We start from the raw sequence: 288,358 nt of genomic DNA, 5'->3' as shown, positions 1-288,358 counted from the left end.
TGGAGAAAATCTGAATCCTTCAACCGTTTCTCCTTTTATACACAGAACTCATTTTGGAGGTTCCTGAGAACTATGAAGCTTGAATCCAAAAATTATTGCTTGAATGCAAGATAAAGAACACTGAGTAAGAAACTTTCAGTTTAGGAAGAAACGTTAGAGGCGGATGGTAATCAATGGTTGCAGAACAATGGTAAGTAGCCCTACATAACCATGAACTTTAAGATCGCTAAAATGATCAACTTTGGTAGTTGTACCTTACCAAAAAAACCTAAGCCTGCAGTGGAGGAATCACCAACTGCAGCTCCCGGAGGAGCTTTCCGATACCACACTTGACTGGAACCTTTAATACAAGGGCATTAGGAACACAAGGGAGAAGGGGAATGTAAAATTTGGAAAAACCTAAGTAGTTTAATATGCTGCAGCCCAGCCCAGATACTGAAAAGGCGGGACCGGGTAGAAAGACAAGCAGCATCAGTTCCACAGAGCACTTCCTATGACATATGAGTAAAAGCCAAACTGATGACTTTTTGAATATTTTGAAAAATTCCATCCAGGCAATAAATAGCTGGCCACGGCTGAACGCAGTTAGGTGAGGACCCGGAGTGCGGTAAGCTTAAGAGTCTCAGAGGAAAGTGAATTAGTAAAGCAGTTCGACAAGTAAAATCTATCAGGTGACATAGGGCACTGGACAATGTGAGATGGGGTTCAGAAAATGTTCTGGTGTTAAAATGTAAACAAACAAACAAAGAGTTGAATGCTAAGTGAAGAAAAATTACTTTTCTCCTTATGCTTAAAAACTGGCAATGTTTGGAAAATGTCAAAAAGCACCCTAAGAGGTGCTCGAAAGAGAGGAGCTAAAGATGGTCAGGAAGTACAAGAGAAGAATTCTGAGCAAGCAATAGACTTTTAGATACACATCTACCTACATACAAAAGAGAATACTAAATCACAGAATTGAGACAAAGTATAAAGGCTTTTTTGTTGCGACGCCCAGAAGTGGTTGACTATTTAGAACATGTGGTGGGATCTGAATGCTTCAGCAAGATTTACAAAAAGGAAGCATGAAGCTGGGCGCGGTGGCACAGGCCTTTAATCCCAGCATTTGGGAGGCAGAGGCAGAGGCAAGCGGATCTCTGTAAGTTCTCAGTAGGCCTGGTCTACCGACTTAGTTCCAGGACAGTCAAGACTGCGCTGAGAAACCCTGTCTCAAGCCCATCCCCCACCCAAGAGTAACCATGAGTTGCAAGTAGAGCACACGGAAAACCATGCAGAGTGGGAGGCACGCTAGAATTCATGGAATTGAAAATGGAGTCTGAATAGCAAAGATGATTTTAAGGATGAGAAGCACCAAGAAAAAAAGGTTATAGTTGTTGATTGGGAGAGAAACATAATTGCTCCAATTAGAATACCCCTGTCACTTCCTTAATTAAGGTTTTCTTAATGAGGCAGGACTATCTCTTCAGGGGACACACTGACAGAATGTAGAGGCTCCCTCCCCCAACACCCCCACCCCCATTACATCTGGGAATGGTTGAGGAAGGAGGTCCTACTGGTGTCTAGGGGAGAGAAATCAGGGTGGCTGTTAACATCCCATAAAACCTGAACACAGGAAACTGCTCATAACTATCAACTTCACATTGTTTACACTGACAGACTTGAGAAACCCTTTTTAAGACTATGATCGTGGAATTTTATTTGGATCGCCAGAGTGCTACAAGTCGCAATTCTTACCTAAACAGTGTGCACAGAAAGCTTTATTAATACATACTGTGCGTCTACCCTTCACCAATTTTTTGTATGAGCCTAATAAATTTAAGAATTACAAGATAGCTAACTTTTAAAATCACAGGTATAAATTTAGGCTAACCACTCAATTCTGACGAGGTAGAAAAAAACTAAACATTCAAAACATTAGTTTTAGTGTTTAAATTTCTCCAAAAACGGACAGTGGGACCATTTCGAGCTCCTTAATATTTCTTGCCAATATGGACAGGACTGGGCACAAAGCAAATGATAGTAACTGTTGTGGAAACTACGTAAGGATTCATCACACTTTTACCATTTTCTTCTAGAGATGACGCAAAATTATGTTTCAAAGTCACTGCCCAGTTTTGAGCCCAAGAGGCCCTTGTTCCCAGCAGCACAATTCCCTTTCTTCTTCTTTCCGAGGACAAAACAACGAAGAAAACTGTCCTTCACATAGATAATATTCCCCCGACCGATCAGTGGTCAACGAACTAGCCCTTTTCAAAAATGGAGGAAAACCCAGGGCCAGAACGTGTGCAACGAGTAGGCGGTCGTGGTACTCCCTTATAAATATATGCTCAAGGGCACGAAAGGAGCTGCCGTTCTGAAATATGCAGCCGGCGTTTCAAGCCTCTATGGTGGGTGGCCTGTGGCAAGGTTGTGTGGGACATCATGTCCCCCTGTGTCCCCAAGATTCCCAGGGCTCAGAACGTCGGGCTGTAAGGGTAAATCATCGGGAAATGTCTTTCCACCAAGCTGGGCGGCCGGGGCGAGCGTTTTCCTTTTTCCGTCCCAGCTCTGACAAGGGAAGGCATGAGAGAGAGAGAGAGAGAGACACGCAGCCCTGTCCCCCCCCCCCCCCGGCTCCCCTCCCCGTGGACGACGACACTCTTCCAGGTGTCCCCGGGGGCCCAGCTCTGCCTGGGAATCCAGGCCCCAGGTGCTCCCTTCTCCCTCCGGCCGGTCCCTACGCACGCAGCACTGGAAGAAGGGGGGCATCCCCACACCGAGGAGCTCCAAACGCCCGACGCCTCCGAGGGACCGACCCAGTGAGAACTTAAGACGCGAGGGGACGGACCCCTCAAAGCTTCCCCACCCCGGAGCAGCCCTCCCCTTCCCCTCCCCTCCCCCCCCTCCACTCCCTCCAGGCTTTCCGTCCTCTCAGCCCGCTCCGATCACCCACCCTCCTGGGCCGCCGCTTACCCAATACCAGCCTGGCTACATCCGAGGGTAGCAGCATGATCCGAGCTGCACAGGGAGCCGCCTGAAGGGACCGAGACTCGACTCAGAGCAGACGCCGCGGCAGCCCCGGCGCCGCCGCATCTCCCGGTTCCACTGGCCGTACTGAACCCGCGGCAATTTGGCCCGCCTCTTTCGTTCCACATCCACCAATCGCTTCCGCCGGAGACAGAAAGGCGCCGAAATGAAACCCGCCTCCGTTCCTCCCCCCCCCCTCCCTCGGAACGATCGTCATTTCCGTCCGGGAAGGGTTGAGGCCTGAGAGGACCCCCCGGGGTGGCTTGGTGGAGCAGCATCAACTCCCTGGGCGGAGTTGCCTGAGAGAGGTCGTTCGCCATTGGTTCGCAGCGCGCAGGCGCGTTTCCTCAGTACCCCGGGGAATGTTTTGAGTTGGAGGGGGAAAACGCGTGATGCCTAGGCGCAGGCGCAGACCGTCCAGCGACGCTGCCAGTCTTCTTCCTTTGGTGCAGCCTAGCGGTACCAGCTGGGCGCTTTTGAACCGGAAGAGGGACGGCGTGCGTGGAAAACCAGCTGCCACCCCGTGCACGCGGGAAAAGGCGAGGCGACCTGGGTTTGCATTGGCAGGCGGCGTGCAACGGTAGGAGCGCGGAGCGAATGCCTGGGCTTCTGTGAAGCAAAAATTCTCGTCAGACCCCATCTTTCCTCGGCTTTGGTATGGCCCTAGGCGCCTCTCACCCCATCTTTCCATCCTCTCCCTCTCGCTGCCGAAACCGGGGTGAAATGAGCCTGAAACTTCCCTTTTGCGCCTCTCTCTCTTTCCTGTCACCTTAGGGTTCTGATCTATCCTAGTAGAGTAATTTTTAAAAAAAATCTCGTACATTAGTCCCAGACCATTCGCTTATATTTAAGCTACAGGTTCGAAAGTAAATAAGTTCGTAAGAGCAAGGGCTCGGAAATCACAGCCTCAGAGTTCGAATTCTTAGCATTTGTATGACCTGTGCTGCTTTAAGAAGGTAAGTAGCGACCCCTAAGCGCTCTTTAGAGTGTTTTAACTGCTGTCTCCTCGCCACCACCTGGTACAGATAATTAGCTACGTTTCTTTCTTTTCTTTTCTTTTTTTAAAAAAAGATTTATTTATTATTATTTATAGAGTGTTCTGCCTGCCTGCCCACCTGCAGGCCAGAAGAGGGCGCCAGATCACATTGTAGATGGTTGTGAGCCACCATGTGGTTGCTGGGAATTGAGCTCAGGACCTTCTGGAAGAGCAAGTAGTGCTCTTAACCTCTGAGCCATCTCTCCAGCCCCTTAGCTACTTTTCAAAGCGATAGTATGATAGAAAAGTACTGTGTTAGCTGAGGAAATTAAGCCTGAAAGAATAAAATTTGCTGCTAGACCTTGGCCAGGTGTAAATTGTTCTGTGTTCTGCAAGACAGTAGCGGACCTTTCAGACAGAAGGAAACGCATGGAAAGGCACAAAATGTAGAAGGTTCCCGAAGCTCCAAAGCGAGCTTTGTTACTGAGTAATACAGATATTGGGAACTTGCAGTGTTTTGAAGCCATAGGAAGGAGTGAGAGCAGGAAAAAGTGGAAAAAGAACCATTAAAATAGATTTATAAAGCGAACGTGAGGAAAACAGTAATAGGATGACAGCTATACTGAACATTTCCTCAGAGAGAGAGAGAGAGAGAGAGAGAGAGAGAGAGAGAGAGAGAGAACGAACATCAACTAACTCCTTGAGGAAGTTTTAGCATCGAGATAACAGGTTTGAGGGATTGGCCAACATGCTCTAGGTTGGGTTAACTGTTAATTGGATGGACCTGAATTGGAAGAATACAACCTGACTATAGAGCCCACTGGTTTCCAACCCAGGCTTGCCATTAAAGAGAGATAGTTCTGCTGCCTGAGCCTCCCCCAGGCCTGGGATTGTAGCGCTGCCATACCTGGCTGAGCCCCATGCTCTTTACCGCTAGTCCAGAATGGCATGCCAGAAGGGGGTTATTTCTGGGAAGATGAGATATAATTATTGTCAATTTTGTAAACACATAAACTTGATTGAACTCTCAAAAGGAAGATTTGATCTATTCAGGGGCTTTTGTTTAGGGAGCTTTTTCAGCTAAATGCTGAGAGCCGAGTCTTATGTTATCTGCTTTAGTATCTACTCAGTGGTTTGTTTTTGGTAAAGGGTTTCTCTGTGTAGCCCTGGCTGTCCTGGAACTCACTCTGTAGACCAGGCTGACCTCCAGCTCAGAAATCCACCTGCCTCTGCCTCCTGAGTGCTGGGATTAAAGGCGTGGGCCACCATTTCACTGCCAGTTGTTTTTGTGTTTCTAACCTGGAACATTTCACAAATTTGTGCGTTGTCTCTGTACAGTTGCTCCAGTTTTAGTGTCTGTGCTGTGGAAGCGAGCACAAGTCTGGCTGCTTTCAGTTCCGTTTCGGGGCCTTTTGGCTCCTCCAGTCTCCTTTCCTAAAATGTTCATCCTTGAGTTCTTCCTGTAGTCGGTGCCAGCTCCTTCAGATCTTGAGTTCACTTAAATCCCCTTTGAAACGTGTTCATGCCAGTTTATCTAAAATGACAAACTTGTATTTTTTTTTTTTAAACATGAGCTTCTGTCAGTGTCAATTTGGCATTGATCTCACGGAGGGAGACCTTAAACTGTAGATGCTCCTTTCTTCACCCTCTCCCTGGTGGTGGGATTATACACAGAGTGCTTTCACACTCTCTTCTTTTCTCTCTCTCTCTCTCTCTCTCTCTCTCTTTTTCCTACTGTATTTTTATTTCCTTTGAGGCATATATTACAGTTTGGAACTGTGCATTAGTACTTTTCTCGCCATCAGTCTCCCCAGATGTCTCCCAAAAGGGTAGGCTTTGTATCAGTAGAGTCCACTTATTTTTCTAGCTGTCCCTAACATGCCTAACCCGAAACACTGTAGATGTGAAACTCATATTGTTGGTTGATATTGATGAATGCTTTATTTTTAATAGAGATAACGGCGAACTGTTTTCTTTTTTTCTTATTTTCCAAAGAATACTTCATCCTGCTATGCAGACCACACATTTGAGAATTAGAGCATGATTTTGATGTATGTTAGGAAAATGCTCTATAGAAATGTTAAGAGAAAGTGTGGTGTCTTTGATCCCGTGTGCCCTGGATGTGTTCAGTAGTTAGGGTTAAATGTATAGCTAATGTCTAAAATAGTTGCATAGAGATTTAAAGTGCAGCTTACTGTACTTGAAATGTTTAGTATGTTTAGATGCTTTATTATGTTTAAATGTTTAGTATGCTTAAGGTAGTAAGCCAGTCCTCAGCACCAAAAGATAAATGAAGGTAATTGTGTGTGTTTACTTCTTTTTACAGGTGGGGATGTAAGCTCCGAAATCTTAAACCATGAGTCTAGCACTTAACGATCTGCTCATTTGCTGCCGGCAGTTAGAACATGATAGAGCCACAGAACGAAGGGTAACACGTTATTTGAAGTTGTTTTTCTTGGAAAAAAAAATGTGGGAGGGGGCTGGAGAGATGGCTCAGCAGTTAAGAGCACTCACTGGCTGCTCTTCCAGAGGACGCCGGTTCAATTCCCAGCACCTACACGGCAGCTCACAACTGTCTGTAACTCCAGTTCCAGGGGATCTGACACCCCCTCATATATACATGCAAACAACAATGCCTATAAAATAAAAGAAAAAAAGGAAAAAAAGTGTGATAGGTAACGTAATATGTTATTATTATATTTGTTCTTCATTTTCAGAAAGAAGTGGAGAAATTTAAGCGCCTGATTCAGGATCCTGAAACAGTTCAAAATTTAGATAGGCATTCAGATTCCAAACAAGGAAAATATTTGAATTGGGATGCTGTTTTCAGGTATCCACCTTGAATGCTTTACTTTCTTTTTTCTGTTTTGTGATGCTATTATATTGTTTAATTTTGTTCATTGTCTATCGCTGTGTACTATATAGGAATTTGACAATTATCTACAAGATAGTTTTAAAGAGTTCATATAGAGCATTGAAAGTTTTACATCTTTTTTTTTTTTTTCAGCAAAATGCTTTTGCTTTAGACATATGTCAGCTAAGTTCAAGAAAGACGCTGGGATTCCTGTATTGCTTTCTCTAGGCTGAGGCAGGGGGGTTCATGAGTTCCAGGCCAGCCTAGCTTTCATAGTAAGTTCCAGTCTTACCTGGTCTATATAGTGAGACTGTCTCAAACAAAACAGAAAATTAATCATTCTGTTCATTTTGATTAGTTTGTAAGGATTTGTTTCAAGTTAGATTTATAAGTAAATTACAGTAGCTGGGCTATGGTGGCACATGTTTTTAATCCCAGTACTCTGAAGGCAGAGGCAGGCAGAGCTCTGAATTCTAGGTACACCTGGCCTACGAGTTTCCAGGGATACAGCCAGGGTTAACAGAGGGACCCTGTCTCAAAGAACAACAGCAATAACAAAAATTATAATATATGATTATCATTTTGATTGTAACTAGCATGTGTTAAATTATACTAAAACGAAGTAAGGTAAATATTGGCATGCTTTCAGATTAAAGCATTTTAAAAACTTTTTTTGTGGCAGAGTTGTTAATTTTTATACTGAAACTTCATTTTCAACCATAAGTTCATTTATTACTTGGAATAGATTTTTTTTTTTTTTTTAGTTTTTTGAGACAGGGTTTCTCTGTGTTATCCTTGGTTGTCCTGGATTCATTTTGTAGCTGGCTTTTGAACTCACAGTGATCCGTCTGCCTCTGCCTCCCGAGTGCTGGGATTAAAGGCGTGCGCCACTGTGCCCAGTCTTCTTGGAACAGATATTATAAGACTTTTGGGGGAAAATATAAAAGTGGTTTTTTTTGTGTGTGTGTATGTGTGCATGTGGGTGTGGATGTGTGGGGTGGGTGTCTTTGTCCTTGTCAAGTGTGTACAGGCAGGTTTCTGGGAGTCCAAAAGTAGGCATTGGATATCCTTAAGGTAGAGTCATAGGAGGGTGTAAGCTGCCTGGAATGGGAGCGGGCAGCTGAGCACTGGAGCTGCGGAGGCGCAGGGAGGAAGGACCCTTATCCAGGAGCCGTCTCTTCATCCCCCCAAACAGTTTTTAAGTTTGTATGGACTACTATAAGTATTAAATCTGAAGCTGGTATGGTGGTATTACACCTATAACCTTGGCTCTTGGGAAGTTGAAAGAGGAAGATAATGCCTTCGGTTCATTACAAATAAGCAAAACAGCCATGGTGGTGTAGGCATGTAATCCTAGCACTTGGGAGGCAGAGGCAGGAGGATCTCTGGAATTTGAGGTCAGTCTGGTCTATAAAGAGAGTCCAGGGCAGCCAGGGCTCTGTGTAACAGAAACACTGTCTTGAAAAACCAAAAAAATCCAAAAAACCAAATAAGAAAAATAAATAATTGCTGTATACATTATTGAGTTGTCTTAGCATACCTACAGATAAATTTTTGGGCCCGAGTGTGGGTTGGTTTTTGAAGACAGGGTTTCTCTGTGTAGGGATTGCTGTCCTGAACTCTGTAGACCAGGGTGACCTCTTGAGTGCTGGGATTAAATGTGTGCACCACCACTGCCCAGCTGATAAACTTACTTTTTATCTCGTTTGATAGTAAACTCTTTAACATTCTAAATGCATATGACATGGAAAAATGCATGCTTTTCACTTTGAGCATTCAGCTTATTTTCAGCATTATAGATACAGTGATTATCTCTTTTTATAAGCTGATTAGATAGGCAAGATTTGCATCCATCCTGGCCAGCCTTCAGTGTCTGCTGGACAGCCTTCATTTAAAGACTAGAAATGCAGCATGCTGCTCATAATGTAAGGAGCACTGATCATCCTCAGTAGCATTCTGGACCAGCAGCTAAGTTACAGAAAGCTACACAGATTACAGATTAAGAGCTTTGCAGGTAAGGCAACTTTGGAAAAGAGATTGTTTCATTTGGCAGGTACAACAGTGTGGTTTAAATGATGCTTTTGTGGAAGATATATAGGAGTTTTTGAAATGATAAAATTACAAGCACTAATGAGGATATGGCTTTTTCTTGAAGGTTTTTGCAGAAGTATATCCAAAAAGAAACAGAATGTCTGAGAACAGCAAAATCAAATGTGTCAGCCTCCACACAAACCTCCAGACAGAAGAAGATGCAAGAGATCAGCAGTCTGGTCAGATATTTCATCAAATGTGCAAATAAAAGTAAGTAAATTACGTACTACACGCAGCTGCTTCAGAAGTTATTATAGCACAGATTTTGATCTTGATGCCACTCCAAGGTTTCCTTGTTTTTAAGATCTGTGCATTTTCACTTTTTCATTTTCATTTTAAATAGGAGCACCCAGGCTAAAATGTCAAGACCTCTTGAATTATGTCATGGAGACAGTGAAAGATTCGTCTCATGGTATAACTTATGGAGCTGACTGTAGCAACATATTACTTAAAGACATTCTTTCCGTGAGAAAATACTGGTGTGAAATATCTCAGCAACAGTGGCTAGGTATGTTTTGAAGCCTGATTTTTTTTTTCCTTATCAAATGAGATTTCAACAGTAAAAGCAGTCTACATCCCAATGTGACTCACACTTTCAACATAATCAACTTACAGTTTCAGATCCTCAATTATCTTCCTTTTTAAGATAACATCTTGCTATGTATCCTGTTCTGGCTTGATCTTGCAATCCTCCTACCTTGCTTATGTCTTAATTTTCATTTATTAAGTAACATTATGATAGGCAGATTTGGGCCCAGGGTTCCCGCTCAAACTAAAACACCAGTCAAGGACAATACAGGCAGTAAACCTTAAACCCCTACCCAGATCTAGCCAATAGACAGAACACTCTCCACAGTAGAGTGGAGAGTGAGATATTACTTTCTCACATACTCTGGTGCCTCACCTTTGACCATGTCCCCTGGAGGGGGAGACCTGGTGGCACTCAGAGGAAGGACAGCAGGTTACCAAGAAGAGACTTGATACCCTATGAGTATATACAGGGGGAGGTAATCCCCCTCAGGAACAGTCATAGGGGAGGGGAATAAGGGGAAAATGGGAGGGAGGGAAGAATGGGAGGATAGAAGGGATGGGATAACCATTGAGATGTAACAAGAATAATTTAATAAAGGAGAAAAAAAATGCAAAAAAAAAAAAAGAAAGAAAGGAAAAGGAGCAACTACAAAAAATAAAATAAAATAAAATAAAAAGGTTATTTATTTTGTATATGATAGTGTGCCTGCATGTGTGCCAGCGAGCCAGAAGAGGGCACCAGATCTCATTATAAGATTATGAGCCACCATGTGGTTACCAGGAATTGAACTCAGGACCTCTGGAAGAGCAGATGGTACTCTTAACCGTTGAGCCATCTCTCCAGCTCCTTATTATGCACTTTAAAAATGATTAAGTCACGTTGTTTATAGTAGGCGTTTACCAGTAGAACTGGAATTACAGATTTCAAAGATTACTGCTCTGTTTTTACCTATTCAGCAGTCTGATAATTAAAAAAAAAATAGTCATTTAAAAATCACAATGCCATTTGTTATATTTATGCTTGTGTACAATGTGTGCACAGAACAGTGATACCTCAAATGAACCATAAATAAAGGAGAAAACCAATAGAGAAATGTCACAGAAGTTGAAAGCAAGAGTTCTTAGTTCAAAAGAATGTGGTAGATGCCTTTTTTTTAAATTATTTATTTTTATTTTATGTCCATTGGTACTTTGCTTGCATGTATGTCTATGTGAGTGTGTCAGATCTTGCAGTTCCAGACAGTTGTGAGCTGCCATGTGGTTGCTGGGAATTGAATCCGGGTCTCTGGAGCAGTCAGTGCTCTTAACTGTTTAACCATCTCTCCTGCCCCGTGATGGATACCTTAAATTCACAGAAATGAAGTGCAAAAGTATTCATTGCATTAGATAACTGAAAAGGTAATGAAAATCAAATACACTAGAATGTCTTTTACGATTGACTTACTAGACATGCAAAGTGCTGTTTTGTAAATTTTTATTTCCAGATTGTTACAGTGCTATGATACCAAATTGTTTTTTATTCCTGGTATCTTGTTTTAACATTTGAGAGAGCGCTGTAATTAAACCCAGACCCAAAGTCACTGATCATACAAGTACGTCAGCCATCACTGAGGCCTCACCAGAGTCATGCCTATTTCTACAGCATTTCAGCATTGTATTGCAGTCAGGACCATTAAACAAAACACATCCAGATCTGAGTGGCTTATACCATTCACTACCATTGGCAAGTAACAGGGCTGTTCATGTATAATGTCTCAAGAAATTTACATTTGGTGATATTTGAGTTTTTATTTTTCAACTCAGGAAACATTTTTCTCATGTAATTTTGGTATTCATGAAGAAAGTACACTCATCTGTATGCATATATTGCACCAATTTTTAAGAAGCAGGGTTCTGCTTTTCTGAGACTTCTTGAAGTGTCTTGTGCCATCTTTTATAACCTCTCTCTAGAGGAGTACGATGGATTCTGTGAAATTGTGGGTCCCTTCTCTCCAGTAACACGTGCCTTGAAGTCGGCCTTAGTGAGAAGCTGTTGCAGTGTTGGCCTTTCCTATTTCATCTTGCCTTATCTGTCAGTAAAAGAAAACTGTTAAAAGGGATTCCTCCTCTTCAGTATGTGTTCATGAACATCTTTTCCATTGTGTAGGTATTTCATGCACTGAAAACATGTTGACATAATTGGTATAATTTTATGAACTCTTATTACATAGTATGATTAAGAATTAATTTCTTAAAATGTTTGAGTATTGGCCTTAAATCTTGTTTGATACCCAATTTAGGCCATTTATCTATTTCTGCAGAATCATGACATAAGTGATTGAAAAGGAAGATACAAATACTTGATATCCACCACCCCCCTTTTTCTTTTACATTGATGTTTCTTTATCTACTAATGGGAATAAAGTCTTAAGCCACTAGTTTAATTCTCAATAGATTTTATTTTCTGCATGTGTCTGATATAGAGATACTGACTGCTGGTTTTAGTCTACATTCTTCAAGGATGTATCGTACGGTGAATGACTTGGGAGGTAGGATCATTGGCTTCCTTCACACAAACAATGCTTTTACTTTTAGCCTCCTTATTTATAAAAGGGCTGTTGTTTTTACTTGAGTCTACATCTCCGTGATGCTGTTGAGGTTGGGAACCTATTGCAAAGATGGAAGTAGTCTGCTGCTTGTAACTGCTGTGAGGAAGCAAGACTCTCAAGTCCTTGATTAAAATTCAGGAAACTGTCATGCCCTTTGTTATGCTACAAGCAGAGTGAACTATGATGCCATTTGTGAAGGGCAGTACTTTCTAGACCTATCTTAAAAAGCAGCATTGATAGGACCCAAGACTCAGTCATGACTTCGTTAGTGCTAGATAAAAGCCTAGGCACAGAGAAGTGAGGTAGCTTACCTAAGGTCTGGCTGTTCAAACAGACACCCTCACACTGCGCTACCCATGTTCCTAGTTCAAGGACGATATGTAAACATTGATGGACTCTGTTAAATTCAAGGTTATCTTTTAATACTTTTATCAATGGGGAATCATGTCATATTTAAATTGAATTGTGACGTTGAACATACTTGAATTTTCAAATACTTAGCTAATATTTTTTTTCCAATTTTTAGAATTGTTTTCTGTGTACTTCAGGCTGTATCTCAAGCCATCACAAGACATTAATAGAGTCTTAGTGGCTAGAATAATTCATGCTGTCACCAGAGGCTGTTGTTCACAGACGAATGGATTACCCTCAAGGTCTCTGGATTTTTTTTCCAAGGCTATTCAGTCTGCAAGGTAATCTAGTCACTTTGTTTCCTTTTGTACCAAACTACATTAGCTCTTCTTGCCATGAACGTGTTGTAGGTCTAAGTACTAAGTATGCTACCTTTCAACAGTGCTTTCTCCCTCAGATGCTCAAATTTGTGATGTGAAAGGTGATTATTCAGTATAGGTATACATATGTAACCATCAAATTGGGGTATTTTTATTTTCTTGAATATTAAGTTTTCATTAGTGTATAATACTATAGGTATTCCAATGTTTCACTGTGATACTTCATTTTTATATGCAACTTGATCCCTATTTCCCATCCTATATGAAAAACTAAAACCAAAACTAAAACAACAACAACAACAACAAAAAAAAACCCTTAAAACAGACCAAAGATTTGCAGCTTAGACACTTGAGGAAAGCAAACAGATGAAACAGTTTAAGACTTTGGTATAAGGAGCTGAGGAGATGACTTAGTGGGACAGGCAGTGCATGTGCCAGCAGGAGGACCTGAGTTTGGATCTTCAGCAGCCAGATCAAATAACGCAGTACAACTGGGCAAACTTTCTTTTTAAGCCCAAAAGGAAAACCCATAAGTAGTTTATTGTCTTCAAGGCACTACAGTGTAGGCTCCTCTTCCACAGAGCAGTCTGAAGGGAGGAGACCGTCATCCACATGCGTGCTGCTCACTTGTCGTTTGCCTGTGTGCCTGGATTCTTCCTCTCGGACTGCTCAAACCCTGGTTCCCCCAGATGTAGATCAGAGAAAACACCACAAATGGCATCACCATGCAGCACACTGGGTGCCTTTGCTGAAGTAGTTAGGGAAGGTGCACTGCTCACAGGGCGACAAGCTGTAGGATCACGTGCCGCATTTGCGTCAGGTTCCCAAACTTGCAGCCCACGGTGGCTGTGGCCAGCTTCCCTAGGCAAACTCTCAATACCAACGCTCTCAGTTGGTGTTGAAAACAGAGCTGAGAGTTATTGGGGTTTGCTTAGTATCAGGTTGAGTAAGAGACCCTGTTCCAAGGGAATAGTGTGGAGAGCAGTTGGGGGCCCCACATCCACCTTCAGGCCTCTTCATGCATGCATGAGTGTGCCTGCATGCACACACACACACACACACACACACACACACACACACACACACACACTAATATTTTAAAAGATAAAAGCAGTAGTCTTTTGGAGCAAGCCTCCAAAGCAAAAGAAGACAAGTGGGATTATATAAACTGCAGCTTCTTCACAGAAAAGAAGTGCTGCACAGCGTGAAGAGATAGCTTTGTAAATAAAGGGGAGAGGCTTTTGCACACTGTTGTTCTCACTAAAGACTTAGTATCCAGATTATAGAACAATTTTATGAAACTCAGTAACAAAAATCATGTTACTTGGGAGGATGGATGGAGGATGAATTTGATCAAGGTACATTGTATGAAATTCTCAAAGAATTGATAAAAACCAGTGTGTTAATTAAAAAGTTTTAAATACCCTATGGAAAAAAAAGAAAGGTGAAGGGCTGGCTGTAGTGGTGTGCTTTTCTAATTCCCGTACTCTGAAATAGGATGAATGTGGGTTTATGGCCATCTTGGTCTGCATCGTGAGACATAGATGGAAAAGTGAAATAATTTATGCAGTCAGTTAATTTGTGAAGGACGTGTTCACCTCGTTAGCTATCAGAGATATGCAAGCCCAACCACAGTGAGGTAAAGTGGAACTGTAGTTAAAAGAGCTTTGCTACTAAAAATAAGAAAATGGCAAATGTTGTCAGCAGTTTGGAGAAAAGCTAACTCACTGCATTGGGGGAGTGTAAAGTAAAAAGGAACCGTTGACTCATCATAGAACCAGCGGTTTCTCAAGGATCAGCCAGATCCAAATTTCCTTAATTTGTGAACACCAAATGACACTCAGTGTGAGCCCTGGGGTTTTTCTTATCTGATAACAAGGAAAGTTGGATATCATTTAAGTACTATAATTTCTTTCTCTCCATTATAGGTGAAGTATGTCAAGAATAAAATAGTAAAATATTTTGGAAGCATCAGTGCAAATTTGTATGGCATTATCCATTGTATGTTAAAGCTTTTATAACCTGTTGGTACACAAATAAAATGGTGTGTATTTTTAGACAGTGGTTTACTAGCAGAGAGATTTAACAGGACAGGTTTCTTCACCCTAAGTGAGAATCAAAGTTCTTGTTACTGGTTAATACTGTTGTGTTGAGTTTTCTTTGTTGTTGTTGTTGTTCATTTGTTTGCTTTTTTTTGTTTTTCTTTTCTGAGGAGATTTGAACCCAGGATATGATACTGTTTGAAAATTAGATTTTATTCTTTAGAATGTGTCTGTTACAGTGAGTTGGCTTTATCTTCTGTTACAGACAAGAGAAGAGCTCTCCCGGCTTAAGTCATATCTTAGCAGCCCTGATCACTTTCCTCAAGACTTTGGCTGTCAACTTCCGAAAACGGGTGTGTGAACTAGGAGATGACATTCTTCCTACCTTACTGTATATTTGGACTCAACATAGACTCAACGATTCTTTAAAAGAAGTAATTATTGAACTAATTCAGGTGCAAATCTATATCCATCATCCACATGGAGCCAAAGATCCTGAAAAAGGTATAAAGAGAATTTTTCCTGGCTTGAATTTGCTTCATTAAAATAATAAGAGGCCTAAATATGGCATCAGCGTTCTGTAGGTGAATGAAGTTTCTCTGGTTAATAGTGTAATTAGTCTGAGACTGTTTTTCATGCATTTTTAAAAACAATTTGAATCAGTGGCAGTAAGTTATATCTTGCCTTTCCATTCTTCAATAAAGTATGATGATGAAAAAAGTAAGAGGCATTTCCTCTAAAAGCCGTTTATCCATCACTACTTCAGTATTAAGAGGTGGCATAGGCTATAAAGCAAAGGAATTTAAGAGAAAGCGGGAACTTGTTTATATACATGGTGCTTCTTATTTCTAATAGAAGATAAAATAGCTAAACTAAAAGCAGCCAAGGCAATTATTGAGTTTCGAAGAGGGCTATGTACTTAAGCCTTTGCAAAGACACTTGAGGTAGAATGGGCAGGACATTGGCTGCACCTTGTGCCTCATTGTTACACCAGCCTCATTTTTGGGAGGAGCAAAAAAGAAGGAAAACACTGGTAATGAATCCCTTCTCCTCCATGGTTGTTTTGCATTCCTTTTTTTCCCCAGGAGTATTACTTTACCTTCTTTAAGTACTGGGTTGAATGACAGTTGACCTAAATGAACTCGCGTGGCTTGTCTCTGATTGCCTTTAGGCTCCTGCTAGCTTTTAGATTAGTTCATCTTGAGTAATAGTGATGATTTTGTTAAGATGGCCTGGTACATTAAATAACAACAGCTAGAATAGAGAATAACTATTGTAGCCATTTTTTATTTCAGTAGGGATATGTATGAGCTTTTTTAGTGTATATATTTAGATTTGTATAGCCCATAAAACTTGGTTTTTTTCACCTTTCATTCTGCTCTAAACAGGATAAAAATCAGGCTGGTTAAGAGCCAGGCGTGGTGGCGCACGCCTTTAATCCCAGCACTCGGGAGGCAGAGGCAGGCGGATCGCTGTGAGTTCGAGGCTAGCCTGGTCTACAAAGTGAGTCCAGGATGGCCAAGGCTACACAGAGAAACCCTGTCTCGAAAAACCAAAAAAAAAAAAAAAAAAAAAAAAAAAAAAAAAGAGGTGATATAATGTGTATTTATGGTGAATTGAAATTTTAACAGGATGATGAGGGTGCCAGAAAAATACACATAATAAATTTATTTATTTTTATGGTACCTTGATGGTGAGAATTAATAGATGTTATATTCCAGGAGGCTCAGAAAGTTGGAAGATTATGTTTACCAGATTCTGTAGACTCCAGTTCAATATTTATTTATTTTGGCTTTTTCGAGACAGGTTTTCTCTGGGTTGCTCTGGTTTTCCCGGAACTCTCTTTATAGACCAGGCTGGCCTCAAACTTACAGAGATCTGCATGCCTCTCCCTCCTGAGTGCTAAAATTAAAGCCCCTCCTTCCAGTGCAGTATTTTTAAGAGGGACTAAATTGACTGGAGTGTGACTTGAATGGTGAGAGAGCAGCTATAACTGGAGAGCATCGTATGAGGACTAGTGTACAGAAGCTGGTCCTCAAGTGGAACAAGAGTATATCATCGCACATTTGAGAAGGGAAGATTTTACATGAGAATGTGAGGACATTTAGTTACCTGATTATGAAGTAGAACCATTAGCAAATAGAGTTTTCAAGGATACTGCCCAAAGAGCCATTGGTAGGCCAGTGATAGACATTGAACTAGGCATCCAGTGTTGAAGTGCCTAAGAAGATGGGTCATTTTGAAATCTGGCAGTACAGATAGAATTTGCATATCACTGCGCTGTGTTTCTGGGTTACAGGTGCTTATGAATCAATGAAATGGAAAAGTATCTTGTACAACTTATATGACCTGCTGGTGAATGAGATAAGTCATATAGGAAGTAGAGGAAAATATTCTTCAGGATCTCGTAATATTGCAGCCAAGGAAAATTTGATTGACTTGATGGCAGATATCTGTCACCAGGTATAGTAGCTGTTGTCACATTTGGAATTTCCTGTTACTTTTCTTTCTGCTGGACGTTTATACCTTGGGTTATCACAAGAAGCCTATCAAATTACTCTATATGCCTAACTATTTTTTTCAAATTATGTGTATTTGAAATTAATCCTTTTAATTGAAAGATAATTTGGATGTGTGTCTAGAGCTAGTGATGACAGTCATCTACAGGGAAGGTAAATGTATCCTAATTTAAAAAATAAAATAAAATTAGCCAAGTAATGTTACATTAAAAATGTATCAGTTTGGCCTAAGTTTGCTAAATAAAGACACAGAGTCTACAGTGTACTTTTAGGCTGTCAGCTCTACGCTGGGCAGAAACCATACTAATACAAATCTATTCCTAAACTATGGTAAACAAACTACTCTAAACTGATATATAGTACATATACCCCAAGCATTTGCCACTAAGATGCTGTCAGCCATTCTCCCCTTCATCTTCCTCCCAGTCCACCATCTCTCCCTCAACTCCCAAACTTGCTGTTTGTCTCCCAGCAAGCCCCGCCTTCCACTTCTGTCCTTCTGCCCAGCTGATTGGCTAAACAGTGCTTTATTGACAGTTGATCCATCCACTCAGCATTCCTCCACAAAGTAATGGTTAGGCACTCCTTTAATCCCAGCACTCAGGAAGCAGAGACAGGCAGATCTGTGTGAGTTCGAGGCCATCTTGGTCTACAGATCTAGATTCAGGACATCCAAGGATACACAAAGAAACCTGTCTCAAAAACAAAAATTAGTATTCATGTAGCACAAAATTCATTGGTAATATTTACAATAATTACATTCATTGGTTTGTTTCTGAAACTATCATGAAAATCTATCCAAAGCCTTTTGCTTCCCCAAAAGAAACTTCAGAACTACTAACTTTCAGTTACATTTATTTGTTTCTTTTCACCACCAATCTACTTCTATTATCTGTGAATGATTTGTCTGTCTTGGACATTTCGTAGGAATAGAATTAAATGTATGTGGACGTTTGTGCCTGGCTTCTTTCACATAGTGTAATATTTCCATTGGGTACCATAAATCAGTATTTTATCCCTTCTTATAACTGAAAAATAATTATATGAATATAGCACATTTGCCTACCCATTCATCAGCATATGTACTACTTGTGTGTCATAAGTAAAACTCTTCTTCCCACGAATTTGGTTGACATCCTGGTAGCAATTTTGCTCTCTTAATTGTTAATGGCAAATTAAAATTTTTATGCTGTTGAAAATACACCACTTGCAGTTTTGGTAAATGTCCCCAGGAAATAAAGCTAGTATCCTACTTGCAAATATTTGCTAAGAATATCATTATTGCTATGCAAAATATTTACCTCTTAATATGTTTATATATTTTGATAATTTAATACATAATAATTATGATTCTTTGTATTTTCATTTGAGAAGAAATTGTATAAATGTATTTTTTATTTTTCAGCTTTTTAACGCAGATACCAGATCTGTGGAGATTTCTCAATCATATACCACACAAAGAGAATCCACTGATGACAGTGTACCTTGCAAAAAAAGAAAAATAGAAATAGGCTGGGAAGTGATAAAAGATTATCTTCAGAAGTCACAGAATGATTTTGATCTTGTGCCTTGGTAAAATGTTGTATTTTTCTCATTCAGTGTCATTTTATGTCATTTTTTTCGCCAGAAAGCTTCTCTTGACTAGAACTGTTATTTGTGTAGCAAAGTGGGGTGTGACTGCTATATCATGCTGAGATAGTCACTAAAGGCTCATCTGCTGTGCTAGACAAGGCAGCCGCTTTGGCATGTAGACACAGCAGAGAAGAGCCTGGCTGTGCTAGGCAATCAGACATTTCTGCCTTAGGGATTCACTGAGTTGTAAACCTCATCAAGAGGAGAATTTTTTCCAATGCAAATTACCTTCATGTAGTCTTGGATTAGCAGGGAATTAGAGAACATTCAGGAATCACAGAGTAATTTTGATCTTTGCCACGATAGTAGAGTTTTGTTTTGGTGGGATTTTCTTCTTCCTAACTCTTTTATTTTCATTCGTATTTAAATGTGCACAACTCTAAAATCACAGATTAGCTCTGATAAGGATCATTAAACTATATCTAGCAGGCCTGTTTGCTTTGTTGAAAGGGACCAAATGTTCTAGAAAGGCAGGCTGTGAGTTCAAGGCCAGCCTGGTCTACAAAGTGAGTCCAGGACAGCCAAAGCTACACAGAGAAACCCTGTATCAAAAAAAGGAAAAAAAGAAAAAAAAGAAAGAAAGAAAAAAAGGAAGAAATGTTAAGCAGCATGCCTGAAGCTACAGGTTTTTGTTTTTCAATTTTTTGTGTGTGTTTGTGTGTGTTTCATCACATTGCTGGAATATTTATATGTAACTGAGTTGTGAGGAAAAGCTATATAGAATTTGTTGCTGCTTAAGCTTAATTTATGTTATGTAGTTGACAGTTCTACTTTGAATTCTTTTGTTTTAATTTCTTCTTTTCTCATGTAGTACATCCCGACCGACTGCAATTTCCCCTTCCTCCACTCCTCCTAGTTCCTCCTCTTCCCACCTCCCTCTCCCCCAGATCCTCTCCTCCTCTGGTTCCCATCAGAAAAAGCAGGCCTCCCAGAGGGAACCAAACAGAGCGTAACAGGTTACAGCGTGACTGGCACACAGCCTCCTACCAAGGCTGAGTGAGACAACCCAGTAGGAGGAATGGGCCCCAAAAGCAGGCAAAACAAGTCAGAGGTCACTCCACTCCCCCTGTTAGGAGTCCCACAAGAACAGTAAATTACACAGCCATAACATGTGCATAGACCTTAGCTCAGACCCATAGAGGCGCATTGATGCCATCTCAGTCTCTCTGAGCCCCTTATGAGCATCCATGTGGCGTCCTTGACCCCTCTGGCTCCCACAACCCTCCCAGTCTTCCCAGGGATTTACCCCTCCTTCACCCAAGCTCCACCTGATGTCGGCTGTGGGTTCTTTGCATCTGCTCCTGTCAGTTGCTGGACGAAGCCTCTCTGATGATTAGGCTAGGCTCAGGTCTAGAGTGTAACAGAGTCTTTCCATTGACTTTTTTTCCTGGTTTCTCTTGAAATTGTATAAATCTTTCACCTTCTATTTTAGATTTTTTTTTTTTTCCTCTGAGACAGGGTTTCTCTGTGTAGCCTTGCCTGTCCTGGACTCACTTTGTAGACCAGGCTGGCCTCGCACTCACAGCGATCCACCTGCCTCTGCCTCCCAAGTGCTGGGATTAAAGGTGTGCGCCACCACCGCCCGGCTCTATTTTAGATCCCTAACATGTCTTAATGTGTTTAGTTAAGAATTACTAGCTGGGTGATGGTGGCATACACTTATATCCCTTAGGAGGCGTAGGCAGGTGAGTCTCAGAGTTCAAAGCCACCCATTACTACACAGAGAAACGCTGCCTCAGAGAACAGAAGAATTGCTGAGTGGCTCTTATGTGCTGCAGTGAATAACACAGGTTCCTGATTTTGAGTAGCGCTCCTTGAGCAGTGGTCCTCAACCTTCCTAATGCTGCAGCGCCTTAACCCAGTTCCTCGTGTTGTAGTGACCCCCAACCATACAATTATTTTTGTTGCTATTTCTTAGCTCTGGTTTTGTAGTTGTTATGAATCATAATGTAAATACCTGATGTGCAGGATATGTGACACACAGACCCTGTGAAAGGGTCATTTGACTCCCAAAGGCTGAGACCCACACGGTGAGAACTGCTGTCCTTGAGCAGCCATAGGACACGGTACTGAACAATAAATTGGTGTCAAAGAACAAGTGTTTAAGTTTAGTTTACTAATATAGAATTTTTTTGGTACCAAAAGATCAGACATAGTTGTTTTGAGATTTTATGTAAAGACGTAGCTAAGCAGAAGTTGTAATTCTTCCTTCTGTAATTGGTAGCAAGGCCTAGTAAATATCAACAGTTACTTTATTTTGAAAACACTATGGAGAAGAGTGAATATGGTGCTTTAGTTAGGGTGCTAAGGTATATTATTTGTGTATTTGTTTTCTTTTAGGTTGTTAATGGGATTGAAAGATTTAGGATTAATCCTTTTTTTTCTCTCTCTTTCAGGCTACAGATTACAACTCGATTAATATCAAAGTATCCTTCCAGTTTACCTAACTGTGAGCTCTCTCCACTAATACTGATACTGTGCCAGCTTTTACCTCAACAGCGGCGGGGAGAACGCACTCCATATGTGTTACGATGCCTTACGGAAGTTGCCTTATGTCAAGGAAAGAAATCAAACCTAGAAAGCTCTCAAAAGTCAGATTTATTAAAACTGTGGATTAAAATTTGGTCTATTGCTTTTCGTGGTATAAATTCTGAACAAACACAAACTGAAAACTTTGGTTTACTTGGGGCCATTATTCAAGGTAGTTTAGTTGAACTCGACAGAGAATTCTGGAAGTTATTCACTGGCTCAGCCTGTAAACCTTCAAGGTAAGTTGCATTATATTTTATTTTACATAAGCACACAAGTGCATGTTCCTCATCATTCTCATAGTTTGTTACTTCAGCAAAAGATATATTCTGTTTGGGGTGCTTTTGTTGTTTGGCTCACAGTACTTAATGATACAGAGTTTTGTTAAGGCTACTTTAATTTGGGGGGGGCGGATCATTTTGATTTTTTTGTGCTAGGGTCTTACTGTGTAGCCCTGTCTAGCCTGCACCTCTAGAATCAGCTGGCTTTGACTTTATAGAGATCTGTCTGCCTCTGCTTCCCAAGTGCTGGGATTAAAGATGTGAGTCCCCATGTTCTGGCTTTTATTTTATTTTTTGTATTTTTTTTTTAAGACTAGTTTGAAAAGAAAAGAAATATGAAAAGGGATAAAAAAGATTAGTTTTCTTTATAAGATCATAAAATTGAAATCTCTTTTACTTAAAATTTATAATTATTCAATGTTCATGACCATTTTTGTAGTTTTGTATATTTTTATTAGAAAAAAATTTTTAATCAAGAGTTTTCTCAAATGTAGTGTTCCTTTTATGACTTTATTAACAAAATGTTCCTTGTGTTGCCCTGAGTATGACAGGCTCAGAAGTAAGCAGCACAGGTAGGGGTTCTGCCCTTCACAGAGCTGCATCTCACTGTTGCCTTGTGTGTGTTTGTAGCCCTTCAGTGTGCTGTTTGACTTTGGCACTTAGCGTCTGTGCAGTTCCAGATGCAGCAACAATGGGAACAGAACAAAGTGTGTGTGAACTAAGTAGAAGTTTTTCTTTAAAGGAGTCAATAATGAGATGGCTCCTGTTCTGCCAGTTAGAGGATGACCTGGAAGCCAGCACAGAGCCGCCTCCAATCCTCCACAGGTAAGTGTACTTCATTCTCTGGGCATGCTTGCTTTCTTAATTTTGTAAGGCTCCTTCTACATATTTAATGTCAGATAGCTTTATTTTATAGTCATAATGAAGAATTTCCTGGAGTTACCTCTAAAATGTTAAAAATCACTGTATCTTCGTGCTGGATCATTTCTGAAATAAAAGGTTATCGCACTGTACGATATGGGAGATGTTCATGAAGGATAGATACATAATTCTTAAAAATTAACATTTATAAAAACTACTCATTTGTGGTATAGCGTGCAATATGTGGCACACACATACATTGTAAAATATTTAAGTCAGGGTTCACATACTACCTTCTCAAATAATTGTAATCTACTTATTGAAAACCATGACTTAAAAAAAATACACAGCAAATTATCATTAGCACTCATCCCATTGTAGGGCACCAGAGCTTCTCCTGTCAGAATTAACACTTGGCACGTGTTCTTTTCTTTTCTTTCTTTTCTTTTTCTTTCTTTCTTTCTTTTTTTTTTTTTTTTGAGACATAGTCTTGCCATGTAACTCCAGTCTGGCTTGGAACTCGCTGTATGGACCAAGCTGGCCTGTTACAGGGATTCCCCTGCCTCTGCCTCCTGAGTGCTAGGATTAAAGGTGTGTGCCACCACACCTGGTCTGTAGTATTTGTTTGCGACCTTCTATAAATGACCCCCTTATCTCATCCTAGTCCTTAATCATAATGAGTATCTTCTGTGTGAAATTTGTTACTGAATGATGAGAAAACAAAGTAGAACTTATGCCCTAGGATGGGCCCAGCTTACTGTTCCACTGTAGGATAGAACATAGTGCTTTTCCTTTACTTTATAATCTTCTATCCCAGAAATACTATTAGTGGAGAGGGTGATGGAAAAATGGAACAAACAATTAAAAGCACTTGGTTGCTCTTCTAGAAGACTAGGGTTTGCTTCTTGGCACCTACATGGAAACGTAATGGTCTATAACTCCAGTTTCATGGTGTCTGACACCCTATTCTGGCCTTTGTGGGCACTAGGCACACAAATGAAGCACAGACACTGATGCAGGCAAAACACCTAACTATACATACAATAACAAAATAATTAAATAAAACATTTGAAAAAAGAAATTCTGCTTTTAAAACCATATAAAACTTACTTTAATTGGCATTGGAAACTATAGTAGCATTGTCCCAACCTCCATAATAAATTCTGCTATCAAATACTAAGTGATTCAGGATAGATAAAAGCATTTTTTAGTTTGGTATCTGAGTTTTAATTATCATAATTTGTAGCTAGGTTAAAAGATTCTTTTTAAAGATTATTTTTTCTAATGGCATATGGTCATTTGAGTAAAGCTTTTTGTTTTTCTTTTTAGTAATTTTCCTCATCTTATACTGGAAAAAATTCTTGTAAGTCTCACTATGAAAAACTCTAAAGCTGCAATGAAGTGTTTTCAAAGTGTACCAGAATGGTATGTATTATAAGGAAATGTGTGATGCTTAAGATATAGTATTAATTAGAAAGATAACTTTAGCAGGGTGGGAGCTCATCTTGTTGGCCATTATGATATAAATTGGTCTGATCAAAGAAAAATATCACTACAGTTAAACAGGGAGAGAAATTTCTTATTAGTGATTATAATTTATGTTCCATAACTTTAGATGATGTTACAGTTTTATTGATGTATATTATAACATGTATAACAAGTGTCAGTAGAAAAAAACCCAACAGTTAAGTTGAGATTTAACATAAAATTTATGTGACTCGAGATTTTAGAAGGGACCAATTGTTTGGTACGTTGAGTAAAATTTATTAGATTTAAAAATAGTCCAGTGAGGTGTCTCAGCTGGTTAAAGGCATTTTCCAAACCTGATACTCTGAGTTCAATCCCTGGGCCTGACATGCTGGAAGGAAGAACTGATTCTGGCAAGTTTTCATTTAACTTCACAGGTATATCTGGTGTGCGTGCGTGCGTGCGCACACACACACACACACACACACACACACACACACACACACACACATAGACACCCACTCAATCCAGCCAGCTAAATGGATGGCGGAACAAAAGAAATACTAATGAGTGGTGGATATAGTGATGTCCTGTGGTTCGTACACCGGGAGGCTGGAGCAAGAGTGTCATAAGTCAGAAGGCTGAGGCCGTCCTGAGCAGTGTAACTGGAATCAATTCTTAAAGCCAAGTTATAGTTAAAGTAAGAATAGCTAAACTCCTTTTTAGTGGGTTGACTCAGATACTCAAGTTTGTTGTTGTGACTGAGAATAACTCACTGGTAGTCTCCATCCAGTGTCTGTCTCCAAGGCTTAAAGTGAAAGAAATATCACTCATTTTGGAAATTAGAGATGAAAAGAAGGCACTGTTTTGGTAATTACATTCACATGGTTACTCTTAGTCTCTAAATATTTTTCTGAATTTGCCTTTGAAATTGTAACATATATTTTTATGAGTAAAATTTGCTACCGAATAAAGAAATCTTCAATTCAGTTCTCTATAGAAGTCCAAAGAAGAAAACGTTTTGACAAAATAACTCACAAATTGTATCAGCAATCTTTGAATGGTGTAAATGCTCTCTTGATATTTTAAATTGCACTAGATTGCAAATAAGTTGAAACTCATTAGATCATGTTACTAATCAGAAATCTCACTCTTGAAGTGAACAGCACTGCCAAGTTAGTGAGGAGCCTCCATTTTCAGAAGTAGAAGAACTGTTTCTTCAGACAACTTTTGACAACATGGATTTTTTAACCACCATGAAAGAATGTGATGTAGAAAAATTTCAATCTAGTGTTGGCTTTTCTGTTCACCAAAATCTCAAAGAGTCATTGGATCATTATCTTCTGGGATTATCAGAACAACTTCTAAATAATTACTCATCTGAGGTGAGATTTCCTTAGAAAATAATTGAGGTCTATCTTGAGCCTTTGTAGACGCTTAGGAAGGAAACATGGAGCGTGAAAGCACGAAAGATGAGGAAAGCCTGGTTGTGAATAAAGTGGAGGCATACCCCAAAATAGGGAATGTTAGCATTGAGGAAGGAAAACAGTAACGCGGAGAAACTTTGTTCCAGGAATTGTGTAGACAAAGAATTCTTTGGGGAGGTTAGTGGGATGTAGTGCTGGTGTGAGTCTAAATTTCATGATGGAAGGAGCGTAGAGATACAAAGGGAAGGAAAGCATAGTCATAGGAAAGAAAAATCAGTAGATCTGCTGCAGTAGCATTTGAAGCAAGTGGAATGGTTTTAAAAGCTATAAAATGGACTAGTAATTACCCAAGTTTTAGAAGTCAAGCATGGTTTCTTTCTCTTTCTTTGTTTCTTTCTTTTTCAACTAAAACAGCTGACACTTTTATTTTCACATTTCACAATATAAGTGAAAACTGTACTTCTTTTTATACCACTTCTCCCCTCCAAAATTATTCTGTTATGAAGGGGGAAGCTTTCTTGTCATGCAGCTAGAAAACACTCAGGCTCAGCACCATGATCTCTTGGTGAAACAGTGAGAAATACAAAACTGATAAAGAGCCTTTCTGCTCTTACCTGTCTGGCTGAGTCATGCCAGGGCAAGTGAGTGCCATCATAGGGCGAGCAGGAGGTCTCATCATTGGAGGCCCAGGCATCATGGGCATGTGGCCTCCCATGGATGGTCTCATTGCAGGAGTAGGTCCCACAGGCCTCATCCCTGGAGGAGGAGGGCCCATCATTGGCATCACAGGAGGGCCTCCCAGGTGGGGTGTAGGCATCATGCCAGGACGAGGAGGGCCTGGGAGACTGGGGGGAGGTGGGATCATGGCCCCTGTAGGAGGGGGAGCAGAGAATGGAGCTGGAGGTATCTTGTTGAAATGCAGCAGGTGTTCAGTCAACCAGCCTCTGGGCCTGCTCATCCAGCCATTTCTGGTAGTAGGTTTTCACATTCTCTTTGTGTTTCCTACCACTGCAGCGTGTCTTCCTCACAGACGGAGAAGCATGGGTATGACACGTGTCACCGTCACAATAAAACTTAGGCGTGTTGCTCCGCAGGCCATTGGCTACCCAGTTCCCCAATGAGGATTTCTTTTATCTTTGTAACATCACAAATCCATGTATGTTAGTCTCTTGTAAAACACCATTTCTTTTTGTGTATGGTGTATTATCTGTTCTTCTCCATGTACGTAGATGGCCACATGTTACGTTTGTTGTGGAAGCCTTATATTCAGCCACACTAGTTTTCTCACCTTTTTTTTTCTTGAGACAGGTTTCTCTGTGTAGCCACGAACTCAATTTGTAGACCAGGTTGGCCTCCATGTCACAGAGATCCACCTGCCTCTGCCTCCCCAAGTACTAGGATTGCAGACATGCACCACTTGCCTGGCTTTAGTTTTTTCACCTATTAGTTTCATAGTTTTGGGGGTAGTAGCATATACCTTTAATCCCAGCATTTGGAAGGCAGAGGCAAGTGGATCTCTGAGTTCAAGGCCAGTCTGGTCTAAAAGCTAGTTCTAGGACAGCCAGGAATATAAACAGAGAAACCATGTCTTGAAAAAACAACGCCAGGCATGGTGACACACACCTTTAATCCCAGTACTTGGAAGGCAGAGGCAGACAGGATCTTCATGAGTACAAGGCCAGCCTGGTCTGCAAAGCGAGTCCAGGACAGCCAAGGCTACACAGAGAGACCCTGTCTCAAAAAACAAACAAGCCAAACAACAGCAAAAGTTCATACTGTTTGTTTTTTCAATTTTAAGGATACCTTATTAGTGTCTTATTTGTACCATGGATATTTATATGTTTATATATCTCAACCTTTACCATAATTTGGTTAAGGGGCATAATAGTTTATTAATCTTTAGATCTTCCACAAAGTCTTGTGTTATATAAATGGCATAATTTTAAAAGCTTATAAACTCCTGAAGGAGTGAAATAAGCAGCCTTGGAAAATGACCAAAAAGCCAAGTGGAAGCATTGTAGATGTTCCTTCTGTCATTGCCATTTCCTGATGGTCTCCCTTATCACAGCTGCAGCTGATCTTGTTCTGAAATAGTTTAGTTTTCTTCTTAGAATGTCATTTCTTATTGTAAGACCGGCACAAAACATGATCTTGTTTTTCAGTGTGATCTTTGAAGGTTCTTCTATAATCCTGTAAAGTTGTCTAACCAATGGCTACTAGCATAGCAAAAATGTTTTCTGTAATCTGGAGTCATAAAAAGCTTATTAATCAGTAAAGGCTCTTGTTCAGGAGTGTTTGTTTGTTTGTTTGTTTGTTTGTTTGTTTGAGACAGGGTCTCTCTATGTAGCCTTGGCTGTCCTGGACTCACTTTGTAGACCAGGCTGGCCTCAAACTCACAACGATCCGCCTGCCTCTGCCTCTCAAAAGCTGGAATTCAAGGCGTGTGCCACCACCGCCCTTCTTTTTTCTTTCTTTCTTTCTTTTTTTTTTTTTTTTTTTAATGAATCTAGTTTTCACTCAGGTTCTAAGTCTTTTGTTTTCCCTTCAGTAATAGGAGTAGGGCCTGTGCTTGTTAGCACTGAGCCACAATGCCAGCTTTCTACTCGTGTCCTGAGGCATTTATTTGCTTGCCAGGCTTTTGCTTTTCTTCTTCTTGTGTACTGTTCCCTTAGGAGGTGATAAGCTTGTCTGTCTTGCTGTTCTTGTTGTTGTGTTTTGCTTGTTTGGGACAGGTTTTCTCTCCATAACAGCCCTCGCTGTACTGGAATTCAGGCTCAGTGGACCAGGCTGGCCTTGAACTCACAGAGATCCACCTCTCCCTGCCTCTTACGTGCTAGAATTAAAGGCACGCAACCACCGCTGCCTGGCACTCTTAACCTGTCTTTAGGTGTAACTTAGGCCAATTTTTTTTTCTTTTGGAAATTGGTTATCATAACTCTACAGTGATCTTTGATCTGGTTTTAAAGGTTATGTAGAGTATTCCAGCTTTAATTCTGTTGAATTTTCATTTATATGTACAGGGACTTGCTTTTCTAGAGGTAATTCGAAAGTACACAGAATTATTTATATCTAATACTATATTTTTAAATTTGTGATTTATTTTAAGATTACAAGTTCAGAAACACTTGTCCGGTGTTCAGGTCTTTTGGTGGGCGTTCTTGGCTGCTATTGTTACGTGGGTATAATAACGGAAGATGAAGCATTTAAGTCAGAGTTATTCCAGAAGGCCAAGGTAGGAAAATTTATACTGATAACATTTTAGATGAATTTAAATGGATTGAATTCCTGGAACGTTATGTAAAATAAATTTGTATATAAGTTGAATGTCCCTAATCTGGACATCTGAAACAGTGTAGAACTGAAAAATCTTAGTTCCTGCACAACCACAAAGGTGAAAATTTCCACATCCGCCCTCGTATGACAGGTCATAGTCAAAATGTAGACACGGGTTACCATCAGACGTGTGTCAGATGCTGTGTTTAGCTTTCTGTTGCTGTGCTAAAGACCATGACCAGAAGCAACCTGGGGAGGAAGGCTTATTTGACTGACACATCAGGATCATGGTCCATCCTACAGGGCAGCTAGGGCAGGAACCTGGAGGTGGTAAGCAGAGGCCACAGGAGAGTGCTTATATTGCCTTGCTCCCCTTGCTTTGCTCCCCAAAGGCTTGCTCACTTTGGTTTCTTGCCCCAGGACCTGCCTAGAAATGGCACTGTCCACAATGGGCTGGGCCCTTCTACAATCAAGAAAATGCCCCTACATGCTTGCCTGTCGATCAGTTTCTCAATTAAGGTTCCCTCTTGTCATATGACTCTAGCTTGTGTCAAGTTGACAAAAAAAACTGACCAGCACAGAGTTGATGAGACAAATAGTTGTGTTTTTAGACTTATGATCTATCCCTCTATCCCATTGATACTTTGTTATGTATATGTAAATATTCCAAATTCTGAAACTTTTTTGTCCTGTGTATTTTAGATAAGAGATGCTCAGCATATACAGATGAACTTTTTTCTTTGACTTATACAGTCTAAAAGAAATACTGTTTCCTTCCTTAAAAATGTGAAATTACTATAAACCAGTAATAAATAAATATTGCACATGATCTCATATCACAATATAACCTCATTAGAATACTAATATTACTGTTACTACTAGTAGTAGTTCTACTACCATTTTGAGATAGGATTCTTGCCTGTCCTGGAACTCACAGAGATCTACCTGCCTCGACCTCCCAAGATTAAAAGTGTATACTACCATGCCTGGCTATACACATTGATTTTTATTCGTATTCTTAAATTTTTTTCCCCAAAATGATCTGTAATTAAGAATTCTTGAATGGGTATATTATTCGAGTAGTTTCTAAGCTTAAAACTTTCTTCATCTCTTTTTGTTTGGTTGGTTTCTTTAAAGACTAGGTGTGTCTTATAGTCCTGACTGTCCTAGAACACACTCTGTAGACCAGGCTGGCCTTGAACCCACAGAAATCCGCCTGCCTCTGCCTCCTGAATTCTGGGATTAAAGGCGTGTGCCACCACTGCCCAGGCTAAAACTTTTTTCATCTCTTAATACTAGTATATCTGTGGAGAGTTTTTGTTGTCATTTTGTTTATTGACACAAGGTCTCACTGTAGAGTCCACCCTGGCCTGGAATTCAAGGCCCTGTACCTTCTGAGCCCCTGCACACTGAGATTATAGGTATATTGCCGCACAAAGCTGGGATTTGTCGTTTTCTTTTGGAGTGTGCACTTGTTGGTGTCAGGGTCTCAGCTTTTAGCCCAGCCTGACCTCTTGATCCTTCTGCATCAGTCTTTCCCAAGTGCCCATGCCAGTCCCCACTACGAGTTTCATATTCAGTTTGTAAATATATTTAAACTTTGTTCTTAAATGGAATTTCAAAATAACAATACTAAGTTGTTATTTCAACTGGAATTTGTTTTTTTCTTCTATTCTAAATAGTCTCTAATGCAGTGTGCAGGAGAGAGCATCTCTCTGTTTAAAAATAAGACAAATGAAGAATCTAGAATTGGTTCACTGAGAAATGTGATACATCTGTGTACCAGTTGCTTGTGTAGAGATGCCAAGGTAAGAGTGTCGTCTTGGTAGTATACTGTATTCATGGGACATATTATTGAGTGGTGTTGAGCTTTTGGTCCATTTATAAGTTTATATGCTGATCTGAAATTAAATTGAAGAGAATATTGGTTTTTCATGAGACAGTTTCATAACATCATCTTATTATTTTTATACACACACACATATAAACACACAGTTGAGTCTTGTATTGGTAGCATACTTTCTTTTTTACACACACATCACGATGTTCTTCTTGTAGGTTTCTAGGACCCTCTGGGTCCTTCTATTTCCCCATCTCCTATATTTCTCTTACCTAGAGTCTCAGTAAGATGTCCTCACATCTATCCCAATCTCCTGGTAAGTGAAGACTTTCGTGGGACATGCCTTTTGGGCTAGTGCCCGATTGCTAGCACACTTTCATTAATTTCATTGTTAACAAGTATGTGATTTTTCATAACGACTCTGCCACAGTGATGAGTGCTACAATGATAAATAGCGCCATCCTGGGATGTTGCTCATTCTGTAGAGTACCAGCAAAGATACAGGACACTAGCACCCATATCATCTTAGGTAACATCTGATAGAAAAAGTCCTACTGTGTGTAATTGTTCTGCTTTTGCACAGGCTTGTTAGGGTAGCTAATTCATGCTAGAGTGTTGCCAATTATAGGAACAGCCTCTGAAAGCTAGTACACAGCAACTTAATCTTTATAATGTATGGTTTTGTTTTCTAATATCTTTCCTGTAATTTTATATGAGTGTCGAAGGCATGAAATCAAAGACTATACCTCATAGTTAATTGCTTTTTTGCTTAGAATCAATAGCTAATACTTTAATGATGCATAAACATAAAAGCATTTACTTTATTTCTATTTCCTTAAGAAAAGAGGCTAGCCTGTAGTTACTGTTCTGCTTACTTCTTAGTTTACCACCCTTTTGAAATGGACTTAGTCCTGTTCTTAACAAAGAAAGATGGTGGTGTATCCTGACTTATAACTTGGCCTCAGTTCTGAACTCTTCATCTACATTTCATTCAAGATAGAGAAAATAGCATCACAAAAATAGACATATTTGTTTTATTTTTTAATTGCTTGTAACTTTGTTTAAATTACAGCACAATCCAAACAAGATTGCATCTGGTTTTTTCCTACGATTATTAACATCAAAACTTATGAATGACATTGCAGATATTTGTAAAAGTTTAGTAAGTATGAGTCCTTTTCTTACTAATAAGCTTTATTGATTCTGAGGTGCTTGTTCGACATATGTGAACTTTAGTGAGCATGTTTGTTTGCTTGTTTTAGGATAAGATCTTTAGTTGTGTTGCCCAGAATGGCCTTGAACTCTAGGCCCAAATGGTTCATTTGTTTCATTATCCAAAGAGGTGGGATTACAGGCATGGCCTCTGTTCCCAGCTTTAAAGTTGCTTTTGATGGATATTGTTATTGTCCTACAGAGTAGTCTTAATAATTGATACTTTTTCTATGCTTTTATCAGTTTCTGCTGTTAACTTTTAAGAATTTTATTAAATGTTGCAAAGTATAGTTCTATATGTTTGTAGGGGTACAGAGTGGTATTTGAATGTTTAAATATAATACAGAATGACTGCGGGACCCCCCCCCCTCTGTGTATGTGTGTGTGTGTGTATGAAACAGTATGTGACACAGTGCACATGTAGAAGTCAGAACAATTTTTGGAGTTTTTTCCAGGTGCTTACCTCAGGTAATCAGCCCTGGCAGCAAGTGCTTTATCTCATGAACCACCTTGCTGGCTCATGATAATTTTTATTTTTAAAGGTTTGTTATTATCTAAACAGATTCCAGTTTATATATCCACTTCCGTATAAAGTGATAGATTAGGGTGCTTTTGAAAGAAGCTGATAGCAGCATCTTTGTTTTTCCTCTAAAGGCATCCTGTATGAAAAAGCCATTTAATTATGGAGAAGTGCATTCAGTGAAAGATGATGCTGATGAGAACCTAATGGAGGCCCAGGGTCCATCATCTGCAGGTCTATTCAGTGGTTGCCCGGCTAGTATTGTAAGTGACACAAGTGATCCCGGAGAGAACCAGAATACTGTCGGTAAGTGTTTACTGCTTGGAGTTTCTTTTACCATTTATATTAATTGGACCCCATAAGGGGCCTCATTGAAAGGAACTTTAATGATAAATTCACTTCCCCTAGGTTTAGTCTACTTGCATAGTTCTTTTCTATACATTTAAGACTCTTCCTCCTGCCCCCACCCCCGGAGACAGAGTTTAACTCTGAGTCCCTGTCCTGGAACTCACTCCATAGACCAGACTGACCTACAAACTTAAAAAGATCCGTCTGCCTCTGCCTCCCAAGTACTGAGATTAATAGTGTGTGCCATCATGCCCAGGCACATACTGTTTTCATTATTTCTTGTGTTCCTGTGCGTTAATGTGGGCACAGGTGGAGATTAGAGCACAGTGTTCCAGGGGTTGGTTCTCTTCTTCACCTAGGGCTCTTACTTGCTGAGCCAACTTCACTGTCCCTCCTTACTACACATTTTAAATTACTGTCATTTAAAAATCAAATTTATTAGTTTCTTATTTTATTCTCCATGGAAGAATTAAAAATAGTTGTTGTTTTTTTTTTTTTAACTAAATGATAGTTTATTTTGATTTTGGAAAGCTGGAAAGATGTTTGCAGTTATCTGTCTGCTGTGCCCCTTTCCTAGTGTTAATAAATGCCTTTTCTTTTTAGGTGCTATGAATCCTTTAGCTGCTGACTACTTGTCGAAGCAAGATCATCTTCTTTTAGACATGCTTAGGTTTTTATGTCTATGTGTAACTGCATCTCAGAACAATACTGTATCTTTTAGAGGAGCTGATATTAGAAGAAAATTGTTAATGCTGCTTGATTCTAGCACACTGGATCTTACTAAGTCTCTCCACCTGCATATGGTGAGTCAAGTGGATTGAAGAAGCATTTTGATTTTTGTCTGGTTTTGCCATTTAAATGTAATAGTTGGATATGTGAGAGTAGGACAGTAATTTTGAAGGATTAAAAATAACTTTTGAAAGATAAATATAAGACTAGTCATGATAGATAGATAGATAGATAGATAGATAGATAGATAGTGTGTGTGTGTGTGTGTGTGTGTGTGTGTGTGTGTGTGTGTGTGTTTCCAAGACCAGGTTGAACAGTTTCAGTGAATAAATGGGGTAAGAGATGCTTGCTGTTGTGCCTAGATTTCTCATTGTTTCTTTTAACATGCTGTGAAAAGAATCGAAGAGAATGCTGAAGCATTAATTTTGAGTATTACTTGGTATATAGTTCTTTTGAATTACTATTGACTGGACAAGAAACATCTTCTTTGAGACAAGCTTTCCTTCTGTAGCCTAGGCAGGCCTGTGCTAAACAATCGTTCTTCCTGGGGCCGAGAGATTATGAGTGTAAACAGCAGTCAACAAGACTGTAAAAATAACTTATAACATGGAATTTGAAGTCTAAATCTTGGCCTTTGAACTAATGCTATTAATCTATACCTTCAGTTCCAATTCATGACTTTATGCTTATTTTTTCCTCTGTGCAAACTTGTAACTCCCTTGTTTGTCTTTATAAGACAAAATGAGAGCCCTACCTTCCTACAAATAAATAATGGATTTCTTTACCCAGTAACCTTCTATGAAGCTAAGATATTACCATGTGGGTCATGTCCGTCCTTCATTCCCAGTAAGCAGTTGGAAATAACTCCTTGTCCATTGAATATCTTCTGGCTGTGTTCAAGGTTATCTCTTTGGTTCTAGTAAATTCGCAGACATAACCGGTCCATACAATTAAATCCCTTGTCATGGATGTCCTGAACATGCACAGGCATTCTCTATTAAAAATATGTCTCATTGTATCTTGTTGGACCATAAACATCGTTCTTCATGAATAATATAGTAGTCTTACCCCTGACCTACCCCTGTGGGAAGGGTTTGTGCTTTTCGTAGTGTAAAATCATTCTACATTCTCAGTAAATGACATATGACTCTCATGTTAGGCAGTGAAGAGGACTGCAACAGACTCTTTATTAGTATGTAAGAAACATCTAGGCTTTCTTGGTATAACTGGAGAATACGTAACACCTCTGAGGCATTGACTGCTCAGTCATAACTACCATTATAAATGCTCACTTACAGAACAGCTCTTTGTGTGTGTGGTAACACATAGTCACAAAGTTGTCGTGCTAAGTAGGTAGCTTAGGATATTTTACTTCTCAATTAATCTTTGCTTCCCAGAATCCAGTAGTTTTTCACCATTGAACTTACCATAGCAGACGTTATTGTGGGAGTGTAGAGACAGAGTATAGTCTCAGATTCTCTATCTTTTAGCTGTGGGGATGACAGTAATGATCTTTTATTGATTCCAGCAATAGAGGTTAGTGTTTAGCCCTTAGTTACCTGGCCAGATGGTTGACTTATCCCCCATGGGAGAGTATATGTTTTCCAGGGCATAGGGTCAGGAGTTTCTACCATTTAAGTTATGGTTGTTGGGCTGAGTTTTGAATCTAGTATTTGATTGTAAAGATATTTTTAATTATTTTTATTATATGCTGTGTTTATAAATTTACAGCTATGTGCATGTTTAATTGTGTTTATATATGCTTTTAAAAGTAAATGGTCTGTGGGTAAAGCTGGCTTTTTTCCCCCCACCATGTAGTACTTAGTGCTTTTGAAGGATCTTCCTGGAAAAGAGCATTCGTTGCCAGTGGAAGATGTTGTTGAACTTCTGAAACCATTATCGTAAGAAACGAAAGCCATATGTTATGCTCACTTTAAATTATGAACTAACTGCCGTGTTCTTGTAAGCTTATAACGTTAAACCTTTTCTACCACAGCCTTGTGTGTTCTCTGCATCGTCGTGACCAAGATGTTTGTAAAACAATTTTAAGCAATGTTCTTCATATAGTGACAAACCTAGGCCAGAGCATTGTGGACACTGAGAGCTCAAGAAATGCTCAAGGACAGTTCCTGACGGTGATTGGAGCATTTTGGTATGTTAAGTCTCCATCTTTAGTTGCTTTTCTACCTCTGGATGCAGATGTAAACTCTGTACATTAGTGATTTTCTTCCAGATTATCTTTTGTAGCATTTTGAATCTTTTAACAATAGCATACATAGTCTGTCTTCCTTTCCTTGGTGTGCATGTTTGTGTGAGTGTTCCCTTGTATGAGTGTGGTTACATGTGTGTCGCTGTACTCCCGTAACAATCAATGAAGAGCTTTGGGGGTCAGCCCTCACTTTGTGGCTATTTGCTGCTGCATATACCAGGCTGCCAGGTCCACACGTTCCTCCGTTTTCTGCTTCACATCTTGCTGTAGGTGTGCTGAGGTCACATGGTGCTGCTGCATCTTATGTTGCATGAGTTCTAGAGGTCCATTCTGTGGCTTTTCACACTTACATGGCAAGTACTTTTTCCGTTGAGCCGTTTCCCCAGCTCTGTCTTCCAGTCCATAATGGAAAAGCTACATGTTTTATATATATTATTTTTATTTTCTAAAGTGTTTTGCATATGGCCCTGTAAATTTTAAATCAGATAACAACTTGACATGGATGTTGCATAAAAAAGTACAACAATCCTAAACCAATTGAATTGTTGGTCATCCAACTGAACCAGCTGGCTTTGTCACTGTTTATATCACTCATAGTCTTACGTCAACATTTTAACATCTAACATTTTATTTATGTTATGGGGAAGTCCAGGAGCACATGCCATGGTGCACATGTGCAGGTCAGAGATCAACTAGTGAGAGTCAGCTTTTCTTCTGCCATGTGGGTCCCAGGGATTGAACTCAGGCCCAGCAGGTGCCTTTACTCACCGAGTCATCTCGCTGTCCCAACAACATCATATTTGATACGTATAGAAGATCACATACATGTACCTTACATACTTCATTCTGTTTGATTAATAAGGACTTCTCTAAGTAATTCTATGCTGTAATGACCAAAACTTAAAGGATATTTTGTTTATCTTTAGTTTGCTATAGCATGGGTACCCAAAGTGTGTCAGTTTCAAGACACAAAACAAATGAATTTTTTTTTAAGTTAGCTTGAATTTTAGGGAATATAAATATACTGGCATTTTCTATATAATGTGAATTCATTTAAAACAATTTTGGAAATAACCTGTGATAACATTAATAACCATTGATTTCTTTTTTTGTCTTTGCTTTGTTTGAATCATTATTACATTGAAAGTCTTATGTAATTTCAGGCATCTGACAAAGGAGAAGAAATGTGTATTCTCTGTAAGAATGGCATTAGTAAAGTGTCTTCAAGCTCTGCTTGAGGTGAGTCACTCCGTGTTACTAGAAAGTATTGGGATGAGTAAAGCTACCTTTATTTCTGCATTTTGTATTTAACCTTAATTGTTATTTTATTTTAGGCCGATCCATACTGCAAATGGGCGATTCTTAATGTAAAGGGACAAGACTTTCCTGTAAATGAAGTATTTCCACAGTTTCTGGCCGATGAGCACCATCAAGTTCGGATGTTGGCTGCAGGGTCAGTCAGCAGGTAATGCGCTGAGGTCTCAGGAAGCTCTTGGAGTGCTGGTGGCAGCACAGCGTCTCCACAGGCTGCGATGTTAACAGCAACTTACACTTAATCAGTACACACATGAGCCTAGGGTTTATGTTTATGTTTTCTCTTTAATCTTACAGTTCTGTCACTTAGATAACATTGTTTTCTGAAATTTACAAGTGAAAATGCTGGCATTGAGAGGTAATTTGCTTAGTGCTATGGAGGTAATAAGCCGTTGAATTGAATTAAGATGTGTCTGCTGCTACCTCAGGAGGTGTAGAATGTTTGGATGTTACCATGGCTTCATGTGAGTCAATAAGATAGTAATTTTCTCATTTCATAAGATGTTGTTTTTAGCCTAAAATAACATTTGGCTGTGGTGGGTGTTCATTGACAATTGGTGAAATAATTGAATGTGTTTAGGAAAGAAATCATGTCCTACTTTAAAACCGTCAAAGCTGGAAAATGCATGTTATTCAGACCTAAGTGACCAGTAAAAGAAGGCCACCATAATGAAATTGTCTTAGTAGTCACATGCTCTATGACAGTGATTCTCAACCTGTGGGTCACGACCCTGTGAGAGTTGCCTAAGACCACTGGAAAACATATTTACATTATTCAATTCATGATGTAGCAAAATTACAGTTATGAGGTAGTTGCAAAAATAATTTCATGATTGGGGTTCACCACAATGTGGGGAACTGTATTAAAGGAATAAGCAGCATCTGGAAGGTTGAAGACCACTGTTCTATGATTTTAGAACTAATATTTCCAAACATTGACTGTGTGACAGTGGTATTTCCATGAACCAGGCGTTGTCTCATTTTTCATTTGTTTTAGTAAGAAATTAGTTCATTGTCAAGATTGCTAATGGTTCTTTGTGGGAGTTCAAATCGCTACTCTGTAGTGGTATCATGGGGGAAAATCCTAAGTTTTGAGAAAAAAAAAATTAAGTAAGTAGGATTTGTTTGGTTTTTTTCGTGTCTGATTTGTTAAGACATTTAATGTTGGACTATTTGAAGAGAAGCTAGCAAAACAAAGGGATCAAAAATAACAAAATTTTTATTTTAAATATCAAGGACAAAATTTTTTACAGAGATGCCTTAAATATGGATATTATATCAGAGGCACTGATAACCTTTCTCCACATAAAATATAGTATAAACTGAACATTGAAGCATGAAGTTACTCACCTGTGGGGTGATTCACTGTTAGATTGACAGAGACGTTTGTGGACTCTTGTGATTAGTGTTTGGTAAGAGGACAGTGAATCTTTCTGACAGCGTGAGCTTAATGTTCCAATCTGACCAGTAGTTAAAAATCTTTGCAATCTTCTTTTCTTACAGGAGAAATAGTTTAAGGACCTTAACATTGAGCAGATGGTCTGAACTGCTAAAGTAGCCTTTCAAAGGAAGAACTGGTGTACTTACCTCATGGAGGGCTTTACTTTGTTCTCTTATATACTTTGATATGTAGGGTTGAAATAAATTGATTTTTTTTGTTTGTTTTTAAAGATTATTTCAGGATATGACTCAAGGAGATTCCTCCAGATGCTTGAAAGCACTTCCTTCGACGTTTCAGCAAGCAGCTTTTAAAAATGCATACACAACAGCAGAGGCAGGAATAAAAGAAGTGGTAATTCTGCTAACATGTACACGCTCGCACTCAGATCTGTGGTCTGTCTGTGTTACGTTTCCTTAGCTCACTTGAGATGGGAATTTGTACTTAGTAGTTTACACTATAAAACTGATCTAAGGCATCTGTATGGACTAAATAAAATTTTTCTGAATGAAAAATTATAGGTCAGAATGAGTCAGATAATAGCAATTACTTTTGCTCTAACTTACCTGGTGTTTTTGTGAGGATGGTCTTTAATGGGTATTTAATATACAGAAGTTAAAAGAGCTTGTGTTTAGTTAAAATAAAAATCCAAAACACCAAAAAGTGCTGTATATGGTGGTGTGTGCCTATGACCTTACTTTACTATTCAAGGACTGAATTAGATTTGGATTGTAGAGTGAGTTCAGCTAGGGGAGATTCAGACAGGGGCTCCAATGGGTGTTAGTTAAAGTGCTGGCTGCACCCCCAGAGGAGCAGAAGTTGATCCCCAGCACCCAGGTGGCAGCTCACAGCCCTTTGTAATTCCAGTCTCTGGGTATCTATCTCTGCAGGCACTGTACGTGGACATACGTGCAGGCAAAACACCACACACATAAGAATAAAACTTAAAAATGCAGATGGGTGCCGTTGGGGATCTTTAGAATGTGATTGATCATTAAACTGAAAGCATGTCATTCTACTTGCAAGACTTTCTTATTTCTTTTGATAATATATATGCAGTGTTTTTTTTAAAAGAAGGAAACACTAAAGATGTCTTAATAATAGAAGTCCTCTTAGGAATAACACCTTGTAGTGGAAAAACTATTAATACTTCTTGTTCTTCAAACCACTTACTGCCTTGCGAAAATCTTTTTCCTTTTGTGATTCTTCCCATTAAATCTTAGAAATAGCAGCTTTTCTTAACTATAGAAAAGCTCATTGCTCAAGTCTTTCCTCGTAGGTCATTACTGTAGGATTTAAGCACTGCAGGCTACTTAGAGGTTAGAGAATACTTGGATTTAAGCTTGCTTGCTTGCTTTACCATTTAAGATATTTATGCCGTTATTCTTACGATTTTTTTTTTTTTAAAGTTACATGATACTCAGAACCCTGATCTTCTGGATGAGATTTATAACAGAAAATCTGTCTTACTCATGATGATAGCTGTGGTCTTGCACTGTAGCCCTATCTGTGAAAAACAGGCTTTGTTTGCCTTATGCAAATCTGTGAAGGAAAATGGATTAGAACCTCACCTTGTGAAAAAGGTATGATGAATGCTTTCATGTTGTTTGTATGTGGCATTTGACATTAGAAACAGGTTTTTTTTAGATTTGGAATCTTAACAAGAAGCTGAATGGGGGTGTGTGGGGGTGTGCATGCTCGCATGCTCTTGTCCTTTACACTGCTGGGGCTTGGACTCAGCGCCTGCACTGAGTAAGTAAGCGCTGTACTACTGAGCTATACCCCCATCCGCAGCCAAACTAATACTTCTGTCAGTGATATCTGAATTTGTATCCAGTGTGTCTTAATACTCAGTCACTTTAAGAGCATTTGATAATGCACTCGCTGAAGCTAAGCAGAAGTGAGTGGTCTTTCTCTACACAGGCTATATTCTCTGGAACAGGGTTTATTGAGGGAAACACTTGGAGATGTTAGGATGGTTTTGCCTCAGGGATTGTGCAGCAGCACATTGGGATTTTACAAGCCCCGAAAACAAAGATGAGGGCAGTGTGGCTTTTAGGTTACATTTAGAGAAGAGGCCTGGGCTCAATCATTGCAACCGTGTCACCCCACTTTTATATAATGTGGCAGCCCTCCCTGTTCTTCCATTCTAAATTCATAACCTCTGCAAGTTCCTGTTGGAGGTTTTAATGTGAGTGTGGGCTGATAGCAACTAACTTTGTACCAGCATGGGGTCCATGGAGCTTTATTGTAGGCCAATCTGCAAGGAATGGTCTTAAATGAGTTAGCCTTTTACCGATTGGTATTAAAAGTATTTTATTATACTGCCTGATTATTCAAGTGATGTTGCAGGGTATTTGATCACACTGTGAACTCTGAGACTGTATACTAGAAAAACCTGTTTGTTGTGTTGTGGCTCAGCCCTAGCACACACCTTTAAACCCAAGAGTTTTCTGTTTATAATAAACAAGTAGTTGTGATATAGTTCAGCCCTAGCTCTTTAATCCAAGAGCTTTCTGTGAATAGGAGCTAAATAAAGCCAATCATCAGCAGAACAAGCAACCAATTGACAGGGAGTGAACATAAAAAAAAATAGGGAAGAGGGACGTTGGGTAGAAGGGAATGTAAGACAGTGTGGAGACTGAGAAAGCTGTTTCCTTCTGAGGTGTCTGGCAGAGTAGGAAGGTCAGCTGGGCTCCACCCCAGCATCTGGTTCCTGAGTCTTCAGTAGTAAAGTCAAATGATGGGAATTATGTGTTTTAAAAACAACAAAGTGGTGTGTTTTGAGATTCTTAAAAGTTTGGATGTCAGGCTAATAATAATTTTTCCTTTAACTTTCCTTTGAGATACCATCAGCTGTATAAATTTATGCTATTTATTTAATGTTTATTATTCATTTTGTATGTGTTGGATGCTTTGCCAGTTATATTGAATACATTTTCCATTTCTCATTTATTATCCTTGTGTCATGTATTGATGAAGAAATGAAGGTAGAAAATTATTGGGTAACTTATAAAGTTCTATTTTAAGTATTAACAAGGACCAGTATGATGATTGTTCTTATTTTCGTAAACGTTACGTTTTTCTTTTGTGCAGGTTTTAGAGAAAGTCTCTGAATCGTTTGGATGCCGATGTTTAGAAGACTTCATGGCTTCTCATCTGGATTACCTGGTTATGGAATGGCTGAACCTTCAAGATACTGAATACAACTTAGCTTCTTTTCCTTTTATTTTACTAAACTATACAAGTGTTGAGGATTTTTATAGGTAGGTTTATCTATGTGTGCAATAGTGTTTGAAAACCTCTCCTCCCACCTTTCGCATCCCTAATTTCATTTAGGAAGTAGCCTGGTAAAAAAAAAAAGACCAATTAAGAATGTATCAAAGGATGTACTTAAATTAGGATTGCTGGAAGCAATATTAGTAATCAATTGTGTATTTCTGAGTAAGTCATGCAGTACCTTATGCATCTTGGTTTACACATGAATATCTTCCTTTTGGAAAATTATCAAAGATTAATTACTAGTGGTAATTGTTTCCTGCTTGATTTTCTTTCCTATTGCTTGATAGGAGATTATTTAATCATTATTTCTATCAGATATCAAAGCTTATTGCAGTGATTTTGTGGGGATTGAGATGTAGCTCAGTTGGTACAGTGGATGTCATGTGTGTACTCAGTAGAGTGGAAGAGTGGATGCACTGGTATGGTGCATGCTGTGTGTACTCAGTTGATACAGTGCATGTCATGTGTGTAGCTCATGTGGTACAGTACACTGCTGTGTGTGTATACAGTTGGTACAGTGCATGCTGTGCATGTTCAGAGTTCTGGATTTAGCACTGACTATATACACCAGACACTGGGGCACACTTGTAACCCCAGCGCTCTGATGGTAGGTAGATGCAGGGAGTTCAGTAGTTCAAGGTCATTTTCATCTACTTAGGGAGTTCAGTACCAGCCTGTACTACAGAAGACCCTATATCCAGGTGGTTGAAGGGGCTTCAGAGGTGCCAGACATGCAAGGCAGTATATAGACATACATTCAGGCAAAACACCTATATTCATAAAAGTTTAAACAGATTTAAAAAAAATTAAAAGTGTAAAAAGTATGTAAAGACCTCAAGTGATATCTTAAACACCGTTAAAGCATTTTGTTAATTTTGATGTAAAATTTTACTTTGAAAATTTTTATAACCTAAATTTTAAATTTCTACCTTTTCAGATCTTGTTACAAGATTTTGATTCCACACTTGGTGATTAGAAGCCATTTTGATGAGGTGAAGTCCATGGCTAATCGGATTCAGAAGAGCTGGAGGAGTCTGCTGACAGACTGCTTTCCGAAGATTCTTGTGCACATCCTTCCTTACTTCGCCTACGAGGGCACAGGAGACAGCAGCATGGCACAGAAGAGAGAGACTGCCACCCAGGTCTATGACACACTCAAGAGAGAAGACTTACTAGGAAAACAGGTACAGCTTCAGTCTTTCTACCTTTATCTACTGATAAAAGACGTACACTTCAAAGGTTAGTGTTATTGGGCTTGGGGACATGACTTGGTAAAGTGCTGCTTAAGTAGGACAACGTGAGCTCATATCCCTGCGTTCACATAAAGTCTCCACTTGGCTGGCAGCTCGCACATACAAGCCCAGGAGCAGGGATCCTAGATGCTTGCTGAGAATTCTAGAGAACTTCTGCCCCTTGTCAGGTTACCTGGAGCAGGAGCAGATTGGTGAGAAATCTACCTCAGAGGACTCATTTTAGTGACTAGTGATGAAAGGTGGTGCTGTCTGCAGATTTGGGCATTATCACCCGCTATCAGGATATAAGGCACCTAGGGGAATTATTGCCAGTCACAAAGAATTTTTTTTTAACAGTTAAGATCTTTAAAGAGTTAGTGAATGGCTACGAGATAAAATGCAGGGCTGGAGAGATGGCTCAGCCGTTAAAGGTTAGGTTCACAACCAAAAATACAAAAGATAAAATGCAGGGCTGGAGAGATGGCTCAGCCGTTAAAGGCTAGGTTCACAACCAAAAATACAAAAGATAAAACGCAGGGCTGGAGAGATGGCTCAGCCGTTAAAGGCTAGGTTCACAACCAAAAATACAAAAGATAAAACGCAGGGCTGGAGAGATGGCTCAGCCGTTAAAGGCTAGGTTCACAACCAAAAATACAAAAGATAAAACGCAGGGCTGGAGAGATGGCTCAGCCGTTAAAGGCTAGGTTCACAACCAAAAATACAAAAGATAAAATGCAGGGCTGGAGAGATGGCTCAGCCATTAAAGGCTAGGTTCACAACCAAAAATACAAAAGATAAAATGCAGGGCTGGAGAGATGGCTCAGCCGTTAAAGGCTAGGTTCACAACCAAAAATACAAAAGATAAAATGCAGGGCTGGAGAGATGGCTCAGCCATTAAAGGCTAGGTTCACAACCAAAAATACAAAAGATAAAATGCAGGGCTGGAGAGATGGCTCAGCCGTTAAGGGCTAGGTTCACAACCAAAAATATAAAAAATGCAAATGAAGGAACAGTGCAGGTTATGGAAAATTGCTCCCTGGAGAACTTCCAGTTTAAGGAATTTAATGCTAAATGTAAAGTCAATTAAAATTCTATAAAATAAGCCAGGTGGGGTTGCACACACCTGTAATCTCAATATTCAAGGAGGCAGAGGCAGGCAGATCGCTGTGTGTTCCAGGCCAGCCTGGTCTACAAAACGAGTCCAGGACAGCCAAGGCTACACAGAGAAACCCTGACTTGAAAAACAACAACAAATCTGTAAAATAGAAAGGTAAGGAGGGTTGGTTGGTTATGATTTCGCTCTGCTCAGCTCAGTCTATTGATTGGCTGTGCAGAAGAAAGCATAGAGGGTTTCACTGCAGAACTTGGGCTCGATTATCTTTTATTTGTTTATTTATTTTTTTGCTTATGAAATAAGGAATTAATACATACCCTTTGTGCTGTTGTGAAAGTCACAGATAATAAAAGTGTTTAATATATTTTAATTTTGTGTTTTTACAGATTGATCAAATATTCATTAGTAATTTACCAGAGATTGTGGTGGAGTTGCTTATGACGTTGCATGAAACAGCTGATTCTGATGCCAGTCAAAGCACTGCGCTCTGTGATTTTTCAGGGTATGCCATCTCATACTTAGAGCGCTCGTGTCTCCTTAGTTACGTACCTCCTTCACTGCAGCCTTCCTACTAGAGTTGCTCTTTCTAGCTGACTGTTTTGGGGAAACTGCTTTTCACTCTTTCTATGATACTTAAGCATCGAGCTACCAAATGCCTTTTAACTTTTTCTTTGTGTTTTATTATTGGTTCTCTTCTTAGCCACGCCTTCTTTCTCTGTCTTCTTTTCTTTATGGTATTCCTAACTGTCCAGTTTAATTTAGATGTGGAGTCAGTTGGTTGTATATGAATATTAAAGTGATTTTTTAAAAAAGCTTGTTTGTAAGCTACTTGAAATTTCTTAGTTTTAAAAAGATTTAAAAAGATTTTGTAAGTGTGTCTGTGCATCATGTGCATGCAGTGGCTGTGGAGGCCACAAGGGGGCATTAGAGCTCTCCTCCAGTCACCAACACCCAGCCCTGAAACTGGAGTTACAGTTGTAGTTGTGAGCCACCATGTGTGTGCTAGGAGTTGAACCTGGGCCCTCTGCAAAAGCATCCTGTGCTCCTAACTGCTGAACTGTCTCTCCAGTCCCCAAAATATTTTGTTTGGATTTTGTTTTTGTAAAAAAGGGTTTTACTATGTAGCTCTGCTGACTTGGAACTCGCTTTGTAGACCAGGCTGGCCTCAAACTCGAGATCTGCCTGCTTCTGCCTCCTCAGTGCTGGGATTGAAGGCGTGCACCACTGTGTCCTGCTGAAAATACTTAACTTTTAAATATACTAACTATGTTAAGTATATAAATTAGTAGTTTTACTGGGGAAATGCTTAGACTTTATAATTGTATTTTTAATAACATTACTGCTACTCTAATGCATCATCTGGCTTAAGAGACTGTTGGTCTTGAAGTACACTGACTGGTATAGTCGTAAATCAGACCTGAAGGCAGGTTATCCAAGGCCCAGCTCTAGGCCTCCCTTGACTTAAACAAATCATGTGATGTTAAGTCCATGGGGACAATTCATGTGTGGAAACTGTTTTATTGCTAGTGATTTTTAAAACTAAATAGTTTATCGAAAACAGTTTTGTGACTTGAAAGTTATTTAAGGGGCTGGAGCGATGGCTCAGTGGTTAAGAGTGCTGACTGCTCTTCCAAAGGTCCTGAGTTCAATTCCCAGCAACCACATGGTGGCTCACAACCATCTACAATGTGATCTTATGCCCTCTTCTGGCCTGCAGTGTGCATGCAGGCAGAACACTGTATACATAATAACAAATAAATCTTTTAAAAAAAGTTATATAAATCTTCATTTTGAAAGTTCACTGATACAATTTTTTATTTTAAGTAACTCCTTTTTTTCCTTATATTTCCTCAGGGATTTGGATCCTGCTCCTAATCCACCATATTTTCCATCACATGTTATTAAGGCAACATTTGCCTACATCAGTAACTGTCATAAAACCAAGTTTAAAAGCATTTTAGAAATTCTTTCTAAAATCCCTGTAAGTATACATTGCATTACTAGTATAATTAGTAAGAAAAGTCCTTTTCAGTTAGAAAATCTGTGTCTTGGGGTCAGGGGAGAATATGAAATTTTACTTCACTAGTTTAGAAAGGAACATACTTGATTTACAAGTTGTATTTTAGTACAACTTTAGTAATCAATGTTAACTAAATGTAGTACATATTAGGCCAGGATTTTATGACACTGCCTTTATTAATTGGCTCAGGAACATGTTTATTGTTTGATCATAATTTATTGAGTTTCAGTTTACTTTCTGAAAACTAATGTGGCAACTTTTTAAAAAGTGAAATGAACTCTTAATAATTTCAATGTAATATTTTGCATTTGATATCAAGCTCATAACCAAATGATCATTTAGTAAGGTATAAATTGTTTTAGTTGTAGTCAAATATTTGATTTTAATTTTTTTCTAAATGTGTATCTATTTTGTAGGATTCCTATCAGAAAATTCTTCTGGCCATTTGTGAACAAGCAGCTGAGACAAATAATATCTATAAAAAGCACAGAATTCTTAAGATATATCACTTGTTTGTTAGTTTATTACTGGAAGATATAAAAAGTACCTTGGGAGGAGCTTGGGCCTTTGTTCTTCGAGATGTTATTTATAATTTGATTCACTATATCAACAAAAGGTAAATATATCGCACTGGTGTATTAGCAGTCTTTCATGTGTGCAGACATGTGTGTGTTGGACATGAGTGCATGTGGAGTCCTGAAGTTGACGACAGAGTCCCTGTCTCTCTCCCGTATCCTGGGAGTGCAGGGGAACACTGTGCGCTATTTATTTCATTGGTCTGTATGTAAATTTTCATGCTAATCTCATTCTATTTTAGCTACTATACCTATGTCATCAAAAGTGGTATTACACTCTTGTTCTTTTCACTCTAAATTGTTTTGGCTATTGAAATTGTGTGTGTGTGTATTCTAGCTGAATCTTAGAATTTTTATTTATTTATTTTTAGTTCTCTAAAGAGTCATTAGTATCTTTAGGAATCACATAGGTGCTTTGGGTAGAGTGAGCATTTTAATAATTATTCAGTGATTAAAGGATTTCCCTCTTGTTTCATTAATATTTTACTAGTTTCTTGTTTTTGTTTTGTAGAGATTGTTCCTGTTTAAAGTTAAATTTTTTGTAGCTAGTATAAATGAGGTCTTTTTTTCCTTTCATTTATTATCAGGATGAAGAGACCTGTGGGCACTGAGTTACAGTTGGGGAATGAGACATTTTAGTGTGCTATGAAGAGAGTAGCTGTGGATAACAATTGTGTAGATAAAATAGAATTTTCATTCTTTTAAGACACAAAAATGACAAACTTCTAGAGCTAACTAAAACAAAAAACCGAAACAAAACAGGCACAGCAAAATGGATTTATAAGAAACTATGCAGAGCAGTTTGTCATTTTTGTGTCTTAAAAGAATGAAAATTCTATTTCGTCTACACAATTGTTATCCACAGTTACTCCCTTCAGCTGTAACCTGGTGCCCACACGTCTCTTTCCCAGCCTTCCATAGCCCTTCTCTCTGGTCTTTGGTAACCTCTGTCCTAGTCTCAACTCCTTTTTGTTTGGTTCGTTGGTTGGGTTTTTTTGTTGTTCTTGTTTGTTTGCTTTTGTTTTGATTTTTGAGACAGGGTTTCTCTGTGTAGTCCTGGCTATCCTGTAACTCTCTTTGTAGACCAAGCTGGCCTGGAACTCACAGAGACAGATTTGGTGGCCTCTGCCTCCCAAGTGCTGGGATTTTAAAGGCATGCACCACTACACCCAGCTCCTATTCTTAAATTTTAAAAAATTGTTTTGATTCTTCTTTTAGTAACTCCAGTGCCTGAAGTTCTTCAGGAAATGTTTCTGTTTTCTTTTTTTTTAAGTCCTTTTTTTAAAAATTAATTTATTCATATTACATCTCAGTTGTTAGCCCATCCCTTGTATCCTCCCATTCCTCCCTCCCGCTTCCTGCCCTACTCCCCTCCCCTATGTCTGTGACTAAGAGGGACCTCCTCCCCGTGTATATGCTCATAGGGTATCGAGTCTCTTCTTGGTGACCTGTTATCCTTCCTCTAAATGCCACCAGGCCTCCCCATCTAAGGGACATGGCCAAATATGGGGCACCAGAGTTTGTGTGAAAGTCAGTCCCCACTGTCCGCTCAACTGTGGAGAATGTCCTGAATACGTCCTTTGAATAGTTTTGTGGTATAGACATGAACAGCCATGCCTGGGTCTCTATATAGGTGCTTAGGATTAGAATTTAGGTTGTTGTGCCTTCAGTTAAACACTCTTACCCACTGAGCCATCATCCAAACCTTGTTTGATCTTTTTTTTTTTCTTCTCTTTCTTCCTTCCTTTACTCCCTCCCTTCTTGTCTTATTTTTATTTTTATTACTGAGCACCAGCCACCATCAGGCAGCTGTTTTGTCAGTGATTTGTTTGTTTGTTTTATTTTTATTTTTTTGCAGTGTGTATTCAGTGAGACTTCATTTCCTTTGCTTTCTTTCTGATACTACCCTTTAGAGTTACTTTGAATATCAAGAGTACTGCGGATGGGCAGAGCGTGAGAATAATAAGACTTTTGTTTACAAAAAATGACTCCTAGGGCTGGCTTTCAGTGTTTGCTGGCTTTCAGTTCTTGGATCTCTCTCTCTCTCTCTCTCTCTCTGTCTCTCTCTCTCTGATTGTGACAGCTTTCTTGTTTTGCAGTAATTCTATCAGAAAACAGGTGCTTAGGATTGCCTATTCTGTATCTTTTTGGCATCCTTTTTCTTTTTTTTTGGATTGTAACCATTGAAGTATTAGATAGGCAAGTGACTTTTCGATCAAGTCATGTAAGAATTAGAGACATTGAGTAAAAATGACTTGAATATATTACTTCAAAGTAGTTTCTTCGACCTTGTTATTCATTCATTCATTCATTCATTCATTGTTTTTCCTGTCTAGACCTTCTCATTTCACAGATGTGTCATTGCGTAGCTTTTCCCTTTGCTGTGACCTGTTAAGTCGAGTTTGTCAGACAGCTGTAACTAACTGTAAGGATGCTCTAGAAAACCATCTTCATGTTATTGTTGGCACACTTATACCCCTTGTGGATTATCAGGAGGTTCAAGAACAGGTAATTTCCAAGTTCATCTGCACAGCGGTATTTGAGATAAAAGCTACTCTTAGGAATTAAATATTTTAAATTGATCTGGTATAACTATCAGGTTTAATGGAAATGCTTTTTGATAAGTGATGGGGAAGATTTCTTAGTGAATTAATCTTTGAAATCAGTTACCTAGCCCTTGGTAATTTTGATCTGATAAATTTGATAGTTTTCTCTATTACACTGAAATGCAGAAGTAGTGAAAAGTAGAGCTAGCAGTTCCCCCATAACGATATGTGAGCTCTCATATAAATATTTCACTAACACTGAATTTGTTATGCCCACCTTATATAGCACGACACATATTTTATAGAGGTTTTGAAGCCATAGACATTAATGGCTGGGTACCACACAGGCCATTTAGAGCATTTCTCCTGAACTAGGTTAGCAGAGGTTTGTTGATCAGTTATAATGGGGCTTGGCTCTCTGACTGCAATCAGAGCGTCTCTTCTCCTGTGGTAATTATGTAGGTGCTGGACCTGTTGAAGTACTTAGTGATTGACAACAAGGACAACAGGAACCTCTCTGTCACCATTAAGCTTTTGGATCCTTTCCCTGACCATGTTGTTTTTAAGGATTTGCGGCTTACTCAACAGAAAATCAAATATAGTGGAGGAACTTTTTCACTCTTACAGGTAATAAAAGTTTCATTTATAATTTTGTATTACAGAACATAGGCAGTAGTATTATTTTAAAACTTTAATGCTTTAATGGTAAGGACAGAATACATTCTGTATTAAAAGTAATTATGAGATTTACTTTCTTAAATAAAGTCCAACTATTTTTAAAATATACATAAATATTTTAAATTTATGTGTCTCTGTATATATGCGTTATACGTATATGTGCCCAAAGAAGCCAAAAGGTTTCGTGTTCTTCTGCAGCTGAGGTTGTGTATGGTCTGAGGCACCTGACATTAGTTGTGAAGGCTGAGTGCAGGTCCTGGGCGAGAGCGGCCGAGCGGCCGCTCTTTTAATCACTGGGCCGTCTTTTCAGCCTCTCAAAACACATTTTTGTGCATATTCGCATCAGTGCTTCCTGACAAAGATGAATTTGAAATTTTATATTAATTTTAACATACATATGGTTCATTAATATCTCAGTGCCATCTGTTTTCTTGAGTGTCAATAATGTTTAGAGATGCTATTTAGAATTTTAATCTTTATAAACCTTTAGTTATGTGCTAGAGGCCAGTTCCAGCGCACAGGGTAGACCAAGGCAGGTCACAGCGTAAGCAATATCCAGCTGGTGGCTGGTGCTTTTCCTTTGTACTTTAACTCTTAAACTTTCAACCTGGTAACCTTGCCATTTGAGGCCACAGCGAGCAACTTTAAAGGAAAGGAAAGGAGAGGTAGCAGGGCTTTAACCTCTGGATTTTGTTTATTTGTTTTTGTTTTTTACAAGACACAGTTTCTCTGTGTAGCTTGGCTGTCTTGGACTCATTCGTAGACCAGGCTAGCCTTTAATTCACAGTGATCCACCTGGCCCGGCTTCCTAAGTGCTGGGATTACTGGCATGTGCTCATGTAAGTCCCTTCCTGCCCGCCCCACCTCCCCCACACCACCAGTTGGGGTCTGGAGCCTTATCAATTGAACTATCCAGGCTTTTCTTCTGCTACCAAAACAGCTCACCAGCTAAAACCATTTATTGTTTAACAGCAGGAGGTCTGAATCAGCTAAGCCAGGTGGCTCTTTTAACTTAAAGGATAAGCTCCCTCAGCCATGGCAGTTGCCTGCTGTAAGCAACAAGGGGTTAACAGTGTCTTGCTGGAGGCTTGAGTCCTAATTTAAAAAGCAGAAAAAACACTCTGGACTGCTTATCATTTATTAAACTTACTAAACTTAGAAGCATGCAAAAATGTACGCACATTTGGTGGACAAAGCAAGCCGATTTTTGGGATTTAGGCTTTGCCTAAACCAGGGACACACCCATTCGTCAGCCGTACAGAAACGCCTGGGCTGCTTCCAGGAAGCTCACTGGTTTGCTTTTGCCAACTCAGCATGCAATTGCTCCCAGCAGTTATGTGTAAATTCTTCTAAACGTTATAATTTTAAAATCATTCTATGAAGACTGTCAATATGAAAACATTTACTACATTAGATTGTAATTCAAGTTATACTGTGAAGTAAATAAAAATTGAAACATTTCCTTCCAGTTCAGCTTGCTGTTGAAGTCTGTTATGTGAGATCTAATATACATAAGAGACTCTCTTAGAAATTAAACCCTGCAAACATTGTCATAATGAAAATGGAAGAATGAGCTTAGCTCCTCCATGTTTGCTTTATGTGTCAGCATCATAGACAGTATTCTTTTTCTTTTATTGTTTTATTCTTCACACTTAGCAAGTGCAACTCAGCTAACACTGTGTTAATTCTGTCCTTCAGGAGATTAACCATTTCCTCTCAGTAAGTGCTTACAACCCACTTCCACTCACCAGGCTTGAAGGACTGAAGGATCTTCGACGGCAGCTGGAACAGCATAAGGAGCAGATGCTAGATCTTATGAGAGAGTCGCAGGGTACTAGTTTTGTTTTTTGTTTTTTAATATTTATTTTTACGTATGTATGTGTTTTGCTTCCATGTATGATTTGTACACCGCATGCATGCAGTGCCTATGGAGGCCAGAGAAGAGGTCCTTGCGTTCTCCTGGAGCTTGAATTAACAGATGGTTGTGAGCTGCCATGTGGTGCTGGGAACTGAACCAGGATTCTCTGCAAGAACACCAATTGTTCTTAACAGATGAGCCATCTCTACAACCCCGTTAGAATATTAACCTTAACATTATGGATTTCATCTTCCTCTTTCTCATTTTGTAAATTCTTCTTGGTCAGCTTGACACCATCATCATTTGAAGCTTCATCATTGCAGAGAGGCCACTGGATGATGGTGTGGGTTTAAATTCTGAATACTGTGTGGTATTCTAAAGACCTTTCTAAAGCAAGGGCTCTTCCAGCTTTTGTGTTGAATGATTCTTACATGTTTCTAGTTATTTGTGACTTTGCTAAGGTATTAACTTTTCTGTTGTACTTGTTCGAGACATTTCTCTATCTGTTTGGGAGAACTTGCTAGTCATTTTCATGTGGCTGTGTTTGAGAAGGAAGTTCAAATTCCATCCCTAAGTATTTTAAAAATATATTTATAATTTAAAACCTCTAAAATGTCCTAGCTTGGGGAGTGGTGTAAAACCAATATGTGTTGTCCTTATGATAATTGAAGCACTTTTCTCAAAATTATTCCTAGATAACCCACAAGATGGCATTGTGGTGAGGCTGGTTGTCAGCTTGTTGCAGTTATCCAAGATGGCAGTGAACCAGACTGGCGAAAGAGAAGTTTTAGGTAAATGATGTAGGTGAATGGTCTTCTTTAGTCTAGTCAGAATAAATGTAACCTTCTTACTTCTAAAATATTTAATAAGTATGACTGATATTCAATAGCTATTTTGTCTATAGCAAACAATATTCTGAAGGTTGGTTAAACTCAGATTTTTTAAAAAAGATTTATTTATTTATGTTTATGTGCTCTATCTGCATGTATATCTACATGCCAGAAGAGGGCATCAGATCCCATTATAGATGGCTGTGAGCCACCATGCTGTTGTCAGGAATTAAACTCAGGACGTCTGGAAGAACAGACAGTGCTCTCAGCCACTGAGCCATCTCTCCAGCCCCTAAGCTCAGATTTGTAAAAATACCATTTAAGTCTTTTGTTGCTGCCATTTAGGCATAATATAATACAAGGTAAATTGGCAAAATCATGTTGAATATAAGCATTTAGCTTTGGTGGTATTAGACTAGAAATGTCACATGATTAAAGTTAGCTAGAAGCTGGCATGACAGCAGTCCCTGACTGAGAGTGAGGAGAGTAAGTGCTGCTGGTGCACTGCCCACGTCTGTCTCAGCTCTCGGTGGGAGCCTGCTATCTAGCATACTTAACTTGTAGGTTGGCTTTTATTTACATTTATATTATGTATAGACATGAATATAGATTATATGTACCTAGTTTTAAGTATTTGTATACAATCAAAGAATACCTTTGCATGCACCACTCAGATCTAGAAACTGAACCCTACCACAACCCTCAACTCTGTCCACCCCTGAATTACCATCTTTTTTCATTGTTCTGCTTCTGGCCGTAGCCCTGGTTTGCTCCAGGAATCCTAAGTAGCTTTCTTAGGTAACACAAAATGGTCCTGTTTTGTACATGTAATACATATCACACTTAGCACACACACGTCAGCACTGTATTGAACTTTTAGCTAGAGGTATCAAGCAAGGAAAAGAAATGAAAAGTGTGCAAGGTGGAAAGAAAATAAAGCTGCTTGTGTTTATAGATCACATGATGATATATGTTTAAATTTTTCACTGAATTGTATATTTAAAATTTATGAATGATAGATTATGACATGCTAATTTTTTAAAAGATTTTAAAGTTGATACTTTATACAATGCCAGACATGTTAATACTTTTGCTTTTAATATTCTGTTACATGTTAACTTATTTCCTGTCTTCTCTGGGGGAAAAATATATTACAACATTGATGTACTTTGTAGCTCTTTTTATACCCAATGTTAGAAAACACTGAAATCTTGAAGCATAACAAAGCAGTGCTAATACTTTTTGAATTGGAAATGCATGCTTTCCTGTTTATGCCTATACTAACATGAGGTTTGTCTATGTAGAGGCTGTTGGAAGGTGCTTGGGAGAGATAGGTCCTCTGGATTTCTCTACTATAGCTGTACAGCATCACAAAGATGCGTCGTATCCGGAAGCCCACGGGTTACCTGAAGATAAACAACTTCAGTGGACCTTGATAATGCTAACTGCCCTGAACAATGCTCTGGTAGAGGACAGGTGAGTCCTTGGGTGCCTATCATCCCATTAGAGAAACCAAGCTGGCTTTCAGGAAAATGATCGTCATACCCCACTTAACACGTTATCTTACAAATTCTTTCTTTCTATTCTTTTTTTTATGCTCTTTACATTTCTTTTATGTGTATTAATGTGATATATATATACATATATATATCACATTATAATATATATGTGTGTGTGTGTGTGTGTGTGTGTGTGTGTGCGCACCACATGCATGCCTGATTCCCAGGTAGCTCAGAGGAGAGTATTGGATACCCTGGAACTGGAGTTGGATGATTGTGAAACATCCTGTGAATGCTGGGTATCAAACCCCGATCCTCTGTAGAAACACGTGTTCTTAACCACCAGGCCATTCGCTCATATTTTAAGTTCTTACATTTAAAATATGAAACTCCTTTATTGATTTGTGTGCTCATACACCATATGTTCCTGACACCTGACAGTGATAAGGAGTAAGGTCTGTTTTAAATTCTAGTGAGACTAAGTTAGACAAAGGATAAGCAAGGGAAGTGCCCCACAGTTAAAATACAGGGAGGTAGGCTGGTGGATGGCTCAATAGGTAAAGGAAGCTGTCCTCAAGCTTGACCACCTGAGTCTGGTCCACAGAGCTCCGAGGGAGAAGCTGCTCCTGGGAGTTGTCTTCTGACCTCCACAAGCATGCTGTGTCGGGCACGTCCCCCTCACTTACAGAATCATAACGTACATAATGGAATGTAAAGAATTTAAGTGATTTTTAAAACCAGAGTGCTTTATTCCTTCAAGCTAATCTTTATTTTGTTTTTTCTGTAATCATCCATGAAGCAAAAGCTTTGTCAACTCAGAAGACTTAAACTAATAGAATTTTCTATTACTTATTTTTTGTTCAAAACAAAAATTTCAACTTATTGGTTGTGAAATTCGGTTCTTTCCATTATTTATTAATTTCTTATTTGTTACTCTCGTATTATTATTAATTGTTTGCAACACTGGGATTAAACCCAGTGTGGCCTGGGCCCCTCTACATCAATCACTAATCAAGGAAGTATCCCCTAGACTTTTCTACATGCAGTCTGATGAAGGCACCTTGTCAGATAACTCTAGCTTGTGGCAAGTTGACAAAAAAAGTTACCCGGTACAGTGACTAAGGGGCAAAAGTAGAAGCAGGAGTTGGTTATGCTAATTAGCGCCATAGTACAGAGGAAAAAAGATTGTGATATGAATTAGGAGACCGATAATGGACATGGATGGGACTAGGCTGTGTTTCTAACATACACAGTAGGATTTGCTAAGGTGTGGAATAATGAATCCAGGTTTAGAGATCATCTTTTCAGTAACTAGCCAAAACATACCTGACCAAAATTAAACCTATTCTTGATAACTTACTTCAGTTTCAGGCCCGGTAACTCTTTTTGTCAGTTGTCATATTTTCAGGGCTATTGTAGCCCTCCATTTCCTGTGGTGTTTTTGTTTTAATAAGAAAGAGTTTTACTTTTCATTTAGAGTTTTTAAATGCTAATGATTTTTAAATAACTGCTTTGTGAGGATAAGTATGTACCTTCAAAAATATTTTTGTAATAATTTAACATTTGAAGATATTATACCTCACCTCAAAAATAATTTATACCACTAGAGAAAATATTATCAGCATGTTTCCTCAGTTCAATTAGGATTTTGCCATTTTCACTAATCATATTTATCAGGCTATGTTATTTCCAAGTACTTCCTCTTAAGAATTCTTTAAACTAGCTGGCGTGGTGGCGCATACCTGTAATCCCAGCAGAGGTAGAGAGGCAGACAAATCTTTGTGATTCCGAGGCTAGCCTGGTTCACAAAGTGAGTCCAGGACAGCTAAGGCTACACAGAGAAACCTTGTGGGGGGGGGGGGGGTACGGCAAGGAAGGAAAGAAAGAAAGAAATCTTTAAATTTATGGTCAATGTGACATAGTCTCATTGTTGTATAGAATGAAGAGAATTGCTGTTGAATTGATTGCTTATTGAGGGAATCCTTTGACTTTTTCTTCAATGATACAAAATTTTGTAATAAGTTTCTAATATATTAAATTTTAGTTTTAAAAATTTCCCATCAAATTTGCATAGCATTCCAGATAAGTAAATTGATTAATACATGTTTTTCAGTGTAAAAATTCGATCAGCTGCTGCTACCTGTTTGAAAAACATTTTGGCTACAAAGACTGGACATAATTTCTGGGAGACTTACAAGACATCAGCAGATCCCATGCTGACCTATCTACAGCCTTTCAGAACATCAAGGAAAAAGGTCTTTTAAGTAATAAATGTTTATTGAACACTTATGTGATTAATGGTTACATTTGTTTTAGGCTATGGATATCAAATTGTTTAAAATTGTTATGTACTTACTAGAAAAACTCCAATTGTAAATACTGAATTCAAGGGATTTGTTAGTTTTCACTTGGCAGAACAGAGAAGAGAAAGTACATAACCTAACGAAGTGGTGGTCTGGGGCTGAGGGAGATTTCTTTTCCAGCATAGCAGACCCTTGGATACCATGCGTCATGGGTCCTGATGATTTTAGGTGTTGTGATCAGTCAACAAGCATGTCTTGCGCAGACAGCCTTGGTAAAATGTAAGAAGACATAGAGCCTCTTTCGTGTGTGTTGGTCAACATGACAATTCCGATGAAAGCAGTCTGTGGTATCGTTAATAGGTTTGCATCTCCTGCCTCTAAGCATTCCTCTTCTCAGAAAGCGACAGCGCTGTGCACTTGTTTTTACCTGTTTAAGTGTATCATAGCTTTGTTCTCAGTAAAATTAATAATAGAAACTGCTAATGAAGTTAGTAATATAGCTTAACGTAAAGTATTCGTGTTTTTTTGTTTGTTTTTTAGTTATGTTTGGTTAGTTTTGTTTTGTTTTGTTTGTTTGTTTGGTTGGTCGGTTGATTTGGTTTTGGTTTTTCTAGATGGGGTTTCTCGGTGTAGCCTTGACTATCCTGGAACTCAACTATGTAGACCAGACTTGCCTGCCCCTGCCTCCTGAATGCTGGGATTAATGACATGTGCCATCACTGCCTGACTATATAGTATCTTTTTAACATGTTAAAATTATATTTTATTTTGAAACCACTTTTTGTGGTAGGCTTGAACCAGTTATGCAAATGAGCCTGATGAGGCAGAGCTTGTGACCTGTTACTGTACAGCCAGCAAGTAACAGAGCTTGTGACCTGTTGTTATACAGCCAGCGAGTGACAGAGCTTGTGACCTGTTACTATACAGCCAGCGAGTGACAGAGCTTGTGACCTGTTACTTTACAGCCAGCGAGTGACAGAGCGGACAACAGAACTCCTCAGGCTCCTCACTTCCTACACCAGCAGCATTTTCACAGTTTTACTTGGCCAGTTTAAATTCCCTCATCTTCAATGTGCACTCTCCCCTTCCCCTCATTTCTTTTTGTGGCAGGGATTGACTCTTAGGGCCTTGTGCTTGACTGTTGACCTATACTCCTAGCTCTTTTTTACTTTTATTTTGAGACAGAATTTCACTAAGATACCAAGCAGGCTTTGAACTTAAATTCTTCTTGCCTCAACTCTTGAATAATTGGGCCTGAGCCACCGTTCCTAATCTAATCTGTTTAATTTTTAAGAGATAAATAATGGCCAGATGAGGTGCGTACACCTTTATTCCCAGGAGAAACAGGCTTATCTCTGAGTTTGAGGCCAGGCTGGTCTACAGAGTGAGTCCAGGACAGCCAGAGCTATTACACAGAGAAACGCTGGACGGAATAAATTAAAAAAAAAAAACCAACATTGTACTCAGATTGAATTTTTTATTAAATACTTGTGTATGTGTGCGTTTGTGTTCGCGTGTGTATACGCGCCATGGCACTCAGGTGCGGGTGAGAGAACACCATGCCAGGGGCAGTTCTCTCCTTACACTTGTAGTTCAGGGAATCACACTTGGGCCAGTGAGGGTGGATGGCAAGAACCTTTACTTCCTGACCTGCCTTGCATGCGCAGGCCTCGGGTGTAGTTTAAGTGTACTTTGTTTTATTGGAAACAGATTCGACTGTGCCTGGATATTTATTTGACATAGGAAATGACTTTCTGCTTCTAGTTTTTGGAAGTACCCCGATTTGCTAAAGAAGATGTTTTAGAAAGCCTGGACGATGTGAATCTGTGGGTTCCTCAAGGTGAAAGTCATGACATCTGGATAAAGACGCTGACGTGTGCCTTTTTGGACAGAGGATGCATACAGAGTGAAGTTCTTCAGTTACTAAAGCCAATGTGTGAAGTAAGAGGGTTAATCCGACTTAGAGCCTGGGTTTTTTGTTTTTGTTTGTTTGTTTTTTGCTTTTCCCATTAATTTAAACAGCTGTGTCTCTGATTGTGATTTGCATTGAAAATAATACTAAGTGATGAACGTATCATTGGCCTGCAGTATAGCCCACATCCAGCTGCTATAAATGCATTGAAGGGGGTGTCCTTAGTTAGCCAGGACTACATGGCAGGCTTTAGTTTTAAGAAAGCAGCATACTAGCTAAATACTGCAAATTGCTAGAATAAATAGTAATGAGACTTAAAGTAATTGTGACTATAAATTATTGAAATTCAGCTCTTATTTCTTCACTGTCAGCTGGCGTTCTTTGGCATGCATTCTGAGTGAAGAGAGGTAGGCAGCAATAATCAGTTTTACGTGGAAGGTCTGGTAGAGCCGATTTCAGCAGAGAGTAAGTGTGTGAGCCAGTTCACATAGCTAATAGTGTTTGGGGTCTAAGGTCTGGCTCACTGGGAGAGCATGTGCTTCTAACGCATCAGGCAGTGGGGTCAGTCCTAGTGTTGTTTGTTGTTGCTTTGCTTTGAGATAGAGTCTTGTGTATTCTAGACTCAACTGGAGATCAGTGTGTAACAAAGGATGACTTTGAACTCCTGTTCCTCCTGCTACCATCTCCCAAGTTTTGAACTATTTTGTTTAGTATTAGTTTTTGTTTTTTTTTTTTAATTCTTTATTTTATGAACACTAACTGATACACACCTTCGGTGGTGGTGCTGGTGGTGGTGGTGGTGGCCTAATACTATTTTTGAGTTCATAGGAGATCAGTGTAGTTTTAAACTTTTTCATAGAAATATTATAAACATTTTAAATGAATTGTGATATCTAATTCAAACAATTGAGTGGCTGTCTACTGTGTTCTAGGTGAAAACTGACTTTTGTCAGACTGTGCTGCCATACTTGATCCATGATGTTTTACTCCAAGACTCACACGAATCGTGGCGAACTCTGCTGTCTACGCATGTCCGAGGATTTTTCACTAGCTGTTTTAAACATTCCTCACAAGCAAGCAGATCAGCAACTCCTGCCAACTCGGACTCAGGTATCCTGTTTAATTGTTAGTGTTTGTACCTCTCAGCTCCAGAGTAAGATGGCTCAGTAAATGGCAGAGCAGCTTGCTGTGTGTTCTCTGCATCGGGCGTCATGCTTACGATGCAGATGTAACTGTCACAGCACTCCATTTTAGCAAAGGAAAAAAACATGTAAAGAAACTTGTCCTCGTGTTTGGTACCATGCTAGAGACATGGTGGAGTTTTCATATTTTTAGACCTCTGGCCAACTACTCTTTAAAACTTTTTATCACCAAGTCATGCATATTTTTATAGACAATAAAAGTTCTGTAATTTTTTAAAATTACCCATAATCATCATACTCATAACTCCAGATGTCTATGTTTAGATTCAGATGTATATAAACATAAATTTATTTTTTTACATCTGGAATATATCCTTCCAGTTTTAAAAATTGTTTTAAAGGAACATTTGAATTGTGTTTTACTGACTCTTCCAGTTTTACTTTTATGGTAAGAAGTGAGTATTTCTAGGGCTTCAAATACAAGGATCAGAGTTTGGATGCCCAGCACCCACGTAAAACATAGCTGAGCGTGATAGCCCGCCTCGCATCTCAGCCTATCAGAGATGGAGATGAGGGATCTCCAGAGCAAGCTCGCCAGCTAAGCTAGCCTGCACAGTGAGCTCTGGGTTGAGAGACTGTGCCTCAGGGTATAGAGAGAGCAAGTCAGGAAAGGCACTCAGTGTCAACCTCTGGCCTCCACATGTACACCTGCACACATTAGCAAACAAAGAGAAAGGGAGAGAAATTACATTAGAGTTTAAATATGCATAGTACATGTAACACATACAAACACAAGTGAGGATTCATTATAGAGCACTTCTTCAAACTGAAACTTTAAAAGGATAAAACAACAGTTCCATACTGTTAATTTATAGTGGTTAGTGTATATAAGCATAAAACAGGCATAAATTCACATGTTGCATTTCAAGAAATAACCATTTTAATAAAAGCCACACCTTAGTTTATAGTCATTTCAGCATAATTGTGATTATTAAGTTTTATCAGTTTTTCTATTTTTACTATGGCAGCCTTCATTTGACATGTCTGTGGTGTCCTTCAGAGTTGATATGTTGTTCCATTGTGGTTACTAAGGTATAGTAATGTAGGGATAAGAAGATCTGATGTTCCCTGCAGAGTGGGGTGACTGCTGATCATGGTATCTTATTGCATGTAAAAACAAGCAAACAACCTTTGAGCTATTGGAAAATACGTAACCTGAGTTAAATTCTCAACATCACAGCAGGTGGCTCACATTTAACTCCAGCTCCATGGGGACCTGACACCTCTTACCTGCATTCATGTGCACATACCTTACCCACACACATATTTTTAAAAATCTTTTCTAAAAACTCCTGAAGAAAAACCCACACAGAGTGAAAGGAACTACCCTGCACAAGCTGACCTCTGACCTCCACATAAGCTCTATGCAGTGAGTGCCCACACATGTAGTTATTGTAATTAAATTTATTTTAAAAAAATAAGTAACTGTATTTTTTTCCCCCTCTGAGTTCTGGGATTACAGGCTTACACCACTGTGCCTGGCTCTATAACTGTAATTTTTTTTTTTTAAATCCTAAAGTAAACATTATTACAGAGACTTTACAGACTATCTAAAATATCACTTATCTTTGATTTGGGAAATACAAATATGCGTGCTCCACACTTATAAGTAACCATTTAAAGTTTAAATATATTTTAAGTACTGTTTAAAACAATTGTTTATGCTCTGACCACTTAATAACAAAAGCATATAGTTTTTATCTCTGTTTAGAGTGCCAGTATTTCTATTGCCTTAAATTAAATTTTGAACTTCACATTTATAAAACTGTTATTGAAAATGACAATAAATGTAGATTCCTATAGATCTTAAATGCTGTATCTTTCTGGTGTCTGGAAGTCTCACACCTTAACTTGAATGTCAATATCTCACATGAATCTTAAAGTTAATTTTGTGAATAAAAATAAATGGTCCTTTGCTGCTCACACTAAAGACCTTTCTTACCCTTCTGAATACCAAATCCTGCCAGTTCTGGTACCTCTGTCACCATCATCCTTTCTGCCTTCAAGCTCTGGTTCAGCAGGCTGAGATTATCTCAGTATGTTCTGAGTTCTGCTTGCTACTAGCCACCTCAGATACATGGGTTTTTGTTTTGTTTTGTTTGAGAGAGCAACTCAAACTGTCCTCAAACTCATATAGCAGTGGAAGACCTTGAACTTCTAATTCTGCCTTTACCTCTCGAGTGCTGGCTGTAGAGGTATGTGCCATGACACCCAGATTATAGAGTGCTGGGGATTGAGCGCAGGGCTTCCTGCGGGCTGGCCAAGCACTCTTAGCAACTGAGCAGCATCCGCGGCCCCTCGGTCTCTGCTGACTTTTCCTGGTACCCTGCCCTTCTTCTGACTGATCAGTGTTTCGGCTTCAGATGTAACTTTCTCTCTCAAGCTTCTCTTAGTCCAGGTGAGGTTGCTCTCACACGTCTTCTTACCTCTTTTCTCACGGCACTTGTCAATCCGTGTTAAAAGCCTCCAGGTTAGTCAGTGGGCTTTGTGTGCAGAAACAGTCCTCATGTGTTTGTGGTTATACATGTTCTGAGCATCTAGCACAGGCAACATCCCCGATGTCTCAGAGCAGAAGGAATGCCTGCTTCAGAAACAAATTATAACTTGCAACATAACTTTTTCTTGGTATTACACATATTTGTTTCTTTTGAAACAAAAAGGATGCCACTAATGACGATTTCTGTTTGTTAAGCAGCACCTTTGTGTTGGGTACACCACCCATCAGAACCCCACAGGGTGGGAGGGGAAGGGCGCATGGACACGAAGGTACTGCTACAGCAGTGTGAGACTGAGAAAAGATATTTCTGTTTCTGCCAGAGTCCGAGCACTTTCCCCGATGCTGTTTGGATAGAAGATCACAAAGAACCATGCTTGCTGTTGTCGACTATTTGAGAAGGCAGAAGAGGTAATGTGGTCACGGTTGTTTCTTGGGTTTGAGAACTGAACAGTGTAACTTCCTTCTGGCTGCTTTTTAACCTGATTATTTTATGCGCAACTGCTTCAGACTGCTAAAATTACAGAAGCATCACACCAGTTAATTTTAGCAGGGCGGCACTTAGGTTAAGTGTGGGAAGCTGTCAGTTCTTGTCCCATCTGTCCCAGCAGGCACACCGCTGTGGCTACGTCATGCAGGCCTTAGTTCACCACATGGGTGAAAACAGGGGAAAAAGCCCACGGCTTTCCCAGGTTGCTCTCAGTACTGCAGCTGCTCGTTAACTGCTTCTTAGAGTAGCTAGAGGTGGATGCTTCCTTTATCATCTTTTGTTACAGAATAAAGCTTTTCTTGCTCTGTGCCATACTTATGAAAATTGGTAGTAATTTTGTGATATGACAATTGATTTAGGGAAGTTACCTTACAGTATATCTTTGTTGAGACCAGGCCATATGTAGCCTAAGGTGCCCTTAAATTCCCATGTAGCTCATGGCCTTGAATTCCTCATGTTCCTCCACTTGGAGTGCAGGGTTATAGGTGTGTACCATGGCCCAGGCTTTCAAGGGATTTTTAACAAAGTGCAGAAATAGCTCAAAATGGGTAGTGCAGCTGATGTGTGCTGCTGCAGAGTTATCAGAAATCTGGAGAAACAGAGCTGTAGGTCTTGACTCAGAGTGGTCTGGTCCACCTTAGGATTTTTTCAACAATGTTCAGAGGAAATTGGTCTCCAAATTTTGATCATGTTCCAGGCTGGTGATAATACAACACAATCTTTTTTCCCCTTGTTCTCACTTTGTAGCTCTGGCTGGCTTTACACTCACAGAGATCTACTTGCATCTGCCTTCAAGCCCTGGGATTAAAGGAGTGCACCACTAGGCTCAGCAGTTCTCTCTTGGGATGCTGGATTGTGGCTCCCTATCAGCCATGTGATAAAGAGGATTTTAAAAAGCTTTGTTGTTGGGCGGTGGTAGCGCACACCTTTAATCTCATGAGGCAGAGGCAGGTGGATCACTGTGAGTTTGAGGCCAACCTGGTCTACAAAAACAAAAACATAAACAAAGAAACAAAAAAGCATTGTTGCCCCACATAGTGTACTGTGTTGCTGTGATTTTCAGTAGGTTATGTATGGTAAATGCATTTTTTTTTAATTTAAAGTGTTCAACCAGGGATGGGTGTGTTGGCCATAACCCCACTCCGAGTGCAGTAGCATGTGTAATTTGGACACATGGTAATTAATGCCTCACAGGTATGTGTGGTGGTAATGGCAGTAGGGAGTAAAGCATGAGATGGTAAGATAGAAGATTAATAGATTATTTTGACCCTCAGTGCATTTCTACTGCAAACAGTGCATACCTTTCATAACATTCCATTTCACTAACAGATTGTGTGTGCGTGTGTGTGTGTGTCTTGTAGTATCTTTCTTTCTTTGTGATTAGCAAGTGTATGGTTTATCTTGTTTATAGTAGGTCCTCTTCTGGGAAAGCACTCAACTGTAGCCGTGAGTGCCCTTTCTGTCACTGGGAGGTGGTTTCGTCTTGGAGCCATTTATTTCAGACTTAATGAGGCAGAATGACGTTGATGTTGGCTTGGCAAGACACAGAGACGATAAAAATTATTTTTTTAGAGAACATTTTTTTAGGGCCAGGAAGATGGATATGTGGGTAAAGTGCTTGCTGGGTAAATCTGACGTGCTGTGCACACCTGATGGCCTGATTCTGCATACCCAGAACTCAGAAAAGCTGGGCTCGGCAGCACATGCCTCTAATCTGAGTGTCTGTAAAAGGACACTAGAGAGTCCTCAGAAGCTTGTGGGCCTGCAAACCTGGTATAATTCAGCAATGAATAACAAGAGACCCTGTCTTCCACAGAATGGAGGCATTGACTGACACCCAAGGTGGTTTTCTGACCTTCACATGTGCACCCTAACACATGACAAACATTGACACATTTAAAATGCACATTTTTGTTTTCAGTTGACACATAGTAATTGTACAAGATAAAAATTCCTGAGCTAGGCATAGTGGTGCACATCTGTAATTGTAATATTTAGAAGGCTGAGGGGAAAAAATTGTGAATTTGAGGACAGCCTTGGCTTATATAGTTTAAGAGCAGCCTAGAATTATAAAACAAAGATATTGTCTCTAGGTAGCAGGCAATTACCTTATTGTTATGCAACCTTGAAGGTCTGATGTAGTGGCACACACCATTAGTCCCAGTACTCAGGAGGCAGAGGCAGGCGGATCTCTGAATTCAGGGCCAGCCTGGGCTATAGAGCAAGTTCCAGGACAGCCATGGCTACACAGAAAGACCCTGTCCTAAAAAGAAAAACAAAACAAAAAAAAGATCTTTAAAAAAAATTAAGCAAGAAGACGAGACTAGGGCCAGACCAAGTTCAGGCTCAGGGCTTTGTTAAGAGCTGTGTGGTCTGGCCTGTTACCTGCTGTCTAGGAGCACCCATCTTCTCATTCACAGGGATCAGGACAAGGGCGCAGGCATGCTGGTGCATACTGTCAGCCCCAAGCAGAGGCAGAAGATCTCTGTGAATTCCAGGACAGCCAGGACTACATAGTCGGGAATAAATGTTGTATAAAGTCTACTTTAAGGATGGGGTGTATGGTAACCCCATGACAGTGTATCTAATATACCCGCCACCCAGTAAATGTGCAGTTCTTTACTGTGGAACGTTTTACTTCTCTGAACTTGAATGTCCTCAGAAATGTTATACTAAAGTGCTGACCAAGTAGAAAACGTGGTGCGTGCTGTTCTATTATTTACAGATAAGAACAGAACTGACTGAGTTGTTGCCACAGATGACACAGCTAGTAGTGGGTGGTACAGCTAACTGCTCTAGAGCCAGCACTGTTCACCACTGTGCTGTCTTATGTCTGTATCGTTACTTTTGGAAAGGGTAGTATCTACAGTTTGCAGTTCTGATCTTTATGGGTTTTTGAGACAGGGTTTCTCTTTGTAGCCTTAGCTGTCCTGGAAGCTAGGCTGTAGACCTGCTGGCCTCAAACTCAGAACTCAGAGGACCTCCTGCCTCTGCCTCCTGAGTGCTGGGATTACGGGCATGCACCACCAATGCCCAGTGACGGTACACATTTTTTATTTAAATAGTTTATTGTTGATAATAGGAGCAAAAATTGCAAGAAAAAAGATCCATGCATATTACTTTTTTCAGTGCTGTGACAAAACACTTGACAAAAACCACTTTAAGAAGGAAGGGCGTGCTCTGGCTTTTAGGTTGAGGTGCACATTTGATCGTGTTGGAGGAGGCATGGTGGCAACAGCAGGAGGCAGCTGGTGAGAGCCATCGGTGCGAGTGCTCAACTCACTTCACCTTTCTACTCAGCCCAGGATCCAAGCTCATGACATGATGCCACCTGCATTCAGCATGGAGCTTCTCACATCAGTTAACTTAGTCTAGAAATCTGTGACAGGACATGCCCAGAAGTTTGTATCTGTGGTCTTTCTAAGTTACATCAGGTTCACAATCAGAATACATCACATGATTTTGGGTGGTGGTTGTTATTGTTGTTGTTGTTTTTCCCCCTCTCTATCTAAAAAGAAACAATGATTTTATTCTAAAAGTGACTGTGAAGCTGTCCTTTGCAGCCAGTGATGTAAAGGGTGGTGCAGAGCCCAGATTCCTATGGAGTGATGATCCATAGCTTTTCTCAGATCCTCTGAGAGGTTGGTTTGCAACCATGTGCTTGAGAACTGTGGCTTGCACTTATATCCGGTACCACTGTGCTTCTTTCACTGTTCATGTTAGCAATGACATGACATCATGTTTAATCGCTTCAGGCCCTCTTCAGGGACAGCTTTTGATGATGCCTTCTGGCTGGACTTGAACTATCTTGAGGTGGCAAAGGTGGCTCAGTCTTGTGCTGCTCACTTCACAGCACTGCTCTATGCAGAGATCTACTCAGATAAGAAGAGCATGGACGAGCAAGAGAGAAGGTAAGTGGGTTTTGACATTTTGGTCCCCCCAACCCTCCTTGGTTTTTCAAGACAGGGTTTCTCTGTGTAGCCTTGGCTGTCCTGGACTCACTCTGTAGCCCAGGCTGGCCTCGAACTCACAGAGACCCGCATGCCTCTGCCCGCCAAGTGCTGGGATTAAAGATGTGCCACCAACAGCAGTATAGTAAAGATTTATTTTGCCCCATTTCTCCATTTAAAAGAGATTTTAAGCAGAAATCTTCTATCCAAAGCAAACTATTTTTAAAAAAGTAATTCTCTGAAAAAAATAGAAATTTTACTTATATACTATATTATAGTTTGTATTATTAGGACTCGGCAGATGGGAAGTTTCCAAGCAGACAGAGACAATACTTGTTCATGTATTCCCCGTAACTAAGCTAGCATTTGGAATGTAAGCCATCCACACATGCTCTCATGATTGAATGATTTCCTAATTTTGGTTACATTAGATTTATCTCTAATCCCTTCACCTTTCAGAATTCATCTTCCTCTTCGACTATAATGTGACTAATTTCTGTGTGTAACTAAATAAGCTTCATGCATGTATTACTTGCTTATATTTCTAACTACTTCAATTTGAATGTGATCATAGATTGTGATAAAAATAACCAGGAACATAGGGTATTTAATTGCATTACATGCTTTATGAACCTCCTTTCTAATCCTTGTCTGTCTGAAATAGCCTAGTGTCTGTGTTTCTATATAACCTCACTTTCTTACCACTAACTCAGCCTTACTAAGACATTGAAATCACAAATGTGAGTTATGCCAACGCATCCATTATTTTTGCTAATAATTTAGATATCATTAAGCTAGAAATGTAATGTATTTGTTTATGTTGGAAAAGCAGGACCCAAATTCCCATGTTCTGTGCCTAGTTAACATAGATTTAGACCAATTTCTTCACTCCTGGTTTGACACTTAAATCTCTGCTTTTCAGTGGAAAACAATTACAAATCTACATTATGAGGGCACTATAGAACATGTACCCAATGTGTTCATAATCTCTGTAAAACCATGAAGACACATGTATGGTAGTTTGAATGAGTTTTAGTATTATAGGTCCATAGAATCGTTTTTTTGTTTTGTTGTTGTTGTTGTTGTTGTTTTGTTTTTGTTGTTGTTGTTATTGTTTTTGGTTAACCAGGAGTAAGTGCTACGTCTTCTGTGAGTATACATAAAAGCATCTTAAACTTGAAAGTCAGCCATTATGTAAATGGAGCAAACTCATGCAGAATTGCTTGTGTCTACAAGCAGGTGTGTCTACATTTGTTTTAATGGTCTCTTTGGGGTTCTTTTTCCCTTGGAGATTTGATGAGAAAGGAAGGACAGACAGATGAGGTGTACAGAGACTGAGGAGTGCAGGAATTCACAGTTGCTCTGTTAGAGGAGCTGACCTGAAGATCTAAGGTAGTAAACACAGCTTGCTTGTAAATAGAATATAGGGAAGCCCTTTTACCTTTACTGTCAAGTAAACAAATCACTACTATTTTCTATTCAAATTGTTTAATAGAATTCTTTGTAGTTGGTATTTGAGGTGCATGTATTGTTTTATTAGCATGCTCTTGACACACTGAAATCTCAGTTTTAGTGTCTCTAATCTGTTTAAAACAAAGTCAGCTCACAGGCTCATTAACAAGACTTAGACAGCAGGTGTTGACAGCTTCAGTCTTAATGTTCCAGATTCTTAGGGTGATGCCTGACAGAAGTCAGGCAACTGTGCTACACATTTGTTGACTGAATGAATTAGAGCTTTATTTTATTTTATTTTTTATGGTGTGAAAACGTGTCTATTTAGAATTAGCCAGCCGGACTTAGTTGAGATGATCCCAGTCTTGTCGGCAACATCCAGAGCATCATAACCAGGAGGCAGCCGCATACACGCCTTCTCCTCTCTGTCAGGCCTGATCAGGGTGTTGACTTTGGCCTGTTTGACCTGGTACTTGTTAGCCTCGACACTAGTGTGTTGTTATCCTCTATCTTCTTCATGGCTGACTTGGTAGTCAGAAGAAATTTAATGATGGCCTAGTGGTCAAGCTTGTTTCTCCTGGGTGCACTTTTTCGAGGGTATTTGGGCTGCCTCACTGGTGGGTGACATGCGGATCTTCTTTTTGTGGCTGTGGATGCCCTTCAGCACTGCCTTCTTCACTTTGGCTTTGGGAGGGGCAGGGGCTTCCTTCTTAGCTTTCAACGCCATCTTGGCAAAAAGCTATTTTATTTTATTTATGTTTTTGAGACAGTGTCTCACGCTGTACTCCCAGCCACAGCGAAACTCGGTATGTTTACCAGGTTGGCTTCAAAAGCAAAGATCAAGTGCTGAGTTAAAGGCATGAGCCACCCTACCTGGTGAATTACAGCTCTATACTTGCAGTGTCATACAATTAATAGTGTCTTCATCTTTCTGAAATTTTCCTTTAACAATAAACATATTTGGAATAATTTGGAAATAAATATCATACTATATCTCACGGTTATAAAGCAAAGTAAAATATTGTCAGCAGCATTCTTTTACTGGGTGCTCTCCTCTGTACCAGCTTCCTGAGCTCTCTCCCAAGAGGTAAAGATGATTTTCAGTGTATATTTATCATTCTTCAAGTCTAGGTGATATTTTTGTCATATTAGTATGAATCTGAAAATACAGTTTAGTATTCTCTGTTTGTGAGTTTTGTAAGGCATTTTATGTGCCACTTTCCCACTCAGGTTTTTAATAAGACTCGTCTATGCTGCTTGTTGCTGTCATTCTTCAGCTGTGACTGCCCATGTACACTGAGAGACAATAGCACAGTTGGTTACCTATTCTGTCAGCAGCATGTACCTTCACTGGTAGAACTACTGGTGTGCACATTCTCAGCTTAGGAAGATAGTACTGAATTGTTTCTTAAAGTGATTGTATTAGTTTGTGTAGTTATCAAACTGTAGATGATACGAAAATCAGTTTGTATAGTTAGCAAAGTGTAGTGTTAAGATGGATCAGAGGAAGTGCTACATTAGAACAAGGGGGAAAAGAATGACCTTTTTCTATTTTGAGGGAAAATAGTATAGAAAACACAACATGTTTTAGGAAGATATTAGAAGGGGCTATCATTTATGGTAGTTTTTGATTTATATACTGGATATATAGGCACAGTAGCAGTCATGATACCAAAATTGAGTCTGTTATGGAACTATTACACCATAGTTTTTAATAAATGCTTAGGTTTAAAGATAAGGTCTCAGAGTGAATAAATCTGAGTTCTAGTCCCATTTTTTTTATTACTTTTATAATCTTAGGTTTCAGTGGATCCCACTTACTGACTTTATCAGTTTTGTTTTGTTTTTTCAATTTATTGGGGGTTAAATTGTATCTTATGGTTTTACTATGTATATCTGCAGTTATCAAGTTAAACCTTAGGTAAGACCACTGAAAGGATATTTAGGATCTGAACTGCAAAACTTACGTTCTATTTTTAAACAGGCCTGCCTCTATATAAATAAGCTTGCTGTGGCATATAACTTTGCTATTTATACAATATTGTTATTATACATAATTTTCACATGTAGGATTAATATTCTTAAAGGTCTTTTCCATGCCAGTTCTAAATTATTCTGTGTTAAAGTATAAATGGCTTACTGTTCTTTCTGCAATCATAATTAGTTTCTTTCTGTTAAAGTGTAGAATAAATATATTCATAACCTCTTAGATACTATATCCTCATTAAAAGAGATATTCTTATGATAACCAGAAGTCCAGCATTTGAAGAAGAAAGTCAAGGTACAACTATTTCGAGTTTGAGTGAAAAAAGTAAAGAAGAAACTGGAATAAGCTTACAGGTAAATATTAGTAACTCTGTAATGATTTTTATATGAAATGTTAGATTATTTTCTCATAATGATATAATTGATTTTAAAACTGAAGCTACTCACTAGACTGAGCATCATATATATAAATCCATGATGCCCTGGCGGAGCATGGTAGCACACACCTTTAATCTCAGCACTTAGGAGGCTGAGACAAGTGGATCTCTGTGAGTTTGAGGCCAGCCTGGTCTACAGTGTGAGTCCAGGACAGCCAAGGCTACACAGAGAAACCCTGTCTCAAAAAACAAAACAAAATCCATCCTCTGAGTAGAGAAGTGATTTCCCATCTAGACTCTGCTGCTTGTTAAATAGTGCTGCATAAATAACTGACTGACGTTTCTGACCTTGAATCCTCTTACATGAAACCACCTGCCTCACAGGGTAAACTGCCACACAGTTTTGTCATTGTGTCCTCTTCCATTGATTTATAGTACTTATGGTTACTAACTCTGTCTGTTTATAGATGTGTATATATACATACGTCATAGAGAAGGAACTTAACTTTATTTATAAGCTTCTATATTTAACTACTGCCTCACGTACTTCCAGCACGGTTTGCATTCTGGACTCTGTTTGGCCAGCTCATTCCTCTGCAGTGGCAGTTTGAACCTCTCTGCTTTGATTACAACTCTGAACTTGACTTTTTTTCTAGTTGTGTCCAGCTTGCCTCCTGCTTCTTGGAGAGAACAGTTGATATCTCAGTTATTTTTTTATTGCTGTGGTAAGACATCACGACCAAGGCAACTTAAAAGAGAAAGTGTTTAATTTGGTGCTTATGGTTTTAGTGGTTTAAAGTCCATGATGGCAGAGCAAAGGCATGGCAGCTGGGATGGCTGAGAGTTCGGGTGAGGGGCAGGGAGAGACAGACCCCAGTGGCACACTTCCTTCCTAAGACTGCACCTCCCAGCCCTTCTCAGACTTTCCCAGCAGGGGACCACATATTCAAACAGCCTCTGTGGGGCACTCTTACTCAGACCACCACATAGGAGGAATCCCACCACCTCCCACAAGCGACTTAAATCTCCCCATATGTGCTCTTGTCATAACCATCTCTCTTGTTAAAATAGAAAGACACTTTCCCTTTAGTTCAAGTTATTTACCTGTTCTTTCTCAGAAACTTGATTATGCTGTCCTCTTTCTGAACTATATCATAAACATTTCAGACATTTACCATTTAAAACATTTCTGGAGCTTCTGTGTTCTCTTTCCTTTCACACCCAGGCTTTCTGATGATGTATTTGCTCTCTCCTTTTCTTCCATTCCATTAAAATGACACTTGCCTAATGTTTTCCATGAACTATAAAATGTTAAGTCTGCTAGTAACTTTTCCTTTCTTTTTCCTTAACACTTACCCTCACATTTAGTCATGTCTTTCGTGTGTTACTAACCCTAGAGCTCACTGATTTTGTAGGCTGTAGGGATCCACCTGGCTGCCTCTGCAGAGCTAGGACCGTAGGCACCTGCAGCTGCCCCGAGCTTTCCTGCGTGTGCAGTGGATCTGAACTTAGGTCTTGATGATTTTGTGGCACGTATTTTAGTTACTGGGTGTCTCCTGCGCTCCTCAGCCCTGTCTTGTGTTTATCATGTGACCCATTATATGATGTTTCTCTTTTTCCCTCCGTACTATATAGTTTCCCTTTCCTGTACTGAATTTTTAAGTACTTTCTTACACCAAGCACTGTTAGGTCCCTAGTGTTTCAACTCTCAAGGTTTTATTATATGTCTATGAATAGAAATATTTGAATAAGAGTTATACCAATATCAATGGATTTGTTTTTAGGAAATATTTCCCACAGCAAAAATAACAAGGCAGTTAAGTTACTGGCTCAGTTTTCTATGAAATGTAGCTTCTGATTTTTCCTTTGTTTGCTTGCTTGCTTTTGTTTTATCTCATAGAAGTTAAACAGCACTAGTCTTTCCTATGTAAACTCCACAAAAAGTATTTTAAGTAATTAAATTGCTACTTTATACTCAGCATATTTTACAAACTATTAGACATTTTAAGGAAAATTTATGACCTTCATTTTTACCAGTTTTGGTAGTTAGGCTTTGGAGAATTTTATTTTTCCATTCACAGTTTCATTTGACAAGATTCTTTCATCTTCTGGTTATTGCTGATTGTGATTTAAAAAAAAAAAAACCTAATGTGTTGGTACACATGTTTTACCTAATTCATGAAACTGTGAGAATCACTTTTTTTAGATGTATTTGAATTATTTTATACATAAGAGTATTTTGTTTGCATGTATGTAAGTGCACTACATGCATGCCTGGTGCCTGCCAAGGTCAGAGCAGTACATTGGGTCCCATACTATTGGAGTTACAGGAGATTATACGCCACTGTGTGGTGCTGGGCATCAAACCCGGGTCCTCTGCAAAAGGAGGTCTGCCGACCTGTCTCTCCAGCCTGTGAATATTACTTCTAAAGCAGGCTAATCATGTTGTTGTATGTGCTACTGTGCTGTTAATAAGAATATTTTTTATTTTTAAATATCAATATATTTTACTTTTTAATAACACATTTATGAGTTCTGAGTTACGAGTTGATAATGATAAATTTTGAAGCTTATGAAATTCATGACCTGACTCTTTTTTTTCAACTCTCCCATCTTGGACTTGTCTTTCTCAGGATCTTCTCTTAGAGATCTACACAAGTATAGGAGAGCCCGACAGCCTGTATGGCTGTGGTGGAGGGAAAATGTCACAGCCCCTTACTAGGTAAATTTCACTTCTTAGGTAGTAATTCTACTTTCTAAAGACCTACATGCGTACGGAAACAAAGATGTTTTATCATCCTTTCTACAGAATACGGACCTATGAACATGAAGCCATGTGGGGGAAAGCCTTAGTAACATATGACCTGGAGACCACAATCTCCTCCTCAACCCGCCAGTCGGGAATAATTCAGGTACACTTCTCTCTGTCTGCTTCCATGAAGCCATCATCAGTGTAACTGTTGACACTATTTCAGTGTATGAGTAAAGTGTTTATGCAGACAGTTAAACTCGGTCTGGAGGTACCACTTTCAGACATTAGGCCAAAGCCTTCTCAGGTATACACAGGAAAGCTGGACAGGCCAGTGTAGCTTGCTGTTGATATTTTTATTAGCCAATAGCAGAGACATTTCTTGAGAGTGCCTCTCATGGCACCATAGTTTGCATTAGAGTTGGTCCCAGAAACTGTTATTTCTATTTCTGGTTAGTAGGCTTAGGTATTTTTCATCAAACATTAGCATTCTCTGAGGAAGTATATATGCTAAGCAATTTTTCACAATTTTAAGTGATACTAGTAAGTTATGTTTTTTTCCTCTCCCTAGTTCTGTGGTTCTCAACCTGTGGGTCGCTACCCCCTTGGGGGTTGAATGACCCTTTCAGAGATCACAGATCAGATACTGATATGATCACATATCAGTAACAAAATTACAGTTATGAAATAGCAAAGAAAATAATTTTATGGTTAGGGGTCACCGCAACATGAGGGACCTGTATTGAAGGGTTGCAGCGTCTTAACCTTCTTGAAGGTTGAGAACCACTGCTCTAGTTTGTGCTAAGATATTTGACTGTGTATTTATTTTGTAATTCTTTCCTCTTAGGCCTTGCAGAATTTGGGGCTCTCCCATATTCTTTCTATCTACTTAAAAGGATTAGATCAAGAAAATAGAGAGTGGGGTGCTGAGCTGCAGGAACTTCATTACCAAGCAGCGTGGAGGAGTATGCAGTGGGACCTCTGCAGTTCTGCCGAGTAAGAAGAAAACCGACTTCTCTTTCTTCTTTCCTTTCTCTCTTTTCTTTCTTTCCTTTTTTTTTTTTTTAACTTTTTGTTTGTTTGTTTTTTGAGACAGGGTTTCTCTGTATAGACTTAGCTAGCCTTGAACTCACAGAGATCCACCTGCCTTTGCCTCCTGACGCTGGGATTAAAGACTTGTGCCTGCCACCCCCACCCGGGTGAAAACTGACCTTTCAAAGGATTAACCTTTTCCTAGTTGTTTTGTTGGTTGGCTTTCGGTTTTTCCGGACAGGGTGTTTCTGTGTAGCACTGGCTGTCTTGTACTCATTTTGTAAACCAGGCTGGTCACTAACTCACAGAAATCCACCTGCCTCTGTGTCCAGTAGCATGCCTGGCCCCACAAGTTGGTTTTATCTGAATCTAAAACTTTAAAATTTTTAAAAGATTGTTTTTGTCTTATCTGTGAATATTAATGTGTTGGGTTTGTTCTTTTTTTTTTTAATATAGCTGCACAATATATTGCCTATTTAAGATAGCAATAGGCAGTTAACACAGCAAAGCTTGAATTTCATTCTCTTTTTCCACTAGAGAAATTCTGTTCCCTGCCTCAAGCATTTTTGAAGATAGAAATTTTTAAAAATATATCATTATGAGAATAATGTTTGTTTGAATGAGGAATCTAAAGTTTAGGCATTCTCCCTTCCACTTCTTGCTACATCGTTGTCACGAGCACTTTCATTGGCTGGATGATAAGATAAATTGCCTTTCTTTTGTTAAAAAGTAGTACGAGAGGGCTGGAGAGATGGCTCAGAGGTTAAGAGCACTGACTCCAGAGGTCCTGCAATTCCTGGCAACCACATGGTGGTTCACAACCTTCTATAATGAGATCTGGTGCCCTCTTCTGATAGGCAGGCACACATGCATGCAGATATTCTGTACATAATAAATAAATAAATCTTTAAAAAAAAAATAGTAGTATGAGACCAGGAGTAGTGTTGCACACCTGTAGGACAGCACTCAGGCAGAGGCCAGTGATCTCTAAGTTTGGTGCTGTCTTCATATGAATCCCAGGCCAGCCAGGGCCACACAGGAGGCAGTGCCTTAAAAACAAATAGATAACCAGACCAAAAAACAGTGCTAAACTAAGTGCCCAAGAAGATAAAAGTTGTAACCTGTATGTCAAGTCACTGTATTTTTTAAATGAAAACCAAAACATCTAGGAGACTGTATGATTTAATCGTTAATATGAAAATCTTTTAATGAATTTCAGCTATGGTGGTACATGCTTTTAATCCCAGCACTATGGAGGCAGAGGCAGATGAATCTCTGTGAGTTCCAGGACAGCCAGAACTACACAGAGAAACCTTGTCTCAAAATAAATAAACACAATATATATATATGAATAAATATTCATATTCATATATGTGAATAAATCTGCTTTTATATAACTCTTACACTATGAAATTTGAAAACCAGTCTAATTGACGAAAATATTTTCCATTAAGGTTATTAAATTACTAAAAAATAAATACATTAAAATTAATTAATTAATTAATAAAATAACAAAAATAACTTTTTTTTTTTCCGAGACAGAATTTCTCTGTGTAGCCTTGCCTATCCTGGAACTCACTCTGTAGACTAGGCTGGCCTCAAACTCAAAGATCCTACTTCTGCCTCTTGCTCAAATGCGTATAAGATTGAAGACCAAGCAGAATTTCTAAGAAGCTTTTTTTTTAAGAATTTAAGTGGCTTATAAAGTTCTTTGATTTTTACTACTTTGTTTTATTTTATTTCATTTCACTCATTTATTTATCTATTTGTTTGTTTTTATTTTGAGGCAGGATTTCACTGTATAACCCCAGATAGCCTTGAACTCACAGAGATCCACCTGCCCCTGCCTCCCAATTAAGGCATCAGCAGTACATCCAGCTATATACTTTTTTGGATTTCTGCAAATTTTTATAGGAAATCTTAATTTTAATTTCTAGTTTTGTCCTTTGAGTTAGTTATCTGTACATGCATATCTTAGGATTTTCTGTTTTTAAATTTGTTTGTTTGTTTTAATCCTGTCACAGCCAAGAACTAGAAGGAGCCAGTTACCACGAGTCATTGTATAATGCTCTGCAGTCTCTAAGAAACAGCGAATTCTGCACATTTTATGAAAGTCTCAGATATGCCAGGTATTATAAAAAGATGAGAATGTTTACATTGAATGCTGTGGCTGCTGTCCTCAGATGCGAGTGGTTTTAATGTACGTGCGTGTGTCGATGAGGGCATAAAGACCTCGGGGCTCTGGTCAGGCGTTGCTTTGTCATTCTTTGCTCTTCCTTAAGAAATGTTTCCTTGAGGGCCTCATGCGGGTTCTTTACTATGAGCCCTCAGGAAGCTCGTGGTAGTGCTTGCTCCTTGCACAAGAGTCCTAAGAGAGTTTCAACTTTTGGCACCTCTAGTTACACACCTTTCACTCTCCTACCATGGTTCTATGTTAAAAATGATCATCAGTAGTATTTATAATTTTTTTGAGCACAGGAAATCATACACAGTGTAGCAATTAGCCAAGAGCTAAACAAACATAAATTTTTTTAAAGATATATTTTTATGTGCATTGATGGTTTTGTCTGCGTGAAGGTGTCAGATCCCCTGGAACTGAACAGGCAGTTGTAAGCTGCCATGTGGTTGCTGGGAATTGAACCCTCAGGTCCTTTGGAAGAGCAGCCAGTGCGCTTAACCACTGAGCCATATCTCCAGGCCCCAAATACGAATTTTTAAAAAACACCATTGACATCATAAATGTTATGTACATAACAAATAATAACTGCTACCTTTAAAGTGACTGTATTCTAGACACTTTGTCAGGGTTTTCTATACATACTCTTTAAGTAACTCTAGAGTGAAAAACAATAGCTGGATTCAGTAGTGGATTCAAGGGTATGCAGATGTGGCAGTTTAAACTCAGAACCTAAGGCTAGTGTTGGTCACACTGCTGTTCCATCATCACGGTTGTCTGAGTGTAGTGGTCTTTTTAGGCCACCAACAAGCAATATGCTAAGTCCTGGTGATCCACAGAATTGAACTTCTATCTCCTTGAAAACATGTTAGTTTCAGACAGTTTTCTCTCTTATCCTAGAGTAAAAGAAGTTGAGGAGCTGTGTAAGGGCAGCCTTGAATCTGTGTATTCTCTATATCCCATACTCAGTAGACTGCAGGCACTTGGAGAACTGGAAAATATTGGAGAGCTCTTCTCAAGGTATGTGGTTCATGGGTTTTGATAATCCTGCTGTGCATTGTTTGTGTTACCAATAGTAACATGTGATGGGCATGATTTATTATTTGTTTTGTTAGATGAGGGCAGGTTTATTTTGGCTCATGGTTTTCAGAGCTTTCATCCTATGATTAACTGCTTCTATGTTGCCCTGAATGAGAAATTGCATTGATGGCACACAGCAGGAGGAAAGAGAGAAATTTATCATAAAATAAACTTCATAATTTTATTAAAGTATGTATAAGACACATTTAAAAATTTTTATCAATTGAGAAATGTAGTGTCATTCAATTCAGTAACCTGAAAATTTAAAGCTCTTTAGGACCTTCATTAATTTTAAGAGTGTATAGAGGTTCCTATGTGAGCAGTATTTTAGGTCTGTGCTGAGGTCATCTGTGAAGGCAGTAGAAGTTTGGTTTTTATGAACATGCATTATTGCTTCTTTCTCCATCAAGCAACTAAAATGAGTTCTCACCTTCACTGCATCATTTTCCTAGTCTCCCTGTATCTTACTTTTCTCTCAACACAAATTTTGAAAGATATAATAGTACAATTTAGTACTTTCTATTGACTTTTTAGGGACCTAATCACATGTTATTTTTCACTGTTCTAAATATTTAGGGCTATTTATAAGTTTATAAGAGTTCCTTGTATAATATTACAATGTCTTAAGTTTTGGGGCTTGAGAACGTATTTTTTATTTGCTTACCAAGGTTATGTGCCTTGACTTTCAGGTCAGTCACAGATAGAGAGCTCTCTAATGTTTACTTGAAGTGGCAGGAACACTCCCAGCTTTTGAAGGACAGCGACTTTAGTTTTCAGGAGCCTCTCATGGCTCTACGCACAGTCATTCTGGAGCTCCTGGTACAAAAGGAAATGGAGAACTTGCAAGGAGGATGCTTTAAGGACATTCTCACCAGACACCTTGTTGAATTCTCTGTTCTGGCCCGAACCTTCAAGAACACCCAGGTAAAACGCTTGTAAAATTATAGCATCTCACTTCTTGGCCTTTTTTTTCTTACTCAGATACCAGAAAGTATAATAGTGTGAAGAAAAAATGTTATTGAAAATTGGAAGTCACTACTGTGTTTGAGATTATTTAAGATTTTAGGTTGAGGTAGGCCTGTGCATAGACCTATAATCCTAGTTACTGGAGAGGTTGAGGCAAGAGGATCACACGTGCAGAGCCAGCCGGGCAAGAGAATGAGCTTCAGGTCAGCTGAACGCCTAGTGAGAGCCTGTCCTGTAGATGTGTGACACCATGCCTGTTTGCCAAGCTTGTAGAAGGCTCTGGGATCAAACTCCAGTATTGCGGGGGAAAGCAAAACAAAACTTGCATATTGGAATTAGACAAAAAACCTGAGTTTAAACCTTGGCAAGGCAATTATCTTTTCTCAGCCTCAATTTCTTGTTTATAAAATAAGATAGCCAACCTACTCTAACGTAACAACAATTCAGTGATTTCACACACTTACTTACACACACACACACACACACACACACACACACACACACACACACATACACACACACACACACACACACAAACATGAGCCGGGTGTCAGGAGGCTTGTGGTGTGCAGGTTGGTGAGTAAGCAGGGAACTAGTTAAGATAGTCCCTGACAGGTAGTGAAGTTTCAGTGAATGGTAGTTGCTGCTTTGTTCCTTCATCCTACTGGTAATAGTTTTTATTTCCATATACATTTTCATCATAGCTCCCTGAAAGAGCCATATTTAAAATTAAGCAATATAATTCAGCTATCTGTGGAGTCTCTGAGTGGCACTTGGAAGAAGCACAAGTGTTCTGGGCCAAAAAGGAGCACAGTCTTGCCCTGAATATTCTCAAGCAAATGATCAAGAAGTTGGACTCCAGCTTTAAGGAGGTGCGTGCTTTGTTTAGCTGGCTGGATTAGTGTTTTAATGGTATTAAAAAGCATTTTGTGCTTCAGAATATGTCTGTAATAATTACATTAAGTTTTGAAATTACTGATCCATGAACAAAATAATATGAAAAGAGATTTTGAGAATTAATGTCAGAAATAAGACTTGAAAACTTTTTCTTATTTAAAATAAATCTGACAATCTACCTTATAGTATAATTATCTTTCTGTTTTCTATAAAAGTCACAAATGATAGGTAGGAAATAAATAGAAATACATACTATAACTTTGAAGTAACGAGAGCAAAAATGGAATTAGAAGTGGCTGAGAGAAGAAAAGTAAAAAACAAGTTAGAAGTTGTCATTCTAAGTGCTCTAAAAATATACACTGGACTGTGCAATGTTGTATTTGCTTACTATATTATTACAAATTATTTATTAAAACAAACCATTGAGTGCCAATATAACTTGCATAATATTTCATAATAATATAGGCTCTAACATATGGGCTATTTTTTGTACCTCAGTTTTTGCAGTGACAAGTAGGTAATAATGATATGCCTAGTTCATAGGATTCTTGTAAAAATTATGAGTTAATATATATAAAGCTGTTGGAAGTTTCCTGGCATTCTAAAGTAATCAGTAAATGTGAGTTGTATCAACTAATAATAATAATAGATAGCTCAGGGTGGTTATTTCATGAGCTTGTGTACTTTGAGTTATATAGTAAAAACATGAAGAATAATGTTTTTAATTTCTTAAGGATTATATTTTAAGATTTCTGCTTTTTAATGCAGAATGGTGCCGATCTAAAAGTCATATATGCAGAGTGTCTGAGGGTTTGTGGCAACTGGCTGGCAGAAACTTGCTTAGAAAACCCTGCGGTCATCATGCATACCTACCTAGAAAAGGTAGGTTATTGGTGCAGTTCTGAATATTGTTGTTTAGCATAGATGGACTTGATCCTTTTGTGAAGATCACATATATCTGAAAACCTAATGAAAGAGTGGTTTCATTCCCTCAGCCCCTGCTGGGGCTCGATGTAACCCTTACAGCAGAAGGAAGTGGGGTGCTACAAAGGAAGGAGCCGCTCTGAAAAGGCTGGGATGGCTTTCATCTACTCTTTAGACCCACCCCTGTCTTCCAAGACGTTTCTGATTACTCTGTGTTTATTCTACAAAATATCCTATTATACATACAAGCCATCATTGTTATTTGTATGCAGTCCAATTACCCGTAGTAAGCATTAGGGCGTCACCTCTCTAGTCCTAATTGACCTTTTGTCCTTTCACGTCACTAATTTGGGAAAATAGATTTTTTTCGCTGAGTAAGCTTAATATGAAAAGAAAGGTGTGATTGTCTTCAATAATAAAAAGTTCTTCGTGTTTGCATAGTTCACTGCAGCTGTTCTCGAGTAAGAGTTCCGTACCATCAAAATTTGCGTTTGCATATATATGAGTGGATTACCTTGATCTGAGAGTCTTTAATTATATTTAGCGCTTATAAGTGTGAGCTAAATAGATTGTATGTTGTTGAAGGCAGTGAAGGTTGCTGGAAGTTACGATGCCACAAGCAGTGAGCTCAGAAATGGACAGATGAAGGCGTTTCTGTCATTAGCGCGGTTCTCTGATACTCAATACCAGAGAATTGAAAACTACATGAAGTCATCAGAATTTGAAAACAAGCAAATTCTCTTAAAAAGAGCCAAAGAAGAAGTGGGCCTTCTAAGGGAACATAAAATTCAGACTAACAGGTAACTTGATATCTATGACAATCTATAAGTGATTGTTCTATGTTCAGCTAAAGGGCTGTTTGCATGAAAAGCATGACTTAGACTTGTCATCTGAGTTAGTTTTTCTTTGTTTTGTTTGTATGTTGTTGTTGTTGTTGTTGTTGTTGTCATTGTTTTCTTTTGGTTTAGGAGACAGGGTTTCTTTGTGTAGCAGCCTTAGCTATCCTGAACTCACTTAGTAGACCAGGCTGGTCTGCGCGCTCACAGAGATCACAAGCCACTGCCTCGCTGAGTGTTGGGATTACAGGTCGCCCCCGCCGTGCCCAGCTCTGAATTACAGTTTTGAATGCTGAAGTTGGCTTTTTTGCACTTCCTGGGTCCTCCAGTGGGTAATCACAGCTGCAGTCAGTCTGGAGTACGCTGCCATGTTCTTTGAAGAACTGATCTCGTGGTTTAGCTCATGACAAAAACATGGATGTTAGTTTGGCTTTACTAGATACTGAAATTAAGTATGGAAGACTTGCCTGCATTGGTATAGTCAATTTACTTAGGTCTGCATTGGGGTTTTGTATGTTTGGAGAAAGCAGAGAATTAAATAATTTGAGTCTATTCTGTTTTTGGGTGTGTGGAAGACCTACCAATTGCAGTTGTGACAAGCCGCTTTAGAATTTTGTCTTTTTTTTTTTTTTTCTTCTTGGAATACACACCTTATTTTTCATTCATATGCCATGCATTATTTTATAGTTATGTAAAGTTTTGTGACTTTTATGTTTGAATTTTTCAAATGCAAGATACACGGTAAAGGTTCAGCGAGAACTGGAGCTGGATGAGTGCGCTCTCCGCGCTCTGAAGGAAGATCGCAAGCGCTTCCTGTGTAAAGCAGTGGAGAACTACATCAGCTGCTTACTCAGTGGGGAGGGGCACGACACGTGGGTGTTCCGGCTTTGCTCCCTCTGGCTTGAAAACTCCGCAGTTCCTGAAGTCAACGGCATGATGAAGGCAAGTCTCACCGGACCTAGCATTTGAGCATCTGCTTTAAAAACTGGGGCATGAGCCCCTCAGGGTCTGGTTTTATACATCCCTGTTTACCCCTCCCAATGGGTTTGTGGCTCCACAGATAAATACTTTATAAGCTCTAAATGCTGTGCGTCTGTGTGGAGGTGAGAGAGGAGTGCACGGACTGGGAATGCTAGACTGGAGAACAGGAAGAACAAAGCTAACGTGACCCTAAGCAAGCATTTCTCTTTGATTTGTTTAGGCTTTTGAGGGATTTTTTTTTCCAATAGAGTAGCAATTTAAAAAATTATAACATATGTAGGAGTGCTTGTAAGTTTTTATTGAGAAAAATCTTAAGATATGGTCATAAATATATATTGTTACTTATTTTAAGATAAAAATGTTTCTTAAATGAAAACAAAGGTAAGACTCAAAATCAACACAATGAATCTATTCTACTTTGTGTGTTAAACTTCATTATTTCTGGCATGTAGGGAAAAGAACTCGAGTTTTGGGAGTTGAGACCACAGTAGGACTCAGATCCACACTTGTCTTCCTTAGAGTCACTGGAATGTATGAGGTGGTTAGCATACCGGCTCTGGGTAGAATTTGATTTAGGGCTAAATATTTTAATTATTATTGCTGAATCAACTTAGACTTCCCATTAGGAAAACTTTCAGATAGGGCAAAAAACAAGGAAAATTGTGTAGGTAGTGAAGTTTTGACAGCCAGGGTATACTAGTAGAGGTACATTATTTTAGTATCATTATTTTGGTTTAGATGTGAGAATATATTATACATTTCTTAATTTTGTATTTTTTTTCATGGCAGAAAGATGGAATGAAGATTTCATCATATAAATTTTTGCCTCTTATGTATCAATTGGCTGCTAGAATGGGGACCAAAATGATGGGAGGCCTAGGGTTTCATGAAGTCCTCAATAATGTGAGTAGACCTGAAAGCACAACGTAGTAAGTTCCTTTCTATTACTGAAAATGGGAAATTGGAATATTAAATTTTCTTTATTTATCAGATAAATGTGTTTGTCTCTTCTGGTCTCCCCCCACCCTCTCTCTCACACACACACACACACACACACACACACACACACACACACACACACACACACAGAGCCATATCCATACACTACTTACTGTACAGTAATGGCATTTTGATGTGAAATAAAATGAAAAAAATGTATATTTAAGCTTTTTCTATTTGAATGGAACTAATAGTTACTAATTTTTTGGTAGCTGATCTCTAGGATTTCAATGGATCACCCCCATCATACTTTGTTCATCATATTGGCCTTAGCAAATGCAAACAAAGATGAATTTTTGAGCAAACCAGAGACAGCAAGAAGGAGTCGAATAACCAAAAATGCACCTAAAGAAAGCTCTCAGCTTGATGAGGTATTTGGATTAAATACAAGCACCCTTCTGTGTTGTGACAGTCTTTCTTTCCCGGGACATTCCTTTCTTAATCCCCAGAGACTTTAAGAATGTATATTGCTTTTTATAGTGTTTAGATTCTAAATCCTTTATTATGATGATACCACCCAAAATTCCTAAGCATTTCCCAGAGCATAAGGACCTGTGTGATTTTGTTTTCTTGTAGCAGTGGGCAAAGAAAAAGCAGATTGTGTTTTTAAAAGATTTATTTATTTTTAGTGTGCATGAGTGTTTGGCCTACACCATATATTTATCTGGTGCCGACAGAAGCCAGAAGAGGTTTTTTTGATTCCTTGGATGTGGAGTTGCTGTATAGGTTCAGGGAGCCGAGCTCGGGTCCTCAGAAAGAGCAGCAAGTGCTCTTAACCACTGAACCATCTCTCTGACCCCAGAAAAACAGACTGCTGAAAAAATGCCCAAGTCATTAGCCTTGGATTTCTTATGTGTGTATTCCACTCACTGGAGGGTGTTTGGTTTCTACCTGAGGAGTTACAGTCCTTCCGCTGTCTGGATCTGTGCATAACTTCTCTTTGTATAGCTCCAAGAAGTGGTTCAGTGATGGTCTTGTTCTGTCGTGTTCTTTGATGCTGATGATAGGATCGAACAGAGGCTGCAACCAAAATAATCCACATCATCAGAAGTAAGAGGAGTAAGATGGTGAAGGACATGGAGGTGCTCTGCGATGCCTACATTATCCTGGCCAACATGGATGCCTCTCAGTGGCGGGCTCAGAGAAGTATGTGTGAGAGCAGCAGTGCTGCTGTTCCAGCCTGACCTGCAGTGGTTGGCCTGTTTGTAGCTGTCGCTAACGTCTCTTTATTTTTAAGTGTAGAAGGCATCAGTATCCCAGCAAACCAGCCGATCACTAAGCTCAAGAACTTAGAAGATGTTGTTGTTCCCACGATGGAAATTAAGGTAACGTACCATTAACTCTTGATTTTTAATAAGACTAAAGTACACATTAGTAGATTAAATTTTTTATAGATCTTTTTATACTTTCCAAATGGCTAATTATTGTAGTTTTGTGTGTTTCCACCTAGAGGTGGTCTGTATTAGATATCCTTTGCCTAAACCCTAAGATAGTCACAAGCTTCTCCTGAGAATTCCCATTGTTTTATTTTATTGTCATTTTAGCACGAGGGACTGAACCTAGAATATGCTGGGCAAGCCTTTATATACTTTTAATTTTGAGGCAGGATCTCAACTGATTGACCTTGAACCTGCTCTGTAATTCAAACAAGACTGGAACTTGGCAATCCTCCTGTTTTAGTCTCCCGAGCACCTGAGACTATAGCCTATGGCCCATTCCATTTTGCTTTCACTTTATTTTATCATTCTTTTTCAGTGTGTACATGCACGCATTGGTGTGTGTATGTGGCCCATAGTAACGGAACAGTTTACCACTGAATGATACCTAATCTCTTAGGGTTTGCAGATATACAACACCACTCCCACATTTTTTGTTGTAGTTGTCATTTTATAATAATTCAGTATGCCGTGGAATGTATTGGTTATTACCTTATTCTATTATTTAGTAAAACAACAGGTGTTATAGTACTTTTTTAGTGCTGCATGTACATACTAAAGTTAGCTATCCACAGTGATCTTTTATTCCTAGAAGTACCACGTGGGCAGGCAGGGTGTATGTAAAATTAAAGGTTGCCATTTTAGAAACGGATGTGTTAAGTATGGTACAGCTCTCCTTCAGTTTGTACATTGCAATTAGTGGGTTTTGTTACTGAGTTTGACCTGTTGCTGCATCGTTCTGGTTCACAGATACAGACTGTTGTTTAATGGAATATTTCCTCTTCACTTTTCAAAATTTACCTGATGTTCTTGTGAACGTAATAATTTATTAGATTATTTAAAACATGTAAATGACAACTAAGTTCTAATTTCTCAGTAATTTTTCAGCAACACTGTCTAATTGACTTGAAATGCTGAAGCTTTATTAAAAGATGTTCAATAAAGTAAACTATGGTCTATGTCACTTTAAAAATCTGGGTCGGCAAGATGCTTACCACATAAAGACATTTGCTGGCAAGCCTGTGAACTGGAACTCAACCTTGGTACCAGCATGGTGATACACATATGTGTGCTCACCCAAATGTGCACTCACACACCAAATAAATAAGCCAATGTAATAAAAATCTACCAGTGTCACCTGTTCAAACTTTAATTAAACCAAGTAAATTATAAATCCAGTTGTTAATCAGCAGTGTGTTGTCATTGTTCTGTTTACTGTTTATAATTTGCTTTTCTTCCATGTTAACTGTTTATCTGACTTATAATAATTATTTGTCACAATTTATTAGGTTGATCCCACAGGAGAGTATGAAAATCTGGTGACTATAAAATCATTTAAAACAGAATTTCGCTTAGCAGGAGGTTTAAATTTACCAAAAATAATTGATTGTGTGGGTTCTGATGGCAAAGAAAGGAGACAGCTTGTCAAGGTGAGACTTCCTGTTCCTGATAGAGTCCTTGGGGGTTAATGACATCAAAGTCAGGAGAAGCTTTTTTATTGTGTCTTTCCCTGAAAGGCTATACTTTGTTTTCTTTTCTGCTGTTGTGGATTAGACCCAGGGCCTGGCTCGTGCTCTTCATTTCTCTGCTTCTGAGTTACATCCCAGCTCTCTTTTAGGTCTTATTTGAAATGAGGTCTTGCTAAGCTGCCTGGGCTGGGCTAGAACTTGGGGCCCTCTTGCCTCAGCCTCTGAAGAGCTGAGAGTGTAGGTCTGCACTGCTGGGCTTGGCAGGCTCTTGTGTAGTTGATTCAAGAGAAAGAATGCTACCAAGGTATACACACACCAGGAGCTTGCTTGTGAAGAAAGCTTTTGGTGGTGCTTAGAACAGATTCAAGGCCCTTGTTCAATGTACTGGGCCTGACACTGTGCCACCTGCTATAGTACTAGGAAGTAACAGCATTCCTTGCTTTGCATTGCTTGCTTAGGCGCTTTTGAGATCTGGATGAAAATAGAAGAGAGATGAAATATTACTTTTATTGGTTTGGTTTGGTTTTCTGAGACAGGGTTTCTCTGTGTTGCTTTGCCTGGCCTCAAATTCACAGAGATCCGCCTGCCTCTGCTCCTCCAAGTGCTAGGATTACAGGCGTGCACCACCATGCCCAGCTTTAATATTACTTTATTCAGGTATTTTGTATTGTGCCTTCAGATGAAGGAGTTCAGTTTTAGAGAAGCAGCTAAAAGAAACTTGGTCTTTTCTATCAGTCTGCTTCCCAGTTTCACAGTTTTTTCTAAATTAAAAATGACAGTAGGTATTAATTATTCAAGAGACTCTGAAGAGGAGCATAGAAACTCAGAATGTTTTGTACTGCCTGTTATTAGATGACTCTGTGTGCCTGTAATAAAGTAAGCGTGCCTGTTTATGTCTGGTTGTTCTGAAGGGCCGTGATGACCTGAGGCAGGATGCTGTCATGCAGCAGGTTTTCCAGATGTGCAATACACTGCTTCAGAGAAACACTGAGACTAGAAAGAGGAAACTGACTATCTGCACATACAAGGTAACGAATGTCCATTCAAAGTGGCTTGAATTCTGGTGCTTCCCCCAAGAAAAGAGTTCTGTGAAGGAACAGCTAGCAAATATTTCAGACTTTGAGAGCCACTTAGGTCTCCTGTATATTCTTTAGTTTTTACTTATGACTTTTTAAATCTGTAAAGCCATTCTTTGCTTACAGGCAATAGCCATTCTTTGCTCACAGGCAATACAAAAATAGACTGATGCTGGTTTTGCTTTAGAGGCCATAGATTGACACCGTCTGTTTGGACAGTATAATCGTATTACTTACAGTTAGTTGGCATTAGCTATTTTCTACAGTCTACAGAAATAGCCTCCCTTTGTTGTATTAAGTAATGTACCATAGGGCTTATGCTGTCATTTATAATATGTACATAGTTTATTTTATAGGTACTTTATGACCATTTAGGTTGTTTCTTGGTGTGTGCTACTACAAACAGTGATGCTCTGCACTGAACAAATAAAGTGAACATGCTTGTTTTATTCATGTTCATGTCAATCTATTGGAGAGATTTCCAAAAATTGGATTGATAAGTGAGAGGACGCATGCAACTAATTTAGTAGATTTCACTGGAGGGTTAGTCAATAGAGTTAGATCTATTTTCCTTTTCTCCACAGTTTACTTGACACAACTTTACATCATGTTACTCTATTATTTCTTCTATTCTTAAGTCAATTAATTAGCCTTTTTCCTGAGAGATAGAGATTCCATAGGTTTGTCCTTTCCTGGCTTTGTTCCCACACTTTATTTCCTCTCTCCATCCTCTGTCACTGCAATAACAGGACTTCCTGTTGCTGCATTTTCCGTTTACCAGGAAGATGTGAACCAACTAAAAAGCCGAGAACCAGTTATCTTCACAGAGTCTTAGTTGTTGTTTCTTTTACTTTCAGAAGGATCAATGCTGCAAGTATTTTCTCTAGAAATTTAAATATTTTACTAGGAGGTAACTAAACATTAATGCAATTGCCTTCACAACAGGTAGAAGATAGAACAGTGTGCTCATTTCATCAGTACACATGCTAAAAATGGAACAATACAGAGAAGATTAGCCTAGTCTCAGCAAGAAGGAAAAGTCTGTAACATGAATAAACTGCCCAGCAGTGGTGTTAACAGGGTAAATATAGGAGTGGATAAAAAATTAGGAAAAATAAAATGTAAAGGCAAGCTAAAACGTGTCTTAAATGGGATGGCATTGAAAAATATCAGCCTATTTAAAAATAATGTATAGATAGTAAAATTTCAACAAAATATTTTATAAGTGAGTATTGAGTGCTCGCCTAGCATGATGTATAAGGCCTGGAGTTCAGTATCTCACTCTGGAGTGGGGTGAGGATGGAAGTGGGGGAGATCAATAAAACTAAGTAAGTCTTAAAACATTTTCTGGTCTACATTTCTAAAAACCCAGTATGGTTGCTACCGACTGCATTACATCCCAGTCCAATAGATGTTTTTAAGACATTCTTAATTAATGCTAAAAACAAAAGTTAAGGGTCTGTGAAAGCTTTTTTTTATATATATATAAAAGATTTATTTTATGTGTATGAATGTTTTCCTTACATACATGCCTGTGCACCACATGTGTACCTGGTGCCCTCGGAGGTCGTCGTCCCTGAAACTGGAGTTACAAATGGTTGTGACCTGCCATATAGACACTGGGGACTGATCCATGTCCTCTGTAAGAGCAACAGGTGTTCTTAACTGCAGACTATCTCTCCAGCCCCCAAAGCTATATTTTTAATGTGGTTCAGATTATTAGTACTCCAGCTTTAGGACACATCACCACTTAAAAGATTTGTGTTCCCTGCTTCCTGTTTTCTCTCCCTGCTTCCCTTTCTTTCTCCACACCCACCCCATCTTTGTCTGTGTGTGTATTTCAGACCAGGTTTCCTTTAACTCAGACTTAATATATAGCTAAGGATGACCTTGAACTCCTGATCTTCCTGTCTCTAACTCCCCTAGTGCTAGGATCACAGATCCCACCACTGCACCTGGCTTTCAAGGGTTTGTTAAAACAGACTGCTGAGCTTGGGCTCAGGATTTCTGTCAGGCTTCTGGAGTGGAACCTGAGACTGCATTTTGCCTGGGTGCCAAGTGATGCTGATGCTGCCCTGGTCCAGGGACCACACTTTGAGACCCACCAGTCGTATTTATATGTTTAGTCTGACTTAGTTGCGGGTCAGGTTGAAAGGCATGTTAGTGGTTTCCTGTCTTAGCGAATAGATGCTCTGTCTTCTGAACACAAGGACGTTGTTATGTTCTAGATCCTAGGCTTTCAGATTGTGCAGGTGACAACTAAAGAATTAGCTTTGTACTGCGGGCTGATGTCCTTGATGTTACTGAGTGTCACAGCAGCATGGGCTTTCAGAAGCAATTCAAGTCACTGGAAAATTTGCCTGTGGATTGTGGCTCAGTAGCTCTGCTTCCATTTGCTCTTTGGAATCTAACCTACTTTTAATGACTCCCTGCTTGTTTTTCCTTCGGTCTCTAAAAATAGACCTGTCAGCTGACATGTAACCATTTAGGACTACTTCCTGTAAGGTTAGGTGCATAGAGGACTAAGGCATCTCAAACTCAAGAAATGTAAAGTAGAACTCTTGCTTAACCATCTCAACTTTCAAAATAATTCATTCTTCCTGCCTCAGCCTGCTGCTTTCAATCAGAATGAAACTTAGACACCTTACTTTTATTTTATGGAAACTTCATACATGGGGTTCAGGAGCTATCTCAGTGGGTAAAGTGTTTGCCTTGTACACATGGCAATCTGAATTTAAACCAAAGGCTTCCTTGGAACACAAAACATAAAGTAGTTCTACTATTTAAATAAAAAAAAAAGTTTAGAATTAAAGATACCATAAAAAACAAGGGATCCATAGAGAAAGTGAATTGTAATATTTTAATACAAGATTAATGTAGTACTAGCAACAAGAAATTCATGTGTAGAATATACCAGCAGTTCTTATGCAGAATTTAAAGATTGTCATTAGGAAAAAAAAAGGGAAGAACAGAATTTATAAGAAAAATTTACATGGACAGTAACCTATAGTGATATTGTTAGACATCTGAAAAATACAGACTAAAACCACAGGGTGCTGCAGGTAGCGTGAAGATGGCAAAAGGTAAAAGGCAGACAAACATGTTGGGGAACTCAGTAACAGCTTTCCTGGTAAAGCTATAAATTGCAGCCGTCACTTTGCATAGTCGGCTTAACTAAGCTAAAGATAGTACATTCCCTGTGACCCTGTTTTTAAATTCCTAGCTTATATATTTACCAGTAGACTGTCACTGCAGCAGTAAGTCAGGGAAATTGTGAGGATCCCTACAATGGCTGCTGCTAGCAGAGTGTCAGTCTACAAGAGGCAAGAAGGAGGTCTTGTTCAACACTACTGAGTAGCCAGTGTTGATCCAAACTTGAATCTAACACCGAGTAGTTTAATTTAGGCTCATCTAAGCACAGCACAATTGGGAAAATGTTTCCTGATGATAATTAAATCAATCGCATTTGCACAACAAAACTTAAGACATGACTACATCAAAACTCTTGTAAAGTTCAAGTGACATAAAAATAGGTTCTATGGGCTCGTGGTATGAATGTTTGTGGTAAGGGTCTGGGGGAGCTGGTGTGGCCTGGCCATACACAGCACAGAAGTCACCAGCTTTTAACCATCTCTGCTCCTAGTCTTCTGAGCAGAAAACAGGTTATAATCTCTCCTACAGGAAATAAGAAAACAATACCAACCAACAAAATGTTGAAGTGCAAGCTAGAAATTTGTGCAGTGTGTGTGTGTGTGTGTGTGTGTGTGTGTGTGTGTGTATAATATATATACACATATTACTTATTACAGTTATAGAACTAATGATAGTTAAGATATTATCAAAGCCAAACTTGAGAATGTTAAGTGAGAGAAAAGCAAATTGTAGAAGCTCACTTAACGTCTTTTATTTAAAGTTTGCAGTATCTTGTCCTCTAACCTTCTCTTGTATGGTTTGCACTTGTACCACCAATAATAACTAATTCATTTAAAAAATAAAATCTGCAGCTATTTTTTCATAGATAGCTTTGAAAATAAAACACCAAAGTTACCTGAACATGATAAGGCAGTACATGGTGGTGGAGGGAAGAGGTGTGAGCACAGCAAGAGGTGTGAGCACAGCAAGAGGCACAAAAGAAGCTTCTCCTCCCTTCCTGCAAAGTTGACAAAGTCTTAGATTTGGTAAAGTTGTTTAATATATAAAATAGTATTCATTTCTTATTATTTTTCCATTTACATATTTATAGTGTATCATGGTTTAAAAACAACTTAGTAAAACTTCTCATTTTCATTTACAAATATATTTTTCTGTTCTTGAAATTAAAAAAGACTATAAACAAAAATACATATAGTTGAAAAATGAAAGTATGTTAAAATTGAGACCACAGTCACAAGTAATTGTTTTTCTAGATGAAATTCCCAAGTTTTGTGATTAACAAATATGTAAGGAAAGTAGCAGAGATGGAGGAAGGAGCATCCCAAGTTCAAGCACCCCAGGCTACATAATGAGATCCTGTTTCAGAAAACAAAGTGTAATGAAAGCAGAGTTCATCCTCTACTAAATGAACAAATTAATTATGGATCAATCACAGATAATGATGAGTTTCATTAACAGGAATGGTCTCTCAGGGAATTGTGGGTACTGAAACAGGTGGCTTCTCTGCAGTTTCAGGAGAAGCTAGAATGTTCTTATTTTTGAGCCCAGGTTTATTTCGTGCTTCCCTCCAAGGAGCTCTTTCTCCTGTAGACAGAGATGCTAGCAAGTCTGGCTGGGGTGGGTGACTATCAATGGTTCCTTAATGCCTTTCTGTAACCAAAGATATTTGATTTGACCTCAGGTGGTTCCGCTCTCTCAGCGAAGCGGTGTTCTTGAGTGGTGCACAGGAACCGTCCCTATTGGTGAATATCTTGTTAACAACGAAGAAGGTGCTCACAAAAGATACAGGCCAAATGATTTCAGTGCATATCAGTGCCAAAAGAAAATGATGGTGAGTTGAAGGGTTATTTAGTAGTTTATAAAGCTACCAAATATTATAAAATACAAATATATATGAAATAATTGTTGAAGAGCCTGAGTAAAAACAAGATGTAAACTCATCAAGATGAACGTATGTGCGAGAACAATAGAAGGATCTTTAAACAATATGAAGTCCTTATCCTTTCATCTTAGAAATAGAAACATTGTCCAGTTTATGCTAGTTTGCTGCCAATGGGTGATAAGGTGATTCATAATAAGACAAACAAAATACCAATTAAAATAAACAAATTAAGCAATTTTACATGAAACAGAACTTTCTGAAATAATTTCTGTGCCGTTGGCTGTCCAGTTTAACATTTACTTGCTGTTTTAGCAGCATTTATTGAATGCCTCCTGTCAGCCGGGCACCATGCTATGACTTCACAGGTTTTAAGTGAGATGTCTTAACATGGTAGAGCAGAGCCTTGAGCCTTGTCCGTCTAAGGCAAACATCGTTTGTTTTCATTGTGATTTCTGTCACATGATTTTTGTTAGTCTACTTTAATCTCAATCTCTCTCTCTCTCCCTCTCCCTCTCTTTCTCTCTCTCTCTCTCCCATGTGTGTGTGTGGGGGGGGGGGGAGGCGGACATGCTTATGTCATGGCACAGATTTGAAGGTGACAGGGCAAATCTGTAGAGTCATTCTCCACGTACGTTGTGTATGTGGGAACCAGAGATTGAACTCGGGTTGCCAGGCTTACATGGCAAGCCCCATTACCTCCTGAGCCACCCCACTGGTTCCCAAAAGGTTTTTTAAAAAAATAAGTCTTCAGCATTTGATGAAAGATACACATGGTGTGATGGAAGACAGCATTTGTGCAAGACACACGTGGTAAAGAATAGGCTTACAGGAGGACGTGCTTGTGCCTGGTGGGGAGGAGTGCAGAGAATCGATTCTTGAAAGGCGTCATGAGTGAGAAGGCACTTGAACTTTGAACCCTGTGTGGTAAATGAGTAGGTGTTCCAGACAGAAGCATACAAGCAACAGAGAGGAGGCCTGCCTAGGTATAGACTGCGTGGGCCTAGGTTGTAGATAGGTGAGGCTGGAGTAGGAACTGATCCAAAAAGCGCAAGTTTGCTATAAGGAGTAAGGATATCAGATTTACTTTTGTGGGGGAGGAAGGCATTGAGGCAGAGGGTGTCTCTAGTCCTGGCTGTCCTGGAGACCAAGATGTAGACCAAGCTGGCTTTGAACTCACAGAGATCCACCTGCCTCTACCTCTTGAGTGCTGGGATTAAAAGATACATTAAGGAGGCAAGACTGATAGAATTTGGTTGATTAGAAGTGATATTACACTCTTAGAGAAAGACATGGGGAAAACACAAGGTCTTCCTGAATAGGACTTTAGTCTTCAACAGTGAAGTCAGCAGTTGGCAAACAGGTTCACATGAAATTAAGAAGCATCTTTACAGCAAAGGAATGAGTTAATTAAATGAAAAGGCAGCTTCCAGAGTGGGCGAAAGTGTTTGCCAACTATGTATCTGACAGGAGATTAATATCCAAAGTAAACACGGAATTTGAAAAAGAAATAAGACGACACATAGGCTAATGAAATGAACAGCTCACAAGATGAGATCTGAATCTGAATGAACATGAGAATAAGTGTTCTGCTCCACTAGACATTGAGATGCTCCCCACCTAAACCATCCTGGAGAGATGGCGGAGCGGGGAAAAGGGTTCCTGCTGCTAAGCCTGGCCACCGGAGTTCAGATCCCAGGACCCACGGGGCGGGGGAATATATTCAATACACAATGTATACCTTGATGAAATTTTATTACAAATTAAATAACAAAACAGTGTACAGAAAGGTGTGTTCTTCCCAGTTTTCTGGATAGTGAGGCTAGCTGCTGTGTTTGGATTTAGAAGGATTCAAGGAAAGATGTTGAGTGGGAAATAGACTGGTCTATCACGCGAGTTAATTAGAGGTGCCTGGGCCAGCTTAGGACGTCATTGTCAGATGGATGAACACTAAGCCGCAGAAGGAGAGAGAGACTCCACAGAGAAGTTTTAGAGGACAGAAGTCTGATCTGCTCATGCTGTGACACCACCTTAGATTACTGGAAGCCAACTCTCGCATCTCCTGTGTCATTCCATCTATATTATAAGACCCTTCAAATCAGAATTAAAAGCACTCTAAGAGACAGGATCCTAATGGGATTGCCACTTGAATTAAAGGTTTTCCTGACCAAATTACTAACATCTTGTAGGTAGAATGTCTTTTTTATCTTTTTATTAGCCCTGTATTCTATTAGCTGTTTCATCTAGAAGCATTATGGATATTAGTTGAATGACATGAGCATAATACTGAAGAAATGTTATAAATGTTCTCTCTAAAGGAAGTGCAAAAGAAATCTTTTGAAGAGAAATATGATACCTTCATGACCATTTGCCAGAACTTTGAACCAGTTTTCCGTTACTTCTGCGTGGAAAAATTCTTGGACCCAGCTGTTTGGTTTGAGAAACGATTGGCATATACGCGTAGTGTGGCCACGTCTTCTATTGGTAACCTTGAATATCCTACGTACTGTTCACATAGCCACATTCTGTCTTACAAGAGGATGGTAGTGGTAATAGAAGTTATTGCTCAAACTATCCTCACAGTGAGATCATAATGTTTGTTCATCCTGATTGTTAACTTGCAACCATCCTTATAGAGGAGAATTCTACTCTGAGGTAGAGAAATAATACCAGGTGTGTTTAGTTTTTAATATAGTGAATGTGGTTTATTTTCTTTCCCTTCAATATAGATTCTTTGAAATTTTCTTTGGAAAATAAATCCTTTGATATTGCCATTTGACTTTCTTACTATTCTTCTGTACAGAATCAATGATTCATTTTGCTTAATACAATCTCAGAACAGAAATTGTGATATGTGTTTAAATACTTGATATACAATATATGTTTTGACTTTTTAATTGTTTATGAGATTGGAGTAGCGTTAGATGAAGCAGTTAACAAAATCCTGGAGTATGAGAACTAATAGAAGTGAATGTCTTGTGTCTCAAATAGACTGTCTCATGTTAACTTGCAACTAAAAAGTTTCTTCTGCCGCTGTTGTACTGTACTTAGAGTGGCGGGGCATTCATGTTTAGGCAAGATCCTCAGTCCTTGTGGGAACCTCTTCTGCTTTGAAATGGTACTAGCTGAGATTATGGTTGAATGTGTATTAGAGATTTCACATGATTGATTTTTGTTTGGGTTTTTTGTTTTGTTTTGTTTTTTTCTTCCCTAGTTGGTTACATCCTTGGACTTGGTGATAGGCATGTACAGAATATCTTGATAAATGAGCAATCAGCAGAACTTGTACACATAGATTTGGGTGAGTAATAAAAATTATATATCTTTTATTAATATTTAGTGATCAAGGACTGTGCCTATCAGCACATTACAAATATGAGGAAGTCAGGCACATCAGCAGAAAAATATAACTTTGTTCTCTCTTAAGCATAAGTACCTGTGAGAGGAGTGGCTCTCTCCACCTATGATGATAAGTAAATCTCACTGAAGAGGTGGCCGTTGAATCAAGGCTTCAAGGAAAGAAGGAAGGGTGATTGAGGAGATGGTGTGCTAAAAACTGGGAGGGGTTAATTAATGAAGGAAGCTAAAGAAGTGGTGAGGTCCTAAATATTGCCAGAGAGAACTGTGCCTGTATTTAAGTAGCTTGAGGCAGAACATGCTAGTGGATTAGTAAAAAGATAAGTTGAAGAACTTGGAAATTTAATCTGTTAAATGGTGGGAAGTGAAAAATATTTATCCAGGAGACAATCCTGTTTGAATTTTGAGTAATTTTTTGAGCAATTTGGATCAGGAAGTTAAGAGAGAAAATGACAGTGTAGACACGAGGTGATGAAGAGTTGTAAAGACCAGAAGATTGGATTTGAAGATGTTTTTGTAGTACATTGTACCATTAAAGTTAGTTGTGCAGAGTGGGCGGGGGATTTCCAGACATCCAAAGCATCGAACAAAGGAATACAGCAGATTTCATAAAAAAATTTAAAAATGATGAGTTTTGTACATTCTTTCAAGAGATTAATGAGATTTCCAGATAGCAATGGCAGCTCAATATAAAAGAAAGAGTTTGACTGTGATGGCCTCATCAGCCTCATCAGCAATAGAGATGCTGAAGTCACTGGGCTGGAGGAGTGACCTCACACTGAAGACAGAAGCATGGGGGATGCTTCTATTGAGCAACTAAACCACAGTGAGGCTCGTAGCTCATGACTATAATCCCAGCACTTACAGGCTGAGGCAGGAGGATTGCTGTGAGTTCAAGCACAGCTTAGGCTAATAGGGAGTTTCAGACCAGTCTGGGCTATGAAATAAGACCACCATATAAAAACAAACACAAAGAAAAGTAAGGCTCACAAACAAAGAGCAGGGTCTTCTTAATCACTGACCCATCTCTTCAGCACATCAAAGGAAATGGTCCCAGAAAAGGCATCTTTGAGCCCTTAAAGAGGCATCTTTGGAGGAAAATATTCCATGAAAGCAATAATAAAATCCAGTATTGACTACAGCAGAAAGTTGGAGTGAATACAAGTGTGATTTCATTTACATAATTTATTTGATACGACAAAATTATAAAAATAAGCAAAGTAGCGATTGTTAGATGAATGGCAATACGGGTAGAGATTTGCAAGCCCTGTGGAAAAGTAGGTGTGGCTGCAAAAGGGCCATGTGAGGATCCCTCGGTGACGGAATGCTGTGTGTCTTGGCTGTTCCAGTGTCCGTATCCTGCCTGTGATAACTGTGCTGTGGTTTTCTACCATGGGAAAAACTGGTAGAAAGTATGTGCACTATTTCTTAGAATTGCATGTGAGGCCGTATCTTAAAACGTTTTTATTTAAAATGTTTTAAAACATTAATACTTAAGTCTTCTACATTTAAACATACCCGTTAACCAGTTTTAAAATCATCCTTTAGGGCTGGAGAGATGGCTCAAGTCGTTAAAGGCTAGGTTCACAACCAAAAATGTAAAATCATCCTTTAATGTGCATTCCTTTGTCAAGAAGCTGTTACTTGTGCATTTGGAGTGGTTCTCATAGATGGATCAAGCTGAGGTAGGCAGGAAATGCAAAAATAGAATAATACATATTTTATATATGTGAATTTTAGAGATAGATATATAGATATATATCATCCAGGACTAATAGAACTTGAGAGACAGATTATTTGCTGCCTTTCCAAAGCTAGCATGGTGAATCAGCCATCAGACTCGCTTGCCTCACGTCTCTCTTGTTTTAGGAGTGGCTTTTGAACAGGGGAAGATCCTGCCCACTCCAGAAACAGTTCCTTTCAGACTCAGCAGAGATATTGTGGATGGCATGGGCATTACTGGTGTAGAAGGTGTCTTCAGAAGGTAAGGGAGGAAAAGCAGACAATTTTTGTTATCAGAATTATTCAGCTAGTAAATTTAAGTAGACAATGCAAGGTGCTTTAGGGTACTAAGGAAAAGACCCTTGGTACAGGCACTCACAGTTCTGTCCAGCCTCCAGGGACTTAATTCAGCATGACGTGTTGTCATGCCTAGCCTCCTCTGGGAAAGGGCCATTTATGCTGTTAGTCAGTCTCAGCTGACTCACCCTGATTTTTGCTATTTTGTTGATGCTCATTGTTGGTGATATTAAGGAGATGATAGTTTTGTCTAAAACAACCATGTTCCAATATAACTCCCACCAAGAGATTTTGCTGTTCTTCATAGTTTTCCCAGCAAAGGTCCATAGTCTCAGCTTATCAAAGTAAATTAATACTCAACTCAGTAATCAAGACAAAGCATTTCACAGTAGTACTGTCTTCTTTTATAAGTGCTGAGCTTAGGAAATATAAACACACATATGTTTGCATTTGTATATATTTGTATTAATTTCCACAGTATCTCTTAAATGTTGCCTTAGTCAACTGTTCTGCTCTGAAATGCAATCTTGGGAATTGCTAGCAAGGTTCATCTAAGTATGTATTCGTAAGTGCATATAGACAAAGGTTGAAATATTGGTGTGCTGCAGAATGTGTTTGATATGTGTATCACCTTGCAGATGCTGTGAAAAAACAATGGAAGTTATGCGCAGTTCTCAGGAAACTCTGATAACCATTGTAGAGGTAAAGTATGCATCAGGAGGTCTGGCTCCCCTGACCAGTCAGCATGCCTTGTTAGAAGGTCACTCACTCCAAGAGCACTGCTGCATTTCATGCGGAGTGGTGCTGGGCAAACACAGAAAGGGGCACAGTGGACATGGTCAGATATCACAAAGGTGGGGGCTAGAAACGGTTCTGGTCCCTTCACATTCCCTGTAATACTACAGCATTGTTAGGTAATCTCCAGTCTTTTAATACATACATGGGCCTGAGAGGAGGACTCAGTTGCCAAGGTGCTTGTCCCACAAGCATGAGCACCCGCGTTTGGATCCCCAAAGCCCATGTGAAAACCTGGCTGGCATGGTGGTGTGTGCTTATGGTCCCAGCACTGTGGAGGCCGAGATGGGGCGATCCCTGGGGCTCACTGGCCAGCCAAATTGGTTAGTTTCCAGGTCAGGGGTAGACACTGCCTCAAAAAATAAGAAAAGAGACTGAAGAAAGCACCTGACATCACCCCTCTGGTCTCCAGTCACACCCACATATATGGTTGAGTGTGTGCACATAAGGTTATGTCTGTATGCATCCCATATGGGATTACTTTGAGATTGATTTCCCTACAAATTTCAGAGCTAATTTAGATGGAAATCAGAGTGTCGGCCGCACAACTGAAGAGAGAGGTTGGCTGCTAAGGCTCCTGCAGTGCCTGTCTGCTATTCAGCTTTGAGACAGCTCACCGGAGTAGAGCTGTGGCCTGCAGAACATACGTGTTTAAAGCAGGTTCATCATTTCACGTTCACCCAGGACAGAGAGGGAAGAAAGTCAGACTTCCCGTGCTTGCAACATTAATCCTACTCAGTGAGAGCTGGTTACCTCTGGCAGTCATGAGCAAACCTGGGAGGGATGTGTGCGGTGAGAGCTGAGCTGTTTACTGTGCAGGGAAACAGAGGAAGTAGATGCAGGCCTGGCTGCACACAAGTGTCGTCTGTATGCTTCTAAAGAGTAGGTGCTGTGAGTTCAAAACAGACATTTAAGGATGAAGTAGGAGCATGGGGGGGTTGTAAATTACTCCTCCTATGCAGACAGGGTTAAGAGTCATTCATTTTTCACTGGCACTAACTATTAATTAGGCCTGTGATAACAAGGTGGCGCTATGCCCTTTAAAAGATTAACAGGTTGCCACAGTGGTCTGAAATTATTTACATCTCCACTTAATACATCACTTTAGAAACTCCATCCCCCACCCCACCCCCGACACACAAAGTTCTGTGATGCTCCTGGTAAATCAGTCCAAATTTCAGAAAGTCAGTTGCTGTTTTTCCCAATATTGAAGATCAGTTCCCCATTCCCCGAGGCTTGTGACTCATGTTATTTTCTATGTGGTTGCTATTGTTTTTAACTACATAATCATAGTGCACATCATTTTTTTCTGTTTAGGTCCTTTTGTACGATCCACTCTTTGACTGGACTATGAATCCTTTAAAGGCTTTGTATTTACAGCAGAGACCGGAAGATGAGACTGAGCTCCACTCTACTCCCAATGCAGATGACCCAGAATGCAAACGAAGCCTAAGGTGGGAGATTTTAGGAAGGACCTGCTGTTAGTGACTTAGATTTTGTTATTCCCAGGCCCCAACTGTTGTACCTCATTGTAATCTTTGTGTTTCTTATCGTTAGTGATATTGACCAGAGTTTCAACAAAGTAGCTGAACGCGTCTTGATGAGACTGCACGAGAAGCTGAGAGGCGTGGAGGAAGGCACAGTGCTCAGTGTGGGTGGGCAAGTGAACTTGCTCATCCAGCAGGCCGTGGATCCCAAAAACCTCAGCCGACTTTTCCCAGGCTGGAAAGCTTGGGTGTGACCGTCAGCACAGGAATTACTCTTAAACTCAGACTTCAGAAATTACATCTCGCCCACCATATTTGGATAGGAATAACTGCTTTTGAACCAGTTTTCTACTTGATTCACCACCACCAAAATATTAGTAGTTCTGTTCTTGTGTGCTAGAAGTAATAGCTACTCAGGATCTACTCCTAGGGTACGTGGTACCTCTTAGGATCATGCTTTGTTACCGCAGTGGGAGCAGCAGTATACTCCGGAACTGCAGACAGTGGGAGCAGCAGAGTGAGCTTTGTTTGTGTGTGCACTAAGACAAGTTCATAACTTCTGCTCTGAACAATCTTTACTTAAAGCGTGTTTCCTAGAGTGTGTGTGTGTGTGTGTGTGTGTGTGTGTGTGTGTGTGTGTGTGTGTGTGTCACACAGGAATAGTGGAGTACTTCATAATACCATAAGAAAGGGCTTCTTTAAAATTACGATTGTCAGTATGTCATAGGAAACCCACATTAAAATGAATGTTGGGCTGGAGTATGGCTCAGTGTAGAATATGTACCTAACCTGTATGAGGCCCCGTGTTCAAGACCAGAATTGCAGATTAAAGAGGGGGCGGGAAAGCATGGTGAAAGCAAAGTAGTATAGGTTGAACATCCTTAATTGCAGAATCCAAAACATGAGATGTTTTGGTGTCTAAAACTTTGTGACATGGGGCACATTTCAGACTTTCAGGTTAGTCGTAGCTTGCAGTCTGCACAAATGCCCAACACCAGAAGCAGCTCTGGTCCTCAGTGCTTTTAGGAGGGGACACTGCCTAAGCCTGCACTTACAAATGTTCTGATTTCAAGCCTGGTGTGGTGGCACACACCTTTAATCCCTGTACTCCAGGGGATCTCTGAGTTCCAGGACAGTCAGGGCTACACGGAGAAACCCTGTTTCTAAAACAAAAGAAGGAAGAAATGTTCTGGTTTCAGTAGCAGGGCCACTCAGCATTCCTGAGTGGTGAGATCTAGTGAGAGAGTGTGTCTGTGCAGCTGGTGGTGTGTGAGTGAGGTCTGTGGTCTCTCTCGTTCCAGCCCCTCAGTATCTGCCATTGCTTTATGTTTCTCTTAGGTTTCTCCTAGTTCATAACTTATCCTGCTAACTACATCTCATCTTCTGTTATCCTGTTTGTTGGCTTCTTTCAAAAACTGTTTTTCATAGTTGACAAAATGGCTCAGTGGGTAAAGGCTCTTGCCATGCAAGTCTGATGTCCTGAGTTCCTTCCCCAAAGGCCATGTAAAAGGTGGGAGGGACGAACCAGCAAGGCCGTCCTCTGACCTCTGTGTGCACCGTGGCATGTGTTTGTTCATATACACACACTCACAACATAAAGTTTAACTTTTTTTTTAAACAAAGGAAAGTGGATTTCATGTCACGTCTTTCACACATTCAGCTGTGTGCCCTGGAACTAACAGATCCACCTATTAACACCTCCCAAGTATTGGGGTTAAAGGTGGGCCCCACCACATTCTGCTTAACTTTTCCTTTTCTCTGTCACTAACCATCTTAAACATCTCGTTTTGTGATTTCTCTGAAAGCTTTATTAAGTCATGAGCTGGTTAGTTGTATTGTTGATTCTTGAGCTTGGTGGGCTAATTGGTCATTTTGAAAGGTGTGCTAATTTTCAGCCCCCTTCATATACACACATGCTCGTGTACGTGTGTGTGTGTGTGTGTGTGTGTGTGTGTGTGTGTGTGTGTGTGTGTGTGAATTCTGAGTGGCTGAGATTAACAGTGTTTTCTCCAGATTAGGCTCAGTTCACTGACATTTTGTGGTTCCAGGACCTTAGACATCAGGGGTAGTGGAGAGTCCTGAGAACAGGAGAGTCTCCCAGGCCACAGTAGACCTGCGTTTTTATTTGTGTATTTGTACTATTGATGCATATATACACAAAGCCAAACTCTTAGTTTCTGTAAATTGTTATGAAAGTTACTCTGCATTTCCACTTTCCTTCTTTGTGTCTTTTGTCAGTATTGCTTAATTGAGTGTCTACTGACTGTAGTAAACCAAGAGAATATGATGGCTGGAGGGCGATGTTAGCTTTTGACGGCTAGCTGGACAAATTTGTAATTTGTTTTTGTAGTTAATCCACTGAAGAGGTTGGAATACTATATCAGATTTTTTCAGATAAATCTAGAAGCAGCTAATTGAAATGTGGAAAAGACTTTTAGAAAATATTTTGGCAGGCTTGAGTAACGTGGGCGGTTACCAGGAGCCAATGACAGGGAAAAGTCGGGCATTTCCTTCATGCAGATTGCCTGACGTGAGCGCCTCTGATTCTTACAACAAGCCCTGTGACACTCACTGTGGTGTCCCAGCTTATGTCCAGAAGAAGTGAAGGTGGGAGGAGGGCACTTGCTTAAGGCCAGAAGACCCTGCACGTAGTCCTCACAGGCCAGTGAGGAGCACATCAAGAAGCTGCTAGAAAAGGAAGTGAAGCTGCTGAGTGTCTAGAATAAGGAGGCAACAGCCCCTCTTCGAGCCCTGTGCCCGGTAACCCTGTGCCCCTGTGCCCTGTACCCCTTCAAAACGGTCCCCAGTCAGGTCCTAAAGCTAAGGTCGTCATAGTGTTCGCTTAAAATGGGGAAAAAATGCACCTAGAAATCCATCACAAATTTAGATAAAAGGAACAAAAGCAAAAAAAGGAAGAACTTTGAGCACCTTAAGGTTTATTAATAACCATCTTTTTTAGTAGAAGGCCAGTATAAAATAAAGAAATGTGCCATTTCAAATGTTTTGTTTGCACCTTAGTGAAGTTTTGTATTTTTTGTAGATTTGTTTAGTGCTATTAAATGTATTTCTCAGTCACACTGTTACCTGAATTGCCAAATGTTTTTTAATAAAGAACTATACAAGTATATGCTAACTATATAAGTGTATGTCCATTTAATGAAATACTTGAGTATTGTGTAGGCCATGCATGGGACTAGTTCCTAGGGAAACAACAGTGGGCTCAGACTCCAGGCAGGAGTGGCTGGGGCTGCTGTATGATCACCAGCCAGTCCAGAACATTCCATTCCAGTCTGTGTGTCATGATGAATAATGTTCTTTACTTTAACTTGTAAAATGATCTAGTTGACGTTTCTCAAATCTAAAAGACTAAGTTATTCGGGGATTTGACAAAGGTCCTAATATCTTAAATGTGGTGCCTCTGTTTAAACCCATTCCTCTGGGGTTTCATGTTCCTCTGTGCAGCCTCTGGCAAAAATGAGTTTTGTACACAGTGTAGTCAATGTGTCCAGAAAGATTGGGTTCAGAATTGACAAAGGTGTCATATAATGAAAATTGTTCCTTGGAGTAAAAACCTGTACTTTGCTCTAAAAGGACATGTGGGTTTTGTGTACAGTAGTAGTGAGTGCATTGTTCAAAAGCAGATGTTGTAAGCCAGGATGATCTTTGCCTTGTTCATATTTTCAAACTAAAAAATACTTTATTCTGTTTGGTACAACCTAATGTCTTCATGTATAACTAGGGACACAAAGCTTTTCATACTTTTTATCCTTTTTGTTGTGGTGGTGGTGGTTTCCTCTCTGCTGAGTAGTCACATGACTGCATATTTAACAGTATTTCTGCCCCTCTTTTTAGCTGCTTGCTCTCTTTGCTTGCCTTGTTCTCCCGTCTGTGGCTTACCACCCTCTGCCATCACTAGTTGCCATCATTGTTTTCGCTGCTGTTAAATCTCCTGTAAGGGCTTTCTTCCTTTCTAGCCCTTCCTAAATGCTACTCGGTCCCTATGGTTTTTATTGTGGAGATCTTGCATACGTTATTACATTTCTTCCAAGGCACCTTCATGGTTCTGATGATAGGCTGTCTTTTCAGTCTTTTATTATTTGAAATCTGTATCTTACTCGACACTGAATTTTCTTTTTTTTTTTTTCCACTGAAACTTTAATCCAGTAACCAAGATAAAGTCTTATTCTTTCTAGAACTGTTAGTGGTTCTCAACCTTCCTAGTGTTGCAGTTCCTTTAATACAGTTCCTTATGTTGTGGTGACCCCAGCCATAAATTTTTTTGTTGTTGCTACTTTGGAACTGTAATTTTGCTACTGTTATATGAGTTGTAATATACATATCTGTGTTTTCTGTCCATCTTAGGTGACCCCTGTGAAAGGGCCGTAACCCACTGGTTAAGAACCACTCACTGTTTTAGGCAATCATATAATAATATTTTTCATCCCAGATTTAATACTATTTTGTTGCTTTATCTTCCTTTACTCTTCTGGCTGCAGCCTCTGCTTGGTGCAGTGATTATGGAAGATAGAAGCAGTCATGTTTGAACAGTCCTGTGGCTGACGGCTGACATCACCTGCCGGTGTTTTCCCATTTCCTGCAGGGTTTTTCACGAGGCATCTAACGCCACTTTTCTTGTTAAAGAAATTCCTTTTCATCGCTGGCCGGCTGTGAAGGTTTGTGGTGAGTTAACCGTTACTGCACTGAAAATGGCCGTTTTTCTGAGCGTGTACCTATTGGCCTTGTGCTGTTAGGTTTTCTAAGATTAGGTCACCCATGGGCTTTCAACACTTGGGAGGTGATGGAGCCGCCTTTAGGAGGTGAGCCAGTGCAAGGAATTTAGAGGAGGGAGCAGGATATGCTCTGTGAACTCATAAAATGGAACCCTGGTGCCTCCTTGTGTCATCGCTCCCTGTCTTTGAAATGATCCGCTTTGCAGGACAACTTGCTCCCTGGGTTCTCACCACAGAACCCAGATAATGGAGTCTGAGAAGTTACTTACCTCAGGCGTTTGTCCCAACAATAGAATGCCCTCGTAATACATGTGCATAGACAGACATCTCTTCAGAACTCTGTAGTATTTTTAGATATAAAACCAGAAATGGAATGGCTGGTCCTTTTGTTTTATCTAAAAGCCTAAAAATGTACTCACATTTATGGGATCTATGGAATTGTGGATGCGGTATAATGTTCAAAATAGGCTATATCTCTTTAAGAGTTTTTGGTGATTTTTGTTTGTTTTATGTGTATGGGTGATTTTCTTGCATTTATGTCTGTGTGCCACTTGCATGCCAGAAGGTGGCAATAGATTTTCCTAGAACTGTAGTTAAATAGTAGTGAGTCACCAAGTCAGTCTTTTAACTACTAAGCTATTTCTCCAGCCCCAACTGTATAGTTTCTTTATGGTAAGTCTTCACAACCCTTGTTCTCAGGCTTTTGGAAATAGACAGAACATTGTTGTTTTCTATAACTATCCCACTGCAATAGCATTCCAGAACTTAATTTTCTTTTTATTCTGATTATTAAGGCATATTTGTGTGTGTGTGTGTGTGTGTGTGTGTGTGTGTGTGTGTGTGTGTGTAACTTACTGATCACATCTGCTCTTCACTCTCCTCGGGGATGCTTCCTCCCTACAACCCCCATGCTTCTTTTGCTCACACGATTGCTTTTCTGCTTCCAGGTCTTTTATTTCCATGTGGCAGAAAGCATGCAATATTCATTTTGCTGTGTCTAGCTTTTATTTTGCTTAACATGATGCCCTCCAGATCCATTTTCCCACAGATGATAGGTGACACAATTTTGTTTTGTTGGTGTTTCCAAGACAGGGTTTTTCTGTGTAGCCTTGGCTATGCTAGACTTGCTTTGTAGACCAGGCTGGCCTCGAACGCACAGAGATCTTCCTGCTTCTACCTTCCCAAGTGCTGGGATTATGGGAATGTGCCACCCTATTCTTTTTATGGATTAATAGTTCTCAGTTGTATATGTAAACCACATTTCTTTTTCCAGAAATGATTGATCTATTGATGAGGTATTTAAGTCAACTGCATTTGGACACGTCTGTCCCTTATGTCAGGTAATAGGCACTCTTTCTGAGGATAGGAGTGTCTTGCTCTGTGTTTAGGCTTACTATTTTTGAGGTTCACTATTTGTAGTGAGATCAAGAGTGTCATTTTCTTTCTTAGGTTCAGATCGGTCAAGCCAAAAATGGCTACATTTCAGACTGAGTTTCGTCCTGCTACTAACAAACCTTCTTTAAAGGAAACTAAAGGCAAATCCATTCACAGTAGTTATAAATAAAATACCTTGGAATAAATTCAGCTGAGGCTCTGAAAGATCTCTACGATGAAAATCATAAAACCAAGATGGAGCACTCCCTGTGTTTAAGGTTGGAAGAACTAATGTTGTTATGTGTCCATACAAGACAAGGGCATTTGTGGTCAGTCCAACCCTCTTGATAGTACCAGGAACATCTTTTAGAGAACTAGAAAATCACAAAATTCATAGTGAGCTGACCGAGAGCGAGCCCTGCCGATGGCTAACAACAAAAAATGTGGAAGAATTACAGGAAATGCTTGAGTTACAATATGAAAACTTTATGGCCCCAGAAATACCCCACCCATCTGATTCAACACAGATGTTCCAGAAGACATAATGTTGGCCCTGGAACAGTTTCCTTATTTCCATTGGTGCTGATAAGCTATATTTTTATGGAGAAGATTAAATTCTGATTCCATGTTTCATCCTATACCAAAATCAACTCAAACGTGTCAGGAGCTGAGGGTAAGATGCAGAACTATCACAGGGGAACCGGAAGCATCGATGGGACTGTGAGGAATGGTTTTCAACTAAAATTTTCATGTGGAGCAACAAAACCAAAATTATAAGAATGGAGAGACACCTTACAGATTTAGAATAAAAATATTTGCCAACTATTCATCCGAAAAGAGTTAATATCAAGAATACATTTTAAAACTTTCTTTAAAATGTTGTCATCAAAGCTGCCATTGTACTCTAAACTCAATGCACATTATCAAAAAATCAAACAAAATCTGTGTTAATATGGGAGAAAGGAACCCTTAACAAGCTTGATGGAGGGAAAGTAAGTTAGGATAGCCAAAGTGATGCTGCCATGTGATCCAGTGCTGTCATGTCTGGGTATGTGTCCAAAGGAATCCATGCACGCCCACATTCACTGCAGCACCTTGCCTCCAAAGAGACATCAGCTGCCCTGATTTGGCTAGTACACGTTGTATACATACAGTGAAGTAAACCATTTTCCATAAATGTGTAAACTGTTGCCTGTGCATAATTTAAAAATACTTCAGTGGACAGTTCAGGAAAACAAGTAAGTGAGGACCGTTTGGATATGGAGTGTTCAGTGTGAGTGAACTCTGCCCTGAGCAACTTTACTAAAAGCAAAATCATAGTCAAAGGTTTTTAATACCTAAATAAAGTGTCTTTATTTTAAGTATAATTTGTCAAACAACCACAGTTTATCAGGACAAGAACTATGCACTGCCCAGTGTAGTATTTCTTCAGTTCTTCTTAATTAGAAGTAAGTGACATATACACAAGCCATTGTATTCAGAATGAGTAGTCTCTTGGCTTTAACTGAAAAATGGGCTTGACGGGCCATTGCTCAGAAAAGGAAATCTTTTATGCTTACATCCTAATCGTGGAATCGGATTTTAGGCTAGTGAACTGTGGTCTTTTGTAGTAGACCTTTTCATTGTTAACATCTATTCCCGCCTCTGATCCATCTCCATGGGCGTGATAGAGGCTTTTCTGTATTCGCTCAAGCTTGGCATCTAAAGAGAAATGACAGCTGGTTAGAACAATGCCCTGCAGGGTACGGTGCTACACGCCTTCAGACCCAGCACTCAGAGGCAAAAGCAGGTGGATCTCTGAGTTCGGGGCCAGCCTGGTATAAAGCGAGTCCCAGGACAGCCGGGGCTACTTAGAGAAACCCTGTTCAAAAAACAAAAAGCAAGCCCCTCCCCGCCCCAAAGAAATCATTGCCTTACTCTATAGTCCTTTCTTCCACACTCTAAGCACACACCCTTATTGGTGTTTTAGCAGAAACTCTAAATCCTCCAATCTCTGTCTGTCCTACTTTAACTACTATCTGTCTCTGTGTAGGTCTCTGCAGGGCCTGAGTTCTAGGTATGACTTCACATAACAGTGTAGTTTGAGACAATCATCTATGTTCTGTAAGCCCAAGTCTTCATCTGTAAAGTTTAAGATCGTGGTGGAAGGCCAGAGGATGGTATAAGGTGACCTTCTCTATCAAACTGCCTTAATTTATTGCTTTAACTCAGAATCTCTCATTGATCATGGAATTTATCAATACTGCTAGAGGGGCTAGCCAGTGAACTCCTGGGATCCCCATGTGTCTAATGCTAAGATTATAAGCACCCACAGGTTGTGCCTGGCCTTTTTTACAAGAGTGCTAGGGTCTTAAAGTTTACACGGCAAGTGGCCATACCCACACTAAGCCCTCCCCAAGGCCCTTCGTGGTTTTGTGAGAATTAAATGTGATGGTGCATACTGTTTGGAAATAAGTGCTTTGTCATTAACTGTGGTCATTTCTTTATTCCCGAATTAACTACCTTTTCCCTCTGTGGATCTGTTCTGGATACCCCCACACCCTTGTAAATGCATGCCCTGTGTCTTGGTTTTGTGTTTTGAGACAGGATCTGTTATGTAACCCTGGCTGTCCTGGGAACTTACTATGTTGATCAGGCTGGCATTGATATTAAAGATCTGCCTGCCCCTGCCTCCCAAGTGCCTGGCTTTCTCTGACTCCTTAAAAGGGTATCATGTATTGTAATGCAACCATCTTTTTTCACTATTTAAAACAATTTTCACTTAGCCTTATGATAGCTGGAAAGAGCATATACCTTCTACTAGAAGACAGAACGTAGAATTTTGTCTTGTTCCCCTTTTTGTACCTGCCATTTATGTTCCTTTATCAGTGAACCACTTACATATGCACTCATTGGGATTTCTGTAGCAAAGCTTTAGCCTCCCTGCCCTTTAGGTTACCACGAATTGTTCTATAGAAGATCCCTGTAATGATTTTTCTTGGCTATCAGTTTGACTCAATCTGGAGTCAACTCAAAGGCAGGCAATCCTGTGGTGAATTTGCATGGTTAATTGAAGTGGAAAGGCCCACCCTCAATGTGGGTGGCGGCAGCCCAAACAAAAGAAGGTGGAAAAGGAAGGTTTGCTTTGCCCGCCTGCCTTCATTTTAACGGCAAGCTTATCTATTTTATTACTGCATTCTTTCAGAGCCACTTTCTTCAGGTTCCTAACATGTCCTGAACATTAGCTGCTCTCCAGGGACCCTCCAGGGTTTCAGTATTGATGTTGTACCCAGCGCCGCCCCCGCCACCCCAGGAATGTTCAACCTTCAGTTTAAACCCTAACACAGACTGACCTTGAGAAATCATAGCTTCTCCCTCAGAAAATGCAGGTGATGGCACCTGTTTCATATATTTGTTTGAAAAGTCAGATACCTTCTTCATTGTAATTGCTAAGAGTTCACATTATCTGTTGTATGTAGGATGGGCTTGGGGAATACCAGCAGGGAAGCCATTGCAGAAGTTATGAAAGGCAATCACGTGGTAGATTTGGGTGGTGGCAGTGAGCTGGGAGCAGGTGAACGAGCTCATGGAAATGATAGCTCGTATTGCTGGGGTAATGTGTGTTGAGCGGCATCCTGAGCTCTGCTAGATGTCAAGCGCCAGTCTGAGCTTTGTGTCTCATGAGCTGGGCATAGGCACTGTTGTTATTCCTGTTTTACAAATGAAGGAACTGAACTTCTTAGCTTGCCCAACACAGTCAGTAAGCAGCAGAACCAGAACTCAAATTCAGACTCTGCAGTCTAACTGCTCATCTTCCCATATAAGATAGCAAAGTCACACTGTGATCACAGGTAATCACAGGCTTTGGCTATCGTGCTGGTTGGTTTTTGTCAACTTGACACATACATAAGCATGGGAAGAGAGGCTCCTATTTGAGAAATGCCTCTGTGAGATTGACCTGCAGGCAGGTCTGAGCTATTTCATCAATGACTAATGATGGAGGACCAACCTCTTAGGGGCAGTGCCACCCCTGGGCCGGTGGTTCTGAATAGCATAAGAAAGCAGTTAAGCAAGCCAATAAGCAGCACTCCTCCCAGGCCTCTGCTTCAGTTCTTGCCCCGAGTTCTTGGATGATTGACAGTAATGTGGAAATTTAAGTGAATTAGCCTTTCCTTCCCAAGCTGTGTTTGGTCCTGGTGTTTTAGCACAGCACAGAAACACAGACAGCTATATTGGAGTCATTGGTATATCTGCGGCATTATGAGCCTTTAGTGTGCTGTTGCTGCAAGGACAATAGAGGCATGGAAATTAAAAAACATTTCCAGCATTTGGAGACATTCGTTTTGCAAAATCAAGTTTGCCCCCTGGAGGTCATTACGAAAACCGTAAACTATTAAACTTTTTAAAAAAAATGTTATCCAGCTGGGTAGTGGTGGCACATGTCTTTAATCCCAGCACTCGGAGGCAGAGGCAGGCGGGTCTCTCTTAGTTCCAGGCCAGCCTGGTCTCCACAGTGAGTTCCAAAACAGCCAGAGCTACACAAAGAAATTCTATCTCAGAAAAAAAGAAAAGAATACACACACACACACACACACACACACACACAAAATCTCGTACCTTTTAAGTTAGCTGAAGAGTTGCTTGTAGCAATTTCTTTCCAATGAGCAATATACCTGCAACATATTAAGTTGACTTACTACTAAATAGTGAGTTAACATAATCTTAGTGGTGACATCTTCACTAGTCTCAATGTCTGATTTTCATGACTTTTACCACCTCCTAGTAGGTCACATGCTTCTAAGGCAACCTTCAGGACAAGGACTTAGAAGAGTTTAAAATGGAACTCACTGGGCATAGTGGCTTACAACTTAAATTCCAGTACTGTTGGAGACAGGTGGATCTCTGAGTTCCAGACAGCCCGGGTGACATAGTAAGGCCTTGTCTCAAAAGAAAACAATGGGGCTTTGCAAAAACAAATGCATCTGTAAGTGTAATTATCTAGATTTTGAAGGGCTTTCTAATAAATTCCTGACTTACCCATTTTCCTGTAGGGAGAAATGCCATATTCAAGTTTTTCCCCACAATTATAAACAAAGATAACAGTAAGGGAGATGGGAAGCCATGAAAGCCAAGGAAAGCAGCTGCTTACTCCTGCTGTAGGACCAAGTTGCTGAATAGTTTGATCCTGCATCAGATAGTTTGTGTCTGTGCTCGGAAGCACTACTGGTGTCTTCTAGTATATTCCCGGCAGACACTCACCTCACCTCAAAGCTCTTGTTGGCAGGATTCCGTGAAAAAACACTTCGCATACATATATTTAATTGGACTGAAAGAAGTTAATTATTTGGGAACATTTAAGAAAAAAATGTGGCTCTTCAGTTACTCTCACCATTTCCCACTACACACAGCACCTAAGAGGGAAATGGGTGACAGCAGAGGCCTCTCCACAGCTGTGATGACCAGGGCATCTCTGACTAGTGGGGAGGTTCCTTTTTCCACTCCAAAGTAGGCATAAGGAAAAACGAAAATATATGTCCACTAAAGACTACGCTGAATGTTCACGGAAGCTTTTTTTTCCCCTTCGAGACAGGGTTTTTCCATGTAGCCTTGGCTGTCCTGGACTCACTTTGTAGACCAGGCTGGCCTCGAACTCACGGAGATCTGCCTGCCTCTTCCTCCCAAGTGCTGGGGTTATAGGTGTGTGTCACCACACCCAGCTAAACAGAAACATTTTATTATGAGAGGAATGTCCATCAGTTGATTTTTAGGCAAGCAAAACACAGGCTATCCACATAATGTATTTTTCAGCAGTCAAACAGCAAAGTACTGGTGCATACCATGATGTTAATGAAACTGTTAAAGGAAACCAGCTTAGTTAGAAATGATTTCCATATGGGACAAGTGCGGAATAAGTAAATTTAGAGACAACATATATTAGCAATGGTTACCCAAGGCTGGGGAATTAATGAGGGATGTCAAGTATCTCTTGGGTGTAATGATGCTTGAAAACGGATTGCGGTGGTGAGAGCACACCTCTTAACACACTAACCATCTCCAGAGCATACACTTCACATGAATGGATTGTAAAGCAAGGCTGTTAAAATGTTCGATATGTATGCAGGCAGGACAAGAAATGTGGATATTGCAATGGGCAAAGAGAAAAAGTATCAAGGTGGTAAAGAGATGGGAGATATTAGACACAGGGAGTTTGGAGCTGGGCCTGGTGGTGAAAGCACGGGTGTGAGAACAGGAGAGCAGGCCCCACCTCCTGCTGGTGGAAATTACTCTCCGCACTCTTGCCACACTTGTTACTAGCCATGCTGGTCATTTGTGGCCCCCACTGTGCTTTTGAGTGGCATTTACCTTACCTGATGGCTCTGTTGAACAGTTTAAATTTCCACTACATAAAATTCTAAAAATACTTTTCAATGGCTATTTATGTTACTGATACAGTTTTTTAATATCTAAAATGACTTGGCCATATAAATTGAAGCTATTCTTTATATAAGTAAGCTATTCTTTCCATAATTAATCTAAGGTCTTAGCCTTGTTTCTAAATCCCAAAGTAAACCAAAGTAGAGCTAGTTAGACATGGCTGTTGTAGCATATTCTTCTGCCTTACTATAATTATTTTCTCAAAATGAGATTTTACTTTTCTGTTTAGACAAATAATACTATTTTTAAAGGTTATGTTCATTACCCCAAGGCTCAATATAGAGACAGAATATTTTAGGATGGCTCTGTACTGACTCATCAAAGTTGAGTGTATTTGTCCACTTCAGCACTTCATCTACTTCCCATTCCATCACAGAATCTATCCCACCGTGTTCGATAGTCTTGATTAGTCCTTTCGTTGCTTTGTGAATTAGGCCCAGAGTCTCCTGATGTTCCGCCTTGGCCTCCAGGCTTCCCATGTAGTACCTAAGTAAAGGAAAAGAAGTGACACACACCTATTGCAGTAAGTGATTAGAAATAGGCACAATTGATAAGTGTTGTTGTTTATATTATACATTTATATTACATATTAAAATTATAAATTAAAATGTTGTTCTATATACTTTAAGACCCATGTGGTAGAATATTCCTGGGGTAGTTCAGTCACGAAGCAGGAAGGTGTCATTTAATCACCTGGCATAAGTTTCATGATACAAAGAAAAATCTGACTCAGATTATGAGTACAAGACTCTCAGAGACTTGGGTGACTTCTACAAGGTCATGAGGCAAATGACAGGTAAGAAGGGAAAGGAGTTGTTCATCTACATCTTGTCAGGTACATTGCATAATTTTCTTGTTTCTCTTTTAAAAGTCAGCCATCTGTGGCGGTTGTTTCTTTTTACATAAAGAATTGGGAGAAATTAAGGGATTTTTCAAGATCATGAAAATAATTAAACTGGGGGTAACCAGCATTCAGATGGACTCTGGGCATGCCCTCCTTCTAGCTGACACTGTGCTAAGTACTACTTTAAGGTCGGTGTCCCCACAAATAGGGCGACATTAGTAGCCGTTACTTGTCATTACTACTAGACCAGAGTGATGAGATGCCTAGCATGTGCAGTGAAAGGATATACATGATGCTTTGCCCCCGCAGTGCCTGAGGAAATAGCAATCCCACTGCACCCCTCATTCCTGATACCCACAGCAGTCAATGTGGTGGGGACCTAGGATGCAGACACACTCACTTGGGTGGCTCCATGCTGCCACCCGACGTGGCATTCAGAGGAAAGGGGGCTCCTTGAACCCACTGCTGCATGTAGGGTATCCAAAAGCCACTGACTGTAGTAGCAGGAGGAGTGTATTGCCATGGCCAACTAGAAACAAGGCAAGTGTCCTTTGCCAGGCCAACATGCAAGGAGACATGTTCAAGGATATGGCCTTTTACTCCGAAAGCTAGTTTATAAAGTTAGCCCAACTGATCCACCAGGTGTAGACACAGACAAATGGAGAAAAACTAACATGAAGCTTCCAAGGGAATGGAACTCCAGTCATTAGATGTTTTAACAAATCTGAGGAAACCCAGATATATAGGAGAATTACATACAGGAAATTCAACAAAATGGGGGGAAATTATGAATGAAACTTTTTTGTTTTGTTTTGTTTTTTGAGACAAAGTTTCTCTGTATAGCCTTGGCTATCCTGGACTTACTTTGTAGACGTAGGCTGGCTTGAACTCACAGAGATCCTCCTGCCTCTGCCTCCCTGAGTGCTGGAATTACAGCCATGCACCACCACACCCAGCCTATGAATGAAACTTTTTAGCAGATATAGATTGAAAAGGTAATCTTCCTGGCCTGGAGAGATGGCTCAGAGGTTAAGCGCACCTGCTGCTCCTCCAAAGGTCCTGAGTTCAATTCCCAGAAACCACATGGTGGCTCACAGCCATCTATAATGAGATCTGGTGCCCTCTTTTGGCCTGCATGGGTATATGCAGGCAGAACACGGTATATGTGATAAATAAATATATTTTTTTAAAAGATAATCTTCCAAGTGAGGAATTCACTGATTCAAATTAAATATGTAATTGATAGCTTCACCATCACATTAAACCAGGAAAAAATATGAACATAAAGATGGATCTTTTGTGATATCTTAAGTGGAAGAAAAGAGTGGAGAAAAACTGGTAGACATGGCACTGTTTTAAATTTTGAATTAATACAAGATGACACAGAACCTTGTCAGTGGAGTGTCTCTGACCTGAGGAAAGATGTGTCTATGCCTGTACGGAGGCCAAGGGCACTGATGGGATCTAATATACATAAAGCCCAGTGTGATAGCTCAGGCCTGAAATTCAAGCATTTGAGGATTGCCATGAGATGAAGGATGATTTGAACAAAGTTCAGTAAGACAAAGACTTTCCAAGACAAGCAAGAACTAAGGGAACTCACCACCTCATCACGAGCCCCGACCTACAAGGGATGCTCAGCAAAGACCTGCGTCTCATGTGAAAGGGCAGGACATGCCACTAAATCGGGTGGGGGCAGGGATTGGGCAGGAAACAGAACATCACTGGTCTTTAAAAGAAAAAGTGCGATTCTCCAATTAGTGCAAAGACACCCCCCCCCCACCGCCAAAGTAAACAAGGAAGAAACTATGGCTATATAACAATTGGAAAACAACAAAAGCCAGGAATAAGTCCTTACCTTTATTAACCTTGAATATAAGTAAACTAATTTCCCAATCAAAAATACAGAGTTAATCTTTTCTAAATGCAACCCCTTAGTCACTGTCCTAATCTGCAGCTGTGCAGAGCAGACTGGCCTATGGAGGTGTCTGCAGGGGGTTGTCTTGATTGCTAACTGATGTAGGAAGACCCAGCCTGCCCTGGCCGGCTCCATCCCCTGGGCAGGTGGTCCCAGGCTGTATAAGAAAGCTAGCTAAGGATGCACCAGCAATCAAGAGTTCTTCCAAGGTTTCTACTCCAAGTGATGCTTGACTTTCGACCATGACTTCCCTCAGTGATAGACTGTACCCAGCAAGCTGAAATAAACCCTTTCCCTCCCCCTAAGTTACTGTGGCCAGATCATCTTGTCACAGCAGCAGAGACTAAACTATACACTTTGCTTTAAAAAATAAAATAAAATAAAAATCAACTAACAGTGTATGTGTGGTTCTGTTTCTCAGCATTGTGGCCTGCCCCAGTCATTCCTGTGTGCCTTTATTCTAGTCACAGTGTCATGGTTACTGTTGCTTTGTAAGCCTTACTCCAGTTCTTTTCCTCAAAAAAACAAAAAAAACAAAAAAAACAAAACCATGTTACTTAGTGACACTAAATAATCTACTTACATTTGTCTCATCCATTCAACTTTTTTAATTTTTCTTTTCTTTTCCATGTCTTGCTTTCTCTTCAGTTTAGAGAAATGAAATTCACTTTCCTTTTTGCTTTCCAACACTTGATTTTCAATTGGTATCCAAAACTATGGCAAAGCAATAGAGAGAGAGTTAAAATACTGACTGTGGATTTAACTCTCTGTAGACGAGAACTTTGTGGTGTGCTCATAGGAGTGTGCAAGAGAGGAGTAGAAGAGAAGTGCGGCCTTTGCAAGGCAGCTCTAATTCAGTTATGGGCAGCACATGTCATAGCCACATTGACAAACTACTCAGTACCTGGTGAATGAACAAACAGTAAACCTATTGTAAGCCTGTCTGTCTCATCTCGCCTGAGCATACCTAGACCCTCCTAGTACTCCTAGCTTTTTATGACCTAATCCTCAAGGGGCATATCCACCCAGAAAAGGAGAGGTGCCTCTGTTATCTCCCAAACTGGATTCTTTGGATGACATGTCTTTCGAGCTGGTTGGATGTTTTCCCAGTTGCAATGTATGCCCTTTCTCCGTGATACAAGTACTAGGTAATGTTCGCTCTGTCTCCCAGCAGTTTGCCCTGCCTAGCCACTTCTCACACAGCACTAAACATCCTGCCTACTTGACTGTCTCGTGTCTTCCTACCACTGCGTTCTTAGCATCCGGAACTGACCTAACACATGACAGGCAAGCCATAAAGTACTGAGTGAGTGTATTCACACCTTAGTCATTTTAAACATCTGAAACATATAAACATTTGATGTAAAAGCATACCACATCCTTTAACCTGTGTTTTGAGTATATAGTTAGCAGAGAGCAAATAAACATGGCATAGTTTCCAAGCCTGATTAAAAGTAAATGTAAGAGATGCAGCAAGATGGTTCACTGTGTAAAAATACCACTGAAACCTGATGATGTGGATATGAGCTCAGGAACCCGCAGCGAAAGGAGAGAAATAACTCCTGTAAGCTGTCCTCTCATCTCTACACGAACACGGGAGCACATAATTGCCCATGCTTGCACACACCTCATTTATACACACACACACACACACACACACACACACACACAATAATAATTTAAATAAACAAGATGAATTGTTATGCTTACAATTAGCAACCCCAGAATTGCTAAGTTAAGCAAAATTTTCAATTAAATTACAATTATTATTTTTGAAATTCAGGATTTTCAAAAATGAATTTCTAAATATACGAAATTAATTAATTAATACTCTTCCCATTTTCTTACTCTGTGGGAAACAGGCCTCCAGCCATTGTTCTCTACACGACGATACCAGCCACTTCGGTCCTCAACCTGAGGTGGGTCATCTTTATTATGAGATGTGTATCTTGCCGGAAGATTTGTGTAATCTTTAGGGCTGTTAGCACACAGATCTTCAATAGGTCTGTGAGTGAAAATTTTATAGTATATCTCGGGTGGGAATTTGACCTGTAGATGGGAAAGTTCAAAGCATCGTTGTGATGTAATAACAAGTGGGTTACACTTTAAAAATCCATTTATATTTCATGTAACTGTGCTTTAAAATGACCAAGTAAGGACCGCAGCCAGGGAAGCAGGTAGGCCAACTGCAGATCTGCTCTTGTCTTTCTGCTCTTCCAAATCCCATCCCCTAGACTCATCCTAACTCTATAGCCAACCACCTGCTGAGGCCTCCCTTCCCCTCTCTCTCCCATCTCCACTGGACCACACATATCTTCCCTCTTAACTTCCTCCCACCCCCACCCCCACCCCCACACACACATTCATTGCTTTATCCCAGCCCCTAACTTCAGCAGGCACTCCCTGGGAACTCAGTCTACTCAGGCCAGCACATCTTTGCTTATCCATCTCTCCTCTGAATCCAATCCCCCGGTCATATCCCCAGCTCTGTAGCAAACCCTCTGCTGTGGCCTCTTCTTGCCCTCTGTCCCCATCCCTAAGGGACTAAGCAGAGCCTGGTGGAACACCCTGTTCCCTCGCTCCTGTGGACCCCCTTAACACCTCCTAGCTCGTCCTCATTCTTACATGTTCGCTCCCAAAACCTAGAAACACATTTTACTTGGAGCCCTCAGTGGCCACACCTATCAGGATCCCCCTCCCCCCAAAAAATGTTCTTCTCGGGCAAGACTCAACTACTCAATCTAAGAACCAGAGAGGGCACCCACCCAGCAAAGAGAGGACCTAGAATTCTAGGTATCAGCATCTAGAATTACAATCTTCCCAAACCCAGATGCTCAGACACTAGCATAAAAAACCACAATAACAAGGCTTGGAGAGATGGCTCAGAGGTTAAGAACACTGGCTGCTCTTCCAAAGGTTCTGAGTTCCATTCCCAGCAACTACGTGGTGGCTCACAGCCATCTATAATGAGATCTGGTGCCATCTTCTGGTGAGCAGGCAAACATGCAGGCAGAATGCTCTATACATAATAATAAATAAGCAAATCTTAAAAAAAAGAAAAAGCACACAATAACAACCAGAACAATGTCTCCACTAGAGCCCAGCAACCCTACCACTCAGGCTCTGAGAAATACAAAGCAGACGAAACACAAGGACCTTAAATGAGCCAGTATGAATGATAGAGGTTCTTGCTTTGTTTTGTTTTTCAAGACAGGGTTTATCCGTGTAGCCTTGGCTGTCCTGGAACTCAGAGAGATCCACCTGCTTCTGCCTCCCAAGTGCTGGGATTAAAAGCCACCACTGCCAGATGATAGATATTTTTAAATAGGAAAGGAATAAATCTATGAAAACACAAACAAACAATAGGGAATGAATAGAACAGCTCAAGACATGAAAGTGGAAATAAAGTCACTAAAGAAAACCAAAATTTAGGGAAATCTGGAAATAAAAAATTTACAAACTTAAACAGAAACTTCAGAAGTTAGTTTTACCAACAGAATACAAGAGATGGAAAAGAAAATCATAGGCATTGAAGACACAATAGAAGAAATAGATACCTTGGTCAAAGAAAATGTTGAATCTAAAAAAAAGAAAAAAGAAAAAAAAGAAATCCTGCCACAAAACATTCAGGAAATCTGGGACATTGTGAAAAGACCAAATCTAAGAATAATAGGAATAGAAGAAGGAAAAGAAACACAGGTTAAAGGCACAGAAAATATCTTCAACAAAATCATAGAAGAAAAATTTCCTAACTTAAAGAAGGAGATGCTTGTCAAGATATAAAAAGCATACATAGCCAGTTGGTGGTGGTGCACGCCTTTAATCCCAGCACTTGGGAGGCAGAGGTAGGCAGATCGCTGTAAATTTGAGACCAGCCTGGTCTACAAAGTTAGTCCAGGACAGCCAAGGTTACACAGAGAAACTCTGTCTCAAAAATTAAAAAAAGAAAGAAAGAAAGAAAGAAAGAAAACAGACTACCAAATAGGCTGGACCAAAAAAGAAATTCCCCTTAGCATATAATAATCAAAACACCAAGTGTACAGAAAAAAATGAAAGAATATTAAAAGGTGAAAGGGTAAAAAGACCAAGTAAACATGTAAAGGCAGACCTTTTAGAAACACCTGACTTTTCAGTGAAGAGTCTAGGAACCAGAATGGCCTGGAGAGGTGTTTGAAAGACTCAAAGAGACCACAGATGCCAGCCCAGACTACTACATCTAGCAATATTTTCCATCATAATAGATGGAGAAAAATAACATATTCTATGATAAAGCCAAATTAAGCAATATCAATCTACAAATCCAGCCCTAGAGAAGGTTCTGGAAAAAAAACTCCAATCTAAAAATGTTAACCACACCCAAGAAAACAAAGGGAATGATTCCAAACCAGCAAATCAAAAGAGGGAACGCATACCACCACCAACACAACAGGAATCGACAATTATAATATGTGACAAAACAGACTTCAAACTAAAACTACTTTACCTGTCAGAATGGCTAAGATTAACAAAACAAGTGACAGCTCATGCTGGTAAGGATGTAGAAGAAAGAGAACACTTATCCACTGCTGGTCCGACTGCAAACTTGTACAGCCACTATGAAAACCAGTATGGCAGTCCCTTGGGAATTGGTCCGCCTCAATATCCAGCTCTACCACTCCTGGGCATATACCCAAGGAATGTTTCAGCCTGCTTCTCTTGCTCAGCCATGTCCACTGATGCTCTATATTCAGAGTAGCCAGGAATTGGAAACAACCTAGATGTCCCTCAACAGAAAAATGGATAAAGAAACTGGGGTACATTCACCATGGATTATTACTTAGTCATTAAAAATAATAAAATTATGAAATTTACAGGTAAATGAATGGAACTAGAAAAAAAAATCCCAAGTTAGGTGTCACAGACCCCAAAATACAAATATGATACGTATTCACTTATATGTGGATATTAGCTATTAAGTCAGAAATAACCAAGCTACAATCTGCAGAACCACAGAGGTTAGGTAAGGGACAATGAGGCACAGATCTTGTTAAGAGGAGGAAATAGAATAGATGGAAGGGGGTTGGAACGGGAGAGGGAGAAAACTAAACAACAATGCAATGCCAACCCTTTGATCTACAATGCTGTCCTATCTGCAAGACATGCTAGGGCAATGGTAGCACAAAACTTTTGGGAGTAACCAACCAATATCTGAGTTGACTTAAGGCCCACTCCATGAGAGGGAACCCATAGCTGACCCTCCTTGGATCATCAAGAACCAAATACTCAGGGTGGAGAGATGGCTCAGAGGTTAAGAGCACTGACTGTACTTCCAGAGGTCCTGAGTTCAATTCCCAGCAACCACATGGTGGCTCACAACCATCTATAATGTGATCTGATGCCCTCTTCTGGCCTGCAGGTGTACATGCAGACGGAGCACTGTATACATAATAAATAAATCTTTAAAAAAAAAAAAAAAAGAAAAAAGAAAGGCCAGCCTGGTCTACAAAAGTGAGTCCAGGACAGTCAAGGCTGCACAGAGAAACCTTGTCTTGAAAAAAAAAAAAGAAACAAAAAACAAACAACAAAAAAAACCCAAACAACTACTACTGATTAAAAAAAGTAGCAATAAAATGGCTTCTAATGACATTCTGCTATACTCATAGATCAGTGCCCTGTTCTGCCGACATCAGAGAAGCTTCTTTCTACAGCACATGTGAACAAATACAGAGACCCACAGCCAGACAGGTATTGAGTGAGACACCTTGAAACACTCAGCCCTAAGTGGGATGTCTCCACCAAACCCCTCCCCTTATGCATCAGGGAGCCCTGTGGAAGAGGAGGTGGAAAGGATGTAGGAGCCAGAAGGATGGAGGACACCAAGAAAACAAGGCCCTTTAAATCAGCATAGCAAAGTGCATCTGAGCTCACAGAGACTGAGGCAGCATGCACAGAGAGCTGCACCAGGTCCTCTGTCCTTACACTACGGCTTCCAGTTGGTTGCTTTTATGGGATTCCTGAGTGTGATAACAAATGGGTCTCTGACTCTTGTGCCTTCTCTTGGGCTCTTTTTCTTCTGTTTGTTTTGTCCAATTCTGATGTGTTAGTTTTTATTACATAATATCATAATATATATATATATATATAATATCATTATCCCTTAGAAGTCTTGTTTGTTTTCTAATGAGAGACAGAAAGCTAGTGGATCTGGATGGCAGGGGAGGGGAGGGGAGAAGCTGGAAAGAGTAGAAGTAGAAACTATAATCAGGATATGTTATGTGAGAAAGAAAAATGCGTTTTCAAGGAAAGGGAAAAACAGGCCTACCAAATAAGGATTCGTGCATACTCACCCCACCCAGTCTGAACCGGACCTGAATGCCAGCAGCAGCATCTAGGAGTTCTGCCTGGAAGAAAACACACACACGTCCCCTTCAACCCACCACGAGCATCATTTGGCTAGCTCTCATTCTGGCAATTAAAGGTCATCACTGGCACTTGCTATTTATAAAACAGGTCGGGTGAATATGCTTTAAATAAATTTAAATCACAAATTTTTTTTTAACTTATGGGTACACATGTGTGCAGGTGCCCATGAAAACCACAGGCATTGGGTCCCACTGACACTGGACTTACAGGTGGTTGTGTGCCACCCAGTGTGGATGCTGGGAACTGAACTTGGGTCCTCTGGCAGAGGAGTATGAGCTCGTAACTGCTGAGCCATTTCCACAGCTCCAAAATCATAAAATGGTCTGAGAGCTAAGTTCTTATGCATGGCTCTTAGGATAACTGGAAAAATACTACCAAACTCTCCTTTCTGTTATATATATATATATATATATATACACACACACACACACACATCCTAAAATGAGTGTGGTGGTGCACACCTTTAATCCCAGCACTCAGGAGGTTGAATTCAAGGCCAGCCTGGTCTACACAGTGAGCTCCAGCACAGTCAGAATTCAAAATAATAAAAAAATAAAATAAAATAAATACAAATCCTAAGTGACTTGTTATTTGTAAAGAAGAAATAATAAGTCCTCAAATATATGACTTACATATAAAATATTACTTTGTAAATAAATTAAAAAATATATAACTGGTCTACTCAAGCTCAACACTAGATGGATCTTTTCTAACTGGCTTTTGCTAAGTGAAAAAAGATTCCAATTTGTGTGAGAATTATAAATAATAGATCTTGTAAATGTAGTACCCTACACCAAAACAAAAGTAGGGGGAAAAACTGGATCCCTTATCTGAAGACAGTTCACATCTATATCTTTTTCATTAGCTTTAATTAGAAAAGAGGTATTATGGTTTGAATAATCTATTAAATTTTCAGAATTATTTTTCTGTCTAAAATATATATAAATTAAATATGAAGTATAACATTGTGCTTAATTTTTTTATATTTGAATGGTGATGATATACATTCATATATTTTCCCTAAAATTTGGACTTTTTTTTTTTTGGTCTTGTTTTATTGAGACAGGGTTTCCCTGTGTAGCCCCAGATGTCCTCAAACCCAGGGATCCACCTGCCTCTGCCTCCGGAGGGCTGGAATTAAAGGTGTGCATCACCACCACCCAGCACGAACAAATTTTGTGTGTGAGTGGGGTGTGGGGGTGCACATCTTTAATCCCAGCCCTTGGGAGGCTGAGGCAGGCAGATTTCTGTGAGTTCAAGGCCAGCCTGGTCTACAGAGGGAGTGCAGGTCAGTCAAGGCTACACAGAGAAACCCTGCCTTGAAAAGCCAAATACAAAAATAGTAAGCGTATCGCTCCATGAAATATTGCACATTTGTATAATCTATGACTCCATAAGTCATACAAAAATCATAAACATTTTCAGTATTGTGGTCCTGTGACCTCCCCCAGTTGGATATACTTAAAACTCTCTGTCTTCACAGATTAATGTTGCCTGCTTTCAAACCTCACACAAAAGGAATCATACACTGTATACTATTTTGGTGCCTATCTTTTCATTCAGCTTCAGTCTTCGATGAAAGAATACGCTCCATCCATTGGGCGCACGGGTTGGTTTGCACTGCTACTAGTATGTCATCAACTCAACTCTTAACGGCTCCCCGTTTGCTCTGTCTCTGGCCTGGGCTACAAACAAAGCTGCTGTGACTATTACGGCACCTCATGTCTTCTGGTGGATTGCTGAACTTATATCTCTGGTTGTATACTTAGGAACAAAATAGAAGAGATTATGGTGTATGTTGCTTGGTTTTCTAACAAAATATTGATGACTGGGATTTTTTTTTCCTTGCAGTTCTGGAGGCTATTGTATCAGCATCGGCAGAGGGCCTTCCTTCTTGGATGACATCACGTGACAAGAGAGCAAGGATGCTTGGGCTTCTCCTCCTCTTCCGAGGGAGGAGCTGATGCAGAGGCCACGGAGGGTTGCTGCTTATGGGCTTGCTATGCATGGCTTGCTCAGCCTGCTTTCTTATACACTCGAGGACCACCTGCTCAGAAGTGGCACCACTCAAGGCCATCACATCAGTCATTAGCACATCAATCATTAGCAAGAAAATACCCTACAGATACGCCTCTTCCCAAATGGCCCGAGCTTATGCCAGGCTGACAAAAACAAAACAAATCCAAAACCTCAACTGGGACAGCACCTCAAGGCATGCTTCCAAAAGTCGGAACTAATGCAGGATGCCGAATTCAAAATGACCGTGCTTAGATCGTAAGGAAGGGGTCATAAGTGACTGGCAGGCACAGTGAGCTGGGGCGCGGTTGTGTTTGCTTTGTGGTAATTCTTTTAACTGTATTATATTTATGCTTTCTGAGCTTCCAACATGCATGTAACTGCTCAATAAAAAGTTTGTAAGGAGGCGAACATGATAACACTGAGCTGACAGGAAGGTGCTGTATCAGTAAGAACAGTCTTACCTCTTTAGGGTTAATGTACCTCACTATCTGACGTGGCTCCCCTTGACATCTTAAGTCAATCAGACTTTTAAAATGCTGGAACACGGCAACATTCTAAAGAGTAAAACCCAGATTTTTATGGTTAAGATGAGATTCATTGCTTTCCTGAGAGTATCATTTTGAAAAGTTTTTTTACATTTATTTATTTGGGGTGGGGGTGGGTGCCCCAGTACACATTCAGAGATCAGAGGACAACTTTTGGGTGTTGCTTCCTTCTTTTTACCATGTGGGGCCCAGGGATAGAACTCAGGTCATTAGCTTGCTGGCAATTGCCTTTACCCACGGAGCTATGTTATTGGCCTTAGATTTTCTTTTTCTTTTTTTTTTTTTTTAAGATTTATTTATTTATTATATATACAGTGCTCTGTTTGCATGTACACCTGCACACCAGATGAGGGCCTTAGATCAAATTATAGATGGTTGTGAACCACCATGTGGTTGCTGGGAATTGAACTCAGGACCTCTAGAAGAGCAGTCAGTGTTCTTAACCTCTGAGCCATTTCTCCAGCACCGAGATGTTCTATTTTTTATTAGCTGTTCATATAACTGCACAGAAATGCAGATCATCTGAATAGTCTAGCAGGACTAGAGAAATGGGGCTTCAAACTAAAACCCTTTGAGGGAAAGCAAACACTTCTCATCCATGTGGCTTGGCTGAGCAATCAATGCTTTTGAAGGTAAAAATCTCAGTCATACAATCTCTCCTCAGCTCCTTTTAGGAGGCTGGTGCTCTTATCTCCTGACATCAAAACTTCTCAAGGACACACACACACATATATATACATACATATACAGAATGTGTATATTATACATTATATATGCATATGTATGTGTATTATATATCATATATAATATAGACACACGTGTGTGTCTATACATATACTATATATGATATATTATATAGATATATTATATGTATATAAAGATAACATGCATATTATATGTGTATATTATATATGCATATATTACACATAATATATAATATATTATCCTTCATTAAAAGGATACTATAAAAGAGGGGACAGAGACTATAAGGAAGGAGGGGGTGCTAGATATACCCAGCACCCACTTTCTGAAAAGAGTCAAATTAACGGGCACAGCTGCATGACGTGAGTGACTTCAGGAGACTGAGGACTGAATGAGAGCAAAAAACGGGAGAGAAGGAAGAAGAGAGGGCGGGTAGGAGGGCGGGAGGGAGGGAGGGAGGGGAATTAAGATGTTTGGGATGACAGCACAGAAAGCACTTCTGCAACTTCCACCCCAGCACCACATCTACAGAAGGACGCTTCCCTTCCCCGCTGCAGGGGAGGGTGAGCAGGAAAAGTCCCTGGAGACCCTTGTGAGCTAGGATGCCAGCAGGCTTTGCTAGGAAAAAGCTTTACAGCTTGCCCACGCTGGCAGTCTAGTCAGATAAGCGACCATAACTCTGTATAGCGGCTGTATTTTGGGTAAGGACTTCAGTGTCTCCAGGTGAACAAACAGGCTGCTATAGTTAATGGCGTCTGAAGATAAGACGGTTGTGTAAAATTAGAGTGCACTAGCGGTCAGTGTCCCTGCACACCCCTCCCATCCAGGGCTCCATTAACCCCCACTACCGGCTTGTAGGGTGGCTGCACTGCCAACTCAGCCTGACCTTGCACAGTCTGTGTCCAATGCTAGGCATTGGAAAGGATGGACTTTTGACACGATCAGGAAGAGAGGGCACAGACCTTGGGAACCAGGAGGTCTCTGCACTTGCTTTCTGAGGCCCAGAGTGTGATAGCTGCTTGTGGACTTGCACTGGTATCCAAACTGAAGCAGAGACCTGCAACAGTTCACTAGAGCTGTAAGGAAATGCTGTGGTCCCTGCTGCTGGCCCATTCCCGCGTGCTTGTTAAAGGGGCTCCAGCCACCCCTCTGTCTCTGGGTCTGTATTACCACTGAAATGATGGAGAGAGGCCTGGGCTCAGCTACCCTAGGCCTGCACGCACTGACGCTGAGGTAGTGGAGAGCCTATCGTGGGTGCATAAGGCTTCTCAGCACAGCTGGAACTCCCACGGCAAGTAGGCAGTGCCAGGGGAAAAGCCATCGCCTGACAGAGGCTGCTATTCCCACTGTGGTGTAGCCACAGCCTGAGCATCCATTCCTACTGCTGCTCATGTCACAGCTAACTGAACCACTACCATCCCCACCCTTGTAGGCCCCAGAGACAGTGAGTCTTTCTAGCAGCATCTAGCAGGCTCTCCCTGGTGTGCCCGGCACCCAAAGTGCACCCTTACAGTTTAAGAAGCTACGAAGAGAGTGTTCTGGTGCTCAGTGTGAACAAAGCCAGTGGTGTGCACCAGACTGATGCTGCTAGATACATCTTCTAGAGCAGGCCGCGGGCTAAGAGGCTGCCCCATAAATGGATGGGAATACTAGGTGTGCAAATCTCAGTGGAGGAGCACAGGAGAAGTCTTGCAAAAAAGACACAGCAATAGACTGGCTCCAGAGACTTGCAGGATCAACATGGACAAAACATTTCACAAATGCTGAATAATGATCCTGAGAAAACAGACTGGTAGTCAAGTGAAAATCTATTTAAGAGAATCCTAAAACCAAAGGTGAACAAAAAAATAGCTAACATCATGAGAGCCCATGGAAGCATCAACCCAACTAGAGCCCATAAACAAAAGGAAGATGAAGAACTAGTCTTCATCAACAGTAAACCATCAATAATAAAATTACAAATAATATTCAAGACAATTACAAAGGGGGAAAAAAACACAAAGAAACCAGGAGTCTTTACTTATCATTAACAACCTTAGATACAAATGGACTAAATTCTCCAGTTAAAACATAGAGAGTTGAATGATACAGATTTAAAAAACAAGACCAAGCAATATTCTGCTTTTAACTTGTAAGAAACTCAAGCCACCAATGAAGACACAAAAGAATTGAGGTGGGGAGGGGAAAGTGGATGTGATGTCTAAAGTAAATGCAAAGCAGCTGTTTGGGCATTGGAAGTCAATAAAGTTACGCATGGGTTTTTATGGATTTTCTAGAGGCAATTGTAAGTTTGCAAGATTTGATCTGATGGTAGTCTTGTGGACTGGAAGCAACTGTATAACATGGCACAAAACCACTAGGAATATCAACCGAAGGGACCCACATACTGACTGCAGGGTGCTAACCTCTGGACCCCAGATTAGTCACAGACCACATCCAAACACCAGCTTCCAAGCACAAACACAAAGATCCTTTCTTCAGCAAGGCAGAGTCGACAAGGTGGCTGACTCTGAATCCTGCAGAAACAGCAGCCAATAGCTTCACACGTGTTAAATTTTAAGAAGGAAAAAGGGGGAGGTCCGTGTTAGAATGAACTGGGATGAGTTGCTAAGTTCTGATTGGGTATTTTAATTAGGATGGTCAAAATCGTGAAATCTGACTGCTGGACCCTGATGTTTTGATATCTGGGCCTTGGTGATCAGCCTCAAGAATAGTCAGGCATAACAATGTGGTCAAATAAGGGAGTAGACCATGGTGGGCAGATTTAGCAAGGGTGACAGAAGGAAGAGAGAAGGGAGAGGACAAAACCTATTGGTGCCATGTTTGCCATGACCGTCCCTGCTACAGCCCTTCAGTGACAGGATTGCTACTACTATTAAAAAAAAAAAAAGAGTGAAGTCATCTTACCTCTTGACTGTCACCCAACCTGGTAAGTAAACTTGGAAAATTACTTTTACATATGAGACCAATTCTATCCACATTAGGAGCACAATAAACAAGCAATACAATAGCCCTGATAAAGCATGACATTAAACCATTAGTACGTCAAGAGTACTCAATAAATATTGGATGAGTAAATATATATCTTTACTACTTTGTTGCAAACATGATGGCTGAGTCAAGAAACGAAGAGCATCATAGGCCAAAGTTAAGGGAGACTATTAGTGATGCATTTATGGGTATTGTCTACTATCAGGGTGTCTGACTCCATTCAGAAACTTATTAGGAACCAGAAGGATGGCTCAGTCAATGAAGTGCTTGCTGTGGAAACATTCGGGCTTGGTTTGCTCTCCAGCACCCATGTAAAAAAGCTGGATGTGGCCGGGTGGTGGCGGCACACATCTTTAATCCCATCATTTGGGAGGCAGAGGCAAGTGGATCTCTGAGTTCAAGGCCAGCATGGACTACAGAGTGAGTTCCTGGACAGAGAAACTTTGTCTCAAAAAAAAAAAAAGTGCAAAACAAAACAAAAAAGCTGAATGTGATGTGACACTCATAGTCCCGGCTCTGGGGGCCATTAAGGCTCGCTGTATAATCACTGTAGCCTACTTGGCAAGTTACAGGCTAGTGGGGGTTCCTGTCTCAAAAACCAGACGACATCCTGAGCAACAATGGGTTGATTTGTGGCCTCCACATGCATGCATGTACAAACATGCCCACACATACCTACCAAACACATATCCACATACATGCACATAAAACATTACTTTAACCAAAAAGAATGTAAACGCTTGTGAACTTCATGTAATAATTACAGCTTTTGAAACTGAACAGTGAATGCTGAGTTGAAAGGTGGTACAGACGTGTGTAAATACCCAAAAGAACTACTGAACCGCTCACACTTTTACACACATACATTTTGTGAACTATAAACTATCACTCAAGGGATCAGAAAAACAAACTCACAATGAAAGTTTTCCAGGCCCTCTGAATGATTCTTGCAGCTTTTTCCTGTTTGTAAGCATTTGGAGTCCGTTCCGGGGCATTTGGAAGTTCTAAGAGAAAAAGCAGCAAAATAGAAACCATGAAATAATTGTTTATGTTCCGCTATGGAGCTGTCTGTGCAACTCAATGGGAATTAAGTTGTCTACAGGAAACAATGAATGAGACTTGGTGTTTAAATGACATTCCTAATATATTACACTGTTCTCTAACAAGTACCTTGCATGGGAGATTTTTCAAGGGGACATCGTATCTCTTAGAAGTGGAGTCACATGCTTTGAGAGCCACCCGGTGTGTGTGCCGGGATCTGAACTCTGGTCCTCTGATACAGCAGTGACTCTCTTAAACCACGGAGTCACCTCTTCACTCCCCGAACAGAAGATTTTAATATGCTTGTCCTTGGGCCAGGCTAAAGCTTAAGATTTAAGGTCAAATAGTAAATGACTGGTCAGAGTTGAGGACATCTCTGTCTTTAAAGCCTGTGACCTTTGCCTACTTCGTTGTATGGCCTGAAACGTAACACGTGTAAAAGAACCAGCTGTAGCCATAAGGTTGCCCTGGGGGTTGACTGTAGGCTTTCTTAACTACATTGCCTACTTTATATATCATGTATTGGCTATTTAAAAAGAGGAGACTTGAACTATTAAGGAGTGAAACAAGAATCACTATTTGTACTTCCCAAGTTTTAGTTGAACTGCAAAGAGAAGCAGAGTTGTAAGAGAGGGACTGCAGCTCCCATCCTTTCCAAAGCTTCCAAAACCTGCATGAAGAGGTGGGTGGGGCTGGGCGTGGTGGTGGCCCACTCCTTTCATCCCAGCACTCAGGGAGGCAGAGGCAGGTGCATCAATGTGAGTTCAAGTCTAGCCTGGTCTACAAAGTGAGTCCAGGATAGCCAAGGCTACACAGAGAAACTCGTCTGGAAAAACAAAAAGCAAAGCAAACAAACAAAAACAAAACAACAACAAAAGAGATAGGTGGATGCCAAGTTGTGCTACTCTGAGGGTTTTCTGTGGATTCATGCTAGACTCCAGTCCTGCGTTAGCATATGAGATTAAAAGAAAAAAAAAAAAAGAGGGAATTGAGAGGCTGGGTAGAGGATTCAGAGGGCAAAGCAAACATGAATATCCACACGTGGGTGTCAGGCTTCCACAAAGCAAGCAGGAAGCTATGGCCATATGTAACCCCAGCCCTTAAGGGCACAGTGGGGGCAGAGACAGGAGGACCCCAAGGGGCTCACTAGTGAGCTAGTCTAGACAAAACGGTGAGCTCCAGGTTCACCAAGACTGTCTCAACAAATAAGTAAGTAGGGGCTGGAGCGATGGCTTGGTGGTCAAGAGCACGGCTGCTCTTATTTATACAGCGTTCTGCCCGCATGTGTGCCTGCAGGCCAGAAGAGGGTACCCGAGGTCATTACAGATGGTTGTGAGCCATCATGTGGTTGCTGGGAATTGAACTCAGGACCTTTGGAAGAGCAGGCAGTGCTCTTAGCCACTGAGTCATCTGTCCAGTCCCTGAGCATTGCTGCTCTTTGAGAGGACTGGGGTTCAGTTCTTTCCACCCACATCAGGTGGCTCACGACTGCTTGCAATTCCAAATCCAGGGAATCTGAGGACTCTGACCTATGTGGGCACCTGCACTTGTGTCCACATACCCACAGTCTCCTCCCTCTCTCCCTCTCCCTCTCTCTCTCTCTCTCTCTCTCTCTCTCTCTCACACACACACACACACACACACACACACACACACACACGTATAGTATACAAAAAATAATAAAATCTTTGAAATTAAGATGGTAAGCTACAGAGGAAGACACCCTGTGTCTACCTCTGTACACACACACACACACACACACACACACACACACACACACACACACACACACATTTAGTAGACTTGTATAGCCATTTTACATTGCTGTAGCATACAGCATATAACAATACATATCATCAGTGGATTTATCACTATATATATATTTTAGTTTTCCCCCTTTTTCTAACAATTTTAATGTCTGTTACACGATCTACTTTGTGTTTTTTTTTAAAGTAACTCCCTGAAAGGGAACAAGAGAAACATAAAAGGTTTCTAAGCTATCGTCGCCGCTTAGTTATGCATAAGGACAGTCATAGTAACAAACCAAACTCAGAGCACAACACTGAGTTATGCTATCACCGCTCCCCACTGTTCACATATTTTCGAGATGATTTGAGTCTCTCACAGCATTTCTTAACGCTGGCACTCCTGATATTTCAGGCTGCACTGTTTTCCTGTGAGAAGCGTAGGGAGTGCCCTGTGCCCTGCACAGTGCTTCATACAACCCCTTTCTCTGCCCACGGCACACAATAGCATACAGTGAAAGCCAATACTGTCTCCAAAGGGCAGGGGACATGGCTCTGCAGGTAAAGGCACTTGCCACCAACCTGATGACGAGAGAGTTTAATTCCCAGCATCTACATACGGGTGCCAGGACAACTGCCCTCTAACCACTGATGCCAAGGCACATACGTGCTACACACAGGTGCACAAATTAAGTTTAAAGTTTAAAAATATCTCCAGTGATTAACTGCTGCACTTGAGCTGTTAACTAAGCCTTCGTGGTGGGGAGAGGAAAGGTGGGGGCTGTAGCTCGGTGGCAGAGTGCTTCCTTGGCACCCACAGTTCAATCCCTAGCACTCCCAGAAGCATCCGGATAACAGCGGCCATAATGATAAAGGGGGAAACTATCGGCCAACACTGCCTGTGGGACTGCCCACAGGAGTGTCTGCATCAGGAAAGCTGTCAAACGGTTCAAATCACTATTTCTTGGTTTTATGGTTGACTTGAGATTTAAGGATAGTACGGTGACGTGTTAGTAATGCAGATTAAAGGTGCACTGCATACGTCACCATTCCATCACAAATAACGATCCCAAGGAACAGTGGCACTTAATAAAAAAGAAAAAACAAAACCAAACATCACCAGCATGCTCAACTGTAGTGAGTGTTGCAAATGTACTAAATGGTGGGTCTGGTCAATTAGCATGAGTCCAGTCAGTAGTGATCTCTCCTTCCCTCCCTCCCTCTTTCCCTCACCCTTTCTCTGAGAGAGAGACAGAATTTCACCACATAGCCCAAGGCGCTCCTAAAGCTGCAGCAGCTGGAGGGCTGAGGTAGGTCACAGGCAGTGGAGTAGCGGCTGCTGAGGAACCCGACAAGTGGGTGAAGGCTCTGGAGTGTTACGTGGGTGCAGGGGCGTGTGCCTGGGAGATGGGGCTGGACTCAAGAGGGCTTTTCTTTTTTAAATATGAGGCACCAAATATGTGGAAATGTTAAGTGAAGGATAAATTAAAGAGAGGGCAAAGGAAACGTAAAATTCTTTGAGTAGGGCAATGACGTCGTTTGCTCTGAGGCTTCAAACTAACCATGTGGAAATACTTATCAACCCTAAGACGCAAGGAGTACAGGTAAACCACTGCTCACGTCACCCGGGAGCGAACTGCCGATTAGGAAGAAGACTGAAAGCCAATCTCAAGTCAATAACTTTGACATGTGATTCAAAGGTAGGCCTGCAAGCCAAACCCAAGTCAATAGCCTTCAACTCAGAACCTGTATTCCCATCCTTTTTACTAAAATTTATTTTTTCAACAAATACATCTTCATGACTTTGCTTTTTCCCTTTACCTATATACCTTTATACTGAGGGTCAAGACAGAAACCGACAAGAAGCCCTACTCATGAACGCTCCCTCCATCTCTAAATATTTTAGGGAGAAAGCCTAAACACACGTGCTGCATTGAACAGGGTGGGGAGGAATCCGAGGCAAGAGGTAGGTTAGCAATATCCTCAAAGCTTCAGCCCCTGAATTAGGGAAAGGCCGGGGTAGGGATCAGTGAGGTAGAGGAAAGCTTTTCCCGTTTGGGGAACAGAGCGTCTCTCTATACCGGGATGGATGGGCGTGGGTGTTTAGGGTCCTGCAACGCAACAGGTCCAGCTCAGACCAGACGCCAGAGCAGAAAGGAGCTGGGGAGGGGACACATCCCTTGATTTGCCATTCTCCGCTGCAGCGCTCTCTGCCCTCCTCCGCTTGTTTCCTTGGTAACGACGCAGTGGGAAATGACTTAATAGCTCCTACCACCACAACCTTCTCCTTAGGACCCGCCCCAACCCCTGATCATTTTTCTCACATAGATGTTTAAGCCTTAGTCTGTGATGATGGTTTGTCCTGATCGGAACACAGCCCCCCCCCCCCTTCCATCCTCGGTGCCATAGAGGCAAAAGATTTGAGAACGGAGCTCTGAGGGATCGCCTATAATGCGACAGGCCTTGCTGAAGGCCTAAGAGTAAGTGACTGATGCCTCCCCTTCTAACGCTGTTTCTAAATTTAAGCTCCTTAGCGTGACACGGGTTTTAAGTAACGGTAGAGGACTTCCCAGAACCTGAAAGCGTGCGGCATAGTTAATGTATGTTTTACTTACGTGAATGCCGAGTATCCCACACGCAGGCAGAGCCTAACAACGCAAAATGAAGAGTATTCAGACCTGCCCACTTCCTCTGCTCCCTCAGTGCCCTCGCAGCGAACATAATTCCTGAAGAAGATAAACTTCTAGGGAAATATTTTCCTTATATACTAAACACATTTTTACGGGGGAAAAAAGATCCCTGTGGGGGAATTTGGTGGCAAAGTGAGCTCCAAGACCTTCAAAATCATTGTCCGAATCACCATGAACAGGGCCTTGGACTTTGATTCTCCTTCATGTAGCTGTGGTCATGTGTTAACACACAGACACGAGTAAATTTTAATACTTGTGCCTTTTAATCTACTACAAACTGGGTTCAATTTTTTAATATTAAATAAAATTAAGGGTTTTGTTTTTTCAAGACAGGGTTTCTTTCTTTTCTTTTTATGAAAAAATATTTATTTATTATTTATATTCTGCCTGCATGAATACGTGCACACCTGAAGAGGGCATCAGATCTCATTATAGATGTTTGTGAGCCACCATGTGGTTTCTGGGAATTGAACTCAGAACCCCTGGAAGAGAAGACAGTGCTCTTAACCACTGAGCCATCTCTCCAGCCCAAGACAGGGTTTCTTGGTGTAGCCCTGGTTGTCCTGTAACTTGCTCTGTAGACCAAGATAAGTTAAATTTTTAAAATTAAGATCAAATCCATGTCAGGCCTACCAAATTAGAATTTCTCTAACCCCCATCTTACTAGGCCAGTGACACCAGTTTCTGTCTTTTGTGGGACAATTTTCTTTTGTTAGCTGAAGAACTGTGGGATATCGGCAGACGCATCCTTGCAAACTGCTCTAAACGTCAAGGCCAAAGAAAACAATGCTTACTTTTTACAATTCCTGTTTGCTGAAAAAAGTCTCAGAGTAAGCAGTTTTAAAGAAGCAGTAACATATTCTCAGAGAATCCGCTGGAGAGCTGGATGCCTCTGCCTGCTCTTGGGGAGATGCTGCCCCAGCTTGCTGGTGTTCGCAGCTACTCTTGGTTTGCGTGATAAACATGGCTCCCGAAAGAATGGCGAGAAATTCTGGAAAGACCACTGCAGAATACATGGTTTCATACACTAAGCTAGAAGGTGCTGGAAAAACAACAGTGGGGCTTTCCAGTTGCCCCTGTTTACTTTGAGAGCTTCCAAGAAGCCTCAGCTGTTGTCAGTCCTCTCAAGATGAACTCACCCACTCAAGCTTTGTTCCAAACCATCTATTCTTTCCCAAAACCCATTCCGTCTTCCCACACAATCCTTCTACTCCGAGGTAGGCTCTTCTAAGAGCTCTGGTCTCTTTTCTCCTGAACCCAGTTCGGCTGTCTGACCATATTACAACTTAACCATTCCCCTACAGGATCCAGCATTGTTGTTTATTTATTTGTTTATTATTTATTTATTTAGGTTTTTCAAGACAGGGTTTCTCTGTGTAGCCTTGGCTGTCCTGGACTCACTTTGTAGACCAGGCTGGCCTCGAACTCACAGAGATCTACTTGCCTCTCTGCCTCCCGAATGCTGGGATTACAGGCGTGCTATACCACACCCAGCTTGTTTTGTTTGTTTGTTTGTTTGTTTTTTGTTTTTTTTACCCAGTGCTATTACACACACACACACACACACACACACACACACACACACCCTGCCCCGCCCCCATTTAAACACGTTTAAACCGGCGCTGATAGCAACAACGGAGAGGAGGGGGCGTAGCTACGGCTGGCCCTGTCTGCTGAAGTTCTAGTCTGGCAAGAGCTTTAGTTCTGTGGCGTGAGGGGCCGGGGCCCCAAGGCTGCTGTTGGCATACCTCTCCACTCGACAAACAGCATGCTGGCATCTACGAGACCAGCAGATCGCACTGTTCCTGTTCTTCCAGTCTCAGGCTCAGGACCAGGCTAAGGGCAGAGGTAGATGGGGGCGGGAGGGGGGGGCTGGCGGGAGGGGGGAGAGTGCATGTGAGAGTGGCAGTGGCCCGGGTGGCAATGGGGGTGCTTGGGACCCTGAGGACGGCATGTGGACTCATAAGAGAAAAGGCACCTCGCAGTAGGGAAGCTGGGTTTGTGGGCCCGCAGGGAACCACGGGGTGAGGCGAGATGGGCTAAAGGAAGAAGTCCGGTGAAAATTTCAATTCTGGTTCCTACCCCCCCCCCTCCTATGGGAAAAGTAAGGACTCCTGGAGTAGGGTCCTATGCCTGAGACCTGTCTGAGGGAGCCTCGTCCTTTCCTACCGTGCTCCCAGCACACGCAACAGACCCATCTTCCCTCCCCTGGCCAGCGCTAGAGGGAACCCAGGCTGTCTTGATTGATGCCTGAGCCCGTCTTCTTGAAGGCCCAGAGCTCCTGTGCTGTTCACAGCCAAACGCCCCATCGGTAGCTGACCTCGCGCCTACCCAGCTGCTCAAAGTGAAGAGTAAAATCCACCGGTGCGGTGCAGTGTAAGTGGCCCAGGCGGGGTTCGGCGTGGCGGTGTTTGCACCCAGAAGCAAGTGTTGTGGGGGAAAAGAGCTTGTCTGTCACCAGATGCTCGTTAGCTACACAGTCTTCCGGCTGGCTGACTGCACGGGTGGGTCTCCCTGACCCGGACCTAGAGCGCTGCACCGTGCTGCTGCCTCCCGCTTCATGAGAGAGGTGGCTGGGGGGCGTCGGCTTCCACAGCCTGGGAACACAGTTCTCCCGAGGCACTTGGTGGCCTGGTGGCCTAGGTGGGATGCAAAGGGCTAGGAGAGTTTTGCACGAGCCCTCCCCAACCTTGTCGGCTGGGCTTTTGTTTTTTAAGATTTATTTATTATGTATGCATGTGTGGCTTGCCAGCCAGCCAGAAGAGGGCACCGGATTCATAACAGATGGTTGTGAGCCACCATATGGTTGCTGGGAATTGAACTCAGGACCTGTGGAAGAGGAGCCAGGGCTCTGACCCTCTGAGCCATCTCTCCAGCCAGGCTGGGTTGTTTTTAGGCAGGGGACTGCGAGGTTGTGGCTGTACTTTCCTCAGGTCCCTCCCTCACAGTCCAGAATTTTAAAAGCATGTCTCAATAGCTCAGTTGTAGGACGTTTGCCTAGAAAGTATGAGCCCGCCTGCTCCCCCCCCCCGCCCCCCAAGCTCTCCCACTGCAAAAGCAAAAACAAACGCAGATACTCAAGCACAAATCTAAGAAACTTGAGAATTCAAGCTCCTCCTGTTCTCCCCACCCCGACCCCACCCCCGTGGAGGGAGAACTTACCTAATACCCCTAGGGCGCACTATACCGTCTCTTCTTCAGGCCCGGATAAGTCAGCCAAAATTGCTTTCATTTCCAAGACCAATAAGGTCAGTCGGGTTTACTAAAGCCAAGCAGAAAAACAAACCAACAAAAGCAATCAAGAGTCAGGAATCTACCAGGGCTGAAGGGTGTGTTGGGAACTTGAACCAGTGCTCTGCCCACCAGCATTTATAAGAGACAGAAATGGCGCCTCGAAGATAAATTACCTACAGCCTTGTTAGCCAGTCAGCTGTCACAGCCCATGTTGCTGGCTAATTGGCGGCAGGGACTTTTGCAACAAGCCCAAAGTCAGGTCAACTCCTGTTAATCTCTATGCTCACCTGGCCCGGGAACACCTGGCTCCCCGGGCCCAGTGCAGGTGTCCTTAGTAACAGAAATTCCACCGAGCCGGTAAAAGCAGGATATTTGTATTTACTCCTCTGTGAGGCTCCAAACTAGCTAAATAGTGGTCTGCTTGGTGAATTGCCCCCAAACGCTAAAGCCCTGGCGCAGAGGTCAAACAATTGTCTATGGAAGGTTTTTCAGCTCTCACCTCAGCGTCACCTGTCTGCAGGCAGTAATGCAAGCGCTTTAAGCAGGTGAGCTGAGGTTCTGTGGGGAAGCAGCGTCCATGTTTCTCTAGGGAGTTCATTTCCTCTGAAGCTAGTAGTTTGCAATAACGGTGAATCCTTGGAAACCATGTATGTCAGTTCTGTTGCTGTGGGGAAGAAAGTTTATTTTTGCTTACGGTTTCAGATGCCATTGTGGATGCTTTCCGGGATGGCGTGGCTGCAAGTTACCTGACTGCAGCGCACCAAGCAGGAAGTGCAGCGAGAGCAGGAAGCAGGGCGGGCTCTGAACCTTCAAAGCCCATCCCCCCTAGTGATGGTCTTCTGCTATCAAGGCCGCATCTCTGAAAGGTTCAATGACCTCCACAGACAGCGCCCCCTACCGGGGACCAAGTGTTCAAATATGTGAGCCTATGGGGGACTGTGCTGCTTAGTTTTTTGTTGTTGTTGTTGTTTGTTTGTTTGTTTTTTGTCAACTTGATACAAGCCAGGGACTTCTGGGAAAAGGAAACCTCAACTAGGGAACGTGCCTCCATCAGATTAACCTGTAGGCAAGTCTGTGGGGGCATTTCCTTGTTTTCTTGATTGGTGTTGGGGATGTGAGAGGTCAGGAAAGCGCAAGGGGAGGAAATGGGGCGGAAGGATTAGAACAAAGTATTGTTAAGTTCGGGGTAGATGCCGAGAAAACTCACTCCAGAGAAGCTTAAAAATGAAAGCTTTGTAACATACCTAGCTAGCAGAGGTTCGTGCTAACTTGTGTTTACTTCGCTTGGGCTGGTGACCAAGCTATATTTAACAATGCTGTAATTAACAGAGTCGGTCTTGTTATCCGCGTCTCACGGGGACACTCAGACATGGTTTGTACTGGCTGGGCGTGGACTTGTCGGCGGAAATGAGGCATATTAACTTTCCTAGATTTATGTTCTGTGTGTGACACTTGCACGGTCTGTGCTTGATGCCTCAGCGCTTCCGGTGTGGAAGCCTATGGTCTTTCCTATCTGATTTGAGACCGCTGAGCCCCACAGGACAGCAGCTGCCGCAGAGCGTGAGGTAGGACAGGCGCTCAGTAACGTGATACGAACAGACTGAGACTGAAACCAGGAAGACATTTGTTCTAATGGACAGTGTTCCCATCTAAGTACCAAAATGAGTGCCCACTCATTTTATGGCACACACATTTTATGTGTATATTCATTAACTTTACAAAAATAAAGATTCTTAATTTAAAAAGAATTTTTATTCATTCATTTTACATCTCGATAGTTATCCCATCCCTTGTATCCTCCCATTCCTCCCTCCCTCCCATTTTCCCCTTACTCCCCTCCCCTGCGACTGTGACTGAGGGGGACCTCCTCCCCTGTATATGCTCATAGGGTATCAAGTCTCTTCTGGGTAGCCTGCTGTCCTTCCTCTGAGTGCCACCAGGCCACCCCATCCAGGGGGACGTGGTCAAATATGGGGCACCAGAGTTTGTGAGAAAGTCAGTCCCCACTCTCCACTCAGCTGTGGAGAATGCCCTGTCCATTGGCTAGATCTGAGTAGGGGTTCGATATTTACTGCACATATATTCCTTAGCTGGTGTCATAGTTTGAGCAGGGTGTGTTACAAGGGACTTGGGGGGGTAAATGCTAGTTTTTTTGTTAAGGATTCATGAAAGGTAAAACTGCTGCACCAGAGATGCTGTCAAACCAGACTTTCAGACAAGAGTGACTGAAAGTGAAACTAGTTTGAGTGAACTCTGCCACTGCCTGAGGGGCTTGCCCCACCCTCCCTGTGCTCATTTCTGGCTCTGCAATCTGCAATCCCACTGAGCTAAAAGTCAGCTGGGCTCTATCCTCAAGGACAGACTGCACCTCTGGAAGAATACTGGACCAGAAGTTTCTAACAGGCAAGATGTGAAACAATTCCAAGGAAAATAAAGAACACAGGAAACCAAGCTCTCAGCCCCCTGTGCGCTGTCTTCCAGGCCCCGCTTTCCACTGTCTGGGCCAGGCTGGTACTGTTCCACACAAAAAAAGATCAATGAAGAATTTTTAAAAATGATACACTGTGATCATGCATGCTGACTATTCCTTCATGTATAGGTGTGAATTAAGTAACAGCTACATGAAATTACAGAAGTTACATTTATAACGCAAATGATTTATTTAGCAAAATTTAAAAGACCACATAAATTTTAAAAGAAAGCCCAGATAATTTTTCAAATGTTATTTATCAGTACATATAAATTTAATGTTATTTATAATAATAGGTGTCATTGTGGCCATTGTGGCATTTAAATATATGTATGTAATATATATATATATATATATATATATATATATATATATATATATATATATATATATATATATATAAGAAAGCTTTATTTTTCTGAGCATGCTGGGAGGCAGCCAGTTCAGGGTCTGAACAGCGTCTCCAAAGGGAGAGTGTACATTTTTTAAAGGCTAGGAACACAAAGCGAGGGGGAGCGGGTGGGCTTTTGCACTGAGCAATCTTATTTTGACACAAGGTATTGAGGCAGGAAGTAAACGGGGGTGACTGGGCCTAACCACGTCACCTGGTTTCAGGATCTTCAACTCAGTTTTTTGCAGTCAGATTCCCTCTTGGACTTTGGCCCTGAAGGTAGAGCCTCGTCCCTGTCAGTAAAATAGAGGTTGTTCCTGAGATGGCTCAACTCACGCAGCTGTCTCCTAAGAGTATAGTGACACATATATAGGGAAACACGATAATGAGACTCATTATTTTGTTAACTTTAAAAATTAGGGTTTTTTTTTTTTGTACTATAAAGCAATAGTAATTAAAACAGCATGGTACTGGCACAGCAACAGGCTGGTTGATCAGTGGAATCGAATCGAAGACCCAGATATGAATCCACACACATATGGTCACTTGATTTTCGACAAAGAAGCCAAATCCATTCAATGGAAAAAGGATAGCATCTTCAACAAATGGTGCTGGTCTAACTGGAGGTCTATGTGTAAAAAAATGCAGCTGGACCCATATTTGTCACCTTGCACAAAACTCAAATCCAAATGGATTAAAGACCTCAACATAAAACCAGAGACACTAAGTCACTTAGAAGAAAAAGTGGGGAAGAGCCTGGAACATATTGGCACAGGAGACAACTTCCTGAACAGAACACCAACAGCCCAGGCCTTAATGTTAACAATTAATAAATGGGACCTCGTGAGGCTGAGAAGCTTCTGTAAGGCAGGAGACACTGTCAAGAGAACAAAGCAACAGCTTACAGACTGGGAAAAGATCTTTACCAACCCTACATCTGACAAAGGTCTAATATCCAAAATATATAAAGAACTCAAGAAACTAAACACCACCGAACCAAATAACACAATTGAGAAATGGGGCTGGGAACTAAACAGAGAATTCTCAACAGAGGAATATCAAATGGCTGAGAAACACTTAAAGAAATGCTCAACCTCCTTAGTCATCAGGGAAATGCAAATCAAAACAACTCTGAAATTCCATCTTACACCCATCAGAATGGCTAAGATCAAAAATTCAAGCGACACCACATGCTGGCTAGGATGTGGGGAGAGAGGAACACTCCTTCATTGCTGGTGGGAATGCAAACTAGTACAGCCACTTTGGAAATCTACCTGGTGCTATCTCAGAAAACTGGGAATAAGGCTTCCTCAAGACCCAGCTATTCCACTCTTTGGAATATACCCAGAAGATGCTCCAGAACACAACAAGAAAATTTGCTCAACCATGTTCATAGCAGCCTTATTCATGTTCATAGCCAGATCATGGAAACAGTCTAAGTGTCCCTCAGTAGAAGAATGGGTAAAGAAACTGTGGTACATATACACTATGGAATACTACTCAGCTATTAAAAACAAGGAATTCCTGAAATTTGTGGATAAATGGATTGAGCTAGAAATGATCATAATGAGTGAGTTAACCCAGAAGCAGAAAGACTCAAATGGTATTTACTCACTTATATCTGCATACTAGCCCAAGGGGCATGTCCCACTAAAGCCTTCACTTACCAGGGAACTGGGACAGAGGGGAGGACATCCTATTGGGACTCTAGATGAGAGAAGCATGGGAGAATAGCAAAGTAGAAGGATCTAGAGGGTCCTAGAAACCTACAAGTAGAACATTATGATAGGCAGATTTGGGTCCAGGGGTCCCGCCCAAACTAAGGCACCATCCAAGGACAATACAGGCGGTAAACTTTAAATCCCTACCCAGATCTAGCCAATGTACAGGACATTCTCCACACTTGAGTGGAGAGTGGGATATGACTTTCTCATATACTCTGGTGCCTCACATTTGACCATGTCCCCTGGATGGGGAGGCCTGGTGGCACTCAAAGGAAGGACAGCAGGTTACCAAGAAGAGACTTAATACCCTATGAGCATATACAGGGGGAGGAGGTCCCCCTCAGTCACAGTCAATAGGGGAGGGGAGTAAGGGGAAAATGGGAGGGAGGAATGGGAGGATACAAGGAGTGGGATAACAATTGAGATGTAATATGAATAAATTAATACAATATATTAAAATTTTAAAAAATTAGTTTTTTTTTTTAAATAAAAAAAAGTGGTGTGAAACTTTAAAAAAAAATGTCTGCCCAATAGAGACAGAACGGTCATGACAGCAGTTTTATTTGAGTTATTCGTGAGGACATGATGGAGGTGAAGGTTAGAGCAGGCGCTTAGAGCGTTATGAGCACTGGTTGCTCTTGCAGAGGACCCAGGTTCAGTTCCCAGCACCCACACGGCAGCTCACAACTATTTGTAACTTCGGTTCTAGGAGGTTCCACCACTCTTTTCTGGTCTCTTGGGCACTAGGCATGCACGTGGGGTAGTAACATATATGAAGGCAAACTCATAGACATACCAAGGCGCAAGTAGATACAATCTTTCTTAAAACAAAGTACATGGCTTCCCATTTTTATTAAGAAAACTTGCTTTATTTTTTTTAAGTATATAATAAAACCACATGAGAAAATACTAGACACAGGTTTTTAATATGGCATTGTGAAAAACATAAATATCCATTTTTTTCCTTCTTATACCCCCTGAACATTTATGCTTTTACTATGTCGACATTTCTGTTTTACAACCTTGATTTATATCCATAGTTTAAAAACAATTTAGATATCATTAAAAGATATAAGGCAAAAAGCACAAATTCCCTTCTCTCTGGCCCCTTCTCCAACACTGGCAGTTTGTCCTTCAAACTCAACCACTTTATTTTTCTCTTTGGCAAAATGATTTCAGGTTATATGTCCCGTACCTTTGGTTCTTACTGAACACATCAGAGAAAGCTTTCATCATAACACAATTAAAACTGCTTTGTTCTTGTCAGTGGTGGCACTCAGTTCCTCAGCTTGTCAGGATCTCTTCAGGCAATGCACTCACTATTGATGGGTAATGGCCACTTAGTGTTTGAAGCCACAGACACTGCTGATGGTTTAGTCAAATGAACACAATTATATTTTTATAGTCTTACATCCCTCTCTTTTCAAAAGTCAGATTAAAACTTTTTCGTTGAAGTTAAAATATAATTATGTTGTCCCCTTTCCTCTCTCCTGTCCCTTCCAGGTACTTCCCTTCTCTCTCTCTCTCTCTCTCTCTCTCTCTCTCTCTCTCTCTCTCTCTCTCTCTCTCTCTTAATTCATGGCTTCTGAAGCCAGATATATTTTTATAAAACTTTCAGTATTCAAAGCAGCTAATGGACTATGTGGATAATAGGTGAGCAGGAAGGGGAGGAATTAGGGCTTAATACTTCAGTTGGTTTCACTAAGATTTGTTCAAGTTAATAAACCAAAAAGCCATGTAAAACTCATCTCAAAGGCTATGGCACGTTAGGGAGACATGGGGCCCTCTAGATTTCTTGATATACTTGTCGCAAGGCGGATGTGGAATGTCCCCTGCAGGTTCGTGTGTGAAAACTCTGCCTTCAGTGCAATGCTCCAAGGTGGGACTCTTTAAAATAAGAATCATGGGGATCTGACAAGACAAACTGCTCGATTTGTCTCCACTTGCTTTTAAATCCTAGAACTGTTCATCGCCAGAAGACATCAAATTAAAAGACTTAATCTGGCTCTAACAAATTACCATTTGCTTTCAGGACCTGGGGTTAAAGAGGTAGAAACGAGGGCAGTAGCCTTTCTCCCCATACCCATTTTCATAAACCCTACTCTCTGTGCACAGTAAGTCAGGCTCAGGTGCACCAGGGTGTGGTCTCAGGACATCGCGTCCTTTATTTCACACCACACTGATGGGCTTTAAATAGATGATGGGATATTTGGCATGATACTACATTACTACGATCTAGTTAAAAATAAAAATTCTTGTGTTCCTGTTGGTCTTCAGGAGAACGGATGTGACCAAATGAATCCTTCAGATCAGGGGGTGCTTCCACTCTGGAGGTGGGGGGTAGCTCTTGTTTTAGAGTGCATTTGGTCATGAACTGCATCTTGGGCTGGTGATGCTCTGAAGAATTAGAAATGAATTTGTGGTACGAGAGCTAGATCCTGACCCTGTTGTCCAAGGTAGAGGCAAGTTCCAACACCGTTATCTGAACGGCTTCAGTACTGTTTATCAACCCACTGAAACAGAGGAGGCTCCATGGAGCCAGGAGTGAGTACCTGCCTCTGCCATTGGCCTATCAGTGAATCTCAGGATATGGAGGCTTCCTGAAGCTGACGGTAGCAGATTTCAAGGACTCTTAGAAGGACAAAAACAATTAAAGATAACACTTTGTAAACTATTATTTTTTTTTTATATTCCTAGGATACACGTGCTCACAGGATGCATATGACCAACAGCTATCTGTCTTTAATAGGTGTACAGCCCAGACAGGTTGTGAGTTGCCAGTGTAAGATACAATCTCCCCTTAATTCTGTCTAAAATCCCAGCAAGAACTTAGCTGAAGGAATCCTAATGATACGGCATGTTCCTCCACAGTCTCTATGCTGCCTTAAACAGCCAGCAGCGTGGTCCTCAGTGAACCCCATCAGATCTTCCAAAAGGAGGCTGCCACCCGAAGCAAGAGGAGAAACTACACAGTGAGGAGAAAATAAAACCTTCCCCAGGCACTTTTCCCTTCATAATTGAATGTAAAAGCGAGCGAAACTTACTGTTTAAATCTTTGATATAGAAACAAACCAGTAAATGTGGCATTCACAGATTCCCAGTCGACTTACAAGCCTTTTTATCCAATATGGTGCTCACACAAGCAGTTTTCACTCTAAAGGTATTTGGTAATGCTAAAACTCACAATCTTCCTGGCTCAGCCTCCCAGGTGTAGATTTCATGCTTGGCTTTTCTCTACATTTCTTCTTTGTTCTGGCTTTTTTGATACAATACAACTGGGTGCTCTGGGCTGGCCTGGAAGTCACCATATACCCCAGGTGGGCTTTGTGTTAACGGAATCCTCTTGCACACGTCCAGAGTGCTGGGATTATAGGTGCGAACCTCATCCACCAGGCCTGGTTTCTTTGTTTATTCACAGCTTAGCATCTTTCACAAGTCTTAAAGATGCAGCCAGCATACAAAGGAGTGTGAAGCTGAGTCTCCTTAAAGCTCTTCCCTCTCAGGCCTCTTCCTGTGGCACTGGCAAATGGATCCTCCATCATCCGGCTGGGAAACAAGTTCCATTCCATCACGTATCATGGGCTTGCTGGCCTGGCGTTCAGCATATTTCTGAAGTATGTTTGCAAGGAACAGAAGGTTAGTTCACGCTTCAGTCTGGCCCCACCTCCCACCCACCTCCCACCCACCTCCACCTCCAACCGTGATGTTTCAGGCCCAAACCAAAGGTCTGGCCCACTCTAATCTCATAGTTACATTTTAACTATACTTACTATAAACGCTAGTGCAACATTTCATAGACTGGTGTAGAAGCCTAATCTACACATCTGTGTAAATGGGATGACTCTAGAAAAGACAGACACCAAGCCAAATGTCCCTCCTTGAAACAAACAGAGTCAATGCTTATCCTCCATTTCACTGAATAATTATGTTGTTGAATTTTCATATCAGCAGGCCAATATGATGTGCATCTCCAGATGGAGTGTGCAGATAGCCGTTTTGGTCCGTCCTGTAGGCCTGGAGTCATAACCATGGCAAGAGGCCCTGTGCAATGTTTTAACTCTGGCCAGAAATATCCCTATGGGGCCAAGTCTTTCACTTCATTTATTGTGTGTCCACTTGGTTTTATATATTCCTAATATTGAGCTAATGCCAACAAAATAATAATACAGCTACGTGGGCCTGCTCAACATGTTAGAGGTAGAAACTCCTACCATTAAAATTAAAGCTAGGGCTAGTAAGATGGCTTAGTGGGTAAAAGTGCCTGCTGCCCAGCCGTAAGAGCCTAGGTCAAGCTCTGGGACGTACATGGTAGAAGGAGAGAAACAACTCCCATAAACTGTCCTCTCATCTCCATCCCATAAACTGTCCTCTCATCTCCATCCCATAAACTGTCCTCTCATCTCCATCCCATAAACTGTCCGCTCATCTCCATCCCATAAACTGTCCTCTCATCATCATGGGCACCATGCTCCCACTTCTCCCACCAAGCTCAAAACAAAATAAAACTAATCAAAGCTAAAAAATAAAAATAAAAAAAATACTAAAACTATAGTAGTAGAGAGGATGGAACCCATTGAAGGATGGCAAGAAGGTGTGTGTGTGTGTGTGTGTGTGTATGTGTGTGTGTGTGTGTATGTGTGTATGTGTGTGTGTATGTGTGTGTGTATGTGTGTGTGTGTGTGTCTCTGTGTGTGTGTGTGTGTGTCTGTGTGTGTATTTACACAATTTGCCTCTATTCCACCCGCAGACAAGGAAAGAACTTCTCTAAATACCAACCTCATGGACTCCAAGCCCCCATTTTTTAATAATACAGAACGAAGATTAAAAGTGTGGGGGTGGCTGGGCTGTGGTGGCGCACGCCTGTAATCCCAGCACTCGGGAGGCAGAGGCAGGCGGCTCTCTGTGAGTTCAAGGCCAGCCTGCTCTACAGAGCTAGTTCTAACACAGCCAGGGCCACACCTCAGAAAAACAACACACACACACACACACAAAAACAAAACAAAACAAAACACCACAAAATCAAAACAAAGTGTGGGGACTCCAGAGGAAGTCTTCCCACAAATCTCAGCTGAATCCAAATTCTTTCCACAATCTGCCCCTGGTCCCCTCCCCCCAGGAAGCATGGTACAAAGTGTTCAATCCACACATGTGGTCTAAGGAGCCCTGACCCGTCAGGATGGCCACTCTGAGCTGACCTGTAGCACTCTGTAATAGTAGCAGTAAAGCCTGGACGGCTGGAGCAGGGCCCTAGCAGTTGACTGCCCTTCTTTCGCAATCTTCTTTGCTTCTTCATCATTTTCCTAAAAGGTAAAAAAATAAAAATAAAAATTACTGCTGCATCCCACAAAGAAAGCCAAGTGCAAGTGTGTGACGGGTGTGTGTGTGTGTGTGTGTGTGTGTGTGTGAACATAGGCAACATGGGAGACACTGACCACAATGGGCTATAACTTACAAAGGAGGCTGTGGTCAGTTAAAGAAAAAAGACACAGGTGCGTGGACCTGACTCCACAGCTCTCTTCAGTGAGTGCTTCCCTTGCTATCCACGGAGACAGCCTGGGGTCCCTCATCTGCCTCCCTGGCATTGCCCTCTCTGCCTAAGAACACAATGAATCAACTTCCGTGTGAAAACGGCTCTTAAAAGATGGAGCCAGGTGTGGTGGCGCACGCCTTTGATCCCAGCACTCGGGTTGCAGAGGCAGGCGGATCTCTGTGAGTTTGAGGCCAGCCTGGTCTACAAAGTGAGTCCAGGACAGCCAAGGCTACACAGAGAAATGCTGTCTTAACAAGCCAAGGAGAAAAATGTTTTGGGGCTGGGGAGAAGGCTCGGCAGTTAAGTGTGAGCACTGCCCTCGCAGAGGACCAGCATCCACCCTGGTGGTTCTCCATCTACCCTGGTGGTTCTCCACGTCAGCTCCAAAGGAGCGCTGGCCTTTAAGGGCATCTTTTCTCAAGTGCACAGACCTCTATACTGACAAATGTGTAAAATTAAAATAATAAAAATGTGTTTTTCATAAAGCTTCATAAATATGCAGTCAGTGACAAAAAAAATATTACAAAGTGGTACCCACAAGGGACTATAACGTTATAATACAAAGTTATTCACTTTTTAGTAATCACAGGCTGTAGAGCCAGGAACAGCTAATGCTCCTAATTATTGTCATGGAAAATGTTTATCCTGTGCATATACTGATAGGAAATTGTGGCAACTGTGGATCTTAGGAGAAGCTAGAACAATTATTCTGATCCATTATTTCCATAAACAAATATAACTTCTTAAAACTTAAAAAGTGGAAAAATATTATAATGGAGGGATAAAGTTTTATAGCTTCATAATAGACCCCAATAGTTTTTAATGTTATTCCTTAAAAAAATAAAGGACTCCCTGTTCTATGGGGAACGTGTTCTTGGGATGCCGTGTGGCCTATGTTGGGTAAGGACTTGTGGGGGGAGGGGTGGGGGAGGGGTGAAGGATACTGTCCTAGTTGCCTGAAATGTTCTTTTTACATACACAGCCTTTCAACTCTGGCCTTTTCCATCTGAAATTCGTATTTTGTGTGTTCTTGTCCTGCACATGTAAGTGTCAACAGGGTTCGTTAAGAAAAGCTACACTACATACAACGCTAGACTTCAAATCCAACCTTCAACAGTGTTGACAGAGGGAGTACAAAGTGACTCTGAGGTCCTTTCTTTCTCTCTCATATGTGTACATACGTGTATCTACACGTGGGTTTGTGCAGAGCGCCGCGACAGAAGCCAGAAAAGGCCATCCACAGTTACAGGTCACTGTGAGCTGTCTAGTGCTAGGAGCCAAACTGAAATCCTTCGCAAGAGCAGCAGGTACCTAACCACTGATCCATCTCTCCAAGCCCTGATGTCTGATCTTCGGCTATTTAAAGGGAAAACATTTTCCAGAAAATCACGCTTCCTTTGATTTGATTTCATTCTGATGCACCAGGTCCTGATGGAGCACGGAACATACCTTGGCCCATTTCACTTTCTCCAGTAAGTCACTGAGGTTTCTCTTAATGGGAATGTAGTGTTTCCAAGGCCTGAGCGCCACATAGAAATGCTCATAATACGGCGACTCCTGCTTCAGAACCAGGCTGTCCCCCAGCATGAGGTACGGATACCTGTACGCAGCCACAGTTCCGTCCACGTTCACCTGGTACTTGTACTAGAGAATTAGAAGGAAAAAAAATCTCATAAAGCCATTTGCTTTACTTCTGTTTCTCACCAGTATTTAAAATGAAATACAGAGATTATTTTCCAGAATCTGCGTTTGCATTTCATTTCTCTTTTATTTTCTCTTTGAATAAAAATGATAACCAGCCTTTAACAGCTCCCTTACAGGAAATTTTAGGATAGGAATGAGAGCCTGTTTCAATTTCATCTGAGAAGCAGAGAGTCTAGACTTCTGTAACCAAAGCAGGTATTAAAACTATTGTCAACGTTCTAAAATTTTATATTCTGAAGTGAGAGTAATTATCAATTTGCATATATAAACATGTATTTGTTCCTTCTATTAAACCCACAAAACAGAAAGGTACTGTCTCTATTCAGCAGTTTATAGGCTGATAAACTAGAGTTTACATCTCACCAGCCTGTAAACTGTAGGTATGATTGCTCAGATGGTAGAGAAGCTTGCCACCAAACCAGATGGCCCGAGCTCAAGCCCCAGGAGCCACATGATAAAGGGAAAGAACCAACTCTGGTAAATTGTCATCGGACTTACACACACACACACACACACACACACACACACACACACACACACACGAGAGAGAGAGAGAGAGAGAGAGAGAGAGAAAAGAAGAAGAAGAAGAAGAAGAAGAAGAAGAAGAAGAAGAAGAAGAGAAGGAGGAGGGAAGGGGAGCGGAGGGGTAACAAAAATAGTTGACAGAAACCTGGAGAAGTAGTCATTTTGTTGGCATATATTGGATTAGTGAGTTTTGATTTTCATTTCAAAAGCATTTTCAAAGGCTTGAAATCTAATTTAATTATAATATGAAGTTTTTAACAAGTGAGAAAATTGGTATCCAGAGAAATTTATAAATCTACATTCTGAATGCAAATTCACTTTTTTTAAATCATAAAATCCCTGAGATGAAGATGATCCATTTCAAGATAGGTGACTCCTTTCCGTCCCCCCACCTCCCTCCCTCTCTCTCTCTCTCTCTCTCTCTCTCTCTCTCTCTCTCTCTCGTTCAGTGCCGGAGATCAAATCTAAGCCTCACATAAGCAACAGAGGCCCTCTGCACTGGGCTACACCCTAACCTTCTAATAAGTCCTTAAATAATCAACACCATGGGTTTTCTAGGCAGTTTGATGTGGGTCTCATAAGGCTCTAAAGAAGTGAGGGGCACATACATGTGTGTGTGTGCATGCATGACACACACACACACACACACACACACACACACACACACACACAAGCGCCCGCACGCACATGCACACACATGTACACATGCACACCATATCACATATATACATGCATGCACAAACTCACACATACATACACAAATCAATACAAAAAGAAAGTAAAGGAACACGTCAGGGATCACAGGACCCCAGAGCCACGAAGAGAGGAGGGGCCCCAGGCAGTGGAGGAGGGGCCCCAGGCAGTGGAGGAGGGACCCCAGGCAGTGGAGGAGGGGCCACAGGCAGTGGAGGAGGGGCCACAGGCAGGACCCCAACTCCAGCTCCTACTTTGCATACATAAAAACGAACACGCTTTTCATTCTACCAGACACACCTGCGATCACGTCACGTGAAAGACACGTATCTTCCCGGCTTATTAAATCAAAGGGGAAAAGCCACAACAAATACATTCAGACTTCGTGTTAACTCTTATATTAAGCATTAAATATAGTTCTACGTTATTTGGCAAACAAAATGAGCAGAGACGGAACTGCCAGAGCTCTCTGGTTCCCTCGGTCGGACAGGAAAGGCTGAGAGGCAACCTGCTGAACCACCTGTTCCGGGGACTCTGGACACAGTTAATCACTTCATAGCCATAGGAAGACTCATACCTTAAAGAAATCAAAGAAACCCATCAACTTGGCTTTTCCAAGCTCTTTTTCTTTCTCTTGGAAAAAGAAATATCCTGTAATTCCTGCATCTAGCAGCTGTGGGTTCTCTTTGGACAGCTGTACCAACTGCAGTCTCTCCTCCCGGCTATCTCTACCTCGGAAGAAAGCTTTCTCTGTTTTATTGATCCAGGAAGGCCCTAGAAGTTTGAGGCCATAAAAAATTATGATTAAGAATCTGAAATCATAAGACAGTATAATGACCTTTATTCCACCATTGCCATTTAAAATGCTGATGCTTTTCCCGAGCTCACGTTTGTAACACAGACACTGTTTCCAAAATACCTGGGGCTAACTAAGTCCCCGTTTCCCAGAGACGCTTTCTGAGGCCGTTCTGTCTGCCCCACGCCCTCCCATTTACCTGCCAAGGACAGCTCACACCGCCTGTTCACTGTTGTAGCCACCACACTATCAGACTAAGCTCAAGGCAAACAGAGGTTCCTTGTTTGTCCCACTGCAAAGGCCATAGCTTCTTCCATCTTTCACGTTTCACAAATCGCACATGAGTTAGGCTCTTGTTCTTACACGGCGTCAGCAGAAAACTGCACAACCAAGTAACTCCAACAGATTTTTAGCCCGTATTTTCCCTTTATTTTAATTTTATGTGTACGTGTACTTCACGTATGCCTGTGTACTGTGTGCATGAAGTGCCCGCAGAGGCCACGTTAACTCCCTTGGACTGGAGTTAATAGACTGCCATGAGTCACCAAGTGGGGGTTGGGAATTGAACCTGAGTCCTCTGGAGAAGCAGTGAGTGCTCTTGCCCACTTGACCATCTCTCCAGCTCAGCTCCTCATAGTTTTGAATACAGGGAAGTCATTGGTCTTTGATGCTATTAAGTACAGTATACAGTTCACTACCCGCACATGTGAGACAGGATCTCGCAATATATCCCTGGCTGGTCTGCTACTTGCTATGCAGCCCAGATGGATCTCTAACTAATGACAATCCTCCTGCCTCGGGCTTTCAAGTGCCAGGATTACAGACATGAAACTATATCTTCTCTTTTGTAGAAGGGAAATGTCTTAGAGAAGTTAATTCCAATCTCTTACAAAACATCCGAAATTCACTGTTATTGAATTGGAAGTAGGCCAACTTTTATTTCATATTGTCTTCATCTTACTTTTATTATCTCTTCTCATCTTTAGGTATTTTCCACAAATCACTGATCTTGTCCCCCCAGTGACATGAAAGAGAAATAGAGGCTGAAAAGGACAAAGTTTTTTGCAGGCCAGCAAGTTTCCAAAAAAGGGGTACTGTATCAAAATGAAAGGAATCCTAAAAAGAGAGAGAAGAGACTCCAGTTTAAAAGTCTCAAGGAGTGCAGAAAAATGAAAGAATTCCTTACAAAGTGTCAGAGGATGAGGTCATGATGCCTCATGATCACAATCCTCTTGTGTTTTTCAGAACCTGCTCTCATTTCATGCAATAATAAAAAGAGCTGGAGTCAGAGCTCAGTGACAAGTCTACCAAATATACATATTATCTAAATATCTTTATTCTTTGCTGTAACTTTTCAGATAGTATGACCAAGTGGCGAATTGAAAAGATGTTTACAAATGATTAAACTCAGACTATAAGCTTCGGCGTTACTACCCCAAAATATGTGTTTTTAATTTTCAAATTATTCTCTTTCAGCCTTAGGGTGCTTTGCCCTGCTTTGTCATGCTGGGAATGGAGCCTGGGTCCTCGCACACACTGGGCAAGCAGTTTCCTTAGTTAGAAGTGAGGCTCACTAACCATGTGCATTTACTCTTCCTGATTAAACACTCCCTTCCCCCTTTTCACCCCTAAGGTCTCCCCTAGAGAATCTCCCTTAACTTACCTGTATTCCCCTGAACAGAGAGGAGGTCGTTTGTGACTCCCCTCATTGCCTCCAGTGTGGAGTGGGTGACATCATATGTTGGAAGGATAATGTCTCTTGAATCCAAGGAGCCACACCAGGAAATGATAGGGATAGGGCCAGGGGTGTCGTTGACCTTTCGATGCTCCAAGGGCCAATCTCCAAGGTTAATGTAGAATTCTAAATCTGGGAGGATGACCTACAAAAACAAAAGCACAAACATTAGCACTGGGAGGGAATCAAATGCCTCAGTCTCTTGGCTGTGCATGCATGTGTGTGTACACATGTGTGTGTGCGCACCTGTGGGTGGAGGACACGGGTCAGTCTTTGGTGGTTTTCCTCAAGAGTCATCTACCTTGGCTTGTTTTGTTGGTGGTGGTGGTGGTTGGTTTTTGTTTTTGTTTTTGTTTTTGAGACATGGTCTCTCACTGGCCGGAAAGAGTTCCTTACGTGGTCGATGGAGGTTTAGCAGTTAAGCTCTGAGCCTTAGGGACGCAGCTGTTTCTGCTTCCTCAGCAACAGGGATGAGGAGCACGTGCCATCACGACTGGCCTCTTTCACATGAGCCCTGAGGATTGGACTCAGGTCCTATCACTTTACCCACTGAGCCGTCTCCTTAACTGGGCATTCTGCAGCACTTGTGATCTAGGCGACCACTGAAAACACTGGGATAAGGGAGCAGAAAGCCTCCTGCTCGCTGTCTGTTAGAAGGCCCTCGGTGAGGGTACCATATGACAGACTCACTTAACTGGAAGTTGGCTACCTCTCTCTCTCCAGAGGTGACATTTAAAATGTAAGGTTACAGAAGTGGGCATATCTAGAGAAGTGTGGCTGTGTGGCTTTGGAAACCCTCACCAGCTGCCTCTACATTAGTCTGCAGTGAGACCTAAGCTCCCGCCCTCTGTCACCTCTAGACTCCTCGGCCCCGTTTCCATCCCCACGACTAGTGCTCAGCTGAGGCCCTTGCTATCTCTGACTTGGAATGCTGCACCAATGTCCTTACTAGGCACTCTGACTCTACCCTCCTCCAGCATGACCTGTTTCCTATACAGCTGCCCAAGTCTCTACACCCGACATTAAAGCCATGGCTAAGCTTGCCAGAACCTCTAGACCACAGAACCAGACTTATGCTCTGTCCTGGCATCCAGAGCCTGGCTCTCATGAACCTGAGTGCTGGGGCCACAGGCAAGAGCCACAGCCCAGCTTAATGTAAGTCTTCCAGCAAACAGCCATCTGCACAGGTAGGAGACTTTATGCACATTCTCCGACACATTTCTGAGCTACTCTCATCGGTCTGTATAGTTCTAAGTATGTAACTGTTGCAACAACAACAACAACGAAATTAAGTGATAGTACTTTCTGGAACCAGTTCGTTCATCTGCATACCTTTCTTGCCAGTGACAGCAAAATTTCATCCGAGAACATTTTGAAGTCTGTGTATTTCCCCAAAGACTTCCGGTAGACGTGGTTATTGAGAATTGTATAATGAACCACAGCACCCCGCTCGTCCCCAAATCTTTTGGGGACTTCCTTCAGCATCTGCTGGAGATTAATGCTGGGGAAGGAAGCAAAATCCTGCTCGATCTGTGGTTCCTTGGCTGGACAAGACAGAGTTTTCTGCCAGACTCGAGGATCCTCTTCTGGGCAGTCACAGTACTCGTGATACAAGGGTCCTGAGGAGGTGACACACACACAATGCGACCCCGAGTTAACAAACCCCATGATATAAGCAGGTGTGAGTGCTGGCTGGTAGTTGGCTGATCTGAAAACTACTGACAGGGGCAGATCTCTCTGAGGGCAGTTAGCGGTGGAGTCACTTCATCCCCGTTAGGGCACCTTGGATCCACTGCGCGGCACACGCTCCCTTCCAAACTAACATCCGGTCGGTCACTTGGGTGATGCTTTTGCTTCTAGTGAGGTATAAGTAACTAATATAAAATGACTTCACTTTAGCACGGAAAGGGAGCGCTTCTTGGCTTTCAGAGTTTCAAATGTAGAAATAGTTAAGTGTTTGAGAAAATGGAGGACCTTCCCCTCGAAGTCCCTGCAGCTCCCTTGGCTGGCACATCTCAGAGGGAAAGAGCACCCCAAAGAGGTCTGTCAGTGTAGCTCTGGGTGGGCAGAGGACTCTGCAGAGCTGGTTCTGAAGACACACTTAGAAAGCAACGAGTACAAATCTAACACGATTTCCAGACAGATCCATATTTATTTTAATATAAAGTTAAATCATCTTGAAGCTCTATGTATGACCTTTGGAAGCAGAGTCTCATTGTAGCCCAGGCTAGCCCTGACCCTCCTGTCTCTACCTGCTTAGAGCTGTGATGACATCATTAGGCCTTGTTCTCATGAAGATTTCTATTTCAGACCAAGACCAATAAGAGGCACCGGCTTATTCCTTCACTTAAGCTGGTGAACAGAACCTGATGTGACTTACGGACTCACAGTTTTCAGACCATGGGCATGAGCTAACAAAGTACAGCGAATCCTAGCGGTGGACACTGGCAAGGTAAGCCTCACAGGTCACACAACCTGCTGCTTAATGTAGCTCAGAAAGAGGGTGTGTGTAGAGGTAGGCAGCCTCTCTGAGTGGAGGAAGAGCTGAGGGTTCAGGGAGAGCAAAGCAATGGAGCTTGGGAACACAGAGTATGTGAAGGGTGAGAACTAACCATAGAAAAACCTAGAACCATGCAGCCCAGCCTATGATCAGGGTATCTGTGAGGGGAAACCACCCAGTGCAGGGGAGAAGGATTCAGAATGACACGGGAGGCCAGGGTACAGCACCCACATAGGGCAGGCCGGGGTACAGCGCCCCCATAGGGCAGGCCGGGGTACAGCGCCCCCATAGGGCAGGCCAGGGTACAGCGCCCCCGTATGGCTGAGGAAGGGGCCTGCGTCAGCCAGGCTGGAAAGCCTCTTCACTCTGGGACTTGGGGAGTGCACGTCTCAACAGTGGAGAATAACTAGCCCTCGATTAAATGTGGCTCAATTTCTTCTAACAAACTGTAAAAAAGATAACTAGAGAGGATTAAATTATATCCAATCAACTCTGCCACATCCCAGAGATAAAGCTTAGGGAAATTAAAAATGGCATCAAGAGATTAAAAAAAAAAAAAAAAAACTATAGGGGATCAATAGCAACTTGGCATTGCAGGAGAGAGGATGAACAGACTTAAAGATAAAGTGATGGGAATAACATAAAATGAAACAGAAAAGGATTTTTTTTTCAAATGTTTGTTTATTTTATGTGTGTGTTTTATCTGGTGTGTGTGTGCACTACATGCATGCCTGGTGCTCAGAGGTCAGAAGAGGGCACTGGGTCCCTGCAAGTGGAGTTATAGATGGTCGAGAGCTCCCTTGTGCATGATGCTGGGAGCCGGACCCGGGTCCTCTGCAAGAGCACCAAGTGCTCTGTAAACCCAGAAAATGATACTTTTTTTAAAGTGCCAAAAATGACATAAAACTTGAGCTTCAAGGAGTACATATACAATGCTTACTCTGTCCGATTTGACTGCAGGGTCATTACAACCTTCTAAAAAGCGTGGGTCCTACGTAGACGTAGGCCTAGGGTCAGGTGACTAACAACACGTACCTTTCAAAATATAGGGAGACTGAGCCACATGCTCGCCACCATAAAGGACGTCTATCTTGAGGCCTTCATGGACAGTCTCGTGCATCCTGTATCTCACCAGAAATGTTCCATCATTTCTGTCCAAAGGTTTAGGGACATAAATACGGACTGACTCCCTAGGTGACAGGGATTTTATCACTACTTTGAACTGTGTTTGGCCTGTAAGCAAAAGAAACACAAATAACGTTGCCATTCCCTGACTGTTAGGTCTCAGCGATTAGACAGGTATCTTAGGAGAGATATTCCTCGGCCCCGCAAGTCTTCATGGTAAAGAAGACTTCCTTTCAGCCTGGAAGATCTTTGCGCCCAGTCACTATGTCTGGCCCATCCTTAAGCCAAGGCTCTGACTTAACATGGGATTCACCGGCCACTCAATAACAAAGACGCGGGATGAAAACAATTAGTTCATTGACGAAAGCAACATTTCGCCTACTTGGTCTTTTCTCCTTTGAATAACATTCGAGCTCAGGCAGTTAGTAGAACACACTCTAAAGATAATGCCCCTGTGGTAATTCAGCTCTCTTCCTGCAAAATACACACACGCTATTTAACACCATTTAAGTATCTAGTAACCCTCATGTCTGAGGAAATGTTCCCCTTTTTATTGAACTTGTTCTGTATATAATACATATTGGCCACTCTCACCCTTCCCCGCTCCCCAATCTGCCTCCTGCCCTTGTCTACAGATCTCATTTTAGCATTCATGTGTGTTTCCTTTGCTTATGACCCCACTGGGTCTACCCAGGGCTGTTCGTGTGACCATCTCTTTGGGGCTATCCTCGGAGCCCACTAGGCTCAGTAGTGGCTTATACAGCAGTTGCTCAACAGAAGATGGCTCTTTCTCCCTCTCCGAGAAGCTAATAGTTTGGAACTGAGGGGCAGGGCCCCATACGGCCCTCCCCGTTCTGTGACTGACTGTTGACAGGGCCAGTCTCGTGTGGGTCTAGTGCAGTAACCACAGTTAGGAGCTCATGATGACAAAGGCCGAGTCTAGAGCAGCGGTTCTCAACCTGTGGGCAGTGACCACTTGCTGAGGGGAGGAAGGTAGAACAATCCTTTTACAGGGGCGCACATCAGATACCCTGCATTTCAGATTTGCGTTAGGATTCATAACAATAGCAAAATCACAGTTATAAAGTAGCAGTGAAAATAATTTTATGGTTGGCCAGCTCCAGCACAGCCAGCATGGCTCTGGCAAGCCTTGCTCTTCTCCCTCCATGGTCCCCTGCCTTGCTAAGAACCATTAGAGTGCATTCCTAAAGCTGGCACCAAGGGCTAGCTAGTCCCTTATTTGGCCATTTCTCTTCCCCTTAGTCTTTTGTCTTCTGTCTTTGTCTCTTATTCCCTGCCCTCTGTGCCTCTGGGACAACTAAATCTCTTTTGTGCTGAGAACTTGGTCCTGGGGTCCTGGGCGGATACTTTTTCCTCTCAGTGACCGTTCAGGAAGTGTATCAAAGTTCTCTGGAGTTACAGGGAAAGCACTGACCCCACATTACCAACTAGAGTGTCCCAGAAGGCCGAAGTGCTTTCTGCCCTAGGCCTACGTAACCCTCTAAACACGCCTGACTTCCTGCCATGGACACTCCAGAATCCATTCATGCACTGCAACAGTTTTTTTTTTTAAAGATCTTTTTTCTGATTACAGAAACACTGGGATATGTTGGGGCTGGAGAGATGGCTCAGTGGCTCAGGGTGCTTCCTACACCTCCAGAGGTCACATGCTCAGCTCCCAGCAACTGTATCAGGCAGCTCACAAGTGCCTAGAACTCCAGCTACGGCAGACACAGTGCCCCCTTCTGGTCTCTGTGGACACCTGCACACAAGTGGCATACACAAACACACACAAACACGTATCCGCAAAAGTATAAATAAAATAAAACAATCTTTGCAGAAAATTTTAGTTGGGGTTAAAAACTCCCTGCTCTCTTGCTGTGACCGCAGGAGTGCATGTCTGGGTCCGTCTATTTATTACGGAACTGGAGAGAACTAAGGTACAGTTTGCATCTGAACCGTGTCCCACAGGCTCCTGTTCTGAACACTTGGTCCTCATGCTCTCTGCTTTTCCACGTGCTTTTTTTTTTTCTGCAAGCCTGTCCAGAAAACCCTCTCAGCCTCTAAACGCCTACTCCAGAAAGCTTCCCAGACTTCCCCCGGGCTTGGCGGCAGTTTTTCAATGTTTACACCACACTGCACATAACCCATTATAAGCAACTGCGCTGTGACCGAATAGGTCGGCTGCTAATTACCTGTTTTCTCAGTAGAGTCTAAGTTTTCAGATAGGGAGACATTGCCATGTTCTTTTTACTCCAGGATTACCAAATACACAGTGACCTCCCAGTACATGAAATTCTCATTTGCACTGTGTTGGAGGTCCTGGCTTACTGCTGTCTCTTTTGCAGGCAAAACAGGACGCCAGTTGGGCGCAGCCTTAAATTTAGACACAAATGAGCAAATCCTGACTGGCAACAACTTGAAACCAGCTGGGCAAGTCTAGAGAAGCAGTCAGATGTGGGAGGAGGACCCTGTGGGGATTCAGGATGAGCCCCTCCCTAGACCGATTCTACTAACCGGCCTGAGTCCAGCGGCCTGCACGACAGCGGGCCTAGCAGCGCCAAGGCGATGAGTGGGTTGCTGAGTCAGGGAGGTAGACACTCCCTGCAGGCCAGGAAGGACCATCTGCATCACGTGATCGCACCACCGCGCTCCGTAGGGCACCACAGGTGCCAGTTACGCTACTTACCCTTTTACATAGGTCATCGCGCGCGCCGTGTGCCTAGTCTTTCGAGTTAGACAGTCAGTCACCCAACGGACCTAGGTGGCGTCTCCCGCCCTCGTGGGTGTCAGGGAGGAGGGCAGGGACGCCGATGGGAGGGGAGAGAGGGTGACACCCGCAATAGGGACATAGCCATGCGTGGGGACGGTCCCGGGCGCTGACCTGGCGGCGAGCTAGTGAGGTTCCGGCCGTCCGAGTCCACCGACTGCAGGAAGAAGTAGCGCACAGGCAGGACGGCGGCGGCCTGCAGCCCGGGGCCCCACGCCAGGCTCCGCGGTGCGCTCACTCGCGCCCCGGCCCCCGTGGCCACCAACAGGGCGAGCTGCAGGCGCAGCAGAAGGGCCCGCCGGATGCGGTGCATGGTCGCCGGCTCTCCGCTCTGCTGGCCAGGGAGGGGCCGGAGCGCCGGGCCCGGGGGATACCCGGGGGCGGGCCTCTGCCTAGAGCCAACCCCCTACATCCACAGGGTGTGCACTGAGCCCAGGCCTCAGGCCCGCCAAACCTCCACTAGTTGCTTGACTTTGACGGAAGTTTAGAGAAAGGCAGGGTTTGTTTTTAAGTCGATTATTATTGTTGTTGTTGTTTTCCTTTTGAGAAGGAAGTCTCCCTAGGTATCTCAGGCTAGATTTGAACTGATAGCCCCAGCCTCCTCCAGTACAGGGAAATTAAAGGTGTGCAAGCCAAGCCACCTTGGCCTGTAGAGAAACCTATTTTTAATTAATTAATTGATTGAGACGAGGCTCTCACTACGTAGCTCCTACTGCCCAGGCACTCTGTATAGACGGGCAGGCCTCTAACTCACTGTCCTCCTCCTGCACTGACTCCCAAGTGCTGGGATCAAAGGCGTGCACTACCACGGCAAGCCTGGGGGAAAAACAAACAAACAAACGGGTTTTAAATGTTACCGATTCCGGTTCGGGATGTGGCTTACAGTTAAGTGCCTACCTAGCTTGCGCAAGGCCCAGGGTTTGGTCCCTAGAGCCACAAGTGGAACAGGAGGAGTGGCTTCCCTGTGAGGAACTTCACTGGTCTCGGTTCACACAGGCTCGCCTGTTTCACTTATTTTGTGCTTGGCAGTCTCCCTCACTGGGGTGCCCGGAGCATGGTTCCCTTTCTGTGTCCTTTCTCTTTCAAGCCGTGTTTTCTGGGGCAGGGCATTTGGGCAGCCAAAGGCAGGGTCTGGGGCTTGCCTTGAGCTGTGTGGGCAAGCTTCTCCTCAGAATTGGGCACCTTTCCCTCCCTGTCCACTTTGGGAAGGTAGGACGGGCCAGAAGGAACAATCTCCCCTCCTGCCTCAGTTTGTTCAATTTTGCTAGTTAGTTTTTTCTTCTTTTTATCTGCATAGTGCTAAAATCTTAGGGACCAGTGACCATCCTGAGGCTGAGAAGTCTGGAAGAGCTCATCCTGCAGAAAGACAAAGGGCTTCTGGCCCCTCCTGGGAGATCTCAGCCCAGAGCATGTGGGAACCAGGTCCTGAACTGCCCTCTGCCTTTCCTGGGTTCAATGGGGCCCAGATCACCAACCCAGTTACCAGCCCTGGCTTAGGACAGAGTGACCAGTGGGAAGAAAGCACCAGGATGCCCATGTGTACTGCACAGCGCCCAGGACTCGGGTCAGCCTGCATTCTACCACTGGAGCTTATAGGCAGCACTCTTTACAGTATAGCGGCACCGTGAGGAACTGGTCCTAAGTCATGTGTAAGCTGCAGGGCAGCAGTGTCACATGGCTTAGTGAGACTGCCACGCATTGTTTTGTTTCCTGGAGTTGTTTGCATGCATACATGGGCTGCCTACTCTGCCCCAGTTAGCACTTACAAATAAATAGATCGCGCGTGCGCGCACGCGCGCGCGCGCACACACACACACACACGCATGCACGCGCGCGCACACATACACACACACACACACACACACACACACACACACACAAAACCTATGCAGAACACATTTTGTTCACACTGCCAAAATTGACCTTGAATTTTCTTTTCCCAGGTAAGTGAGCTGGGGGTTATCTGGTTCTGGGCAACAGTGAAATAAGGTCTAGGACATTATATAACACTTGAAGTGACACGTGTTTGGGGGAGGGGGGACCGTGAAGCAATTGATTCCTGTGGCCACTCTACCAATTAACATTAATGAAAAGTTTCACTAAGTAAATGTCTTAAACTACAAAGAAGAGTCTGAGGTGCTCCTAGATGGCTACTGGATGGCCCCCACCTCAAGCCGGCCGCCCCCTCCTTGCTATACATGAGAGCATCCAGGAAGTGATGTCAGGCCTTTCTCGTCCCTCTCCTGTCACTCAGCTAGGTACACTGATGTCTCAAAGCTGCTTGGCTACTTTAGGGATATATGAAAGAGAGAAGCAAACCACTCTCTGTTTTGATTTTTAAAATCATCCATTTGGCAAATCTTTCCCAATAGGTGCTAGAAAGATTGGGCACATTCCCCTCACCCCCACCCCCAGTATTTTAGTAATTTTTTAAAGAAAATTTCACACTTAGAAAGAAATAATCATCCTTTGAGGGACTGAAGAGATGGCTTAGCAGTTAAGAGCACTCGCTGCTCTTCCAGAGCACCCAGATTTGATTCCCCGCACTCACACGGCAACTCACAGCCATCTGTAACTCGAGTTCTGGGGGATCTGACACCTTCTGTGGACACCAGGCATGCACACAGTACACAAACAGGCAGGCAAAACACTCTTACACATAAAAAGACTAAAAAAAAAATGAGATTTATTCCCCCAAGAAAGTAAAACCAAGCCTAACTATTTGGGGGTTGAGGCTTAGTGGTGGGGCCACCTAGCATGTGGGTCCCAACCTCAGAAGCACAAATCCAAAAGACAACAAACAAGCACAGTGCATCTGCTTAAGTTCTTTATTTCAACAAAATCGTTATCTTAAAAATTCCACCTTCTATTTCATTTTCCTTATTTTGGCAACAGATCTGAGGAAAAAACATAAAAGGAGTATTTGACGGTTTTGACAAAAGTGCTTATTACAGCTTAATTGCTTTAGAAGAGAATTGTTGGCCACAAAGACAGTAAGTAGTAATACAAACTTGCAAAGTAAAATATTTACATATTTATACTGTACATCTAGACAGGATATTCTGCAGCTTGCTGTAGATAGACAATGAACTCTAAGCAGTAAGGCCTGTTTGAACAAACCAGCATTCAGTAGCATTTGTTTTTACGGCGGTATGAGTTTCTGTTTGGTTCTCATCTTTTCCGCAACCTATGTAGACTCCTGTTAACACCCTGGTGACTCATCTTTATTTCTTACACAAAATAGTTTTCTCTTGACGCTTATCCTTAACCAACCAAACTCATGTTCATAGCAACTGGAATTTTAATAAGATCGATGTATTTTTGATGGAAGAATAAACTATTCAGAAGGGAGCCTCTAAAAAGTAAAATAATCTTCTTGAAGCCCACTTTAAACAAATTTAACAACACAATGCTTATAGTTGTGTTAGCCTAGTATTTAAGCAAACTAATAATCTCCTAGGCACTTGTTAGCATTGATTGATTAGTTTTTTACTCCATTTACAAGAAAGTTTAATGATTATATATTTTAGGGAAAAAAAATCAATACAAAATGTCTATCATGAACATTACCATGGCTATGCCCAAGGCAAGCACTAAAAAGCAGCAGTTTACATAGTACAATACAAAGAAAGTATCTATACTTCTTGAACAAAGTGCTTCATAAAACTAAAACAATAAAGGTGCTGTTCTATTTGTGTGAAAGTGCTGTTTTCCTCATCCCTCAGCCTGATAGCAAGGTAGTCCTTACCCACAGTGCAGACCAGTGGTGGGTGCCAGGCGCCTCTCAATGTGGGTAGCATATTCCCATATTGGAGTCTGAGCCCCCAAACTTTTGTCCTTCCTAACGCTGACTTCCCTACCACAGAACCTCACCTTGTTGGAAAGCAAGCTGACTCCATGTCACCTCTTGAAGACTCATGCAGGTTCAGAATATTCATTGAAATAGTATCTCATGGTGGTGAGCATTTAAAACAACAACAACAACAACAACAAAGATCGTAACATTAAAAGATCTCTGAATATATTAAAATCACTCACCAAAAGTCATAACGTGTGAGAGGCTTCCTTTAAATAATCAGATAAATAGCAAAAGAGGAAAGGCTTATGCACAAGAATGCACCATTAAATAAGAAGTTGAATTTTACTCTTTACCATTCAAGTTTGAATCAGTTCAGGACAGCTGGCCTAGAGTTTGACTAGGCATCTTTCTGAGCGTCAACTTGCCTAGAGCTCAAAGTTTGAGCGGACAGGCAGGCAAAGCTTCCCCGAGAGTGACCTCAGCTTCTCTGCTTTTGAGTTCTAGGGGACCGATGTAAACCAGCCCGGGCAGTAGGGGTCCGGGTCAGACAATGCTGAGGGCAGTGATAACACGGATCTCTCTTATGTTTGTGTCAGTGCCAGATCTATACACATGTTGCCCACACCTGTCCTTAGCTTCAGTTTATCTGGACAAACAGTGGAAAATAAAAGGATGTCAAAAAACAGCTATAAAAGGAGTAAGACAAAAATCCACTCCTGTAGGGCTGGAGAGGTGGCTCAGAGGTTAAGAGCACTGGCTGCTCTTCCAAAGGTCCTGAGTTCAGTTCCCCACATGGTGGCTCACAACCATCTGTAATGAGATCTGATGCTCTTCTGACCTGCAGGTGAAACACTGTATATAGAATAGTAAATAAAATCCACTCCTGTATTGAGATTCAGGATCCCATGCTGCCTGCAGGTCTAAGTCACCGTTGCCTTTAATTAGAAGGCGAGAAACCTCCCAGTGTTCTCTGTTCTAGCAACTAAAGAGGTAGGAAGCCAAACTGGCAATGGGTATCACAAGTGATTTACAATAAATTAGGAGTTCTGAGTTAGTTGTTCCTGAGGGTTTGATAGATGGTTCAGCATAGAAGCCGAGTGGTTCCCAGACATCACATCAGACGTAGCGTGTTGAGGACTCTCCCAAGGCTCCAACTAAATGCCCCATCAAAAGTGTTCTAGTCCAAAGCTTCTCAGGCTGTGGGACCCTCACACTATATGGGCTTGTATAACTAAATGTGGGGTTGCAAAGAAAAGTGGCATCAGAAAAGTTTCTGAGGGTGCACTAAACAACAAACAATTCAAAATTAAACACATAATGAATCCTGCCAGTGCTTACCCCATGGCGTGGTGTGGCTTCACTGCAACCTGCTTCAAACACACAGCATATGCACACCTTGTACTGGGAGGAAGAGGAAGAGGAAGAGGAAGAGAAAGGAGTGCAGGGAGAAAGGTAGAAGGGGTGGGGGAGGTGGAGGGAGGAGATCTGGTATTATCCTGCACTGTTTTTACTACACATGCAAAGATTTCTGCTCAGATGGAAATGCAATTACAGACACAAAAACTTTTTAAATACTTTATTCCACAGCATGTAGGTAACATTATGTCCTTAGGCTGCATTGTGATAGACATACAAATATACCTATCTTATGAGTATATGCTTTGTTTCTAATCTCAAACAAATGGTAAATTGCATGTAAGCCAGAAACCCGATTTAAAATACATTTGAGTTATTAGTGAATGTTCGATTTGCATACCTATTTTATATATGTATATACCTGAAGTCATGTAAAAATTCTTCAAACTACAAAGAAATTAAGTGAGGAAAGTTTACGAAGCCCCAGCCTGGGTTATAAATAAGGAAATGAGACCTGGCCAGGTCTGGAGAGATAAGAAAGAGAGGCTGTGGAGAGAGCGGCACTGAAGCTGGTCCAGCAAAGAGCTGTTTGCTCCTCCGCATCCCTTAGATGTGTCCCTGCAGCCAAGTGCCTAGATCATTCCAGTTCCACCTTGATGAAAACTCAGCCCTCAAAAACTCAGCCAACCAGAGTTCATGTCAGAGGCAGCCCCACTGTCTGAGGCCCAGCGATGCTCAGGGGAAGGGGAAGCAGGCTATCTGGATGACACCTGATAGGCTGTGGTCATACAGTGGGGGAGGAGGTCCCTCCTTCTTTCAGAGGTCTAGGGGAGGGGAACAGGGCAGAAGAGGGAGGGAGGGGGGATGGGAAGACACCAGTGAGGGAATAACAATTGGGATGTAATCTGAATAAATTATAATTTTAAAAAAGATGAATAAAAAATAAAATAAAAATTCAGCCAACCAACATAAATGGTTGACCCCTTCAGTTATAGTCTTGCCATGTTCTCTAAACATGTGTGTCAAGGCTCCAATACAGAAGTACAAGGATGCCCTCATAACAGTCCTTTTGTCATGTGGCAGAGAGCTCAGTGGTCAAGCACACTTGCAGCTCTTGCAGAGGACCCCGGGTTGGTGTCCAGTGCCCATGTGACCCCTGAGAACCCTCTGTTACTCCCATTCCTGGGCCTCTGAACCCCTTTTCTAGCCTCTGTGGACACTGCATGAACATGTGCACACACGGTGACAGTATTTTATCTGAAGCTCGCTTTCCTTATGTTCTATTTAATATCTTGGATCAAGGCTGTGGATGGAGAGAGACAATTCAGTTTTGAAACTATGCCAGGTGTTTAGCAAATAACAAGGCTGAACAAGTCCCCAAACTATTAGGGGTAAGAGATGTTAAAAAACAACAAGCAAACAAGCAACCAAACCAAACAAAACAAAGAAAAAAACCGATGGAAATAGAGCTAACATTGGAAAGTGGCTTGGTTGGGGGAAGAGACAAGGAAGGCCAAGATCAAACAAGGAAAAACAAGCAAACAAAACCCCCTCAAAAACAGTGAGCATTGCTCTTAGAATTCAGAAGGAAAAAAAACAAAAACAAAAACCAAACAATGACAACAGCAACAATAACAACAAATGGAATAGAAAGAAATGGGTTGTTTTGGTATAGGCACTGCCCAAACCAGGTCTTTATAAGTTTAGACTCATTTCAATGGTTAAAAAGCAAAATGTGTAAGTATTACATTATGCAGTTTCTTGCAAAGGTCTCATAGTTCTGACTCTTTATCATTTTCATCCAGATAATATTCGTCATCTGTGGTTGTGTCTGTGTCCCAGTCTGAGTCCACTGGCTCCACTGGGTCTTCCTTATAGATATTAAGCGGTTCACTTGGAAACAAGCCATCTTCTGGTGCCTGGCCACCAGGAGAATCTAACAGCTCTGACTGGGACAGGTTGGAAGCATTAAGTACATCATCCTTGAGGAAGCCAGGGTTCTTGAGAAAACTTGGCTTCCATAATCTTCCGTGTGTGAGTGACCGTTTGACATTCTCCAAGAAAGCCAATTGCTGCTCTTTCCCAAAAATCCCATAGTCAATAGGCCTGGAAATGGATGAGGTGGACTTGGGGCCCCCTCGCGTCCTATTGTTATACAGAGCCCAACTTTCACTTTCATGAGAGGCGGGAAGCTCAGAAAAAGATTTGAATCTTCGACTGTAGCCACTGTTGTGGGAGGAGTCCTCTTCAAGGGACAGCTGGCTCAGAGCACTGTCAATGGAGGTATTTTCCGAGAAGTGGCGCCCCCTGGCTTTGGGAGGATGGCTTATGCACAGCCGGTCTCCATGAGCATAAAAGTTTTTTAAACTCTTTGACCGATAAAGGTGTGGTGCAGATTCTGACTCTGGAGATGGGGCACTCTTGTGGCGCAGCTGACAATGGGAATTTATTGTAGATTTCTGTGCAGGCTCCAGGGGTAAAGGAGGACTTAACCTCTGCCGCTGGTCAGAGCTTTTTTCTAAGGGGCTGGTAAGCGTAAGCTGCGCTGGAGCTCCCGACTCTCCCGACATCTGAGCTTTAGAAGCCCTGCTCTTTGGTGCTGTTTCTAAGACACCGTTTGACTCATTCTGATGTGGTTGTGAAATGTTAGCAGACTCCTGATTGCAGGACCGACAAGGAGGCTCTGGGTTGGATATTTCTGTAGCCTGGAGAAGGGTCTCAGATTTGTCCACAATCCTCGGGGTGCATTCTTCTGTGGACTGTGTGGATTGTACAGGAGGTTCAGAGGATGGCGGGCTGTCGTCTGCTCTGCAAAGCGATAGCCCCATAAAGCCAGGTTTGCTTTCACTCTGGGAGAAGATAGTAGCTACATGCTTTCTGGGACTTAAATCCTTAGCTGGGATTTTTCTGCTGGCTTTAGATATGGCTGCCAATCTGTGTTTCACTGAGTATCTGTCTGCTTTTGTTCCTAGGTCACCCGTGTTGGTTTTATTTGTATTACTTCCTCCAGGAAGTAAAGTTTGGTCCCATGCCAACTTTTGTGTTTCGTCTTCAAGCTCCCTAATCTCTGCTGTATTTGTCTCCTGACTTCCTGCCTGCCCAGATTCCAGCTGCAGATCTACTCCCCGAGTCTTAACCCCTTCTGGAAGTTGCAGCTTATGCAATGCTGGTGGTAGAGCAAAGGCTTGGCTTTGTGAGTCAGAGGGCATTTTGTCAGTCAGTTTTTGGCAGTCTGATCCAGTTGTCCCACTGGTTTCCCTAGGCTGGGACCCATCAGAACTGTCACCTACAACTACAGCCAAGTCATCTCTCCAAGGATGCCTTCCGTTTCCTGTTGACGTAATGGCCATGCCACTTGCACGTGTTCCAGGATTTCTTCTGGTTTGGGACTTTTCAACATTATCTTCTGAGTGGGATGGGAGACCAGGGGGAGCCCTGTGTCCTCCTTTAGAAGGCTGTTGATGACTTTCAGTGTTTTCCTCTCCAGCACTTTTTTCCTTGAGCAGTAATGGGGTCTGTAGGATTTGTCTTATCAATTCCCCTTTCTTCTTCCTGCTTAGCGAGTCACCTACAGTGGCTTTAGATACCTTACCTGGGAAGGTCTCTTTGGTCTCAGGTTCTCCTTTATGAAGAGAAACATCTGGCCTCGCAGGAGCCATTTCCTCTAATGTAGATCTGGGAGCCTCCCTGTGTGGCAATTGGGAGACAGCCTTATTTTCAGTGCTGTGAGAAAGACAGCACGGAGCCGACTCAACCTGCCTCCTTTGGTCTTGCAGTGGAGGTGTTCCCGACTGCGCTCGTGAAGGACAGTTTGGCTCACCACTTTCTAAAGCATCAGGAAGCGCTTTAAACTCTCCCTGAAAAGCGTCTCGAAGCAAATCGGTACCTTGTGCATACTGCTGGAGGAGGCTGCAGAACTTCTTGCTCGGTTTCCTTGGTAACGTATAATAGATTGAAACCACCTCAAGGCATTTAACGTTCTCTTCATCCCCAGAGACAGAAAACATGCTAGTTGTCTTAAACTTACGTAAGGCTTTCCCACTCTCTCTTTCTGACCCAACTGCACACAGAGGCTCCGGGGCTCTGTTTGAAAGGGTTAATGAGCTCACCCTGCCGGCAGGAATCTCACCATGCTTTCTGGTGTGTCCTTGAGCAAGTTCCTTTTGGTTGTGTCTTTCAGAGAAGGTACTCTCTCTACAGGACAAGTCACCGTCCAGAGAGTTATAAAACGTGCCCCCTGGCCTGGGTGTCACAGCGGAAGCATCCCTGTGCAGGACGGCCGGCTTTTCTCTTTCACCGCTTTCAGCCAACGTGCATGGATCCCCTGAGGGACATGATGTCGCCCTCTTGATGAGGAAAGGGAGCGGCCCCTTCCTGACAGAAGCTGATCTAATGGCTTTCATATCTGTCATCCTCTTGGTGGCTTCAGGTGTCCCCAAGACCGAATTTGAAGCATCATTCACTGACTCAGGAGAACCGGGTTTGTCAGAGGTGTCCTTCTCAGTGGGAACTTCCGCTTTGTTTTTCACCTGGAACGGAAGTGGCCCATTCCTAAGCGAAGCAGCCATAACCTTACCTTGCGGCTGCCTGCTGTGTATGAGAAAGCTGGCTGATTTTCTTGGCAAGGTGCAGTAGACTGTGCTGAGCTCTGCCGCTTCGCCGCTGCCTTGGTCTTCAGCAAGGTTGCTGCCTTGGCTTGTGGCTGCCGCTCTACTCTCTGCTTTGGTTAGCTTCTCAATATAGGACACACGGCGTCTGACTCTTCCTTTGTCCCTCCCACTTCTGAAGGGAGAGTGTGAATGGCCGTGGCCAGCATCGTGCGGAAGTGCGGGACCATCATCACTTTCTCGGTTGTCTGCGGGACTTACAGACAACTGATCATTTTGGTTTTTCCTAGCCTTGTCTTTTTCTTCTCTTCGTTCTAGAGATGGATCTTGGTCTGAAAGACTCCTGGACAAGAACACTGCCGTGGAAGGTACCCCAAAAGCATCAAGGAAAGAATCACTCGATGGCACGGAACCTTGGGGTGCATCTAATGACACACCCAAAGGGTCTCGTGCGCCACCGTGCCCAGCGGCCAGCCTGCTGCCATTGTTAGAATGAGCGGGAGGACGTTGCTGTCCATCAAGATCATCCAAACTATCAGGCTCCTCTGGGGACTGTGGGTCTTGGTTAGCAATGGGTTCAAAGCACCACGGGCTATTTTGAATGGTGCTTGAACTGTCTTCATTACTTCCCATGTTCTGGTGACAACCTGGGTGTGGGCTGGGAGGAGATGGAGGGAGTGGTGTTCCACTTTCTTGGGTGAAAGGCATGGAAGCAGCTGCGTCAAGTTTCTTGTTCCCAGGAAAACATTTATTTTTGCTCAGTTCGTTGCCTTTATCTCTTTGTGTTGTGCGAATTTGGGAAGTACCTTTTCTGGAAAAGACCCTGGGTGATCTTCTGGAACTTACTGTGGCAGATGCATTAAAGCCATGCCTGTCATTTTGTGTTGAGTCCCCGGAGTGGGCATTTTGAAAATCAGCTAAATCATTAGCCATCACTGACTGTGAAACAGGCTGGAGTAACCCACTCGGCTTGTTTTGCTGGTCCGTCTTGTTTAGCTGTTCACCCTCTGAAACAGGTTCATTCCTATCTGTCTCGCTGTTCATTTCTGTGGCTGGGATGTTGGACTGGGTCTCAGGAATCAAACGGCTACAAGCCACAGGCATTTCTGCACAGCTTCGTATTGGAAGAGGGTCTGGCTTATTGGGGACCATTGTCTGTAAAGTAACTGTGGAATTCTGGGAGGGACTCTGAAAACCCCTTTGGTTGTCAGGAATGAGGGGGAAGGGAGATCTGGATGAGGATTCTAGAGTCTGAGCCTCATCTACAGCTGCTTCTAGAGGAAAGTGCTGTGTAGGACAGTGGCCCTGCCGAGAGTCCGTCCCAGAAGACTGGATATGGCAGCTTGAACCAGTTACAGAAAACCCATCTGGTGTGACAAAATGGGGTGGAAATTGGATCTCATTAACAAGTGAGGTGTCCATGCTCTCCAGTGGGGACACTTGAAAATCAGATCGCCAGCAACGTGGATCTTCTCGACCTCCGAAAACGTACGTGCCATAGCCAGGAGAACGTGGCCTCCAGTGCTGACACGGGGCAGCGTGACTCCAAACAGATGGCACCGGGTTTGTTTCAACAGAAATCATTTCGAAGTCCTTCTCAGAAGGAGGAAATGACTTCCTGCTGTGGGGAAAGTCAGCCCAGGAAGAATGCTCTTCCTGTTGGCTCCAAAAAGAATTCTGTCCAAATCTCTGTTCTCTGCTCTGTCTGAAGGTGCTGCTAAAGAAAGACCTTGCAAACGGGTTGTTCTGGTGGTAGAATGGCACGTTCTCTGAGTTCTCCAGTGGGTCGGGACTCATCACATCATCCATGGGGGCACTGAAAGGAAAGCTCCGGTAAGCACCCTGTGAGTGGTACGGCTCATATCTCCTACTTTCCTGAAAACACTCAGGAGACACATACTGCTCAGCAGGGTCGATGTCCATTGGTGACGGTGCCCCTGCCGACTCTTCCTGATTCTGCCTGTATCTAGAAGAATCTGGCCTGTTCCAGATGATTGATGATAAAGGAGTCCTTTTGGGACTTTGCTGGTGCCTCACTGGTGTAAAACTACTCTTGTTTTGAGGGTCGGCTGGAAAGTGTAAACTCCTTGCAGTGAACCGCCCGGCAGCTGGTGAGGCTGATCTTTGGCGGCTGTCAAAGCACAGAGATGTGCTGCCAAATGTATTCTTTTGCATGAAATCTTCTTTGAAGCCTCTGGGCTCCCTGGTCCTATACATATCATAAATTGTCTTTGTCCTGGGAGAAAAGGTTTTAAAGCCTCCTCTAGGAGTTCCCGGTCTTAGGATGTCATAGATGGACATGTTGGAAGTTTCGCGGTGGTAGTTTTGATGCCTTCCTGTGATAGGATCATGCCTGTCCCTACTCGAGTGAGAATAGTTGAACTGTGTTCTGGATCCGTAGTTGAACGGCACTCTGGCATTCACCAAGCCTGCAGGTTGTTCCTGAGCCAGCTTGCTATCCAAATCGTCTAAAACTAAAGGAGAAGGTGAATTAATTTTTGTATATGATTTTGTAGTTTTATAACAATTGGAGTAATTAAAGTTCCCCTTCTGAGAATCAAATTTTGTTATTATAAATATAAACATAATGTTAATCTCCCCGCCCCCATCCTTTTTGTTTTTTCAAGACAGGGTTTCTCTGTGTAGCCCTGGCTATCCTGGAATTCATTCTATAGACCAGGCTGGCCTCAAACTCAGCTCTGCCTGTCTCTGCCATTTGGGTGCTAGGATTAAAAGAGTGTGCCACCACCTCCTGCCTAATATAACACGAACCGTGACGATGTTTAATGACAATATGACGTTTATAAGACTGTAATGCACTTTTCTTTCTTTTGCTCATCATACCTTTAAGGGTGTAAAGCCGAGGAGACGACTCGGTCAGTAAAATGTTGTAGTACAAACTGGAGGAGCTGGATTTGTAATCCCAGCCCTGCAGGGGAGGGAAAGGGAGAGGAGGGCAGCAGAGGGCAGGGGAGAGGAGGGGAGGGGGGTGGGAAGGCAGGAGGCGGAGACCAGTAGCACCTTGGAGCTTGCTGGTTAGCCAGCCTAGCCTAACTGGCAAAATCCAGATCGCAGGAAGACTTCATTTCAAAGAACAAGCTAGGGATCAGAGTGGTGACTCAGTCAGTAGACTGACAGCTGCATAAACAGGGAACAATTGAGTTTAGATCCCCAAGTACCATGTGAAAGGCCAGGCATGGTAACGTGGACCTGGGGTGGCATCCCTGGGGATGCCAAGATAGAGGATTCCTGGAACTCAGTAGACAGCCAGTCTAGCCAAATAGGTGAGCTCCAGGTTCGGTGAGATGCTCTGTCACAAAAAATAAGGTGGAAGCCAAGGAACGGTTCAGCCGCCACATGACCCTGATGATCTCAGTCCCTAGACCCGTACAGAAAGAGCCAGGTGTGGTGGCAGACACCTGCCATCCCGGCGCCCTCACAGCACCATGGGAAAAGGCCCAAAGCCAGTGGACCAGCTCTTGTGGCCTATACTGTACAATGACAGAAACAACAAGAGAGACCCTGCTTTACAAAGGAGGAGAGTGACAGATGGCTCCTGAGTTTCCCTTTGACCTCCTCGTGTGCACCATGGCCCACTCACTTCTGTACTCATACACACACTATATAAAAAAAAAATAATTCTCTAAAAGATAGAGAGCTAGACGGTGGTTCAGTGAATAAAGTGCTTGCCCAGTGTGGTGGTTTGAATGAAACCGGCATCCACAGGCCCATAGGAAGTGACACTATTAGGAGGTGTGGCTTTATTGATGTAGGTCTGGCTTTGTTGGAGGAAGTGTGCCACTGGGGGGTGGGCTTTGAAATTTCAGGAGCTCAAGCTGGGCCTGGTGGTGGTTGCGGTGGCAGTGGCGCACTCTCTTCCTGCTGCCTGCCGCTCTGGATGTAGAACTCTCAGCTCCCTCTCCAGCTCCCATGACTGCCTGCACACCACCATGCTTCCCACCAAGATCAACAATGGATGAAACCTCTGAACTGTAAGCCAGAGCCAATGAAATGTTTTCCTTCATAGAAGTTGCCTGTTGGCATCTAATACCAATTTGGGCCTCTCCATCTATGTATGCATATATGCACAAACTGTCCTGTGCATCCACGCACATGCAAACACATACAGGTAGAACTGTATTTTCCCTAATAAATTTTAACCAGTTTCTCTCTGTATATCGAAAGCCTGCTTACTCTTTGTGCAACAGAACAGAAGAGAATACGTGGATTGCGATACGGGATTGCCATGTAATGACCAGGCAAGCTGAAGGTTACTATGGCGTGTCTGTACTGCTTCCGAGTCACCAGGCTGCTGTAATAGCTCAACCTGTATTCACACTGTGAGGCAGGCATAAAAATAAGCCTTCGAATAGCATGTGACTTCTCAGCTGACCGGCTAAGAAAACATCATTACAGGCAAAAGTTGACTACCACCTAATGTGTAAACACTTAGTTGGATACATTGGGATGACATGTGGAAATTAAAGTTCTACACAATGTAACACACATCAAAGCCTTATGTTAACTGCAAGACAAAAGACATTTAGAACAGAAAACAAAAGAGATCACATGGCTATGGGGATTCCTACCCAGGAATAGCCACTCCTGTTAGCCCATAACAGAGTTCTCGCACTCAAAGTTGCTCAGATGTCACACAAGTGGGGCTGTTTTTCTTACTACTCCAGAGGCCAGAGAAATCATTGCTCTGCCTCGTGAGCTTTATTTTCAGAGGCTCGTGCTGGGACCGTTCCTCTTCAAACTAAAGCTTTATTTGGATTAGATTGTTAGATTTCCCCCTGGTCCCTTGCCCATCTTGCCCCAGGGTTTCCCCAGACAGAGAGCCAAGCTGCAAAGCTGCTGACTGACTGTGGGCTTAACTTTCCCAATGGCCAGGCATGTCGGGATACAGAATAGCACCTGTAGGGCGAACTACGGTATCAGTAACAAGGTTCATGTGTATTATCTACTTCTGGAATCCGGGTCAGCGTGAGCAAATTGTTTAATGACCACTGGATTGTATCATAATGCATGGATGCCCTAATCAGCAACAATAAGTGGCTTTAAGAGCAAGCTTTATAGATGTATTTTTTTTTTGACTTGAGGTAAAATATTAAACAGCATCACCAGCCCCTATGTCGGTCAGTCTTTGATCTCAGCTTATTTGCTTAGATTATATTTAAGTGGAAGGTTCTTTAAGACTTGGGTTCATGACATAGGATAGCGTCCTCTTTGGATGGAGGAAGCAAGTTCAGGCCTTGCTTTGTTTAGGGCGTTTAGTACACACTACAGTTAGCATTTGCCTCCCTCTGGTTCCCAGAGTCCCCAGGGAAAGCTGATGCACACATGAACTTACCTTGGAAGAACTCACTCTCCAGCAGGGAATCATCCCAGGGCGGAGGCAGGCCACTCTCCTCCCTCATGATGGCCGGCTTAGGAACGAACGCACGGGCAACTGGCTGACTCCCAACAGGTGAACTGTGTATTTTTGCCTGTCAATTTTAAAATTAAATATATATATATACATATGACTATTTTATATCTTCTCTAGTTAAAACACTTGTATGTTCCCCCAAAATGTCCGTGGCACTAGTCTAAGAATTACCCATCAATTACTAAATCAGTTTCTCAATTTGGCGTTTTATTTTTGCTATTACAGTGGATCATGAACACCTACACATGCCCTCATATGCATGCTTCCTAGATATATATTCACACATACATTACCCTACACATGCGCTCATAAATACACTCCTATACACAGACTCATATGCATGTTCCCTTACACAAACTTCATGTGCATACTCCCCTACACATACCCTCGTTTGCACATTACCCTATATCGTCATATGTACAGCCCCCCTACATATTCCTTCACACATATACTATCCTACACGCACACACACACACACACACACACACTCATATGTACACTCCATGCACATACATTCCTATGTACAATGTATGTTAATTCTTTTAATAACAATCTCCAGGCAGACACTGGGACTCTAACAGAGTTAAGCAGGCCTTATAACAGGAGAGAGATTTCTGGCAATGGGGAAATTAACCTTTCTCAAGTTGGGAGTATTGGCTAGGGAGATGGCTCCGTGGTTCTAGCAGAGTTTGATTCCCAGTATCTGCATAGCTCCTCACAAGGATCTGTAACCCCGGTTTCAGTGGATGCAATCTTTCAGAAATCCAGGGGAAAAGAATACCAATGTACAGAAAAGGACCAACAACAATTAAAAAACAAAACAAAACAAAAAACCTTTGCCAGGTGTGGTGGCGCACGCCTTTAATCCCAGCACTTTGGAGGCAAAGGCAGGTGGATCCCTGTGAGTTCAAGGCCAGCCTGGTCTACAATATGAGTCCAGGACAGCCAAAGCTACACAGAGAAACCCTGTCTTGAAAAACTAAAAACCAAACAAACAAGTTGGGAGTATTGTCTCCCTGGTGCTAATGGCTGGGACTTTAGATTTCCCAGCTGAGTTTTCTAATAAGATCATCTTATCTGCTGTCCAGGTGGACCTTGAGTTCTGTGAACTCAAAGGGCTTCAGAAAAGACAGTGTTCCTATCCCGAGGTCACTGTGAGCAACAGAAGAGAGAAGAAAGAGAAAGGAGGAAATGGCCCAGAGGGAAGAGGGCGAGGAGGAAGTGAGCGAGCAAGGGAGAAAGACAAGAAAAATAAAGTATGAAAACGCCATAACAGAACTCGCCACATTCGCGTTAATTTTAAAAAATGAATCCAATTATATTTTAAGAGGAAGAGAAGAAGACTGGAGAGCCCTTCACGCACACAGCCGTGATCGGGTTTAGTGATTCTGAAATGAAGGCGCTGAAAGGCAAGGCCTTGAAGAGCTTTTTAAGCTATTGCTACTCTTACAGGATTTAAGAGACAGATATAAAGCTAAAGCTGTATTTCTTTAAGAAACAGAAACTGGCAGGTGTTCCAGTTGATATCAAACGCAGCCGCTGTCCCACTTTCAAGCTCGGTTTGTCTTTATAACCTTGGGCCAATTATCCAAGCCACACCTTCACTTTCCTGTGCCAGAGCCCCACCTGCACGCCCTTTGTCAAACTGGCTCAGCCAGGCTGTGGTCCTTTCTCTTCCCTTTATTCCCAGCTCACTCTCCTACCCAGCCCTTACCTCACATCCCATCTCATCTCGTCCTGATTTTTAAGTTCCTTCACTGTAGGCTGAAAGCCCAGGTCCTTTTACACCTCACGCCTCCCTTGTTTTCCCCGCGAGCCTGCCTAGATTTCATTGACTAGAGTTTGTAGCTCTCTGGGCATCAGTCGATATTCACAAGGGGAGCTTATTAATGAAGAAACAGTGGTCCTATCATAGTTTATTCATTATTGAACATAATCTATTGTGCAATGTAAAAATATAAACTAAACAAATAAAATAGAACTTTGATTGTAGATACCCATTACAGATGAGAAAGCCGAAAGCTAATCACTTGAAAAAATTTAGTTAAAGTCAGTTGTTTTGTTTTTATTCCTAAACTATGAACAGGCATCTCTCTCATACTCTTCCATGGCTCTTCAATTTCCTACTTTTGTTCTGTTGTTTTGAGACAGGGTCTTAGATTGTCGCCCAGCCTGATTTGGAGCTCACTAGGCAGCCCACCAGGTTGGCCTCAACTTCACAGTAATTTCCTGCCTCAGTCTCTCAAATAGAGGTGTGTACCACAACACTGGCTCAATTTTCCATTTTAATAACAACTTGTTATAGATGTTATAAATCCATTATTCCCAAATCTGTAGTTTTGGTAGTTAGTATGGAAAGTACTTACTAGATAAAAGTCACCAAGCATCATCATCATCATCATCATCATTTTCTCTCTCTCTGTCTGTCTCTCTCTGTGTGTCTGTCTGTCTCTGTCTCTCTGTGTCTGTCTGTCTCTGTCTCTCTGTGTCTGTCTGTCTCTGTCTCTCTGTGTCTGTCTCTCTGTGTCTCTCTGTCTCTGTCTCTCTGTGTCTCTCTGTCTCTGTCTCTGTCTCTCTCTCTCTTATTTTTCTGAGACAGAGTTTCTCTGTGAAATAGTAGCTCTGGCTGTCCTGGAAGTCCCTTGGTAGACCAGGCTGGCCTCAGGCATGTGCTACCACTGGGCTGCATCATTATCTCTTAACCATTTAACACCCAAACAAACCTCAAATTTCCTCTATGCACATAAGCATACATGCCTCGGTGGCCTCCTGGATCATGGCTTGCATAGCAAGCATTTATAATGAAATGGAAACTATGTGCACTGGGGGCCCAAGTGACAGATGAGCCTCTGCATGCTGGAAGGTCCCTCTGTCTAGCGACCCAGGCTCTCTTCTTTAAGACCAACTCTACACATCCAACATCTCCAGGCTACTTTGGATACAGACAGATGTGAACTGAATGGCTAACTAAAGGAAACAGGACTTTGCTAGCATGCAGTGCATGGCGCACGCCTTTAATCCCAGCACTCGGGAGGCAGAGGCAGGCAGATCACTGTGAGTTTGAGGTCATTCTGGCCTACAAAGCAAGTCAAGGACAGCCAAGGCTACACAGAGAAACCCTGTCTTAAAAAAAGAAGAAGAAGAAGAAGAAGAGGAAGAGGAAGAGGAGGAGAAAGAAGAAGAGGAAGAAGAGGAAGAAGAAGAGGAAGAGGAGGAGAAAGAATAGGAAGAGGAGGAGGAGAAAGAAGAAGAAGAGGAAGAAGAGGAGGAGGAGGAGGAATAAGAAGAAGAAGAAGAAAAGGAGGAGGAAGAAGAAGAGCAAACGTCATCACTGTTCTACAGAATCCTTTATCTGTAATTGTTTTCTTACCAGAGGCAAGTGAATGCTGATTATCAAAGCCATCACTTTAAGGACTCTGAGTGGGGTTGTTCTCAGTAGTTTAACAACCCCATGAAGTTAGTAGTAATATTGTCCCCACCTTCAAGTAACTGAAGTTTCCAGAGGCCATGCCATTTGCTTAAGTCCTACTGGAAACCGGGAGGGGACTAAGTTCCCAGGATGCTGGGCTCTTAGAATTCACACTGAATCTCACTGTTCCCAGCAGAACCCCGCAGTTGTTGGTCTATCAGGATGCTGTATCCAGGCAATGGGGATTTTCTGCAGCTAAACCTGGGCCTCACAGAACCCTGAGAGCAGCCACAGTCCCTTGTGACGCAGATCAGATGCAGGCCAGGGGAGGATGTCTTGCCTTCCTCTATCATATTCCACATCTTGATAAGGTCTTTTTTCAGCCTTACCCCTCCCCCATGCTGCAGAGTTACCGTAAAATGAGAGGTTTATTCAAACGAGGGCTGGACACCTCTTTGCAGTAAAAATCACATCAAGGCCCTTTCCCTGCATTTGATGTAAGCCTTTCCTCCCCTCTGTCCTGATTCCCTGTGTCCGAGGTCTGACACACACAGTGCTGTAATATCACAGACTTCTAGACCTTTGTCCCCGCAGCCTTGATTTTTGCTCTTTCTCTACGCTTTCTTTTAGAAATGGCCATTCACCCCTCAAAGCCCTGACCTTGCATTACCGCCTTCTCCACAGGAGCCCGGTCTCTACTCTCCCAATCAGAATCCATTTCCACCATAACCTCTGTGCCGTTCTGTTATTGCACATTACAGCGTCACGTCCACTGGCTTCTTTTTCTTTTCACTCTCCCACTAGCTTTCTCTCCTTCCTACCTAGAACAGATTTCACTCTCCTCTCTGATCGAGGAACCCAAGGACCCAAAGACAGATGAGTCAGGTCCTGGAGGTGGTCAGCTTCCAAAGGGAGCAACGAAGCAGGGCATTCTCATTTGTATGGTGAGCGCCGGCAAAATACGTAGTCTGCAAGGGGAGACTGAAGCCAAGTTCCTCCCTACAGCAACAGGCTCTACTTCTGGACTTCTCTAAAACACATTTAAAAGTTTGCGTGTGGATGTAGTGTGTGGTGTGTGCATGTATGTGTCTATGTGTGTGCAGGTGTGTGGAAGTGGTGGTGTGGGGTGTGCGTGTATGTGTCTATGTGTGTGCAGGTGTGTGCTTGAAGTGGTAGTGTGGTGTATGTGTGTTTGTGTGTATGTATGTGCAGGTGTGTGGAAGTGATAGCGTGGTGTGTGTATGAATGTTTATGTGTGTGTGCAGGTGTGTGCTTGAAGTGGTAGTGTGGTGTATGTGTGTATGTGTGTGCAGGTGTGTGGAAGTGATAGCGTGGTGTGTGTATGAATGTTTATGTGTGTGTGCAGGTGTGTGCTTGTGTGTGGAAGTGGTAGTGTGGTGTGTGTGTGTATGTGTGTGCAGGCACATGCACCATGAGTACACATATTTAGGCCAGAGGAGGATGTCTTGCCTTCTTCTATCACATTCCACATCTTGATAAGGTCTTTTATCACTGTGCCGGAAGCTCCCCTGTTTGGCTCCCCTGGCTGGCTAGTGACTTGCTAGGATGCACTTGTTTCCACCTCCCAGGGCTGGGCTTATAGGAATATAACCTGGCTCTTTTTTTTTTTTTTAATTTTTGGTTTTTCAATACAGAGTTTCTCTGTGTAGTTCTTGCTGTCCTGGACTCATTCTGTGGTCCAGGCTGGCTTCGAACTCACAGAGATCCACCTGCCTCTGCCTCCCTGAGTGCTGGGATTACAGGCATGAACCCACTGCGCCTGGCCTCAGTTACTTTTTAAATACTATACTTCTTATATCTTTTCTCTTATACTCTTGTATAAGTTTGTGGTCTAGTTAAGGATTTATCATCTCCATTTTGGAGATAAAACAGTCTTACTTCAGGTAGATGTCATACAGACGTCACATGAATGACGTAGTGGTGGTGGCTGCTCACATTTGTCTGACCTGATGCTAAGCCCTGATTGCCCCACTGTGACTTCTGTTAATGCACATATCTACAGGACAATCCACCTGAAATGAGAAACCTCGCCTCAACAATCCCCGCCCGTCTGTGTGGAGTGACACTTCGCACGTAGTTATAACTGACTTATGTCACGGCAAGATTGGAAGCCAGAGAGGGAAGGTTACTAGTAAAAATTATAACATAATTGAGATAATGAAAAAAAAACCCACTCCACTCAGGATCTCTGAGTTTGAGGCCGACCTTGTTTACAGATGGAGTTCCAGGACAGTGGCAGGGCTACACAGAGAAACCCTTGTCTTGAGAAGAAAAAAAGAAAAGATTTTTTTTTCCTATTAGGACCCAGAAAAGCACGCTGGAGGGAGGACAGCATAGTGGTTACACCTAAGTGCTACACGATGGAAGCCTGGCTCTGCCCAGGGGTGTGTCTGCATTAGCAGTCTCTTCCTGTGGGTCGTGATCCCTTGAGATGGGGGGACCAAACATCATACATCTATCCTGCATATTAGATACTTACATTAGGGTTCATAATGGTAGCAAAACTACAGTTATAAAGTAGCAACGAAACTAATTCTATGTTTGGGGGGTCACCACAACATGAGGAACTGTATTAAAGGGTCACAGCTTAGGAAGGTTGAGAACCAGTGGTCTGCATGGCTCTGGGCAAATTATGTAACCTTCTTGTGCCTCATGACGTTGTTGGGTAAAGTGAAGCCAAGGACTAAACAAGCAATACTTCCTATCTGGGTTGCTGAAAAAACTGACTGACTGACTTAATGCTGGAGCCACTGAGAACGGAGTCCAGGCCTCGGCAAGTCCTCCCATCTACTGTTGGGGTTGCGGGGAACTTTCTGGAGAACTCCTGAGAGTGCATAGAACTCATGAGTTGGGCAGATGGCCAACGTGGACAGGGTTTCAGGACACAGGGAACAGAAAAGCCACGGAGTAAACGAGGCCTTTTACACAACTTCAATGCCCTCTGCTGATACTGTCTGCGGTGTTGACATAACTAAACAAACAAAGCTTCTGTCAGAGTGTAACCTTCGAACAGTTGAGAACTTCCTAGGGCAGCCAAACCTGCAGAGCGGCTGTGGGAACTGGAACCCACGCTGCCGCCGCCACCACCGCCGCTGCTGCTGCTGCTGCCGCCCGATGCTATCAAATGTCTTGGTAAAGTCAACAAATTAAGTTTTCAGGTGCTCCCTGTTTTGTTTCTTTCTGTCTGCTTTCCTGCAGAGATCACATTCAGCAGTGTGTTCTGGGCCCTGTGGCTTAAAATCATGGATTCGTTTCTGTTTTCCGGTCCTGGACACACAGGCTACCCCAGGCAGGGATGTGTACAGAGAAGTGAGATTACTAGCTGTTAAATATGAACTATGTGTGGGAGGCAGGTATGCTAACACTAGTCCCACTTTGGAGGTGTGTCCCTCCAGACACAATGCTGTAAGCTAAGCTACAGCTAGCAGTAGTAAGCTAAGCTACAATGTGTTCAGATAAACGAAGAGCAACTAGCCGGCTCAGGTCACATTTGTCTTTTTTTTTTTTTTTTTTTTTAGAGACATGGTCTCATGTAGCTTCCCCTACCCTTGAACTTGCTATGTAGTGGAGGAGGCTGCTTTGAACTTCTTGCCCTCCCAAGTGTGGGATTTACAGGCATGCATCACCATACAGCGAGTTTATTTGGTGCATGCAAGTAAGTGTGTGTGTGTGTGTGTGTTTTGATATACATATGCATTTGATATATACACTCATATAGCCCAGGCTAGCCTTCAACTTGCTATTATACAGAGCAGAGAATGATCTTGAATTTCTGATCTTGCCTCTGCCTCCTAAGTCGTGGAGTCATTGGTGCACCACAGACCTGGTTTGTACAATATGGGGGGATCAAACTCAGACGAGCACTCCATCATCTGAGTGACATCTCTGTTCCTGAAGGTGGACTTTAACTTTAGACTCAACTCTTGCCAGGAAATTGTTCTCAACTGGAGGCTACACATTCCACAGGGAACATCTGGCTATCTCTATCACTGCCAGATGGAAGAGAGATACTGGTATCCGGTAGGCAGAGGGGAGGTGCTGCTACACAGCCTGCGGTATGCTAGCCAGTGCCCTCTCAGAGGTGCGGTTCAGCTGAAAATGTCCCCGTGCAAAGTCTGAGAGGAATCCTGGGCTAAGTTTCCATCTAGCGCCAAAGCATTCAGTGTTTCTGAACTGCTTTGTTTTGTCTAATTGTGCAAATGTCTAAGAAGTGCCTGCCACCTCTCCTCAGAGGAGGGTCATTCAACCTCGCAGTAGACCTCACACAAAATACTAAAAGCCCCCTGCATCATCCCTGTCCAGCTGCCAATCAAGTGGTGGGAAATTCATCACATGAGGTTTGACAAGAATCCCACTGACATCAATGGCTGCTCTCTCTCTCTCTCTCTCTCTCTCTCTCTCTCTCTCTCTCTGTCTCTCTCTGTCTCTGTCTCTCTGTCTCTCTGTCTGTCTCTGTCTCTGTCTCTCTCTGTCTCTCTCTGTCTCTCTCTCTCTCTGTCTCTCTGTCTCTCTGTCTTTCTCTGTCTCTGTCTCTGTCTCTCTGTCTCTCTGTCTCTCTCTGTCTCTGTCTGTCTCTGTCTCTCTCTGTCTCTCTCTGTCTCTGTCTCTCTCTCTCTCTCTCTCTCTCTCTCTCTCTCTCTCTCCCTCCCTCCCTCCCTCCCTCTCTCTCTGTTCTCTTTCTGCTCTGGAGCTTTAAGTAGACAAGGCTGACTGGCCAGTGTGTCCCAGGGGTGCACCCATCTCCACCTCCACAGCACTGGGAGGAATGGATGAGTGTGGGTTCACACATGCCATAACACACATGGGGGGGTCAGAGAACAACTCTGGGTGTCAGTCCTCCCTGCAACTCTGCTTGAGGCAGGGTCTCTTGCTACCCATTTCCGGCTATCTGACCCAGGAACTTCTGAGTGAGCGGCTGAAAACTGCCTTATCTCTGCCTCTCGTCTCCCAGGAAGGGGTGTACGGGAATCACAGCTGTCTGTGTTACTGTGTCTGGCTTTTACCTGGGTTTTGGGGAATCCAAATTTAGTTTGTCTGGCTTGAGAGGCAAGCGCTTTATGCTTTACCCATTAAGCCAAAGCCACCTCCCTTGCACCCAGTTTTCTTTTTGTTTTGTTTTGTTTTGTTTTTAGTGAGCTCTAGAGATGAAGAGTCAGGTCCTTGGGTTTGTAAGGCAAAGACTTTACTGATAGAGCTTTCTACTTAGCCCCAAATGCTCAGTATAATTATCCAGAGAAAACATCATTACCAGGGAGAAGAAAAGAGTCCACTTTTATGTAATGAACCTTCGCTGAAGTACAGTCCTCATCACAATTCTACTCATAATTTTTGTAGGGAGGGAGCGTACCAGTGCTCAGGGTGCACTAATTTAAAAATTGCCCCTGCCTTCTTACTATACTCTCAGCAGGCCCTTCTAAAGTTGACCTTTTATTTACAAATCATCAGCTATATAGAAAGTCGTGGGCATACACAAAACAGAAGTTATGCTCAAGCTGGGCATGGTGGCTTATGCCTATAATCCCAGCACTTGGGAAGCAGAGGCAGGCAGATCTCTGTGAGTTCAAGGCCAGCCTGGTCTACAAAGCGAGTCCAGGACAGCCAGGACTATACAAAGAAAGCCTGTCTTGAAAGCCAAACCAAACCAAACCAAACCAAATAACAGAAGTTATGACCTCAAAAGAGCAGAAATAGAAACCTTTTGATTCTCAACTTTGAAGAATATATGAACACAGTAGAAAGCTGGAATTTCTGTCTTTGGAGCTGGAGAGGTTGCTCAGTGGTTAAGAACGCAGGCTGTTGGACCACCAGCATCCCCCATGGTGCCCAGTTCTAGGGATCTGACACCTTCCTCTGGCTTCTGAGGGCACTGCTTGCAAGTAGTGCACAAACACCAGCTTTCACACGCAGCAAAAACACCTATATGCATAAAATACCTCAAATAAATAAATAAATACATAAATTTCTGCCTTTGGTCCACGAGGGTCCTGTTTGGTCAGGCCCCTTCTGTGAACATTCTCCATCCAGATGTCCATACTCAGAAAGGATCCAGTTATCACTCACTTGATTGCAAGGAGTGGCCATGGCTGCTCCATGCCGTGCCTCTTGCCACATCCACCTGTTCAGAGCTGCATAGGACTGGCAGGTGGTTGCTAGCAGAGGTGCCAACTATGGCGTGGTAGAAACACAGTGTGTAGGATGCTTCCTGTAGATGCCAGGATGTGAGCCTTCGTGTACCAGAGCCAGCCAGAAATCTACCACCCAGAAGCTTTGGACTCTGGGAGAAATCTGAGCTTCTAAAGTAAGTTCTAAGCCAAGCCAAGGAGAATTCCATTCAACTAGGTAGCCAGTCTAGATGACAGAGGTGCTGGGGTTTTCAGGGCCATCGTTGGTTCCCCAGCTACTTACCGCAGTTGTCCCTCTCTGAGACACAGAAGGTTCTTCTACACGGTCAGTACACCTGTGGAGAGAATTCGAAATCATTTCTTTGAAGAGGCTGACTTGCATCGAGCGTTACATGACGCTATGAAGAGAGGAGAAGGCGCACTTCTCACGCTTCCTTAGAAGGACACCTCTTAGGTAGCGCATCACTGAGCAAAATTTCAGAGAACTTTTCCTGCGATTGTTTAGAATTGGTATTTCATTGTTTGCATTTGAGCGCAGCATTAAAAAAAAAAAAACACGCAGCAAACTGCCTGCGTCTGCTGAATGCTTATAATGTGGCCAGCAGTGATCTTGCTCAGATACCCCGACCCCTTCCAGGCCGAGACCATGGCTGCTCCCACTTCACAGGTGATTAAAAAAAAGTACAGGGAGGTTGGGAAGCACAGCTCAAGAAGCAGCGAGCACTCAAGGTAGGAACTGGTTGCTAAATTCATAGCTGTCCTTAACCAGCAGAGTACATTGGCTTCTGTTGCAAACAGAAACATTTCTGTTTCCGGTCATTAATATTTATATTTTAAAGAGTAGTTATGACAGGGCCAGAATTAATTTATAAGACCTGTTTGAAAAAAAAAAAAAACAAACCTTATAGCCAGGCATGGTTGCTTTTAATCCCAGCCCACAGGAGGCAGAGGCAGGTAGATCTTCTTGAGTCTGAGGCCAATCTGGTCTACAAGATGAGTCCAGGACAACCAGGACTGTTACACAGAGAAACCCTGTCTCGAAACCCCCCCCCCCAAAATTAAGGCTTACAAAAGTTGCTTCTAGGTGATTTTGTTCATAAAGACACTGACTTAAGGTGACATTATTTTGGAAGTGAGCAAGTATGTGTTTACTGTTTACACTACTTCTCTCAGCTTAACAATAAAGAGAAAACTGAATAATTCCTAAGTCTAAAATTGAGGTATGCGCTGGCAACATGGCTCAGCAGGCAAAGGCACTTGTCACCAAGCCTGCAACCCAGAACCGGGTCCTTAGAACCCACAAAGAGAGAACTGGCTCCCACAAATTGTGCTCTGACCTCTAAACACATGTTGTGGTATGCACATGCCCCCCCCCACATACACAAATTAAATAAATATTAAACTAAGAAGAGATTGATAGCCGGGGATTCGGGGCGCACACCTTTAATCTCAGCAGAGGCAGAGGCAGGTGGATTGCTGTAAGTTCGAGGCCAGCCTGGTCTACAAAGTGAGTCCAGGACAGCCAAAGCTACACAGAGAAACCCTGTCTCGAAAAATAAAAAAACAAAAAAACAAAAAAACAAAAAAGAAGAAGAAGAAGAAGAAGAAGAAGAAGAAGAAGAAGAAGAAGAAGAAGAAGAAGAAGAGATTGACGTCAGCTCATCACTCTGAAATCCTGTGCCAGTGTGTGCTCTTCCAGAGCCTGATTCAGGCCTAGTAGACTCTAAGGACCCACAGCTCTTTGTGAAAGTAGGCGCCTCTTCTACCAAGGCAGCAGGAAGGGTACTGTGGATGGGAACAGCAAGAGATGCTGGGCAACAGCTGCCCTTCATCCACTTCCCTGCTTCAGGGTCCATGAAAGCTGACCATAAAACTGGCAGACCAAACGGTTTTATATTTTAAAGATATCCATAGCTGTTTTATAGTTGACCTCCAATTTCGAACTAAATTGAATTAGGTTGTGGACTTGTTTCATACTATCCTGAAATATTAGTTCTACTAATAATATCTACATATTAAACACAAGTCAGGATTCTTTACCCAATGCACTTGGGACCAGAAATGTTTCAACTTTTCTTCCCTTCCCTTCCCTTCCTTCCTTTTTCACACACATAGATGGGTGTGTGAGCGTGTGTGCACGCGCACGCGCACACACACACATTATTTTATTTTGGATTTTGTTTCTTTTTTGTTTTGTTTTGTTTTGTTTTGTTTGTTTTTCAAGACAGCGTTTCTCTATGTTAGCCTTGGCTGTCCTGGACTTGCTTTGTAGACCAGGCTGGCCTCGAACTCACAGAGATCCTACTGCCTCTGCCTCCCGAGTGTTGGAATTAAAGGCATGCGGCACCACACCCGGCTTTGGTTTTTGTTTTTCTGTGTACCCCTTGCTGTCCTGTAACACTGTTCTGTAGACCAGGCTGGCCTCAAACTCACAGAGATCCACCTGTCTCTGCCTCCTGAGTGCTGGGATTAAAGGTGTGCGCCACCACCATCCAGCTTTTCTTTCTTTTTTTTTTTTTTTTGTTTGTTTGGTTTTTGGTTTTTGGTTTTTGGTTTTTCGAGACAGGGTTTCTCTGTGCAGCCTTGGCTGTCCTGGACTCGCTTTGTAGACCAGGCTGGCCTCGAACTCACAGCGATCCTCCTGCCTCTGCCTCCCGAGTGCTGGGATTAAAGGTGTGCGCCACCACGCCCGGCCATCCAGCTTTTCATTATTGTTTAAGTACTGGCATCCACTGTAGGATCTCACACATGCCAAACAAGAGCTCAACCACTAAACTCTATTTCCAGCTTCCTCCCTCCCTCCCTCCCTCCCTCCCTCCCTCCCTCCCTCTCTCCCTTCCAGTATCTTTGTTTTGCCTTGCTTTTGAAACAAGGTCTCATTAAATTGCCAAGTCTCACCTTGAACTTGGGCCCAGTTTTTTTTTTTAAGTAGCTGGAATTATAGGCCTGTGCCACTAAGCCCAGCTCAGTTTATTTTTAAGATTTAAATATTTTCGTCAACTAATGAGATGGATTAGTGATGGGACCCAAGTATAAACACAAAATTCACTTAGGTTTCAGAAACATCTTACACAGAAGTACCTGAAGATGATGTAATCTGATGGTAATTTATTACATGAGGTCATGGAGTTGGATGTAGACTTTTCTAATTGTAGCATCATCAACAGATTCAAATTTGGGGGGGGGGGCAGTAAGAGAGCCCATCCAATAAAGGGACTTACCATGAAGCCTGATGACATGAGTTCAATCCCAAGAACCCTCACAGGGGTGGAGAGAACCAACTAAGACAGGCTGTCCCTCTGTCTGTCTTTCCAGAGGACCGGGGTTCAAGTCTCAGCATCTAAATGGCAGCTCACAACTATCTGTATGTAACTCTGGTTCCAAGGGATCTGACACCCTCACACCAATGCACATACATGAAATTAAAGACATTAAATTTTTCTTTTTTAAACTTGAGGGTTTTGCATTAGGAATACATACACTGTTTATGGTCTTGAAGCCAAAGTCTTGCTTTGCAGCTCTCGCTAGCCTGAGCTTGTTGTGTAAATCAGGCAGGCCTTGAACCTACCACTGACCCTGTCTCTGCCTCCCAAGGCTACAGGAGTGTGTTGCCTCATCCCACTTTTATTCTTCCTCTGTCTACACCTGCTGAAGCTGCATTCCTCTTACAAACTGTACACTCAAACTGGTATTGTTTTGACATCTCCGAAGGAAACAAATATGGCCGAGACGGGAGCCCTGTCTTCAGAGTGCTTTTAACCAAAGGAAACACAAAGATCTGTAATACCATTTTAGCCTCGATAAGGAAACTAGAGGAGGGTGAATTTGCGGACAGTGTGGAGTAGAAACACGAACTTCCAGCAGATGCACAGGAGCGCCAGGAGGGAGAAGGCGGCAGAGAATTGTCTTGGTGGTGAAGGGGCAGGATGAGCAAAAGCCGGGAGCCTGGTGCATGCTTGCTCTCCCAGCCTTCAGGAGGCAGAGGAGGGTCATGCACACTTGAGGCCAGCCTGATCTACATAGCAAGGTCCAGGCCAGTCAGGCTTGCATAATGAAACCCTGTCCCAAAAGCAATCAGTCAATCAGTCAATCAATCAATCAATCAATCAAGCAAGCAAGCAAGCATGCATGCATACAAACCATAAAAGGCTAGAGATACGGTGCACAGGTTAGGAGCACTGGTGGTCTTCAGAGGACCCAGCTTAGAGTCCCAGCACCCACATGGCAGCTAACAACCGTTAATCATGGGATCTGAGATCTTCTTCTGGCCTCCACAGGCACCAGGCATGCACCTGGTGCACAGACATACATGCAGACAGAACACCCAAAAAATGCATAAAATACTTAAATTTAAAAACAAACAAATAAATAAATAGGCCACCCCAAAACAAGGGCTTAAAGATAGGAATGTTATCAGGGTGGGTGGAAACTGGCAGGCAATTCAGTTAGCCTTGAGCCAAGAGTACAAGCCAGATTGGGTCTGTTCTTTTTATAACCCTACTGGCTGCAGCCCTCATAGCATCCCCACAGCCAACCTGGTCCCCTGTCTGATTTAGAGTCCAGAGTCCATGCAACTGGAGCAGGATGCTGAGGATGGCAAACAGAGCTTAAGGGTCAGAGGATGTCTGTACCACAGACAGGACGGAGTGCCATCAAGTGCAGGTTTACAGGGTAGAAGGGTACACACCCACCAGAGGTGTGCCTTGCCATGTGTGCTGCTTTGGATGAGGGGAACTTCCAGGCGCCTGGGAGGCCCATATCTCGGCATCGACAGCAGCCCCTCAGGCCTTCCACAAGCATCACTGGTGTCATGAAAGATCTGTTGGAAAAAGCCCTCTGGGCTTGGCCAAAATAGCTAAAATCTTCTGCATTTATCACCACGTCCCTAGTGGTGTCACATCTCAGAAATCTCTCACGAATACCCTCCCTGCTCCCATCTCAATTATCCTGCCTGAAAGTCACCTCCGTGTTTCTCTTCTGGAATCCCCTCCATCCTTCATGCCAACAACAGAGAGATCTTTGTAATTCCTGCCTAAAAAGTCCTGAAAGGAACTGTTCGAAATCTTAACATGACACAAAACTTTCCTTAAAAAGGTTTCATTTTTTTTGGGGGGGGGTTTGGTTTGTTTGTTTGTTTTGTTTTGTTTTTTGCTATTACACTTATTTATTTAGTGTATGTTTGAGTACACGTACACAAGTGTGCATGTAGAGGTCAAAGGGCAATTTGCAGGAGTGTGTTCTCTTTCCACTGTGTGGGTGCTGAGGATCACACTTGGGTCACCAGGTTTGGTGGCAAGTGTCTGCGTCTTACTAGCCCAGGGCTTTTCTTTTATCTGGTGAACCTCTTGAGCAAGGCCTCGCCCACCCACCCTTATCTCTCAGCTCTCCTCCTAGGCATCTCTGGACCTGTCAACTTAAATCCACCTCAATTACTCCCTCCTTTCCACGCCTTTGCAGATGTCATTCTGCGATCCTCACGCAATAGGGCAGGGCAGGGCTCAAGACTACCCTCTTCTATCACGTACAGCATTGAGGTGACCCACCCATCGGGTCACAGACAGTTCAGACCCCAAGAGTTAAACATGGACTTCGTATCTTTCCACCCTCACTCCTTCCTATGTGGCAAACAAACCTTCGTGCCTCACACTCGGGATTCTTTCTCATATCCATCCTTGTCTCTGTATCTACCTGCCATTACCCTGGGTACAGCACTGATTATACCCTTTGCGTAGAGTAGCCCTAAACTGTCCCCGATGTCTCCACGCTTGTCCCAATCCAGTCTCTGTACGTGAGCCAGAGTGACCAGGACAGACTGAACCAGGTCTCTTCCCACAAACCTTTTGCTTCCCAGTGAAAGGTGAGACTGTTTTCTGCACCCTGGAAGCCCTATGTGACATAGCCTCTACATGCTTTCTGGCCCCAAACCCCATTTCACTATGTCCCCTCAGCCAGAGGGAATTTGGTTTTTTGTTTGTTTGTTTGTTTTTTGTATTTGTATTTGTATTTTGATACAGGGTTTGTCTTTGTAGCCTTGGCTGTCCTGGATTTGCTTTGTAGACCAGGCTGGCCTCAAATTCACAGTGACCCGCTTGCCTCTGCCTCCCAGAGTGCTAGGAATAAAAGCATGCACCACGGCTTTCCGGCTCAGCCAGAGGGAATTTGACAGACACCTACGCTTCTGCACGCTACAGTTCTTTGCCTCAACACTTTCCTGTCAGCTCCAGGCCTGGAATGTTCTTACCCTTGAAGGATCATATAGATGTCATTCCCTCCAGAAGGCTGAACCAGATTTTCTCCAAAGCCCTGGCCCTCAGATGCGGTCTCACACTAGATGGGTCTTCCACACTGTGGCTGTGCCTCTCAACCTCCTGTTTTGCCTTGGCCTCACAAGAACCGTGGTGTGAAGGTGGGTACTGTCTATGTTGGTCCTGTGGAATTCTTGTGCAGTCTGGTTAAGTAAATGAAGGTGGTCATTCCCCCTTTCACATTTTCTCTTCCTCTGTCATCCAGCACCATTCGCCTAGTTCCCCGAGGCAGAATAGAAGAAACTTCACCTCCACTTATTCCCTCACCCACCACATTCTGGCTCTCCTGGAATTTTCTCTGTAGACCAGGCTAAGGCTCGAAAGCACAGAGATCCATCTGCCTCTCAAATGCTGAGATTAAAGGTGTGTGCCACCACGCCAGGATTATTTTCTTCTTTTAAGCTTTGGGTGTTTGTTTTGTTCTGTTCTGTTTTTGAGATGAGATCTTGTGGTAGAGGCCAGGACAGCCTCAGACTCACTATGCACAGATCTGGCACAGCTAGGACTACACAGAGAGACCGTGCGGGTTACAGGTGTGCACCACCGTGCTGCATTTCCTGCCACTCTGACGCTAAGTTTTATCCCTCAAATCCATTCTTTGTGCTAAAGGTTGGAGCAAAGATCTTGCGCCCTGGCACTGTTGACACTCCTTTTCCTGTGGCAGTCTGTCATGCTCTCTGTAAAATGTTCCTCAGCACCTCTGACCTCTCTCTGTGCTTCAGCTGTGAAGAATGGAAAGATGTTAAAGCCGATGTCCATCAGGACATAAAACTGCCCTTGGCTGAAAAGAAAACACTGAGCTGAAGTGATCTTTCTAAAATGAAGACCAGATGGTGCCAACTTGAGCTGACTCGCTGAGTCTCTGTGACCTAGACGGACTTTTGCTTTCTCTGGCTACAATATCTTTGCTTAGAACAGTCTCTAGTTTTTTAGTCACCTAGCTTGGTCCTCTTCTTCCAGGAAGCCTTCTGGATCCTCTATTCTATGTTAAGAATTTCCTCTATTTGGTCCCCTGGCAGGAAGATGCGCAATTATCAGATCCTTATTATGTGATACATTTGTCATGAGTGTGCCTGCTACCCAGGTGACAGGCCACACAGGGTCCCTGTGTGAATCCAAAAGGACACGACTTCCTTAAGACCTCTGGCTGTCATTTGCTGGAATTACTGAAATTAAAAAAAAAAAAGATTCAGTGGCACATGCCTTTAATTCCAGCACTCAGGAGGCAGAGGCAGAGGCAGACAGATTTCTGTGAGTTTGAAGCCAGCTTAGTCTACAGAACAAGTTCCAGGACAGCCAAGGCTACACAGGGAAACTTTGTCTTAAAAAACAAAACAAACAAACAAACAAACAAACAACAAAAAAGAAAGAACAACAACAACAAAACCCAAACAGAACATTTCCGAGGTGGAGCAACCACCCACTTCATGGAACCATTAGATTATAGACACGTACACACACACACACACACACACACACACACACTGTTAAAGGCGCTATCTGACTCCTCGTAGGGCCTTGACGAAGCTCGAGAGTACATGAAAGTAAAGCTATTGCCTTGGCTGTTATCACCCATACCAGGAATTGTGGCAGCCAGTACCTTAGTCTGAAGAAGCTGCAGCGCTTCCCTGTTATCCTGGAGAAATAATCAAGTTCCCTGTTCCCAGCCGTGTGCCTCTTAAATCAGATTCCAAAGCTGGGACCTGACCATCTCTTCATGTGAAAGTGCTCACGTGGCCCAGATCAACTGGAAGCCACAGGCTACCCAGGATGAGAGAGACTCAGATTCTCTCTGTGCTTTGCTTCTTCCTGCTGCTCATCTGTGTGCACCACACCTGGGACCACGGAGGGCACACAGCCCAAGAAGGAGCTCCCTCACTCTTGAGTTCTTTGACTACGGGGCTTAGAGTCTTTTATTCCAGCTCAGACATTGGGGATGGGAAAGAAGGAAAGAAGGAGTGAGAGGCACAGAGAATACAAATTCAGGGGAAATATGATGTGCCCTTTAACTTTCCAAAATAGCATTTGACCTTTCTGCTTACGTAAGAGAGTTTGCAGCTGTGAACAGCCCAAGCTGTGCACGCCCTATGGATCAGGCAAATTTGGGCATGTCTGAGAAGTGGCTAGGTGGATCCACTAAATCTCCTTGCATCTGAAGGGAATAAATTCATTCCTAAGGAGGTAAGCTTACATTCTCATCCCAAAGTCACAGTCACCAGTCCATTTGGAGCCATGTTGGGAATAGTCACCAGTGTGTCATACACTGTGGTTTTCCACTAAGAAAAGGATTTAATTGTCCATTTTATTCATGAACTTTGCAAACTAGTCCCCATGCACTTTCATTTTAGGACTACCACAAGGAATAGAACAATGTTTTTTTTTTTTTTAAATCTACATCCCTAAAATTGCCATAACCAAGAGGAGCATATGGCTGTGGCTTTCAGATAGTGGGTGGACAGAGGCTGGTGGCTCCCTGGCCGAGTGGCTCCTGGTGAGGCATGCTGGGACACATTGCCTCATCGTGGGAGTCTTGAATATGCTGGATAGCAATAAATAAAAGATAAACATAGATGCTTTTCTTTCTTCCTGAGATTTGGGTCAGTTTAATCATTTTCAAGTAACATTAAAGTCACAATGGGAGAGCTGGGGCACAGTGTAAGTTTTGGAGGAAGAAGACAGGCCCGAAGCAGAATTCAGGACTCCACACACTGCCGGGCCTGGTTGCTCGTGTCTGGAATCCTAGCATTCAGGAAGCTCGGGTAAGAAGACTGCCGTGAATTCCAGGCCAGCCTGGGCTACATAGAGTTCCAGGCCAGCCTGGGCTACATAGAGTTCCAGGCCAGCCTGGGCTACATAGAGTTCCAGGCCAGCCTGGGCTACATAGAGTTCCAGGCCAGCCTGGGCTATATAGAGTTCCAGGCCAGCCTGGGATACTGTCTCAACAAAGCAAAACAAGAAAAGGCCGTACACATCGTCACCACCAACACCCATATACTGTAGCTTATCCTTGTGGGAGGAAAACAGTCTAAGATCCCTGGTGGCTACTAGAAACCACAGATGCTATAAAATCATGTACATAAACACCTATGCTTAGTTCATATACTAGGCAATGGGAAGAGATAGACATCTCCAATGAATAACAAACCAAGACAACCATAATACACTGTAATAAAAGCTTATTCTACTGTAGTTTTGGACCAGGGTTGAGAATGAACTGAAGAGCGGAAGGGAATCTATCCTGTCTTTATTGGTTGGGCCTTAAAGTAAGCAAGGCTATCTCGCCATATTATGAAACCCCCTCTCTGTTTTGTTTCCTGAGGAAGGATGGCCACTTTCCAGTGTCGTTTCTCAGTGAAAACCAAAGCATAGCGCTGAACGTGGTAGAGGTTGGTACTGACGGGTTGTGAGTTCAAGGCCAGTTTGGGCTGCATAGTGAGTTTGAGGCTGTCCTGGGCTCTACAGCAAGGTCTTGTCTCAAAAACAGAACAGAACAAAACAAACACCCAAAGCTCAAGAGAAGAAAAGAATCCAGGCATGGTGGTGTACATCTCTAATCTCAGCGTTTGAGAGGCTAGCTAATTCCAGCACAGCCAGGACTATGTGTCTCAAACCAAGAAGGAGGAGGAGGAGAAAGAGGAGAATTTATTTGCCAAGAGTTTCATCTTTTGCATACCAAGTTTGGTATTTTGTCTTTGTTTTACTGACTTGGTTACTTTTCCTCTGAAAACTGCTCTGGAAAGACAAGCCAAGGTCCTCCAGCTGTGGATGACCGGCTACACCACTCACCCTCCCCTTAGATGCTGTATCAGTAACTTCCATGTTGGCTTTTGTGGCTGATAGTCAATTATCTTTTACAAGAACCATACATATGATTTGATGAAGGAGAAAGATGAAAATAAGTAAACTAAAAAGTACACTAATTTAAAAATTAATATTGTGGTACAAATTGTACACCTTAAAAGGAATTAAAATGACTCATTAAAGTGAATAAATATTCTAAATCGCTTTGCTGACTTGCTCTCCAGGGCACCACGCATGACAGTCAGACCCTTGGTGGCTTCAGAAGGTAGGAACCCGCCATTGCCTGTTCTGGGTGGCTCTGTTTTTCCAGATCCCACCAATCCCTCCCCGGAGCTCAGGCAAAGAACAGCTTCTGAGTCAGCATGCATTTTGAAGGTTGCTTTTATATTCTAAAGATCAGAACTGTCAAAGTTAACTGCTACCTGGGATCAGAGAGGCCATAAATTCCTACTAGGCTCCTGGTACGGCACCTCCCACCCCTACCATAAAAACATCTGTTCCCTCACATTTAGGATTTCTGTCCAAACACAGAGCATACTTTTTGCATGATCCTGTGAGACCCTGTAGAAATAAACATTAGTGTTTATCCTTCATCATGTTCTGTCCTGGCAGAAGAAATATTTGTCAAGGTAGAAACAGGAGGATCAGTGTGAGCTTGAAGCTAGCTTGGGCTACATGAATTCCAGGTTAGCCTGGGCTTCTGTATATAGCCTTGTCTCAAAAAAAAAAAAACAAAAAAACCAAAACATATCACTATTAATGATCACGTTAAGATAAACCTTAGACATTCCCATTTAAACTTTGAAAGTGAGATATACTGGGGGGTTGGTAAGATGACTGGGAGAGTAAAAGAGCTTATTGCCAACTCTGATAAAGTTTGGTCCCCTTCTACATGGTTGGACAGAACCAACTCCTGCAAGCCACCCACGGACCTCCACCACCTGCATATAGTGGTGTGTGCATGCCTTCTCTGTCAGTCTTTCTTATACACACAGAATACTAAAAAAAAAAAAAAAAAAAAAAAAAAAAAATTTTTTTTTAAAGGAAAGAAACATGTTTTTAAAGATGGCAGTGTTGTTTGGGCAGTACTGAAGAAGTGACATTTGCAGCATGTCTCCGGGCTGCATTCTGCCGGTTCAGTCAGTCTGGTTATGAGTCAGTTTCGTATCTGAGAAGGACATCTACTGAACAGAGTTTGCAAGTTTTCTGTTTTCTCTTTGCCCTCTGGCCAAAACACATACCAAGAATGAAGAGCCTAGATCGTTAGACCTTTTATAGTCCTTCATCCCGTAACAGGAGCTCAGAAAAACAAAACAAAACAAAATAAAGAGAAACAAAACAAAACAAAAAACCCTATCTATGGAGTAAACCCCTTCCCCGGTTTCCTAAAACAATCCAATCTCCTAAAATACAAACTACAGTGAAAACCTTGATCTCCCACAGGCAGGCAAGCAACTTCTTTTCTCCTTGGGGAAAAAAAATGGTTCCTACCAACTACGAAATAGTTTTCAGTTTTAAATCTTCCAAACAACAGAACTACTAGTGTCCGAAATGTTTTGCTTTGTTGTTTAAAAAGCAACTCACCGATGAAGAGTAGTCCTGGCAAGTGCTTCTGGTAGGTTCAGTCCCACAGACCTACATTTTCCTCAGCTCTTGGTTATCCCATCAGGTGAAAGCCGAAAGTTATATATATTAAAAAAAGTCTCAGCGCTCCGGTGAGGTCCCTGGGCCTCATCGCACGCATGCCCGCCCGGGCAGCTGCTTGCTGCGGCTTGTTTTTCAGGGACAGTGACCTCCAACACCTTTGATTTAGCGCCGCAACTCAATCTTAATGGCTCACCAGCTCAGGGAACGCATCACGTGCCAAGCCAACACCTTAAGAGGGTGGGAAGCTTTGCAACCAGGAAGACATGCGGAACACACGCAGGAGTCAGCTCAGCCCGCTTGTTTGTCACAAAACAGCGCAATGACACTTGGAGTGGAGGCGACTGATTTATGCAGCGTTCAACCGGGAACTGTCTGCTCCCGTGCCTGCCTGCGGCCCCTCCCTCTCCCGAGACTGAAAGTCTGGGCAACCAGTCAAGAACTTGTGGCTTTCGCATTTCTAAAACTCAAATTCATTTTCCTTTCTGTTTGGGAGTTGATTTTTCTCCCCTCTTTTACCCACCTGATGCTTATTTTCTTTTGATCTTTATACGCCAGATCTATTTAGGGATGAAACCACCTAGTCACCGAAAAGTTGCCATTTAAATTTATCTTCCTAGCCGGGCTCAGCAGAACCACAGTGAATAACTCCCACACAGCATTTAACCCTTGGTTCTCCAGGGTTCACCACCAGGGATGCTAGCAGTAGTTTAAAAGTTAGCTTTCAGCGGCGCCACCTTTCACAGTCGCTAAGAAGGGTCCTCCTGAAGTGAGCGAGACCCCTTACTCCTTCGTGCCTATCTGAACTTCAATCCTAAGAACAAACATGGAACATTCTGAACACCAAACAGGCTACCGGCCCCGAGCCCCTGCCCTGCCTGAAAACCAAGGAAGCTGTCACACCATCTGACTTAAACTCACCCTTTTAATCTCTGAGACTGAAGTTTAAGTGTCTCCTTCCCAGATCTTCTGAAGGAGAACAACGAAGCAAAGGATGACCGGAAGCTCATTCGGGGAGAAACAGATGGCTTTTGGTTCATTAGGTTTTTAGATCTTGATGTTTGTAATTCCATCGGATCTTTAAGGGGAAAAAAAAAAAGCATTGTTAAAATGCTTCCAGCCAGAGCTGGAAGGTAGCGGAGTGCTTGTGGATGGCTTATCACTGACAGAATGAATGTGCCTGCCTAAAATCCTAGCACTTGGAAGGTGGAGGCAGGTGGGTGAAAAGTTCAAGGTAAACATTACATTTTAGGCAGATTATGTTACATGAGAGCATTTTTAAAATCAAGCTTAATGTACTTTTTGGTCATTTTAAATTTGAGACAAGGTATTATTTTAGACCTCAGGCTGATCTCAAACATGCAATCCTCCTGCCTCAGAACTGGGGTTATAGGCATCTGCTACTATGCCTTGCTTTCTGATAAATCTACCTGAAAGAATGAAGGTGTGGCTTTTGTTTCCTTCGCCTTCTGAAGTCTAGAAGCAGTCAGCATGCCCACACGCCCGCCGGTAAGAATGAAGGCAAGCCAAAGCTGCTTCTCAGCGCCCTGTGCTGAGGCGCTTCTGCTGGGAGGAGAAATGCTTCACACACAAGCAGAGTATTCTCAGTTTGTGTCACAGGCCACGGTCTGCACAGGTTTCCTTGCTTGACACCAGCTCTGTGGGTCTTTCTTATTACGTCATCTACATAGATGTCCAACAATCAAGCTAGCAAGTCAGGGAATGTATTCGTTTCATATCTTGTTAATCCAAATACATTTTAGAAATTTTCAGCTCTTTGAAACCATGGAGAGTTTTTTTATTTTATTTTATTTTTTTTAGTGGAGAATGGGGACTGACTTTCACATGAACTCGGGTGCCCCATATTTGACCACGTCCCTTGGATGGGGAGGCCTACCAGCACTCAGAGGAAGGACAGCAGGCTGCCAAGAAGAGACTTGATACCCTCAGTCCCTCTCAGTCACAGTCATAGGGGAGGGGAGTAGGGGGTAAGCGGGAAGGAGGGAAGAATAGGAGGATACAAGGGATGGGATAACAATTGAGATGTAATATGAATAAATTAATGGGGAAAAAAAAGAAACCATGCGGAGTTTTTTTTTTTCATGCAGAGTTTTTATGTAACTTTTTTTTCCCAAAAAAGTAAATAAAAGGGAAATGAAACCATTTAGAGTATTCCTTATTCTTTTTCAAAAGCTATTCTGCTGTGGTATGTGATATGTATTTAATATGTATGTGAGTATGTGTACATTGAGTAATATGTGTGTGCATAAATACATATGTATAATGTAATATATGTAACATAATGGCTTTATATATGAGCCTTCAATTTTAAATTGAAAGCGCATCAGCATATACAAAGGCCATAATATTATAATCCTTTTGTGCATACTGACTTTACAAATATTGGGAATCAAGGTAAGGTAAAGCCACCGTGGCATATATTGGGCCCAATCTAAAAATGTGAATTTTGGGCTGGGGCTGGGGAGTAAGTGGCAGAACACGTGCCTACTGTGCATGAAGGCCTGGGTTTGATCTCTAGCACCACAAGTACAACTAACACACACACACACACACACACACACACACACACACACACACAAAATAAAAATCTGAATTGTCCTTTTAGATTGATTGGTTTCTTATGAGAGTTGGAGGCTTTTTTTTGTTTTGCTTTGTTCTGTTTTCTGTTTTTTGTTTTTTTGTTGTTTTTACTTGTTTGTCTGTTTCTAAGACAAGGCTTCTCTGTGTAGCCTTGGCTATCCTAGACTCACTTTGTAGACCAGGCTGGCCTTGAACTCACAGCGATCTGCTTGCTTCTGCCTCCCTGAATGCTGGGATTACAAGTGTTTACCACCACACCCAGCTGGAGAGTTGACATTTAGAACTATCATTGCCTGTTTCAGGATGTCACCAATGTTGACAACATATGTGAAAGGAGTCCACAAGACGGGCCTAGTGGCCATAGTTTATAGTTTGCCGTTCCTAACAGTTCTCCATGTGGACAGCTGTCCCGTGCAAATAGGTTTCACCACCCTCATTCAAACTGGGTGAAGTGACAGGCTGGCAGTCACAAACAAGCATGCCCTTTCTACAGCAGGCACTCATGTGGAGATTGCTGAGATGCCAGAGAGATGGCACTTCCTCTACCAGTTTTCTTCTTTCTGCTCTGAAACGCCCAGTCTTCCCTTTTGCCTCCTCCTCTTCTCCATCTTCCCACTGAGGTAACTCCTTATTAATGCTCCTGGCTAATTCTCCGCCTTTTTTCCTTTTTTCTTTTCTTTTTTTTTTTTTTTTTGGTGGGGGATGAGGTCTCATTCTGTAGCTCAGACTGGCCTGAAACTTGTGAAAATTCTCCTGCCTCAGCCTGTTAAGGAGTGTTGGAATTAAAAGCAGAAGCCATCACAAGCAGCTCAGGCTAATTTTTTTTACTTTTAAGTTTTTAGTGTGTTGATTGTAGGTGTGAGTGTAGGTGTGAGTGTAGGTGTGAGTGCAGATGTGAGTGTAGGTATGAGTGCAGGTGTGAGTGTAGGTGTGAGTGTAGGTGCTCATGCCATGTCATGAATATGGAAGTCAAGGGAAATCTTTTTTGCTTGCTTGTTTGTCTGTTTGTTTTTTTGAGTCAGGGTTTCTCTGTGTAGCCTTGGCTGTCCTGGACTCGCTTTGTAGACCAGGCTGGCCTTGAACTCACAGAGATCCACCTGCCTCTGCCTCTGCCTCCCAAGTGCTGGCATTAAAGGTGTACACTTCCATGCCCAGCAGTCAGGGGAAATCTTAATTCAGCTACCTTCTCTTGGTATTTGGATGCTATGCTATGTTGTAGGGTGGCTAGTGCAGAGGCTTCTGAGGCATCTCCTGTGTCTGCTCCCTATCTCCCTACAGGACAGCTGAGGTTAGAGACACGGTTTGCTGGGCCTAGGTTGTAGGTTCTGAGGATTTGCATTTAGATCCTAACATGTATGCAGTAAATGTTTCACCTGCTGAGCCATCTCCTTGGCCCTTAGCCTAACTCTTAACATAAAAATTTTATGTAATCCTCCTTTATTTAATCCTGAGGTAGACATTGTACCCGTTTGGAGATGAAAAGCATACTGAAGTTTATCAAGAATAAATAATTTGATCATATTCACAGAGAGTTGTGTTAGGCATTTTGCCATTCACCTAAACTCTGTCCAAGCCCTTAGGACAGTCCTTAGCCATCAATTGGTTAAATTGCAGATGCATGGATTCATTGTCTATGATACTACACCACAAGGCAAGGACAAGATCATTTAAAGCAAAATTATTTTTTTCCTTACCATTTTTTGCCATCCCCTTCTGTAGCCTGCATGTAAGTGGTAGTTTTAACATCTGGTTAACATCTGTTTCATTGCAAAACTTCTTTCTTTGAATTTCTTCAAACCATTCACCAGTTGCTCCTTGAAGCCACCTTATATCCCTCTTTGTCTTTTGAAGTTTGCTGAAAGAAAACAAAAACACCAGTTCGCTCTTCAAATCCACTCCTTATGAGAGCGAGACTTTGCACAGTAGCAAGGCAGCCTCGGCTAACAGCCTGAGGAAAAGTTGTCCTAGTCAGAGTCCCCTCTGGTCATGGTGTACCTATTTTACACACATTCTTCTGCGTACGGCGACAACCTAAAAGTTTCTGCTTGTCCAGAGTTGATGGACAAGAAACCTGGTTGAGCAATGTGCTAAGAGCTGATCTATTAAAGCCACTGAATGACAGCTGTCCTAACGCCATGCAGAAACCGGAATATTCTGCTTCTGATTACTCATTCACGCATCCACTAATACAGTAAATGTTTATTGAGCAACATTAACCAGCTAAATGTTTATTGAGGTCCCGTGCAGGCTGTGGGGAATGTAACAGAGAGAACCCTTCTTCACCCGTTTAGTTACCAGCGACTAAAACTAACGTAGGTGATGAAACGTGTTCAACACAAAGACATAAAAGAGCACGAAGGAGATCAGTGTTAGTGTTCTGGCTGGAGGAGGCAGCAGCTTCTGAGATGGATGGAAGTACCATCCTGAGAGCAGGTGTGCGCTCCTGGCTGTAAGTTTGGGATGGCAGACTTGAAATCCTAACATGACTTCCTTTTCCCCAGCTTTTCCTTACTTAGCTGCTTCCGGCCAACCACTGCCTCCTCCCCGCTAACCCCTTTTTAAAGTCTTTAACTAATTTTTCTCCAGAGTAAGTTGTTTCTCAGGAGGACACTAAAGGCGTTTGGAAGTGATAGGTACTTAATCCAAAGGGAGATGGCCGTGCATAAAGAACATGATGCCAACCTTAAAAGCAGATGGTTTAGAACTGATGAAAACTTTGGGCTTGTTGGCTTCTAAATTTGGGGATTTCTAGTGTTTGTGGAATTATTTCAAGTTACGGTAGCTATAAGCCTTTGTGCAAGGTCTTCTGGAAAGCTCAAGTATTAGTGTGTGTGTGTATGTGTGTGTGTGTGTTGTTTGGGGATGAGGTCTTGCTGTGTAGCCCAGACTGGCTTTTGCTTTAGTTTCTCAAGAGCTTAAGCCACTGTGCCTGCCTTTGGTGTTGGGTTTTTGAACTGCCAAGAAGATGGCAAGCAAGATTATGGCCAAGTGGCCATTTTGGAGTTAAATCCAATCACCCAAGAGGGCTGTAACTCACTCCTGCTTGAGGCTACGATACTGCTCTTTTGTTAAAAAAAAAAAAAAAAAAAGCATTAGAGAAGCCAAGGGTCATCCTGCCCAGACTTGCATTCTGAAAAGCATTAGGCAGCAGCATCATTATGTTCAGTCATCAACCTACACAGTTGCGCTGCTGCCTCTCCTTTTGCTATTACCACTTCCTGTCACCTGGTCAGTCACTCCCGTCTTTATTGTCATCTCCTGAACAAACAGTACAAAGGGACCCTCAGCATCTTCTTCTAATCAGCATTGGCATTTCAATTAAAAATATTCCTCATGTGTCTATGAATTTCGCTTTTTCTCAGGGCCCTTTGTTGGTTGGTTTCCCAAAACCCAGCACCCACTTTCACTCCTAGCACGGACATCTTATTTCAGAAGCTACATGACTTAAGGTGCCCTGTATCAACCTATGTAGAGGAATTTTTCCCTCCTTACAGGCTTGATGCAACTTGAATTTTATTGTCGAACTAATCATAGCCAGTCCTGTGTCAAGCACTGTTCTTTGCTTGCTTGCTGCACACGTGACCATCACACATGACCACTACCATGTCTTCTCCATGTTGTGGCCAGGGACACTACTAATCTACATTTCCCTGTGGGTACTCATATACTCTGACTTCTATCCCAGGAAACACATCTTAAGGTAGGAACCACTCTCAAGCACACAGGTGTAAATGAATACATGCAGTTGTTAACTGTAATTACCGAGGCAATGTAGAGTCCTGGGGAGAATGGATGCAGCATGAAACAGAAAACAAAACATAGAATTTAATCTATGATTACAGTTATGCAAAAATGACACAACCATTTGGATACACTAGAGGAGAATAGAAACATCTAACCTCTTACAGGAGAATAATTATAGGCACAGTGTCTATGGTTTGCCTTTTTGTTACCTGTATTCTATAATTACAATGTATTGAAAAAAGCTATTTCTCTTTTTGTTTTGTTTTGTTGTGTTGTGTTTTTCCAGACAGGGTTTCCTCTGTGTAGCCCTGGCTGTCCTGGACTCACTTTGTAGACCAGGCTGGCCTCGAACTCACAGAGGTCCATCTGCCTCTGCCTCCCGAGTGCTGGGATTACAGGCGTGTACCATCACGCCTGGTTAAAAAAGCTATTTTTTTCTGTTTAATTGTAAATTTTTATCACATTATAATTTTGAGAAAAGTTATACTTTTATAATTCTGACAGTTTGTTGTTGTTGTTGTTGTTGTCGTGGCTTTTCTCTGTGTTTTTACATGGTTATGGTAAACTTATCCAATATACTCCTAGAGAGGGTCATCTACTGTGCAGATACTGGGGTACCACAGTAGGCAGAGTAGGAATATATATATGGCTTAGGCACCCAATACACACCTGAACTCTGGGTAAAGAGCGGTGAACGGGGAAAGTCCCTGTTCTCGTGGAACTTAAATTCTACTAGTGTGGGACTGTGAAGGTATGTGTGAGTTATAAATAAGAAAAAAAGTAAAGAGGTCACAAGAGAGTGTGACAAGGGGCCCTGTTCTAGGATTCTCTGAGATGATGGGGTGGAAGGAGAATGAGATAAGGTTCTGGCAGAGAGCATCCTAGGCAGGGATGGGTCAACTATAGGCAGTGTCCTAGGCAGTGGACAGTACCCTAGGCAGAAGAGCATCAGCTGTAGATAAATGGCTAGGCAGAGGGCAGCAATGGAGAGGAGGGTCCAGAGAGGCAACCACAGTTTTGTGTAGCATTTGGGATCAGGTAAGGTGTTGGGTATTTGAAGCAATGGTGTGTGTGTGTGTGTGTGTGTGTGTGTGTGTGTGTGTGTGTGTGTGTGTGAGAGAGAGAGAGAGAGAGAGAGAGAGAGAGAGAGAGAGAGAGAGAGAGAGAGAGAGAGACTTAGCTACAGGCAGAGAATGCATTCCAGCATGGGACTGAAGACCAGTCAGAGTGCCTATGAGTTCAGGAGAAAAGCCATTTATTTTAACCAGGTTGATAATGGTGGGGCTGAAGAAAAGTAGGGTCTTTAGAGAGATGTTATGATTTGAGGGTTAAAGTTCCATGTCAAGGAAGAACCCTCGTCCCAGATTTCTTATTGATATAATGCATAGAAGATGCAATTTTTAGAGATCCAGCATATATAACACCGAAACAACATTTTATCAGCCGGTTGCCGTGGTGCACGCCTGTAATCCCAGCACTCAGAGAGGCAGAGGTAGGTGGATCCCTGTGAGTGCGAGGCTAGCCTGGTCTACGAAGTGAGTCCAGGATAGCCAGGCTGTTACACAGAGAAACCCTATCCCGGAAAACAAAACAAAACGAATAAACACACAGAAAACTTTTTATCACAAACACCTTTACAGCTAGTAAAATGGCTCAGTAGGTCAAGGGATTTGCCACCAAATCTAGTGACCTGAGTTCAGTTCCTGGGACCCACATGGTCAAAGGTAAGAACCACACTCACAAACTGTTCTCTGACTTCTACACATGTATTTTGATGCTTGGACACACAGACACAGACACACACACACACACACACACACACACACACACACACACACACACACCCCACTTGTAACATTACTTATTTTCAGAGAAATTGCTAAAATTTTCATCCCCCTGAAACAAATCACTGAGATTTCCTCTTGTAAATACTGATGTAATTTACATACCATACAATTGTCACCTTTCGGGTGCCTCAGACAGAAATAGAATGATTGGGCTAAAGAGTCAAAACATTTTTGTGATTCTTTATACATAAACCAAAATGCCTTTCAAAGGTTAAAATCTGGCCACAAGGTACAAGCCTACCACAAGACTGCCTTAAAAAGCTTTGTGTAATTATTTCAATTATTCTTATTTTCCTTATGTAATATTTTAAAGATACCTCATTTATAATTGTCAGTAATTAATTTTTTGCTTTGAGAATTTTTGTTTTCTGTCTAATAAAACATGAAGCTTGAATATTTTGTGATTATACTTATACTTTGTGTTTTGGTAATTGCATGTTTTTGTAAGTTTATGATTCAAGACTTTTTTGTTGGAATCAGACTTTTTTTTTTTTAACTCCTGATTTTTCTTATCTTTTCTAAGTATTTCAAATGAGGCTTTGATTTTTATTTTGACTAAACTGTGAATGTTGGGACATTAAAAGACCATGATTGTAGCTGGGCAGTGGTGGTGCACACATTTGATCGCAGCACTTGGGAGACAGAGGCAGGTGGATCTCTATGAGTTTGAGACCAGCCTGGTCTACAAAATGAGTCCAGGACAGCCAGGGATAATACACACACATACACACACACACACACACAAACCCTGTCTTGACAAACAAAACAAAATTAAAAAAAGCAAGTAAGTACAGTTAAAATAATGATAAAATTATATTAGTTTCCTGAAGGCAGTAAGAAATGAAATTCAGGAAGTAGCAATACCTACATTCACAGTAATGGCAGGATTCAGAACAATGTTAGAGACATTTAAATAAAGAGCAAGTATGCAGAGGGTGATTGTGGGGCGGCTGACAGGACAGTTGGCTGAAGAGGCACAAGCAGGACCCGGGAAGTTCAAAGTTCAGGTTGTAGAAGATGACGCTGTGTTCACTGTTAGGAAAAGGAAATTAGTCTAGCATCTGGAATACGGGCAACCGAGGCAGAGAAACTAAGCACAACAGGAAAGGTTAAGTTCTCTAAAGACCTAAACTAGCCTTCCCAGTCCTGACCAGGGAAAGGTTTTGTGGACAGTAAAGTATAATTTGCCCACTGACAGCAGCTGACTGAACTGAAAGGAACACAACGTTCGTTCAATCAGCACGGTCTGGAGTTATGCATTTACCTCAAACATAAGGTATCAAGTAACTCACCACGAACAAGTAAGAAAAAAAAAAAACAGAACAAAAAAGCAAGGGCACAGTGACACTCAAAACAGGACAGAAAGTCGTATCTCAGCTGGCCTTGTTCTCACGGAGACTTTGTGAATAGAACTCCGTGGACTTCCTAAGCAGCACACAGGAGACTCATCCTCCTGAGTTGCTTTGTTTTATACCCAGGCAGCCAATCAGAGTGCACGGTCCACTTAAGACAATGAAAAGAACCCGAGGGTTAGAAATGACATACATCGAGGCAAATTGCTAGGACACAGCTCGTCTGCTTAATTAGCCCTGTCTGACTCAACATATCACAGGGGACTGATGTCTACCCTGCTAATTTGTTTTACCCTCAGGGTGATCAGCCAGACTACATTAGATCAGGCCTTTTCTTGCTGGTCCAGCCCTTAGTTCCAAGGCCAAGTGTCTTTCCTTCACCCTGCCCTGTGCTGCTTACCACTCCGTCCTGGCACCTCTTCTAAGATTCCTCCTCCTGATTTTATTTTAGTTTTTCTGTAGTTTGCATCCTTGAACTATCATAGCCCCACCTCTTCCTTGTCTTGGGCCCTTGATGACCCTTCCTGGTCACCTCTCACCTCTGTCTCTGTCTCTCTCTCTCTCTCTCCTATCTCTGGCTGTTCTGAAACTAGGTAGACCAGGCTGGCCTTGAACGTACAGAGAACTGCCTGCTTCTGCCTCCAAGTACTAGGATTAAAGGCGTGTGCCACAACACCTGGCGAGGCTCATTAGATTATAGAAAGACCACAGAGCCAGGGTCAGGTTCTACATGGATGACCAGGGTCAAGTATTTAACTTTCTTTCTTTCTTTTTCTGGGTTTTCGAGACAGGGTTTCTCTGTGTAGCCTTGGCTGTCCCGGACTAACTTTGTAGACCAGGCTGGCCTCCAACTCACAGTGATCCTTTCTTTTCTTTTTTTTTTTTTCTTTTTCCCCCGAAACAAGGTTTCCCTGTGTAGCCTTGGTTGTCCTGGAGTTGCTTTGTAGACCAGGCTGGCCTTGAATTCACAGTAATCTGCCTGCCTCTGCCTCCCTGAGTGCTGGAATTACAGGCACATGCCACTGCACCCAGCTGTATTTAACTTTCTTTCTCTCTCTCTCTCTCTCTCTTTTAATTTGTAGGACTGTTTGCCTCCATAATTCTTCTGCCTGCAAAGTGAGAACATACTTTTCACTGTGGGTTTTCCACTCTTCCTATCACGAGCAGGGCTTCTTCTACCGTCCTCTGGAGCCCGCACAGGCCTAGTGCTTATTTAGACTAACAGAATATGGTAGATGTGAAACTGGAGACTTCCAAGGCTAGGCCTCAAAAGATTTTGCTATTTCTGTCTTCTCCCTCTTGCAGCCTCAGGACCTCAGTGTAAAAAACAAAAAACCTCTGGTGGTGTCTTTCTTTAAGACGGACATCAAATATAGATAGGCCCAGCTGAGAACATCACCAAGTGCCACACTCACGAGGAAAGCAACACAGACCATCTAGATCCAGCTGAGCCAAAAGAAGCAGCCTCAGTGGAGTACCCAGCTAAGCCAGCCCAAACATGTCCCCGGAGCCATAGGCTACTAAATCGAAACAGTTTTAAGACTTAAGTTTGCTGTTTACAATTTTTAGAAGAGGACACAAGATCTATAAAGATCAAACAGAGGGTAAGGGCGCTTGCTGTTCTTCCAGAAAACCTGAGGTCAGTTCCCAGTGCCCATGTTGCTCCAGAGAATCTAACACCCTCTTCTCGCATCTGTGGCACCCTCACACATATGTTGTACACACACACACACACACACACACACACACACACACACACACACATGCACACACATGCACATGACAAACACAAAATGAAATCTTTAAAATAAAGAATAAATAATAAAAATTTTAAAATAGATACAAATATTTTTGGAGATAACTATATTTCTGGTTTAAAGTCCTTGGTTCTGAAAGACACAACATTGCTAAATTACATTTAAATGAGGCCTCTTATCAAGCTGACAGACACCTGAAGTCATAATCTATTTAATCTCCTTGTCTGCAGGTAGAATAATTAATAACGATGCTGATAATAGTAATAATAATAGTAACAACAGCCGATGCGTGTTGAAGCCCTCCTCTCTCCAGGGTTTTGCTCTCTTGTTTCTAGTCTCTCTTAGGCCACTGCAGCCAGGCAGACCCGGCAGGCTGGAGTGTTGGAACTAGGCCATGAGATCAAATCCCTGAATCTACAGCCTGTATCACTAATTCGACTGATAAGCAATGCAACTGCTATAAGCTTACAGTGACATTCTCCACAAATGTTCCTGAAAAGAGGGCAGTTATTTAAAAAAGTAAAATCAAACGAGCCTTCTGAACTAGAATATAGGAATTATAGCTTTGTTGTCAGCATAACCTCAACGTCTTAGCAAAACCATTCCCCTTACTCCTCTTTTTGCTTATCTTTTCTTATTTTTTTTTTTAACTTCCTTGCAGAGACTTTTCTCTCCAACTTTCTTAACTTCTTTGGCTTCTACCGCATACTGTTTTCCCTTCACAAATGACTTCCCCCGACATCGATGGTCCTGTTGCACCTTGTTCTGTATTGCACACAGACAAACACCCTGATCCTACCAACCGTAGACTCTAAACTTTAAGAAGTTCTCGCCAAAGCCTGGTGTGGTGATGCACGCCTTTAATCCCAGCACTCGGGAGGCAGAGGCACGTGGATCGCTGTTCAAGGCTGACCTGGTCTAAAAAGTGAGTCCAGGGCAGCCAAGGTTACACAGAGAAACCCTGTCTCGAACAAACAAACAAACAACCCCCCCAAAAAAACAACAACAACAAAAAAGAAGTTCTCACCAGAGACCCTTACAGGCTCAGCCACCAGAATGACTTTTCCAGTTATACTATATCCTGTGAACAGAGATTTGTCTGCCCATTCACAAGTGATCAAAACAGCCCCAAAGTTTTCCCTCCCACACAGGAGTTCTAATTTGCATTTGTTTCATACTGTCTGCTAACCACGACACACAGAAAGGGCACATGCATAGGAACAGACCTACATCCTAAGCCAGAGACAAACGCAGGCTAAATGTCACCACGGAGAGTGGGTCAATATACTGGAGTCCCTCAGACAGACTCATCACCCTCTCTGTGAACACTCTTTGTCTTCCTGCTATGGACAGGCAAAGCTTCCAGGTGTAGGCTTGGCTCACCCCCAAGGGAGAGCTTTCCACACCTCAGCCAGGAGGCCAAGTTAAGGCTCAAGCTCTGTGTTTCACTAGCAGCACCCACAACTTTACAGCCCAGGGCCTGGGCTCTCTCTCCCTACTGATCCTTTGAAAAGATGGCTGTTTGAGAGCCTTTGCCCTGACACCAGAGCCTGATTACTGGTTAGGTCCAGAGCCAAGATAGAGGGAGGAGCGGAGATTAGAAAAAACAAGCAAGTTTATTGGGCAGAAATGCGGTTTTTGGTTTTTTCTTTCTTTCTTTCTTTCTTTCTTTCTTTCTTTCTTTCTTTCTTTCTTTTTAAATAATGGTGAAATTAAATCTTTAGGGAAGTCTGGGAAGAAGTTTGAATAAAGAAAAGGTAAACTAAATAGCAAACAACAGCTATAGCAAATCCTTAAAACTCAAAGGGCAGCGACACAGTGGCACCCGCATTCGGCCAAGTGAGGCAGAATGGCCCATTTAAACCTCTTGAGCGGCTGTGATCCAGACTGCACATTCTCACATAAAAGTTTTGTTTCTGTATTTATAAAGCTGATCATTATAACCTCACTGGATCTGTTTTTTTTTTTTTAATATGACACAATGTTACAACAGAAAGAAAATGCGAATGGCGTAAGTAACAAGAACACTATGTACTTGGTGTTCCAACTTACTTTTTATCTCGTGACCCCTCACCCAAAATCACTCTAAAGAAGGTGCTGTGTGCACGTCTGGGTGTCCACTGCAGGCTGGCTGTCCGTTGAGAGTTCATTCCTCTTGAAACTGTGTGGGCCCGTCTGTCTTCTGAGGTTTACATGAGTTTTAAAAGTTATTCAAACCACTTCAGTCAATACCCTGTCACACCACCATACTTGCCACATTATATTGCACAGCTTGGCATGTTAGCTGTCTGAATATGTCACCAGGCTGTCGGTTCCTTAAAGATAAGGACTGTGCTCCTTTACCTGGCATCCCCAGGGCCAACTATGATGGTGGTCCCTGATTAAAGTCGATCAACATGTATTTTGTTGTTGTTGTTGACTTTGGGTAATAGTGAATGCATTCTGCAAATTTTGATTTTTTTCTTTTCTTTTTCCTTTTTTTTTTTTTTGTTGTTGTTTTTGTTTAGTTTAGTCAGTGATAGGGTCTCACTATATACCCCAGACTGGCCTCAAATTCATTGTCATCTTGCCTTAGCTGCCTCCTCCTCCTCTTCCTCCTCTTTCTCCTCCTCCTTCTTCTATTTGTTTGTTCCGCTTTGTTTTGTTTGTTTTTTGAGATAGAGTTTCTCTGTGTAATCTTGGCTGTCCTAGACTCCCTTTGTAGACCAGGCTGGCCTCAAACTCACAGTGATCCACCTGTTTCTGCCTCCCGAGTGCTAGCATTACAAGTGTGTGACTTTATGTCCAGCTCTTAAACTTCCTTAAAAACGTCAAAATATTTATTTTATTTTGTAGTCATGTGTACAAGTGCATGTTTGCTTACATGTATGCAGGTATGTGAGGAGGCTGGAAGAAGGCGGCATCAGGTCCCCTGAAGCTGTGTTTACAGGTAGTAGTGAGCAGCCTCATCTGGGTTCTGAAAACTGAACCAAGATTCTTTGGAAGAGCAGTGAGCTCTCTCAACCACTGAACCATCTCTCTTGTTCCTTTTCAAACTCCTTATGCCATCACTGTGAGGGAACTCAGTCAATATTGACATGAGGGAGAGAGGAAGTCCTGCATAGAAGTTAAACTCATATATGCATGCATATATCTGTGTGTGTGTGTGTGTGTGTGTGTGTGTATTATATATATCTCTTAAATTTTTCTGTAAGAATAATATTGATAAAGCTAGTCACAATTGATCAGGGCACAGTGGTGCATGCCTATAATCTCAGCACTCAGGAGGCAGAGGCAGGCAGATCTCTGTGCGTTTAGGGCCAGCCTGGTCTACAAAGTGAGTCCAGGATAGTCAAGGCTACACAGGGAAATCTGTAAAAGCTAGTCACAGTTAACACAGTGCTTTCAGGCACCCTTGCACATATTAACTACCCTCTTCATGCACTCTTGTGAAGAGGCATAGTATTATTTATTCCACATGAGAAAATCAAAATGCTGAAAAGTGAGAGTAAGTTCATACTAATTGGATAACACTGAGCTAACCTTTAACAACTATATATTTAATCTCTGGACCTCAGTTTTTCATCTATAATGTGGGGACGAGAGGGATAATGTTCCATGAGGCTTTGTAAATTGATGTATCTAAGTTGTGCCTGCCTTAGGTGAAATGCCTGCATATAGGAGGGCCGAGGTCATTAGCTGGTGTCTCTGTCAGTTGTCCTGTACTTTGTTTCTTGAGGAAGTTTTTCTCAATGAATCTTGGTTTCACCTATTGGACTAGTCTGACTGGCGAACTTCAGGTAGCTCCCTGCCTCCACCTCCTCGGTGCTGGTACTGGGGTTATAGGCCTGCATGGCCACACGTGACGTCTTACGTGGGTGCTGGCCATCTGAATGTCCTCTGTGCTTCCACAGCAGCCATGTTCATCAACTGAGCCATTTCCCCAGCCGATGGGCTTTAGAATGATGACAGCACCCCACGGGCTAGGTCCAGGAATGAAAAGGAGAAAGCGAGGGAGGCACCAGCATTCATCTCCCTGCTCACTCACCTGGCATGTCACGTGACCAGCTGCCTCACATTCCTGCTCCCAAGCCTCCGTCCCCTCCCCCACCTTCAATAAACTGTATCCTTGACCTGTGAGCCAGAAGAAGCCCGCCCTTCCTTATGCTGCTTTTGGCAGGTGCTTGGCCAGGGTGACAGGAAAAGTTCTCACATAATACTCTTTTGTGGCTGTTTCACACTACTCCTCCGTCAAATCTTTCCATAGCGTCTTGACCCACTTACCATACCAATCTGAACTCCATCGTCATGGAATCTGTATGTCACCGGCCGTCTGCCAGCTTGGGCACTTTTAATCGTAAAGCCTTTCTTTCTTCTTGGAACTTGGCCTCTTTCTTTCCTCTCAGGAGCTAAGCTAGTGCCCATCTAGGCACTGCACTTGCCGTCCCTATCCCCCAGCCCCCGTTTTGTCACATTTATGCCTTAGCTAAAATGTCACCTCCTTGCAGAGCCCTTCCTTAGCTTTCCAAACTCTAATGAATCCCGTCTCCAACCAGCAACAGTCACTGTCTTCAGATTCTTGGTGCGTTTTTTTTTTTAAGCTGCATTACTTACTTACTTACTTACTTATTAATTAATCTTCATTTGTTTACTTCACTTAATGTCTCCTTCTGCCCTCACAAAATGCAGCCCATGCCAGCGAGGCCTCTGTTTGTCTTTTTTTCTGGCTGATGCCTGGCACAGGCGGAGGAGACTCAATAAGCTCTCGGTAAGTAAAGAACACACGAGGGAGTGTAAATTTGGGAATGGTTCTTTTCTCTGAAGCCAATTCCTCACGTGTGAACTGCTGAACCAGGGACTGCATAGCCTGTTTCCTTGCTATGACTACATGCACACATTTACAAAGGCCTGAAAGGGCAGCTTTTTGTGAAAGAATGTGCTTACCCGAGCCACATTTAATTCTATCTGAGGCCTCACTGATCTCAACAGTGTCTTCCAGCCTCTGTACTCTGGACAAATCTTTCACACCATTCTCTGGTGTCTGCTGTCCTTTCATTTTCTTGCCCTTTCTCTATGGAGTTTTCCTCGAGACCTAACAGACAGTTAAAAACGAAACACCCAAAAGACAGCAAGCACTGTTTCCCACAGGCAAGGGCCTGATGGAAGAGGAGGGCAGGATTTTGTGTCACTTGTGGTGCCTTCACAATGCAACTGACAACCCTGAGAAAGTTCTTATACACAGCAGCATCACCTTGCTCTCCAAAGAAGAAAGGGAGCTGAAAATAAAGGTTAAGTATATGCCATGTGACAACGTCTGAGTCCACAGAGATTATCAACACCATGAGAGGCCAGTGAGGGAGGTTATCACACAGCTAGTTCTTTATAGCCATGGGGTCCATTATCCTTGGCTTCGACCAACTGGAGATAAGGATTCAAGAAAAAAAAAATGGTGCTGGGCTTCCGCTGGGCAGATGTGATCTGGCAGCACAACAGCTATTTACATATCATTTGCATTGTATTCGTTATTCTAGGTAATTTACAGATGATTTAAAATACCTGGGAGGGTTTTCCCAGGTTATATGCAAATAGCATGGCATTTTATAAGGGACTTGAGTGTCTCTGGTTTTGGTATACAAGTAGGCGGGTATCTTGAAGTCAAGCCCCAGTGGATCCCCATAGGAGACCACAGACTCCTTCCTATACTAGAGGGAAATGAAACTGGGAAAGATCATACTCACCCAAGGTTGTAAGGAGGAGTGAAATAAGTAACTGTTCGCCTAACTTCCAACCCCTTTCGTTAAGTGGGTAGATTATCTCCAGTTTGTTATATAAACCCTGGAGGCTGAGCTATTCAGCACTTGCCTAGAATTAAACTGTTTTCTAGAGCCTCTAGTCCTTTTTCATATTGACTGACTCTCTTCACTAGATTGTCAGTTCCCCAAGCCGAGGGCCAGACCTCCTGCACAGACTGTAGGCACCGAATAAGTGTTATTGAATAATCATCAAAGGAATACATGGGGATTAAAAACTAGAGTTGTCAGCTGCTGCCCCCTTCTTACTCCCCTTTATACGATTGCTCAGATACCTCTGCTAAGACTCCCAAGGTGAGTGGGAGGAGTCTAGAGGTGCCGAACTCCATACAAAGGACTCTCAGGCAAAGCATATGATCTCCACTTTCTGTTCGTTTTGTTTCTTTGTTTTTGGTTTTTGAGACAGCGTTTCTCTGTGTATAGCCCTGTCTGTCCTGGAATTCTCTTTGCAGACCAGGCTGGCCTCGAACTCACAGAGATCTGCCTGCCTCTGCCTCCCGAGTGGTGGGATTAAAGGCGTGCACCACCACATCCCTCCCCTTTTTGGAATAGAAAGTGTATGATCTCAGTACTTTGGATGTGTTTATTATGTTATTCGTGGCTGTTCTCCAAAGACAACTACATTTACATTCTGACCACATCTTCTGTACTGCTCCCTTGGCAGTTGGTAGCAGGCTATAACCTCTTGTCTATACCCACAGAATCTCTCCCTTACAGCAGCAAGAGTGAGAACCACGTTCCCTCACTCCCACATTAAATTTAATGCTTATTCTTAGATACATCCTGCCAGAAAAAGGAGACAGAAAGAGGCGATTTCACAAGCTAGCAAAAAGAAACCAGGTTCTCCTAGACTCATTGTGAGCTTAGGTAGAGAATTCACCTCTCATCCTGCAGTTAAAAATGCACAGTTATCCTATCCAACCCACGTTACGCTCTGTACTGTGCAAACCTTAAAGGTGTTAGGACACTGTCTTAAATCCGCATGGCCTTAGCTTCATTTTTAACACATCTCATACCAGACGTGTGATGTCTCCTTTTCCCAACCAGTCCTCGTACACAGAGCAAGCATGCAAGCCAGGAGGAAGAAAGTGTCCCACTTAGCCTCTCTTCCAGGAATGTGGAGAAAGCAGCCTGTGTCTCCCTAGATTTCACTGCCATGAATAGCCATCTGTCTAGGTTCCCACCAGGGACAGTGGAAGCCAGGAGAATGTGTGACCTGCAGGCACAGTCCATGGCAACAGTCACTTACAGAGAGCTTTGTGGGGCCATTAAAGCTCATGGGTTGGCAGTAGCGTACAGGGCGTTTTCAGGAAGGTTCCAGCTCCTAAGGAAGCTTTACTTAAATGGTTGTTCTTTTCAAGTGCTCGCTAGAAGCAGCCTTGCAGAGGTCAGCGCAGTGGATACTCTGTATTTCTTCATCCACTGACAAAACAAGGTTTGAACCTGCTGTTGAGCATCCAAAACCACACAGAGTATAACTTTGAATGTTTCCCACTTGAGCTTTCTTTTAAAAATGTGATCATTATAATCATTACTCTGCTGATAACTTGCTCCACTTGTTACTGTTCCATTTGTGAGACTTTAAGATTTCTCTTTAGACATAGTTACATTAAAAAAAAAAACCCAAAACATCTTTCCATGAAACAGTGTTGAAATAACTTACAATAAAACCTGTACTTGAAGTAAGATGAAGTAATACTTTTAGTAATCCAAGTGCACGTAAATTATAGAACTTGTTTATGGAAATTTATGAAAATCTGAGTGTGTGTGGTGGCTGGGGAATATGTCCTTACTGGATTGTGTACATGTCACAGTGTCCTTGTGCAGGTCAGAGGACAACTTGCTGGAGTTCGTTCTTTCCTTGTACCATGTGGGTCCCAGGGACTGAACTCAGGTGCTGAGGGTCAGCAGCTGGAGTGTTGACCCTCTGAGCCACTTCACTAACTCACTGACTGGAGACCTTGTGCTAATATCTTTTTAAGATTTTTTTTTTCTGGTAATGTGACTGTTGTTATTTGATAATGATTTTAGGTTTTTTTTTTTTTTGGATGCTAGTATCTATTTTTTTTTCCCTCTTTGAGACAGTGTTTTTCATGTAGCCCTGGCTGTCCTGGAACTAGCATTGTAGACCAGGCTGGCCTCAAACAACTCCTGAATTCTGGGACTAAAGGAGTGTGCTATCACACCTGGCTAGATGCTAGTATTTAAATAATTTCATATTCTTAGAAACAAAATTAGGGCTCATTCTTCAGTGTATCAAATACCTAATCATAAAGTCTCAGTGGGTCTGTGGAGAAAGGCATTGAATGTTGAACATTACAAATGACAATGTAACACTGCTAGGAGTACACGGTAAGCTATTATGTCTTTGACTTAAATAGAATAAGTGCAGAACCTTTCTTGGTGTGTTAGGGACCAGCCCCTCCCTTAAGAATGAAAAGTCAACGCCAGGTGTATTTTAAAGAGGAAAAGCAGCAACGAAGAGAGCTACTCACTTGGCATCTTTTTTCCTCTCTCTCTCCCAACAGCACAGAATCAATGCAAGCATGGACAACAGACTGCCATAGGCAGCCCAAGGTGGGTTGGGGAACATTAGTAAAGAAGTGGTCTCGAGTGACTGCTGTGCTTTGGGTCACAGGATCCCAGATTTTTGGCATTCTTGGCCGTAACCAACCTTACCAGCAACATGTGCTTGAGTCAAGAGCTAAACTGTAGCAAGCACGCCACCCAGCTGACAAGCCCTACCCTGGGGAATGGCAACAATTTAATCACTTCTCGCCCTGTCTTGAAATCATGACAATTAAAACAAACTAAATGGACAAGAGGCTGGGAGAAACACAGGGAGAGGCATCCGACAGTGCCACATAGAGCCTGTACTGCATCAGTGTGGGACAGGCAGAAGCCAGGGACAGAAATGAATGGCGCACGAAGGAAATCAGCCACAGAATGGATGTGAACCAGGAGAGTCGGAGAGGAGACTCTGAGCCCCTGACCTGGAGACTCCCTCACTGGCATGTACCAGAGTGCTGCCACCTTCCAGCTCCTGAGGACCGGGGACTCCAGGCCCAGGCTGTTCCTGACTTCCCGTTGTAACATTCAACAACGTGCCATCCACCACTTATGAGAAACTAGTGAAAATTCCTTGTCACCTAAAGTTGATAGGTTGAACATTCGGCCATAAGCAACACGGAGGAATGTGTCCTCAGGGGAATTCTTAGCATTAGGCAGGACCCTTCGGTGTCCAAAAAAATTAACTGCTTTTCCATTATGAAGTTTTTCTAAGTTGACTTTATGAAAATATAATTCAACTCATCACAGAAAACTTGGAAAGTACCAAAAAATCTTGAAGTTAAAAACAAACCAAAAAACCACTCAACCTCCAGACCCCGTCTGTCTTGGTTTCAGCAGAATAACTAAGCAGGTGGTGGCCGCTAGACGGACTGGTGAGCCCACTGCCTACAGCTGAGCTCAGGCTGACCTGCGTGGTCTAATTTATCTTATTGAAATGGAACTGTGTTGTGTGTTTTAAAATGATCAAAAGACCTTTGCTACTTAAGATTAAGGAGAGAGGCCATGGCAATGCTCTTGATTTTATTTTTTTTTTTATTTTAAAATGTATTATAATCTATTCAGATTACATCCCAATTGTTTCCCCTCACTTGTATCTTCCCATTCCCAGCCTCCCTCCCTCTAACAAAGGGATCATAGGAGGGAAAACAAAAGACGCTTTCTGATTATACTCTGTTTTCCCACTTGCTCAATGTGCTAGTTTGTGTTTAAAAAAAATGTTCTCACCCCATATATACTGCAGCATATCTCTGCTTCCACTTACCATTATAGTTAAGAACACTGTCAAACTACATCAAAAGCCTACCATTGTATCTCCCTGACTATAGTCAGATGAGTTATTTTTAATTTTTCATGGTTTTGATGTCAACATGAACATAATTTATAACTGGCTTTGTGTACATCTCTCATTAATTCTGCAGAATAACTTTCTTTGAAGTAGAATTGGCATGTCAAAGAAGGAAATTTATTTTAGTTGCTTATGAGGCACATCACCAAATTACTGGAGAGAGGTTGCATAAAATCTGTCTCCACGCAACGGCCCCTTTCCCATATTAGTTATGACAATGGTTTTTTGTTTTGTTTTTTTTTTTTTTTTTTTTTTTTGAGACCGAGTTTCTCTGTGTAGCCTTGGCTGTCCTGGACTCACTTTGTAGGCCAGGCTGGCCTCGAACTCACAGCGATCTGCCTGCCTCTGCCTCCCGAGTGCTGGGATTACAGGTGTGAGCCACCACGCCTGGCCCAACTATTCTTCTTTTTTTATAATTCCTTTAATCTGCGTGGGTGTTTTGCTTGCATGTATGTCTGTGCACTTGTGTATTCAGTACCCACAGAGACCAGAAGAAGACATCAGAGCCATGTGAGTTACAGATGCTTTTGAGCGGCCTGTGGGTGCTGGGACCTGAACTCATTCCTTTGCGACAGCAAGAGCTCTTAAGGCTAGTCCACCTCTCTAGCCCACCAGTTGTTAGATTCTTTTAGGTTTTGCTTATCAGAGGAGCTCAAAGACAAAGTTTGCCTGCCTTTTAGTATTGCCTTATTAATTAGAAAGTTGAACATTATTTCAGGAGTTCTTGGGTATGAGTAATCTTATGGCTTCTCTGTTCGGGTCATTTGCTTGCTATTTGAACCCAGGTGTTGTTGATAATATTGTCCTTTGATGTCTAAGATAAAGCACCAGGAGAACAAGAGGAAAGGTTGACAACGCTTAGTATTTGCTGAGAACCGTTCCTGGGTGGGTCTAAGGATCTGTGGCCCGGTCACTGGAGCATGTCACAGACCTGTACTAAATGTCACATTCGGTCCACTTAATTTTTATGCCTCTTTGCCTCTCTCTTCCTGTTCTGGCCAGCGTGCCAAGTACAGTGAGAGGCTCTGTGCGGTCCAGCTCTGCAGACGATGCTGTCAGGACACTCTTGCCAATCAAGATTGCCATCTCTTGCCAGCTAGTTGTCCCAGACTGGCGTGGGAGTGTAAAGCTGTCTCAGCTGATGGGAGGGAGGACGCTGCTTCTGGGTGGCGGGCCACTCATGGGCCGGGCATTACTCCCTTTGACTGATCAAGTAACTTCTGTCTCACTTTTCCTCCTCACCTTTGGGACTCCAGTCTTTGTATCCAGCTTACTTATCTGAGCCTGTTTGCCCTCACTTTCTCACGTAAACCCTGCTTGCCAACCGTTCTAAAGTCTTTGCCCTGCCTTCTGGGCTATTATCCAAGTTTCTCTTTTGCTTGAGATGCCCTTTTCACACACTTCTTTGTCCCGTGACCTGACTCAGTGCTGGCACCTAGCTGAAGTGTTTTTTTTTTTTTTAATGCCTTTTTGACTAAGGGAGAAAGCCAATTCAGAGAGTTAAAGTCAGTCATGATTTCCCATGATCCTGTGTGGGTTACTGACATCATCAATGCAGGACCTATACTCTGAAGAGCTGGTTCTTCTAGATCCTGACTTCCAAGAACTTTGTGCTTTCAAGTCAGTTTTCATTAGAACAGAAGTGCAAGGAAACATACTTTCACACTGAGGGAACTGAGTCCAACACACACACACACACACACTCTCTCTCTCTCTCGCACACACGCACACACACAAAGCAATTTCAACCATAATGAACTTTAACATTCATAATGGTGATATGACGACACTGGGAAATCTAATATCTCCTGGCAGATAAAGACAGGTGGTAGCCTAGAACATGACAGGTCTTGTGTAATGGAAAAAGCCAAGTCTGTTGGATTAGGGTCACAAAGGAGGGTAGGATTCATTCTAGCTAATATGGAGATTCAGTCTTCCTGGGGTTTAAACTCCACTAGAAGAACATGCAAAGCTGCCTTTGGTTGTCAGCTGTGATGGTCATTCACAGTTACTAGAGGGTTCTCCAGTGGCTGTGGGTAAGGGTTGCCATCCCCCACAGAGAGCAGTCTAAGTGGAAGAGAAAAAGTGGGGGCTTGTTTGGGGTTCTGTCTTGCTTTGTTTGTGAGTAAGTGGTCTGTAATTTTTATTTGCTAGCCTTGCTTCTGAAAGCTGCCCAAATGTATTTATAGAAGTCAAAGCATTATCTATGAATATTTTCACAGTTGTCTTGGGTTATCAGGCTACACATAAGACTTTTCCAAACCCTTAAACTCTCTCAGCTACGTAGTAGCTCTACCAGAGAAAGTTCAATAGTAAGATTATGGAGACTTCTACCACAGCTATGTAAGGAGGCAGCAGGGACAAGTTTTCTTTTCGTGTCCTGTCAGCCACTCATTCATAGGAAAGCACTGGCATTCTGGGAAATTGCTTTCTGAAGCAACTGATACAACAGAAAGCCAGAAATTAGAAAAGGATGCTACAAACCTTTAACACAAACTCAGTTTGCTAGAGGTTAATGTATTTCTTATCTATTTAAAATGTGCAGAGTTGGAACGTAAAATGCAACAATACACTCAAATCTCATTCTTTACATGTCAGGTTGTTAAAAATTAGAGAACATTTAGCAACACTTACTGAAGGTGAATAGAATTCTGGGAAGGGGGAGGAGGAGAGGCAAGGTCTAGAGTGGAGAAGACAGCGGCTGCCACAGAGCAAGCACGAAGTCTTTTGTTTCTGATAGCTTTTGTGAAGATTACATATTCCACCTATGAATTAGCATTTGATAAATATGATATTACATTCATGAAAGAGCAACAAGCCATAATTAGCAATCGTTTTCTCCAGCCACATTTCACATATCCACAGCGTAGCTGAGGCAGCATGGCCAGCCTCTTTGCCAGGACTTTTCCAATAAGCTTAGTTCCCATCCATGTTTCTCTGTCTTCCAAGCCCTACTTTACCACAGTCTGTACCATACACCAGTAACGAGCAGTCCAGTAGTATGTAAATTGCCAATGGGCAGAGCATCACCAGACTTTTAAAAGTAGCCTGGGGTATACAGTGAGTTCTAGGACAGACTGGGTCACAGAATGAGACAAGAATAAGAAAGAGAGAAGGAATGAATGAAAGAAAGAAAAAGAAGGAAGGAGAGAAATTATTTAAATCCTTTCGTCCTGTCCTTCCTAATATATTATACATTTCTTGGGCCCTGGACTTTGCATTAATAATAAGTAGCAGGTTGCATATCTTATATAAATAATAGGTCCTCAAAATATTTCCAAGAGCCTCATATCTTAATATGAGTAAAAATGCTGCCCATCCTGATCCCATAAACGCTGGGGCTTAGTTAAGCAAATACACATGCTATTGAACTTGAAGTAGGTGCGTCTTCATCACCCACCATGTCTGCTGGCTCTCATACTTAGCCATGGTGCTCTGACCACTGACGTGGGCTTTTAGCACATTGAAGCCAAGCCCTGAGTCACGAGCCTGAGTGCTCTGGGGCCTTCACACAGGTGAAAGAATGGCAGCTTACCCGGCTAGTGCTGGGGCACACACAGACTGACCGCTTTGCCTCTCTCCTCAGGGACTCTGTGTGAGCCCCAAAAGCGACAGCCACAGTGCCCAATGCTCAGGAGCAGGATGCACTGAGGTGAAGATTCTCCTACTCCCTGGAAGTGAGCAACATTTCTGTCCGTCCCTTCTGCTGGGAGGAAAGCGTCTTGCTTCTTAGGGAGGACAAATGGATAAAATGAAGAGTCCTGGGCTTTGTGCCTTGTCTTTTTTTTGTGGGGGGGCTATCTCAATTAGTTGGTCATTATTATTTTGCTTAGAGAGAAAGAAAGCAAGCCCTCTGACTGAAGTCCAAAGTCAGAGGGGAGGAAATGAAAGGACCTGTGCATTCCTCTGGCTGGCTGGTCACCCACTGTTCGACGGGCTGTTCACCACAGCTTGTACTTGTGATGGCTTCCGTCCCCTCCTCGACTGTTGGATGCCTCACCAGGCCATCTGGAGCTGGGGGACAGTTCCAGAACACTGCCTGGAAATGGGTCTACTCTTCCCCTCGCCTCCAGTCCTGGTCACAGTACTAAGACCTGATCTTAACTGCCAGGAAGTAATGTCTAAATATTTCAGAGTGATGACCTTGGAATGCAGCTCTGTTCTCTGTGCTTGGACTCCAGCGTGCAGTCTGTTCGGACCCACTGCAATGTAAACAGTGATCTGGACACCAAAACTTTGTCAAAGCCCAAAACCTTTGTTTATCCACAATCTTTCATTGTCCTCCTCTAACTAATGAGCCACCAAGTCCTGTGATTTGACTTCCCAATATATCTTGAATCCATCCACTTCACTTAATTCCTAGTGAAGACTTCTGGCTTGGTCCATTTTATGTTGCTATAACAGAGTGTTGCAGGTGGGGAATTTATTTCTCACGGTTTTAGGGACTGGCAAGTGCAAGTATCAGCATCTAGCAGGGACCCTCATGCTATGTCTTTGCATGGTAGAGGCAAAAGAACATGAAAAAGCATGCAAACCAGAGAAGTCCAGTTCTCTCTCTCTCTCTCTCTCTCTCTCTCTCTCTCTCTCTCTCTCTCTCTCTCTGTGTGTGTGTGTGTGTGTGTGTGTGTGTGTGTGTTAGGGTCCATGAATCCTAGGCTGATATCAACTTGCTGTGTAACCAGGGATGACCTTGAATTATCGGTCTTCCCACATCTATCTTTTGAGTGTTGGCATTATAGGTATGCGCCAATAGGCCTGGTTCATGTAGCATTCAGACAAAACCCAGGGCTTCATGCATGCTAGGCAAGCACTCTACCAACTGAGCTACATCTCCATGGCCCAAACCCGCGTTTGTACCAAGACGAACATAGCCCAAATGACCCAGTTACCTCTATAGGGATCCACCTCCCAGCATTATATATCGGCAAATAAAAACTTCTGTACAGAATTATCTTTAATCCACACCTGACCCAGTACTATCTACCCACAAAGAACTTTTCTGTCACTAAATATGTTCATAGTGCCCCCCTCACCTAGGCTTTATCAAGCCTGGGGTTCTTGGCATGGCACAGGGGCCTTCCCTGATCCACCTCTGTCTCCTAACTCACACACTTGCCTCTTTCTTTGTATCCTGGTAATCTGCCTCATGAGTCTGGCTGCACCTCACTGTGGTTTTCCACATAGCAAGTCTTGCCAACACTACTCGTTATATGTCCAGGACCCTTCCCACCTCCACCCACCCCTCATCTCTCGCCAGGCTCAGTCAGTTCAGGCACCATCTCCTCTAGCATGGTTTTTAATGACCTCTGGGCTCTTATACGCAACTGTCTGATCACTTACCACACAGTAGCGAACATACAGTTGGCTCTCACTATTCCTGGGTTCTATACTCATGGATAAACAAAAAACAAAAAACCATGGATTAACAATATTTGAAAAAGCTGGACATGCGTGGTGGCGCACACCTTTAATCCCAGCACTTGGGAAGCAGAGGCAGGCAGATTGCTGTGAGTTCAAGGCCAGCATGGTCTACAGAGTGACTCCAGGACAGCCAAGGCTACACAGACTTTGTCTCAAAAACAACAACAACAACAACAAAACAAAACCAAAACAAAACAAGAAATATTTGAAACATACAATAAATATATATGAAACACAAACTTTTTTAGTCATTATGCCTTCGACAATATAGTCTAACAATTTTCATAGCATTGAAATTGAGTTAAATATTACAAATAATCAAAGAATGATTTAAAGTAGGGTAGCCTATAGGTTGTATATAAATGCTACATCATTTTAAATAAGGGACTTCGGCATCTGTGGATTTTGGCATATGATGAGGAGTGCTGATCAAATGCTGACTATTTGGTACTTAAATCCTGCATTCTCACCATGTTGAAAGATTTTAGAGAAGAATTTTCTATCCCTGCATCTGGGAACATAGTAAGAGATCAGATGTGCCCACTGGCAGAATGAGTGATTGCCACTGAAGTGTTGCTGAATTTTGATGAAAAAAAAAATCTGTCCCCCCCCCACTGGGAACAGAGCTCCCCAACCTCTGTCGTCTGGTGAAGCTCTAAGAGGAGGAACCGGAACCCTGAACCTGTGACAGGTTCCAAAGATAATTGTTGCAACAATCAAAGAGAGGTGCTGGTCCCACCTGTCAGCTCTGAGAGGCGGTGAAGTCCTAATGCTGATGTTTGCCTGAATCACACTCCCAAACCTCTGCTACCCAGGAAGGAAACTTTCAAGGCAAAGAAGTAGCCAGGCTCTTGGTTACCCTGATGTGACCTACTCATGGAGGCATAGTCCTGATCTGTAGGAGGCTGTGACCAATGGGTGCCTGCAGTACCGAGAATACGGAGCCAAAGGGCATTGGTACCACCTTTATGCATCATAAAATCATCCCTGGGTCTCAAAAGATAGCTCAGTCAGTAGAACGCATGTCTTAAACCCATGAGGAACCAACACTGATCCCCTAGAACCCATATTTAAAAAGCCAGGCACAATGGTATACACTTGTAATCTCAGTCCTAGGGCAATAGAAACAGCTGGGTCCGTGGAGCTCAGCCTACCCATTCATATCCCATCCAGTAAGACTCCGTCACAAAAACCAGGTGAATGGCTCCTGAGAAGCAATATCTGGTGTTCATCTCTGGCCTTCAATACATCACACACACACACACACACACACACACACACACACACACGGGAGAGAGTCACTCACCCAAACACAAATTAAAATCATCTCTATTATTTTAGGGGGCCACTGTTTAGAAAATCGTAGTATTCACAGTATTTGACAATTGGCTTTTAGATATGTGCAAATTGTTTTAATAAAAACTTACATGGGCTAGGGAGACAGCTCAGCAGTAAGCATTTGCCATGCAGGCATGTGGCCAGAGTTTTCATCCCTAGAACCCAGGCAAATGCTCAGCAGACATGGCACTCCCCCAGTGGTGCCAGTGCTTGGAAGATGGAGGCAGGAGTCCCCAAGGCAAGCCAGCCAGCCAGTCTAGCTAAATGGACAAGGTCCAGGCTCACTTCAAAAAATAAGGTGGAGCCAGGCATGGTGGTGCATGCCTTTAATCCCAGCACTCAGGAGGCAGAAGCAGGCGGGTGGCTGTGAGTTCAAGGCCAGACTGCTCTACAAAGTTAGTTCAGGACAGCCAAGGCTACACAATGAAACCCTGTCTTGAAAAACCAAAAATAAATAAATAAATAAATAAATAAATAAATAAAATAAGGTGGAAAGTGACTGATGAAAGTTCCTGATGTAGACTCTGACTTTCACACATATGCACACACACACACACACACACACACACACACACACACACACACACGCACACAGTACATGCGTGTACCGGTTTATCCCATAGAGTCTCCTCAAAAACCTCAGAAACACAGAAAAAACGCTAAATATCAACATATGAGGAAATAAGAAGAAAGCTGGGGAGGAAGCTAGACCCCAGAGCCCAGCAGAACCAGGGGAAGGTGAGGTCTGCTGTAGCTCCGAAGGTAGAGACAGCTACCCTGGAGGAGATATGTTACTCATAAATCTTTGTAGACATCTGCCTGGATGGCAGAGGCTAGGTAATTAAATGGCTGTGGATAGACATGACCTAATTTATTGGTCTTTCCAGTTGCTTTCTCCGGAGCCAGTGCTGGGCATTGGCCTGCAGTGAGAACAAACTGTGATGAGTGGGTAGGGGGACTGCCTGATGACACTGAGGAGTGGCCTTACTCTCAATTTACACCCTCCCCAATGGAGTACAGGGCCATTTCCAACTGCCTCCCACATACATAGGAGTGTTTCTTCTCATGCAGTGAGGACTGAAGCACCAATAGCTACTTAGGGACAACTTCTGGCCAGCAGAGATTTTGATTGGCTCCTACTCACTCAGAGGAACTTCTAAATTGTGTAGCCATGTCCTATAAATGAAAACATTCCCTCGTAGAGGGATGTCCTTTAAGACTCCGGAAGTAAATGAAAACCATCTCTATTATTTTAAGGGGGCCACTGTTTGGAAATTGTAGTGTTCACAGTATTTGCCAATTGGGTTTTAGATATGTGCAAATTGTTTCAATAAAAACTTACATAAGTCTAGAAAGTTCCTAAAACTTACAAGACCACAAGGCACTTCCTTAAAGTTATACAAGCAGTAACAACTGCCAGGGAGAGGAGACTGACCCAACTTGGCCAAGTAAGATACCCAAGGAGTTCTGGGGATTACCCATCCTGGTGTGGACTTTTCAGTATTGCAGCTGCCTTTAGTCACCCACAGCTGTAGCTAACCCCTCACCCACAGTCCCACTAACTCACTGGTTCAGGGAAACTAGACTTTGTTCGAATCCTTTATTTGACCTGTTGTTGTCAGTGCCTTATCTGGGTGGAATAGATATTCGTCCACATCACCCCAGGAAAAGCCACAACATAAGTGCAAGCTCAAGTGCAAATGCTCTATTATAATCCAGCAAACAAGTTAAAACTAGCCTCACATATACACGGTCTACAGTCAGTTTTTATATCTTCACAGCATTTGGGAGAAGAGAACCACAGAATACACAACATGTAAGAAATAGGGACTGGGCTCAGCCACTCAACAGGCAGGCAGGGTGAAGAACTTCTACACTGTGCAGTGGGGCTTAAGGAAGTCAGTTCTTAGGGCTACAACCTAAACAGCGTGTGGTCATTACAGCCTCTGCGTGGACTGCAACCTGCCCTCAGGGAGCCATAAAGTAAAATAAAAGCACTGAAAGTGAAAGGTGATTCTTTAGATCTGCTTGACTAAACAGCTCTGGGGGCAGAAGGCAACTTTGATCCAGTCAAAAAACTTTCAAGTCAGAAAGTACTAGAAACAATGTTCATTGTGTTTGGGGCAGGTATAGTCCTCTCAACTGGTCCAAGCCAGGACCCCAGGCTCCATCACCCCTACCCCAATGCCCAGCATAGGATTTTCTGAAGTATTAGCAGTCTCTCAACTCATGCAAAGGAGTGGGGGTGTAAGAAAGATGGGACAGTTGAAGTACATGATGCAAGTGCCCAGGGGACCTGTCGGATCTCTTAGTGTGCATTAGCCTTACTCGAGGAGCTTTAAAAATGCTGCTCCACATGCCTGGCACTGCAAACCTGGTCAAAACCCCAAGGTCAGGAGGTCAAAGGCTCCAGGGGCTGGCTACTGCTGTTGTTTTGCTAAATGGACATGTTTGAAACTGCCTCCTAAATATTTACCGTTATACTCATAGATTAGGTCCTCAACTTTGGCCAGAGAAGCCTCTTTCTGCAGCGGGCAGGAGCACAGATTAACAAAGAGCTGAGATAAATGAGTACATAGCCATCAATAGGACATCTATTCCCCCCCCCCCCCAATTGCCCACAGAGGCTAATGTAATATTGCCAAAAAGGGGGAGGAAAGAATAAGAGTATAGGAAAATGTGCTGTGGACACAACCCATCTGTTGCACTGATGGACACACTACGGCTATAGTTATCTGCGTAGGACTTGCACAAGATCAAACCAACAAGATCAGTCAGCAGGCAGCACTAATTAGACTTGGGGGGGGGGATTCGTGTGGGAGGGGCTGCGTTGGTATGTGAACAGGAGGAGGTGGGGGAGGAGTGGATAGGATACATTGTATATGGGAATACAATTGTTAAAGAATAAACAATGCTGCAAATATCTTTGTCTAAGAAAGAAGAACATTCCTGACCTAAGAGCGCTCTGGGCCTCAGCACACAAGGACAGAAAGGCATGGTCTGTGCAGCAGGCTTTCCAGCGCCACAGCTGGAATGCACTTTTACTGAGATATATAGGCTTCTTACATTTCCATACATTTTCCTATTCAAACTCCTTCGTCTCTGTTCTCCCCGGTGCTCTATTAAACAAGCCTTTCTATTCCTTGTAAACATGGTTTGATGATTGTGTAACATCTTTGCATGGAGTTGCTCCTAATAAAAGCCCGCACTGGAGGCCTACCGGGTTCTTGAAGCTTCCAGTAGGCTCCTTGGACCCCCAGCCTCCCCTATAAAAATTTACATTCCAGATTCTGAGGTTTCTTCATGAACTGGGCTTGACATCCATGGTAAGTGGAACCCGGACAGCGGGCTCAAACAGGCCTTCCTTGGAGGCCAGCTTTAGGGACACAGTTAGTTCAAGGCTATCCTGGGCTAAAAGAGACCTTGTTTCAACAAAACAACATGAAGCCTAAAGAAGATAGCACAGAAAGAAACATCGTAAACTCTGTAAAGCACCAGGGGGAACAAACCAGCCCAGGCCCTGCACAATGAGTCCTTCAGGAAGCAGGATGAGAGACATTGGCAGATGAAGAGAAGCAGCTTTTTTTTTTTTTTTTAGCAGCAGACTAGTTGTCTAGACCCCAGGAACTCCAGGAATAAAGGACAAACAAACAAAAACATGAATGCTCACATCTGTATAAAGCACTATGAAAATCATAAAAGAATTTTTAAAGACTCTCATAATACTAAATACAATGCGATGCTACATACATATAACGGTTTTAATATATTATTTAGTGAATGACGACAAGAAAATGTATGCATGTACTTAGTACAGATGCAATCCCGTTTTAAATGTTTTTGATCCATAGGGTAGGCGTGTATCTCAAACAGCACTTAGTAGTGTAGGCAAAGTCATCTGGTTGACCTTCAGTTTGGACGGATGGATAGAAGGATGCATGGAGAGATATGGCTATATGCTAGGTTGGTTGAATCTATAGGTCAAAACTCATATATACAAAGAACTAAGTAATAGCTTGTTTTTTATTGAGTTTCATAAGGTATATTTGAAAGTTAAAAGCAAAAATCATAGAGTCATCTGGTAGTATTTCCATTAAATATAGTTCTAATATATCAAGGAAAATCACATAAGCCAGAACAGAAAGGGATAAACTAACCTCTGTAATAGTGATTTCCTACAGTTCATATAAAATAGTTAAGTTACGTGTAAAAGGACATGCGTGTGTGTGTGTGTGTGTGTGTGTGTGTGTGTGTGTGTGTGTATTCCCAGAGCAATCACCAAAATTATATATAGACAAACAGCAAAATCTTTAGTAAGCAGTTTTGAGAAAAGCACTTAAAAATGCTGCAAGGGGCCAGTGAGAAGGCTCAGCAAGTGAAGGCACTTGCCACCTGAGGGCCTGAGTTTCATCCTTGGGACCCACATGGTGGAGGGAGAGAACCAGCTTGATCAAGTTGTCCTTTGACCTCCACATTGTGTGCTATGGCCCATGTGCACCCCCCATAATTAGTAAATTTAAAACATTTTAAATAAAATAAAATGAGAGGATAAAATGAGGAATAAAAAAATTTTAAAAATAGGAAGCTGCATGGTAGACCTAAGTAACTTCACTCATATAGATAGAAATTATATGTCAAAAAGATGACTGTCCCATGAAAGTCTTCACTTACCAGGAAAGTGGGACAGAGGGGAGGACATCCTATTGGGACTCTAGGTGAGAGAAGCATGGGAGAATAGGGAAACAGAAGGATCCAGAGGGTCCTAGAAACCTATAAGAGGAACATTATGATGGGCAAATCTGGGCCTGGGGGTTCTGCTCAAACTATCACACCAGCCAAGGACAATACGTGCAGTAAGCTTCGAACCCCTACTGAGATCTAGCCAATGGACAGGACATTCTCTACAGTTGAGTGGAGAGTGGGGACTGACTTTCACATGAACTTTGGTGCCCCATATTTGACCACATCCCCTTGATGGGGAGGCCTGATGGCACTCAGAGGAAGGATAGCAGGCAATCAAGAAGATATTTGATACCATATGAGCATATACAGGGGGAGGAGGTCCCCCTCAGTCACAGTCATGGGAAGGAGAGTAGGGGAAAAGCGGGAGGAGGGAGGAATGGGAGGATACAAGGGATGAGCTAACAATTTAGATGTGATATGAATAAATTAATAAAATACATAAAAAGATGACATGATTAATGTAGCCTACCAGAAACACACTGTAGCAACCTTGTACATATAAATGTGATAATTTAGGCAAAAGTGCACTCATTTCTCTGAAATGTCAACTACACAACTCATGCAGGGCAATTTAGCTAGAAAAGCCTTGTATCATTGAAGAAATTGAATTTATAATTAAAAAAAAAAAACTTCCAGAAATCAAAACTCCAGTCCCAGGGCCTTTTGCCAAAAGCTTATAGAAGAAGCTACAGCATCCCTCACAAGAACAGAAGACAAGATAATCCATAACAAAGCTAGATTTACTCAACATTAAAACAGACAAAAATCATAAGCATGACCCAGTGATGCATGCCTCTTATCCCAATGCTTGGGAGATGAGTCAAAAGGACCAGGAGCCTGGGGCCAAACTGGATTACAAAGTATGAGGATAAACTAGGCTATACATAACTATGAGGATAGACTAAGCTATACATAAGGCTGTCTCAAAAACAAAACAAAGCAACAGGAAATATAAAAGTAGCATACCCACATCTTTTACCAATCCAGATGCCACCCTCTGGCCCCCCAGGAAACACTAGCAAACCTTTGTTGTTGTTGTTTTGCTTTGTTTTGTTTTGTTTTTGTTTTTCAAGACATGGTTTTTCTGTGTAGCCTTGGCTGTCCTGGACTTGCTTTTGTAGACCAAGCTGGCCTCGAACTCACAGCAATCCGTCTGCCTTTGCTTCCCAGAGGGCTGGGATTACAGATGTATAGCAATAAGCCTGACCAAGAGGGCTTGCCTTGAGAATGTGCCCGTGTGCTAGCCTGGTGGTAAGAAAGTACTGCAATAAAGTACCATAATAAAGAAACTATGTGGCTATAGATAAGATCCTACAGTTCTGGAGGTCAAGATCAAAGTGGGGTAGAGCCCTGCTTCCTCAAAAGGTGTCAGGAACCATCCCTGCTGCTCCTGTGTCTAGATTTTTTGGCTGGTTTGTTTTTTTTGTTTGTTTTGAGACAGGGGTTCTCTATGTAGCCGTGGCTGTCCTAGGCTTGCTTTGTAGACCAGGCTGGCCTCGAACTCACAGCAATCCATCTGCCTCTACTTCCCAGAGTGCTGGGATTACATGCGTGTGCCACCACGCCTGGCTTAGATTTTTTTTTTTTTAAATGAGGATGTCAGTGTCATCTCAGTAGGAGATACCTCAATGATTGCATTTTCAGTCAACTACCTACATGAAAGCTCTCTCTCCACGGTCACACTGGGGGACTGGAGGTTGGGCCAGCATGCATTTTTAAGAATACTTCATTCATTCTGCAACACCAAGGCTGACTCGGCATTTTAAAAGGCGTTGATGTAAACACCACATCGAGTCTAAAGATGCCGAACCACACGAACATGTTAACTGGCGTCTCCAAAGCATTTGATCAAAATTCTCAGCAGCAAGAAGTAAAATCTGATGAAAAGCAGCGTCTATCAGAAAAGGACCATGCCTAACACCAAAGACTGAGGTTTCTGAGTCAAGGCAAGGACTTGCACCTCTTCTGCCCTGGCCGGTGCCATGTTGGAATTCTAACTAAAATTGGGCAAGAAGGAAAAAAGACATACCTGCCAGACAAGAAGAAATGAAACCACCTCTATTCACTGTGAATTTGCAATAATAACACAAGATAAATCTAAGACTTGACACAGAAAAGTAAAGGAACTAAACAGGCAAAATAATTATTTTCATAAGTTTGATGTTAAGATTTACTATAGCCAGGTGTGGCGGTGCACTTGGGAGACAGAGGCAGATGGATCACTGTGAGTTTGAGGCCAGCTTGGTCTACAAAATGAGTCCAGGACAGCCAAGGCTACACAGAGAAACCCTGTCTCAAAAAGAAAAAAAAAATTACTATAAAGCTACAGGAGTCAAGCAAATGTAGCATTTATTGAGGAAAGAGCATATAGACAACGAAACAGGGCAGAGTCCAGAAACACACCCCAAAATATACTTTCACAAAGGCATAGAAGCAAGTCAGTGAAGGAAGGGCTCTCTAAAGACTTATGTTGGGCTAACTGGGCATCCATAGCCAGGAATTAAGGTAAAGTCCAAACCTAGCCGCACACCATGATGAAAATATTTCAAAACATCTAAGGCATAAGACTTGAAAGAGAAACCTTTGAAGCCATAGGAGAAAATTTCCCGTGCTCTTGTGTTTGGCAGAGAGTTCTCAGAATGCTACCAAAAGCATAACTCACAAGAGAAAAGGTTGTATATTGGGTTTTATCAAAATAAAAATTTGTTTTGTTATACAACAATACTATAAGACAAGCTACAGCTGAGAAGAAAATGCTTGTAAAATCCTGTATTCCATACAAAGATAGTTACCAGAATATATAAAGAATATTTTTAAAAATCAATGGTAAGAAAATAAGCAACCCAATTATAAATATGTGAAGGATTTGAACAGACATCCAAGGAATACATGAAAGGCAGATTACCACAGGAGAATATTTACTGTCGTTAGCCATTAGGAAATACGAAATAGAACATAATACCACAAGTTGTAAGATAGGATTTAAAAAATGTTGACAACATTTGATATTCAGTACTAGTCATTGTGAAATGTAAAATGGAATATGATAATACCACAAGCTTATAAGATGGGATAAAATAAAATATCGAAAACATTTGATATTCAATATTAGGCTTGATGTTAGACTACCCAGCTTCAGGGCTGTGAACAATAAACCTCTTGTGTTTATAGATTTCTCAGCCTAAGGTATTTGTTTTATCATAATAGCCTGAGGAACTAAGACAAAACCTGCAACGCTCATATTCTACCAATAGGAATGCAGTGTTACAGCTATCAGGAAAAACAACTTAGCAAATACTATGTGAGTTCAAGAACACAATCTAGTGAGCACACTCCTTGTAAATACTGATGTTTCCACAACAATGTGTACAAATGTGACTTTCTATTCAAAGTCACCCAAAACTGGAATTAATCTAAAATCTTTTTCAGTGGATGGAGTCGTCACCTGTGGTTCATGTATACAATGGAGTAGCAGTCAGCCCTGCAAAGGAATGAATTCTTGATACATAAAACAACTAGTGACATCTATACAATACCTTTCTGAGAGATAAGGAAGACACTCTCAAGGGTTAAAGACTGTTTCCACGTAAACAATATAAACATAGATTTAAATACACACCCACAGTGGTGAGGGATGAAAGAGTAGTGGCCAGGAGTAGGCTATGTCCCCCCATTATTCTTTTCCCACCCCCCGTCCTTTAACTGCTGTTAAATGTGCTTTCTAAAAGCTAAACCAAGGCAAAGTTAGTGTTCATATTAAACAATCACAACCCGCCCTTTGTCGATGGGGTCTTTGGTCACAGTAGCCCTGCTTTTCTTCTTTCACCATTAGAAAGCTAACACAGAGGCTGGAGAGATGGCTCAGAGGTTAAGAGCACTGACTGCTCTTCCAAAGGTCATGAGTTCAATTCCCAGCAACCACATGTTGGCTCACAACCATCTATAACGAGATTTATATACATAATAAATAAATAAATCTTAAAAAAAAAAAAGAAAGCTAACACAGGAAATGGGGAGGCTGACAACAGTGGGGTGCTGATTGACGAGCTAAGGCACAGCCTTTAAAGCAGGGCCACCAGCCACGTCAATAAGGAAACATTCTGGGAAGTAGGGGTGGGAGGAAGTGAGCCTGTGCTTCTTGGACACGCAGCCTGCACAGCAACCAACTGCAGAGCACCCCTTCTGTTGACAGTGTTGGAGTTCTCCCGTGTGTGGAAGGCATAGCCTCGGCACCTGTGCCCAGCTTTAAGGATGTTTGCTCATATTGACCCGACCTAACCCAAACCCTTTGATTTTCATTTCTTGGTTTTTAGATCATCTGTGTGGATGAGAAAGTATTTTTAGACAAGCCTCAATCTGACTTTCTATTTTTGTGTGGTTTCCCACATCTTTGTCTCCCTTACTTTGCATTCCTTATACAAAATGTTAAGTTCTTGTAACTAGGCATCGAAGTGTCTAACTCTACCCAAAATAATCCTTGATCACAAGGAACAAGGTTGATGTACAGTTCACCCTGTACCAATTTACCTATGTATCCCATAACACTATGAAGAAAACGACAAGGGTAGACGAATTATTAGACTTATTTTTTTAAAGAAATTATTTAAGAAGGTATTTTTAAGCTGGGAACAGAGGCTCACGCTTCCAAGCCTAGTACTCAGGAGGCTCAGATAAGAGAACTGCCAAAAGTTCAAGACTAGCCTAAACTACATAGTGAGTTCCAGGCTAATCCGGGACACGGAAGGGGACCTTGCCTTAAAAATAAATGAGTGGCTGGGAAGATGGCTCAGTGGATAAAAGCTGTTCAAGTGTGTATGGAATCCACAGAGTAGGCAAATGAGCAACTTGCCCCTGTGAGCTCAGCACTGCCGTGAGAAATGGGAGGCAGAGAAGACAGAGGTGCCCAGGAGCTCAGCGACCAGCTAGCCTGGCATATGCAGCAGCAGAAACAAGAGAGACTCAAAAGCAAGGTGGGAAGGCAAAGGGCTGTCCTCTGACCTCCACATTCTCACTGTGGCAGCCATACAGCCAGACTCACACTACATGCAAAAGGCAAACTAACTAACTAAATAATTAATAAAAAGATATTAAGGCAAAAATACCCAAAGTCTTCATTGCTTTATTAACAAAAGAAAGCAATTATTTTTGTTTTTGTTTTTGTTTTTTTGTTTTGTTTTTTTTTCAAGACAGGATTTCTCTGTGTGTATCTCTAACTGTCCTGAACTCACTTTGTAGACCAGGCTGGCTTCGAACTCACATCAATCCTCCCGCCTCTGTCTCTCCAGTGCTGGGATTACAGGTGTGCCCCACCATACCCGCAAGCAATTACTTTTAAAATAACATGTAACTGTAACAAATTAAATAGTAACAGAAAGTTAACTTCCCATAGATACTGTTCCTAAGAGGTTACTGTTTCAACAGTTTTGAGTATAGCTTTACAAAATGTGGGCAGTGCGGACACACACACATATACACATATACAGAGCCACAGAGATACATAGCTCAGCTAGAAAACATACTGACCCCCCAAGCCTGCCAGCCCCAAGTTCCATCCCCTGGAGAGAACCAATTCCTACAAGTTGTCCCCTGATTTTCACACAAGTACTGGGACACACACATATATACACATGTGCATGTGCAAGGAGTGCACACACACACACACACACACACACACACACACACACACATAAACAATCAATTATAAAAATATAAATGCATATAGGGCCCGAGAGATGGCTCTTTGGGTAAAGGTGCTCCTCCAAGTCTGACAACCTAGGCTTGATCTCTGAGGCCTACACAATGGGCTGAGAGAGCCAATATCAGCACATTGTCCTCTGACTTCCACACACGTGCTGTGGCATATACACGCCACCATCACCACAAAGCAAATAAATAAAATACAAGATACTGATTTTAAATGTGCAAGATGCATTTTTAGTATGTATGTATGTTGGTATAGTGTGGCTGGTTGTGCATGATGAAGTTGACCATTTTCCTTAATTTCTTATCTATCATTTATCTATCTATCTATCTATCTATCTATCTATCTATCTATCTATCTATCTATGTATCTATCTATCTATGTATCTATCTATCTCTACCGGCAAGGTTTCTCACTGAACCTGGAACGCTCTGATTGGCTAGACTGGCTGGGGGTATTAGTGACACATGCCTTGCCTGTGGAAATCAAAAGGAAGCATCAGATATTATGAAACGGGGTTACAGGTGTTTGTGAGCCATGATGTGGATGCTGGGAATTGAACCCAGATCTTCCGCAAAAGCAGCCAGTGCTCTTAAGTACTGAGCCAACTCTCCAGCCCCTGTTAGTTTTTAAGAGAGAAAAATAAACGAACTTGCTTGATCAGATTTAGGATGGAAATGTAAAAAAAAAAAAAATACATAAAAGTCGATAGAGATGTAAATACATATAGATAAAAATGTATGCCTTCAATATGGGAAAAAATAAAAGTTATTTAAAACCAGATGGATCTTGGTTCAAGTTTTTGATTTGTATTTTGTGAACTTCAGAACCAAGAGCAAGATCCTTGACCTTGTTTCTTTTTTTTTTTTTAAGATTTGTTTATTATTTATACAGTATTCTGCCCACACGTGTGCCTGCCCACCACAAGAAGACACCAGATCTCATTACAGGTGGTTGTAAACCATCATGTGGTTGCTGGGAATTGAACTCGGGACCTTCGGAAGAGCAGACTGTACTCTTAACCTCTGAGCCATCTCTCCAGGCCCCCTTGACCTTGTTAAATGCCGTAATTCTTGTCCCAAGGAATGACTGTGACTATTACTCAATGTTGACAAGCAAAACAATTTAAAATAGACCTAGATTTGAATTCTGATTCTACTAATTACCAAGATACTCAACTTTTATAAGTAGTTTCAATTCTCTGTGCCTAGTATGGTTATTGGGAAGACACATGAAGTCTGCACAGCATGTTTAGTACAATGACCACTATACAGTATGCTCCTCATATATGCTAGCTGTTATTAGTATGACAATAATTACTATTATTGTATAAAAGGCAGTACTTAATAAAGGCTGCTATGGCTATTTCCTCTTACTTGACCTCCTACTGATGCGAAGCATCTAGGAAATGGATAACTGGGTCAAAGGCAAGGTTTCCCCAAACTGTGCTCTTGATCACTAAAAGATTTAGAGTTGGCTGGAGAGATGGCTCAGCAGTCAAGAACGCATACTGCTTTTGCAGAGAACCCAAGTGTTGGTACTCACACCAGGCAGCTTACAACTACCTGTAATTCCAGCTCTGGAGGATTCCATGCTCTCTTTTGGTTTCTATGGGTACGTGCAATCGCATGCACATGTCCTCCTGCATGTATGCACAATTAGAAATAAATACAAATAAATCTTTTGGAAAAGGTTTGAAATCTACTTAAGTCACTAACAACATGCAGACCATGGGCATCTCAAAATTAATTTTTCATTATTATTGTGACTCAACATTTCCCCATTTGTTTTGTTTATTGATTACCTATTTATTAACTTGAATCCTGGTGGTTAAAATTTGAATCGTAGAGCTGGGTGCGGTGATGCATGCCTGCAATCCCAGCACTCGGGAGGCAGAGGCAGGCTGATCTATGTGAGTTTGGGGCCAGCCTCGTCTACAAAGTGAATCCAGGACAGCTAAGGCTGCATAGAGAAACCCTGTCTCCTACCCCCCCAAAATTAAAGAAAAACGCAAAAAATATTTTTAGTTTTTTGAGACAGGACAGCCTTGGCTGTCCCAGACTCACTCTGTAGACTAGGCTGGCCTCGAACTCATAGAGATCTGCCTGCCTCTGCCTCCAGAATGCTGGAAGGAATTCTTTTTAGTTGTCTTGTTGACATTCCAAATGTCACAAATGCAGGTGAATTCATCATGTCTCTCAACCAGCTGCTTTGCCAAACTCCCCTATCTAATCCCCTGCTACCCTACCCAAGAGAAAACTACTTGAAGAAGCTGGTTCTAGCCAGGCGCGGTGGCACATGCCTTTAATCCCAGCACTCGGGAGGTAGAGGCAGGTGGATCTCTGTGAGTTCAAGGCCAGCTGGGTCTACAAAGTGAGTTCAGGACAGCCAGGGCTACAAGAGAAATCCTGCCCTGGAAAACAAAAAACAAAAAACAAAAGAAGGAGGAGGAGGAGGAGGAGGAGGAGGAGGAGGAGAAGAAGAAGAAGAAGAAGAAGAAGAAGTTGGTTCTGAGGGAGTGCATAGGCCCCAGCATCTCCCAGAAAGACCCTTTGAACTATTTCTGAAGTTGGGTTACACGCTATCCTGGGCCCTTTCTGCAGGCCAGGATCAGCTCCAGCAATGAATGACCACGGGCCTGGAGCAGGGTAGAAAACCCCATGGAGATATGAACATTCAGCAGAGGGAGCCAGGAAGTAACCAGGAGTAAAGAAAGTGCCAGGTGTCATTGCTTTGCACATTTGGTCCAATCACCCACTTTCCCTAAAGTGTTTGATATGTTAGTTGTTTTAAACCATTTGGATGATTGGTAGTTTAACAGCTACAATTTTGACTTTTTGCTCTTTCTGCTGGTGCTTCATTTAGGATGTGAGCATCATTAAATGACGATGTGCTGCAGTCTCCTAACACCTAAGCTATCTATGCAGAGACCCATTTCCCCTGAAGTCAATGATGTGGGCACAAAGGACTGTGGTAGAGAAAGCACAAGGCAAAGGTACAGACAACTCAAAAAGTCTTAAGTCTAAAGTCCTTTGAAGGAGCAGGAGGGACAGCCAGGGGCTAAGAGCACGTCATGTGCTGTGCAAGCAGGAAGACTTGAGTTTGGATCTCAGCACCAGCTCATGTGTGGCAGATGCGTGTAACCCCAGAGCTGTGAGAGACAGAAGCACGGGGATTGCTGGGCATTGCTGGCCACTAGCCAGCCTAGCTCAAGGTTCAGTGACCCTGTTTCAAAGGAAAAAGACAGAGAGTGATACCAACTGCCTTCCTCTGGCTTCTATGACTGTCTGGATGCATGCACATGTGTATGTGCCTCACACACATGTTCTAGATACATGCAATTTATACACAATGATAATACGTCTAAAGAGGCCCTATATACCCTCATCTGCTTTCCTTCAGTTGTCATATTTTCTATAACTCTAATACAGTACAAAAGAAATTCCCTTTAATTTAAAAAAATTCTATCACTTTTTCTCTTTCTTTCTTTCTTTCTTTCTTTCTTTCTTTCTTTCTTTCTTTCGAGACAAGGTCTCTCTGTGTAGCCTTGGCTATCCTGGACTTACTTTGTAGACCAGGCTGGCCTCAAACTCACAGTGATCCTCCTGCCTCTGCCTCCCAAGTGCTGGGATTAAAGGCATGCACCACCATGCCTGGCTTCTATTACTATTTCTTAGATTACAGTTTATGTAACTACTGCATGCTAACATATTGTGCCACTGGATTTCCAAAGACTATACTTTTTTGTTTTCTTGTTTTTGTGTTGTTTTGTTTTTGTGTTTTGTTTTGTTTTGTTTTTGTGTTTTTGAGGCAGGGTTTCTCTGTAGTCTTGGCTGTTCTGAAACTTGCTCTATAGACCAGGCTGGCCTCGAACTCAGAGATCCGCCTTCCTCTGCCTCCCAAGTGTTGGGATAAAAGGCATGCACCTTTAATTTTAAAAGGGTCAAGTTCATACCTAAACACAATCTCTCCTCGCTTTCACTGTTTCCTAATTCTGCCCTTGCTTTTCCCTCATACTAGTGGCCACCTTCTCTTTGGAGTCCAGGAATACAGAGAACTCCAGGCCGGGAGCCTTGGAGCCTCGGGATTGCACGTGCTTTGAAGCTAACTAATCCTTTGCAAATCTGATGCCCACCTCTCAATGGGGTGACACCCTGTGTGGCCAATATTCACCTGTATAGACACACACAGGTGGGTGCGACACATCGTCTCCAGAATGACAGACTCCTTACATGATGGGGGCGGGGCGGGGAATGAAGGCTGATTTTCAAAAGCGGAGTGTGGTAAGATCTCCATTCCCAAAACTTAAAATGCCATTGATTGCTCCCCCGACCCCCACCCCTGACTCACACAGCAGAGAAAAGTAAAGAGGGACCTTTGAGTCCAGTGTCTTCTGTCGCTGCAAAGACTAAGAGAGTTTGTCCTTGGAGGGATTTCTTTTGCGGTGAGGGAGAGAAGGGTGGAGGTGGGAGGGATTGAGAGGAATTGGGAACCGGGATGTCTTCACCAAGCCAGGTCTCTAACTAAACTCCCGTTTACGCCATGCGTTGTAGCCTGAGTGATATCTTGGATTTCCTCCCACAGTTCACTTGGATAGGTCTGTGGATCCATACTCCAGCAAGGGAAAAAAAAATCGCTGATTTACACTCCCAAGTAATCACTTGCCAATTTAATTTGCTAGTAATGTATCGCTCCCTCGTCTACAACACCGTATTTATTAATAAGGTCATTGGTTAAATCTCCTAGAAATACCTCCTTACAACACCACACCGCAGCAGCCGACCCCGTGTCTAAGTCCCATTCACTCACACAGGACTCTCCGGCAAGTTCCTGGATTTCCCGCCCTGGGCCTCTAGCTTGGAGGGAGCAGCTGCCGGGATCCAGCTCTCTCGGGAGTGCCCCGCAACAATTCACATGCCCCGAACGGTCCTGACCCCATCCCTAGAGGCCATGACCACCGGAGTCTCTATCCTCTCCCTCTGAGGTTCGTCCGGGAGTCCTGAACAGGCAGGTACTCACGCACAGAGAAATGCAAAAAGGAAAGCAAGCGCCACATTCTCCCTCCTCCCTGCGGGAGTACCCGACTCCCAGTCAACCTCACTGGGGATGGAGAGCCCCGAGAGAGCACCGGAAGGCATCTAGAGACCCAAAGAGAGATACTACGCTGGTTCCCTCTTCCCGCCGCCCTTAAGCAGTAACCGCACGGGATCCCAGCAGGTGCCCGGGAAAGCTGAGCGGTTCGGCTCTCTGGGTTCTCTCGGACCGGACGGACGCCAGCAGGATGCAGGCCCACCCCAGGAGGAGTTTGCTTCCTACCTGATCCTGTCCTTCTCTGCCCTCCGGAGTTCTTCATTTCTTTCCAGTACCTGGAGGATCTTCCTGGCTTCTTCCTCATTTAGGAAACTGAAATCAAACCCCTGAGGAACTTTCGTCATTTTCTCTCCCGTGTGCGAGAGTTATGTGTACTTAAGCTCCTTGGCGCCTCCTCTTACAAAGCCATTTTTCAAGATAAAGAAGACTAGTTTTCCCCGAACTTGATCCCATAACCCATAATAGCTCAACGCCTTTGAAAAGCTAAAACCACAAACCTAGAGACCAGCCCACACATACAGAGCTCCTTTGACAACACCTTAATGACATGTTTCTCTTAACCTGTCCAACCGAGATGCAAAATGAGTGACTAAATGGAGCGAAGGAGCCAATCGCTTTCGGCGGGGCGGGGCTTGCAGCGGCCCCTCCCTTCCCCCCTTCCCACCCTCTATGTTACTTGTTAAGCAAACAAGCCTACATAATTCTGTCTCTAAGAGAGGCTTACCTTTAAGTGTTAGCCTCAAACTATTTGCTTGGCTGTTGGTATTTGCTAAAAGAACCTGAGCTTAGCTAGTAGGAAGACTGAGAAGGAAAAGATTCACAACTAATCCTGTCTTTCAGGGATTAAGAGCAGGGAAGCTGGTAGGAATTTAAAAGTTAACAGAAGTGTTACCCTATTTTAAAGACCAGGGAAGCAGAAACCCACCCCAGGCCATTTGTCCCAGAGGGACTCACAGAGGAAGGACTGGCACTAGGTTACCCTTGGAAATGAATTATTTGCCAAACGTCCGCCGCTCTCACAAACACACTTGAAAAGCCAACAACAACAACAAAAAGTCCTGCTTACAGTATTTTAGAAGGCAGCCTGGAGGCTAACGGTGTTAGTAAGTGCTAGAGCAAACTGCCATCTGTACAAGCACAGAAAGTGCTTTTCCTAGAAAGCCAATGATTCCATAATGTAAGAAAGTCAGATATTTCCTAAAATATGCATAATGTGCTTTTTTAAAAATTATAAATGTCTTTCCAGAAAGCATGTTTCTCTACATAAAAACAATTTTGTCTGATGTACACACATAACCCAAACTCTTAATTTGGTCCTTTCTGATGGTGATGGCCACTAATATTTACAAGGTATGCCCACAAATACCATCTTTTCATGGTAAATAAACCAAACTGGGTTTCACCCCTGTAAAAGAAAAAACAATCAAGCCAGTTGGTGGTGGCGCATGCCTTTAATCCCAGCACTCTGGAGGCATAGCTGAAGGCCAGCTTGGTCTACAAAGCAAGTCCAGGACAGTCAAGGCTACACAGAGAAACCTTGTCTTGAAAAAACAAAAAACAAACAAAACAATCAAAACTATAAAGTTTAAAAAAAGTCTGTTTTCGAAGCCAGCCTGGTCTACAAAGTGAGTCCAGGACAGCCAAGACTACACAGAGAAACCCTGTCTCGGAAAAAAAAAAAAAGTCTGATTTTATCTTTGGTGCCTTGACTTACCTTGATTTTCACTCATGGCATATCTGGAGAGCTAGCCTTTGAGATAACTTTTTGTGGGTGTCTATTATCTTCAAGAAGTGGGGATCCACTCTACTTGTCCATATTGTACAACACAGAACTCTTTCATAAGTTGTCTGTCTGTTAGTGATGGCGTCTTGGAAGCCTGTCATGCGCACACTGTTCCATTATTGTTGCACGTGCCTTTATTCACTAGGTGTCCATACTGATTTTCTAATGTGGGTAGTGGTGGGGTAGTCTCACCCCGTTTTTATCAGTGAACTGACAGCAGTTAACCTATTCTGGAACCTGTTACATGAAGCCATGGTCTGCACACTAAACAGCGTAGTCCTTTTCTCATAAGCCAGTGAGGAACAGCATGGTTAGAAAAACAATTACTTAATAAAAAGAATTCCTTGGGCTTTGAAAGCTGGTTGGGAGGTTGAAAGCACTTGCTATCCTTGCAAGGCTGCTGTGCCCAGTTCCCAGCACCTGCCTCAGGTAGCTCACAACCAACTGTAACTCCACCTCCAGGGGGAATCTGATGCCTCTGATTGCCTTGGGCGCCTGTGCTCGCACGCGCGCACACACACCCATACACTTATTAAAATAATGAAAGTATAGAAATGCCACGGAGCACACAGAAGAGCTTAGCTTTAGCTAAGTGGGTTGGTGCAGAGGATGTGAAGTGTGGCCTGAGACACGAGGAGTAGGACTTGAAACAGAAGAAAATAGACAGAGGTGGGAGCAGACACAGGCGTCTATTCTAGGCAGGGAGAACAAGCAGTGGGCTAGATCGCAGAAATGTGTTGTTGCGGTCTTCTCATTCTCTCCCAGTTCCTTGGATCAATGGCTCTGATGAGCACGAACTTGGAAGCTAAAAAGTATGGAGGTGTATACAAGGGCTAGAAAGTACTATCTGTTTCAGCTAAAATCTCCCTCTCTCTCTCTCTCTCTCTCTCTCTCTCTCTCTCTCTCTCTCTCTCTCTGTGTGTGTGTGTGTGTGTGTGTGTGTGTGTGTGTGTCTCAGGTTTCATGCAGCCCAAGCTGGTCTCAAAATCCTTGTAGCTGAGGTTTATAGCCAAGAACGACCCTGAAAGTCTGCTGCCTCGGCCCCCACTTTCTAAGCACTGGGATCATCAGCATGCACCACCACACTCAACCTACAGCACACATTTTTCAGTTGGGGGTGGGGCCAGGCAGGGAAACCCTTACTCTTTTTTACGTATAAAGCAAAGATAGGCACCCAACACATAGGTAGATAAATACGCAGTATATCTATAATGTTCACATTTCAAGAAGGGCGATTAGTTTTAGAAAGATTTCCTAGAGGGACAGTAACGAAAAGGCTTAGGAGCACCGGGCTACCATGCAGAGCCCAAGAAAAACAGATAAGGCTGATATCTGCTGTGACTGTTGTCCTGGGGAAATCTACTTTTTACGTATGAACAGCGAGGTGCCGGCTCAGGTTTTGAGGGAGACTGTAGCTGGAACTGAACTTTTGGAAGACGATTTTGATGACCAGAGACAAGGAAGAGAGGAGACAGAAGATGAAAGGCACATGCGTCGTGTGAAGTACCTGAAACGCATCCTCAGGGCGATATCCAGCAAGGACTGGATACCTTGAGGAAGGGACAGGGGAGTCATTTACTTAAATCTGGTTGCAAACACCTTGAGACCAAGTGCTATGGACACAGACGAGGGTATGCGGGGAGTAAGGCTGGGCTTAAAGCTTCAGTGACCAGCCCCAGCTGCTTCACCCTTCCTTGTGGCACTGTAGGGAATTCTACTGGGAAACTTTCATCCTGCTGTTTTGTAGTGAGAACTTTCGGGGGCTCCCTTGCAAACCACACAGGTTGCTTAGAATGGTTTCACTGGGATTATGGCCACAGCGCTTTGAAGTAAAAATCATCGCTTATTGGGACAGGTGTATGCAATCTTAGCAGCTGGTAGCCCTTGGCAACCTCCTGCCCAGCCTTTCAGCTGAAGTCATTTTTTGGATTTTAATACTAACAGGTGTAAAGTAAAAATGACAACGAACAGACAATCTTCCGGACCTTCCCGTGGTTCACCTTTTCCAGGTTGTTGGCCAACAACTCCCAACAGAAGGATTCTTGAGTCACATTCACTCAGTCACAAAGAAAGGCAGATCCTATCACTTCAGTGAATGTCTGAACTTTTGCCATTGAAAGCCACTTCTGACCCTGGTGGGCCACTGAGAAGCAAGTGAGTTTTCTCACACTAGTATCTTTCTTACCTACTTTGGCTCTTCTCCCTGGACAATCTCTTTCAACGGCAGATTATGGGGTGTGCTTGGTGGCAGCTCTCAGGTTAACATGTCAGCTTGAAAATAAGATGTTGGTGACAGGCCTTTATTAACGATGAAGAGGTGTAGGGCTCGGAGAAGAGCGTTTGTACAATCCTTCACTGCACTTTTCACTGCTCTCTTTGGTAATCGGCTTTACAGTTCTAGAGAGAAACCACCATTTAAGTCCCATCTGAGGCTCAGTCCTATACCCATAGTTACGGAGTAAGAGTTTGTGAAAAACTGCACCAGAAAACTATCTAAACCTTTGCTCTTTTTTTTTTTAACTTATAAAATGAAGACCATAGCAGAACCAGTCATACAGGATTTCTGTAAAAATTCAATGATAACACAAATAAAGCAACTAGCAGAGATAACACACAGCTTAGGTTTGAGAAATGGCGTCTACGAGTAACGTTCTTTGGATAACAAGAAGCCTACATTGTAAAGAGCATGCTTTTCTAGACTCTGAAAGCAACACGTATTTGTTGGGCTGAGAAAAAAAAAATTGGAAACCATAACACAGGAACCATCTAGAAGATTCCTTAATTATTTTTCTTGGAGCTGTAACAAACTGCCCAAGAGAAACAGCTTAGGAAGGAAGGGTTCATTTGCTCAGAGTGCGAGGCCTGTCACCTCAGGGAAGATATGCAGCTAAGAGTGTCTCTAGCTATGGGAGCCTGAGGCGGTGGGTCACCATTGCATTCCTAGTCAGGAAGCCCCGAGGAACACAGGCTGCTGCTCTGCCTGCAGTCTCCTTTTCATTCAATATAATTATTTTATGCTTAGATTTTTAGAAATGACATCATGTGAAAGTGTCCTGTAATGTATACTGTCCCTTGCATGGCTACGTAGACTTCCCTAAGACCCTTGAGTAATGTGAACTTCATGAGGGATTTATAAAGAATTCTGGAGCATTTAAGGAAGCCACCAAGGCCGGATGTGACAAATGGTGTAAGTATATATGATTTCGGGACCCAAAGCACCAGATAAAGTATGCGTACAAGGGGCTCTGGCTCACGTGTGTCAGAGTTTGATAAATCTGGTGTTTACATCCTCCCTGGCATCATTTCCCAAAACCAAACACAAGATGAAAACCATGGCTAAGCATCACACACTTTCCCCTGTGCTCCGGTGCTCAGGCCTTGGCATCATTTGTGGGCTTCAGTGTCCTTATTCTACTCAAAAGGTGAAGGAGGAAGGCAATGGGTTCAGAGATTTGCACAAACACCTAGAAACAAGCATCACATTTCCACATAGTCCACAGGTGCATTGTGGACTTGATAGCAGAGCCTGAAAAAAAAATCTTGTCAATAAATAGAAACAAACCTAACAAATATGTCACCACCGCCCCGGTGACCACAGATGTGCAGAAAATCCAAAAATGCCAGAAAACAAGCCAGAAATACAAGACTATTTCAGCCGTGCGTGCATGTGTGTGTGTGTGTGTGTGTGTGTGTGTGTATGTGTGTGTGTGTGTTTGTGTGTGTGTGTGCATGTCTATAGTCCTAGTTCTTGGGAGGTAGTAGAAAAGCCAGAGTTCAAGGGCAGCCTGGGCTACGTGAGCCCTTGTCTTCTCCCTCCCCTCACAATCATCAATATTAACAAAATCCTGGAATTTACCCTATCAGGAAATTAGAGGAACAAAACTCTGTGATCAAAAGATCTGTGTGAAATTCATGGCGATTACAAAAACTTTCTGCTTGTTTGTTTGTTTTACAAAAAGATGGCCTTTTAGCTAAAAGTAATCTACTTTATAGTAAATTTAACATCCTTACTACTACTAAGTGTGGTGGTGCATGCCTGTAGCCTCAGCACTTGGGAGACCGAGGCAGGAAGATCATGAATTTTTGTCCAAACATAGTACAAAGCAAAACCAAATCAAACCTAACCAACTTTCCATCCAAGAAAAAAACCTTAGTGAAGCAGGCTTATAAAGCTTTTGCTTTGCATGATGAGGAATAGCTTGTTTCAGCTACTAGCAATGTCATAACAGCTATTAAATAAGGACACAGCAAAGGGATATACTATTACCTGTGCAGTCTCATACTGCTGGGGTTCTATTAGTCAATATAGAAAAAAGAAAAGCAATAAATTGTAACTCTCAGAAGAGAAAATGGATTAGATATGAAAATTATGAAGTTAGAAAAACAAAGAGATCCACTTAAAAAACCATTACTCATAATCCCAGCAACTGGAAGGCTGACAAAGGAGGATCAGGAGTTCAAAGCTAGACTCTGAAGGAGAGAAAAACCTGTTTTTTAGGATCCCAAGTGTGGGATTGGAACTGTCTCGTGAGAGAACGGGTGAGATTAATTTACTAGAAGAGCAACCACCTTGTGCAGGAGTTTAATTGTTGCCAGCTGAAAAGATCCCGTGAACTGGCTCTGGGAGGAGATATGTAAATGAGCCCAGAACTGGAGAGGGGTTTTTTTTGGAGACTTGAGATAGATTTGGCTGTTCATCACTGCACTTCAAGACGCTCCGAGAGAAAACCGCTCCGGGAAAGGCTTCGGGGCTCCTGCTCCTGCTGAGGTTCTGGGTTCTGGTTACCCCAGGTTCCAGCAGAATAAATCCTGCAGCTCACGCCCGGAAAATCATTCCTCGGAACTGATATCCTTAAGGTTTTGTTATTGTGTCCATTGATGCTCATTTCCTACTGTTTTGTTTAATCAGGTTATAAGGGACGTAGGCTCGGTCACTAAGTTGTTAATAAAATATATTGGTTAAGAAAATTGAGCCTACAAGACTCTGCTACATAGTAAGTCTGAATCTCGCCCAGGGCTACCAGACACCCTATGTCAACCATACATACAAATATCAAACTAGTAGAACAACTGAATGGTTAGGACAAATATGCAAGTGGCCAGAGTGGACAAATACCTGTGAATGTCTATCTGTTTGGAAATATTTTGGAAATTCTGTAGCGGAGATCCTCTCCTCTTCTTTCTATCCCATCCTTCTTGGTTTTATTTGTTTTTTGTTTGTTTGTTTGTTTGTTTGTTTTTGAGACAAGGTTTCTCTGTGTAGCTCTGGCTGTCCTGGAACTCACTCTGTAGACCAGGCTGGCCTTGAACTCAGAGATCCACCTGCCTCTGCCTCCCAAGTGCTGGGATTAAAGGTGTGCGCCACCACTGCATGACCAGCAGAGAGATTCTTGTCCTCAAGAACATTGTTTACTTTCTAATGGGGAGAGATTAAAAAAAAAAAAACCAATCCAATATAAATTTAGAGTGTGATAAGTACTGTAATCCAAATAAAATGGGTGGTGGGAGGGAGGGGCAGGGAGAGGCGGGACGATGGCGACAAGATGCCATTTGAGTGAGAACTAAAGGATAAGAAGCCAGACTTGTGCAGAAGTAGGGAAGTCAGTACACATCCCCCAAGGGACGTAGCTGTGAAGAAAATGTGGGTAAGGAGTAGACAGGTGCTGTCCCTGGAATCTATGTCACCTTCATGCAAGAAATAATCCACTGCCCCAGATATTGTGGTTTTAGGGACTAAAGGCCTCAGTGCCATGTGCCAGGTTCTATGCCAGAGCCCCCAAAACACAGAATGACAAAAACAAACCGTCCTCGTGAAGTGTGCATCCCTGGAGGAAAAGACAGGCAGTATATTTTCTAAGTGTCATTAGTGCCATGAAGAAAACTAGCCGGGCAAAATGACAGGGGAAGTTCTGGGAGGAGGTAAGGCCACTCCTAACACGGAAGTGACCGGGAGGCCCACTCTGAATTGACAAGTAAGTGCCCTTATGAAGGGTGTCTGGCTCCAACCTTGAGACAGCCAGAAGAAAGGCTTAAGAGGAGGCAAGCATCTAGACACCATGGCAGGGGAGGGACGGACATACTCTGGGCTGATGTTTATAGACCTGGTAAACAGACATCAAAGAAGGCTGGAGACACGCTTGTGAGTGATAAAGCAAGCAGTCAAGGACCGAGAGATTAGATCCTGTCTTAAGGGCATGGGCTTGGAGTTGGGAGGCTTCTGTTGTGACTGGGCTGGCAATCTGGCTTTCTCATCTGTCTGGTAAGGGTAATGATGGAGCCCACCTCGGAAGGTTGTGGGATGAAGCTGATGATGTGTATGTAAAGGGAGAGGAAGGGAGAAGGAATAGGAGGGGAGAGGAGAAGAGAGGGAGGCGGGGAGAGAAAATGATTCTCCCCAGTCAGGTGGCCCACTGGACTCTGTTCTACTGTCTCTCAAACTGTTTCCACAGCTTGTCAATCCTGGGGTAAGGAAGACTCTCTAGATGGCGGGGCTCTGCTGGAGAGCCATTTTGTGCCTTGTCTATGAAAGTGGGCTCCATTTTCTCAGTGGGGTTCTGGTAACCCCAGATTTTGTAAGGTGTATCATGCAGATTACAGGCCCGACCCTTTTCTGATAAGGAACTTGTTCAAACACAGGGAATTCTGGAAGTACTCTGTCCTATGCTGAGGAGATTCTAGCCTCCAGAAAATGGCCTTTAATCATACCTACAAGACATCCCCTCGCACATAGGATAATTAAGTAGTTTTCTCCTTCTTGTGATAGGACCCCTTGTTACTGATTGTAAATGAGGCACTATACCACTGTATGTAGATTAAGCATCCTGGCACCCTTAGCCCCAGGGAATCAGACACATTCTGATGGACCCCTAGTGGTCGGGCAGCAATGGCGGAACTGCCTTTGCAGCAGTTTGGACCTGCTCCATCACCACTGCTGGTTCAGTGCTGACCCAAGGTGAAGCACCACCAGGCCTTCGTCTCACCAGACCTGCCTGCCAGCAGGTTTCAGACACCTGCCCGCTTCCTCTGCCGTTCTTAGCACAGCAGCTCAAACAAGGAGCTGTAACGCTTTGGTACCATCGTGGTCTTGTGGGGCTCCTTAATTTCCACTGCCATCTGAAACAACAGTCTCATTCTAAAAGAGCCAAATTGTAACGCTCCATGGAAAACTCATTTTCCACCACCTTCCCCGTGAGATGGGGAACCTGGCTTAGTGCCCAGGGCTTAAGCCTTGCTCTGAGTGCTCTGAGCTTCCCCTGAGCAAGAAACAGAACTTTGGGACCATTGATCTTACCCCCCCCCCCCGCCCCCTTCTCCCCCTAAGACAGGGTTTCTCTTATAGTCCTGGCTGTCCTGGACTGTCTTTGTAGACCAGGCTGGCCTAGAACCACCTGCCTCTGCCTCCTGAGTGTTGGGATTACAGGCGTGTGCCATCACACCCGGCATCAGATACATATTTTTAAAACAATGTTTTACTGAAGTAGTTGGCCTGCATTTAGAGGGTATATGATTCTTTTTGTTTTGTTTTTCGAGACAGGGTTTCTCTGTGTAGCCTTGGCTGTCCTGGACTCACTTTGTAGATCAGGCTGGCCTCGAACTCACAGTGATCTGCCTGCCTCTGCCTCCCAAGTGCTGGGCTGGAGGGTGGTGGCACACGCCTTTAATCCCGGCACTTGGGAAGCAGAAGCAGGCTGATCACTGTGAGTTTAAGCCAGCCTGGTCTACAAAGCGAGTCCAGGACAGTCAAGGCTACATAGAGAAACCCTTTTCTCAAAAAAAACCCAGAAAACAACAATGTTTTGCTACGCATCCAAAAATCAGCCTTGAACTTATAGCAATCAATCCTCCTTCCTCAGACTGATTGCAGGCACGTGTCATCATCATCACCAGCCAGCATTAACATACAGATATTTTAATAGTGCTTGGTACCTAACTGGCATTCTGTGTTATTATTTGGGCATTCTCCCTCCTGAAGACTGTGCCTGCTCTCAGCCAGACTGTAGAGTTCTAGGTAGCTCACTTCCTCAGCAACCACAGCTTCCAATTGTTTGCCTACGTAATGCCAGCCCATTGAGCTTGCTTTTGCCCTCCGGGTTCACGAGGCTGCCATCCTGAATAACTTGGAATGTAAGCAGCTAGTGGGAAGAGAGGGCCATGCCGCATGCTGCTTCCATACTGCATGTAGAGGCAGGGACAAGTGGAGGAGATCTTAATTTAGAAGCTAGAACCGAGGTTCTTTTACTCAGCAAAGACATGCCCACCTAGGAAGAGAGAATTGAAATTAAGTGTCATGTTTTCTTTTCCGTATCTGTAGCCTTCTCACTTGTCTCAACAGTTTTTTTGTTTTTTCAACTTCCAATTAGCCGGGCCATTGCAGTTAATTAATATGCCACTCACATCTCATCAAATGTTGACTAACAATAACCTGGAAGGCTTTTTCCTCCCTGTGATTTTTTCTTTAATTCGGTGTCTTATGTCGATTGGCCCTGAACTCTCTTTGTGGCTGAAGACACTCTGGCATTTCCTGAACTCTAGGATTACTGGTATGCACTGCCGTACCAGGTCTGCGTGGGGCTGAGAATCGAACCCAGGGCTTCCTGCATGCTGGGCGAGCACTCTACCAACTGAGCTCATCGCAGCCTGACTGTGATTTCTAAATCAATGTACGTGAACATCCTCTTTTTCACTTAAGAGTCTAGGTCTTAAACCACATACAATTATTGCTCATTTAATGTGTTCAGCACAGAACCAAGATTGGGGTTCTTCGGTACTGTGGGGTTTTGTGTAGGCAAATCCTTATTTCTGCTAAACAGGATTGGACAACTGTGTTTCTTCCTCCTAAGTCAATCGTCAGGCTGAGGTCATCTCTGCCTTCACTGATCAAGGCCTCTGTAACATGACCTGGAAGAATTCTAAGTGCTGCGCTTTTGGCCCCTTGTTTCTTTTATTCCCCATTTATTCTGAGCCATGAGGCAAGCTTCAGATAACACCTGAACTGTACGAATGGCTTGATTTTCGCATCACCTGTTCTATGGCATCAGCTGCTTCATATAGTGTGAGCCCTAAAGCTGAGTTTGTGGATGGACAAGAATGACCTGCAATGGGGGTGGGTGAGGGCCTTCCTCAGGGAGCAGACTGTTCCTGATGCACAGGAAACACGCCAAATGCACATGTGGTCCCTGGATTAGAATGGCTCATATAAGAGCTGACTTTTAAAATGTTTACTTATTTTCTGATGTGTGTGTGTGTGTGTGTGTGTGTGTGTGTGTGCATGCATCATCTGCGTGTATATGTACCGGATGCCAGAAGAAGGTGTCAAATGCCTTGGAGCTGAAGGCCTCCTTTTTGGAATTTATTCTCTTTTTCTACTGTGAGATCCGGGATTGAACTCTGGTTATCAATCTTGCACGGCAAACCCTTTTACAGGCCGGACCAATTCTATGACCCTGTTCATTTAAAAAAATATTTTTATTGATTGATTGATTATGTATCCGTATGGGTGGGCATGCTAGTGCCGCAGCACTCACGTGGAGGCCAGAGGACAGCTTGTGTGTGCTGGTTCTCTCCTTCTGTGGTGTATGCCTGGAGACTGAGCTAACTCAGTCTTGGCAGCAAGCACCTTTACTTACTGAGTCCTCTTGCCAGCCCTGAAGTGCATTCTAAGGACAAATGAACTGGAATAGACTAATTTCTAGATCTTGCTAAACCCTATTAAGTTAATGATTGTGTCGATGAAAATGTGCCAGTGCTCTACTTAACTTTGTTATACTTCCAATAGCTACATGATGGTATGTGCCATTCCTGCAATCCTTCCTCTAGTCCAGGGGCTGACCAAACTTGAAAAGTAACAACATATTTCAACTAGTAGTCATCCAGAAGAAAAATGCACCTGACACAGTCAGAGAAACAAACTAGGAATGGTGTCCCCAAGATTGACTCAGAGACAGTCATGTAAATTTACAGCCACGTGGGGCACCGTCCAAGCTTATAAACAAGGTTTTACACAACAAAAGAGGCTCTTCTACTTCTGGCCTTAAGTCCTGGAATCCACTCAGCCCCAAAGCTGTATTACACATGAAATTGGAAGGTGAACTCCTGCGGAGGAATGGGGGCAAGCAGGAGGAGGTGGGGTGGGGCGGGGCTGCAGAAAGAAACTCAACAACCAAAAAAGGTATTATGAAATTGCCCATTACTTGGTACGCTGACTTTCAAAAAACTAAATTTTAAAAGTTACATTCTTATGTCTCTATATTTTAGACATGGTTACAAAAACTTCAATCATTTTCCCTTTTGTTAAATATTTGAACATAGAATCAGAGATTCTCTGTACTTCTTTCCTGTTTGTTTTTAAGGGGTAGTCAACTGTAATGACCCATTTAAAGTCTTCTTCCTTACAGGGAGATTTATCAGATTTCTGTCTTGAAACACCACTTAGACTCTGCATCCATTTCCAAGGCAGCCATTTATTCATTCATTTCTCTAGATTAATAGTTATTTTTTATGCCCGTTTCTTCATTCCACAGACACTTATTAGACCCCCAATGGGCATTGTTTTCTACCTGTTCTTGATTTCGTTTGCCTAATTCTGTTGTTGCTTTAATTTGTCCCAAACTCCTGCCTTGATTATTTGAAGCAATTTTTTTTTTTACCGTTATGGGCTACACCTCATTTTTAAAGAGTGTCTTTTATATAGATTTATATTATATATAGTTTTCTTGGGCTAGGAAGGTCTTCTCCTATGAAACTCATTTTATTATCACTTCAGTGAAAATATCTTTAATATAAAATGGATTATATTGGATCAGTAGGATGAGAAAAATAGAAACATAATAGATTCTACAAATATGTAAATCATATATAAACCCCAAAGTTTAAAATCAATTTCACATGTATCTGGTTTTCATTTGGGGGTACTTAATATTTTTGGAAGTAATTGTACAACATTGTAAATTCTATTGAATTTTTACTTAGGAGTAATTATATGGAATGTGAATTGTACTCTAATAAAGGCTGTTTTGATTGCATTCACCATTTTTGTCCCTATTAATAAAATTATGAGCCGGGTATGGTGGCACACACCTTTAATCCCAGCACTCAGGAGGCAGAGGCAGGAGGATTGCTGTGAGTTCGAGGCCAGCCTGGTCTACAAAGCGAGTCCAGGACAGCCAAGATAACATAGAGAAACCCTGTCTTGAAAAAAACAAAAAAATACCAAAAAGAATAAAATTATGAACCATACTCAGAGGTAATGTGGAATATGAAGCATAGCTCATCAGGAGCATGGCTTGTCAGCTCAGTATTAAGTCACAGCACTGGAAACACTTGCGAGCCAGCCCTTCTGCCCTCAGTCACAGCCTGCTTGCTCCGCATGAGTCTGAGAGCTGCAACGGGTAGGGTTTCCACCCGTGGGTGGCGGGCAGCTCCCCATAAGCCCCGCCAGTCACAAGGAGCAGGGCCTCCTTGTGGGTTAGGTGGAGGAAACAAAGGCTGGTTCTAGGAGGCATAGGTACAGATGTCAGAGGAAGGAGGGAGAAGATGGCTGGGCTCCCAGAGGATGCTGGGAAGCCTGTCAGGCCTTATTCATGAGAGAATATACATCCCAGGTGTGCCTGGTGGTCAGAGCAGAAAGGACACTCTGGTAGCAGTCAATCTGTGTTAGACTTTTGAAAAGAGATGGTTATTTTTGATCAAAAAAGATAGGGCTAAATTAATTTTTCCTAGTTAAAGACATCTTTTTCCTTTCAGTTTCTCCTGTGCTATTTTTTTTTATCTATTTGTATTTTCTATATTGATCTTGCATTTATTATTATTATTATTATTATTATTATTATTATTATTATTATTATTATTGAAAACCGAAACTCAGATTTCCCTAATGAGGTCTGAACTTTGTTCTGTGAGTCCTGGTTTATTGGTGACAGGGCCAGGCCATTGAAAAGAGGACGTTATGGTTAAGAACAAATCCTGAAACATGGCTAGGAAAGCAGTGTGTGCGTGGATGTGGAGGACACAGAGACTGTCAATCCCTGGGATCTGTGATCCCAGCAATCATGGGATCAGTAATACAAGAAGTGATCGCTCACTGTGACCAAAGAGAAAACTCACAAAATCGGTTTGAGGCATCTCAAATAAAGGTCTTTAAATGTATGGGAAACTTGTGTATGATGAAGCAAATTTCAGGGATCATAAAATAAGCAAGTCGGAGGAATAGGCTGAGCTTTGTCAATGGGACAGACGTAAAGAAGAGGTCAGACAACAGGGGGAAGAGGTTCCCTGAGCGTGCGATATCAAGGAATGGTGGTGTCTCAGAAGAGGGTAAATGATTTCCGGGAGGAGGATACAAGGTCAATCATCCCCCAAATTCCAAGTGAAAACCGGGTGCGATAGAAATATGGAAATACACCCTTACAAGGGCTTTCACTGCCAATGGCGTTCAGGTGTGGTTTTCAGGGTGAACTGATCACAAAGGCAGTGACCCTGCTGCAGATCCTGCAGGTAGCCTGAGCGGTTTGTGCATCACTGACATTTCCCGTGACTGGGAAACAACGGGGTCCAGGAGAGGGCTGTTCTCACCAAAAATCAGACCGCATGATACATCAGGGTGCCTCTGCTTGCATGCTCCCTGGTCCGTGCTCTCCAGACTTCTGCTCTGTCTTCTCATGTCCCCATTCTGAGTCCTGGTTCATCTTAACATCTTTCATGCATCATTTCGTATCTGCCCCGCCTGACCCATCCCACGTTTCCAGTTGTCTTCTGTATCTTTTGTAAGTGTCACTTAACTTACTATCATTACTCAGTGGTTTTCTTTTTCTTTTTTCTTTTTTCTCCAGAGATTTTAAATTCAGCCTTTCTCTAGAAAATTTTCAAAAATCCTTACTGCCGAGCCTTTGGAGGCGGTCTCCAAGCTACACACTCAGCAGAGACTCACTCGTGTTGCAGCCTTTCCCCTCCCTTCCTCTCGTGACTCACCCCTGCCTGGCAATAGCCTTCTGCAAAGCTCACCCACCCAGGTCTTCACTGTGGAGCCTAGAACACTTCGTGGCACCTGGGCTCTCTCCTTTAGTTACAGGAGAAACTCTGTGAGGCAGACTCCGGCTTAACCGCCTCTCACTAGATTCATAAACTCCGACCCAAGCCCCGTGCTTTCATACCACTCGTAGATTATTTTTTAAGTTTAGAAACCTTTGAGACTATCTCCAGTCTTCCTTACAGACTGTAGTGATCTTAAGCTTCGGCCACCCAGGCATCTTTACATTGAGGTTCAGAAGTAGACTAGAACTAAAAATAAAAACAACCCCCTGCCTCCAAGATACGGATCTACCAATGTCCAGAAGTACACCAGCCGTGTCAGGCAATCACGCACCACAAACATGAAAAACTACATAACATGGAAGATCTTAGACATTTCTCTTTGTTCCCTTTGCCATCCGCACGTCACTCATATTATTTGAAGAACAGAAAGAAGTGAAAGAAGAAACAACCCCACAGTCCCATGCTGGGAGCCATCGTTATTAACACTGAGTATTACATTTTCAATTACAATATTTTAAAGGGAAAAATAAAAACCGGAACTGGAAAAATTAATAATTTAGAAAATAAGTATTATTTTAAAAACTTATTTGGCTCTATAATAAATATTTTCTGGGTTTTTGTTTTGTTGTTTTAGTATAGGGGAAATATAGAATCAACCAGAAAAAAATAATTTCCCCTTATTTAATATTCAAAGCACCCTCCAAAGAAAACATTGCTGCCTCAGTAGATGACTGTCAGAGCATCCAACAACTGAAGCCCATACCATTGCTGGTACTTACATTCTGGCAGCTGGGAATGACGGTGTGACCGGCATGGTGGCTCAACATGCTAACGATTGTTTTCTTTCATTTGGCTCATATATATATTCTCTCCTAATTTGCATGTATAATGACCTAAATGCCAAGCAATTACCTACTTTCCTCACAGGATGATTTATCCGTGTGAGGAATCCCTCCCCTGCACTAATCTTTCACACCTCCACCCAGAGTTGTTGCATCAAACAAGAACGGAGACACCTGCCAGATGCCTTCCCTTAAGTCAGACCTGGAGACACTGTGGAGGAATGCCTTGAGTGGATGTAGCACTTGTCAATAAAGCGGTGTGACCCTTGTCTGTCCCCCAGCTCCCACCCTGCTCCCGTTAGCAGGTATTTTCTGAATATTTCCACTCCAAGCCCTGGTCCAAGTTTACTACATGGCCTGTCTGAAAAGTTAGAGCATGTTAAGGAGTTCACAGAGAAGATGTGGTCTCCAAAGTGGGGGAGCAGAGCAGGCTCGGCCTGGGGTCCTTGCCTTGCTCTCTGCAGAGAAGCTCAGAGGGCATCTCTCGGCATGCCTTTCTATAGATGGTGAGTCACACTCTTCACTGAAGATCTAGGTCAGCTGATAAAATCCCCAGCGTTTCTGATGTCTATTCTTCATTGACTTTTACATTTTTAATTGATACGGCTCTCTGCACTTTAGCTCACCTGACTCTCCAAATAACGCTACTTACAGTGGGTCTGGGGCTACGATGCATGAACAGGGAGCAGTATTCATGAGGGCAGAGAAGGGGCGTTGGGAAGCAGGGAAGGAGATGAAGGTCACATTGCAACAGTGTTGCCAAGCTTTCACATGACAGGGAGCACGTGAGGTGCCTGCATGTGCCTGCGCCCGCTCGTGCATGGGTGTGTGTGCATGTGTGTGTGTGCGTGTGTGTGTGTGTGTGTGTGTGTGCGTGCGTGCGTGCGTGCGTGCGTGCGTGCGTGCGTGTGTGTGTGTGTGTGTGTGTGTGTGTTGCTGTTTTGGAGGGAGGGTCTGAGAGAGTGGATTGGATATTTTATTTGGTAAAAGTTACTTTAACTTTTCAAAGTTCACCCTGTGCAGAAGTGCTAAACTTGAAGTAGGACAGGAAGACTCAGAGTTCGTAATAACTTAGTTCAGAATGTTCCAGCAGCATGGAAAGGAGTCAGAGCAGGAGTGCTGCATACCTCCTTTTCTCTCTACTATAATGGCTGCTATTTGCTTGTGTGTGTACTTGTATATCATTAAGCCTTCTAACATATTTTATTAATCCTCATACTAGGTCTTTGACGATTCAAGTGTTACTCCAATTTCACCGTGCTAAGATGCGCTTTCCCCATACCTAACATCTCTGAATTCAAAACACATCACACAGTGGATGACACAGCGTAGTCACTGTCCATAGCAACTCATGTGCAAGTTGTCATTACTGGGCTGTTGCTCCTGGTGGCCTGGAATTTACAACATCAAAGCAGGACTTGTAAGAAAATCTCGAAGGCAATTGTACTCATGTCTTATAAGGAATAAGCATCACTAGTGCTGTGTTGACCTCTCAGTAAAGTGATGGCTGCGCAAGCATGAAGACCTAAGTCCAACCCCCAACACCCGTGTAAATGCAAGGTGCTGCATATTTGTACTCTCAGGGCTAGAGAGGTAAAGATGAACGGATCCTTGGCGCTCTCTGGCCAGTGAGCCTAGCCTATTGGTGAGCCCCCGGCCCTAGTGAGAGACTGTCTCAAAAAAGAAAGTCGCCGGACATGGCGGGGCACGCCTTTAATCCCAGCATTCAGGGAGGCAGAGGCCAGTCTAGTCTACAAAGTGAGTCCAGGACAGCCAAGGCTACACAGAAACCCTGTCTTGAAAACCTTAAAAAAAAAAAAAAAAAAAAGAAAAAGAAAGAAAGAAAAAAAGAAAGTCAAGAGGTTTGGTTTTGTTTTTAAGAGAATGACATTTGAGATTGACCTCTGGCTTCTACATGCACACACATACACATGCACATACATGCATGCATATGTACCTATAAGGCACATATAGACATATAGACACATGCAAAAGAAATGAATATCACCAGACATGGTGGTGCATGCCTTTAAGCCCAGCACTCAGGAAGCAGAGGCAGGTAGATCTCTGTGAGTTTGAGGCCAGCCTTGTCTACAAAGTGAGTCCAGACCAACCAAGGCTACACAGAGAAACCTTGTCTCAAAAAACCAAAACCCAAACAAAAGCCAAAACAAAAAAGAAGAAGAAGAAGGAAAGAAAGAAAGAAATGAATATTACCAATGCTCCTGATGACATAGAGGTGGGGATATTGTAACAGAACCAAAAGTCACTGTGTCATATTTGAGGAATATTAGTATTTTACTTTTCTAATTTTTACCTTTGTAAAAATATTTAAATAGCTCTTTCTATAAGTATGGGATCAGAATTGGTCAAGGATACACAACCTTATCATCTTTTCTACTTTGGAAACTGAGGCAGGAGGACCATGAATTCAAGACTAGTCTGGGCAATATAATAAGAACCCCATCTTAAAGAAAAAGAAATATGAAATACAAATTTTACATTACAGGAAAGCATTGTGTGCAATCGGCAATCCTTCCTTTTCTTTCTTAAAATAGGGTCTCATGTAACCCCAGCTGGCCTTGAAGTCACTATGTAGCCAAGGATAACTTTGAACTTCTAATCCTCTTGTCTCTACTTCCTGAGTGCTGGAATGACAGGTGTGTGACACTCTACCTCAGGGTATGTGAATCCTGGTGGTGTTCATATGGTTGTGGGGACCAAACCAGGGGCTCATGCATTCTAGGCAAGCATTCTACCCATGGTGCTACATCCTTGATCCTGGCAATCTTTCTTTCTTTTACTTATATATAAAAGAACAATGATCCTTTCATAATATGGAAAATTATGTAGAATAAAACTATCTGTCAGTGCTTTCCTCTCTATGAAGAAAACAATTTTTAGAAGCATCCAACTTCTTGCTTAAAGTGACAAAAGTAGTTTGTGCATGAGTTTGATGTGACCTTAATTGTGTTTCTTTTTAAAAACCATGCTCATTTCCCACTGCAGCCAACTGCTCCTCTACAGTTGTTTTTAAAAGCATAGGCTTGTGTGCTCGTTTTCATTAGCTTCTTTGGGCTTAGAATCAGAACATTACTTTTCTCCTTCTTAGTTGTTTTACAATGTGATCCCTGAAGTAAACACCCTAAGACACTTGACTCTAGAGGCAAACATCTGGTTCTTAAGTTTGATTTTCCTAATAGCTCATAAAATCAGATCATAAAAAATGTAGCTAGCATTTAGAAAAAAATCAATGAACAGTCCTCAGCTCCAGTGACAGCAGGTGCTATGCTCTTGTGTCAGAGGGTCTTGTGTTACACATGAGAAAACTCTCACAGACCCTTGGTGGTCAAAGGTAATACTTCTAGAACGTAGCACAGTTATGACTCTGGATTCTGTCTCTTACTGTTTTTATTATTTTATGTGCATGCGTGGGATGCACTCCAGCATGTGTGTGGGCATGTATGTGGATGCATGTGCATGTGTGCAGGTGCATACGCACATGTGGACACTTTCCGTGGGGGCCTGAGGTTGCCATCTTCTTTAGTCACTTCTCCACCTCACACACAGGATTCCAACCTGACTCTCAATGACATTTCTAGTCTGGCTAAGCGAGCTTGCTCTCACTTCAGCCTTCCTTCCTGGAGCTGAAATTACAGGCCAGCTGTATTCATCTTTCTTGGTTACCTCACTTTATAATATATTTTTCAGTTGCATCAAGTTTCCCACAAATATCCTAATTTCATTTTTCTTCACAGCTGAATAAAATTCCTTTGAATACACACACACACACAAACACACACGCACACACACACACATCACATCACATTTTTGTTACCCACTCTTCAGTTGATAGACATGCAGGCGGACTCCATTTCCTTGCTGTGCACATGGTGGGCAAGCGTTTGTGGTAGAGACAGAGTTCTTTGGGAAGATGCCCAGGAGTTTTCTTGATTTTGGATTTCTCTTCCTAATATACAAGAACAATGAAATGTATTTATTTGATATTATTTGATATTGTTGACTCAATCTTACATTAAACTATCAATAAGAATCCAATAATGAAAATCTCTTCTTTTCATATACTTCTTTTATGTTCCAGTGTTTTGTATTAAATAGTAGGTGGTTTTTCTCAGGTCACCTCAACTAGACATAAACTGCTGTAGTTGCCAGCTTTAGTTACTTAGGCCGTGTTGATGCTGTATTAGGTTTCTGAATGTTTCTGCTGGACCACTTTTGCCCTGTACTCCTATCAGGTGTGTTAAAGATGCCCAAGGAGCCTCGGAGAGACAAGACAACTCTTCCCTAAAAAAACACATTCTGAGATTCTGAGTCAGTGGTGGGCCTTTAAGAACATTGTTTCCTGACACCATTGGAAAACCAGGCCAGTTAACTAACTCTACCTCTCATTTTTCATGAATGGCCCAGGAGTATGGTGAAGAGCTATTCAATTAATGATTCAAGAGGTGTCTATACAGTAAGAAAATTCATAAGCTATAGAAACCTCTAAGCTCATAGTTCAGAGAGGCCAGGCTATTCCTCTTGGATAAGCTATCAGTGTAAACTAAAAATCTTTCCGTTTTTTGCCTGACCAGTACTTAAAGAACATTTACACAAGTACCAAGATTAAGATGAGCACACATGGGGCTTAGTTGTGGAAAGAGTACAGTTGAACACATTGTAGTGCAGATCTCATTATTGTGTTAGTGTTCAGGCAGACAGACCAAATGAATTATTGTACTGGAAAAATTAACTTACAACAAAATGTGTATATCCTAATTTTTTTTTTTTTTTGCCTCATGATTTTTTAAGTTACTCTTTATATAGCATAGCTATCAGTCACTATGGTGACTGGACTAATAATGGAACAAGACATTATTGTCATCTAGGGTGAGGGAAGGAATTTGCTTTGTGTTTCATTCTGACTCCACACCGAGAATTACAGAGTTGGCACCTCTAAATAAAATGACCAGAATGCAATGCAATAGTCTAGTCTAGGTCACGCTGTGGGGATGTATCTATGAGTACTGTTTACTTGGCAACCTTCTAGGTCAACAGGTAGCCTGAGAAACAGCTGCTTCTAACAGGAGTGCTAAGGAAGAGTGTCAAAGCAGTTCAGGAAGTCTTTTTAGAGGACCTCTAAGAAGTCTAGCTTTTCAAAGGTGAGAGACTCATTAATACCTTCAGCTATTCATGCATCAAATACATACTGGGTACCCATTGTGTGAAAGCTTTATGGAAAGGCAAATGACTTGGTAGAGAGGGCTTTGTTTAAGGATAAAAGGTGAAAGGCTTAACTGCCAAAAAGAGTGGCCTGTTTCTTATTAAAAGTGATAGGGGAAAGTAGTGCTTATCAATCATGGTTGCTTCCTCTTTCTTCTTCTTCTTCTTCTTCTTCTTCTTCTTCTTCTTCTTCTTCTTCTTCTTCTTCTTCTTCTTCTTCTTCTTCTCCTTCTCCTCCTCCTCCTCCTCCTTCTCTTCCTCTTCCTCCTTCTCCTCCTCCTTCTCCTCCTCCTTCTCCTCCTCCTCCTTCTTCTTGTTACTTTGCAGTTCTCTAGCTACCATGACCATACTTTTAAAACTGTATTTCTTCCTCCCCCGAGACAAGGTTTCTCTGCATAGCCTTGGCTGTCCTGGCCTCACCTTGTAAACTTACAGGGATCTGCCTGCCTCTGCCTCCCAAGTGCTGGGATTGAAGGCATGTGCCGCCACCACCTGGCTCTCAATGATATTTCTTTAGAGATAACAACTCATACTATCTCAAGAGCAGTTGCTATGCTATTCATAAGACATGTTTTCCTGTGGTAAAAATTCAACTCTTTCTTCCCTTTCAGTAGCAATTCACAATAATTTATGGCATTCTACTTGAGGAATGTGTAGTTGAGTGAGCATATAACTTTTGCTAAACTCTTTCCCTGGAAGAGAGCTAAACAACGTCTACCCCTCTTCCTAAGTCCCCAGCTACAAACAGATATGATTCCATCAAAGCTCACCCTGATGAACCAATATTAAACTTACCAAACAATGGGTGAGGAGTCATGGACAGGAGCAGCAGTGACTTTAAAGTACCCACACTGGAAGGCCTGCGCCCAGCATGGATGATGACTGCCCCATGGCTGTGAGGAAGGAGCCCCGTCTCCTAGCCCTTCCTCCCCTGTATACGCTAGCCCCCTGAGAGAGGCCCCATGTAATCATGGCACAATTGCGCTCAGCTTGTTGGGAAGAGTTGCTGGGCATCCCTGGCCCTCCTCGTCCTTCCTGCTTCTGCCCTCCATGCCCTCTAGGAGGTCACATCACCAGTCAACAAGCCCAGCTGCAGTGATCTTCTGCAAGCTGAAACAGCTGACTCATGAAGATGGTGGCTGTTTAGCCCAGAGATTAGTCCTGTATAAGAAAGACTCCTAGGAATGTATTTTTTTTTTTTAAGGGAAAATAAGAAAGTGTAAAGCGAGTCACTTCATTTCCTCCATAGTCATGAAACTACAGGGATTTTTTTGTGAATAAAGAGCATTTAAGTTTAAAAATAAAATAATGTGTGCCTTCTGTTTTCTTCTGTATGCAAGCATGCTACCTATTATTTAACTGAGAAGCAAAAAACCTGGATATCCAAACTGACGCATGACTATGGTGACTCATAATTTCTGTTTGACTTTAAATCCTGTTGTCAACCAGTTGCTTCATCGGTATTGCATGAGTCATCACCAAGTCTTTGTGTGTGCGTTGACTAAGTAGAAGGATGCCTCCTGGTTTCTCCTGAAAGGCTGCTTCCTCCTCGCTGTGGTCAACACCTTCACCATGACATTCCTGCCCTTTAAAACACCACAAGCTGGTGAAGGGAGAAAAAAAACCACAAGGGTAACTTGGCTAAGGTGAGAGGTTTAAATAAGGCCTTCCTGAAAATGACACGTGAGTCACCTAAAGCAGAGTGTGCTCCCAATTCAGGGTCAAAGGTCTTCAGCTCATCCCCGACGCTTGTGCATTTCAACATGACATTGAAGGTACAGGAATAGAGGAAGTATCGCAAGTTTATTAAGAGCTACTTTGGAGTTTGTTTTGTTTTCATTCTACAGACCATTTTAAGGCCCTTGAATTTTTAATCAGTGCTTTGCTTTCCCATTCTCAGCCAGGACATCAGAAGGACCCCACTAAAACCATTACATGCAAAAGAAGAAAACTTTTCCGTGTCCTGGTCCGATGCCCTCCCCCATACTGTAAGAACACTGTGAGTTGGCGGATCTTCTTCCGTGGGCACAGGGTAGAGTGCCAAGAGGAAGTGAACGGAAGAGGAAGGTGATTTGGGATCAGACCAGGACTACTTCCGTGGCTAGAGAGAGGTGGAGGCGTCACCGGCTGATGCCAGTGTACAGATGCCACATGTGAGCATGAAGACTCGGTGCCTTAGTCTTCATCACCGTGTGAGGGTGTAGATGGGGCCAGGCCTTTATGCTTCTCTTTATGTTTCCTATCAACACCAGAGGTGCATCAAAGATGTTCTCGATCTGATGAGAGGTCTTAGGGTTGGATCCTGTTATTGAAGAGCTAATGACTTTACAGCGGGATTCTGGGCAAGCTAAAGTCAGCTGAAATGGAAGCCAGGTGTTGGACACTTAAGAGCATGATTGCATGCTTCTAGCCTGTTAGGGGATGTCATAAGTGGTTTGACACCCTCTCCTTCCTTTTCCCTTTGTAAGTTTCTGTGGCACTAGGAGAATTCATTTTTACTTTGAGTGTGTGTGTGTGTGCGTGTGTGTGTGTGTGTGTGTAAAGTGTGTGTGAGTGCCTTCAGAGTCCAGAAAAGGTGTCAGATCCCTTGGAAATGCAGTTACAGCGATTATGAGCCACTCCATGTGCATGCTTGAGCTGAACTTGTGTCATCTGGAAGTACAGGAAGCCCTCTCCACCACTGAGACAACCCGCCAACCCTGATAGAATACATGTAGCTTTTAGAGTTATTAAATAAACCAAAAAAAAAACCCCATATTTTTTTAAAACCCAGGGGGAGCTGGGCATGGTTGCACACGCCTTTAATCCCAGCACTCGGAAAGCAGAAGCAGGTGGATCTCTATGAGTCTGAGGCTAGTTTGGTCTACAAAGTGATTCCAGGACAGCAAGGGCCACACAGAGAAACCCCATCTCCAAAAATCAAAAACAAAAAAATATCCCAGCACATGGGAGGCAAAGGCAGATGGATCGCTGTGAGTTCAAGGCCAGCCTAGTCTACATAGTGAGTTCCAGGACAGCCAGAGCTATATAAAGTCTCCCCCCCCCCTCTCTCTCTCACACACACACACTATTTTAGATATATTTGAAGATGCAAAATAGGAGGCATTTGTTTAAGGATTAGTGGAAGGTAGCATGTGTGTACACCAACATACTCATTTTTAATGACCCAAGTTTTAGAAGAAAGGGACCTCATAACACTAAGAAATATTTCTCCTAAACACATTTATTTTCTTAGAATGTTCTAGAATACTCTTGATGCTGAAAAAAAAACAAACAAACCCATACATCCTGAATGGAAAGGGCTCATGTAGTTTCCTGCCTGAGGAGTCACCTTGTCTAGCATTCATTGGAGTTTCTGAGAAAGCTAATTATTTCCAGCATATAACTCAAGCCTTCTTTAGAATCAAGCAGCGAGACCTTATGAAAAGATTTAAAAATTCAAAATTAATTATATTGTGAAGTCTACTTCCCTTTTCTCCCCAGTCCCACATAAATAAAAAAAACAGGCAGCACCACCAACCATCAACAGTAGTCATCTCATAGTAAACATGACTCATGGGAACAGCAACCCCTTGAGAAATCAAATCTCGTGCTACCTAATGCTCATGACTGCCAGAGGCTGGCTCTTGAGAAATTTTTTATTAACCCATACCTGGGACTTTAGATTAAATTTCGTGTCACCTTGGACAATAATGCAAATGAAGACTGACTTGTCCACCAGCCTTGTTTGGCTATCCTTAATTATTTTTCCCCTCTCCTTTGGTTACTCTGTAGTACACATTTATCTAGAACTCACTATTTAGTTCAAGGTGACTCTGAACTCAAGACAATCATCCTGTCTCAGTGTCCCGAGCACTGGGATTGCAGGTGTGAGTCACCACATCTGGCCAGGTGCTACTTCATTCTCTGTGACCCATTAAAAAAGGAACCATGTCCTTGTTCTCTCCATTGTGTGCCTCCAACTGCCTTCTTTGTGGCTGCATTTGCTGAGTGAAAATGGGTTTATATTTTTTACATATGTGTCTATGGATTTATGTATAGATCTTTTATATCTTGCTGATTGCAATTCTTTTCTTTTTTTTCTCCAAGACAGGGTTTCTCTGTGTAGCCTTTGTTGTCCTGGACTAGCTTTGTAGACCAAGCTGGCCTCAAACTCACAATGATCTGCCTGCCTCTGCCTCCCAAGTGCTGGGATTACCCACATGTGCCACAACGTCCAGCTTCATTTAAAAAAAAAAAAAGATGGCTGGGCATGGTGGTGCATGCCTTTAATCCCAGCACTTGGGGAGGCAGAGGCAGGTGGATCTCTGTGAGTTCAAGGCCAGCTTGGTCTACAAAATGAGTCCAAGACAGCCAGGACCACACAGAGAAACCCTGTTCTTGAAAAAAAAAAAAAAGGTTTTAGGCCAGATGTGATGTTATACGCCTTTAATTTCAACACTCAGGCAGATGGATCTCTGTGAGTTCAAGGCTGGCCTGATCTACATAATGAGTTCCAAAACAGGACAACCAGAGCTACATCATAGAGAGATCTTGTCTCAATAAAATAAAACCCCTAAAGTATAAAAAAAGTAAAGATTTTATTATATTTTTCTTTACAAGTCTCTCTCTCTCTCTCTCTCTCTCTCTCTCTCTCTCTCTCTCTCTCTGTGTGTGTGTGTGTGTGTGTGTGTGTGTGTGTGTGTGTGTACAGTTGCATGCAGTGGCCAGGAGAGGGCGTTGGATCCCCTGAGGCTGAAATTACAGGTAATTGGGGGGGGCCAAACTCAAATCCTCTGACAAAGCAGTACATCGCCTTAACCACTGCGATATCTCTTCTGATTCCTTAAATTCATCATTTAATCTTATGTAATCTGATTATTTTATTCAGCTATTCACTTTGGTTTTGAGCATAACCTTTCTTTTGTCTATCAAGTCAAGATTTTAAAAAACTCCTATGATAGCTATGTAACAGTCAAGAGTGATGAGAGCTTCCTTTGACGTAAGCATCTGTCTTAGTTAGGGTTTCTATTGCTGTACGGAGACACCATGACCACTGTAATGCTTATAAAAGAAAACATCTAATAGGGGCTGGCTTACAGTTTCAGGAGTTTAGTCCATTATCATCATGGTGGGACAGAAGCATGGCATCATGCAGGTAGACATGGTGCTGGAGAAAGAGCTGAGACTTCTACATTTTTAAAAATTCATTTATTTATTGACTTTGCATCCTGATTTCAGCCTCCCCTCCTTTTCTCTCAGGTCCCCCCACACACCCCTCCCTCAAATTCTCCCCTCTCTTTCTCCGCAGAGAAGGAGGAGGTCCTCCATGGGTACTAACCCACCCTGGCCCATTAAGTCACTTCAGGACTAGGTGCATCCTCTCCCACGGAGGCCAGACATGGCAGCCCAGTTAGGGGAACGGGATCCAAAGGGAGAGCTCAGAGTCAGAGAGGGTCCCCACTCTAGTTGTTGGAGGACCCAGAAAAAGACCAAGCTGCGCATCTGCTACATCTGTACAGAGAGCCTAAGACCAGTCCGAGTATGTTCTTTGGTTGGTGGTTCAGTCTCTGCGAGGCCCCATGGGCCCAGGTTAGTTGACTCTGTAGTTCTTCTTGTGGAGTCCTTGACCCCTCTGGCTCCCTCAATTGGTCTGTCAACTCTTCCATAGGACTCCCTGAGCTCTGTCTAATGATTGGCTGTGAGAATAACCATCTGTTTCCATCAGCTGCTGGGTAAAGCCAGGGCATTGTCAGTAGGGCAAAATGGCAGCCCATAGAACGGGAAAAGAGTTCTACATCTTGATCCGCAGGTAGCAGAAGGAGAGTCCGTTCCACACTGGGCAGAGCTGAGCACAGGAGACCTCAAAACCCATCACAAAGACACACTTCCCCCAACAAGGCCACAGCTACTCCATCCAGCAAGGTTGCTCCTCCTAATAGTGTCATTCCTTGTGGGCGAAGCATTCAAACACATGAGTCTGTCGGGGCCGTTCTATTCAAACCACCCCAGCGGCAGAGATCTTAATGGCCTTTCCATGTGGATAATGAGTCTGCTCAGTGTGTACATCATGGTACATATAATTCTACAATGGTATTTTAGGCAGTCACTTAAACTTAGGCTCTTAGTTGAGCCAGGAATAGGAGTGAGTGGTCATGGTGGTACATGCTTTTAACGCTGGCATTTAGGAGACAGAAAAGGTGGATCTCTGTAAGTTCAAGTCAGCCTGGACTATGCGGTGAGATCCAGGCCATCTGGGGCTACATAGTGGAGAGCCAATCTAAAAAATAAAACATAAATAAAAATAAGGACTGAGCACACACCCAAACATGACAGGACCATCTGTGGGGGATTCCATCTCTTGGGAAAATGTCTTTCAAGTAGTTGTCCTTCCTCTTGTGTAGGGGTTAGGTTACTAGGGCACCTTGGGCAGCCCATAAAAAAATGGAATAATTTTCTGATTTTCAAAGACCCAGCTTATGTATTCCTCTGGGAATATATATTTAATGGAAAATGACCATCGATTAGATATGTTAAAACAAGTCAGTTCTAATTCCAGCTTTTTTTTCCCATGTATGTAGTGTTCACATGCGTGAGGGCACAGAGCTTAACATCAGGTGTCTTCCTCAGTCAGTTTCCACTTTGTGTATTGAGGTAAGGCCTCTTACTTGAACCCAGAGCTTGCTGACTCAGCTAGTCTGAGGAGCTAGCTTGGGTGAAAAAGGATCTTCCTTTTCTCTGTCTCCTGGGCCTGGGCCTACAACAGGGCTGCCACACCCACCTAGTATTTACATGGATGCTAGCTGGGCTCTGAACTCCAGGCCACAGGCTTGATTGACAAGTGCTCTACCCACTAAACTGCCTCCCCCCACCCCCCAACACTTAGAGGCTTTGTTATTTTTAAATTGAGTTATAGTTTTCTGTGACCCAGGTTAGACAGGGCTGGCTTTGAATCTCAAATTTTTCTTCAACAACAACAACAACAACAACAACAACAACAATAATAATAATAATAATAAATCACCAACCATTACATTAACAAAACATCCCGATATCCATTAATGCAATGCAAATGGATTAGAAACAGTTTTTAAAACTTTCTTATCACTAATGTACCACGACCCCACAAAGTGTTGGGATTTCTATGTACAGAGATGAACTTGATGCAGCACATCTGGTCACTGGTGACCACCTGCCTCGTGTGGAATTTACTCCCACTGCTTGTGAAATGTTCACTCACATAGATGTTAAGCCTCCGCTTGGACTGGACCCATCATTTCTGAGTTACATTCGCTTCTTCTGGCGCAGTAGCTCACGACTCCGCTGTGTCGTGCACATCATCTTCACACTGCAAACCAAAGTCTCAGCGATTAACGTTTCTAGGAAACTGAGGCCCTTCCCCTGTGAAATGGCCTTTAATTTTGAATTAGCACAGTAAGAAGAGACATTCACGTTCAGCTAAAGAACTAAAACATGAGCACTATTTTGCACACAGAAAACTGGTGTTTCCGTATTCAGACATGTTAACTTAAAAGCAGCTGCTACAAGTTAAAAGTTCATTGCTGGGCGTCCAGTTCTAACAGTGAGGGCTAGCAGAGCACAGAATCCTCTCTGGCTAAACCCCCGAAAGGCTAGTTAGAACAGAACCACAGGCACTATATTATATTTACATTTGGCTATACGGAGAAACAGGGAATTCCAAATGTCAACAATGAAAAATATATACACAGATGCTGTGTGCCACGTGGTGTACTCACAGCCTCGGGCTGCAGAGGCCTTGGTGAGCAGAGGTGACTACAGGCTTCGAAATGAAAGCTAAGATTCAGAGGCGTAACCCTGAGCAAGAGTCACAGGACGGATGCGCAGGGGTGAAGGGGAGACTGAGAGGTCACCCTGTCCTGCCACAGCGCAAGGCTCCACTGAAACTTGCTAAGGTCTTGGGCTTTGGGAAGGGAACAATCAACTCCCCTGCCCCCCCCCCACCCGCAAGTAAAAAAAAACCTAAGTTTACCTCACAGACAGAGCAGAAGATTGAAACCCCCGACTTTACAGTACAGATAGCTTTGGTGCTTTGCACATGGCCCAGAACATGCATCCCAACCAAAGCCTGATATAAAACAGCCTAGAAAAAGCAAAAATCTCACACCAAAGGGGCTGCTTAGGAGGGCTCTCAAATCTGAAGCTGTGCAGAAAGGTATGTCCCCACTGAGGCTCAGAGCAATTTTCCAAAATGACAAAACACAGCAGGAAGTAATCCACCAGGTGTGACAGATAAGATCCAACAGCCAGCGGCTTTACAGCCAGCGGGTTTGCATACTTTCTCCCTCCTGAGACAGAGCCTGTTGTCCCATAAAATAAGTGTGCTTACAGCAGCTTGAGCTAAGAAATCACAGGAAAATGGGAGACTACCCAAGGCTCACTTTCAGAGATTCTAAAAATAAAATGGAAAGCTACAACTGACACCTTAAAACCTTAACTCCTTAAATCCTGTATTCATGTCCTAGAGTACACATCAAGGAGGCATATATAGAAGGCACCATTCAAAAGAAATTTTAAGAAAGGGAAAATATGACAGCTTATAAGATATTGATGAACTGAATGTGGTAACACATGTCTGCATGCCAGCAGTTGGGTGGAGGGGTCAAGAATCTGAGGTCACCCTTACCTTCATGATGAATTTAAGCAGCACATGGTAGGTAAGATCCTGTCTGAGACAGAGATAGAAAGAGAGACAGGGACACACAGAGAAAACCAGTCACTGTTTATCTAATAGGAACTTTCAAAAGAAAGAATGGAGAGTGAGAGAAGTAATATTTTAAAATAAAAATGTTTAAGAAATATACTGGCTTAAATAAGAAATTCCTCCATAGGCTTGGATATTTGAACACCTGACCCCAGTTAGTGGTTGCTGTCTGGGATGTTTCAGGAAGCACAGCCTTGCAGGAGGATTTTCATAGTTGAGGACAGGCACTGAAAGCTTATAGCTTTGCCCTACTTCCTGCTTGCTTCCTACGTCACACTTATAATTGAGTTGTGATTGCTTAGCTTCCTGTTCCTGCCAAAGTGCCTTCGGTAGGCCGCCATGCTTCCCTATAATTATGGGCTCTCTGGAACTGTAAGCCAAAAGTAATTTTTTCTTCCATAAGTAGATTTTGATCATGGCATTTTAAATCACAGATAGAGAAAAATAATTAATACAAGAAAATTTCTTTGGTACAAAACACATTTCTCTTCAGAGAATTACAAAACATCAAAAGCATGTTTAAGAGATAATCCAAGATTTAAAAAAAATACACTAAAAGGGTACATTAGCTAAAATAATAGTTCTCGCAACAAAAATGACCAAGCTGAGAGCCCATGGAATAAGTTTTGAAACTACCAATAGAATTCAGTCCCTAACAAGATTATTATTATTATTTAATCGTGAAGAGGTAAAATGGCCTTGGCAAAATGTTTAAGGAGAACCCAGTCCTTTGTGGGCCACATCACCCATAGACAGGTAGTCTTGTGGTATATAAGAAACCTAGCCTAGAACCCTTACCCAGATCTAGCCAATGGTCAGAACAGTCTCCACACTTGAGTGGAGAGTGGGATATGACTTTCTCACATACTCTGGTGCCTCACCTTTGACCATGTCCCCTGGAGGGGGAGACCTGGTGGCACTCAGAGGAAGGACAGCAGGTTACCGAGAAGAGACTTGATATCCTATGAGCATATACGAGGGGGAGGAAATCCCCCTCAGGAACAGTCATAGGGGAGGGGAGTAAGGGGAAAATGGGAGGGAGGGAAGAATGGGAGGATACAAGGGGTGGGATAACCATTGAGATGTGACAAGAATAAATTAATTTTAAAAAATTAAAAAAAAAAAAAAAAGAAACCTAGCTTAGGAGGCTCAGTGGTTAAGTGTATTTATTGCTCTTGCAGAGGACCCAGGCTTGGTGCTCAGCATCCATACCACAGTCACAACTGCCTATGATTCCAGTTCCAGGGCATGCAACGTGCTCTGGCCTCCACGGGCACCTGCACACATATGATGTATGTACACCCATGCAGACGCATCCAGGGTAAAAACAACAACAACAAACAACAAAGCAAAAGCCACCTAGCTGTGAGCCTGAAAAGCAGCATTTCTCCAAGGCTTTTCCTTCAAGTTTCTTCTGCCTTGAGCTACTGCCCTGACTTCCCTCAGCCAAGGACTGTAACATGAAAGTATCAGCCGGATAAATCCCTTCATCCCCAAAGTTAATTTTGGTCAAGCTGTTTTATCCCAGCAACAGAATATATCTAAAACAACCTTAATATCAATTCCACTGGGTTATCACGGAAGTGAAAATACGAACGTTCAAAGTCCTGCGCCTAAGAACTCCAGGCCAGGGCTTGAGGAGTCTGCTCGGTAAGATTTGGCTTCGCTCATGGTTGTGTCTTTATGCTCCTAGTAGCACATCTACTGACACCATGGTTATAGGCTTGTGCCAAGCCCGTAAGCCAACATGTGCTCATTGTTTCATCAAAAAAGTCTTTCGTTTGAGGTAGGGCTTGTGTGTTGGAGATGCTCCCATGGTGTTCTTGGCACTGTGGTTAAATGTAAACGTCCCTAAGAGTCAACACAGCTGTCCAGAGTGCTCTCTGGGCGTGGCGTTTATGCTGGTGTGTACATCCATGGAGAGCTGGTTCCACGTCCTCCCTGTTCTGTCATGTTTTGAATACCAGGGCTGGAGCAGTGGGAAGGCATTGGGTGTCATAGTGGCAGCATCAACACTTTCAGACTTGAGCAAGTCTTCTTGCCTGTCTCTCTAGATCCATTTGGAAAGTTTGAAAAGGGCCTCGCCTGCCAGGCGTCTGTCTGTCTTTCTAAGGCAGAAAATGGCATAGATGGAAATGACACGTGACATCCCATAGTTTTACAACTTCCACTCCAATTCTTGCCTTCTCCTGTTAATTCACTTTTGTTTTGATATTGAGGGCGGGGAACTGGCAACGCAGTTTAACACACAGTGAGTAAAGAAATACGCAGTCAGCTAACAACTGCAAACACCTGCTGATCGAGATAAGCCTTTCATGGCAGCCTACTCCAGTGACCATACTTCTGTCTTTTTATATAGCCCCTCCTCCTCCTCCTCCTCCTCCTCCTCCTCCTCCTTCTTCTTCTTCCCCTCCTCTTCCTCCTTCTTCATTGTTGTCTTCTTCATCATTGTTTTATTATTATTATTATTATTATTAGTTTTTGTCTTTTTTCTTTTGTTTTGTTTTTTGGTTTTTTTGAGACAGGGTTTCTCTGTGTAGCCTTGGCTGTCCTGGACTCACTTTGTAGACCAGGCTGGCCTCACAGAGATCAGCCTACCTCTGCTGGGATTACAGATGTGTGCCACCGTGCTTGGCTTTATAGCTTTTTTTTTTTTTAAGGTCACTTTCTACTGTGTAGTATAGATCTTTTGGCCTGATCTGATAAAGAACATTCAATGAAATCAGCATGGTGTTTCCTGACCTATAGAAGGGAAGGCTAGCATACAAAGAGAAGGTCAGCGGTGGGCAGCATTGACAACAGCAGTAATCGCGTGTCCTAGATAATCGGAAAGATGCAAGCCTCAGGTTTCCTTTCTGATTGCCCTGGTCTCTAACAGCATGCCGATAAACAGGTTAGCACCAATGATGCTATAAGAAAATACTGAAGTACTTCTTTTTAAAACTTTTGTCAAATAACTTGGTTGTCTTAATACAACTTGTTGTGTTTCTAAAAAATAACATAGCTTTTTATAATGCAACATGACAAAAATCCACAAGGATAGCTGTGGATGGTGGTGTCTGCCTGTAATTCCAGCACTTGGGAGGATGAGGCATGGGGTTTGTTAAAGGTCAAGACCAGGCTGGGCTACAAAGTTGAAGGTCAGCCTGAGATACAGACTGAAACCCCGTCTCAAACAAACAACAAACATATTACCAAAAACCCACAAAGAAGAACAGAGAAGGGTGAAAAAAAATCTTTGGAAGTTGGAAAGCAAATGAATGAGAACAAAGTGACATAACAGAACCAAGAAAGGTGAACGTTAGAAGCCAAGACGCAGGTTGCTTCACACTGCAAAACTTCAGGAAGCCTAGAACTGGAGGTAGCAGATAGGCCTAAGCAGCATGTGGGTGAGGCTCAGACAAGACTCACCGCCAGCCAGTGGAAGAAGTGGCTGGATCTACTGCTTAGCTCTGCGACCCTGCAGAGCTGCAGCCCCATGGTTGTCATCATCCTGACAGAAGAATGGAACGGCAATGTTCTCCAAACGAAAACAAAAACAACAAACAGCCAGAGACACTCTGCCCTGGATGGCGCCCATAGCAGCTGCAGCAAGAGCTGCTGACTAGATGACTCAGTGTGTAAAGACTGCTGTGTAGCCTGATGGCCTGGGAGCCACATGGGAGAAGGAGAGAAATGACTCCTGACCTCCATGAGTGCATACACACATTCCCGTGCAAACACACACACACACACACACACACACACACACACACACACACACACACACACACACACACTAAATAGCAAAAATGTAATAAAATGGACATGGTGGCAGTGCAAACTAAATCCACATAGACACGGGAACACTAGCCACTTCTTCTGGTACCCAGGCACTCATTTCCAGGCAGGAACTCTCTGCAGAAAAGCAAGAGAATCTGACATCCATGCAAAAGAGGAACATCAGGGCCAGAGAGATGGCTCAGAGGTTAAGAGCACTGCCTGTTCTTCCAAATTCCCAGCAACCACGTGGAGGTTCACAACCATTTATAGTGAGATCTAGTGCCCTCTTCTGGCCTGCAGGTGTAAATGCTGTATAAATAATAAATCTTTGAAAGAAAGGAAGGAAGGAAGGAAGGAAGGAAGAAAGAAAGGAAGAAAGAAAGAAAGAGAGGAAAATCACAGATACTTGGTTGGACCCCAACCAGACCTTACCCAGACATCTGGAGGTGTCTGGTGACAGTTTGTGGTCACAGATGGAGCTTGCAACTATCCTCTAATGAGCAGGGGCTGGGGTGTTGCTGAACACCCAAGATGCAAAGGACAGCCTTCGGGATAGCAAGTGTCCCAGCTCAAGTCAACAAAGCACGGCTAGGCGTTCTGTCACTAATCCACACCAGAGCAAAGCCCAACAGTGGAGAAGCACAGTCCAAGTTCTCGGGGTCCACTTGTTGTTGTTGTTTTAATAATGATTTACGTATTCTTGTGTTATGAGCATGAGTGTTTTGACTCTGTGTATGCAGCACCCATGTGCCTGGTGCCTGGAGAGGCCAGAAGGGGGTGCCAGATCTGAGTTTGACCCTCTGGTCCCACATGGCAGAAGGAGAGAAGTGGAGGTCTGGGCCATCCTTGGCTACGTAAAAAATTTAAGTCTAACCCTGGGTTGCATGCAACTTCCTAGAAACTTAATATAAATAAATAAAACTTAAAAACAAACCAAGGGAGAATTTATAGAACAAATGAAGGACATTTTGGAAGATAATGTATAAGATAAGTTCAACAAAGGGTTGAAAGACCAAAATTGTCCATAAGCCTGCACAAAATGACAAACAGAAAGTAGTAGAACAGATTAAAAACAAAAACAAAAACAAAAAACGGACAGGAAGGCTTGTGCTTTGAGAGCGGGAGAGCGCAGTGTTTAGAGCGGCAGTTTGTGGGCGGGGCAAGCAGCGTCCCAGAGCTGAGCCTGCAGTAGACACCCCAGGAGTCTAGATGCCATCCAGCAGACTGCCCTGTGCTCCACTGGCCCACACCATGCATCACCTGTCCGCTCTGCACAGTGGCAGACAGCTGCCCCCACCATCAGCGCCCTCAACTTCATCTATCCCATCTTTGTCACAGGACATTCCTGATGATGTCCAGCCTATCGCCAGCCTCCTGGGAGTGGCCAGTTATGGTGCGCCAGCTACAGGAGATGCTGAGACCCCTGGTGGAAGCAGATCTGCACTGTGTTCTGATCTTTGGCATTCCCAGCAGAGTTGCTAAGGATTAACAGAGGGCTCTGCAGCTGACTCAGAGGACTCCACAGCTACTGAGGCTATCAGTCTGCTGAGGAAGAACATCCCTACCCTCCTAGTGGCCTGTGGTGTCTGCTTGTGCCCTTACACCTCCCATGGTCACTGTGACCTCCTGAGTGAGAACGGAGCCTTCCTGGCTGCGACGCTGGCAGAGGTGGGGGCTAGCCCATGTCAAGGAAAGATGTCAGGTTGTAGCTCCATCGGACATGATGGATGGACATGTTGTGGCCATCAAGGCTGCCCTGCTGAAACATGGACTTGGCAACAGGGTTTCTGTGATGAGCTATAATGCCAAACTTTCCTCCTGTTTCTATGGCCCTTTCCGGGAAGCAGCTCAGTCAAGCCCAGCTTTTGGAGACCTCCACTGTTGCCAGGTGCCTCCTGGAGCCCATGGTCTGGCCTTCCGCGCAGCGGCCCAGGACATTCAGTAAGGAGCTGACATGCTCACGGGGAAGCCGGGATTGCCCTACGTGGATGTGGTGCGGGAGGCGAAGGACAAGCACCCGGAGCTTCCCTCGCAGTCAGGAGAGTTTGCCACGTTGTGGCACGGAAGCTAAGCCGGGCCCTTTGGTCTCAGGACTGCTGTACTAGAGGCCAAGAAGGCCTTCCGCAGAGCCGGGGCCCCATTATCATCATCTACTTTGCACCCCAGCTGTTGAAGAGGCTGAAGGAAGAGAGGTGGGAAAGTGTGTAGGGCTTGACTTTGACAAAGCTCCCTGGGCCTCGGAGAAGAGAAGGCCAAAGTAAATGCTGCTGTTAGAACTGTGGGGGGAAAATGGACAGGAAATTATCAAAGGAACAACCTCAAAAACAAACAAACAAAACTGAACCGGGCATGGTGGCGCACGCCTTTAATCCCAGCACTCGGGAGGCAGAGGCAGGCGGATCACTGTGAGTTCGAGGCCAGCCTGGTCTACAAAGTGAGTCCAGGACAGCCAAGGCTACACAGAGAAACCCTGTTTCAAAAAACCAAGATGGATAGATAGATAGAGATAGATGAATGGATGGATGGAACTGAAGGATAGTTACTTTCTGGCTAGAGGAAATCACAGCAATGGATGAAAACAATTCATAGGAAGATACATTATTTTGCAAGGTCACAATCTAATGGTAACTAAAAAATAAGGAGGATACAGATAATTGTGTCCAGGAAGCCTGTGGAGAAACAGGTTCAAGTGTCTGAGGAAAAATGGTCTCCCAGCCAGAATGTCCTCCCTTCTGCAAAGGTAACACAATGTGGGAGGGAAAAGGCACCATTTCAGACAGACAAGGTCTCGACATTTCTACCTCTCAAATTCTCTTCCCAGGAGACCCTGAAGGAGTATGATAATCACAAATAAAATTAAATGTAAAGATATAAATGCTTGCTTGCCAGAGTAGGAAGTTTAAGATAGCACCCAAACCTGGAAATGGAGAACTTTCTGCATAAGCTACATGTGGTGGTACATGTCAGTAACTCTAGCAGCCAAGAGATGGAGGCGGGAGGATAGCAAATTTGGGACAAGACCAGGCCACATGGTAAGATACTGCCTCAAAAAATAAAAATAAAGACAAAAATTACTCCAAAGCAAGCAGAAAATTAAAAATTCTATGCAGCTGAGCACAGTGTTGAGCAGCGTGTAATCCCAAGCACCAGGGAGGTAAAGGCAGACAGATTGCTGTGAGTTCGAGGCCAGCCTGGTCTACAAAGTAAGTCTAGGACAGCCAAGGCTACACAGAGAAACTGTCTTGAAAAACCCAAAAAAGGAAAAATAAAAAAATAAAAAAATTCTATGCAGTCATGAATAATGTTAACATTGGCTGTATCTTGAAGGATGTTGGAGTCCAAGGTCAGTCTGACCTATACAATGAGCTCCTGGCCAGTCAGAACTACATACAGAGATCTTGTCTCAGTCCCCGCTCCCCCCCAAAAAAATACAAAAAGTGCTGGGGCTGCAGCTCAGTGGTAGAGAGCTAGCCTAGCGTACACGGCATGCCCAAGGCCCTTAGGCTAACTCTTCAATTTCACAGTGAAAGCAAAGAGTAGACCAGGAGTGTGAGTGTGTGTGTGTGTGTGTGTGTGTGTGTGTGTGTGTGTGTGTGTGTACACAATAAAGATGGCCCTTTTGTGTGAGAGACTATGTCCTCTCTTGAAAACTAGGAAGATCTATCCTTTTGGAGCCATACCAGCCAGGCCAGAAGCCACCAGACCTGATGGTTTCTCTCTTCTCCCAATGAGGCCACCTCATGCTCCAGCCTACAGAAAAGCCACATGAGATGGCCTGAGTCACATCATCCCATTGGCCATCCCAGGCCTTAGGAACCTTGACTTAAATCCATGTACTTTACCATTAGCTTACCAATTATTTACTCAGATTCTTGGCACCTTAGCTCCTTCCACTTCACAATATAGATCACAAAATAGATACTGTACAACTCTCCTCCTGATTTATTATACTGCTTTTGTTTTTGTTTTGGTTGGGAGGGTTTTTTATTTGTTTTGTTTTATCTTTTGTTTTGCTTTGTTTTGTTTCCTGGAACAGGGTCTCTCTGTGTAGCCTTGGCTGTCCTGGACTGGCTTTGTAGACCAGGCTGGCCTCGAACTCACAACTATCCTCCTGCCTCTGCCTCCTGAGTGCTGGGATCACAGGCATGTGCCACCACACCCGGCTTATTATCCTTCTTGTAGCCCAGTCCAGTGCTGGGGTTACCTTAATGATTCTTGCACTGGTGGGCTGACATTTTTCACTTCGGGTTTTCTCCTATCTGAGACTGCGTTCTGTCCTGTTTTTCTTCCACCCACTCTACCTATGCCTAGAGGCCCTCATCTGTGTGGCTTTACTCCAGAGGCTTATTCTCCATGTGTTGGCAGACACCCCAGGAAGCTTCCCTTTCCCCAAGCTTACCCACAACACAATGATGGTGACAATTAGGTTGGGTGTTTCCAACCCAGCACTGAAACTGTGCATAGACGCTCTTCACATAACCGCGGTGGTCCTAACTTGTGCTTGCTCAGGTGTCCACAGTAACTTGGTTTATGTCTACTTTGATGGACATAAGTCATCGGGTTACAGTGCCTGGCACGCCCTGTGTAAGCCCTTTCTCCTGTCCTACTTTCCTCAAACTCTGGTCTGAAGTGGTTAACAGCTCTGACTCTGTTTCTACACACTGTCAGGGCAGAAGTCATGTGAATGGAATGCTGATCGGCAACATTCCCTGAAGGAAGAAGCATCCCGGGTGCGATTCCCCATACATCCCTTCAAGCAAACCATCTCATACTTCTTGTGCACGGCCTATCACGTTTACTGCTCAGATTATTGCCAAATATAGGGACCAGCTTGCTTGGTTCACCTTGACCCGTGCATAGACTGGTTTCCACCTCCCCTCTTCGCCATTATACACCTAAACCAGAACTCTTGACCATAATAGCCCTGGTAGATCTAATTACTGATGTATCATTTGTTAAGCACCATGGTCACCTACGTCTGCAGCACAGTCATCAGCCTAGGTAGCCACTGTAAATAAATCACACTGCTTCTGTTACACAAATAGAAGCAGATACTGCAACATATGGTTGGTCGCAGTCACTTACCCTGGCCAAGTATGAGCTTGAGCAAGGGAACAGACAGCACTAGTGTGGCAGTCAACCAATGGGCATGTTTTATGCTGTACCTAGTACAATACAGTTTTTATTATTCTAAATAGAAAAATGTCTGGCAATGCCCAGTATAATAGAACCTAAATTTGAAAGTGATGGACACACAGAAATTTCTCCTATAGACTGAACAAGCAGACTGTATAAATTGCACATGAAAGGGACTAGAGCATAACAATATTCAAGTGTCCTTTATTCTTACAGAGATGACTGAGGCTGTAATTGACTGTATCATAATCAATACTTTAGTATGTTTGAGTGGAGTCTTGTCTCCTTTTATGAATCTTCCACATGACACTGACCCCACATTTAATAGCCAAATTTTAACAACCTTAAGATTTCTTTATTGGTTTGTTTATTACTGTTTGTACATTTTATGTTAGCTTGTTTACCACATTTCATGGGCCTTCCATGCATGACTGCCTTTAGGTTTGAAATATATCACAGAAAATGAGGTATGCTATTTGTTGAGTCAATGAGCCTCAAGTAAATCAGTAATAAAAGTGACAAAAATCTCCTTTCATCTCTCAATATTTACCTAGATTCAAGAAAACATAGATAAAAGAAACACACAACACTACAATGAAATTTTAACTTTTTCCTGACAGAATAGCTCCCATTGAAGAATCAAAACTGAAAAACACCGGGGAGCATGTGGGAGGGGGGTGCGGGGAGGGATGCTGACACATCCTTATTGGGAATTTAAAGTATCGTCACTATTGATGGTGGAGTACTAGAAATAGAATGACCATACAGTCCAACTATCTCACTCTTGGGCACACGCCTTATTATGATCTGAATCTAAGAAGCACACCACAGTCTCCTGTGTTGCACACTTGCTCCTTGGCTAGTGGCACTGTTTGGGGAACCTACAGAGCACTTAGGAGGTAAAGCTTATCTAGAAAAAGGAGGGTCAAGCATACAGAGGACTGCTGCTTGCTGGCTTGTTCTCCTTAGCATGCATAACTTATTTCCTTATATCATCCAGGACCACCTGGCCTAGAGGTGGCACCACCCGCAGTAAGTTGGGCCCTCCCATTTCAGTCAAGAAAATGCCCCACGGACTGGCCCTGTAGACGTCCCAAATCACCCTCCCTAGCTTATGCCATGTTGACATGAAAACTATCCAGCACAGCCATATTTGGACTGAGGGCTATTCGATCAGAGAGAGTTACCCAACAAGCATCTGGACATGAGCAAGAACAAAGAACAATTTCAGGAGCCAACAGCAAGAAGCTTGTTGGGCTTTGCCGGGTTGTGGGAAACGAGGGGACACATTAGATAACTAGGTGTAGCTAAGGTGAGGATAAGAACATCTTGAAAGCTTTGGTAAAGATTTGGATTCCAAGCCGGGCATGGTGGCGCACGCCTTTAATCCCAGCACACAGGGAGACAGAGGCAGGTGGATCTATGAGTTTGAGGCCAACCTGATTTACAAAGTGAGTCCAGGACTGCCAAGGCTACACAGAGAAACCCTGTCTCAGAAAAACAAAACAAAATAAAACAACAACAACAACAAAGAATTGAATTCCATTGTTAAGTATACCAGGAAGATGTTTAAGCACGGAAATAAATGTACTCAATTTGTCTTTCTAAATACTGTAAAACTAAGTTTATCTGCAACAGAAATAAAAACACTATAAAGAGATTTAGAATCACCTAGGAGACAGCACACACACACAGACACAGACACACACACACACACACACACACACACACACACACACACACACACACACTTCTTTCTCTAGGGACATGATTACATGTCCGCAAATACCCAGGATTAATGGTCACATGTGGAGGAGCAATAGAGACAGAGAGGAGAGGAGGGTTTTGCTCCTAGAAAGAGTATTGAGAAAAAGATAGAATCCCCTACAGGGCTTTCAGCCTTCGTGATCCAGGCTTTGCCTGTGACCGACAAAGGGAAACTAAATATAAGTATGAACAGCATAGCGAGAGCAAGGCGAGCTCGTAGCACAAGGGATCTAGGTAACAAACACAGAGGCCACCAAAATTCACCACGGGGGGAAGGGGTCTCCATGGGCCTTGTCGAAGTGAGTCCCATCAGGGAAGCACTCATTGGCCATTCCTCACAGATGCTGCGTGGCCACCACCAGTTTAAGGCTGTTTCCTAGAGATGACAGAAATGTTTTAAGATTGATTGTGGTGGTGATTACTAATAAGTACGTTTTGGTAATTGTTCTGCAAGAAAGAGGCTCACAGAAATGGTGTTAATGATCAAAGACACTCAAAGTCATTCAAAGACATTCAAACTCGTGAATTGTAGTCTTTAAAGTGTGTAAAGTGTATGATACTGAGTCAGGTCACAATAAAGCTGTTACCCACCCAGCCACCCAGCCACCCAGCCACCCCAAAAAGATGGCAGTAAATGCTGCAGAATCCTGATCTCTTCTTTCTTGGCTTGACCAAAAGAACTTTAAAGGAGAAATCAAGATTCTAGTCAGCTTTAAATGGGGAGAAGAGAGCTCCCATTTGTGTAATGGGTGCATAAAAGTTTATTGCAGTCATATAAGCAATGTTGGAATATATGATTATGTGCTACATAATTTTCCATGAGACATTTTTGTTCTGCAATAAAGAGGCTCAGAGAAGTGGTATTAACGATCAAATAAATTTTAGAAATAATATCAATCGCTTCTTGGAGATTTGATTTTTTTTATATCAATCTATTAAAAAGTCCTGAGGAAGGCTCCAGCTACTGTAGTGCAGAATAAAAGTGTCCAGTCAACAGGGGAATGCAAGTCTGCTGCCTGGACAGGTTCTCCCTCAGCTCAGAAGTAAGGAACGAGAGAGAGCCCAAAGTGGATATGAAAAGGAAGTCACAGTGAAGGCAAACTCCTGTCAGAAAGGACCATCTTAGCTACTGTACTGTGATCATCTGCACTCACACAGGGGCACAGGAAGTGATAAAGGAGACACCCCATGGGGCTTTGAAAGCTTCTGAGACCTTTTCCTCCAGTGACCACAGAGCCTGAGCCTGGTCTTTGTCCAGCAGTAGGCCTTTGGGTATGGATCCCATTGGCCACTGGGTTCTGAGAACCAGAGTGAGGCATCTAAAAAACCTTGGACTGGATTAACTCAGCATTCCGTTTGCTCTAAGAACCTAGGAGTTTATGTTGATTTGCTCAGCAAGTACTTACGAAGCCCTAAGTGTGTGCCATCCGCCCCTCAGGCCCTGGTGTATAGCAGCAGAGAACAAATAGAAAGCGACCCCACCTATGGGGGGGTGGGGGTGGGGGCAATGGTCTAGCCGAAGTAACAGAACTTAGAGGCAATCTATAAATACTGTTACATAATAGGGACAAACCATTAAAATGTCAGAAGAGCATGCCATATCAGGATGGCAGGCGAGGGGCGGTGTGTGTGTGTGTGTGTGTGTGTGTGTGTGTGTGTGTCAAAGCCTTTGTGAAAAGGTGACTTTTTTTTTTTTTTGAGAAAGTATTTGAAAGACACAGCTTCAGAAGGAGCAGCAGATGCAAAAAGCTGACTGCAAGCCTTTTGTGCTCCTCCCGGACGCAGCAGTTAGGAGAGGGTTTACTTGAGCGCTTGTTATTCATGTGTCTCTATGGGGAAAAAAAAAATATATGTTTTTGCCACGTGGGTGGCTTGTCTTTGCGATTGTACACTTTACTCCTGTGATCCTTCTTAGGCCTCAGAGTATAAGCTGTCCTGTGCTTTGAGTAAGTCTGGCTATTGCATGAGACTTTAGTGCCCCTCATTTTCAGGCCCTACTCTCCCAGGATCATGCGGCCTTCAGAGCCGTAAACAGCAAACCATCAGGCCACATGGAACCTTCCGTGTTCTAAGTGTAACAATGCTCTTCCAAAGGTCCTGAGTTCGATTCCCAGCAACCACATGGCGGCTCACAACCATTTATGATGAAATCTGGTGTCCCCTTCTGGCTCTGGCGTGCACACTGAACACTGTATACATAATAAATAAATCTTTTTTTAAAAATGCAATGTTAGAATCAGCCTGCTGCTCCGTGGCAGGTCTCCCTGACAGGGACCCTACAGAGACAGGATCTCTCCCCTGGGAAGTGATTAACCTCAAAGGGCATTGATTCCCAGCTTCCTAGGGTGAGGGGCCCCGGGGGAAGGGGCATAGAGTCAGGAGCCTGGCTGCTGACTCTTGCTATAAACTTCCTTCTCCCCTCAGAAGGAACAAGAACAGACCCCATTTCTAATATTTCCGTTCTCTTCAGAGAACTGACACGAACCATTTATCGCTGCCATTCGGGCCTCAACTCTCCTCGGGAGCCCTGCCACACAGTTTCCCCTTTACAGGTCTCAGCCCACAGCTTTCACAACTCTTCTAATAAACTCAGACGCCGGGAATCTTTGTCAGCTACCTCCTGAGCCCTCTCCTACCTAAAACCCAACAATAAGGACTTTGCCCTTTTTCGGGGCTGGGAGTGGGGGAGGGGGAGGGGGGGTCAAGACAGGGTTTCTTTGTGTAGCCTTGGCTGTACTGGACCAGCCTGGTCTCTGTGCTGGGATTCGAGAATTTTGAGTGGGGGAAAGAACCGAGAGAGGGGTGGTGGTCGGAGAGGTAGTAAATAGGGAATGTGTTAGCAGTCAGGCTTTCCCACCCGCCTTACGGGTCATAGCAGCAGCTTTACCCAACAGATGGGATGGATCTTCCAGATCTCTCCCTCTTCCCTCCCCATGTCTCTCTCCCCTTCTCTCTCTTCCTCCCATCGTGCCCCCCCACGCCCCCCTCCTCTTTCTGTCTTGTTCACTCTCTCTGGTTCCTGCTCCGCCTCTCTCTAGTCCTCATTCTCTGTTTTGTTCTGTCTGCCTATCTCACCCTCTCTTCCCACTGCTGGCTTCCGGCCCTCCCCCCTCCCCAGGCCCTAAACCTCTTACATTAGATCTGTTGCTTGTCGTGATTAGCATCATACCTTGACACAGGCCGCCAGCCAAAGGTACCTCCCACCCTCGCTGCTTTATCCTATCAGATTGAGTTTCAAATAGATACTACCTTTTTTTTTTGTTTTTTGTTTTTGTTTTTCGAGACAGAGTTTCTCTATGTTATCTTGGCCATCCTGGACTTACTTTGTAGACCAGGCTGTCCTCGAACTCACAGCGATCTGCCTGCCTCTGCCTACTAAGTGTAAGTGCTGGGATTAAAGGCATGCACCACCACGCCCAGCATTGATATCACGATTGTTGTTGCTATTATTATTATTATTATTATTATTATTATTATTATTATTATTATCATTATCATTATTATTATTATTATTTTATTTAATTAGGATCTCTAGCCCAGGCTGGTTTTGAACCCCCTGTGCAGGGGAAGCTGACTTTCTGAATCTCTTGCCTTCACTTCTCAAGGGCTGAGCTTGTAGGCAGAACACCTGGTTTGTGCGATGCCTTTAAGGATCAAACCCAGAGCCTCGCACATATAGACAAACACTGTGAGGCCTGTCTTCAGCCCAGGTTCCTATCATATTTTAAAGCACTACTGCTCCTCATGTTGGGGTGCAGGCAGTTCAACTGGCCTGCCCTCGGGGACCTTTAGAGTCTTGGTAAGCCCTATGTCACCACCTGCACCAGGCATGCTGGATATAACCCACCTGCTCCGCCCCCCTCTTTCTCTGTCTTGGGCTTTTCCCCCCTCTATGCGCCTAGGGTGCCTCTTCCCTTTCTTTCTCTCCCCTCCTCCCTTCTACAGTAGTTCTTCTTATAACAAATACGTTGCCTGGAGGCACATTTATCAATATTACAACAGTAGCTAACTAGGAAGTAAGAGATCTGAATAGGGGCCAATTCTGGTTAAACCATTCCTCCTCATCTGGCTCTTAAGGGGTTAAATTCTTCTTACCCAGACAAAAGGAATGTGTTCTACTTTTCTGGGACACTCTTTTGGATCTTCAAAATCATCCCCTGGGTATCTGCAGACCCCTTAAAACTCCTCCCAGATAACTGTTCCATGACTTTCTACTATGGGTGCTCAACTGTTATGACAAGTGACTTACTGAGCATGCTTGCAAAGAACTTCTGCACAGTGTGGAACAAGTCACAGTTGGTGCAGAATTGCATAACTCCCAATTCACTATGCAAATGCAAATAGTTTTAATATGCCCGCCTCATCCTTTTATAAAGGAGAGAGGAAAGGCAGGGTAATAACAGCCCATCAAGTGAATTTTTGCTTTAATTTTATTATTCTCCTATAAAAGAGAAAAACAAAGAGAAAAAAATCCACTTTAAAAAGGAAATTTTGAGATGTAGGAAAGTGCATAATTGCTGGGCTGTGGAGAGGCAGCCTAAAACAGATGGTGTTTGGTGCACTAATTTTAGGAGTGTCTAGGATAGAATTATGTTCGGTTCATCTTAGCAGTCCATGTCAAATCATGCTGGGAAGAGGTCCTCTGGCATTCTTAATATAACTTTAAGCTGTAGGGTCTTCCTGTCTTCTACATTAAGTGATAAGGTGAAGCACTGTCATGATTTGTATTTTAATTTCATTCTGGGATTTTGATAGAGGACAGACTTAAATTCACATTCGACTTAAAAATTTTGACATTGTTATCTGAAACAATGCCAATAGACTCACTATAATAGTCACTGTAGAGATTTAAGTCGAGATGGTATGTCACATTTTTGCCCAGGACAGGCCTAATTTATATTTTAGACAGGGTTTCTCTGTGTAGCCTTGGCTGTCCTGGACTCACTTTGTAGACCAGGCTGGCCTTACACTCACAGTGATTTACCTACCTCTGCCTCCCAAGTGCTGAGATTACAGGCATGTGCCACCGGACCCAGATGTTTTAGGAAAATTATTAATAATTTTTTTCCCTCTGTCAAAAGTGTGTCAGTTTGCCTGTCAAATGCCTAGGTTCAAAATCCTGCTGACAGTGGGTTCATTGTGGAGGAGGAGAGAAGGCTCAGTGGCTGAAAGCATGTCCCCAGGTTGGGAGCAGTGGGCACCTTCACCCCCTGAGGTATCTGACTGGCCCTGCATCAACTGGCAATAAAGCTAAGTAGTCTCACAGGAGAACAGTATTTCCTATTGTTTGTTGGTTTTCTAGGCTGTATTCAAAGGTTTGCTTACACCATACTATAATCATTTGATAAGATTACTTAGCATTAATCATGACAAGGCTGTTTGAGATCTTAATCTCTATTCTGAACTACTATAAATTATCTGAAAATTTCACCTGTTTTTTGGGGGGTGGGGGTGGGGGTGGGGGAAGCACTGTTATAAATGCTCCAAATGAGGAAAGATTTACTTAATTTATGGCTTTAGAAGCTTCACTCCAAAGTGTCTGGAACTAGTACGTCCACCTGATGTGAGGCGGTGTCATGGTGGGGGGAGGGAGAGACTGTGCCGCAGAGGGAAGGGTGGGGCAGAGACTGCATGGCTTCAGTCTCCCCCTTCCCTCCCCGGGGGGTTACACACTTCTTTCAGCTAGGCCTCAAAGTTTTTCCACAACCTCTGAGAAAAGTATTACTTGCTGAGGTCCAAACCTTCAACACGTAAGCCTGCGGGGACATTTCAGATGCAACTCATAACAATGGCTCCAAACATTTGTGTGTGGATGTTTGTGGTGGTGCAGGATATTTGATCCCATTGTGACCCCTGAGATTGTGAACTATAAATCCCTGTTTCTTCTGTTTGAGCCCTAATACCTCAGCATCTGGCTTCCGAGTCTTTATTGGTAAAATAGAACAATTGGGACATTTTTTAAAAAAATAACATTGTGCAGACCATAAGTTTTCAAATCTGTTGGGCACAGTGTGACGGCTGGACTGGATGTTTTGAGAATATGTAGTTTTATCAGAATCTGTCTTCCTGTCTTCTAAGATGGCCGTAACACGTTGTAGTATCTCAGTAGTGAGTGGAGCCTATCACTGTCCATCTCTACCAACCTTTGGTACCATTAGTACCTTTAATGGGTCCTTAGGCTCACCATAGCCTACAGCGATCTCCAGCAACGTATCAAAAAGACATTTAAGAGTGTATGGTCCCAACAGTGTGAGACTTCAGTGACCAGGTAGTTGACCCTCTTGAATATCATTTAATCCTTCTTAGACAGAAGGCTTTTGTTTCATTTGCTTATTGATTTATTTATTTAGACAGGGTTTAATGTTACCTAGGCTTGTCTTGAACTTGTTAGGAAGCCAAGGATGACTTTGAACTTCTGATTCTCTTGCCTCTGCCTTCCAACGCTGTAATTACAAGCATGCATCAGCACACCCAGTTTTATGCATGGCTGGGGACTGAACCCAGAGCCTCATGCAAGCTAGGCAAGCTCTCTGCACACTGAGTTCTGTCTTTGGCTCAGATTCAACTTCATACCTGGAAAATGAATCAGTAGATGCTTGGAGATAGTGTCTGCAATGAGCCCAGAGATGCATGGCATCTCCTAAGTGCAGTTAAGTATGTGGGAAAAGCAGTTCAAAACCATTCTGGAAAGCTTGAAGAGTATTAACTCTAAACATCTCAAAGACTCAGCGATGTAAAAGGACAGGTCAACTCACCAGCAAACCAATTACTTGGTGGCTATAAAGACGCAAGACAAAATTTATCTAAGAACGTGGTGCTTAATCTTCTGCTGCCACCTGCTGGCCAGAAGTGAGCTAACCCACGCACAGTCTTGATTTTTCATGTAGTGAATAGTGGAAGAAGCTGAATTTGTTTCTGACACATGATTAGGGAAAACGTTTTCAAGCATTTTTATAATATTGGAATTCTTATGTGTGGGAGACACGAGGAAGGAAAGGTAAGAGGACCCGAGGAGGGAAGAATGCCCCTCCCCTGGGATCTAGTTTGCTTTTCCTGCTAACTGAGAGAAAAGAAACTTCAACGTAATAGTTTGTAAAGCTCAACCACCTACAGAGATAATATGTGTTTTCCTAAAGACATCTTGAACAAGGATGTCAAACACAATGACAAGCCATGCCTAATGAGGGCCAGAACGCTTGAGGGATTGGATGACCTACTGAGGGGCTTGCTCCTAGAAAACACTGACTTTCCTCCTTTTTGTAGCATCTGTTGACTTCCTGTAACTCTGTGGGGCTTTGTAGTGGTGGGACCTTGTGAATTTCCCCCCATCTATGGTGGCATGCCTACTAGTGTGGTTATTGCGGGTTATCTTTTCAGGTAACAACATTATTGAGATTTCAGGGTGTCTGTGTGTGTGTGTGTGTGTGTGTGTGTGTGTGTGTTTTGGTTTTTCAAGACAGGGTTTCTCCTGTGTAGTCTTGGCTGTCCTAGATTCACTTTGTAGACCAGGCTGGCCTCGAACTCATAGCGATCTGCCTGCCTGGTTCTTCAAGGATCTTTTGGATAGAATCCTTTCCTTGCTTTATTCACTGTCGGTGGCCTATCTCACTTCTCAAAACTCACACAACACATTGTGTGTGTGTGTGTGTATGCGCGTGCGCGTGCACGCGCATTTAAGAAAAATGTAGTGGGGGGTCCTGGAGAGATGGCTCAGAGGTTAAGAGGACTGGCTGATCTTCCAGAGGTCCTGAGTTCAATTCCCAGCAGCCACATGGTAGCTCACGACCATCTATAACGAGCCTTTTCTGGCATGCAAGCACACATGCAGACAGAACATTGTCTATATAATAAATAAATAAATATTTTAAAAATTAACTAAATAAAATAAAAAAAATTTCCACAGACTTGCTCAACTAGAGAAATCCATGTGGTTTTGATATGTTTAATAGAAAGCGTACTCTAAAAAATATTGTCTGGGTGGCTGGCAAGATGTCTCAGAGGTTAAGAGCACTAGCTGCTGTTCCAAAGGTCCTGAGTTCAATTCCCAGCAACCACATCGTGGTTCACAACCATCTAGTGTCATCTTCTGGTCTGCAGGTGTACATGCAGGCAGAATACTGTATACACAATAAACAATTGAATCTTTTAAAAATGTAGTGATGGAAAATAAGGAAAAATCTTTGTTTAACTTACAGCTATAGTCATAATCATGGAAATAAACATTTACTTGTTAATTTAAAAATCACTATGAGATATACAATGTGAATAATCAGTTAAGGCCACGCTGTTGCTAATACTCAGAGTAAATGCGGTGGTGTGACTAAGAATGACCTCCATAGGCTCATATATTTGAGTGCTTAGTCATCAGGCAGTGGCACTACTTGAGAAGGATTAGAAGGTCTGGCCTTGTTGGAGAAAGTGTGTCACTGGCAATAGGCTTTGGGGTTTCAAAAGCCTTTGCCAGGCACAGTGTCGCTGTACATGATGTGTGTGTATGTGTGTGTGTGGGTGGGTGTGTGTCTCCATCCTGCCTATGGATGAGGATGTAGCTCTCAGGTACTGACTGCTCTAGTGCTTGCCTGTATGCTGCCATACCCTAGCTGCCATGGTGACAACGGACTAAGTCTCTGAAACTGTAAGCCAGCCCCAATTAAATGCTTCCTTTTATAAAAGTTGCCTTGGTCACGGTGTCTCTTCACAGGAATAGGACAGTGACTGAAATAGTAATCATCTCAGTCTTTTTTTATTGGTACTTTATAAGATAAATGGTGACTGATGTCTAGAATGCTGGCCAATGGCAACTTTTAAAATGCCTATGTGTGGCAGGATATTCGATCCCATTGCGATCTCTGAGACTGTGAATTGTAAAAACCTGTCTTTGAGCCGGGCACAGTGGTGCACACCTGAAATCCCAGCACTCTGGGAGGCAGAGGCATGTGTATCTCTGTGAGTTCAGAGGCCAGCCTGGTCTACAAAGTGAGACTAGGACAGCCAGGACTACAGAGAGAAACACTGTCTAAAAAAAAAAAAACAAAAAACCAAATCCAAAAACCAACCAAACAAAAACCTAAAACCTGTCTTAGATCCCAGTGAGATTCCCTGAGATGGTGAACTATAAAATTTGTTTTTTGTTTGGAGTGGTTGAGCCCTAACACACACCTTTAATCCAAAAACTTTCTGTTTATTGTAAATAGGTGATTAAGGTGTGGTTCAGCCAGCCCTAGCACACACCTTTAATCCAAGAGCTTTCTGTACACAGGATTTTATAAAGTTAACCAGAGGTCAAGAGACAGAGCAAGAAACCAGCTGACAGGGATAAAGAGTAGGAGGGACTTTGAGGTGAGGGGTAGTTAAGACAGCATGGAGACACAGAAGGAGCTCTTTAGCTTTTAGCTCTTTAGCTCTTCAGTTCCTTGGCCTTTGGCTTTTTGCTTCAGTTCTAGGACAGTGAGTCAAAAGCAGAGATCCTTGATATTGTTGTGTACACATATGTGCTATGTGTGGTAAAGTATACGTTCTATTGAGTTTACCATGAATTGTTTTTGTCTACAGTTTAGTTAAGTACATTCATATTATTATACAACCAATATCCGGTCTCTTGGAAACTCTATAACAAAACAGTTAAAGCCTTATCTGGCTCCTGGTAACCAACATTCTACTTTCTTTTCTAAACCTGCTTTAAAATTTGTAATTACTGGCCGGGCGTGGTGGCGCACGCCTTTAATCCCAGCACTCGGGAGGCAGAGGCAGGCGGATGGCTGTGAGTTCAAGGCCAGCCTGGTCTACAAAGTGAGTCCAGGACAGCCAAGGCTAACACAGAGAAACCCTGTCTCAAAAAACAAAAAAAATGTAATTACTGTTTGTGTGTGTGTGTGTGTGTGTGTGTGTGTGTGTGTGTGTGTAAATCTGAGGACAACTTGTTGGAGTCAGTGCTCCCCTTTGACCACGTGAGCTCTGGGTTGGTCCCAGGTCATCAAACTCGGTGGTAAGCGCCTTTACCTGCTAACTATTTCACTGACCCTTTCTTTTTCTTCTTTATCATTTCAACAACACCGAGGCCTCATAAAGGTGAAAGTATACAGTGGTTGTCATTGGGTGATGGTTTACTTAGTATGGTGTGTCAGATGCTTATTTTTTTAATTTTTAATTTTTGGGTAGCCT

The 288,358-nt window shown here is 42.6% G+C and overlaps 5 protein-coding genes, 1 long non-coding RNA gene and 2 pseudogenes across 18 annotated transcripts in view; 3 read left to right on the top strand and 5 right to left on the bottom strand.

The window, feature by feature from the left end:
• Positions 1 to 3,119, bottom strand: part of NPAT (nuclear protein, coactivator of histone transcription) — a 40,868-nt gene extending 37,749 nt beyond the window's left edge. For both annotated transcript variants that reach the window (XM_084784309.1, XM_084784310.1), the window contains exon 1: positions 2,950 to 3,119. In XM_084784309.1, coding sequence (XP_084640435.1) covers positions 2,950 to 2,986 — 37 coding nt within the window. In that variant the 5' untranslated portion in view covers positions 2,987 to 3,119. The remainder of the gene's footprint in view (positions 1 to 2,949) is intronic.
• Positions 3,120 to 3,263: 144 nt separating this feature from the next.
• ATM (ATM serine/threonine kinase) lies at positions 3,264 to 102,651 on the top strand. Of its 4 annotated transcripts, none has more exons than XM_084784301.1 (63): positions 3,264 to 3,583; positions 6,306 to 6,407; positions 6,697 to 6,809; positions 8,989 to 9,134; positions 9,268 to 9,432; positions 12,570 to 12,735; positions 15,082 to 15,320; positions 17,116 to 17,279; positions 18,741 to 18,907; positions 21,364 to 21,735; positions 22,408 to 22,602; positions 23,968 to 24,063; positions 25,265 to 25,490; positions 28,639 to 28,764; positions 30,488 to 30,613; positions 31,718 to 31,807; positions 32,512 to 32,683; positions 33,329 to 33,528; positions 35,273 to 35,355; positions 35,451 to 35,606; positions 36,827 to 36,902; positions 36,998 to 37,128; positions 38,649 to 38,769; positions 39,825 to 39,998; positions 41,512 to 41,681; positions 42,635 to 42,881; positions 44,430 to 44,545; positions 45,898 to 46,024; positions 46,480 to 46,679; positions 48,975 to 49,146; positions 49,647 to 49,811; positions 51,561 to 51,693; positions 52,416 to 52,511; positions 53,855 to 54,026; positions 56,163 to 56,304; positions 58,117 to 58,293; positions 59,197 to 59,374; positions 62,284 to 62,371; positions 66,206 to 66,361; positions 70,105 to 70,192; positions 72,849 to 72,937; positions 73,025 to 73,127; positions 73,812 to 73,960; positions 76,021 to 76,125; positions 77,073 to 77,192; positions 77,942 to 78,176; positions 78,923 to 79,090; positions 79,884 to 79,997; positions 80,625 to 80,839; positions 81,610 to 81,817; positions 82,646 to 82,759; positions 83,068 to 83,226; positions 83,863 to 84,001; positions 84,098 to 84,180; positions 85,581 to 85,721; positions 86,672 to 86,788; positions 91,671 to 91,820; positions 94,187 to 94,352; positions 95,083 to 95,169; positions 97,095 to 97,209; positions 97,883 to 97,946; positions 99,357 to 99,493; positions 99,597 to 102,651. In XM_084784301.1, the coding sequence occupies exons 2-63, from the start codon at positions 6,336 to 6,338 to the stop codon at positions 99,778 to 99,780; spliced, it is 9,165 nt and encodes a 3,054-aa protein (XP_084640427.1). In that variant the 5' UTR covers positions 3,264 to 3,583; positions 6,306 to 6,335; the 3' UTR covers positions 99,781 to 102,651. The 4 variants fall into 4 exon arrangements, with proteins under 4 accessions (XP_084640427.1, XP_084640426.1, XP_084640428.1 ...); XM_084784300.1 differs by having other exon boundaries at positions 3,264 to 3,658; XM_084784302.1 differs by having other exon boundaries at positions 3,264 to 3,658; positions 81,610 to 81,821; positions 82,650 to 82,759.
• Positions 25,497 to 27,415, bottom strand: LOC311597518 (U1 small nuclear ribonucleoprotein C-like; annotated as a pseudogene). The gene is made up of 2 exons: positions 27,395 to 27,415; positions 25,497 to 26,659 (listed from the first exon to the last, which is right to left on the bottom strand). The product of its transcript is annotated as a U1 small nuclear ribonucleoprotein C-like (transcript).
• A 4,151-nt stretch (positions 102,652 to 106,802) lies between the features above and the next one.
• On the bottom strand, positions 106,803 to 133,018 carry LOC311597189 (protein MFI). 4 transcript variants are annotated; one of them, XM_084781383.1, is made up of 10 exons: positions 132,333 to 132,367; positions 128,636 to 128,831; positions 128,381 to 128,469; positions 123,689 to 123,781; positions 121,133 to 121,186; positions 116,655 to 116,855; positions 115,390 to 115,520; positions 112,360 to 112,530; positions 110,227 to 110,282; positions 106,815 to 107,331 (listed from the first exon to the last, which is right to left on the bottom strand). In XM_084781383.1, exons 2-10 carry the CDS (start codon positions 128,640 to 128,642, stop codon positions 107,186 to 107,188), a joined length of 948 nt encoding a protein of 315 aa, XP_084637509.1. In that variant the 5' UTR covers positions 128,643 to 128,831; positions 132,333 to 132,367; the 3' UTR covers positions 106,815 to 107,185. The 4 variants fall into 4 exon arrangements, with proteins under 4 accessions (XP_084637510.1, XP_084637507.1, XP_084637508.1 ...); XM_084781381.1 differs by lacking the exons at positions 128,636 to 128,831; positions 132,333 to 132,367 and adding an exon at positions 132,867 to 133,017 and having other exon boundaries at positions 106,808 to 107,331; XM_084781382.1 differs by lacking the exons at positions 128,636 to 128,831; positions 132,333 to 132,367 and adding an exon at positions 132,433 to 132,478 and having other exon boundaries at positions 106,814 to 107,331; positions 128,381 to 128,471.
• Positions 132,595 to 175,959, top strand: LOC311597190. Its single transcript, XR_014779129.1, has 4 exons — positions 132,595 to 132,731; positions 154,054 to 154,195; positions 173,218 to 173,370; positions 174,420 to 175,959. It is a non-coding gene; the product is annotated as an uncharacterized lncRNA (long non-coding RNA).
• Positions 141,608 to 158,515, bottom strand: POGLUT3 (protein O-glucosyltransferase 3). The gene is made up of 8 exons (XM_084781380.1): positions 158,253 to 158,515; positions 155,279 to 155,476; positions 153,076 to 153,362; positions 151,672 to 151,888; positions 149,790 to 149,986; positions 147,740 to 147,934; positions 145,956 to 146,060; positions 141,608 to 144,369 (listed from the first exon to the last, which is right to left on the bottom strand). Exons 1-8 carry the CDS (start codon positions 158,449 to 158,451, stop codon positions 144,244 to 144,246), a joined length of 1,524 nt encoding a protein of 507 aa, XP_084637506.1. The 5' UTR covers positions 158,452 to 158,515; the 3' UTR covers positions 141,608 to 144,243.
• On the bottom strand, positions 160,953 to 253,573 carry EXPH5 (exophilin 5). 4 transcript variants are annotated; one of them, XM_084781377.1, is made up of 8 exons: positions 238,159 to 238,288; positions 203,694 to 203,857; positions 200,997 to 201,013; positions 198,929 to 199,089; positions 195,555 to 195,711; positions 183,167 to 183,218; positions 173,254 to 173,389; positions 160,953 to 170,374 (listed from the first exon to the last, which is right to left on the bottom strand). In XM_084781377.1, the coding sequence occupies exons 4-8, from the start codon at positions 198,978 to 198,980 to the stop codon at positions 165,066 to 165,068; spliced, it is 5,706 nt and encodes a 1,901-aa protein (XP_084637503.1). In that variant the 5' UTR covers positions 198,981 to 199,089; positions 200,997 to 201,013; positions 203,694 to 203,857; positions 238,159 to 238,288; the 3' UTR covers positions 160,953 to 165,065. The 4 variants fall into 4 exon arrangements, with proteins under 4 accessions (XP_084637503.1, XP_084637502.1, XP_084637501.1 ...); XM_084781376.1 differs by lacking the exon at positions 203,694 to 203,857 and having other exon boundaries at positions 238,159 to 238,286; XM_084781375.1 differs by lacking the exons at positions 200,997 to 201,013; positions 203,694 to 203,857; positions 238,159 to 238,288 and adding an exon at positions 253,525 to 253,573.
• Positions 253,574 to 264,190: 10,617 nt separating this feature from the next.
• Positions 264,191 to 273,502, top strand: LOC311598447 (delta-aminolevulinic acid dehydratase-like; annotated as a pseudogene). Its single transcript has 2 exons — positions 264,191 to 264,331; positions 272,572 to 273,502. The product of its transcript is annotated as a delta-aminolevulinic acid dehydratase-like (transcript).
• The last annotated feature ends 14,856 nt before the right edge of the window (positions 273,503 to 288,358 follow it).

Source organism: Acomys minous, assembly GCF_964271855.1.
Source record: "Acomys minous genome assembly, chromosome: 5".
Taxonomy (NCBI): domain Eukaryota; kingdom Metazoa; phylum Chordata; class Mammalia; order Rodentia; family Muridae; genus Acomys; species Acomys minous.
This window is presented reverse-complemented; position numbering and strand designations above follow the sequence as displayed.

What these genes read in the sequence shown, in the direction of transcription:
- EXPH5 (XM_084781374.1), bottom strand. Translation starts at nt 238,277, where the DNA reads ATGACGAAAGTTCCTCAGGGGTTTGATTTCAGTTTCCTAAATGAGGAA. An exon ending in CAGTCTCAGAGATTAAAAGG is followed by an intron (nt 183,219 to 195,554) that starts GTGAGTTTAAGT and finishes TTCTCTCCACAG; the next exon opens with GTGTACTGACCGTGTAGAAG. An exon ending in GGAGAGTGAGTTCTTCCAAG is followed by an intron (nt 170,375 to 173,253) that starts GTAAGTTCATGT and finishes CTTCTCCTTTAG; the next exon opens with TTTTAGACGATTTGGATAGC.
- LOC311597189 (XM_084781381.1), bottom strand. Translation starts at nt 132,972, where the DNA reads ATGTTCGCTGCGAGGGCACTGAGGGAGCAGAGGAAGTGGGCAGGTCTG. An exon ending in GGTACATTAACCCTAAAGAG is followed by an intron (nt 121,187 to 123,688) that starts GTAAGACTGTTC and finishes GTTTTCTTCCAG; the next exon opens with GCAGAACTCCTAGATGCTGC. An exon ending in GGAGGCCTGTTTCCCACAGA is followed by an intron (nt 115,521 to 116,654) that starts GTAAGAAAATGG and finishes GCTTTGCCATAG; the next exon opens with TTTTGGATACCAATTGAAAA.
- POGLUT3 (XM_084781380.1), bottom strand. Translation starts at nt 158,451, where the DNA reads ATGCACCGCATCCGGCGGGCCCTTCTGCTGCGCCTGCAGCTCGCCCTG. An exon ending in GTCTCCCTATATTTTGAAAG is followed by an intron (nt 153,363 to 155,278) that starts GTACGTGTTGTT and finishes TCACCTCCTCAG; the next exon opens with GACCCTTGTATCACGAGTAC. An exon ending in CTCTGTTCAGGGGAATACAG is followed by an intron (nt 149,987 to 151,671) that starts GTAAGTTAAGGG and finishes TCAAACTTCTAG; the next exon opens with GGCCTTCCTGGATCAATAAA.
- ATM (XM_084784301.1), top strand. Translation starts at nt 6,336, where the DNA reads ATGAGTCTAGCACTTAACGATCTGCTCATTTGCTGCCGGCAGTTAGAA. An exon ending in CCGCCTCCAATCCTCCACAG is followed by an intron (nt 22,603 to 23,967) that starts GTAAGTGTACTT and finishes TTTTCTTTTTAG; the next exon opens with TAATTTTCCTCATCTTATAC. An exon ending in TCCTGCCAACTCGGACTCAG is followed by an intron (nt 59,375 to 62,283) that starts GTATCCTGTTTA and finishes TGTTTCTGCCAG; the next exon opens with AGTCCGAGCACTTTCCCCGA.